At 42.9% G+C, this 288358-nt stretch overlaps 5 protein-coding genes and 1 non-coding gene across 18 annotated transcripts; 2 read left to right on the top strand and 4 right to left on the bottom strand.

The window, feature by feature from the left end:
• Positions 1 to 3217: 3217 nt before the first annotated feature.
• On the bottom strand, positions 3218 to 3299 carry TRNAS-GCU (transfer RNA serine (anticodon GCU)). Its single transcript has one exon. It is a non-coding gene; the product is annotated as a tRNA-Ser (tRNA).
• An 86478-nt stretch (positions 3300 to 89777) lies between these two features.
• TMEM65 (transmembrane protein 65) lies at positions 89778 to 117523 on the bottom strand. 2 transcript variants are annotated; one of them, XM_065752162.1, is made up of 9 exons: positions 117148 to 117523; positions 110722 to 110802; positions 98459 to 98503; positions 96777 to 96844; positions 94479 to 94533; positions 93226 to 93268; positions 92222 to 92327; positions 90051 to 90688; positions 89778 to 90019 (listed from the first exon to the last, which is right to left on the bottom strand). In XM_065752162.1, exons 1-8 carry the CDS (start codon positions 117434 to 117436, stop codon positions 90593 to 90595), a joined length of 783 nt encoding a protein of 260 aa, XP_065608234.1. In that variant the 5' UTR covers positions 117437 to 117523; the 3' UTR covers positions 89778 to 90019; positions 90051 to 90592. The 2 variants fall into 2 exon arrangements, with proteins under 2 accessions (XP_065608234.1, XP_065608235.1); XM_065752163.1 differs by lacking the exon at positions 110722 to 110802 and having other exon boundaries at positions 117148 to 117519.
• A 24850-nt stretch (positions 117524 to 142373) lies between these two features.
• Positions 142374 to 148357, top strand: RNF139 (ring finger protein 139). Its single transcript, XM_065752157.1, has 2 exons — positions 142374 to 142589; positions 146301 to 148357. Exons 1-2 carry the CDS (start codon positions 142409 to 142411, stop codon positions 148106 to 148108), a joined length of 1989 nt encoding a protein of 662 aa, XP_065608229.1. The 5' UTR covers positions 142374 to 142408; the 3' UTR covers positions 148109 to 148357.
• A 9-nt stretch (positions 148358 to 148366) lies between these two features.
• On the bottom strand, positions 148367 to 160713 carry TATDN1 (TatD DNase domain containing 1). 3 transcript variants are annotated; one of them, XM_065752159.1, is made up of 11 exons: positions 160489 to 160680; positions 160123 to 160172; positions 159081 to 159144; positions 157705 to 157848; positions 157556 to 157598; positions 155061 to 155146; positions 154902 to 154942; positions 153434 to 153510; positions 152730 to 152800; positions 151704 to 151830; positions 148367 to 149121 (listed from the first exon to the last, which is right to left on the bottom strand). In XM_065752159.1, exons 1-11 carry the CDS (start codon positions 160589 to 160591, stop codon positions 149019 to 149021), a joined length of 909 nt encoding a protein of 302 aa, XP_065608231.1. In that variant the 5' UTR covers positions 160592 to 160680; the 3' UTR covers positions 148367 to 149018. The 3 variants fall into 3 exon arrangements, with proteins under 3 accessions (XP_065608231.1, XP_065608233.1, XP_065608232.1); XM_065752160.1 differs by having other exon boundaries at positions 149032 to 150217; positions 160489 to 160713; XM_065752161.1 differs by lacking the exons at positions 157556 to 157598; positions 157705 to 157848; positions 159081 to 159144; positions 160123 to 160172; positions 160489 to 160680 and adding an exon at positions 155949 to 156017.
• Positions 160714 to 160717: 4 nt separating this feature from the next.
• On the top strand, positions 160718 to 163701 carry NDUFB9 (NADH:ubiquinone oxidoreductase subunit B9). The gene is made up of 4 exons (XM_065752164.1): positions 160718 to 160838; positions 161034 to 161226; positions 162642 to 162755; positions 163466 to 163701. Exons 1-4 carry the CDS (start codon positions 160753 to 160755, stop codon positions 163595 to 163597), a joined length of 525 nt encoding a protein of 174 aa, XP_065608236.1. The 5' UTR covers positions 160718 to 160752; the 3' UTR covers positions 163598 to 163701.
• Positions 163702 to 166504: 2803 nt separating this feature from the next.
• Positions 166505 to 280196, bottom strand: MTSS1 (MTSS I-BAR domain containing 1). 10 transcript variants are annotated; one of them, XM_065752144.1, is made up of 16 exons: positions 279972 to 280196; positions 264552 to 264613; positions 262116 to 262189; positions 197322 to 197406; positions 195991 to 196082; positions 194255 to 194329; positions 188828 to 188839; positions 183767 to 183924; positions 182188 to 182295; positions 181173 to 181270; positions 179033 to 179243; positions 172208 to 172327; positions 170998 to 171192; positions 169308 to 169472; positions 168820 to 168982; positions 166505 to 167532 (listed from the first exon to the last, which is right to left on the bottom strand). In XM_065752144.1, the coding sequence occupies exons 1-16, from the start codon at positions 280041 to 280043 to the stop codon at positions 166835 to 166837; spliced, it is 2388 nt and encodes a 795-aa protein (XP_065608216.1). In that variant the 5' UTR covers positions 280044 to 280196; the 3' UTR covers positions 166505 to 166834. The 10 variants fall into 10 exon arrangements, with proteins under 10 accessions (XP_065608216.1, XP_065608219.1, XP_065608217.1 ...); XM_065752147.1 differs by lacking the exon at positions 172208 to 172327; XM_065752145.1 differs by lacking the exon at positions 188828 to 188839.
• Between the last annotated feature and the right edge of the window lie 8162 nt (positions 280197 to 288358).

Below are 288358 nucleotides of genomic sequence, written 5' to 3'. Positions count from 1 at the left end.
AGCTCCTATTCTACAAAAGATGTTTTCCAAAACAGGCAGCAGGGCTGAAGGAAGGTTCTGGAAATGTGGATTGTAAAGAGGAAGTTTCATTTTTCACCTGATGATGGCAAAAGCTTAGAAAAGCCTATTTCTCTTCAGAGATGCCATATTTTGATGGGTGGGAAGACATGGCTTTCAGTAGTCACAAGAGTCTACAAATTTCTTCTACAGCTGTTCACTGTTCCTATTATTCGTCCTCCTTAGCCAAGGCTAATTGGCTCTAAAACTCACTGGAATGCTGAGGAATGCCAGGATTACAAAAATCATAGAATCATAGAATAGTTTGGGTTTGAAGAGACCCCAAAGAATATCAAGTTCCAACCCATCTGCCACAGGAAGTTCCTTTCCTCTTGCTTACTCATCCTCTTACACAAGTTCTGGATGACAAATAGTCTTCACAGTCAACAGCTTTGTAGAACTTTTAAGTTACAAAGTTAGCTGAATCCACAAGAACAGCAAGTTACACCCCAGACCAAGAAATTCCAGATTCTTTTGTACCTTGGATCTGATTCAGAACATGATGTACATCACAGGGCAGCAAACAGACTCTATGATATATTAAAAGTAATCTCAGAGAGCAGTGGTATTTATCACAATGGATGAAAATCAACTCAATGAACATCAGCTTTTAAAATACCAATTGCCAAGCAACTTGTCACTGAATAATCTTTATGGTCAAAGAAGAGGAGTAAGTGCTGTCTATCTCATTCGATAGTAGACATAATGAATCATATGTTACTTTTCTCTACAGCCTCGAAAGAAAACATGAACCTGGCTCAATAGGAAACTAGTTCTTTCTCAGTGTTCAATAAGAGTTGCTCTCTCAGGTGGCCCAGAGATATAGGGAAAGAACATGCAACCAGTTAAGACTAAATGTCTAAAGCCCGGTTAAGACCCAATGAGATGTATAAAGCCTGAAACAAATATTGCCCTATGGTCCTTAGTTTCCCTTTCTGCCTCAGTGAAGTCTCCTTCAGAAAGAGAAACATAAAGGATACAAGTTATAAGGTTTTTTTTCACCTATGGATATCACAACAGTTGTCTCCCCTGAGGACTTCAGGTACAGACAGTAGACTAGGAAAGAAAGGAAGGGAAGGAAGAAGGCTGGAGGTGTTTTGGCAGTGAGGTCTCTCTATAGGGTGCTGTGGGAAGAGGATGCCTGTCAAGACTTGCCACAGAGTTTACTCTGACATGCAGCTGTTGCTCACTCAGGAAATATGAGAAGGCCAGGACAAAGGTGAAACAAGGTGATGATTGTACTATCTCCATGGGGTTGGCTCACTCAGAGCCCCAAGGCAGCACTCCTCTAGTTTTTAACTTAGACATAGGAAATAGTTAAGAAGTTCATGCTCAGTTGCCCACAGGATAAAATCCACCCCCCCACACACTTGCTTCTGAGTGTGTAGAAATATGCACTCACATTGCTTTAACATACGCACAGAACAAAATCTCTTTTTGCCCTGATGTGTTCTTTCTAATGCTTCATCTCCATATTTTCTATTAGCTGAATTAAAGTTCTTCAGACTCACTAAAAGAAATTAGTTCCTTATTTTCAGACATTTATTTACACCAGAGATGCATCTAGCATCTCTCAACACCTTTGCCACAGAAAAGACATTAAGACGAACTAAATCATTTAGTTAGAATAAAAGGAATACAGGGAAAACATTCATTGCCTAAATATGCATAGAAGGTCATTACTGGAATTACAACATGACTTTTAAAGACTTATAATTAGTTTTTAATTGCACAAACACAGACAGTGATTCCATCTTTTACTGCATAGTTTATGACCAGAAACCATTCGCCAAACAGACATCATAACAGCAAAAAAAAATTGCACTTGCTTCAAAATTGATAGTCACAATATGTATCCGACTGTTTATACCAGTTACTCATAGGTGATCTGAGGGAAAACTATCTGAGGAAAATTAGCAAGTGTTATAGAATATGGTGGTAGAATAAACCCTCTTAGCCCAGCACCCACTCAAGTAAGAAAGTAAGAACTGAGTAACATCTTCCTGACATCTAACCTAAATTTCTCTCCTCTTAATTCAAAGCAATTTCCTCTTATCCTATTATGATCAGACTGTGTAAAACTTTGTTCTCCATCTTCTTCAGCTTTTTTTAGATACTGAAAAACTGTGGAGAAATCTCCACAGAGCCTTCTCCAGGCTAAATAAGCCCAGCTCACCCAACCTTTCATTGTTGGAGAGGAGCTCCAGCCCTCTTGATCTTCATGTCCCTCCTCTGGACCCATTCCAACAGCTCCACATCTTTCTTGTGCAGGGGGACCCAGGCCTGTATTAATGCAGGTGGGGTCTCACAAGGGCAGAGCAGAGGAGGACAGATCTCACCCTGCTGGCCACCCATCTTCTGACACAGTCCAGGATACTTGTCAGCCTTCCAGACTGCAAGAGCACACTTCTGGCTCATGCCCAGCTTTTCATCCACTAGGACTTCTAGATCCTTCTCTGCAGGGCTGCTCTCAATTTGTTCTTTTCCCAGTCTGTACTCCTATCTGAGATTGTCCCCTTCCAAGTGCAAAACCTTGCATTTGGATGACAGGTGTCTTTGGAATATATTACTTCCTTCTTTTGTACTAGTTGCACCCATTCAGTTAGTTAAGGTCCACAAAGTTGCTGAAGGTGCCCTCAATCCCACTGCTTAGGTTGTTCATAAAGATGCTAAAAAGCATTAGTCCCACGATTGACCCCTGGGAGTGTCTGACACGACTTGTCACCAGCCTTTATCATCTGACCATGACCTTCTGGCTGCAACTATCCAACCAATTCCTTTTCCACTGTATAGTCCCATTTCCAAATCCATATCTCTCCAATTTAGAGATAAGAGTGTCACGTGGGACCATGTCACAGGCTTTCCAGAAGTCCGGGTAGATGACATCAGTTGTTGTCCACTGACGCTGTCATGCAGAGTCTCGGCTCAGCTCATCAGCCTGTATTTCCCCAGGTCTTCCTTTCTGTCCTTCTTAAAAATGGGAGTAAATGTTTCCCTTTTTCCAGTCATTGGGGCTTCACCTGGCAGCCATGACTTTTCAAACATGATGCAGCATGTTTTGGCAACCACATCAGCCAGTTCTTTCACAACCCTGGGATGCATGCCATGTCATCAGACCCCATAGACTTGTACACTTTCAGTCTCATAAAGATTTGCCTGCCGACGAGGATGGGATTCGAACCCACGCGTGCAGAGCACAATGGATTAGCAGTCCATCGCCTTAACCACTCGGCCACCTCGTCTGCTATTATCTCACTCTAAAGTCTACATCTAGAATACACTACATAAATCATATTTTGAATTGTGTATTTTCTTTTTCATTGTCGCTGTCAGGAGCTTAGGATGAGAAGCTCAGGTGGAGATACACGCACCGCAGCCCTTCAACCTTTGGTATGATTAATCTTTTCCTATCAAATGACAGCAGAAGTACTTTTGACTCAAAAGCCTACACTCAGTTTGTTCAGAACTAATTATCTGCAAAAGCATGTACTTTGATGGCTTGCATATTGCCTTGCCTGTGGTATATAATCATTGAAATAACTTTGTTCCTCTAGCAATGCCTTGAGCTTTGTTTGTTAACACTGCCCGTAAATTTCAGCACTAAGAGTACAATAAGGCTCTTTGCAAAGAAGACCCTTGGGAATGACATGGATCATTCTGGCTGTTGTTAGTCTACTTCTGCCTATTCCCATCTTTGACATAATCTGGTTACTTTAAGAATTGATCTGTTCCTTCCTCAGCAGAGGCAACTGTATGCAAGCATTAGTGGGGAAGCAGAAGGAATGTTTCAGAGCTCTGGAGAAACTTAAAGGAGCATCCTGATCTGCCATAGTCATCAAATTACATTTATAAGAATATCTGGATTCTGAGTAACCTCCTGAACTGTGGGAGCAAAGAGAGCATCAATACCCTACTCAACGAAGAGACAGTAGTTAATGTTGCACATCAGCTTCATTTTCCCATGAAAAAGTATACTCAGTGGGAAGACGAGATTTTCTAGTTTTTAGGTTTCTTCTGAGTCTAAGGAAAAAGGAAGACTGGAAGAAAATGGTAATTTGTCTCCACCTTAGCATTTCAAACAAGAATCTGCTGCAGCCACCTGCTTGTCTCCAAGACTTTCTGTCTTGCCTGACAACTTCTATTTTTAAACCAGCTGAATTTCTCCTTGAGTAGTTACCACTGCTACTCTCACCCCTCCAGTGCCATCCCACTCTGAATTACTTTTCCTCCTGTGATGCAATCTTACTACTATTTTCTGACTTCTGGTGAGATGTTCTTCTGTTTTCTTGGGATATATGCTGTGTGGAAGTGTCTGGTATGAGGAAGTGAAAGGAGAAATATGTCCTGGTCCTTCCTGCATGTCACTATGCTACAGAGCACACTGTATTTTGCTGCGTGCTATTTTTCTTCCCTCAATCCTTACCTCATTTCTTATTTTAAAGATGATCTTCATATTTGATTACAGTGGAAATTGCAATCCAAAGCATTTGTAATTGACCTTGACTTGCTTAAGGAAAGTTACATGGCTGTTCAATGCATCGGCTTGCAAATTTTGATAGCTTTTGAAGCAATTTATTCCTTAAGTTAGGCTTCCCTAGCGCACTGATAAAAGATATTTTTACTATTATCACTCTTTTATTATATGACCCTAAGTGCCACACACATGACCCAGCATCTCATGGTGCTATGTTAATAGAGAATGCACACAAGTATTTCTAGCACATGTCAACAGCTGGTTTGTTTCTCATTTGAACAATTTTTAAGTATTTTCCTTCCCTCTAATTACTATCCATGAGCATATAAACAAACAGCCAAGACATGGAACTGTGCTCTAGTGTGGATCCCCTCTGCCATGTTCTCCATCATACAGCACTCACAATTGCTCCAGGAGTTTAAAGAGGTTTGAGGGCACTGTGTATAATGTCCTATTATGAGCACATGCATCCCCCATGAAACACCACCTCCTTTGTTTTTACAAGACATTCAAAGACTTGGTTTTGTTGTATTGCCTTTCTAATGCACTCTCCACAGCAGCATATCTCTGGTCCAGTTTTCAGAATCAGGCCACAAAATGGAGCAAGAGAATTGTTTCTCAAAATCCATACCAGAACCTGAATGTAGATAGATCAGGACCAAAACCTCAGCTCTGGAAACAGATGTGAGAGTGCCTGCATGTGACCTGTGCTCTGTCTCACTTACCTCCAGATGAGAACCTCATACAGGCAGAGATATTGTTTCTTTTTTCCAGTGCTTAAAGTAGTTTAATCTTCATGTTGCTAGACAAGTAATAAATGCTAAAAGGAGTTTTTCATAGGGGTTCAGGACAAACCAAGCCCTAATCCTTCATTTCCCCCAACTCTCATGTTTCCTTATCATTACATCTGATTATATGTCTACCTATCATCTGTAATAAATATCAGAAGGCAGAAATAAATGTTCACTACAGCATTCAAATACTTTTCGGTTCCTCATCAATCCCTGAAGTAGGTGAACTGGGGATCATAAAAAGTCTATGGATCTCAAAAAGTCTCTTGTCAGCCTTTACTCAATGGCCTTTATGCCATTTAAGGGCTATTCTTAAACTAGTTCTTGAGAGGAAACTTTTTTTACCAGCTATTTATCTGTCTATGATATGTCATGTGTTTTGCATATTATAAAAAACAACAACAACAACAACCCCTACATTTTAAAAAATATATATATGGTACAGCCAGGTGGCATACAGAGATTATGGCTTCACAAAGGCGTTGGGCATCCTGGTCTTGAACTAGACATTTAAAACAATACAGGTGAAATAGCTCTAACTCATACAGCAATCAGTAGATACTGCAAGCTAGAACAAGAGAGAGGGCAAAGATGATATTTGATCTATTTGTTGAAAATGGTTTTTTTTTGTTTTTTTTTTTACATAGTATCTTTCACACTGCAAAAGGATCTGGAGAGTCAAACAAACTGAAGAGATGATGATCTGGGGCTTAAATGGAGAGAGATCAGCTGTTAATTCAGGAGTTGGAAAGAGTAGGTCAGCAAAGTATTTATCATACTTGGCTGTGGGTAATATCAGATATCTTGGAGTTAGCAGTACACAAAAGAACAGACCCAAGAACATATGAACCAAGGGTGAGACTTGACACAAGCTGATTTAAACTCCTACTATGAAAAAAAAATGGTGTACCTTTGTCCTGCAAGTCCTAGGATCCTGGTGACAGTGACAGAAAGTTGTGCAAAAATGACAAGGTAGAACAAGAGGTACTGGCTTTGTGTTGCAGCAGGGGAGGTTCACGTTGGATATTAGGAAGAGACTGTTCTCAGTACTGAGGCATTGGAACAGTCTGTCCAAGGAAGTGGTGGAGTCATTGTCCCAGGAGGAATTCAAGAAAAGTGCAGATGTGGTACTGAGGCACATTGTTCAGTGGGCATGGTGTAATGGATGGATGTTTGAGCTAGATTACCTTAGTGGTCTTTTTCAATCTTAATGATTCTATGATTCTATGACACAAGCTGTGTTCATAAATACTTGTGAATGTGATCCTGCACCTCCAAAGGTGTCTTTATGCTCATTCAGTTGCTGCATGTTCAGGTCTCAGCACTCATATGTTTCAGGGAAACATATGTCCCATGCGTATACCTTGGCTGTGCAGCTGAATCAGGATTAAAATTGTGCATGCTTTGTCTGAGAGTTTTTGAAAGTAAATCCAATGTGCATAATCTTGAAAAAAAAATCCAACTCAAAGAAAAGCTCTTAAAGTCCTTGAATAATTGAATTCTGTTTCAGAGCATGATTACTACTAAATTATTTTTATCCTCCAGATACCTTTAGACCTAATAAACAGTACTGCTGTAAATCAGCATGAATTTGTACTAGTAGTTTTATAAATTTTAACTCTTGCATTTTGGAGGATGTGTGAGTTACGGTACACACCTACATTCAGCTCTCCAGTTTGTGGACAGGTCTTTGCAAAATACACAAAATGTTATTTTTGCAGATAAACTGATCTGACATGAAGCAGAAATTCCAAAACAACTGAAAATTTGGGATTTTTAAGTAGTTAAGGAGCTTTTCCAAGGTGGCATGGCCAGGATTCCCCTGAGTAAATACTGACACATACATTATCCATGCCTCCACCTGAACTTCTCATATGGGCAACCACTGGAGTCATCACAGAGGTCTGGGAAGATTTAAATTGCCATTCATCCTTTGTATAGTGGTGCTTAAAATAGATAAGATGATTCATATTCCCTGCAAGTTCTTGTCTTCACTGTCTACCAAGAGAGACTGAGATGCAAGGATGCTCTGTGGTTATGCAAAATTAAACTGTTTTAACAACAGTTCTTAACACTTGGCTATTAATAACTGTCTATGGACAAGCTATTAGCTCTTCCCTCTTGGAACGTTAAATGACTTAACCTTTTATATCTTATTATAAAAGTTGGCCTGTATTGCTTTGCACTGAAATTTGACCTATTATCTCCTCTCTGGGCATCAACTCTCTCTGTGTTGACTCAGGCAGGCAGTACAGTTCAATTTATCACAGATGATCTGTTACATCTCAGCTGTTGAATACTGTGTGAGCTGAAGGTGTTTCTGACAAGTCCAGCCTTTTTCTGCAGCTGCCATGTAACAGTATGGTAACATTTTTCCAAATATCTGGACAGAAATTATTTACTTTGCACTCAGAAAATTTGGCAGTCTGCAATGAAGATAAATTTCTAAGCAGACTAACGCTAATTTTTTCCATGTTTTTCCCTCTCAGCATTGCAAGTCTATTATTAATTATACAATTTAGCATTAAAGATCAATTTATAATTCCACTTCTAGCATAGGCTTTGTTTGATTGCACTGTTTCATGGAGCCCTAAGGGGTTGTTTGGCCAGAGACAAATTTGCGCATTTGAAAAAACATGCAATTCATGACCTTGCAAGTTGTGGAAAGCTTAGAGCTTGAAAATCTACTTGAATAATGAGATGATAACTTATTTCCCAATGAGAATATGCTTTCAGCCTGTTCTTCCACACTATAGATCAGCAGCAGATAGTTAGAGAGAGATTTTGTGGCATCAGTAAGCCAAAAATCAATCATCAGCAACCATGTGGCACAACACACTTTGAGCAGTCTATGCCAGACCACTAAATACCAAGTAACAACTATATGTAGTACTGACTGAAATGAGTTCCTTGAAGAGATGTGAATGCACCGCACAACATTGACCCAAGAGAAAAATTAGACAACACACTACCTGCACAGTAACATCTTCTCATTCTCTTTGCATGGGATCTATCTGCCACATAGCACACTGGTCCATGTGTGGAACTGAGACTCTTCTGTCCCTCCTGAAGTCTTAACAAAATCAGATGCCTTTCTAGAGACTTTGTCAAACTGTTTATCCAAGTGCCCCAAGATGGAAGTCTGAGCTTCCACACTCAGAATGTTAAAAAAAAAAAATAATGTTTAATAGCTTTTAGCAGCCAGCTTTGCTGGCTTTATTTTTTATATGTTTACATTATGAAAACCAAATGACAAACGTATTTCTACTGGCTTTTGTTGATTACTTTATAATCTTATGGGTTTTTAACCACTTCTCTGGCCAAAATTATACTTACTTCACTCTTCAACCTGAAAATATTTCTCTATTTCTTTTGTACTGATCTCCTATACTGCTACTATGGAAAGAGATCAGGTGAAACTGCCAGTGGAATAGATTCAGTGATGAGCATAAGTATGGTGTCATCAAGGGCCACAGGCCTCAGCTACGCTTTCTGCTGAGAGGCAAAAGTTCATTTATCCTCAGTTAGAATCATAGAATCATTAAAGTTGGAAAAGACCTCTAAGATCATCTAGTCCAACTGTAAACTCATCCCCATTATACTCACTTTAAAGAGTTATAAAATCATTAATGTTGAGAAAGATCTCTAAGATCAGCAAGCCCAACTGTCAAGCCAACACCACCATGCCCTCTGAACCATGTCCCTTAGTGCCACACCTCCACATTTCTTGGATGCCTCCAGGGACGATGACTCCACCACTAACCCAGGCAGTGGTGTGTCAGCGCTTAAGCACTCTTTCTGTGAAGATTTTTTCCTGCTATCCAACCTGCTATCCAAACTTAGTTGGCTTACCTCTAACATAAAACTCCTGCTTCATCCAGGGAGCTCTCAGGCACCCAAGAAATGGAAGAAGTAGGTGACTGCCAAATCATTGGCGTTGAGAATAACCTCCTCCTCAGTCATGAAAAGCCCCTTTCAAACCATTAGGCATGTTTCCAGCACTGTTGAAGTATAGTTCTGCACATAGAGTTTGTGTTTAGGTTCAGTGTTACTATTTTGGGTTTACAGATGAGGAAATAAAAAGATACTAATGGGTTATACATAATCACTATGATCATTCTGCCTTTCCTAGAGCTGGGATTTGATTTGGTTTTAAAAATAAAGACATTTGTAGTTATTTCATGGCCCATGTTAGTAATGCTTGCACTAGCAAGCATTTTGGTACATCAGAGCATTTGTTGCCAATGGCTTTTCCTCTCTATTGTTTCAGCTGGCAGAGGGTAATACATACAGATATTTTTTTCTGGTCCAAATCCCTTTGGATGGGACTTTGTGCAACCCAGTTTAGTAGGGGGACTGGGATTGGGACTAGATGATCTCTAGAGGTTCTTTCCAACCCAAACCATGCCATGATCCTATGGTCCCCTGGACCTCATGTCTCCATTGGCTGTGTTGCCCAAGGAGAGCTGGCCCCAAACCTTTGCTCCTCCACGTGCTGCCCCAGGAGCTGAGCTCATATGAGAGTGTGTCGGGCCAGTGTCAGGAACAAATCCCTTCCTTGCTGTCATCACTTAGGTACTGCTTTGCAAGTGAAGCCTCCTGTTGCTGATGTGCATGCCTTACTTCACTAAGCTTTATACAAAAATATCTCATGAAGCCTTTGCATGAACAGCTTGTTTCTTTGCTTTGAAGGGGGTTAGATTTCACTGAGGAAACAAGCCAGGCTGTAAACTGAGACAAAGCTCTTCCTTGGCCAAAACTTGAGTTACAAAATGTAGAACAAGTGTCTGACCCTGATGCATTGCTGTCATTTCCCTGTTTGTGAGTCCACCTCCAGCAGGACACAGCAGAACACAGTTTCAGGGGCAGGACTGCACAGTGTATTGCAGTTTCAATAACAGTCCCACTGGGCTGTCTGCAGGAGCAACCCAGAGGTGCCACAAGTCTAGAAATGAAAGCATGAAACTTCTCTTGTGAGGACAGGATTGGTCCTTACCAACAGAGCTGTGCAAGCATGCTCTGCAAAGCTGTGATTTTCTAGGTAATATGAGAAACACACCATGAAATGCCATTTTCTCAGAATTGGTAAGGGCTAAAGGGTTCTCAGCTGAACTATTTCCATATTAGACTCTTCTGAAGCACATTTCTAAATTGTTAATACTAGAAGTTCAAGAAACAGAAATAAACGACATGCAAAAAGAAATCCTTCTCATTTGCTTTCTGTCTGCTTTTTGAGCAAAGACTAGGTGCTAGGAACTTTGTGTCAAGTAGGACCATCCAATGGAAGAGCTAGCTATATGTGAAAGGAGCCAGCAGAAGATGAGAGCTAGGAAGAGTCAGTCTTTTCAGACATCTTTCTTAATAAGACCTGAAACCAAATGGATTATTTTGAAGCAGTGTAGACACAGTCATCCTTTACCTTCTAATATTTTTAACCTCTTTGTTGAATGAGATGAAGGGGAAAGTATTCCTCGCTGAGGTCAAAGCACTAGAGTAATTGGTCGGGCTGTCATACTTAACCCTGCATACAGACTTTCTGGGTGAGTATGGACAGTTCTTTGGGAACAGATTCTCTGAGTTTAATGGCCATGAATATTGACGTTTTGCCCAGCAAGTGACAGCTCTTGGCTGTGACAGTACCTGACCATATACACACTCATCACCTAATATAATCTTAAACCAGACTGGATTAAACCTCATTGGAAGGAGATTTGGGATTAGTACTGTTGTGTTCCAAAATGCATGCTATCACAATCATTTACAGTTACATAAAGACAACTTCAAAACCTTTAACAATTAATTACCATATGTTCCTTGCGCTTCTGCAACTGGAGTAATAATACTCTTCTTATCTGTTTCATTTGTTATGTCTTAAATTTCTGCAGAGATTTACTTCTTCCAGGTTTGGCATAATAGAGCAAGAATGTTGTTATAGGCTGTCAGATTCTATTTATTAGATACAAAAATGAGTGAAAAATAATTGTAAATGAATATAAATATGTTAACATTAGGTTTTCTTCTGCATTTTGGTTGTATTGCCTAAAGCTTGGTAACAACCAGTTGTTGACTGATAGAAATTATTTTATAGTACACAACCTACCAAGGGCAAGAATTAGAATTTTATCATCCTAGGAAGTGATTATTTACATTACCGAAGAATTGTGGAAATCTAAGAAGTCCTAAATTATTAGATCTTTAAACTTTAGTACTGTTTTATAACTGCTATGAAATTGCATATGGAGTTGTGGTTTTAATGACATCATCACTTTATTCAAACAAAATCTATTTGGTTCATTTCAGGAGTAACTTCACAGCCAGCGGCAGGTACACTGAGTTTCAAGCAGTCCTTTGCTATCATGAGTGAGAGACTTGTAGGTATTAAGATGTCTAGGAACCTACTGAGAGAGACAAAAGCATCCCAGGAACCTCCAGATTTACTCCCTGTAATGTTTCTAGAAACTACATTTTAGAGTTAGATGCATAAAAAAAAACTTATCAGAACTCAAAAACATGTCTGTGCTTTGGATTAGAAGTGCAGAGTTGCACTCCATTTGGATTTTGAAGGCTGCAGGATTTGCATCATTTTTGCAGTTTTTCAGTCACTTTTTTACATATAATAAAATACGTGAATTCCATTAAATTTTACTGGGGGCCTTCAAAAAACTTTGATTGAGCTAATCAACTGTAAAATCTTTCTTTACAGTATGCCTTGGCAAGTTAGAACACTTCTTTTGCAGTAACCATGGGAATGGATGATCAATAACAACTCAGAATCCTTTAACCTTGGTAAAAGAGTTTCCTTGGCTTCACCATAGAAGCACTGAATTTCCAGCAGAGGATGTATTTATTCAGGCACTGAATTACAATAGCATGCCAAGAGGCTGGAGAAAGGCCTTTTCTCTTACATGAAGCTGGAACAATAGAAGGACAAAGTCATGCTGCACATTTCCCTCCAGTCAGGCAAAGCTTTGTGTATTTGTAGGACTAAATGTATTCACACAATTGACAAGAAAGTAAAATTGCCAAAACTGGAGAGATCCTGCTGATCTGACATGAAATCAAGTGACTGCAGTTTCTGAGTAGTTTTAGTATAAAAGCAATTCACATCTTCCTTTCAAACATATGAGCCACCTGATAATATATTGTTCCTCCTATTATTTTCTTTTAGTCTATCTTGTTAGGGCTTCAGTTATTAAGATGGTTGATTCTTTAGCTCTAAATAGCTTGAAGCTCTTTGAATGTCTCAGTAGACATCAGGACTCAGAAAACAACCCTCTTCTCTGAACAGAATGTTGAGATGAAGGTACTCTATCAGACATTCAGTGAGTCCTTGAAACAGTATCTCTTGCTTTTCTTGACCATTTTTCTCATCTGAACCTCAGAGCATGATTGTGTGATGACAAGGGAGGATGGATGAGCAGCTGAGGGGCAGCACAGAAGCCAGACGGGTCAGCTGAGATCCATCAATCCAACACAACAAAGGTGGAATTGCTCTGCTTGGCTTCATCAGAGGACTGAATGACTAGTCTCAGCCTTTGGGCTGCTTTTCTTCCAACTTTGAATATAGAAGGAGCTATATAGCTGCCTTAGAGAAGCAAATGAACTTCTGGATACTAAAGACTTGGTTTCATTATCCTTAATGATATATCTTTGCAAGATACTTAGGCCAGGGAAGTAGTTCGAATCAGGTTAGCATCTGAATTAGGATCTAAAAGAAAAGCAAACTTCTTCCCATTTACCACAGGCTCCAAGTATGTGAAAGAACCATGGGTCTGCTAAAACAGTAGCCAACTGTGTGGTCAAGTACTTCTATCTGCCAATATCTTAGACAACCACCTGCAAAATGGCATTAATACTAGTTCCTTCTTGGGTAAAGGCTTGTAAACACAAATTCATAAGAATCTCAAAACATACCTGAGAAGCAGATAGGTATTCTTGCAGGTCTGTCCTGTGGTTTGTTTCTCATTTGCTTTTCTTTACCTTTCTATGACCCTAATGTAGGTTCTTTAACTGTAGTTCTGAAGCTTAACAGATTGGTTTTCCTTCAATAAGCTATTTGTACATTGTATTTATATCCTAAATTGTACCTAGGAAAATCATCAGCATAATGAAAAATTATGTCTAATAGTCTGCTAAATAATACTAGCAAGCTATTAGTGCATGATTTTCATGTCAAGAGATAAGTTAATTAACAGCTAATTCAATAAGATGCCAGTAAGAATTCGTATTTTCAGAAACGGATGGTGCCACAAAGCATTCCCAAGTGAGCTGCAAGTGAACAGCTGCATTGTAAATATCTTTGTTTGGTCCAAAATAATCAGCCACTGATGTAGTCCTTTTAAAGCTTTTAATAAGTATTGTAGCAGCTTTTCCTCTGCTTTCTGCTGCTTAAGCCTGCACATTTTCTTTTGGTTGCATTTTCAATTTGTCGTGGAATCATGGAGAAGAGAGACTGTTAAAAACACAAAGAAAGGTGAAAACATTGTACATACAAAAGTCTCTGGAAATAAAATTTCCAAAAAAACTCCACATGGGAACCTGGATGAACAGATTCTCTGCATATCAAATCAGGAGTTTTATCCTTTCCAGACAAGAGGCTGGCAGACAAAGAGAGAGAAACATTCATCACTAATACAGCACTGTAGCACACAGCTGAAAAGATGAATTCACAAAGTATGAAAAACATCCGGTTTTCATCCTACGCATCATTGTGGCATTTGGAGGAAAGTACATATGTTCTGAATTCAAAAACTCAAACTATTTTTTGTACACTCCTCAAACAGGAGAAGTAAGATAGCTGTGAAATACAGCACTGTATCTTTGCATCAAAAAGAATGAAACCTTTCCAAATTCCTGTTTTATTTCTCCTCAGATATCAAAGCATGAGTTCTGTGTGCTGCATTGCTTTGAAGGAAATTCAAAATACGTATCTAATCCTCTGTAAATGTGAAACATTGAATACTTTATGTACAATTCTTAAGATTTCTTGTGATGGATTAGGAGGAAAGGGCATATATTGTGGAAAAAAGTCCCTGCAGGAACAAAATTTCAAACCACTGTTGTAGCCATAAGAGGTAAATCCATTTTCTGCCCTTGAGAACCAAGACTTCTTTCCATCCAAAGCCTGTTTTCCACACAGTCATCTTTAACACACCTCTATGAATGCTTCAAAGCATCACTATGTATTTTGTCTGTTTCATAGTTAGCCGCAACAAATGCATTTCCTGCCTCTAACCCATCTGCATACCAACGAGAAGAGGATAATCTAACTCCCATCTTCCCCTTCCAAAGAAAATGAATTCAATGAAGTCAGGCACACTTTTGCTCCCTAACAGGGTAACAGTGAACCATAGAATCACATGATCATAGAAAGTCCTGGGTTGGAAGGGACCTCAAAGATCATCTAGTTCCAACCCCCTGCTGTGGGCTGGGTTACCAACAAAATCAGGCACTCGATCAGGATGCCCATGGCCCCATCCACCTGGCCTTACACCTTCAAACACAATGCAGCTCAGATCAGGAGTGCAATTCAGAAATAAATCTCTCAGTCCTCTTGACTTCTTGTGTTTCAGTCTGTGCCACGGTGAGCTGCTGGATAAAACTGGGGCTTCTTTCAGCTGAAACAAAAAGCAAGTTGTGCTCCAAGATCATCTCAAGTGTTCCTGATGCTGACAGCTGTTCAGTCTTCAAATTAGTTAGTCCATTATAACCACCTGAAATAACTGTAATGTATTTTAATCAGTACTGTGATGATCTATTGGATATAAACTTTACCTAGATAACTCTGCTAATAGCTACTAATAGTCTGTTACTACCTGAATATCTGTTCCTTTTTGAAACCCGTTTCTACATTTGACCTCCTGTAAGAATCCCAACTGTGAAGTTGAATTTGCTGTTACCTGGTAGAATCTTTTCTTTGTTTTAAACCTATTACCCACTAAGTTAATTGGATTCTTCCTGTGGCTTATGTCATGAAAAGTAATGAACACTCTTCTCACCATTTCCTTGATGTTCATACTTTTACAGATCTCTGTCACATTCCTTCTCTGTTGTTATCTTTCAAGACCAAGGATCCCTTTAAACTCCAGTCAGAGCTAGGAAATCTTCTTTATTGCTTTCCTTGGTTTTGTTTCAAGTCATACTGTATCCTTTCGGAGATGGGGTGACCTGAGCCACATACAGTATTCCACATATTAGTGTATTGCAGATATACACGAGTAACCAGTCAGTCCTTTTGGAGAAAACCTCACGCAGTATTTATTTGCTGCATTGATAGCTCTGGCAGCACCATGGCACTTTAAAATTGGATTTCAAGAGTATACTGGAAAAAAAGAACACAAAATTTGAAATGAGAAAGAGGCAGAGGCACAAAAGTCCTACAAATGTCATCTGATGTTAGATTAAATAAGCTAGAGAGAGTCACAAAAGAGTTGGAAGGCAAAGTGTTGAATTTGCAGTCTCTGAGGAATTATCTCAATTTGAGTGCTGACTGTATACCAAAGTTACAAGCTACTAAGTTTGTTTATTTGTTAGAAAAAAAAGGAAGAATGAGCTCTTCATGTTACATAAAATAACTTCTAATTAAGGCAGTCTCTTTTAGCTCTGAAATGCTGAATTCTCCATTGGAAAAAGAGAGCTTTAAGCCTGCCCTCCAACCTCACCAACATGATTGGCATCAACATGCTGAAGCAGCAAGAATAATATAGAGGTGACCATACAATGGAAATGATCTTTTCCAAACTGGTATATTTTCACAAAATACAGATCTTATACCTTTAAAGAGAACAGAGTCTTTGTCATTACATTCAAGAGATGTGCAGTAATAATAGATTCCTGTGCACATTTTCAATTCCTAATTTCTTACAGAATAGAAGCTTACAATTTAGCCATATGGAATGTCCAAAACAGATTTAGAATCATATTTTCATATCATATTTTCATAGAATCATTATGGTTGGAAAAGACCACTAAGATCATATAGTTCAACCATAAATCCACCCCCATTATACCCACTAAGTCATGTCCCTCAGTGCCACATGTCCACGTTTCTTGAACACCTCCAGGGACAGCGATTCCACCACTCCCCTGAGCAGCCTGTTTCAATGCCTCACCACTCTTTCTGAAATCAATTTTCCTCATATCTAATCTCTATTTCCTTGTGCTCTGCCACAAGTAATTCACTCTTCTTTCATTGCAATGAAGGCAGTGGTTTTCAAGCATTATCAACAGCACCCTGTAGCTGCTTCAGAAGTTACTACATGTGGTTGACTATAAAAAAATATCTACTCGAACCTTTTAATGCATCACATTTAGATTACAATCTTGGTCATTGCAGCTCTAAAGCTGAAATGTCACTTCACAGCTAAGAATAATAATCATTCATCAGAACATCCCAAGGAACCATGTACTTTTTGCTGAATGATTCCCAGATTCCACAGACTCAAAATTCCTGGAAACAAAACTCTTCAAATCCTCACCTGCATTTGTAGTTCTTGTCAGTACTGCATGATCTATGTATGAAGCCCTGGGTATTGCTGGTAAGCTCAGACAGATACAACAATGAAAGAAATGACAGCATCTCTCCTATGAAGAAAGACTGAGGGAGTTTTTGTTGTACTTTTATTTATTTATTTAGATTAGATGTTAGGAAGAAATTCTTTACTCAGAGGTTGGTGAGGCGCTGGCACAGGCCACCCAGAGAGCTGTGGGTGCCCCATTCCTGGAGGCATTCAAGGCCGAGTTGGATGGGGCCCTGGACAGCCTGAGTTTGTGGGGAGCAGCCGTGCCCATAGCAGGGGGTTGGAGCTTGGTGGGCTTTCAGGTCCCCTCCTCAATTCTGTGATCCTATTACAGTAATTAAGATGAATCTGCTGTAGGAGATAATTACCCAATGCTTGTTGTGTGACCAGAGAAAGAACAGGGTGTGGTATGTCCTCACTTGTTTTTAAATTGGTCATCAAATCACAGCAGAGCTCCAGAATGGGGCCTCTTGAGACTGTTCTCAGTAGTTATAAATACCAGCTGCTTTCACAATAAGCTATACAGGAGCAAAGTTGGGTTAGGTGGTAGTAGTATTTTCTCTCTGTAGCATTTTCTCTTTATATACATTTTCTCTTTATAGCGGGATGTAATTTTCTATTAATAATTTTTCCTAAACAGAATCTTTGAAAGAATTCAACCAGCTGGCTTTCCCCAGCTGTATGCCAGTACACTAGCTCAGCAATAACAACACAGAAAACTTCTCTTATCTTGCTGCTGCATCTCCAAGAGAAGCCTTCTTCCCCATTTCACATCCAGTCAAGATTAACGTCAGGATGTGCGCAAGTGACCAAAATCTGTCATGTCACAGCTCAGTCCAAAAAGTCCTTGCATTTCTCTCATTTCTCCTGCCTCTTTCTGGTTTAAGTGGCTGGGTAACCCAACCAGCTGAAAATCAAACATTTCCATGAAGCTTAAAACATGAAAATGATATTGCTGATACAGGGAGTCACAGAATGGGAAGGACTGTAGTGGGAAGAAAGCCTACAGAGGCACATAAATCCCATCACCTCTGATGCAGGGAAAGGGAACTAGAGCCTTTCTTCCACAGCTCAGCTCCTGAAAAATTTAGGCACATTAAAATGCAAATGAAATGATCTATTTTTATATTACTATCCTATGGAAGACAGAGCTAAGCCTAGGTGGCAAGGCAGTAAGAGAAGTGGCAATGCACCAGTGTGATATGGTGGTGGCTGATGTCAGGCAGCACCAAACCTAGCATTCCAGTTTGTGCCCACTGCCTCTTGTGCTGTCAGTGACAATGGAATATGCTCAGAGCTCTTGGTGAACAGGTAAGTGGGAAAGGTGTTGGAAAGAGATAGCACCAGGAACCACCGTGCTTCTCAGTCCCTTTCTTACAGAGCCCCACATAACAATGCACCCATCTCCATGTTCCCTGTGGGCACGGGGAGGGTAAGCAGCCTGAGTTCGCTAAGCTCTCTCCTCTTTCTCTGACTTGCAGCCTCAGTAAGCACAGTCAGAAACAGCCACTGAACTGCATAGCTAAAAGGAATACATTTCTCTGCATTAAAATTCATCTCAGTACGGTTTTCTTGCTGGTGCCTGGCTGCCATGAAGCCCCAGGGGCTGCCCCCAGCTGGCAGCTTCGTGGTATGGCAATACCTCAAGAGAAACCTCTGCCTCAAAGGAAATCTTGTTCTCTTAATGCCTGAGCTGTGTGCATTATTGCTATCATTGCTGTTACATATCATTATAATCACAGAGTGAAGTGAGCTGTCTCCTCTTCCAGATCTGTGGCATGGATGGATAATATTCACAGTGGTAAGTGGAGCTCTCCAGTATATTGCCCTAAATCTGAAACATTAAATGATTTAAAAGGGGGAAATCAACCTCTTACAATTAATTAGGGCTTCAAATACTAACTTCTGGCATTTCCTTGGAAAAGAATGGGAAAAAGAAAAGGTGGTATTATCAGCTCACTTACTTTTCCCTTCTGCAGCACAGCCTCTCAAGCCAGCAGCTCTCTCAGGACAGTGCACAGAAAGTGAGGAAAATGAGAGAATTTCTCTCAGCAGGAACAGCTGTACCCAGAGTGCTGTGGCAACCTTCCCCCCGGCTGAGATGAGCTGGGTTTAGAGGCAGTGCTGATGGATTCAGGGAAACATCATCATTTCATATCTCCTTTGTTTCATCTTCCAGCATTCACAGAATGGTTTAGGTTGGAAGGGGCCTCAAAACCCTCCCAGCCCCACCCCCTGCCATGGACTGGTTGTCCCCCACCAGCTCAGGCTGCCCAGGGCCCTATCCATCCTGGCACTGAGCATCTCCAGGGATGGAGCTCTCACAGTTGCTCTGGGCAGCTTGTGCTAGTGCCTCACCACCCCCTGAGTAAAGAATTTCTTCCTAACATCAAATGTAAGAAACCAGGAGCTGTATGTATTTCTCCATTAAGGTTTATTTTCTTAAGCTAAGCAAGTTAAGACCACATAAAATTTGGGACAAGTTTATTTTTAAAGTAAACACCCTCCCCTACATTAATCCATTGATGACGGTTTCCTATACAAAGTCTTTGTGAAAAAAATTATTTATTCTTAATGGCTTTTAACATTCAGTGCAATGCCAAGACATTTCCTCTCCTCCTATCAGGTATATATTCCCAATATCTTCATTAACAAGATTTGAGAGAGAGAAAGTGAGAAGCCTCAGGAGCTACAAGGCGGGGAGGATAGGAGAGTACAGAGGAGGCTCCAGCTGAGCAGCTAAGAATAGCAGCAGTTCAGCTCAGGTTAAAAATATCCTCATTTTTGGTGACGGAATCCAGATGTAGAGTGAACTCCAGCTTACATCACTCAGCTCAGACCCAAGAATATACAGTGTGAATATCAGTGAAGGAATGGTGAATAAACAGAGTTAAAAAGCAGTGCGTCATGGCGTTAGAAAACAACAATATTCCAGTTCCCATGATGAGGAAACTTAGCTAGCTGCAAAATAGTCAGACAGGCCAATGCTTTTTATATCCCACAAAATAATAAGACAGGCCAGTGCTTTTTATATCCAGCAGCTTTAATAGCACTGGAACATCAAATGTGCCTTTGCAAAGGATTAATCTCTGCTTTCCAAGCTCCTGAAGATAGCCACGAGCTGCTGGACTCACTGACGGTTTCCTGCTTGGCTTAGGGTAGGGACTGATGCCAGCCCTGTGCTCCCAGTGGGGCTGAAGGAGCAATGGGGGGACCCAGCCCCAGTCTGAGGGCAGAAGGTAAAGGGAAATTTCCTGTAAGCATCTTGCAGACTTCAGCTTCCCTGTTCTGGTGTTATTTCCATCTCTACCTCAAGCAAGAGGAATAGAGCCAGGAGTAATTATGGTGGGTCCTAATCACAGGGTGCTAGATAATACTGGAAAAGGAGAGCAGGGAGGGAATTCTGCTTCATTAAAATCACCTTTCAAAAGATATGTAAGTGAAATCAAAATACTTCATCTGCATAACACACCCAGATCCTCTCATGGCAACCACTCTCCTGGGTACAATGCCATGTCAGTGCCCAACACCACTGCTTTAATAGTGCTTTCCCTTAGCAACTCTGCCAGGTGACACTGAGGCAGAAGAATGGGGAGAGCAGCTGAGCTCAACCACAGCAGATGGGAGAAAGCCCCACAGCACAGAGGAGTTCTGCTTGCTGCTATTTCCGTGTTGTACAGAAAAAAGTATGAGCAACTCCCACTTCTGAGCTCTGGCTCTGAACTCATGTGGCTGAGAATAAGCAAGGAGAAAAAGGGTGCCCTGCTGATCCAGACCTGGGAAATGAGAGAAGATGGTCCTGTGACTCCCCTTACTCACTGGAGAAAAACTTCTGGGGCTGGAGGAAGACCAGAGGGACAAGTGGAGACAGAGCTCCTTCACTGAAACAGGCCACATTAGAAGGTGACTCCTGGAACCCTCACCCAGGTTGTCATAACAGGACTCAGCTGAATGACATAGTGAGCATTATGGATATGGGACACAAAATTCTGTGTTGACATATCTTACAGACCTGGCAAAACACTACAAACAACTCATCACCAGAGATGGACAAAAGAGATACTCCAGCACTAGTCTGGAGACACTTAAGTAACACTACTTGGTCTTCTGGGTGTGCCCTTTGTTGGTTTTGAGCTTCTGGGGTTTACAGATCCCTGTGATGGAGGGAAGCATTTCAATAAGCACAACAATAATAAACTTCTGAGAAGGTGATTAGGGAGCAGACAAGGTGCTAAGACCTGTCCAGTGACTCCAAGAATCAGGATGCTGAGCCCAAAGAGAGGCAGCACTGTCACAGTATGGCCATGTGTCCAGCTCCATTATGCTGCTGTTCTAGTTATGAGTCAGTCTGTGAGCAGAATGATGCTAATAAAAGTTTGGAAGCAGCCTGTGTTGCAGATAACTAGGAATTAACCTGATGCATCACTTCTCACTTTCATGATGTCTTAAATGCACAGAAAAATTATTGTTGCTTCTCTGAACCCAATGATTTTCTTCCAAGACATAAGTGTCATATTTTAGATTGCTCAACTCTATAAGGAAACCAGGACTGTGAGAAGTGATGATGCCCCAGGCAGTACATGCATGCTGCCCAGTGCCCATACTGTCACTGGGAAGCTGATGGCTCAAAGCCAGCAGGTCACCAAGGAACGAGCATTGGCATCTGTATTGCACTGGTGATATCAACTGACTTGTTCTCTCTCCACTCTCTGAAACTTACTGGCATTAACTGTGGTCTCACCAACTCTCCTTGCAAACAGTCAAAATGTAATTGCTTTAAACCGTAACCTACAGCCATGAACTTTGATAATGGCAATTTATTTGTAGAAGGCCTATATCAAATCTCTTATTTTAAACTTTTACTTTTAACCTCATTGTAAATCATCGTCCTATTTACAGCCATTTGAGTGATTATCAGTGGAGTTTATGTTATCAGTTCCAAAGTGTGCCAGAACAGTCCTGAATGAAGTACTCCACCCAGCTTCCAACATATCTGAACAATGAGCCGGATCATACGAGTAAGAGTGCTGGAATGTGTCTCCTTCCTTATAAAATTAAGCCTGATTGTCTTGCAGCATCACACAGAATGTATTGAATTGTTAAGTCCTTTAAAGCACAAGAACAGCTAGTGTAAATCCCTTCCAAAGTGAACGACCCAACAATGAAACTAATTCTTCTCTAACTGAAACCTCTGATATATCTCAAATCCCTTCCTTCTCTTCTCAAACTCTACAGAAGGCAAACCAGTCCCTGAAAGCTATCCAGAAGGGAAATAAGGTCAGAGACAGAAAGACAGAGAATTTTGTCCCATTTTCCCCACTTTTTGAGACTGCAGTGTCTGAAAAAGTAAATTATCATGCGATCAGCACTCTGTAGGCTGACTTTCCTTTTTCTCTGCTTCTAAATGGTATACGTACATTTTGGGCCTCTTTTTTTTATCCTAAAGAGCATGAGCTATATCTCTATCTCTATCTATCTATCTATCTGTATGTATGTATGTATGTATATATAAATATAGCATATGTGCTATACATGCTATTTACTAGTAGTTCTGTGGCTACATTGTGGACTGCAGGATGCTTTGATGCCTACCAAGGTAGAAAATTCTGGAGGAATCAGGTGGCAATCTCTGCGTTCATCTCAGGAGCTTTCATTCTGTTTGAAGTACGATGACTCAGGCTGTGATCCAGCACTGCCTGCAAATGAAAAGCATCAGAAACCACCTTTCATCAGACTAAATGTGAAGAAGATGTAGTTTTAAAGAATATAGGTATGCAAGTAAGCAGGAATATAGGCCAAGAGTACAAATAAATATAGATTAGTGGTATATTTGACACTGTGTTAGGAGAGGAAGAGGTAAAGACTCAGGATGGCTCATTAATCCACCTTAGTAAAATACCTGTGGCTGTAATATTGAATTATCCTTTTTTGTGACCTGAGGAAGGATAGATATGGGGCCAGAAAATCTGCCATTCAGGCTTTGCACTGCCAGATCACTCATCAACTTCCTAATTAAAAATGTATGTTACTCCCCATTCAGTACTTTTTCATCCCTTTTACTTTCAATGTATGTAGAAAACTCAGCAACTGTTAGGCAAATTTTGGCTTAGACAAGGCTACAGTCCTACACCTCACCTCAATCTCTTCCACAAATGTACAAATGTTTTTTACTCTGTCTATTCTGATTGCAGATATTGCTGTTACTGAGGCAAGTGCTTAATCTTGTCCTAGCTCCTGATCAGTTGTCTCTATAAAACAGTTCAAAAACTTTGCTGTAGGAACAGGTACAAGTTGGATTTCTGCATAGTCCCTCAACATATGCTGTCAATATTTCTTTCTCACAAGGGGACCAAGTTTAATCCAGAGAAATCTTGATGGAGTATCTTTATTCTTAAGAATAAGGATTTCAGTCCTCAGGCTTTATATTTTATGTCTGTTGCTACATGTTCAAGGGTCCCTTGAGCCTGGTTGCTTTGGCATCTGTAACGAATGTTGACTTATGACATTGTAGAATGCATCGAATTTCCTACAGTTGTACAATAATTTGTGGTTCATTTCATGTCAACCGTTTGCTCAGACCTTACTTTTCTCCGATGTGCAGGTCGGTTGAAATGAGAATTGACAGAATCAATATCTGCTGGAGAATTGGAGAAGTTAATAGAAGAGTTAGAAGTGCAGGGATTTTGAAGACAGCAGAGAGTTGCTCTGTTTTTCAGCCAATTGCCTTAAGTTTCCACTGCAATTTAGTTATACTCCTCAAAAACATATCGCCAAAAACAGCTAAGCAGATTTTGTTCCTAAATTCTTTTTTGGCTGTACAAGGAAAAGTGACCAACTGGCTTTAAAATAATGGCTCTGTATATCTCTTCTGAGATGTATGCCTAGATATATACCAGTATTGACTGAAAAGTGATTAAATAGCATCCAGTCTAGAAAGAATGCTGAAGATATAGTTCACCCAACTTGAGATGCTTGGATCCTCCCTGCACTCTGGCATGCTCAGGGCAAATTTCTGCTGCTCCTAGCAGGGAGGTGAGCCCTAAGTAAGAAGATGGCAGCTGCAAGTGGAGAATGTGCCTGGGTAGAATAAAGGTGAATATTTCATGCGTAAGTGTCCTGAATAAGATAAATCAGAATATGAGAGAAAGGAAACAATCCTTAATTTAAATAATGTATGAATATAGGCTTTGCTAATATACATATGAACAAACATGAACACAAACACTCATATGTATATACACATAAATAGATGTGAATACTCCCATGATTCCTATATTGCTGCTGAGTAAGATTTATTAACCAGAGAAAACTCATTGCAAAAATAGTTACAGTGGATTAGCACTATCACATCAGTAAACTGCTGAGGTAAAGATTGCTGCCTCAGACTCATGCAGTCTAAGGTATTTACTATGTATGAAGGGAACTGCATTTCCTTCCTGAGAAACAGTGAACTAAAAATAAAACTGAGTCAAATATACAGGGAAGAGCCTTAGGAACTTTCCTAGGTGTCCCAGGCTGTATCACCCCTGAATTTCAGAGGGAATGCTTACATGGAAATAACTTGTCCTTTTCAGACAAAATCATAGAATCATAGAATCATCACATCATAAAGGTTGGAAAAGGTCACTAAGATCAGCTAGTCCAACCTTCAGCTCATCACCACAATACCTACTGAACCTTGTCCCTCAGTGCCACATCCACACAGTTCTTGAACACCTCCAGGGACAGTGACTCTACCACCTCCCTGGGCAGCCTGTTTCGACACCTGACCACTCTTCCAGAGAAGTTTTTCCTAATGTCCATCCTCAATCTCCCCTGGTGCAAGTCTCATCCTATTGATGTTAAGTGGGAGAAGAGGCCAATCCCCACCTCACCACAACCTCCTTTCAGAGAGTTGTAGAGAGCAATTAAGTCTCCCCTGAGCCTCTTCTTCTCCAAACTGAACAATCTCAGTTCCCTCTGCTGCTCCCCATAAGGTTTGTGCTCCAGACCCTTCACAGCTCCACTGCCCCTGTCTGGACACACTCGAGGGCCTCAGTGTCTTTCATATAGTGAGGGGCCCAAAACTCTCCTCATCAATGACACATTTATGGATATGCATAATGCTATGTCTTAGATGTCCATTACCCTTTTCACTCTATATACATATAAATAATTGCTAAGAATGTTTTACTGAAGGCTTAAAAGTTCATTTCATCACTGACCCCTATGATCAGTGCTGCATGCCTGGCTTCCCTGGGCTAAATGTGACATTTGCAATGATTTTGTGCACAAGTCTTCTCCCAGCAATGTGATAGGATCGACACAAGGAAAATATGCAGAAATGACAGCAAGTGCAACGGATGCACATGCTGTTTCTATGAGTACAATTTTTCAGTATTTGCAAGGACAAGTCACACCTTCCCAAAAAACTGACACTGCAGTGTTCACTCCAGGGTGGCTGTCTTTACAAGCACAAAACAGGCAAATGCTGAGTACTGAAAGGAGCATATTTGTTTTGCCAAGTAGCAAAAGAAAAGTTATCAGCTGAACAGAAAACAGAAAATGTAATAGCAGTCTGTTCTTTTGTTTCGTTTTTTTTTTAAGCTGCTGTTGCACCAGGAGACAGAAAGGATTTTTCCACATTTTAAAACTCATTCCTAGTATCATAAAATCATAGAATGGCTTGGGTAGGAAGAAAACCCAAGGATCATTAAGTTCCAGCCTTTCCGCCACAGAGATCTGGTACTAGACCAGGTTGCACAGGACCCCATCCAATCTGGTCTTGAACACCACCAGGGGTGCAGCCTCTCCAGGCAGCCTGTTCCAGCACCTCACCACTCTCTCTGTGAAGAACTTCCACCTGACATCCAAGCTAAACCTTCCCTCCTTCAGCTTAATCTATTCACAGTGTAAACAACAATATTGTACAAAAGTATGATTAGACCTAGCCAGAACAATATATAAAGCCTTAGCTAATCAAACACCCTTTTCTAGAAGATACCTCTAGTGCTTTTATGGGTGGAAGGATCACAGTTTGCATACATCAAATTCCAAATCAAAGTATACTTGCCTGAGTGGGTGGATAAAAAACTTATCCTGTATGTGAATCACTCCAAAAGTAGTGCCTCCTATTTATTTCTATGGAAACTACAACAAATACAAAGAGTGTATTAATACTATTTGATAAAGTGAATTCTCAACTACAGAACAGTATTTTTTTAATGTAGTCATCTGTGTGCTGTACTCATAAATATCTGTATGGCTGTCCTGAATGTGTTGTCATTTACGTCACTGTAGCCACTGTTGAAATGCACCACTCACTGCCTCACTGTGTTCACATCCACTGTTTGGTCTCCATAAATGATCTGCAAGTGTCAATGAATGTCAGTGGATAAAAGGTTTTCATCATTTCGTATGTACTTCCATGTTAGATGCCATTTTGTCATTTGACCCTCTGTTGCCACCTGTCACACAGCAACAAAATATAATGGAATATTGGTGGGAAGGTTCAACCTGTACTGTCATATCACTAACATCTGCACCTGATGTTTCTGGGCCAACATAATAAAACAGGAGGCATTACTTTCAGAGCAGCCCTTGTTTTCTGGGACAGTGTCTAATAATCATATAACAAGCTCATTAACAGAAATCATTAGTATCTATCTATAATTTATACCAAAATTGAATGTTTGTTGGGCTATCACTAGCTTAATCTGTGATGAATCTTAGTAAGTATCAAGTTATGGTTTCTTGAATCTGGCAAACTTCTGAAGAATGCCAGCACATGGTTACTAAAGGCTTTTAAAATCTTTTTTTTTTCTGAAGAAGTTTCATGCCCCTTCCTAGTTTACTAGAAAATACTCACAGAAGCATCACTTGTAACCTTATACATGTTTTCAGTTGTTGGTGCTGAAGTTCAATGCCAGGGGGACGTGATATTTATGGCAACTGGAGAAACAACAAAACCTTGCTTACTATAAGAGAAGAAACACAAACTTTCTTTTAAACATATCTATGGCACCTTTGTTCTTTACAGCACAGCTAGTGTCCCATCCCACACAGAAATCATCTCTTCTATACAAGTTTTTAGTATCACCTTTATTACCCCTCTACTCAAGCTGTTTTACAAGAATACGTATGGTTATTTAGCCATGAAGAAAATATTGGACAAGGTGACCAACAGATTGATGGTTGGACTGGATGATACTAGTGGTCTTTTCTAACCTTTATGATTCTGTGACTCTAGGACTTGCTTTAGGGTTCAGTAAATAATTTTAGCTTTTTTTTTTTTTCTATCTTTCTCCATTGTAAAATATATATCTTAATATTTGTTATAAGAGATACTGAAATCACTTGGCAGTGTGAACAATTATACTTTAAAGAAAAGCTTCCCCATCATGGTTTTATAAGAGAACCTTGACAAATTTAATGTGATGAGATTTGGAACTTGATTTACATTTGAAATTTTAAATGGGGAATCCTTTCCCCAGTTGGTTAAGTATTTGTGCTAAAAGCAATAGCACAAAAAATCTTTTTCTTTTACTTTTTCCCTCAGAGGCATTTTGGAAACAAAGTACTTGCTGTTACATTTATAAAACCCAGTTTTTACCTTGACATTAATATCTGGCTGTGCATGCAGTTCATAATATTTCAGCCCATGTTAATACTGACCATAGGGAGGTATCTAATAGAAATTTATCAGTATGCTCAAGATTATCTTCAGCTCAGCATGAAGTAGAATGTCTCAGTGCTCATTAAGTAACCCCCTGCTGGTTTTTAGTCTTAATTAGTAGTTGATAAAGCACATTTAAATCCTGAGGTGAAATATGATATAAAATTATTAAATATTACAAGTGGTTTGCTATTTTTTCCATTTCTGAATGATTATTCTTTTACATCATCGTTTCCTATTTAAAAAAGAAAAACATTAGAAGTATGGTATGCTTAAGGAGCAAGCTGGGCTCACACATTACAGATACACTGATTGACTCCCAGGATTTCATGGAAACACCAGGTGCACACATCTCTGCAAAAGCCACCTTGAAATGCAGAGCATTTATCTACTGATTTGAAGAATTAACTGTAGAGGCAAAAAAGTCTATAAATCAGGAATATGACTGCATACTTCTAGTGTCAAATGATCAATCAATGAGCTAAAGGAGATCTATCTCCCAAGGAAATAGTTGATGGGGTCAAAATGACAACTGCGACAACAGTGCTAAATAAAGTGTAAGTCAGCTTTGATTCATGTCCTCATACCCTAAATACACTCAAGGTTGTAAATAGAACAAGGGAGGGAAGAAAGGTCTGCAGTACTTTCTGTATCTGTGCACTCATGCCCATACGCTGGCACAAACAAAAGGTCACATTACCAGATGTCCTTACATATGCAGCTGCTTGTGTCCTACCACTGCTAAGAGCCTGAATGCGTGGCTAATAATAACCACACAATCTAACATTTCTAATGAGGCATGGAGTAAAAGCGCTAAGTAAAATAAAACAAGGACCAGAACGCTAGGAAAAAAAATGAGCCTACTGAGCCAAATTCAGGAGTTGGCACCCTATCCAATATTGACAGCAGCAGGCAGTCAAACCAAAGAGCTCACCTAGGATAAATTGGTGAAATACTCCAAATAGATAGCTGCCAGCATCCTTTTTCCTATGGAGTGCTTTGTGTTTGAATTCCCATTGTATGGGCAGCCCATCCTCCTGGTACAAGGGGAAAATATTCTAAACTAAAATAGATTTTTTTTTTCTCTGAGTGAATGGCAGTGAGACACTGGCACAGGTTGCCCAAATTGGTTGTGGATGCCCCATCCCTGGAGGTGTTCAAGGCCAGGTTGGATGGGCTCTGGTAACCTTAGCCTGGTATAGTGGTTAGCAACCCTGCTCATAGCAAAGGAATTGGAACTGGATTGTGTTTAAAGTCCCTTCCAGCTCAAGACATTCTATGCTTCTGCGGCTCTGTGATGGGTTTGCAGTAAGACTGTCAATGTGAGGGTTCTCCTGAGACGTTGGAGAAAATGGATGATATCATCAGAGAGCTTCCTCACACAGCCAGGATGGAAAAGCTGTGTTGCTCCAGCAGTGTTCCCAGTTTATCCCACTAGACTCCTGATGAAAAAAAAAAAAAGAAGAAAAAAATGATTGGTGTTTCTTCTCCAGAAAGTCCAGTGGGATGTGCTGGCTTTCTTCACTAATTCACTGGTACCATGTAAAATGTACATATAAAATCCCATGTAATCTTTCCCAGTCTTTCCCATACGAAGTCCTAGTATTCTTAACACCCTGCAGCAGTATTCCTGTTGTTTAACTGTAGTTTGCAGAAAGAAGTCTCTATTGTGCTATTATTAAGACTGCTAAGTAGTGCTCCTCATTTAAGCTGTGAAGAGGCAATCAACACCTGTTCTCTATTTATCTGACTCATACAATCATAGAACCAAGAGTAATAGAATTGTTTGAGTTGGAAGGAACCCTCAAAGGTCTAATACCCTTGCAATGAACAGGAACACCTGTTCGACTAGGTGTTCTTCTGACACCTATCAGGGTGGCAGGTGAACAGTTGGACTAGATGATCTCAGAGAATCTATGATTCTGTGATCTGCAGCTAGAGCAGGTTGCTCAGAATCCAGTCCAATTTGATCTCGAATGTCTCCATGGATGGGGGATCCACCACTTCTCTAGGCAACCTGTTCCCTCAATCAGCGTAGCAGCTCCTCTATTCATTCAGAATCATGACCCAGACCCCATGAGTTGCAACTGACCTGCAGATAAATCAGGGATGCATCACTGGCGTCATCCTTAGTGATAACAGGGAATTTAAAAACCTTCAGACAAGGAGATTTTCATCCAAACCAACATATTCACATTGCCTGTACTGCTGTCCTGATTGTCTTTCCTGAAGACCTACCATATTTTCACTTCTTCAGGAAATGATGAACTGTATCAAACATAGCAACCTGTCCTACAGCAAGGAAAAAGTACATTATCAAAGGAGCAGATGCCAGATGATCATGATGTGTGCCTTTGGCAATTTAAATGACCAATAGAGAGGTTGTTTGAACAAGGGTCAAGAGAGATCTGTAATTGCTGGGGACAGGGAGGAGCCATCTAATGACTTTCAAGCACCAGCTGTGGGGCAGGGACAAAAACCATCACTGGCATAGGGAGGGGAGCCTGCAGTGCATGGTCTGCCTCAGCACTTCATGGTAAGTATCATTCAGCAATACTCAAAGATCATCTAGTCAGGAGCTATTTTATTTTTAGTTTTGTTTACTTTGGAGAGCCCTCCAAATGAGAAGGAAGGTTAGATCGTGCACCAGTACCATCTAAGAGAAGAACTTGCCTTTTTGCACAATTGGGATTCATGCAATGACAATGCAAAAACACCTCCAAAAATCAAGTGCCTCATCAAACCCTATGAATGCGTGGATCCATTCAGTAGTCCTACTACAGAAATGGTCTTCCCAAGAGCTTTGTAATGCATCGCATCAGGAAGGGAAGACGTATGGAGAAGGACATGGCTGTACCTTGTACAATGCCTCCTGAAATGTCCCTTTGACCCTTTGTTCTCTTGTTCTTTGAAGTGCTTCAAGTTTCTACACAGGGATCTGGGGGATCATAGAATCACAGAATCACAGGACAGCTTGGGTTGGAAGGTACCTTAAAGATCATCTAGTTCCCACTCCTTGTGGCAGGGCTGCCACACCAGATCAGGCTGCCCAGGGTCTCATCTTACACGGCCTTGAGCTCCTCCAGGAATGGGGCATCCACAACTCTGCATAGCCTGTGCCAGTGCCTCACCTCCCTCCAAGTAAATAAATTCTTCCTAACATCTCACCTAAATCTATCCTCTTGTCCTATTACTCAGTACATGCCCTTGTAAAATGTCTATGTCCATCTTTCCCATGAGCTTGCTTAAATATTGAAAGGTTGCAGTAAGGTCTCCCCAGAGACTTCTCTCCTCCAGGCTGAATAAGCCCATCTTCTTCAGCCTGTCTTATAGGAGAGGTACTCCAGCCTTTTGATCATCTTTGTGGCCCTCCACTGGACTGGTTCTAAGAGCTCTGCATCCTTCCTGTGCAGGGGTCCCCAGGCATGGACACAATAATCCAGATGGGGCTTCACAAGGGTAGAGGGGGATGATCACCTCCCTCACCCTGCTGGCCACCCCTCTTCTTATGGATCCCAGGATACCACTGGCCTTCCAAGCTGCAAGTACACACTATCAGCTGATGTCCAGCATTTCATCCAATAGGACCCCTAAGTTCTGCTCTCAGTGAGTTCTCCCCGTCAGTACACATATCTGGGATTTTCTTGACCCAAGTGCAACAGCACCTTGCAACACTTGGCTTTGTTGAATCTCACTAGGTGCATGTAGATCCACTCTCAAGCTTGTCCAGATTCTTTTGGATGGTATTTTTCCTTCTGTTGTATCAGCTGTACTGACCAGCTTGGTATCATCCACAAACTTGCTAAAGATGCACTAGATCCCACCATGTCATTGACAAAGATGTTCAAGGGCACTGGTCCCAAGATGGACATCTGGGGAACACCACTCATCACTAGCCTCCACCTAGACATAGAGATGATGAGAATAATTTTGATCATTTGTTAGTGTTGGCTTACTTTCAGACTCTAAAGTTCTGCGCTTTTCTACAAATGTATCTGATTATATATTTCCTCACTTTGTTATGGAAGCTATCAGTGGGTGTAGCAGAATAGTTTTATTAAGATACTATAAGCTACCAGGTAAGGCAAACAGCTGTCTGTCTCTGCTAAATTCAAAGAGGTAAATAACAAAATATGAATATAACTCCCTAAAAAGTAAGTAAATTAATATAACTATAAAAATTACTGCATTTGACTATTTGTGTTGAATAGCAACACAGCTCAGTGAGACTATAGGCAAACCTGGACCTCCTAATGGGATGGGTCTGGTTGGGCTGGGTGATATGAGGGAAAATAAAGTGCAAATTCTGAATTTCATGATGTGCAATGGAGTTCAGGTTGGAACTTAAAAACTTTCATCTTAGCCAAGTTACATTCCTCCAGAAAAATTGGCATGTAATTCTTCGGGCTGCTTTCCAAGTCTAACCACAACATCCAAATAGTATTCTACAAAATTTGCAACTTTGCAACTCTCTCTTCTACAAACTACTGTGTTCTGGATGCACAATTACTGGTTGGTAGCAACTCCTTTTATAATTCCAAAATATTTCTTAGTTAGCAAGAAGATACTGTCACCATAGCTACCTTGAATGCTTCAGTACCACTCTGCACTTACCTTACAGAGAAATCCAATTTATTCATTTGAAATGTGTTTGGATGGAATACATTCCCAGGAAAAACAAAGCGTTTTATGCAACAAAAATTATTACAAGGTATTGACATAGAAGACATTTTGGCTGCTATCTTCTGTTTTCACTTTGTTGGTCCTGCCAGGTCATGCTCTTAAAATTAGTGAATTATTTCATCAGACTTCCATCTGTTCCATCCAATGCACAGTCATCTGCCATCTGAGTGAGGAAAGAAGGTGACTTTTTGAAGGCGCTGAGAAACACATGAAAATTAATGGGTTCAGTGAACCCTGACCCCGCCTCAGAAGGTAATTTGTCATTTTATTCAACTGAGTATCAACAAGGTCTTGGCTCTTCGATGTCTTTTATCACTTCCTTCCAGCCAGCTCTGCCTTGTCTTCTTGGAAAGAGTTAGTGCTGTATCCTGCAACTTTGACACCTGGCACCTCGGACTCCTTTAATATAGCAGTTTAGGTAACACGTTTGATCCTGCAGTCATTATGCACAAGTGTAAAGCAAACAGGAATATCCATCTGTGGAAGTTACATTCACAGATTTAAGCATGGCAGATATTCAATAAAATATGGGGCCAGCAGCACAGCTGTTGTGAGTCCATCTACATCAGTATCACTGAGTTCAGAATTCTTGAACTATTGACTGTACTAATACCACTGCCAGTATAATGGAAAGGAGACAGAGTCTATTTCTCCTAAAGAGAAATATCTGCATAAAGTCTTTCTAATAAAAGTCAGATTTTCAGGAAATCATGGAAATAAAGACAGGCAAAATTCCATCCTAAAGTTTGGTATTCTCAGACAGCATATGAGATCCATTTTTCTTGAAAATATAGGTGTCAGGAGATAATTCATGCTGTCCCAAAAGCATTGTATAAGCCAGAAGGGATGATGGTCCCTCCAGATGTGCTTATCTGCCTCTCTTTGATAGCTCTAAAATTATACAAGGTCAAAGGCAGCTGAAGTGATTTCTATGCTATGACTGAGTCTGTATGTAATATCTTAATAGCAACTGTCCTTGTAGACAATAGAAGACATTTTGTTTTACCTCAAACCTACACACATATCTGTTAATGTAGTAGTATGATACGGGAGAATGACTGCAAGGTTACTGTTGTGGTTTAACCCAGCAGTGGCTGAGCACCACACAGACATTTATTCAGTTATTCCTCTTTCCCAGTGGGATGGGGGAAAGAATCAGGGAAAAAAAACTAACAAACAAAGTAGAACTTGTGGGTTGAGACAAAACTATTTACGGAGACAAAGAAAAGGACAATAGTTATGACTACTCATACTACTCATACATATGAGTATGTATGTACATGTATGAATGTATATAACAAGTGATGCACAAGCAATTGCTCACCACCCCCTGACTGATGCCCATCTAGACCCTCAAGCAACAGAAGAGAGCAAAAAGAACTCCTGTCCCCTTCAAAACTTCTTCCACATGATGTCATATGGCATGGAATATCCCTCTGGCCAGTTTAGGTCCATTGTCCTAATTCTGTTCCCTCCCAGTAACTTGGGCCCTTCACTGGGAACGGCATTGCTCTGTACAGCACTGCTTAGCAGCAACTATAAACATCAGTGTGTTATCAACATCGTTTTTCTCCTAGAAGTAAAGCATAGCACTATACCAGACTCTCTGAAGAAAGCAATTCAATCCCAGCTGAAACTAAGAAAGTGAGGATCCTCTCCAACTAGGAGCACGTTGCTCAACACAGAGCTTCAAACCAAACAGGGCAGGACTGACCATACGCCTCTGCTTACATTGACCTGCTGAGGTGGAGAGGATTAACACTGAGTGTCTGCATCTCTACATAGCACATGCAATTAGGCCAAGAGCAGAAAGTAATCACAAGAGATGTTCAGTGCTTTCCTTCAGAGCCCCAGGCATGGATGAAGGATGTTTTGACCAAGATGAAGTTCTGGGAGGAAGGTGGCCTGTCTAGGCACATCTATTACAGGGAATCACAATTCAGACTCTCACTTCAACCTCAAGGTGTCCCCTCAATCTCATTATAAGAAGCAGAGATCAGCTTTTGTCAATAGGGTTGTTTGTAGTGAAAGTTGGGTCCCCTGCTATTGTCGCAACATTGCCCTCAAGCACTTCCAACCTCCCCACGCTCAAGGACCATGCATCAAAGAGAGCAGACAGCTGGCAACCAGCAATGCTGCCTCCTTCATGCTTGTGGTTCCCACAGCTTCCAGCTACCTCAGTGACACCATCACATCCCGGCCAGATGAATGTGGGCTCTGGAGGACTTCATACCTCTGTGGGATAGCTCTGTAACAGCACAAATGTTTGGGTGACACAAAGACTGTGAGGATGTGTCAGCAACATTGTGAAATCACCTCCCAAAAATCTATGGTTGCTGCAACGTCCTTTCATAACTCTTTGATATAAACAAAATCTGGTTCTCTATCCACTGCTTCACCTGGTGCTCCAGCCAATTCCTATTATTGTGAATTTTAAAGCTAACTGTAATTTCAAATCAATCCTATCTGTGCTTATGGGAGGTTATCATCTGGATGCTGCTGGCTGAGGGCATTAGCCTACACAAGGTCATGAACAGCATTTGGTGGTCTCAACCCCAATTCCTGAGCTGAATTGTCTTGCCAAGAAACAATTGTTTGACACTCCCCTTGGAGGTAATTGCCTTCCACTGTCTGTTAAGACAAAACCTGATGAAAATATTAACCACCTCATTACACTGCTTGTGTAATTCAGCCGGATTTTTTTGCACATTAAACGATGCTAGGAAATATCTACTTTGTGGTGTCGACTGGCTGAATGCTATCTGTAGGATTTCAGTAACAGTGTGGAAGACTGATAAAATTCTGAACAGCCTCAGATCACACATAATTATGAGAGGACTTTTGACCAAACACCACAGCCAATGCCAGACAGCTGACAAGGTTCATAACTGCCCCCAAAACGTTTTAGCCTTGTAGGCTGTCAGGAAGATGAACTCCCCAAACCACTGCCTCTGCGATCAATAAAAGTATTATCCAATTGCTTTCCTATCAAGAGGATAAAAAAGTAATTTCTTCTTTGAGGCTTTACTAGTTTGGATCAGGAAACTAGAAACTGAAAAGCTTGATGTCAGGAAAATGTTCTGGAATGATGTTATATTGCATTTCTTAAAAAATATTAACTTAAATAATTAAATACCATTTTGAACCATAAATATGGTCTTTTATGTTAAAAATATTGCTATGTCTTTTAAAATTGAAATACCTAGAAAGGCCAATGTTCCCCTTGGAACAACTTCAGTTTTGATAAATCTGATTATTTTAACCATGTATTTATTCAATAGACAAAATGTCAAAAAGTGTATTTTTTCTCTAAATCAATAATGACCTTCACCTAAGTATCAGGTCATTTATATGTAGGAACAGAGCAACAAAAGAAGCTATTTAGGGGGCATTTCAGAACAAAGTCTGTTTTCTCCAGTTTGCAATATGTGCTTGGATATATTCAACATACACAAACACCACAGGGATTTCTCTCTATAGTGTCATAAAATTATAAAACTGTTAAGGTTGGAAAAAACCTCTAAGATCATGTAGTCCAACCATCCACCTACCACCAATTTTGGCCACTAAACCATGTTGCTAAGTATCACATCTCCACATCCTTTGAACACCTGAAGGGATGGTGGTGACTCCACCATCTCCCTGGGCAGCCTGTCTTATGTTGTATATTTTAATCAATAGCAGATTGTGTAAAAAAAAAAAAAAAAGCAAATTTAAAAAAAGTGAATTACATGCTTTTCTGAAAAAAAAAAAAACCAGCACCCAATACTTAAATTTCCATCCTATTTGTGTTTATATTATATTGACTAATTTCTTTTTACTCAAAGACTTTAAGGAAGTAAGCTGTTAGCTTAATAAGTATACATACATCATGTATATGTATATAGAACCTAAGTAGTATGCTGACTCTTGGTCAGGAGCTTTGAGCAGAATTATGACATTATAAACTGCCAATCTGATTCTTTTTTAGTTTTTCAATTTTTTTTTCTAAGAATAAAATTATTTCTTTTTATGTAGTCAGGGTGATAACTTCCAGTCTGGCTCAGGAGGCATTCTGAAGGAATATGTGTTTCTTTTCAGATCTTCGTTGCGTTTCAAATATATTTCTGGACTCCAGGGAAAGTGCATAACACTGCAGATGATATATTGTTATTTCATGGCTATAGCAGAAAAGTTGTTTGGCCTCTTGAGTTGTATAATTGTATTAAGGTAGAGCTTCATTTGCATTTAAACCACTTTTTCTATGCTTTAGTTATTTATTGCAAGCTTACGGTAACTGAAAGATCAGCTTTATTCTGCTCCCACTGAACTCCCTGCCAGATTCCTGAGGCCGGTACTACAAATTGAGTTCAGAGAGTTTGGCTCCACCTGCCACAGAGTTTCACATTTGTTCCAGGGAAATGTTTCTGGACAGATATTTGCCAGAAAACAGCAAAATAGTTCACAGTGATAGCAAAATGAATGTATTCCACTTGTAACTAAGTAATGGCCTCAAGGGTAAAGCATGGGAAATTGAGGTTGTACTTGAGCTCTGAACCTTCTGTATGATATGTAGTAAATGAGCACAGCTCAGTTTTCTCCTTCTTCCAGACTGGCAAGTAATTGCTCACCTTCTCAGATGAGCTGTGAAGATGAGTTACACAAGATATTTTTTCAGTCCTAAAAAGCACTAAGTGTTCTTAATGAGATTCCCATTGAACTGTCAAGTACCATAAGTCTCTTAAGTCAGTGGTTCTATGTCCAGGTGGAGGCTGGTAACTAGCAGTGTCCCACAGGGACCTGTCTTGGATCCAGTACAAGTTTGCTGATGACACCAAGATGAGCAGTGCAGTCGATACAGCAGGAGGGAGGGATCTCATTCAGAAGGACCTTGCCAAATTCTGAAGGTGGGCCTTGTGAGCCTAATGAGGTTCTTGTTGAAGCAAAGTGCAAGGTTTTGCACTTTGGTCAAGGCAACCCCAGATATGTATAAAAACTGGGAGAAGAACTCCTTGAGAGTGGCTCTGCTGAGAAGGACTTAGGGTCCTGGTTGACAAAAAACTTAATATGAGCCAGCAGTGTGTGCTTGCAGCCTGGAAGGCCAATGGTATCCTGGATTCCAAGAGAAGAGAGATGGCCAGCAGGGTGAAGGAGGTGGTTGTCCTCCTCTACTCTGCCCTTGTGACGCCCCAGTTGGAGTACTGCATCTGAGTCTGGGGCCCTCAGCACAGGAAAGATGTGGAGCTTTGGAGAGGGTCCAGAGGAGGGCCATAAGGATGACCCAAGGATTAGGGCACCTCTCCTATGAAGACAGGCTGAAGGAACTGGGCTTGTTCAGCCTGGAAAAGAAAGATGCAGGGAAACCTCATTGTGGCCTTCCAATATTTGAAGGGAGTTTATAAAAAGAAGGAAAATCAATTTTTTACACAGGTAGATAGTGATGGGACAAGAAATGATTTTAAACTGAAGGAAGAAAGATTTAGATTAGATGTCCCTGGGAGGTTTTTATTGAGAGCAGTGAGGTGCTGGAACACACTGCACAGAGACCTTGTGTATGTCCTTGGAAGTGCTTAAGGCCAGGTTGGATGGGACCCTGGGCAACATAATCTAGTATTTGATCTAGTGGCTGGCAACACTAACTTCTGGAAGGGGGTTAGAACTTGATGATTCTTGAGGTCCCTTCCAACCCAAGCTGTTCTACAGTTGTATAAAAGGCAGCCCAAGGCTGGGTTCTGGGTATTTTTTAATTCAGGTAGTCATCAGAGTAAGTCATCAAACATCTTTTACCAAATCATTTATATCAAGACTGTAAAAGGTATTTAGGCTTTGATGAAGCCAATATTAAAGACAGGACCATGAGATCACTCTGCTCATTGAAAGTTTCAGTGCAGAGACATTAAGGAACTTCAATTTTCCACTTTGTCAAATGAGACAAATGCAATCTATCTACTGTGAGAGAAATGAGGAACAGTGCATGCAAATTTGTCTGAGAGTTTGAAGTAGATATAACATATAATCTTTTGGTTGATGCAAAGCTACAGAAATGCCATGAACGACTTACCCAGCATTTTTCAGGTCCTTTATGTTCAGATTTACATTTTGTAATTTAGGTTGTCCAACAGTTTGTTTTGTGCACACAGAAACTGTAAACTATCCCTCTTCTTGTGGTATAGGGAAAGAGTAACATCTTCACAGCTGCCTTCTGACTGGAGGCATTTGAGACCACCCCCACAGGGTGGGAATGGGCACACTTCCCTGGGCCACTTGAGGCAATCCCTGAGAGAATTCAGGCCATACACAGACTCTCAAGGAGCACAAGGATTCTGCTTTAGCCTTTTCCATGTGTAGCCTTATGAAAGATAATCCTTCTGCAACCTATGAGATCATTACAGCAGCTGGAAGTTTCTGTAGTGACCATAGGTCCATGCCTTGTATGTTTTGATATTTTCAGATGACAAATCTAGACAGTAAGGGTAAATCCTGTCTTTAACAGTCTGAAGAATTCCAACCCTAAAAGCAAGACATCACTGGGTAGACTAGGACAAACTGGAACAGCATTCCCAAACCACCCTATGTGAAACTGGTTTTACTTATTTGAATTCAAAAGTACAAATTTTCATAGCAATTGGTGAGTTCATACTCAAGTTATACTGCTTAATTAAAACAACAACAACAACAACAACAACAACTTTATTTATTCCAATACTGACACGAATTAGATACCACTTTGAATGTTCTTTGGCCCATGGAAATGCCTTATGTATTACAAAACACATCCTGACTTGACTAAGGAGATCATTAGTTAGTCAGTCTGCCTGGGGCAAGGTTGGGTTGTTTAATAAAGTAGGAGACTATTTTTGTACAGGACCCTCCTAGAGCTTGCAGTGTGCATTAGGTAATTTATAGGCTCCATACAAATTGATGGTAAAACTTCATTCCAGTTATTTAACATGAGGCAAATCAGTGGAAATGAAGAAACCAATTGCCTGTATTGCTTCAGTAAACTGCCTGATCTCCTTGGCATTGTTTTAATGAGATCATCTAATGAACAGTGTTATTCTTTAATTGCCTGCTAAACAGGTGATGATTATGATTTTGTTTTTTAACTTCAGCTGGTTGTTTCAAATGAAATGCTCCATTTCCTTGCTTTAAAAATGCCATTCCATTTTGCATTAGTTCTATATCCAGCTGGGAATGTTGAGTACTGAGGATGGCAGAAGTCAAAACTGGGAACTGTTTCTGTATGTAGTCTGGAGCTTGTTTGCACACATGGAATGTGCATGAGATAAGTCCTAGTTCAATTCTTGCCAAAGCACCACTGCTCCTTCACTGACCACTGCACCATCACAGTATCTGCAATAGTACCAGATTTGGGCTATAGCAGCACTCAATTACCAGCCAGCCTGTTGTTTGGGCTGGTCTCACAACAGTATGAAATTCAATTGCAGTTGTTATAAAATGTCACTGTAATTTCCTATAAGACTGAAGCAGGAAATGCTTCAGTGCTGCAGTGGGGTTGTGCCGTCCTGGCAGCAACTGCAGACAAAGCAAGTGATACGTCTGGCTGATCACTGCACAGATACAAATTTCTTATTCAGAAAACTCCCTCTATATACATCAGAAAGCCCTTTCTTGTAGCGCTCAATTGCTGCTTGGGCCTCTGAGAAGCAACGATGTTGGCATTTGTTACGCTCTGTTTTACCCAGTTCAGTGAGCTCAAGGTGTACAAATTCACATTGCCTCACAGCTCCAGCATCCCTCTCATCAGATATATAAGTGTAAGATGCTCCGAAGTTTCAGTCTGTGGATTTTCTTTCACTCAAGCTGCCATAGAACTATAAGGACCTCAACAGTTCATCAAAAGTTCATGTAGAACAAGCAATTTTGTTTTAAGTGATCATTTCCAGAATAATTCTGCAGTTTCTGATTGACCAGTAACATCAGAGGATGCCACTGTTCTAATGCTTGTTTGAGTTGAATTGTCAGTGTTCTAAGTGTAAACCAGCTAGACTGGTTTTTAACTGCATTCTTTCTAGTTAAGGGGTTGCCAAATCACTTTTTACATGTGTAATTCGTAAGTGATATTAAATGTTCTCAGCTGCTTTGATAAAGATGGGGAAGACAGAAGCACAACTGCCCTTTACCTGTTCTTTTTTTTTTTCTGTTAATATAGAATAGCCTATGTTGGAAGGGACCCACAAACCAGCAGGCCTTGGAAAGCCACTCTGCCTTCACCCCATGAGCTTATTTCCTCTGCAGCTGGGCTGTGTGCCTCGTGTTTTGAAGCCAGCTTAATATAATGCCCAACTGTAGTAGATTCCACTGCCTTCCCTGCGTGGTGATCTCACTTACCTCTAGGCAAACCAAGAGGGCAGGGAAGATAAGCTTGCAGCTGGATACGAAGAAAAACCTTGTTGTGCTCTTCCTGATTTTGTACTATTAATGTTCCAACACTGCGGGGCTCTTCAGTCAGCGCAGGCTGAAGCTTCAGATATTTTGTTCGAATCTCTGCTCTTCCACAGGATTCACAACAATTTCTTGAGAAATCCTTCTGAAAGATATCTAGGCACCACAATGTCATGTATATAGATAACAGGGAAATATCAAAACGATTTAGGGGCATTATCAGGCTTCAATTCGAACAGTAGATACTGCTATACAATATATCAGTTCAGTGTGTCCACAGTAATGTGAGAGGCATGTTAGAGACAACTGCTGACCTCTGGAGGTTCCTTCCAACCACTTGATGTCAAGTGGCCATTTCACTCCAAATTCAAGCTCAAGAGTGAATTAAAATTTCATCAGCTTAGCCGATCATAAGATTCAAGACCTTCCCATGTCAGAAATATCTCAAGGTCTTCCTTTAGCCTGATTTCTTCCCCTACATAGCTGCTTCTGTCTTACACAGTTTGGAAGGACTTCTGGAGAGGCACAGCCCTCTCCCTCCTCGGGGAAAACTGACAATCTTTCAGTACAAATGAAAAATCCCACAGGGACAATACTGCAGGCTGATACCTAAACCATCCTCTCTCAAGTCAGCATCTATTTTAAGGATACTGTGTAGGAATCACTGTTTATCTCAGTTGACTACAACAGAAGGTAGCTAGCTCCTTCTGCCTGTGCCATACATGAGTCCCACTCAAGACAACAGCAAGCACTCCCCAGCTCTGTTGAACAAAACATATATAGCTTGCATCTTGCAGTCTGCTGCTGTAAGAAAACAACTCTTTCTCCCTCCCACTCTTGTTACTCATTCATTTGCTCTGTAGTTCCCAGGCACATGGATTCATGGCCTGCACTGCTTACATTTCCCTGTCCTAGTTAAATAAATATAAGCGGCACTCAGGATACTATTTCTCCCAGTCAAGTAAAGAAAATATTCTCCCCTGTCAGGCAGCGTTTTACAGTATGCACACACACAGCCCTACAGCTATCCTCTAGATATTTGAATTTACTGCAGTTGCTGGCTGTGCTCAGTGGTATTACAGTTCAGCCTACCAAAATAGTAGATAATAATTTTTGTCTTTCATCTAAGGCTGATAGTGCAGATCTTACCTTTGCTCCATTCAGACTACATCTTTATTCACTTTTATTATGATTAGATATTTAATCTGCAGAAAAAATATTTGGTCAGAAAACGCAGGGGCTGCTCTGAATTCTGATGACACTGTTAGCACTAACAGCTCATTGGAAATAGAAAGACACAGTGTGTTGGGTAATGGTTAGATACGAACTGAAAAAGTAGGCCTGATCCCCCAAATCTGCCCCAACAGTTGTCACACCATGGAAACTACCATCTTCCACTAATTACCTTTCTTACATTGTGCATGTGGGCAAGCCAAACCCCAGGGCAGCATTTTGCCCTCCTGTATCAGGGTGCATGAAGTAGGAAACTCCAGTTCTGTTTCTGCTTTGCCACTAAATGACTGAGTCATCTGCAAGTTTCCCATCAGTGCTCATCCTCCATGTGTAAACATTTTGAAATCTCAGCCTGAAAGCCATTATGAAAGTAGGTATTATTAATTCAATGCAAATCTTTAAAAAATCTGAAAAGAGCACTGCATTTGAGCGCGACTACTGTCAATTTTGAAGACAGCTTTTTAAATCTAATGCATAGTGGCAGAGTGAATAAGGTTCTGCTCAGGGCTTTCTATCTTGCATTTCTCCAGACAACACTCAGACAAGAGTGAACCCCTCCTGATTGAAAGCCATGTCAGGGAGGGCTCAGTGTAATGAGACTGACAAAAAGACAAGTAGAGGATAGAGTTTCAGCCCTTGACAACAGATAGGATATCTGGCTTAGTGACTACAAGTCTAGGGCAAAGGCAGGAAAAAGGAGATTCTCTCCAAGGAGCTGCCTGAGCAGTTTCCTCCCATCAGTCAATAGGCCCAAGTTTTCACAGTGCCGATTCTGATATAGTTATGCATTAAAAAGTTTGCCAGCTTTCAGGGTAAGGGGCCTAGAGACTTTTATAGAGACAGAGGTTTTTGGTGGATGTTTAGATGTAGAATTCTTGTCACATCCTGCATACAGCACTTTAGAAATTGCCAGGAGCATCCTCTACTGTATGGCTGCTCTGCTGCCTCCTGTTCCTGGAAACCAGAGAGAGTGAAATGATAATTTTTTTCTGGGAGAACAGAAGTATAATCGAGTTATTCTCAAATCCATGTGAAAAAAGACATCAGAATTGGATCACTGAATCACCACTCTTGGCAAATAGCTTTCCACTAACTCACTGTTTGGATGCTATGGTTCTAGTGACTCAGTAGCCAACCTTTGTACATAGTTGATCTGCTGCCACCAGCACAAGGGAGGGCGCATAAAGCTCAAGGGACTTAGCATGACAGGGGATGTCCTTTTCCAAAACTGCCAATCTGGATGGCAGTGGTGAACTCATACCACTCCCCTTAAAGAAGCCATACATGTGGGAAATGCCAGTCCAGTCCCTGCTATTAGCAGGGCTTCAACTCTTGTAAACACTGCACAGCAAGGCCCATGCTTTTATAGCAGCTGTAAAATGTGCATGAATGTAACACACATTTTCCTTTGCTCTTTCCTGACTTTGGCCCACTGTACTTCTGGCATTATGTCATTCATTGCCAGCAGCAAGAATAAGCAAAAGGCACAGAGGGGAAGTGCACAAGGTTAGCTGGTTGTGAGTACCCAGAGAAGCAAACCCAAACCTTCCAGTAGGAACACACGAGTTGTGTTGTCACCACACTGTATGAGGCTGCATACCTTTGCAATATGTAGCTCTGTGTGCCTTGTTCTGCAGTGTGAGCCACACAGTTGCTGAAACAAATACAACATATGGCCCTGATTTTGTTTCTGTGCCCTGCTCTATAAACAGAGAAAATTGTGAGATGCACTTGGCTTTTTAGGAAAGCTGAAAGAAGCCAAAATACACTGGATGTGAAATAGTATTAGTTAACTGGCATCATTACTCTTCCTGTGCAACAGGCATAGATGAGGAAAGGCGTCCTTGATCTGCAGAGCAGGAACCTGTCACCAGTTGGGGGATTTCTGCCAGATGTCCCCACAAGAGGCTGCAAGGCATGAGCTGCCCATGAGACAAGGACATAGAATAACGGGCTAAGGTGACCCACATCCTTGAGATCCAGCTCCACACTGAGCAGTGGTACCTCTTAAATTACTCCAGGGCAAGCCATGCCAAGAAAGTGTGTAGATGTGATGCTTAGAGATGTGGCTTAGTGGGCAGTATTGTCGGACTGTTGAACAGGATGATCTTAGAGGTCTTTTCTGACCTTAATGATCCTATGATTCCCAGCTGTGAGGACCAAGGGACATCTCCTGAAGCTCTAGGCAATGGGAGGACTTGTGTTTGTTGATGCTTTACAGGTAGTAGGTACTAATGTCATCCTTGAGCAGTATTTTCCTCATGTCATCACATTAACTCCCCTGCAGTCTGCCCACTCAGCTCAGAAGAATAGAAGATACTCCATGAGTTTCTACAACACAATGAGCAATATCTCCTGCAGAAATGCAGGAAAGAAAAATCTCAGAACTGCAGATGAGATTGAAACTTCTGCTAAGTGAAGGGGTAAATCTGCTTTGTCTGAATTTGTAGGGCTGGAAAATGGTTTCTTCTACCACTTGTAACCAGGAAGATGTTCTGGGCAGCATCTTGTAGATGTTGTATTTCAGCACCAACAATTCAATTATCTGTTTTTATTATTGTTATTAGTTTTTTTATCCTATGTTTTAAAAATCCTTGAATACTGAAGATAAATTGATTTGGAAACACTGATCTTCCATGTCTATCTTGAGTTACATGGAAAACAGTTTTCTTGTGGTTTGTCCCTCTCACCAAAATATCCTGACTATTAAGAGAGGCATTAAGCGCATGAGAAGTTTCAAATCATGTAATTTGTGCAATACAATAACAGGCTAGAATGAATATCCAAGTTAAATCTGGCTTTGGGAGTACTATTCCTATTTTCAACAATGAAATAAGACATGGCAATTTATTATCATTCACAGCCTCTGCTGCCTTCATTCTGCTCAGCATTCCTCCCACATCTGAAAGTGGTTTAAATTGCTCAGATTAACTCTAATAAAAAGTTAATACCTAGGAAGAGAGTTTTAAGTGAAGACTGCCAACCTTCACTGAGCAGTCAAATGTGCTTGTTTAGTAAAACATTGGTTTCAAAGCTATTTTTTCCCCATTTTTATTTCTGGCACATGACAGGTGAGCCAAGACCAATTTATAAACATTTTCAGGATAGGTTCTATCAACTTGGTTTGGTTTGTCCATTTTGCATTCAGTTGGTTCATCCAAAAAAACACTTTTATTCGTTGTTTTATTTGTTTTAATCTTAAAGTTTTCCAGTGAAAATAAGTGAGATTTACCTAGGAACTGTAGATGCCTGCAGTGCAGACATTTCTCTCTGTGCTAACCATTTCCTCATATTTTCAGTCAATGCATAGCAATGGAGTCTTTCAGGATTCTGGTTAGCTTATTAAAATGAAAATGGTTAAAATGAGTCAGAAGAGCACTTCAAGTTCCTATTTCTTTCTATTTCCTCTTCTATAGCTTAAAGAAAGTCTTTAGCAACGGTGTTTAGACAGAAATAGGAATTTATCACAATGTCTTTGCTCATATTCAGCAGCACAGATCCATTTTATAAATATATAGATATACAAATCAGGTTAGATATTAGGAAAAATTTCCTCTCCAAAAGAGTGGTGAGGCATTGGAACAGGCTGCCCAGGGAGGTGGTGGTCACCATCACTGCAGATGTCCAAGAACATGCTGAATGTGGCACCGAGGAACATGGTTTGCTGGGTGTGGTGGGAGTAGGTTGATGGTTGGACAAGGTGCTCTCAAAGGTCTTTTCCAACCTTTAAGATTCTGTGATTCCATATTTCTCATACAGTTCATAACATTTAATACATATATTCATATTTAATTTTATTAGCAATCAGTAATACAATATAATTTGATTGAATGACTAGAACAATCAGTTCCAATGCAATATATCTGGACCTAACTACTTGAAAACCTTCCCATCTGTCCTGAAGGATGTTGAAGTGCTTATTCATGATTTTTTCTAACCTCAAAATCTCTGATACTTCAGTGTGGTTTTGTAGCTATCCCTTTGGTGTATCCATTGCTGATTCATTTCCCCATCCAATAACGACACTGAACTATTACCCTGGGATGGATCAAATCAACTCCTGTTGATATCAGGAGGAAATGACTCCTGTTCCCACTAGCAATGTGTGCTATAGTGTCTTGTCTATCTAAAAAATGTGCATATATATGACCCAGTTTTAACTTGATGTATGAAACTGTTTCATTAACTGGTGTACTGAATAACTCACCTGACATTTGTTTGCAAAAAGAGGTTTTCTTATGCAGACACACAGAAGAGTAATCTGTTCACCTCTGTGCAGAAACTGAAATTTCAAAACAAACTGCATTGGATTATGCATCTATTCAGCAAAGCCTTAACAAAACACAACTGGTATTTTGATGCTGATAGGGCAAAGTCCTAGATTATAATAGGATGCTGATTAAACTGCTGAGACTTTTTCAGCGTACTTTTATATGCTCCTGCCACTAGCTGCAGATTTTTCCCTGTTTTTTTTTTCTTGCAAAGCTTTTGAAACTTTAAATGGTCTCCCTGTTGCCAGTGGTTTTAACCCCATTTAATTTGACCACATGAAAACTGAAGTCTAGAATAAGAGACCTACCGAAGCACCTCACACTAGCTGATGGGCATTTCCAAAGATAGGCTCATTACATCTGAACAAGAGGAACCATGACAAATGGAGTGCTTGTGTCTTGTCTCTTGAGGCTATACTGGGACTATAGAAAATTAATTTAGATGAGATGGCCAGCTCTTAGATAGCTTAAGATGGATGTACTCCCACCAACTGTACAACATGAGCAAATAGCACCTTGTAGGGATTAAAGAATAACTGTGTTCTCCTAGTAACAAGCATATGGCTGTCGAGAAACTTTCCCAGCTTCCTAAGTAGGTAAGAGCTTAATCTAGGGAGAGACAGCCCACCACTCAGTTGGAGTGAGAAAGAAAGTCTGTCCCCTTCCATCAGGAGAAGTGGCAAGGCAGGGGAGCCTGAAGTGGAGTCATGCAGACTGCAAACTACATGATTTAGGCATCAAGACTACTTCTCCCCACTGACAGTATGAAAAAGCAGGGCCTGGCATCTACAAATTGCTCAGTGTTGAGTTGTAGGAAAATAACTGTATGAGGAGCACAGAACTGGGTATGAGTTTCACATGGCAACACACACAAACACAGATTGGCATCCCAGAATAACCAGTCTCCAATACCCATGGAAGGAACAAGAACCCTCTTGACCATTCAGGGTCCTACCTAAAATGTTGTGCAAAGTGCTGAGCTCACACCCAGAACCAGTGCCACATGCTGCTCTCTGCCTCCACTCCCATTTCAACTGTCTGTGCTGTGAACTCTCCATCCCAGGGATTCTCTCTTGCTCTTCATGAGTTCGTTCTGTTCATTCTGTTTACTGCTAGATCTCAAAGCAGAATGGTGGTTCAAATGATTAATAATAATAATAATATGTAATAATCATAGATAATGGCATATATTAATAGATAATTATAGATAATAATGCACTGAGCAACATTTTGGAGAGGAGTCTTTGGAAGGTGTGCAACTACCTTCCACGTGTCTGTGTCCAGGTAGCCTTTATTTTGAGATTCTTCACATCAAAATCCAGATTTCAGATTTTGCTGCATAATAGGCATGTGAGCCTGGAACATCAGCCATGTTCAGTGTGGACAAATCTGTGGTGTAAAAGCCATCAGGACCTAAATACTACAGTGGCCTATGGGGACAATACTAGCACTGCTCACAGCACTGAAAGAAGAGAATGCTTTCATTTTCCAGTAGAGGTCTGGGAACAGAGGTGCCTTTCTGAGCTTTTGGAACACATTAATCTCAGAAAATATGACTAAGGAGGTCAGACCAGCTACAGAGTAAGCTTATTTAAAAGCATTGTACAGAGAATTTTTATTTTTATACAGCTTTTGACTCGAAATCTGAAGGATATGTCAACCCAGACAAACTTCATTGTAATGCTAGGTCCAGCAAATACAGACAAGTCAGACATTTCCATATCAGCTGCAAGACCTTTAGAAATACACTCACACTAGAGGGGTTCTCTTTAGAGCAGTGTGTTTTGAAGATAAGTGACAGACTGCTTGTCAGTAACACTTCCCTGCCCAGGGAGGTGGGGGAGTCACTGCCCCTGAAGGTGTTCAAGAAACATGGCACAGAGGGACATGGTTTAGTGGGGATGGTGGGGATGTGATGACAGTTAGACTAGATGATCTTAGAGGTCTTTTCTAATCTTAAGGATTATATAATTATGAGATTCTATTACAAAGTTACTGGGCAACCTGTTCCAGTGCCTCACCATATCAAATATATGATATATCAGATATCAGAGGATGCTGAAGAGGAAACAATTTTCATCCCAGGTCATCAAACTGTAGCTTTACTTTTTAATGAGACAACATTACAGATTCATGTAATCTATCTCAGACAGTGTGAATTCCTAAAACATTTCAGCAGGTTCTAAAGACAAAGTGGGGCTGTAGCTCCAAGTGCAGTGCATGTTTTCCTGGCTGCAGTAGAGCTCAGGGAATTAATGAAATGGGCAAAATTGTGGAGAATGAAAGGCTTCTAGTGCCACATGCTGGGTGCAGTGGTTCTCCCTGGGGGCTGCACAAACCTTGAGGTGCTGTGTGGACTGGTCTTGTTGCTCTGGGGTTGGCTGAAGAAACCAATCCAACTCATAGATGCTCCTGGCCCTATTCTCACCAGCTGCTCCCTCACTGCAGAACAGCCTTAGGGAAGACAATGGCCTTGAAGTGGGGGCTCCAAAAATAACAAAAATGGGCTTACAAAAAATCTGTCCCCCAATATATACTGTAAAAAATACAGTGGCAAAATGGTTGCTGGAACTTGTTGGACAGAAATGCAGCGCAGTTGAAAAGAAATGTAGTCCTTGCTTGAGTTTTGTACTAGGATTTATGGGTGATAATAAAAATGAAGCTTCATTCCAGAAGCAGAAAACCCACTGCTATTTCTTTTAAGCAGAAAGAGGCTGTCTCTCCTCCTCATTCATTTTGGTTCTTGAGTTACCTTCCCCATATAACGGCATTTTGTTAAAACTGACTGGACCTGACTCTACCAGCTGGATAAGTGTCCTAAAATATTTGCTGCAAATCAAAACCCTTCTTAGCACACTAGGAATAACAGCCTGAATACATCTTCTTGATAACCCCCTATTGTTATTGGAAGGCGCTTTTAGGGTTCACCTGGGCTATCCTTTGTCCAGGCTGAACAAGTCCAAATCCCTTAGCCTATATCATAGGTTCATAGGTTCATCAGGTTGGAAAGGACCTACAAGATCATCCAACCATCCTCCAAACACTATCCCTACCCACTGAACTACTAAATCAAATCCCTTAGCACCTCATCTAAATGCTTCTTGAACAGCGCTAGGGATGGTGCCTCAACCACCTCCCTAGGCAGGCCATTCCAGTGCCTGACCACTCTTTCAGAAAAGAAATGTTTCCTCAGGTCTAATCTAAATCTTCCCCGGCGCAACTTGTGGCCATTCCCTCTCGTCCTGTCATTATTTATCAGGGAGAAGAGGCCTACCCCCTCCTCACCACAACCCCCCTTCAGGAAGTGGTAGAGTGCAATAAGGTCTCCTCTGAGCCTCCTCTTCTCCAGACTAAACAATCCCAGCTCCCTCAGCCGCTCCTCATAAGACTTGTGCTCCAGGCCCCTCACCAGTTTTGTTGCCCTTCTCTGAACACGCTCCAGGGCCTCAATGTCCTTCTTGTAGTGAGGGGCCCAAAACTGAACACAGTACTCGAGGTGCGGCCGCACCAGAGCTGAGTACAGGGGGATGATCACCTCCCTGCTCCTGCTGGCTACACTATTTCTAATACAGGCCAGGATGCTGTCGGCCTTCTTGGCCACCTGGGCACACTGCCGGCTCATGTTGAGCCGAGCATCAACCAACACCCCCAGGTCCTTTTCCTCTCTACATTCTTCAAGCCATTCTGCCCCAAGCCTATAGCATTGCATGGGGTTATTGTGCCCAAAGTGCAGAACCCGGCACTTGGTCTTATTGAACCTCATCCCATTGAGCTCAGCCCAGCTGTTCAGCCTATCATGTACTCCAGCCATCCTAGTGTCATGTTGAGAAAATTTTTTAAGTTTCTTAACGTCTTATACTGGGGGTCCCAGAAGTGAACAGGGAACCAAAGATCTCCCCTCTCCCAGGGGATTTTGTTTTGAAGACATTTAACATATTAAAGCCAAAAGAGAGATAAAGAGAATGACCTCTTCTACAAAGTTCACCAATACCCGATGACATCTAAGTGAGAGAGAAGACACCTTGTCACTACTTTTTTGGTCTTACACTGAGAAACCACTTAAGGTTACTACTGGTGCAGTGCTGGGTTGTGACACTTTTCTTGTTGGAGGTAACAAGCTCAGGTGGGCCAGGATGTTCTTGATCCTATGAACAGGCAGGATCAACTGATCTGCAACGGGAACCTGGAGATGATTTATGAATGCACTGAGCTGGGGAAATGGCAAACTTCCCACTGGGGCATGTAAACAAGGGCATGACACACAGGCATGTGAAGTGATTCTCTGTCACACAGCTGTGCTGGCAAAAAGGAACTAGTCCTTGCACTACAGACTCAGGATACATGAGCACCAAGAAGAGCAGTAGCATAAGAAATAATGCAGACACTTGCCAGGAAAACAGAACAAGTCATGACTCTCCTCAATCTGACGATTATATGGAGGTCATAAAGAGGGACAGTACTCAGGTCTTCTTAGAACATATTGCTCTTGCTCAATTTACTTTGCAATAACAGCACATTTTTCTCACATAATACATCTTCACAAGACGTAGGGTGAGAGATAACGGCCTCGAGTTTTACCAGGGGAGGTTCAGGTTGCATATTATGAAGAATTTTTTCTCAGAAAAGTGGTGAGGCATTGGCACAGGCTGCCCAGGGAGGTGGTGGAGTCATGGTCCCTGGAACTTGGAGGTGTGGCACTGAGGGACATGGTCTAGTGGGAATGATGGTGATGTGTTCATGGTTGGACTAGGTGATCTTAGGGGTCTTCTCCAACCACAATGACTCTATGATCAGAGACATGATCCCTGCAAGCACTGTTGCAACAAGTGGATGGCCAAGCCATGATACCAGTCTCTCCAGGCGACTGCTGTCAGCAGAGAACTGCCTCCATCTGACCTGATAACCCCCCAGCAAGCTGATAGTTGTTTATTCTATTCTGAGCCTTATTTAAAAAGGAGCCAATTTAATTGGTAGATCGTCCAAATAGATGTCTGTCTGCATGTTCACATCTGTTTCTATTCACAAGGGCACATACACAGACTTTACTTTCCAATACTACTGCAACTCAAATGCTTGCCTTATGTAACTCTTGCCTCATTTGTAGATGTCTGCTGAAATTGATTAGGAACAGCATTTAAAAAAAATTTAACTGAGGTAATAAGGCAGTTCATCACTTTCAAATTTAACAGATGTCAGGAAGAAGATTACTTGGTCATTAAATTTTTTGCACAAGTAGATTTTATGTAAGTAGAAAAGCTGCAATGAAAAAATCAAATTACAGCTCCAGAGAAAAGGTAATTCACCAATTTTTATGTATCAGATTGCTCTGAACTCTAATTATTCATTCCTTCCAGTCCACTGAAGGACTATATTTTGACTGCTTTATTGAAAAACTGATATGAATAGGGTCTCTGGTGCAGAACAAGATAAGGTTAAGAGTGTAGCTGTACACGCAAACTCAGTCCACTATTGCAAAGAATTGTCTTATGGCATTTTCTTTCTATGTTTAGCAACAACTTTACTTTGCTTTTCAATGTCATAGGGGAAGCTGCTTCTGAGCAGCCTTTCCTCTCCCCTGAAAGTTTGTAAAGAAACATGCAGCTGGTAGGAGTGTGAATCAGGACTGATGATCATTTAATTGTCCTCCCTCTCTCCCACTCCTGCTCAGTTTTTCTTTCACTCCTTCCTTCCTTTGCCTACTCTGCCTTCCTCTCCTCCCTTTCCTTCTCCAGCCAGCTCCACCTCCCTCCCTGCTTCCTTTCTGGGGGAGGCTGCCTGCACTGTGGCCTTGTCTGGACCCTCAGTTGTCAAGACTTCCATTTTAACTCCATATTTATGTGGATAAATCCATATATGTGAGATTTGCTCACAGCATGTTTGCCAATATGCTCTCCCCTGCCTACAGTCACCTTGCACATCACAAGAGCTCCAGTGTAATGGTTTCTTTGGGTATCTTCCAGCTACAGTAGGGACTTATAAGCTGATGGGTGATGACCCAGTAATCAACCATGGGGAATTACAAGTGCCAATGGATCAGTCTCACATGGCTTACATCAATCCACAAGTCTGGAAATAGTATCAAGGCTTCTAAGACCAAAGAACTAACACTTCCAGAACAGTGTAGTCTCACCCATTTGTTATCCAGCCTCTCCAGTTATGTCTTCAGAATGAAGACAAAGCCCTGGCATGAAAATAATGCTTTATGAAGCTGACCTAGTTACAGATCAGCTAGCTGGTGAACAGGATAAAGAAAATGAATGAATTTTACGTGCAGATCTATACAAATGCCAGACTAAAAGACCTCAAGAGATCACACTCAGATGGCAATTTAAATAAGATTTATGGCCTTCAGCTTTATTCCTGGGGCACTTTAGGCTGTGAAGGTTAGTTAGCATGCTCAGAATCACTCTAAGTACCTCTGAGCTTCCTCTGCATGGTCTGGCATAAAAAAGCAGGAGTGAGGAATCATGAGCAAAAGGAAACCCATTTATCAAGTGAATATGATGCTAAGCAGAGGAAGGATCAGAGAAAAATGTGTGACATCTTTTGCTGATTCCTCATTATTACCAGCAGAGACATATCTACTGGGACCACAAACCAACCCCCTGAGACAGACTGTGACCTAGACTTGAAAATATGTATATGTGCACAATTCCCATTGGTATTTTTTTGAGAATTAGGGATTTTTTGAGAATATAAATCCAAGCACCTAAAAAGTTTCCTATATTTAATCTCTTGAGCGTGCCTTTGTATATTACTTATGCATATACACGTGTATGCACGTATTCAATTTTACCTCTGGTGACACAAAGCTGTGCCTCTGTCAGGAGATCCCAAAGAAAATGTTCCCTGGTTCAGGAACTCTGTTTTCCATACAGTTAAATTGTCCTGGCAACCTCTGAGCTCTGAGTGAGGCACAGCAATGGGGACATTTCTGAAGACTGTAGAGGTTGTTGATAACACAATGTCTTGCAGAGGTGCCCCAGATAAGTAGCATCAGCTTTCATTTTGACACCACATGAGCCACAAGGCTGTTGGTGTTTCTGCCTTGGACAGGGACAGAGGCAGGATAGTGTTCAGCAAGCATAAGTGAAGCATCCAGTTCCTGTCTGAAGATCTAATGTTTGAACCACTAGACAGTATTATTCCTTGTGTCTTAGTTTGAGAAAATAGGCTGTTGCTCTTTTTATGCACATGGGATGAAAGAGATATGCCTATGGGATGGGGCACCCACTTTTTTGAGCTTGTTTGGTCCCTTCAGATGGTATCCCTTCTTTTTGTCATTTCAACGCACTATTCACTGGCGAGATAGGACAGTGTCTGCTGCTGCAACCTACTAACATCAGCAAGAGCTTTCTCAGGAAAGACATCTTCCTTCCTGCCAACAGACTCAGCCACTATATTTAACTCCACCACTACCTGTGAAGTCTAGAGGAGGCAGAGTGAAAATTAATCAACGAGAATATTTTAACTAAATGCAAAAATATACCTCAAAAAATGTTTTTAGAGGCCAAGAGGGAGAGTGTTCTGTTTACATAACATGTTATTTTCAGATTTGAGGGTGATTGATAATCAAAGCTGACTGCGGAAGGAATTATTTTCAAGACGGACTGACTATTAAGATTGACTAAAAATTTTTTTCTGTTCTTTCTTTCAAGAGAATCCAAATATTTTATGAAAGGAAAAGTGAGGAAAATCATCAGTGCTCAATGCTCAGCTGAGAAGTGAAGAAACAAGGGTGATGAGAGCAAATAGAGAGATATAAACTGCTGCACTCTTGATCATACAGAGCAAGATCCGGGGCCACTGTCTTCACAGGCACAACAGGAAAGAAAAAAGAAAACGGAGGAAAGAAAAAGAAATGATCAAAATTCATGGATGCCTCTAAATTCACATCAGTACCTCTCCTAGAAATAACGGTAGAAGACTCTCAAGGTCCCTTGAAAAATCTTCCCATTCATTACATAGCAAAAATCAACAAAAGGCTGCAGAGCGAATTTTCCTGCAAATTCTCTCAGCATATGGGTTTGAATTGGGAAGAAAATTTATTCAGTGGAGCAAGACGTATGGTTTGGGACTTTTCTTTGACTGAGCATTGGAATAAAAACAACTTCTTTGCAATAAACAACCCTTGGTAAGGCAATATAGCTGGCTTGATTTTCATTTCCTGATAAAGCTCTGCCCATTTTCTCTCCCTGCACTGCAAGTACCTTGCAGGATCTGTCTTTCTATGGCAAATTTTAGCTTTTCGATAATGTGATTGCCTTATAAAACTGAAATGGTGTAGAGAAATATGTGCATGCAATCTGACACGTGTCAGATTAGGAGAAAAGTGCACTGCAGCTTCCTATCATTTGTCCATTATGATAGATGCACACCCGCCCTTACATATCATCTTCCATATTTTATGGACTGAGCACTGGCAGCTCCCATTGAATTACTGAGAGTTATCAGTGCCCCTCACAACTGAAATATATCAGTTCATTAAAGAAAACTCGCTCGATACAGGAACGTGATGGCAGCACAGAACATGCATAAGCTGCACTTTGCAAGTAGTAAAAATGGGAACTTTTCCACTAAAGTGTCTCTAAAGGAAAATCTCATGTACCATCCTCTGTCATCTTGTTGCCTGTGATTTCTCAGAGTAAAAGAAGTCTGTATCAGTCCACTGACTGACCATTTATATGACTGAGTGACCCAAAATCTTCCTCTACTCAAAACAGAATCCCAGAATGGCAGAGGTAGGAAGTGACTTCTGGAGGTCATCTGCTCCAACCCCTGCTCAAGCAGGCACACCCAGGCTGAAGCCTTGTGCCTGGTTTACACTATGCCCAGCTTTATGCACGCCACCCGCTCCTGCTGTTCACCAGCTTCCTCCAACGCAGAACTCATCGTTGGCATTATGTTCTGCAGGCTGGGGTGACTTCATTTTCTCATCAGCACTCAACACGCAGTGAGTGGCTACTAAATGTAATGGTGAAACTGACTTACACCAAGAGCATGACATTGTACTGTTACAGTGTTGGGCCATAGGAAATCATCATCACCTTTACCAGCATGACCTAAAAGATGATGATGCATTCCCCTCCATGGAAAGAATCATAGAATGACTTGGGTTGGAAGGGATCTCAAAGATCATCTTGCCCCAATCCCCCTTCTGCAGGCAGCATTGCTGGCTCATAGATCAAGCACTAGAGAGGGAGGGATAATGTAACTACAGAGAACTGCAGGAGGAATGCAGTAAGAAAGGCATAGGAACTCAGAGGCAAAGTTGTTACTTATCAAGCTAAGATAAAACAATCTTCCCTCTAATTTGCAAATGACTTCAGGGGTGCCATAAGCAGAGAACTCAGCCACATTTAGCAAAATCAGTTTGGCAAACAAGTCCATTAATAAGAGCATTTATATTTGATGGGTTACTCAGTGGTAGTAAGACACAAGGACAGTTTAATACCTTCATTTGTTTAATGTTTCCTGCTTACTCCAACTCTCCCCTCAAGAGCAAAGCACCAGGGGCTGCCTATGAGCACTGCTGTCTGCCTGGAGCATTAATTCAATGGTATGTTAACATGGCTCATCTGTGAAATGCATATGTCACTGCTTTTATTGGAGAAATGTTGTGTTATTTCAATTACAGTCCTTTATGGAGCACACACATGGGCAGCATGGCTACTGACTGGAAAGTCCAAGTCATTTTCTGGTATCTTCATCTCCCCACAAACTGCTTTGGACAGTGTCAACTGGCAAAGCCCACCAGACAGACAGACAGACAGAAGATGAAAATGCTTCACACTGTAACATGTTAGTTCATGAAAATCTTCAGATCAGCTCCCACCAGGCTCAGATGCAGAGGTTTGGGCAGACAGTTGCCAGGGTTGTTGTATAACTGTTCAGTTTTTCAGTTCTGCAGTTACTACAAAAGGGATAAACCCATAGTCCTACAGTACACCATGTAGGTGTGGACTGCAGGTATCAGTCCCCTGGGTTGGGGCTGTACTATGAGTAACAGAGAGAGTTGAGAAAATGTACATGTACCCAGAGGTGCACTGAGGCCACACTGGACTTCCAATATCCTGTGCTGAATTGGGACAGACAAGGGGATATGTTGGAGAATGCAGTGTTCAACCCACAGGAGGAATAGAGGAGGTGAGCACCATCTGCTAAAATTTGGGCTCAAAAGTTTTAAAGGGAGTAAGCAGAGATGTTTAAACAGCTCTGGGGAAGCTAGGGAAGTCACTGCAGGCTGAAAGATGGCTGAGTTTCCCACAAGAACAAAGTGGTGCCCTAGGCATTGCTGGAAGGCAGAAGATAACAAGGTCAGTAGAGAAGAAAACAAGCAGGAAAATGAGTTACCTTTGCCAAGTCTTCTGGGTAAAAGAAGACTTGCTAAAATGATCGTAATCCAAAATGTCATGAATGAATACAGTAAATCGTAATAAAGGAATATTTTCTTTATACTAGAGAAAGAAATCACATTTCTAAGTTCAGTGAGAACTGTGGTTCTTTGATGGTAAAGCATTAATATGGGCTGACATCTGTTGGATGCCAGATAACAAAAGTTATGCCTGTTAAAAACATTCCTTGAAATGTTGTAAACTGCTGTCTGTAGAGTGAGGTGTCAGGATCTGTCACAGAGTGCCTCTTGCTATTTCAGGGTCAGCATTAAGGAGCAGACCATGGCAGCCTGTCCTAATGCTCATCACTGTAATTGCCTCAATGCTGCCAAGAAATCCATGGCTTTGAATATATGCCACACCAAAAGATTTGGTACGAGTTTTTGACTGTCAGTTATTAATGCAGAGAATTAAGAGAATGAGAGATGGCAGAAGGAGATAATTATATATGCCAGTCAGAAAAAAAAATATGGTGTTTAATAAAAAAAAGCATTTCTGAGCATGACATCAACATTTCAATTTGCATGAGTCCCAAAGGATCGTTAAACTGATGTGAAAGGCCCTAAGACAGCAGTATTTTTAACTTAACAGGGATTTATCTATTCTGTCTTTTTGTGAAGGTAAATAAAAAGTTTCCCAGGAATTATGAGACACACATTTACACTCCACATTTAGCAGATGAAATATTTTGAAGAATCACAGAATTGTAGGGATTGGAAGGGACCTCTAGAGATCATGGAGTCCAACCCCCTGCCAAAGCAGCTCCCTAGCCCTGGTTGCACAGGTAGGCATCCAGGCAGGTCTTGAACGTCTCCAGAGAAGGAGACTCCACCACCTCTCTGTGCAGCTGTGCCAGTGCTCCGTCACTGCACTGTGAAGAAGTTCCCATGTGCATTTGTGCAGAACTTCCTATGCAAAGTTTGTATTTAGCTAAATATTTGGGGAAAAAAAACCACAAAAGCATTCCAGGCAGTATGTTAGAATATATGTTTCAAGCAAACTAATGCCTCTTCAGAATAAACTATAGGCAGAAGATTTCACAACATTCTGTCTTCACTAACTACTGAAACTCCCACCCAGGAATCCAGGGTGAGACTGGAGGGCAAGTCTTTAATCTGTGACTTCCTTTCATCTCAGTTTATCCAATACTTATCTAAGGTGACTTTTAAGCTATCTCTTTTTAAAATATGTTCCCAAGACATTCACAAACATACAGCAGCTCCACCAGCTCTTTACAACTCAGGAACATTACTCCATAACAAAAGGGCTAAAAGTAAATTGCAAGCTTTGGTGCTCTTCCTTATGTTCTGCTAGTTGAACAGGTAACAGTAACAGGATGAGAGGTAATGGTCTCTAGTTGTGCCAGGGATGGTTCATGTTGCATATTATGAAAAATTTATTCTCAGGAAGAGTGGTGAGGCCTTGGAACAGGCTGCCCAGGGAGGTGATGGAGTCATCATCTCTGGGGGTGCTCAAGAAACATGGAGATGTGGTACTTAGGGACATGGCTTAGTGGGCAGTATGGGTGGTAGGTGGATGCTTGGACCAGATCATCTTTTACAACCTTAATGATTCTACAATTCTATGTGATTCTATGATTCATATTTTCTTGTTCTGACATCATTTTCCCTTGGATCTGACAGTGGCCCTGCCAACCTTCCCTAACAGAAAAACATGTGGATAGCTCATGGAATTTGGTTTTAGCCTGGCTGCACTCCAAGATTGAAGAGCAGCTCTAAGCCCTGCTCCCCATCTCCTGCCATCACTAATCTGACTGATCACAGAGACAACAAACAATTGCACCCTGGTGTCAATATTAGCTATAAATGTTGATGTATTGTTAGCACTCAGAAACACAAAATAACTTTGTTCTGGAGGCTGTTCAAGCTTAGGACAGAAGCAACATTCACAGGGAGCATCTTCCTATAATAAAATCCACAATTCACCAGACCAATTATTAAAAAAAAAAACACAATCTTTCAATTTTTTCTGCTCAGAATTTGAGCCAAGTACAATCTGAAGAAGAAAGTCTTCACTTCTGCCTACCAGAGACGTTCCTGAAGCACAAAATTAAGTCTCCCTCCTCTTTAAGAATGCCTGTTCTTTGCTAATATCTTGCCATTGGCAAAATAAATTATACCAAAATAATTGGTTGTCCTCAAAATTTTCTATACAGCAAATAAATGGTGTTGTAATTGCTTATTGCTTCTGTTAGCATTAAAATTCATGAAGTAAATAGAATTATCTATATTCAAGCAGAAAATTCTGTCATTCTGTTTCCTCATTCAGTTTGCTGAAGTCTTGCCTGTTCTTTAAACATCTTATTTATCAGTATTTTTCAAGCAGAAATCTTTAGCCTGCATGACCTCCCATCTTGGTTATAAACCCGAAGAAAACTTGTGCTTCCAGGCTCTCCACTACCCTGGAGGAATTAGAACAGAACAGCTGAACTAAATGTCTCAGCTCGAGAAAATGAATCAAGTGGAAATGAACACAAATTTGGCTGCAGTGACAAATTGATACAAAACTGAAATTGGAAGTTCAAATTTAGCGCTTGTCTTCGTTTAGCACAAGAAATACTTTCTGCTCAGAGTTTAGAATACTTTTCTACAGATATTAAGTTTAACACAGTCCCACGAGGAAACAATTTTTCAATTTGATTTTACAGCTGAATAAACAGAAGTATAAAGACAGAAAGAAGATTGCTGGTTTGCTGTAAATACTGGGCACATTTTTCCCCTCTCATGAGAAGTAGACAATGTATATATTTCATATTTAAGAGATCCCTGCAGACTTGCTGAAAATTAGTATTTCTATGCAAGTGAATGGCTGTCACTATGCTTTAAGAAATTTGATATCTCCCGGCTTAGAGACAAGAAGTGATGTGCCAAATATGAAAGATTACTTTTTCCTGAAGCTGTCTTGAAAACGGGTGACACTCATTGCCAACTGGAAGCAAATTACATACAAGTACATCATAGCAAAACCCAGATCCTTTGTCATTTTTTGTAACAACCTGACTTCATATCATAGAACCTTAGAATCACAGAATGGTTTGGGTTGGAAGTGACCTTTGAAATCATCTAGTTCCAACCCCCTGCTATAGGCAGGGACATCCCCCTCTAGACCAGGTTGCTCAAAGCCCCATCCAGCCTGGCCTTGAATGCTTCCAGGCATCCACAACCTCACTGGGCAACCTGTTCCAGTGTCTCACCGGAGACCAGAACTGAAGGCTGTGCTCCAGGTGGGGTCTCACGAGAGCAGAGTAGAGGGGTTGAATACCTCCCTTGACCCGCTGGTCATACCTGGTCTTGATGTAACCCAGGATGCAGTTGGTCTTCTGGGTTGCAAGCATATATTGCCAACTTATGTTGAGCCTTTCATCTGTTAACACCGTCAAATCCTTCTCCTCAGGGCTGCCCTCCAGGCATTCTCCACCAATCTGTATCTGTGCTTGGGACTGCCCAGATCCAGGTGCAAGACCTTGCACTTGGCCTTGAACTTCATGAGATTGGCATGGACTCACCTCTCAAGCCTGTCCAGCTCTCTCTGAATAGCATCCCTTCCCTCTGGTGTGTCAACTACCACTCAGCTTGTTGTTGTCTGAGGGTGCACTCAATCCCATTGTCCATGCTAACATGTTAAATAACACCAGTCACACATCTTCTCTAATGTTCACTTAAAACCCAAATAGAAACAAACTGCAGTCAGTGAGAGTGCTTCCTTTGATGTGTTGAGGTTTGCAGCAAATACACAATAAAAACTGCACTTTTAGGGCTCTTACAGAACTGTTTTCAGGCAGGAAAAAAAAGGAGGGTGGAGACATACATGCGAGTGAACAGTAAGCGGCAAAATATGGAAAAATCCTTTTTACGATCATGATATTTATAGGATCATGGTGCAAACAAGATCTTTTCATTTAACTCACAAGTGGCTTTTATGCCATACAGGGTGACTGAGCTTTATTAAGACAAATCAGCTCTGCCAGCAGGAACATAAACAAGCATGTGACTTTCTGCAGTGCTCTTTAATGGTTGGATGAAAGCTCATAGTAGCCCCAAGAGATCTCGGATGCTTTTGTTTGCTGAGTACCTTCTGCAGAAGGCAGCTCTTCTCTCACTACTCCAGTTTGGAGTCAGCCATTTCCCAGCCCAGCATCAGGAGCTGACTCCTATTTCCCAAAGACAATGAGAAACACACACTTCTGGTCTGTGAAAGCATGCTGAGAAACATGAATTCAGGGTAGAAGTGCCTGACTACAGCACTGTTCTTCAGATAATTAAGAAAGTCAAGCTAGACAGACTTTGAAAAGGACCCAGCACTGCTCTGTATAATTCTGCCCAAGAGTTTTCCAGCTGAGCTCACACAAATCAGAGCTACTTCAATCCAAATACAGCCTGAAGTGCTGCTTCAGAGGGGTTCATTTCAACTCAGTAAAATTCAATTACTTTTCTAATCTCTACCTGACAAATTTTGTTCATTCTTTTTTTTTTTTTTTTTTTTTTCCAGATTTAGGAACTGATATTTGTGCAGCCTTCAGTAAATCAGAGCTCCAGAGTCAGGGCACATACCACCACCAAAAAATATGGCAAAGAGGATAAATAACCTCTAGAGGACTAGAGACCTTACCAGTACAGAGCCATAGGACCCCCCATAATAAAATCACTGATTTTATCTCCGAGGTCTGTCACCTCAGAGATTGTGACAAACAGGAGACTGATCAGAGCAGAACCATCTCTGATTTTCTCACACTCAGACATTTGCTGCTTTTCAAACATTACGTCCATTTGTTCTGTTAAAAGTGTGTTGGTTGATTTGATGCTGAACATAATGGTTTTATAAAGAGTAGTTCCACTCTTTTTTAACCCTTTCTTCACATGTGGCAGCAAAAGAGAACGCAGTGCAATCATATTATTTTCTGCTCCTTTTGTTCAGCAATAGCTTGGCTGCTGCACAAAGAAGAACCACTTTTATTACTTTTCAGGAGACTGATGAGAGAATTTTCCTGTCTCACTGTCCACATCAACCCTTCAGTGTTATTTGTGTTTCCACTTGAGCTTGGAACACTGCAAAGCCCACCAAGGTGGGAATAAGAACTGAGCTTTTAAGTACTGGAATTTGCTGTTTCAGTCCAAGCTCCTCTTGGTGCTCTCATAGGAAGGCTGAAATCCTGATTTCTGAGGGAAGGAAGAGGGGGACTTCAGTGAAAGCCCACACAGCTTTTGGGCAGCCTGTCTCACGATGGTCACACCTCTATGCCTCAGCTTACATCATCTTGCATGAACCCAACAAGAGGCTGCATATTGTTAAAATGTCCTGAAACTGAAAGTTTTACTCCTAGTGATGGTTTTAGGTTTCCCAGTGCTGCCTGCATATTGCATTAATCCTTCCAGCCCCCCCCCACCCCCAGGACTGAGGCAGCACCACCATACACCACGCAAGCATGAGGACTGTGGTATTCTGACCCCAACAATGTAACACAAGCCAAGGAGCAGCTTCTTCACTAACAAATTCACACCACAAAAACACATGAATTTGCTTAAAGGAGGTGAATCGTGAGTGTCAGCTGCTACATTCATCATTCACTGCTTCAGTCTGCTACAGTAATTGAGATCTGCAAACCTTAACTAGTTTTCTGCTCTTCAGCCATACATAACCACAAGAAAAAACATCAACATGTTTGGTTGTGATAATATGTACGTACATGGGTACAGGGGAATGCTTACTTTAAAAGAGAATAAAGAAGGAATTACCCTGCTGTTGGAGCAAGGCAGAGAGCAGGCTGAGGCAGGATCGCAGTGAGAGGTTGGCCTAGGGACAGTGGTCAGGAGCAGGGAGCTTCAGTGGCAAGGAACCTTGTGTGACACTGCCAAACAATGTCACAGAATCACAGAATGGCTTGAGTCAGAATGGACCTCAAAGCCCCATCCAGCCCCACTCCTGCCACGGGCTGGCTGCCTCCCACCAGCTCAGGCCGCCCAGGGCCCTATCCATCCTGGCCTTGAGCACCTCCAGGGATGGGGCAGACACAGCTCTCTGGGCAGCCTGTGCCAGCGCCTTGCCACCCTCTGAGTAAAGAATTGCTTCCTAATATCTAATTTAAATTTTCCCTCTTTTAGTTTAAAGTCATTTGCTCTTGTCCTAACATTATCTATCCATGTAAAAAGTTGATTTCCCTCCTGTCTCTAATCTTCCTGTAAACATTGGAAGACTGGAATGAGATCTCCTCACAGTCTTCTCCAGACTGAACAAGCCTATCTCCTTCAGCCTGTCTTTGCAGGAGAGGTGTTCCAGCCCTCTGATCATCTTTCAACCGAATCCTTACCCACTAAATAGACCTCCCTTCAAATCCCTGTCTCTCCAGTTTAGAGATAAGTACATGGTAGGGGACTGTGTCAAAGGCTTTGCACAAGTCCAGGTAGATGACATCAGTTGCCTTCCCTTTGTCCACTGATGCTATCACTTTATCATAGAAGGCCACCAGATTGGTCACGCACGACCTTCTCTTGGTGAAGCCATGCTGGCTGTCTAAGATCACCTGTCTGTCCCTCATGTGCCTTCATATGTCCTCTGGGAGGATCTGTTCTATGATCTTCTGTGGCACAAAGGAGAGGCTCACCAGTCTGAAACTCCCTGGATCTTCCTTCCTCCCCTTCTATTTATAAAATGGGAATTATGTTTCCCTTTCTCCAGTCACCAGAGACTTCACCTGACAAACACTTTTTGAATGTGATGGACTGTGGCTTGGCAACATCAGCTAGCTCGTATAGGACCCTGGATGCATGTCATCTATCCCCATAGACTTGTATGCATTCAGTCTCATGAGGTATTTGCACTTCTTTTCCTTTGGTCTGACCAGCAAGTCTTTGCTAAGCCATGCTGGTTTCCTACCTCCCTTGCCCAGTTTCTTATTCTGAGAGCTCTTCCACCCTCAGAAAGGCATTCTTAAGGATTAGCCAGCTTTGCTCCACTCCTTTGTCTCCAAGGACATCTTCCCAGGAGATCACATCCAACAATTCTTTCAACGACCTGAAGTTTATCCTACTGAAGTTCAGGGTCCTGACTCCAGTCTTTGCCAGGCCCACATTCCTTGAGATCACAAACTCAAACAGGGTGTGGTTGCTGCAGCCCAGGCTGCCTCTGATCTTAATGTCCTTAGCAATCTCCTGTGCACTGGTAAGCACCAGGTCCACCAACATTTCACCTCTCGTTGGTCTGTCCAATTCCTGTAACCATAAAGTTATCACTGATGGGTTCCAGGAGTTTCCTGTGTCATTTGCAGCTTACCGTGTTGTATTCCCAGCAGCACATGCACACAGCTGCACTGGGACAAAATCCCCAGAGACAATGCAGGAAGAAACATCATCCCTCGGAGCTGCCAACTCACCTTTCCACCCCATCACTGCATCTCCCTGTCTGAGCAGTGCAGGCAGTGCAGGATAAAAAGCTTTCAGTCTCAGATATGCATCCCTTGGTAAGAGCAAAGTATTTAAATAGGAGCTATAAGAAAGAAGGGGCAGACTCTACAGCAGGTTCTGTTGTGATAGGACAAGGGGAAATGGTTTCAAACTAAAAAAGGGGAGATTTAGACTGGTTATAAGGAAGAAGTGTTTTAGAAGAGTAGTGAAGCACTGGAACAGGTTGCCTAGAGAGCTGGTGGATGCCCCATCCCTGGAGACATTCCAGGTCAGGCTGGATGGGGCCCTGAGCAACCTGATCAAACTGCAGGTGTCTCCATGCAGGGGAGCTGGACCAAATGGCCTTTAAGTGTCCATTCCAACACTAACAATTTTATGGTTCTATGTAAGGCATCTTGTTTGAACCTCCACTGACTTCCTGCAAAGGCTCCATAGAGATTGGAGGTTTTCCCAAGCATTTAGTTCACTGCAGATTTTAACTAAGCATCTCAAAATACTACTGAGAAGAAAAAAAAAATCCACTTTTGTTATAATTAGATGCACCAGAAATAACCTCACCATCTTCCTGACATTGCTTTCATTAGTATTCATTGGGCACAAAACACTGAATAAGCTAATGAAATGATTCACTTGTTCATTTGCCTATGCATGTTGATAACAATATGCCAAGAACCCAATGATTTGTTAACAGCCTCATTTATTTTAAGGATGCTGCTGTCATTCATAAAACATTGGCCAGCTGCCATGCTTCCCTTCACCTTTCCCTCTTAGTTTCATAAATCTTTGATTAACCTTTCAAGCATCTTAGCCATTTTGAGAGGAAAATAGCAGCATCTATTTGCAGACAACTGCTGATCACCTGCTCACCTTGTGGAGGTTTCTCAGACCCCAACCTTCTCAATGTCCACTGCACCCCACTGATGCAACTCACTGTTTCCAGCCTGAATGGAAATTTCTCATCATGGTTCAGAGCTCTTCCATTGTACTGCATAAGAGGAGAGGAAGCCCTAGCTCTCCTCTTCACCAGGCAGAAAAGATTATTCATAAGGCAGATGATGTGCTGCCTGCTCCCAGCATGATTTTGAACAAGCTAGCTGTTAAACTGGTGGTTATTCACCATTACACAAGTACTGTTAAGTATTAAGACACATGCCCTTTGGCTCCTGAAGCTGGTGAGGAGGCCATCAGAAACCAGTGACTGACAACCTTCTCATTCATGGATATTGCTGGCACGTACCAGGCTAATCTGGGTATCTCATACAAGTGAGCCGGTGTCCTTCTCCTGTTTTATATATGGGCACCCGAGGCACAGAGCTGAAATTGCCTGGTCATGGTCACACAAGAAGCCTGGAGCAGATCAAGAAATGTTTTAGTTGCACAGGATTTTGAACCATGGCCCACATACCCTTGAGGTCTGGTTAGGAGCTTGGAGATGAGAGGCTGTCCATATTAAACACTCACACTTAGAAACTCATCAATTGGAAGTTTGATACTATGGACACCTGGTAGTCCACCACACAGTGTAGGGGTAACACGTGGGTCAGCTCCAAAGCAGATTGGGATTGTCTGGATCCTTTTCAGATTGTCTGATTACCACAAACAGGAAAGGTACCACATCTTAGGTTGCATTCCAGGTCTATAAGACATACTTTATTGGGAATATTAATTATGTACAAGACAGATACTGGGCTACCAAGATAAGTTGAATGCATTACAAGGAATGAAAAATAAGGAGTGAGGGAATAAGAAAAACATAATGGTGGGAGAACATGAGGCCCTTGTAGGATGCTATTTCACATCATGTGAAGTTTTGGCTAAATTCTGTATTAGGGTTCATTGGAAGGAGCATAATCTTGAGTCTGGGTTTGTTTAGAAACATCCTCTGGTCTGGATGGCCTCAGTAAGCCCTTCTATTCTTCATGTTACCAGAGATCTCTAGGACTTCTCGTGGGACAGAGTAAAGTCCACCCTGTTATCTTTGAGTTTCCTATCTGGAAGCAACATGCTTGAGGGTGCTGGTGCACTAAGTAGGGTTGGAGTTATGCAGCACTGACTGTAATCTCACTGGCTCACAAACACAAGACTGATGAATAGCACCAGATGATCATCGTCCTGCACACCTCTCCTTCATGCTGCGCTATACCCTCTGTGTGATGCATCACTAGGACATGTTTGGATTGAGAATCAGCAACCTACACATAGCTTTAGTAATTTGTACTCCCAGAAAGGCCAAGATTACAATTTCACCTCCTTTTTCTCCCACCTCCCAACTAACCAATGTATGAGGCTTTAGAGGGGAAAAAAAAGTTTCTGTTTCATTAGGTATGGGTTAACCCAGTGTTGTAAAGCAACTAAAGGAAAACTGACTTGCGTGGCCCCGACTGTGAAACTTGAAGGAAGCAGACAATCTTTATGCGGTTTGGCTTTCTATTAAATAACATTGGAATTGCTCTTGCCATTTACTGCTCAGGCACGTCCTGGCAAAGGTGGCTGTAGAAATCCTTGCTGGGGTCTTTCAGGAGCAACTGTGTCTAAGGAAGTCCAGTGCCAACTCTGCAGATAAATGTTTTCACCATAATAATAACAATCTTGGAGACAAGAAAAAAATCAGAGCTCCCAAACACACACACAGGCCAATATCACCTAAAGCTATGCATTGCCCTATGACTCGTTCTTCACCCTTTCAGAAACTGATCATTTACTTTTCCAGGGCAATGCTCCTTCTTTACTGACTTGCATCCCAACATGCCAACATACTCTGTGGGCTTTTGGGGTGTTCAAAGTGGCTGCTACCTGTTACTCCTGCAGCAAACAACTGTTTTCCCTCTCCCACTGCTGTGACTAATTATGACAGGGAAGCTGAGTTGGGCACATCCCTGCAATGAGCTACCTTCTTCTCTGTGATTCCTGCCTTCTACAGCTAACTCTTCAAAGAGGGCAACTGCAGCTCTTCCCTGAATTGCCTCAGGACTGATCAGAAGCCAACAAGCATGAGAAATAAAATTCAGGTTAAAGGTGTGAGGGGTAGCAACGTAGCTAATATGGCTTAATGATAATCTTCCATCAAGTGAGCTATCAGGTGAGTCAGAAAGATTACATTAATAAGTCTCCTCCGCCCAGTCCTGCTGCACTCAAGGTTGGTTACTGAGGCTGAAATGACATGTAGCTCACCAAGCTTCAGCAGCCCATCGTCACTGAACAGTAAAGACTGTATCCCCCATCCATGGTGAAATTTCCAATTTATGCATAGGGATAGAGCTTCTACATCCAAACCTAATAAGTCACAAAATATCAGATTCTAAAACAAAAGTCAAGTATTCGTTCTAATGTTTTTAGAGGTTCTAGAAAATTCAGTTCTATGTATTTTCCAGTCTCAGCAGTTGGGATAATGTTACTAAGCAAACTAACCTTAAAGCATAAAAGATACAAAATAAAGTACTGATAAAGGATCTTAAATTAATTTTCCTGTGAAAACTGAACATAGATAAAATGAAGATGTTGCCTTACATGTTACCTACATAATTCACGTCAATAAAATATTAACACCAGTTACATATCTGAATCCAAACTACTGCAAATTTAATTGAATTTAAATAATAATTAATTAATTTGGTTGAAATGGGTATCAGTAAAACTATCAGTAAAACCCTTTCACACAGTGATTCTAAATGTATAGGTTTAACTATGGATTGAACTCTGGCTGTTCCAAAAGGTAAGCAAAAGCCCAGCATTGCCTGGGCTCCATCATAAGAAGAAAATAGGCTCCTCCAAAAGCAGATGCTAACCTAGCTCACATCTGGAGAATGACTGCTGTCAATAAATATGGATGGATGGGGACTGATGTGGCTAGACAAGTCTAATTCTACTCTTAATTAAAAATAAATAAATAAAGGAGTGATATCAGAAAGCTATGAGGAAAAAAAAGTAACAAACAACAACCAACCACTTTTTTATGAGCATCAAAATGAGCCTGGTAAACCTTAACAGAACATCTTTCCTGAAAAAGCACAAAGCACTGATAAAACATTGGCTCAGGCATTATTGCTTTGTTTGCCTCTGTCCTGTAGCTTTCTGTTTGGCAACTGTAAGAAGCCAGTGTGGTTTCCAGGGTAAAATAATGGAAGCTGTAATTGAAAAATGTCCATCTCTATTTAGAACAGTTTTTAAATTACAGGGAGTATTATTCTGCTGTCATTATTACTGATTTAATGATGATTCATACCCCAACAAGATTCTGACTATCTATGGTTAGCCTCAGCCAAGCAAATGACTTCAATTAGAAATAAAAATTGTTGGAAAGGACCCTTAAAGGTCATCTGGTCCAACTTCCTGCAGGAAGACTCCAACTGTAAACTTACTCAACTGTCTACAGGAAAAACAAACAAAACAAAACAAAAAGCAAAGACAAAAAAAAAAAAGAACAAAAAAATTCAAGAAAATAAGTTATAACAGATATAAAATGAGCACTGAAAAGTTGATTAGATAATCCCCCAAAGGGATGATTTCTAAGTATATAATTTATGTAGACTGAACTATCAAAAACACAAGGCTAAACCAAACCAAATTTGACCTTCCAGGATGACCTTTCCTGTAGAAACCTCCACTCTTGGGGAGGTAATAGCAAAGCAGGTTCCTGAGAAGCTGTTAGCAATAAAACTATTTCAGAGAGTAATAGTCAATGTGACAGTTTTTCACGTGCATGATATCAATAGCTTCATTCCCGTAAAATGACATTAAAACCTCCTCAAAAATGCTGGTGCAAAAGGCCAAGACAGTAGTGCAAGATAATTGAGTGCTCAAAGGATGCCAACCCCATAACTGCCTTCACAAGGACGTCTCTCACCAACGTTTTATTTCCCAGTGTCTCTTCCCTCAGCCCTCTGCTACCCATGGGAGCACCAAGAGGAACTTGTAGACACCTTGTAGGATTTGTGGAGAACAGGAGTGGAGTGGGGCTGCGAGATGGATTAGGATTAGTCCTTGTGTATTGTTCCATGAAAGGAAGAACACCATTCAATTCAAAAAGGTAAAGCAATGAAGTTAAATGCTCAGCTAAATCAGGTTGCTCAGGGCCTGCTCCATCCTCACCTTGAAAGTCTTCAGGGATAGGGCATCCACCACATCTTTGAGCAATCTGTTCCAGTGCCTCTCCACCCTCACTGTAGAAGACTTTTTCCTTATATATAACCTATATCTACCCTCTTTGAGCTTGAAACCATTTCTCCTTGTTCTGTCACTACAGACCCTGATGAAGATAATAAAGAGCACTGGTCCCAGCACTGACCTCTGGGGGACACCACTCATCACTGACCTCCATCCAGACATGGAGTCATTGACCACCATGTTCTGGACTTGATCCTGCAACCAGTTCTTAATCCATTGAACAGTTCACCCACCAAATCCATATCTTTCCAACTTGGAGAGAAGGAGGTTGTAGGGTACTGTGTCAAAGGCCTTACTGAAGCCCAGATAGATGACCTCAGCTACTCTTCCCTCATCCACTGATGCAGTGACATCATCATCCACTGGCACAGCTACACAGAGGGGTTGTGGAATCTCCTTCTCAGGAGATATTCAAGACCCGCCTGGACGCCTACCTGTGCAACCTGGTGTAGGGAACCTGCTTTGGCAGGGGGGTTGGACTCGATGATCTCTTAAGGTCCCTTCCAACCCTTATGATTCTATGATCATAAAAGGGCACTAGGTTGGTAAAGCAGGATTTGCCATTGGTGAAGTTACGCTAGTTCCTGTATCACCTCCACCTCTTCCACACCCCTCATCACAGCTTCCAGGAGGAACTACTCCATGATCTTTCCCAGCATAGAGGTGAGACTCTGGCACCTCCTGGGATCAAACTGTGCCTCTGCAGTACTGAAACAATTAAATCTAATGTTTGAGCATTACTTTTAATGGTATAATAAGCTGTAATGGACAAAACAATCAATACTTAATCTGAAAGGGGTTAGAAAGAGTGATGTATCAGAGTATTTTATAAGAATTCTTATATGTATGACTAAGTGTAAGATAGCTAGATCAGAACAGATTAGCTATGAGCACGTTTAACCTGAAAAAGGCATTTCTGAGTTTTCCTGAGTTTAGCCAAGAGGCATAAAGCCTTTTTGATGCTGTGTCAAATTTTAGCCAATTTAGGCCCATATAACAAAGCTAACCTGTCAAACTCAAAATGAAATACGGAAACGGATTCCAGTTGTTCAGAACGGTTTAAGGCTATTTGGAATGTGCTAAGGGTGCAACAGAGGTTCTGAATTGATGCATGAAAGGCCACTAAGGCTCACCTTCATTAGCAAGAAAATAGTAACTGATTTTTTTTATTTTTATTTTTTTAAAGATCTTCTCAAAACGTCCTGTGGGGCAAGAGGCTACTGAAAAGCTGAGCAATAAGATTTCCACTTTAATTAAAAAAAAAAAATCCCTGTCAGGCAGACCAGAGCAATATGCTGAGAGATCTGGAATAATGGATGCTGGCAGAACCATTTTGACATTCATTTAAAAAGTCTAGATTTAACATTGTTTATTTAGACAGTGCAGAGATGACTGCAGCACCTTGTCAGTGTGAGAAAGGCCAATTACCATGCTGGCCTCAGCCACACTGTATGTGCTACAGAAACCTCAGGGCATCTGCAAGCATAGGAGTTCTTCCTTGCAATACCCATTAGCCACCAGGAACCTGATGCCTGACAGTGTGGGTCCAGAGAGGTCTTAAATGATGTCCCAGATCACCTGAAATTAAACAGTGCTTTGCTGTGGTGAGTCCAGGATGGCACCTGTTAACTTCAGGGTGTCACCCTGGGAAGACAACCTGTACATCTCAGGGGCTATAGTGGATGCCAGTGCATTGCGAGGAAACAGGAAAAAGAATTAGGAAAAAATAGGACACTTTTTCCTTGCTCAGAGAATTATTAACCTGCAATGTTTTATCTTGTTCTGCACATTGTATTTTCTCAACCAGTAGCTCCTTACCTGAAGATACCATTTATCTTTGCACCCTTCTACCTCTAAGAGCAACAGCACAAAGATTGGGGTGCTTTTTTACATTATCCACTATTTCAAACAGTCTTAAGCCTGGTCCAAGGTTGTGCAGTTATAAAACATACCAAAGCTTCTGAGAGCAGACAGACACTTTAACTTGCTTTCACGATTTGTCTTTTAAGTTAATGCTGTGTGCATGATCAGCCAATTATCTTCTCTGTCAACAAGACAATCCTTACAACTACATAGGGAGAAAGACAGTGTATGTATGTAACATGCTTTTGGAAATTACACGTGTCTGGATGTTCACCTGGCAAAAGCCACTGTATGTTTTGTGTTAATTGCTCCCTATTTATGCAAAATGAAGACTGCCCCTTCAGGCAAGCTTCAAAAATTCACCAACCCCAAAAATAACACACAAAATCTCTCTTTCCCCCTAAGCCATCAAGTTTCTCTTTAATATTCCATAAATCTCAGGAGCAGGAGAAGTCTTTTCAAACTTTATAATAAACACTAGATTTATAGTACAATCACCAGAAACAAGAGCTCCTTACTGCTGGATAAATAAAACTCTCAGTACAGTTCTGCTATCCAATCCTGTCCCACAATATGCAGATACTCTTCCCTGAGCTGCTGGGAAACAAGCTGCAATATAGAATCATGCAGTCACCTATCAATAGAGGTCACTGATGCTTCTTTATATACATATAATCAGACAAATTTTTTCCTCCCCTACCAAACCTGGAGAGAAAGCTGCAACAGCTACAATGCCCTGACTTTGCAGGCTGTGGCATATGAAAGAAAATAAAGATAGTGTGGCAGCTTGGTGGAACTGGGTTTTCAACACTTGTTCAGCAAGCCCTGAATAATTCAGGGGTAGCTTTGCTTCCTTTGAATAATGTACTCAGTTGGGAACTCATGCCAGCAAAAACTTACATCACATCATTGTGAATCTTCAGTGATGCCCACAGAAAAACATCTAACGATTTTTTGGGTATGAAATTACTCTCTGTGCTCTGATGTACCCTGCTATCCTCATTTAAAGGCTCCCAGATGTGATCCACTGGACAGCATTTTTCCTTACACAGAGCTGGCTGTCAGCTTGATTGCCCGAGAGAGAAGGAAAACGAGATTCTCACAATGATCACTTTTTTTCCCATCAACCTCTCTAGAGACTTCTGAATCTATCAGCTCTTTTTAAGCACACTTGAAATGAAGATAGTGGTAAGAGTATACGATCTGGGCGCCTGCAAGCTTTGTAGAAATGGAGCACAGACACCTAAATTAGTTGGCCCAGCAGGAGCTCTGCAGGTCCCTGCTCTCTTCATCCACTTACTGCTTTCATGAAATCACTGAATCACAGAATAGTTTGAGTTAGAAGGGACCTTGCAGATCACTTAGTCCATGGGCAGGGCCAACTTCCATTATATTAGGTTACTCACAATCAATCTAGTGGCTAAGCAGCACGCAGGAGTCAGGCAATTGCCATCCCTATGGCTGAAAAGTGACAAAATTTGGAGAAGAATAAAATGAAATTTCAGGAATTTGTGAGATTAGTCTCTATAATCTCACAGCTCTTCTATGCCCTTAATAATAACGTCCCTAAATATGATATATCTTAAGATCAAACGCCATCACAGCCAGGGAGCATTGTATTTACAATAAATTATCCTAAAAATGTATTATTAAACAGCATGAACGTTGCCAGTAGTGACCCAACAAGAAACTTCTGCATTTTAACTTTTCTTCTAAACATGAATCTCTTACAGAACAAACACTCCTACCTCTTTCCTTCTGCTCGCACTAGAACTTTTCATTTGCATCTTTTCCATTTGCTCAGGTTAGAATACTGTATTACCCTGAAGGGATTACAATGATCTCTCAGCAGAGGTGAGTCTAAATGAAACACTTGGCACTTGGCAGGTAGAAAAGAGGCCTTGCAGTTAGACAACCATAACAATCAGCAGGAATCAGGTTAACATCTCCATTTTGATGAAGTTACACTCCTCACTGTAAAACTATTCCACCTGCAGATTGGATTAAATCTGAGTAATTCTGAGTTGCTGCAGAACACAGAGCCATTAAATGTGCCCATATGCAAGTGATGACTACCATTTTGCTCCAGCTGTTCACCTGAGTGAGATGGCTGCCTTGCAGCACAGTAGGGAGCACCTGGGTCACTCCAATGAAACCAGCCCATCATTCTCAAAGCTATGGAAGAGACTTGCAGTGCATTTTCAGGAGCACAGTGTGGATGTTGTGGCTGACCCCAGGGCCTGGCTGCAAAGCAGCCATGCTGCAGTGTTGTATTCCAGAGTCTGCAAGTGGGATGCAGGAGACAGCTCTCCATTCTTTGTTCTGTACAAAGACAGAACTAACAGATTGTATATGTTTGTTTTGTGTCAGTGTTTGACATTTATTTATTCATATTTATACCAAAAATGCAGAAGTGGTATCCAGGATTTTACAGCAGCTGTTCCAGATGTTACAAAAACAACAGAACTGCTTGCCAAACCTCAAATTCCTCACTCAGCTTCAAATCAAATATGTTCTCAAACCCACCTTGTCTACAGCACAACAAAAAAGGGCACCTTGTTCAGGTTAAACTGAGCAGCACATCTGTGTTTGTTCTTACAATGCACTGAAGTGTTTTGGCACTCTCTGCCAAACACCTCTAGAGCCATCCTCAAAGCCTCTCTCCTTCCAGCTCACGAGGCCAGGCTGTAAGCAAGCTACTAAAAGACAGGTGACTCTCAAACAGGACTGAGTGCAACCATTCTCAATTTTCTCAGGCATCTAAAACTCTTTTCTTTCTATCAGCATCCTTATTAGAGATGGAGGGTCTGAACAGTTCGCTCCTACTTTCACTGTACTGAAAGCTGCTGCTCTCATGAACTCTAATCTCTATTGACACACCTCCATGATGCTCCATCGGGCTGCCCCTTCTCCATTGCACACTGATGTCTGCTCACCTCTGGTCTCGCTGCTTTATCACTCCACACAGTGCTGGAGACAAGCTCAGTGACAACCTGAAACACTTCTATACAAAGGCACAGCAGACAGTTACCCCAGATCCATTAACTACTGGCTGAAGCATAGATTGCAGTACCATTTTGATTCTCTCTAAGCCATTTAAATTAAATAACTGAAATGTGGCCCTTACTCGGTAACATCTCTTGCCTGTTTACAAATTGTCACAAACACTTGTCAGTAACAATTTAGTGGCTGTTTTCCTTCGTTAACTGCTCTTTGATTCTGTGAAATACTGTTAGCAATTTGTCATATTCGTGTACCACCCAAGGTGACTGCAACTTCGGGTACCCCAGTGTGTCTGCTGGCCTCTTCCATGTTACACAGACACTGTAAAGCTGCAAAGGAACGAAAAGCAGAAATGCTCAGGAAAATCAGTCTTGATTTGCAATTAAATAACAGCTCTCACACTTTCCAGCATTTTACTCCAGCAGCTTTAAAATCTCATTGTGCATAAGCCACACTTCTTATCTACTATTTGCATAATGCTGAAGATGAACAGTTTTTATTTTAAAATTTCCTTTTTATTTTTTTTATTTTCAGCAATAAATACATATAGAAGAAAATTCTCCCGCTGGGATCCCACAGCCCACTTGCACATCAATTGCATTGGTGAGATGCCTGGAACTTAATATTGCTGTTTAGTGGATAGTATTTCATAAGCTCCTGTTGCCAACATCGTTCTGACCTACATTACAGTCAAGTCTTTTCCATATACCCACAACTAGGCAACTACAGGTTAGATCCCCTTCCCAGCCACTCTTGCACCTCCACGTTAACACTGAATAAAATTCCTCCTTTTTCTTCTCTCCCTTTGGACAAGAGATGTCCACTCCCACTGCTGTTACCTCTAGATCAGACAGAACACTCAAATTCCAGCATATTATTGTCTGAAAGTGATCCATTTTTCCAGTGTTAATTAGAATTATGGAACTGACTCTTAAAGGTCATCTTGCAGTCCAACTCCCCTGCAATGAACAGAGACACCTACAGCTAGTTCAGGATGCTCACAGCCCCATCCAGCCTGACCTAGAATGTCTCCAGGGATGGGGCATCCACCACATCTCTGGGCAACCTGTTTCAGGGCCTCACCATCATTATCATAAAAAACCTTTTCCTTACATCCAGTCTAAATCTCCCTTCTTTTAGTTTAAAACCATTTCCCCTTCTCTTATTAGAAAATAGCCGCTTGAAAAAAGAGAACAGAACAGACAGCAGGGATTAAAGCAAAGTGGCTCCAATGAGACAGACCTGACCAGGAGGAGAAGAGCTATTTCATGCCAAGCCTTGCAAGCAGCAGAAAGACCAGAACACATTTCTCATGTGCACTGCCCCATTCCACAGGGATCAGCTCTCTGGCAGGTGGGCCCTGCAGCTGTCGTACCCCCAGGCTGCTGACCTGGGAAGTCACTGCCTCCGGTGACACACATGAGAATGGAAGAGGAACAGAAATAAGCAGAAAATCAGAGTCATTTAAAAGGAAAAAAGATCCCAGTCATGTTTACTGCTGAGGCACAGAAGCTCTTCTAGGAAACACCCCCAGTTGCGGTATGTCATGCAGATAATTACAGTGCACATGGTATGCTATTTCAGGAGTTCATTCCCAGTAGAAAATTAAAAGGCCCTTTTTTCCAAACCAGGCTTCAAGAACCAAAACCCTCCTAGCGTAATTCTTACAGAGAGCTCAGAAAAAAGTATATCCTTCTTTCTGTGGGAGGAAAAACTGAGAATTCTATGAGGTAAAACATGGACTCAACCACAGATACAACTTCCAAACTAACTGCCAACGAACTTTCAGCTACACAAGGCTCATTTTATCTTATTTTTCCACCAAAATGCCATGAACAGTCAAAAAACACTATTATTTTTACAGCGATGAAGTACTGACACTGGACAGAGTCCAGCAGAGGGTCACAAAGTTCATTAAGGGCCTGATGCATCTCCCATGCGAGGAAAAACAACCTCTGAATTGTGACTCAGTTATATGCTCATCTAAAGCAATGTACATTCAATGCATGTTCATAAGAACTATGCAGGTTTCTCTGAAAGTAATGCCTCCTATTTATTTCCATGGAAACTGCAATAAATACAAAGAGCACAATAACACTGTGTGATAGAAGAAATTCTCAGCTACAAAACACTTTTTTTTCAACATCAACACAATTAGCCAGTTTTTGTGGCTAAATACACCTTTCTGTCAGAGTGCCCCTGTGCTGCCATCTGTCTCACAGCAACAACATTTAATGTAATATTGCTGTGAAGGCTCAACCTCTACTGTAGCACCACTAACATCTGCCCCTGATATCGTGGGCCAATATCATAAAATAGGGGGCATTACAATCAGGGCAGATCTCATAATATAACATAAGCATGAGGTTTGTATTATAAAGAGATAACTATTCTTCCCCTTACCTCCTCTGGAAAAATACATTAGCTGGAGTTTCAACACAAATGTTATGAAGATAAATGTGCTCTTCTGTGAAAGGAATATACCGCAGGTTTTCATACACTGACTTAACCTTGTTGTCTCTTGACTTGAATTCATAATCTATATGAAGATTAATAATGAAGATCCAATGTGCTCTGAAATATGCATCTTAATGAAAACGGCTCTGTTTGAAGTCAGTTGAAAGGGAAATTTGTTGACTTCTCTCCACTACTGAGCCATAAAAAGATTTTTTTTTCCAGTTTATTCAGTTTCCATTTTGAAATGCAAACAAGTGTGCTGGTCTGACAGGTTAAGTTACACAACATTTGCAAAACAACAACAAAAACTAACCAAAACAACAACGACAACAAAAAACTCAAGCCCTGGGGATCGTAAGGAAAACCATACAGATGCCAACCTCTTAAGCAGCTCAGTCAATGCAACAAAACACACTTCCTCAAACTCCTCAACCAAAGCTCCTCTGATTTTCACAGCAATACTCTCCTACCCTCAGAACTCAGAGTACTAACAAAATATGCTCACTTGCAGCTTCTGCTGCTTACCTTACCATCCATAGATGGCCACACATCATGTTTTAATATATCTGGTTCACTTGATGAGATTTCACAGAATCACAGAATTGTAAGGGTTGGAAGGGACCTCTAGAGATGAGTCCAACCCCCTGCCAAAGCAGGCTCCCTAGACCAGGTTGCACAGGTAGGCATCCAGGCAGGTCCATGGCAGACCACGTGGGTCTTCTGAAAATTATTTTATTCTTTCTTTCTGCCAATTTCTTGAAGTTAGTTCTTAGTCCTGATGATTTATTACTTCTTCCCCCTTATCAGACCACATTTGACTCCTTAAAACTGTTTTCTCCACACTTTCTGTTAGACCCATCCACCCTTTGCACTCTAAGTAAAGCTCTACCACAGGTATCCTTCATATACACAACATCCTCCTGCTCACAAAAACATCCCATTTTGACCACTACACCCTTGAGTGCCTTGTTCTCATCCCTCTTCCCTTCCCTATTGGCTCTGTCACCCTTCTTGTTATCACCAAGCAAGATGCTGAAAATATTTAACCCACCCTTTTATAGCACTGAGCACTCAGTATGAGCAGTTGGATTTAGCACACTGCTGTGACTGTTAATTGCTTCCAGTGCCAAATGGATTTTTAAAAGTATCACAGCTCTCTGTTGATGATAAGAACCTCAATCTCTTGTGGTGCCACACACAGCTGGTGCCAACCCTTTGCCATCAGTAGAATTGCCTGCCATCAGCTCTTAGAACAAACGAGGTTCTTCAAAAGGCTTCTTCACCCACATCAAGGGTGAAGCACTGGGACAAGAGAGTCTGTAACCTTGAGATGAGTGAATGAGTGAGTGATACCAGGTGGGCAGAGGACATACTGAAACAGTAGAGAAGGAAACTTCCCCCGTTTCAGTATCATGCTATAATTTGTCATAGTCCTTTCAGAAAAGCCAACTTTTATTATTATTTACCCAAAATGATGACATGCCCACTAGAAGCCCTCATCTTTTAGGTTAGCAGAACCTTGCACCTGACTCTACATTGGTGCTGCTGCTCAATGTGGGCCCTCTATCCAGAACACTGCTGCAAGGACACACTAAACAGCATCTTCACAAACCTCAGTGATTCTGACCTCAGCAGGCCTCCATGGCTGCAGTGTCTTAGTCTCAAATGTAACAGGCTTATGCTCAAGGAAATAGTCTCCCTACTTCCCCAGACACTCACCACACATCCTTACTGAAGACAGCCACGTACTAATTAAAACTATGCATTTCATTTTGTGGAGCACCAGGCCAGGAGACACTGGACTGAAGTCTTATCATCTGTTCAACTTATTTTACAGAAGTCCTAGCACACTTTCCGTTTACTAATGGGCTCTGGATACAGACCTGACAAATCTGTCTAAACCACCAGATACACTGTTAGCAGTGTTGGTTCTGGCCCAGATTCCCAAGCCCTACAGAGAACCAGAGACTGTAAAAGCAGCTTTGCAAAAAATCTGAGCTCATTTTCCAGAAGTCACTTGATTTAAGACATCAAGGCAAACCTCCAGTACAGACGACATACTGCATTTCTTTCAGGCAGCAAACGCAGACTCCGTCTTTTTCCAGTGAAGGACGACAGCTTTTTTTTGCTATCTGCCAACAGAAATGTGAGCCTGCCAATCCCGTACAACCAAGAATAATGCCTATATTTTGAGTTTAATAGCATCTAGCACTGAAGGTGAAAGACTTTATTATAGCTTCGTGCTTGCTCCAAGTTTGACAACGACCGCAGAGACAGTAATCTTTCAGAACCTGCAAGCCACGCATCAAAATCACCTCACAGCCAAGTCACTGGAGAAAGGGGATGAAAGTGGGACAGCCCCAGCAGTTACTCAACAGATCTGCAAGTGCTCATTTCACTGGGCTGGGTCACAGCTGTCTTAGATGTACAATGGTGTTTGCTAGCTCTTGTCCCCTCAGGATTCAAGTTACCTCGCAGCAGTCCTTCAAACATAGCCTTCAGACCACGACGAGATGTATACCAGGAGCAAAGGAGACAGAAAGCTGCTTTCAGCTCAGAAGCCATAAGCCACCAACTTTCCATTTACTTTACCTCCAACTAGAAGCCTACAGCTTGGTGTGCAATTTACAGCTGTTAGCCAGCTAACCTTCCTTTTCAGAAGCAGAGACCCAAACATCATCTTTAAATATCTCCCTCTCCATGTGGCTCAGAGATACAACTTCTAGACAGCCACAGCTCAGAGAGACGAAGTCTACTCACCAAACAGGACGACAAGCTGATGTGCTGTAGGTTCCTCCAGCAAAACTGCCAGCTTCTATGAACTGATTCACTGTTTCTAAGACCAGCAACATCAGAGTGTGTCCTCGTGCTCTGATTATTCAACAGTGTTTGAAAGTGATTAAAATAACGCTGAAGGAGACAGATTGCAGAGGAAACAACAAAAATACTGGTGTTCTTTACGTGGGTGGTAGGTCATCCTTCTGTGACAAGAATTATTTTGACATAGCTGGCATTTGGAAGACAAAGTGAAATATAAATATTAAGAAATAAATGCACTTCCACCCTCAACTACTGCTAACACTCTGCTAGCAACAGGGTGCTGTAAGAACTCAAAGGGGTCAGGAGGAAATGCACATGTTTTTAATACAAGTGAAAATCTAACTGCATATGCAGCCAGAATTGGAAACAACTGTTTAGTGCTGGAAGCCCATAGGGCTGCAAGCTCAGAGATGAGAGAAAATGAAGAACATTTGCTTTGTGCCACAAGGAAGGCCGAGATAAAGTTGACTGCACAGAAATGTCAGGTGGAGGGAAAGGTAAAGGCAGTAAAATTTTCCTACTCTTTACAGCTATCCTGTGGCATTCCTTGAAATACTCCCTTCTGTGACTATAAGCACAGGAAAATTGAACCTTTTTTCACTTGCGGAGAGGACAGCACTATACAGGACGAAGGCACTGGTAGAACTGACAGAAAGAAGAGAGAAGTGTGTTTCAGCAGTGACTAAGAGTGATTAAGAGAAGGGATTTCTTTGCAGTATTTATATATTTTCCAGCATGTATACAACAAACATAGGAAGACATTGCTTCACATGCACTGTGGAGCACTAACTCAAAGCAGTGAACTGAATAACAGTTAAAAATGAAGGTTGGGGGGGGGGGGGGAGAAGAAAACTACTGAAAGCAAAATATATCCAAGCTGTGGATTAAAGTTTACAAAATAACTGTGGAATCAACACACCTACATCCTGGACACACAGCTACCAGATTTAGCCAGAGCAGACAAGAACAGACAGCAGCATTGACAGCTATGGGTTGGTAGGGCTTTGGTTTGGTGGTTGTTTTATTTTTCTCCTTTCTTCTAACACTTATACATTCCAACAGCATCCATGAAGACAAAAAGCATTTTGAGAAAGTGCAGACCCTGTCCTGTGTGCCACCACTATTCACTCTGGAGTAAATATGAACAATCACCTCATTACCAACATTAACAAATGGAAGATACCAGCAAAGTGTACCCAGGGTAAGATTGAATGAGGATGCAAGATAAAATACACAGAAATACTGAATCAGAGATGGTTCCAGACACAGGCAAAATCAGAAGGTACGAACTGTGCTTGTCCTACAGTATGTCTGCTTTCTTAAATGTCATACCTATCTTCCAGCAGGCATCACACTTAGCTAACTGGTTCCTGAGTCACAGCTGAAAGTTGGTTTAGCTGTTCTGCAAGGAAGAGTAGCCCTGCACCTGCAAACATAACTTTCACCCAGAGTGCCATTACCTGATTTCAAGGTAAAGTCAATCACTTAAATCTAAGGCATTTTTAGCAGCACTTACATTTAGACATATTGGCACAGAAGAAACTATTCATTGAGATTTCACCAACAGTTAAAAAGTGGTCTAGAAATACTGCACACTTAGGCAACATCTGTCTAACCACAGGAGGATGCAATGAGTGACTTTTATGCTTCCAGCCTTTCCTCTCTCCCTACACTTTCACAGGCACAGAACCTGCCCCACCTGGGGCTATGTTAGCACAGGACTTTGCTGCTGACTTCACCCAGACACATCAGAGCTGCCAGAGCAGCAGCTTGGGGCAGGTGATGGCACTGGTGCAATGTAGAGAAGGCATACCCCCTTGCAGACACAATTCGGTCATGGACTGCACACAGACAACAGCCTCCAACCACCTAATAGAGCTGCACCAGAGGATTTCCTAAATCCTTCTTAAAGAAAAAAAGCCTTGCAGGAACTGAAACAAAGACTCATTACTCAGCTAGACCAGATCACAAGCATGTGTGAGTCACTTGTATATCAAGGGCTTTCATCACAGCATTTTAAATTCGATACGCAAGAATTGGTGACTGTGCGAATTACTTTCGTAGAGGATTCGTTTTAAAAGTTTATTCCACAACATTTGGGAGCAAATCACCAAGATGCATATAAAAATCAGAGCCATAACAGACAGCTACAGGAGGCTGCGTGCTGATTCCAGGGAGGAAGCAGGGAACAAAACAAAACCATGCCAGTATGGTACCTGCAGAATAGACAAGTAGTTACCACTGCACCTTCCACTGTGTCTGGAAAGGCCTTTTAAGAAGAGAGATAAATTGTAAAAAGAAGTGGGTTGGTAATTATCAGGTGAAACAGACTGCCATTAAGGAGGAAAACAAAATGCTTTTTAAAAACTCCTCCCACTTTAGATTCAGGGTGAGAAAAAGAAAAGCTATTTGTTTACACAAACAGTATCTTGAAAGCATTTTTCCAGCTCAAACCATTATGATTGTTTCAAAATACACCGCATATTAGATTCATTATCACATAGGAACAAAAAAATACACTGCTTTTCTCAATAACCACTTTCAATAACAAGCACAGAACAAACAGCAACTTTTGCTCAGACCATGTACAGGAAGTATCCTATTTTACTGCATTTGGAAATAAAGGGATTAAGAAAATAATACATGTGAAGTTAATGATTTCTCCTTACTATGACTCAGTTTAAATTAGAGTCAAGTCAATACAAGACCCATGCTGTAAGTGGTTTTCATCAGATGCAACTCCAAAAACTTTCAGCTTTGTAATAATCAGTGGGATTGCCAGAATCAAATACTGCTGCAGTCACTTCTTATTTTAATAAAAACAGTAACTCGGATTTCTCTGAGCTATTGAAGGAAGAGTTAACTTCCTTTCTAATTCCGTTCTTCAATTCATTAAATGCAGTACTCCACACTGAACTCGGCATTGAAGGGATAGCTGCAGAATATTTGTGGGAACAAAATGACATTTTAACAAAGGCCACAACTTTTAATCTCACCACTAACAGTCTATTAATTGCAAACTCACACTACTGGATTTCACTTGGTCTGCCTTAAATGACGCCAACTTTCAACTGAATCATTGCCTTGAGTTTTAAGGGATCATCAGGTTCCAATCCCCTGTTGGCAGGTTAGGTTTGCCAACAGCTAGATCAGGTACTAGATCAGGCTGCCCAGGGCCCCATCCAGCCTGGTCTTGAACACCTTCAGGGATGGGCCATCCACAGCTTCTTGGAGCAGTCTGTTCTGGTATCTCATCACCCTCTCAGTGAAAAACTTCCTACAGACGTCTAATCTAAATGTTCCTTCAGTTTAAAGCTATTTACCGTTGTTCTAATGTCATCTACCCCTGTAAAAAGCTGATTTCCCTCCTGTTTATAAACTCCTTTTAAATACTGGAAGATTATAATGAAGTTTCCCAACAACTGCCACTTTTCCAGACTGAACAAGCCCAGCTCCCTTTTATCCTGTCTTCATCGGAGAGGCGCTCTAGCCGTTGGACCATTTTCGTGGTCCTCCTCTGGACCTGCTCCAACAGCTCTACATCTTTCCTGTGCTTTTCCCCAGGTCTCGATGCAGTACTTTAAATAGGGTCCCACAAGGATAGAGTAGAGTGGGGACAATCTCCTCTTTCCCTGCTGCCCATCCCTCTTCTGATGCAGTTCAGGATACCACTGGCCACCCAGGCTACATGTGCACATTACTGGCACATTTTAAGCATTTAATCTACCAGGATCCCTAAGTCCTCCTCAGCAACTGACAGCATTTAACAACATTCCAGTTACAAATATGCTCCTAAGATCCTTGTTTGTCGGCCACAACTCACAGACATCAATAAAATACATTATTTTAACAGATTGCATTTTTCAGGCATAGTCATTTACAACAGTGAGGCCTGCTGTTGTGTGGCACGTGGCATTTGCATCATCTGTCACAGCAGCTGAAATGAAAACCGAAAGTTGTAATTTGCTACCCACACAAAATGTCACAGAGAACAATTGGACAGAAGAGATCTTCCCTGCTGTAAAGTTTTTTGTTTCCTTGTCACTGCCCTTTCCACCAAGCCAATCCAATTACAATTAAAATTCTATGCTTCTTTACAACAAGAACTATCTGTCAGGCAGGGAGAGGGAACTTCTTCACAGGAAGGTTGACTGAGCACTGGAACAGGCTCAGAGAGGCTGTGGAGTCTCCTTCTTTGGAGACACTGACACCTACCTGTGCAACCTGGGCTAGGGAGCTGCTTTGGCAGGGGGGTTTGACTAGATGATCTCTGGGGGTCTCTTCCAACCCCTACAGTGGGATACCTAAACCAAACGAAGAACAGCAGCAACGTGGAAAGCAGAGAAATCCTATTTCAGGAATGCTCAAAAGATGCACGACCCTTGGAGCTTGTAGGATATTTGTGTTTGAGCATGCAAGCACCCAAGTCCACAACATACCATCTGACCTGTAGAAACATGACTTGAAGCTGTATTTTTGGTTTCACAGGACACTTTAATTTGCTAAAACAGAACCCATCCATTAATCTACAGCAGAGATAAGGAGACGGTTATTCTAAATGATGTTCAGGTTTCCAGTACCAACAGGGAGAAGCCTCCTCTCATTTAATACCTACAAAAGCAACTGCGCTATTTCTCACCCTGCCACCTTCACAGATCTCAGCACAAACTAACACAATCCCACCAAATAAACCATTTTCCTAGAAAGAACGTCCCACTGTATGATTACATTTACAAACCAACTAGAGAAGACTACAATACACAATCAAGTCTTAATTGTCTCTCATCAACAGCACTACCACTTACTACATTAACTGACAAGCAATGGCTCTGGAAAGCAGCTTCTCCCAGCCCTGTGGTCCCTTACAGGTTTTGGTGCTCTCAAAGGTGAAACTGGGTGGAAGGAATTCTGAACCCCGCATAGCTCCTGCATGAAGGGGTACAAGCAACTGCGGGGGGGAGGGGGGAAATCAGGAAACACAAAGAACAAGTCACCTGCACAGCTGTATCTAAGTCCATCCTAAAACAACACAAAAAGGGGCTCTTTTCCCTTAATATCTAACTTGTTTTTGATGTGACCAAACAGATGTGTGAAAAGAAAAACCACCTGAGATCACTTTCCTTATGCAAGGATTTTTCTCATGCAGAGTAGGGGCACATGTTACTATCATTTCTCCTTTTATTGCTACCTCCACGCATAGACTACTGGCAGCTGAACAGCTGAGATGTACAGAAAAGCCACACAGGGAGAGAAGCCTCATGAGCCCTTGAAATTCCAGTTTCCAGGCAGGCTGAAAGCACTCTGAGGTGCAGAGAAAAGCAGGAAAGCAGCATTAGTCCAAATCTTAGTATTTCCACCTTCTAATAAGATGTTCTACCTATTCCTGCGTAGGGAAAATGACCCAACAGAGTCTCATTCTCCTCCATTGCCTTATTGTTCTTATGTGGAACAAACACACGAGCCATCTTCCTCAAAAAGAGAAGTATGACCACTGTGCAAAGGGATCACACTGCCAGATCCAGGCTGCAGTGCTGCAGAGACAAGAATATGCTTTCATTACTGCACTGCCATGCTGCTCAACAACAGCCACTTCCCAGCAGGAGCAGCAGCAGTAGGTCTCATGCAGCAAACCTTACTCCTACTCTTTGGACACGTGTTTTCTAACAAGTTAATGGTCCCACTCAGGATACTTCATAATCCACTTAAAAAGAATATGTTATTAGCCATCAATAATAATTAGGTTTGGAATGACTTCAGCCTTCAGGCAAAAACAAAGGGCTCTTTTCATAAGGGAAGATGAAAATAATCACTGATAATGATACACAAAATAGCAAGAAAACAAAACTGAAAGAAAATACATCAGGATTAAAACTGAAAATACAGAGGTATGATATTTCTTAGCAACTTGTCTTTGCACACACACAGAACCAACCCCTCCTGCAGCAGTAATTGCTAACAGTCACAAAATCCCAGGTAAAGGAGCCTGCAACAGGGAACTATAAAATGCCTTGGACCTAACTGATAAACTGGTCAGTGTCCAGTGCCTTCCTCCTTGAACATGACTCCATGTAAAGTGTTGTTCCTCCACTTCCAGTATAAGATACAAAAACAGATGCCACATGCACCTTCTGTGAAATGACTATTAAACCCTTTAAAACCTCACTTAGAACAGTGTTCTCACATTTTAAGGACACTCTCTTAATATGAACTACCTTTAAATTTAAACGTTGAAGAACTGTTGTTAAGTGGAGCCAACTCAAGCCTGGAACACAAGAACTTGAGAAGATTCAATAAACACTGCCATTCACAAAGAAGAAATCTAAATTTTCAGATGAATGGCCATCAGGCCCAAACAGGGAAATCTCATTCCTTTCAGCTGCCACTATTTCCTCTAAGATGCAAAGAATCAAGAATTTGGGAAAGGAAAAATGGAGGAGATAGGACTGTTGCAACACAGCAAAAAGAGACTCAATAGTGATTTCTGTAAAGTTGTTCAAATACAAATACTGACAACTCAATTTAGAACAAGGCAACAAGACAATCTGCATGATTTTTAATGTTGCTGGAACTGAAGTCAAGGAGTAGTACCAGAATCCATCCAAAAATGTCTTTACTTCTGTTGAATTCATCCAGAGGAGATCACTGAGAAAAACCAGTGACCAGGAGTTATCTGTTGGTATTGAGTCCACATCCATTGGACAAGTTATCCACTGAACACTGCATAAGTTCCATGCAGTGTTTAGGATAAAAATCAGGGTGAGGGAAGCCAAGGGGAACACTAGATTTCCCCTAGATGCAAGCAGTATTTCAGGAAGATCTGTCAAGAACAGTCAAACTCATTACAAACACTTTTAGGTTTAAAACTTTATAAGACAAGGGATAGACTAAAATCTGTTCTGCAACAGTATAGGTCAAGAGTTTAAACACAAAAACACCAACATCTATTGCATCAAAGCACTCCTCTTCCAAATTCTTTATTATTAATGCAGGGAAAAGACTGGATAGACAACAACCTCATCTTTATCTGTACAGACTTTTGACTCTTGTGACAATAGAGATACAATGGCATTTGTTACTCATCTGACCTTCAAATCTGCTATTGGTAGGCCCTAGGAAACCAAGACGTGCCAAAAAGCTTGTGTTCTGGCCATCTATGTATGATGGAGTTGTTACTAAACAACTAGAACCTTTATATTGGTTATCACTGAACAACGTTACCAAGGACCACACTTGGTGACACAGAAATCAGTACGCTATAGACAGCAACAGTGTAATGAAGGCTGTTGTGATCAATCTTCACAGCTGCCTATACAGCTCATGAACCTAAGGATACAAACTGCACCAGCTCATACAGCTGGTTCTAGAGCTTCAGTTCACTGCACCCATTTCCTTTTACTGTAAATTATCCCAGGTAATTGCTCTGAATTACACATCCAAGGCACAGACACTGCCTTGCTCATGGATGTGCTGTGCTCCTGGTCACACCCACTCAGGGGTCCTGGAGAAGGAAGTGAACAGATTTGTCTAGAAGGTGGTTTTGTTCTGAAGAGGGGAAGCTGTCTTTTCAGAGTAAAATAAAAAACCTTTCTGCATTTAACTGGGCTACCCTTCCCACTCCCCTCAATACTATTTTGAAAGACACTCCAGATACCAAGGGTCCTTCCTTAACACTGAGATAAGGGTTAAAAGCCCCAACAAACATTAAATAAAGACTCTCAAATAGGAGCTTGATTCACATTATGGGACCATTAACTGCAACCTAGGTTATTTCTGGCTAGTCTCTTTATCTTTTAAGTCAAAATATTCCAGAACCATGAGAGTCTCAGCACAGGATAACTCCTCAAAACTTTATTAAGGCCTGTAGTTTAAGAGCGGCCACTCCATCAGCTAGACCATATAAAATGTCCAAACACGTTGGCCAGACGAGTGATTGCTGTAAACACTGTGGAGTTCCAAAGTTCAGGAGAGTTCAAAGAACCTTGGATTGCATACAAATTTCAGTTATTACAGAACATTCAATATTCATCAGAAATGCTGCTCATTTACCATGCAAACATTTTAATTGCTAAACTTGTTCTCCTTCAGTCAGGAAGAGACAAAAGTAAACTACTCCATGGTGGTAATCTCCTCCATAAATGACAATGGGACTCTCATTTAGAATTTACATATGAACTTAACTGAGGCAGAACATCCACAAGACATTAACATCGCCCCTCCAGCCAGCACGTGGTCTAATAAAGAAACAGAAAAGATCTGCTGTAGAACAGAAGTTTACAGAAAGTTTGGCAATTTAATTAAAGACAATACAAAACATGTTTTCTGAATTCAAATAATTTATGTAAAAGTACATGAATGAGAAAATATCAGCAAGTAGAATTGGGTAACCACATTACCAGATGCATGTTCTTTCTCTCTAGGGATAACATACAGTGAAAATAAAAATACATTTTAAGTTACAATAAAATACAGTATTTTAAAATAAACAATTTCATGCCTACCAGCCCTTTAACAAGAAAAACTCCTGTTAACTCAGGACAAGCTTGACAGAATAAAAACAGAGTAATACTAAAGCTGCTCAGTAACTCTGAGAGCGCCTAATTTCCTTTAATTAAGGAAGGAGAAAACAAAAAGGAGACTTGTGTTATTGCTCTGTCTTTTCAGTTACATATTTTTAAGACGGTGATCAGAGCACTGGGGATTTCTTTCAACTATAAACACCAGAAAAAAATTCTTTCATTATCAGGAGACATCTTAGGATCAGGCACAGATCTTTTACTTCATGTGGAAACAATTGCAGATCCACAAAAAAGTGGATAGCAAAGAACCCACCTCTAACTGTAATCAGGGCTTCACCTTGGCCCCAACAAGCACCTTCTCTCAACCTTCTGAGCCACTGTTTTTCCCAAATCATGAGTTCTTTCTTCACAGATGTCAAATACTGAAACCTGAACAGTCACCTTCTCGATTATAACATCATACAACCACCTGGAACACTCAGTTTCTTACCATATGTCACCCTGCACATTTGTGTGGTCAGCTAGATAGATGTCAAGACGACACAACTGATTTATTTGATGGCATCTTAATTAATTGTCCTTAAAGGCATTGGTTGAAGTACAGTAGTTTGACATACAGCAATAGAATATCATCAATTTACACGCACTAACTATTAAACAATAGTACATGATCTTTCCTGTTGCCATTATAAAAAGAAAGCTACCACAAGAGCTGGCACAGCATTCTGATTATGCTTAAGACCTCTAAAAAAGAGTGATGAAAGCAGTGTTCCAGTTAGAATGACAGCAAAGAGACAGGTTTGGCCACTCCTGAAAGATTCCAATGAAGATGCCAGGATTGCAACGGGAAACAACATTGGAATTCTCAGTTAAAAATACAAAAACGTTATGCAAAATTGTTTTAATGTGTATTTAAATTGGAAAAAAAAAAAAGCAGGAAATGCATACAGTTTATTTAGAAACACACCAGAAACAGAAGTACACAGGGAGAAAAGCCAGAGTTTAGGGCAAGGCAAATGTGGGAACGTCTAAAAAAGATAAAATTAAATGAAATAAATGAAAAAAGGAACAAAAAAACCCACCTTATTACTGACATACTGTAAAGTCACTATTGGGAAGTGCATTACTTTCTAATAGGACTGTCTTTGTTTTGTTTTTAAAGAAAAGCTTCCCACTTTGAAAACACAAGCCAGAACACCTCTGCATTTAGTGTTATTCTTACTTAGCTAAGATTTATTTCAGTTTTACAGTTTGGTCAGGATTAGTTTAACACACAAAAGACAGTATATGCTTCCAGGTCTACTCACTGCAAGTTTTCAGAGTCTGCTTTTCTCTCAGAGATATATCATTGTGACTTTCATTAAAGGTTGGTGTCAAAGTTTCAGTACTGCTGTTTAAGGGGCTTCTAGAAATTAGAACAGCCAAGAGAGAAGCTGTGAGCTCTGTAAACATATGCATGTTACAGTAAGGTTTTTTATAGCAAATAAAAATCATGGGATTTAATTTTCTTTCAAACCATTTATTTCTTGGTTTCAGAAGTGCTAACAATTCCAGTGACAGAACTTTCAAAGTGCCTAGGCTGTGCCTCTTTTTAATGCCTTTACCAAATGGTACTGGAAGAGGTAAGAAAACCCCTCTGTAACCCACAGTTATCAGTTTAGCATTATGTTATTTGGCAAGTTGGAACCTGAAATTCACTTCATAATTGTAATTACAATTTATGGACATATTAAAAAAGCACAGTTATGTGTGACTGAGCTGTCAGATCAATAATACATCAAATAAGACTGCAAAAATAAAAGGCAGGAACAGGAAGAAGGCCTCAAGTCTTTTTTTTTTTTTTTTTCAGATGTCTCACAGCAAAGAAAAAAAGTTTAATCATAAATACAGAGTTATAATCTGCAAACCAGGTCCTCTAATCCAGACTGAAAGCAGATTCATATTTTATTGTTTCAGTTAAGCCACCCATCACAAACTTGCAACGCCGATGTTTGTACACATCTTGAAAGGCTCCCCAGCTTTGTCAGCCACCACTACCTATTCATGCTTCATTTTCAACAGAACTTTTTTTGAAGAAAAAAAGTGTTTTTGAATTAGGAAATCTGAATTCTTTGATAACACATGAAAAATTAAGGAAAATAAGCTTAAGGATATCTCAATTGAATTCTCAAATTATTCCTCAGAAGGAAGGAAGAAAAAAAGGAAAAAAGACATTAACACAGATGTACAGAAGGCAGTGTTAAGACACCACTAAAGAGGAACTTGGAAAGAATATTATACTGCAAGCACTTACCTTGTCAGGGCACTAAAGAGATCACCTCAGGTGACAGATCAGAGACTCAGAATTACAAAGAATGCAAATTAGAATGTTGCTGGTCACTGAAATATCTGATGTAAAGGCAGTGCAAAATGAGAGTTGGTGAGGGGGCAACCAGCCTTCTTGCAAAGTGAGGGACTTCAAATCACTTGTAACTGACCTCCTTAATAATCTGCATTGAAGGACCTGATGAACAGCTGAGAGTTTTTTGTCATGCAGCTACATCTGTTAAGCAACCAATATGCAACTCAAGAGTGTTCCTGTCATCCACGGTGGATTATTAAAGTAATAATCTGTTAAAGAATAAGGTCAAAAGGGGAAGTGGTAAACATCATTTGCCGTAAGTGAAAACACTTCAAAAATGTACATTAAATAGAAAGCTAAATGGTATCTTATAAAAAGAAGTACTGAACACAACAAAGCCACAATAAATTAGTGTTTCCATAAAATGACATGCTGGAGGTTTTGTTCCCAAGTCTATACATTTTTACTGTCTGTTAATTCCTAAATATTGACAGCGTAATTGAGTAATTGAGGTACATTAGTTTACATTTGTATACATCTTGTAAAAAGGTTAATTTTTTTCTTCCAGTTTTTCTTCCTCATCGCCAAAGAACAACAATGGAAACATTCCTAAAATGCAGCCAATGGTCACTCCAATAGCTTTACCCTAGAGAAAGAGGGAAAAAATTCAAGTTTCTCACCGATCAATTCTTACTTGTGTGCAGTATCAACAAAACCAGGCAAATGGACACTTTGCTCTAGATTTTTGTAGGGAGTCACATTTTCCCTAGCATGCAGACTCGAAACTGTCTATGAGAGAGAGACATCTAACTAGCAAATTAAGAAATCCTGTGCTAAAAAAATAATCCTGTGTGATAAAAGACACTTCTAAATAAAAAGGAATGACCCATGAAGAGATGCACATATTGTAAATAAGGGAGGAGCTCAAGATTCAAAGGATGAGCATGATGGCCAGGAAGACTGGCAAGGAAAAGCAGAATTAAGGCACAACTGTAATAAGCATCCACTTATATCTGGAAATGTAAATTATTGAGATCAGAAGTGAGCAATGTAACAGTTTATAAAGGCACAAGGTGAAGACAAAAATAAACAGATTGGAAAAGATTTCACAATTTACCTACAAATAAAAAGCAGCAGGAGAGGAAGGAAACTAAAAAGGCAACATCTGAAGGCATGTTGCCAGCAGCAACTGAAGAGCATTAAGAAACTTCATGCAGCAGAAAATAATAAAAAGACAGGAAAAAAGTGCTAGCATACAGAGTAAGACACTCAGAACTCTTTACATGGAAAAGTGCTGTGAACAAATTGACATGGAATGACAGACTCATACTACAAGCTCAGCTTCCAGTAATAAACCCTGTATGTTGGAAAGACCAGAGGGCAGCCCACTGACAATATGCCACTTCATCCCTGCTCAACGTCTTGACATACTGCTGCTAAAAGTTGACTTTTTCCTAATTTTCCCAATAGAAATGTTTTTTCTCTTCCCTTAAATCTGCTAAGAGATTTTTCCCCATTAAATTTTGCTCCAACAAAGTGAAAGAATTACCTGCTTCCTTACTCAGTTTATTTTGATTAAAGAAATGGATTATTAGAAACTAACATTATCACTGGAGAAGTGGGACTGCATCCAATGCTTCAATGTTCATGAAGCAATCACTCTGATAATGCATCTGAAAAAGTGAGCGTCCCTAAACTGCAGAAGTTATGGTCAGCCCAAGCAGTGAATGCTGTTCAAATGCTAAGGTTTACTCAGATAAAAGTTAATTTTGTATACAAACCAATCACAGACTGATAGAAACTAATATACAATAGAAAAGATGCACAATTAACAAGAGCTTGACAAAGAGTGTATAGAAGTTAAGCTACTAACAGTAACTCTGAGGGCACGTTACCAGACAGAGTTCAACCAAGGTAACTGCATAGCATATATGTATTATTTGCAGAGATCATCCATGCTACCAGCCAACTTGTGGCTTGTTGTGTACAAAAGAAAAAATGCCCAAGCTCAAAACAATCCAGTCTCCTAATGCTGATATTGGTTCACAACCAAACCTTGCAGGAAATTTTCACAGTGTTAGCAGCCATCAAATACTTAATGGTAAAAGAGACAAAAAGGAGCTATCAAGTATCTGTTTAAAGAAAAGGTGCCCAAGAAGAGTGCTTGTAGGTTACTTACCAAGTGTGCACTAAGACGTGTTTGCCACATGTCAGCTTGTTTAGGTGTCAGATCAGGGATTGAAAGACCCAGCCGTGAAGCTAAAGCTTCTACATAACCTGCAAGACTGGAAGAAATGGAAAACAAGAACTAATTATCTGGGATATGAAAGTGGAGAGGATTTTGAGTTACTTGAACCCCTGAAAGTAACGTTTCCTTCAGCACACTGATAAAGCCATTGAGAGGTAAATACAGGAAAGTATTCAAATTTCTAACACTTTTGTAATCACTGTAAACCTAGTAATTTTCTTACTGATTTAACATGCAACATTTCCAGAAGTTCTTTAAGTAGTAAGACAAGAACAGCTTTAATGTTACCATACATTACAACAGCTTCAAAGTAACCTTTACAAGAAGAAGATCGCATACCACTCACTCTATTCTGTAAGTGTTGTTTTATTATTATTATTATTTTCAGAAGAAAAAAATAGAAGGGAGAAAAATACAACAGCTTTGCTTTTAGGATCTACAGAGCAATTTCCTTGTAAAAAGTGAGATGTGTCTGCTTATATCCAACAGAATACAATTCTGAGTTACTGGCAACAAATAGATACACCTAGATCTGAAGACATTCCCTTCTTCTCAGATAAAATATTTGCAGTTCTTGCTGTATCTCAGGAGAAGGACATGTCATACACTCAGAGCTGAAGACCTGATGAGGTAATATTCTATCATAGCAGCATCAAATCATGCTAAATACCAATTCCAAATCCCAGTGTTATCACTTAAATACATAATATGTAACAGGAAGAGTTATTCTGTTTTAAAACTACAGCACTACTGTTTTGACCTCAACAATATAACGAAATGCCACATGGACAACTCTCAAGCTAGGAAAGCAGAACAAAAACACACCCACACCAATAAACAAAAAGACCCACAATTTTAACAGCTGTTATGTTTTAGTTCACCAGCACCAACACCAGTTGCAAAGGAGTAAAAAATATTCTTAAATTCAGACATACCCCAGTCCAGCTAAATCTGAAACAAGGTTTCCCAAAGCAGCAGCTGGTGACGATGAGAGGGAAGAAGGCAAAATATTAATAACAAATAAAAACAACCAACATCCTTCCACAGTCACTTCTGTGGCCCTCACTCATATCAGTATGTATTGCATAGAATACTACAAGTAACTTTATTTTTGAGCTCATCTTCTAACTTCACTACAACTTGGAATAACAGCAGCAGGACTAACAACAGTAGAATAGAAACATTTTTCCTCAATTCATATGAAGACTTCAGAAACTCAAGAAGATGACCTGGAAATTGTTGTAAAACCTTTTCAGTTCAGAGTTAACAATGGCCACACACAGTTAGTTGACAGTATCACCCAACTAACACTGAACAACAAAAAAAAGCCCAGCAGGGCCTGAAGAGGCACAGAAGCACTGAAAACAGAGTATATATAGCCTTGTTCAGCAATTCAAAAGCAGGGATCATTTCCTCACACTGTGGCAGTTTATGAATAAATACTACACGTAATTAAATATGTTAACACTTCAAAGTTACACACTTAAAATACATGACTTCACAGCAGATCTTATTGATATTATCTTGCTTGTGCCTGTCTTGCATGGAGGGCTGCAAATTTCCAGAAGATGAACCTGTTCTGCTGTACAAACTTCCACCCAAGCTATCTGTGAGCTTTCAAGCAATGCTACACCTGCAGTTGGTGTGTTCATGAGTAGCTTTTTCTCTCTCACACTGCTGAGGCACAGAAGCAGTGAAGCAGAGCTCATGAGTTTTGGCAAAGTGCTGGAGAGCAGAGCTGCTTCTGCACCTTATCAGTGTAGAGGCACTGCAGCTTATCACAGTGTCACATACAAGCAGAGAAATCACCAAGAACACAGCACAACACAGCAGAGATATCAAACATGGATCTTCACTTAGCACTGCAAGCAAACAGGCACTTGCAAATAGGTACATTAATATTAGATCTTGGGGAATTTAAAAGCAGTTCCATTACAGAAATGCAAATATACTTTCCTCAGTGACCCAGGATTTGAACTTTTAGTTAGAAACAAACAAATAAATCCAAAACATTTCAGATGTATTTGAACTGAAATCCTATTTCTGCAAATAGAACACATCCTTATTTACTATGAAAGACTGCTGCTTCAAGACGAAAGAAGAGCCACTTCAAGACCTGTGGCCTACTTTCAACATAAAATACAAGACTGAGTCAGATTAATCTATGCATACTCCATTTTGTACTTGCCTGCCATGGTTGAGATTCCTAGGACAACTCCAATTGACAATTCTATTTGAGTTCCCTGAAAAATAACAGTTCTCATTATTTGATGGATATGGATTTAAAATAGATGATACTAATTCAACTGGTGACGTATCACTTACTGCTTATGTTAAAACTGAAAGGACCAATGGACATTACTTTTATTAGATCTGCATAGCTCTTACACTCCCAGAATATGCACCACCCCCTGTAACAAGAAGCTACTTCAGTTATTTTTAATATTTTATATTATCTCATAATGGCAACCTAATGGCTAAAACAGCAATCCCCATTTCTGCATGCCATTTTCTCCACTCTAATTCTTATCTTAACGTAACAGCTCTGAAAGCAAACTTCCAGAAATACCAAGCAAACAGATAAAATGTAGTTCCATATCTCCATTACATTTTCAAATGAAGAAACACAAAATCACATAGGAGGAGAAGAGACATGGGGCATAGTTCAGAGAGGCTCCAGTTGGAAATAGAATCACAGAATTTTTAGGCTGTAATGGATCTTAAACACCATCTAGTTCCAATCCCCTTGCTACAGTGGTGTCTCCTTCCACCAGGGAAGTCTGCTCACAGCCCACCCAACCTGCCCTTGAACAGGGATGGGGCATCCATGGTTTCCGCTGCAATCTGTTCCATTGCCTTACAACTCCTAAAGAATTTCTTCTGTATACATTATCTAAAACTACCTTCTTTTAGTGCAGAACTCTTGTTCCATCATTACACTTCCTGATACTCTCCCCCCATCCTTCCTGTAGGCTCCCCCACACTACCCAGAGCCTTCTGTTCTCCAAACTCTATGAGCCCAGCTCCCTCAGCCTATTTTCACAAGAGAGGCACTCCAACCCTCTGAGCATCTTCATGGTCCTCCTCTGGAGCCACTCCAACAAGCCCATGTCTTTCTTATGGCGTGGGCCCCCTGACACAGACAATACTTCAGGGTCTCATGAGAGCAGAATAGGAGAGAATCACTACCTTCACCCTGGCACACTTCTGATGCAGCCTAAGGGATGTCTAGCTTTCTTGTCTGCCAGCTCATATTCAGTTTTTCATCCACCAGCAACCCCCCCGAATCCTTCTCCTCAGGACTGCACTCTAGCCCAGCCTGTATTTGTACATGGGACTGCACTAATTCAGATGCAGGACCCTGCTGCAGATGCAGGCCTTGCTGAACTTCATGAAGTTCACATAGCTCTCTAACCTGCCAAGGTCCCCTTTGGATGGCATCTCTTTGCTCCACCATATCAACCACACCACACAGCTTGATGTTTTCAGCAAACATACTGAGAGCGTAGTCAATCCCACTGTCCATGTCACTGGCAAAGATATTTAATAGCACCAGTCCCAATACCAACCCCTGAGGAACGCCACTAATCACTGGCCTTCACCTACACATCAAGCTATTGACCACAACTCTGAGTGCAATCATCCAATCAATTCCCTACCACCAAGTGGTCCATCTGTCACATTTATGTCTCTCCAATTTAAAGTCAAGGATGTTGTGAAGGATAGGAAAGTGCTTTTCACAATGAGGACAGTCAGGCATTGGAAGAGGCAGCCCAGACAGGTTGCACAGCCTCTCCCCTTTCTTGGAGCTTTTCAGGTCTCCACCTGATAAAACCACTAACAACTTGGTCTGACCTCTCAGCCAATCCTGCTTTGAGCAAGACGTTACATTACGGACCCCAAGAAGGTCCAGAACAAGAGAAAGGCAAGAGACCTAGTGGCTTCTGGGGTCCCTTCCCACCTGAATTATCCCCGATTAGCACTACAGTGTTTATTATCATTCCACCCAAGGAACAGCACACTTGGTTTTGATTCATCTTCCCGATTCAGCAGCCTACTTCATTTTCCAAATAAACTGAAAATATGTAAAGAGCATTATTCAGCAAATCCCATGCTGCATCAGTACAAATGAGCATCTTGCACTGCTGGGAATGAAAGAACACTGAAGATCTACACATAAATATATTATAATTAGTTGATACAAAATGGTATCAACTACGTGATCATAAATGTATCTTATAGAGCGGAACTGATGAAAAACAAGTTCCTTCTTCCTACTTCAGTAAAATTTGTTTCAATACTGGCCTTCAGCAGATACAACATTCCTTTACATTCTGCAAAGGAAAACAGCACAGAAACTGTAATGGAAACATTAAGAGCAGAAACTAGTTGAGTTGATACAGAAGGAAAGGAGTCTTCCTGAAGCTCTGGTTTAGAACAATATAAATAATACTGGCTTGATCAGGGAATTAAATACTGAACTTACCGCAGCAATCATAATTGCGTTATCCAAAAATCCAAACCCTACAAAAGGTAATGCATTGTGGAAGAACACTAAAAAATAAGTAACAAAGAGATAATATTTATAACAGTTCAATAGTTCTCACAAACAACTGAAATGCAAATTTAATACCACCTTTAAGAGAAACAAAGGCAACACACCAAAAATCTCTTTCCTACTAATTCTGTTAGTGTCCAGATTTTATTTCTGGCAAGCTTGGCTACTCAAGTCACATTAATGGTTTGTGAAGAACCATGTGAACTAACTTAACTCCTTCTGAATTCCTTCAGCTTTGGACGAAAGCCACATATGTCTGTTAGTGGGTAAAAAAGCATAACTGATACTGAACAAGCTTTGATATTACTTAACAATCCTTCCAATTGATTCTGCAGTATCAATGAAGATTGCCAAGCTGTTTCACCAGACTCCCTGCATGGGCTGAATAATTTCTAACAAGCAACATACTACCGTATCATTCCTTTTTGTTCTCTCAACTTTTACCTTATAAGCTCCCTGTGAAGGGAGGTATGAATTTACACAGTACTGCCTCCAGGTGCTAGCATACTGAATACAGCACTGAGGACAGACTAACTGACTAGACACATAGCTTAGAACATTAGTTCTTCTCACTTGTTCAATTCAAAATGCAGCTATTTAGTTTTTCCCCCATTTCAGATAGGCTCAATAATCACATTTTATGAACTTTCAGAGATGCAAACATATGAGGAAAGAAAGAAGAGTGTATGAACTTCACAAGCAGGTGAAAATAAACCGGCAGGACTCTCTTTTGAGTTTACTTCTCAAAAACACTACAATTCCATTATCACAAAAACTGATATCACACAAAATGTTTCATGCTCAGGTATTCAAACACATATGGCCTTCTGTAATGATCACAGTAACATATACACCTTCTTAAGTGTACACATAAAAGACTAAAGCATGGAATGTATGGACTTCTCTTTTTAAATAGCAGGACAAAAACTACCAAAAAGCTAACAGCAAAAAAAAAAAAAGCAGATGCCAAAGGCTTTCAAGATGTGTGTACCTAGCTGTGACATGGATCACATTCTCACTGAAGCTGACAGAATTTCAGAATCTATGGAGTACACAAAACCTTAGTATCATGGGAAATAATATACAGCATAAATACCTAAAGGTGGAAAATACTTGACTAAATGCATTTGATCACTGACAGACTTTAAAGTCAATATGACTTGGAAATCAGAATTGAAAATAACATGATTTTATAAAGACAACCAAATCTACTTACAATTTCCCTATAATTTTACCCCAGCATCTCAGTTTATTTAATATATATGCAACTCAAAGTTGGCAATTTCAAGCTTAGAAAAGAATAAAAAAAAAAAAATCTACAAAGTGCTATAGCACCCATGCAGCTTGGCTTCGACAAACAACGTTTGCTGCTGGCTTTGAACAGTGCTCTTATGTTTGGGCTTTCTGTCCTACTTTCATTAAACAGTGCACATTTCTCTCACCAGATGAAGTGTTATGAAATAAAGCACTGCAGGTGTTTGCTTTTTTCTTCTACTCCGTAGTAGTACAAGGATGAGGACAGACCAATGGCTTGCAGGAGAAAGACAAAGCAACTCGAACACAAAGACTGCACAGTACTGAACCACAGTCAGCAAATACTCTTATTTTACCATGTCTCAGTTGTCCTGGAGATGGTGGTGCAACCTCCAACTTCTCTAGAGAAGTCAAAATGAAATAAGAAAGTTAGCTAGTTTATCACTTTAATATATTATAAAGCATTTACCAATTTAGTAGCAGACAAAAAGTAGCTGTTACATTTTTATAATAGGTATTATGACATTAAAAGCCAAAAAACTCCTCAATTGATATTACAAGATTAAACTAGCATTTGTAACTGATTATGCAAAGTAACAACACAGATTAGAACAACCCATTACCAACAGCCATCTTTATTACAGGATTAAACAAGACAATTAGAAAAAAAACCACTAAAATTAGTTAAAAAAACCAACTATATTTTAGTATTTGTTTTCAAGGGTACTCCAAGCATGCAGCAGAAAAGCTTCTTTCCTCCAGTCTGCAAAAAGAAAACGTTACTGTTTCTGTTCTGAGAGCAGGAATCTTTTAACAGCTAGTATGAGAAAATAAAAAGATGAATGCTACAACATTAGAGACCACTGATTTCAGTAATAACAAATTCACTTTGGTCACTCAGTCTATGAATGTTTGAGGTATCATGGGCTCAAACCATGAAGAGCTTAGAAGAACGTCATTCCCGAAGCTGCGTGAAGGAAGCTAACGCAGGGCAGCTCAAGTGGTGCACAGAAAGCTGCACCAACAGCTGCCTGCTTCACAGCATACATATAGGAACAAGGGAGAGAAAATAAGCAACCTTCAGACTCCCCTGCACCAAGAGTAGACCTCTAAGATCGTATGGTCCAACTGTCCACCTACTACCAACTCTGCACACTAAACCATGTCCCTAAGTACTATGTCTACCCTTTCCTTAAATACCTCTAAGGACAATGACTCCACCACTCCCTTGGGCAGCCTGTTCAAATGCCTCACCATGCTTTCAGAAAAGAAATTTCTCTTAACATCCAACCTGGATCTCCTCTGGCACAACCTGAGGCCATTTCATCTATCACTGTTACCTGGGAGAAGAGGCCATGTCCTACCTCACCAGAAATCTCCTGTTACGGAGTTACAGACAGCAATGTCTCCTCCGAGCCTCCTCCTCTCCAGACTAAACAATCCCAGCTCCCTCTGTTGTTCCCCATAAACTTGTGCCCCAGAACCTCCACAGCTTTGCTGCCCTTCTCTGGACACACTCCAGGGCCTCAGTGTCTTTCTTGCAGTGAGTGTCTCAAACAGAACATACTACTCGAGGTACAGCCTCACCAGTGCTGAGTACAGGAGGACAATCACCTCCCTGCTCCTGCTGGCTGCGCTATTTCTGCTCCAGGCCAGGATGCCAGTGGCCTTCTTGGCCATGTGGGCACACTGCTGGCTCACGTTCAGCCAGCTGTCAGCTAACATCTCCAGATCCTTTTCCTTTGTGCAGCCTTCCAGCTGCTCTGATCCAATTCTGCAGTGTTGCCTGGGGTTATTATGACCAAAGTGCAGGACTCAGCACTTGGTCTTGTTGAACTTCATCCCACTAGCCTCAGCCCGCTTTCCAGCCTGTGCAGATCTCTCTGCAAGGCCTTCCGACTGTCAGTCAGTTCAACACTTCCCCTCAACTGGGTGTTACCTGCAAACTTACTGAGGCTGCACCCAATGCAGGTCATCAGTAAAGATATTGAAGAGGACAGGCCTGAGTACTGACCCCTGGGGAACACCACTCAGGACTGGTCCCCAACTGGATTTAACTCCATTCATCACCATTCCCTGGGCCCAGCCCTCAAGCCAGTTCTTTACCCAGCAAAGAGTGTACCAGTCCAAAACATGGGCAGCAAGCTTCTTCAGAATACAGTGTCAAAGATTTTGCTGAAGTCTAGGTAGACTACATCAACAGCCTTTCTCTCATCCACTAAGTCAGTCATCTGGTGGTAGCAGGAGATTAGACTGGTCAGGTAAGATCTGCCTTTCATGAACTCCAAAAAAGCTGCTGAAGAGCTGCTTCCATCTGTCCAAGATGCAAACTATCCAAGCCCCACAGACACAGCCACTTGCACTTAGCAGACAAGTAGGAGAAGCACAACCTGTACACCAGGAAAAAAATCATATAGGGGGGAAAAAGCTTGTATAACACTATTGGATTCACATCCCTGAAGCTCAGGGTGGAGACAGGCCAAAAAAGCAGCCTGTGGGTACCAGCAAGCAGCTCTGACAGAACATTTTCATGTTGAATGCAATACTTATGTCTCACAGTCAGAAAAAAAATAAATCATGCTACAAATTTCAGCTGTTGTTCAGCAGGGATGGGACCAGGGATAGGACCAGTTTTCCCAACACAAACTTCTGCACCTGGCTACATCTGGTCTCACTCCATCCATGCAGGGTAGACAAACATTTACTGGAGTGTGGAATGAGCAGATTGTATACACATCACTGCTGTCATTTCAGAAAAAACAGCAATTCTTACAACATTTGCTAAACAGACACTGTGAACACAAGAGATTCACTGAAAGTCACTGCTTCCCAGAGCTCCTGACCCCCCAAAGCTGCCAGGAAAGCAAAGCCACAGTCCTCACATTTCTATCGTAGCTTCCCTAACATCCTCTCTTTTCATCCTTCTGGATGCTGGGTGAGAACAAAATCCCAAAGATCTGAATTCATGCACAGGAGGTTACAGGCTGCCGCCCTTTCTGCTCCCATAGGAAGCCATCACAACAACCAGAGTGGTTCCTGGCCCCAATTCCAGCACACCGAGTACTGCCTGTCCTGAGACTGCCCCCCAGACACAGGGACCTTGTGATAAAAATCTGTAACAGCACACAGATTCCTAGCAAACACTCCTTTTGGCTCTCAAGACATGCCTGCTCCCTCGGGCCCTGTCACTGTCAGGGAGTGCAAAGTGCTGCCACTCCACTCCCTGAGAGGAGCTGCAGCCACCGTGAGGGCTGCCCTCAGTGCCCCTGCTCTGGGCTGAGCACACCCTGGGACCTCTGCTGCTCCTCACATGTCCCCCCACCAGACCCTCTAGATCCTCCACCATCTTTGCTGCAAATTACCTTATCGATTTGGGAGTATCCATACAGAAGATGAAAAATGATTTCATTTACCAAGTACAGAGTTCTTGAACATTAGGCTTGTGGGCTTAACTACCACTGATCTTCTCTGAGCTTGATAGCACATGGCAGTCTACATAATCACACGCTCTTCTGTGTAGTCAGAAAGCTATTAAAATCCAAAACATGGTGCATAATTTATTTCAGAAACTTATTACCAAAAGGATGAACTGAGGACAATTGTTTGGCAGGAGAAAAAAAAAATCAATCTGTAAATCCATGAATAATGGAAATTTTAACACTCACATTAACCACAAATGACATAAGTCTCCTCCTTAAGAACGTAAACCAGGGACTGCCTTAGGATGCTTTGAGTAGGAGGGAAGTTGGGTTACAATACTTTGGGGAAGGAGTAGAGCTGAGCCAGCACAAACTGGAGGGAAACAGGGAGGGACTCAATACAGGTGAACTCCGCTTCAACATCACCTGTTTCTGTAGGATCCCTGCTAAACAACCATTTTAGGGAGCAAGGCACCTAGGGAGCCTTTGCACAGATGACTTCCTGCCGTGACCCTAAGAACTTGCTTTTACTAAGGAAAAAAGCACACGAAACTGAATGCTTTCTGACATGAAAGCCAATATCACTTTCAGTACCACCTCTTTAAAACACAACATACCTTCAAACAATGCACAATATGGAAGCACCAGGTGAATGTGCCTCATGAAGAACTAATAGAATGCTTTAAAGCAGTAATAAATAAAAAAATCCCAGCAACCCTATTCTGGAAAGCATTTCACATCGTGTTTATCTCAAGTTGCTCTCAAGGCTCAGCAAAAAGAAGGAAAGTCTTCAGAGAGCTCAGCTGAGGAAATATGCCCTTCAGTTGTTTCACATGAGGGAAAAAACACTGAGTGCAAAGCCCATTTTCAAAAAGTGAATTTAGGCAGCATTCAACAATTCAGAATGTATATGTCTAGGGAGAGGGAAAAAGCCAAAAACAAAAGCATGGAAGCATCCAGCCCTGAATTTCAGGACAGCCATTCACTAGCTCATTCTGTATCACTTGGTAAAACAGACATCAGAATTCATGTCAGCGCAGAAGGAATAAAATGAAATGGCTGAATAAGTAATACTCCTCCTTCAAATTGACATTCATTACCCTAACTTAAGTTATAAACCAAGTTTCAAGTGCAATACAGGTCACAAGTCCTGAATTAGCAAGCCTGCTGAGAAAGAAAAGGAATCTAAACTCTCTTAAATGTTTTTAATCCCTTTTGATTTTAAAGTATCACCATTTTGCTAAATAAATACTTCATTTTTAGACAGAACAAGAGGGGGAATATAGATCTGACAACATAAATAATATCATTATCCACAACATGGCCCAAATCCAACAGGTTAAATCAACTCTGCCAACTGCAGCCAATTTAAACCAAGACGGTACCTGCAATTTAGTTGTAAGGTTATTATTCTTCACTGACAAAAACCCCAATCTTATTAGAGGGGATATTATTTGTTTCAATCTATTAGTGTGAGCACAGTTTTTTGAATCATCCGTTTTTCAAAATCTGGAACACAAGGGAACCTGCAAGCCTAAAGGCATGTATTGCTACGTCCATTCAAACTGCAGCTAGCACTGCTATGAAGTGTTACAGCTAAATCTGTTGGCCACCCAAGGGCAGGAAGCAAGCAGCAGCATAACAAGCACTGTGACTTGGGCTGCTCTATGAAGGAATGTGCTACAGCTGAGCATCGTTAAATCTAAGACAAATATAAGAAATGCTTATAGTTCAAAATGTGACCCGATTTTTAAGATGAATGAAGGTGAGTATGAAAAATATTAACCACTGAGAGCTATAACAATCTCACCATGAGGCATTTCTCATTTGAAAGTTAGGGAGGGTTTTGTTGCAGACGGACAGAACTGAAGCAGCAGTTTCCTTCAAACTGTCGGTCTGGGACACCTCTGAAATCACACCGACATACATCCTGAGGACAGCTGGAATGCGCTTACACAGAACCAGAAACTAAAGCAATTTTTGTGCCTATTAAAAAGAGGCACTCCTTTACAAGTGGCATTCATCAGAGAATCTGAACAATTCTGGACCAACTATGGAAATGAGATGTGAGACACTGCTTTGTTCAGAATCGGTCAGAATTTACTTTCAAGGATCACCTCTGCAGATGTGCAAGACAGCTCCATGAATGAACTCTTAGGTAGCACATCCCTTCCCTTCTATTCCTTCTCAGTTTTCCTTCCCCAAGGATTCTAGCAGAACAAAGCTAAGAGATTATTTTCATCAATTTTCAATTGGATGCCCATAATATTCCAATGGGAAACAACAATCTAAAAGATGACAGCAAAGGATAAAAAAAAAAGTCCATCATTTGTTGTAACTCAAACGGTTTCCTGTTACCACAGCAATTAAGACATGAAAGGATGCTGACTCGTGCAGTGCTAAATATACACTCCACTGTTAGCCAGCTCAGTCACGTGCACCCTACAGTAAGTTCAGCAAAGCACTAACAGGAGATGAATAAACAGGACATGAACTACTTTGCAGTACTACCTGCAAAAAGATAACTGTGTCCAAACAAACATACACATACAGAACTGTGGGCATTAAAGACTGATTTATGCTTTCCCTAACACTGCAGAAATTACACAGGAATCATGTTTCATCACCCTCCCTGAAAACCTGGGAGGAGAAGAAGAGATGATGACGTTTATTTGAAACCACTGCTCTATCTAGCAGAGCACGTGCTGGTTGAGTTGTGCAGAAGTGCTGCAGTCAGTAGAACAGACATTTAGCAACAGAAACGTACATCACTTCTCGTCAGATACACAGTAGTATAGGTTTAAAGACCACAGAACATCATTTCAGCTTGAACTCCAGCACTTACTAGATGTTTCCAAATAGTGGGAAAATACACTGCACTCATCCTCCAAGCACATAATGCACCATACAGTTCTAAAGATGTTTAACAAAATCTGAGGTGGAAATCCTGTCGCTGAGACTGAGAGAAAGCATAAAACTGCAACAGCCACCCAGAAAGCCAAATCTCCACTTTCATCAGAGATATTTATTCCTGACCTTATCTAATTCTCTACCAGCATCTTTCCAGTTCAAAGTTCAGTCTTTCATTTCCACTCAAGTAGATTCAAACCAAAATACACTTAGGTTCAAGTCTCAAACTGCAGTTGCAGAATGTGTGAAATACGATAGTTGCCTCAAGATTCAAGGGGGTTAATCAGCTAAAATGAAGACAAGGTAGAAAAGGCTAGCAGTGTGTAATAGAGATGCGGGGTAAGGATAACCAGAGAGAAATGGAAAAGAAAAACAGCTCAAGTGTTGATACAGAAATGTCAGAGACGTGGGAAGTATCGCTGCCAGAGAGTAAAGATGAACAATAACATTGTACGCTGATCTGCAGCAAATTCATTTGCAGAAGCATAATAGCCATCATCCCAAATGGAGGTTGAGTTTCTCTCTCCTCACCCTGTTTCAAAGCTCAGGGACTTCAATGAGTTTCCTGGGGCTGATGGAGGGACGTTTCTCAGTGGTACAGCCAATTCTTCCCTTGGCATTATTAACACTTCCACCAGTAACCGCGGAAAAAAGACCGCATAAATACTTTAAAATTAGAGTGGAATTAATCTAATCCACGTATACCCTCCTAACCATAAAGTGATGCTTTGGCTTCTCTGCCAGCTTTGGTTTTTCTTATGCCTCTCTGGTTTCAGGTTAAGCATCCATCCATTACTTCATCATCTTTAAGCTGAGCAGAGAAGCAGCTCAGTAACAGCACAGAACTGGAAGTAAGATCACAGTATCTATGTATTATCACTGTGTTAGATTTGGTTTTAAGATACCCTTTGCAGCAGTTTCACTTAAGAGGATAAGCAAAACTGTTCTTTGGGACACCACAGAAGATTTGTTAACATCAGTAATCACAGCCCTACACAGAGCCAAAAAGATTGGATCTAGTGCAGGGCTTTCATCACCCTGTAATAGAGAAGCATGAGGCATCACCAATGTTACTCCAGAGCACCAAAGGCTCATGAAATACCCAGGGAGGCATAGGCACAACTATGAGATCCTTTATTTAATGATGCTCCCCCAGGTCCCAGACTTAAAACAAGATCTGAGAAGTTGAGAGATGAGTTCATTCCTTCCCACCTCTCCCAGGCAGGCAAGTGATTGCCAGCAGCCTGCACTGCTCTGGGGGACCAGGGCAGCTCTCCTCTGCCTCAGCACCACTGCAGGAGCATCCCAGTGTCAGGGGATTTAACCCCCACACCAGCAGCATCAGATCAGGTCTGTTATCACCTTTTTTTCCAAGGCATCTGCTGTTACTGTTGTTCTCAGGCAAAGAGTTCTGGCTTTTGCCTTTTGCAGTACACAGGGGGTCTTGAAGAAAAGCTCCTTGCCTCACAATGAGAGGCAGACCAATGCTCACTGGTGGAACAAACTGAAGGCTGGCAACAGCAGTGCTTCCACTGTACCTGGTACCCACAGCAGCAGCACTGCCTGATCTCAGCCCTCACCATGCGCAGGCAGTTACAGCAGGGCAGGATACAAGAAAGGCAGCTGTGAGTCTGGCAAGCTTGGTGGGATGATTTCCCCCTTTTATGATAATGCCACCGTGACATTTACTGAAAACTGAAGAAACTGCTGTTGTCTCATATCCCCAAGTATCAGCCTGCTGGTAAACCTCATTCCCTGCTGGAACACAGCCTTGCCAGTACAGAAGACTGCAGAAGTAAGATTCTCTCTGAAATCATTTTAAATGCATACAGAGCTTATTGCTTTTCATCTGTTTCAAAATTAAAGCAGCTACCCAGAACAAGAGAGGGAGAACAGACAGAAAAACAGAACAGCATTCACTCAGCCGCTGATTTCTCACTGCACTGTGGCAATAGAAACACAAGTACGAGCTCCCCAGAAGTCCTTAAGAAACCTTTGATGCCTATCAGAAACCTTCAATACCTATCAGGAAACAAAGTGCTGAAAGAAACTGCTGACAATGTAAGTTCCAGCCATAAATTACTCTCAGGTAACTGCCAGCTCTCAGTATTAAGGGTACAATAAATACAAAACACAGTAGCAATTAACCTATTCTTAACCTACTGCTAAAAGCAGCAGTGTGCACTCAGCATTTGGGTGCCTCCTCCCTGCACACCTGACTGTACACGGTCACAAACCAAGCTGCAGCATCAGCTGCCTTTGGCAAACAGCTGCAGCAGTGAGTGTTGTACAATGTGAACACAGACAAAATACAGTTTACACGGAGTCTTACAACACTCTCTCTTGGCTTTTATAGGATAAAGGTACAGAGTACCTGCTAGGTTGTTATGTGGACCTCTGGTTTTGTAATTTCATCTGTATGGGACTTCTAAGTCCTACTAATTTGTTTTTTAGCTCTTTTCATGAGAGCAACCTGACATTATTAAGATTGCTGGTTATATAAAGTCAGAAATAAGGAAACAGAACAACAAAGGAAGAGTAAAGCTCAGTAGTCCATAAGAACAGCACTCACTGAGTTAACTTTTTCAAGCAATTGCCTTTAGGAAAAAAAATAAGAGGGCAGTTTTTCTCCAGGGCAGTATTTCTGCAGATTTCAATAACCATCAGCCTTCACCCCAGAGGATTAACCAGCTCAATTCCAAGTGCACCTATGCAGCTCCCAGTGGCAGAGCTAACTCAGCCCAAGTGATACCACTGCAAGGCAGAGCTGCGCACACATTCCCCCTCTAAAGCTGCTCTGGGACTTGTGCTTCACGAAGTGCCACCAATCTGATCCATTTAGCTAATCCTAATGCTGTTTAACTTTCCCTTCAAGCTAGCTGATGACAATTTGATTTTGCTATATATTTCAACTTAGCCCACTTCTTTTTTTAACCCTTCCTTTCTAACAATTTCAACTGTGAGAAAGCAGCAAACTCCTGTAAGTGCTGAAGTTGTGCCCTCCACCTGCTAATCTGCTTGATAATTGCTAATTGTGAACATAAAACCACAGCAGAATCCTCAAGGATTTCTGCATGCAGAACAAGCCTGTTTTATTTTCTAATGTGAGGAAATAAGCAATCTATTTAACAGCTTTCATCCTGGCCATGGAAAGTAGCCTCCACTCTGGCAATAGTGAATGGCCTGCATCATCGACATACCAGTAATGCCAACACTTGCTGGAGAGCTAGATCACATTCATGCTCCTCCTATTCGTTTCATGCTACATGATGAGGCACAAATGCCTCTGGCACCATTCCCTGCCCTTGTTCTCACATGCTGTTCCAAATCCAGCCAGTGCTACATAGCCTCTCCTCCAGCAGGGTGGAAAGGGAAGGGTTTCAGCAGCCAGTGATCCTGGGAGGAGCAACCCTGGAGAGACAGCAGAGGAAGGGGAAGAAAGACAGCTCCCTGCTCTCCAATGTCACTGTAAGTGCTTGACTGTACAGAAAACCAACCCAGTTTTCTCACTAGTGCAAGGCACCTTCAGGTGCTGCCACAGACACAGAGCTGCTGGAAGGACGTGAGGAACTCCAGCCTGAGGCACAAATCCCCAAGGCACTTCCCAGGACAAAATGAGACAGATGCTGAGGTCCATTCACACTGCTAATGGAAGGGGTGATTTGATTATTTTTCCCCTTCCATTCCTAAATTCCTTCTCGATCAGAGGACTTGTCCTTTACCTAGCACTTGTCCTCAGCCACAAACACAGCCAGACCTAGAGGAAAATCACTGCTGACAGCATGGAAAGCCACAATGGGACCACAGGTTAAAAAACCAAAACCAAAAAACATTTGGTTCATTTGGTTTAATCTCTTGATCTTAAAGAGAAGTTTGTTTCACATTTGTGGCACCATATCTCGACTTGAGCTTCATAAAAAAAAAAAAAATCAGCCCACTGACAGGACTTAAAGAAGTAATAATTTGTATTATGAAAATTGAAGCTAATTGTTTGTAAAGCAGCAGCTGGCTGAAGCTAACAGCTCCATACGCATTTCTCTCCATTCTTCCATGAAACTCAACCAGGCCAGTCAAACACAATTTCTACCTACTCTGTTTGCCATGAAAAATGGCATAATATACTAATGAAGACTGATGACTTGCAGTCTGAACACAACTTTATACTGGCCAGCATTAAGAAAGAGATGGGTCACCGCACAGAGCCAAAAGCTGCAGAAAACAAATTATTTAAAGATATTTGCACAGTAAAAGTAACTTGAAATAAATGCTATTTACAATGGAACCACAGCAGGGTAAAGCATAACATTATCTGTTGGCTCCCAGTAGGCATTTGGACACAAAGAAAATAGGGAGCCATGCAGCAGTAGAACTTTGCATTCACAAGCAGACCAAGAAGCTGATAGATAGATCTCTCTGGCACAGACAAGAATCACTCACCATTTCCTGCATCCCCTCCCACCCAAGCCCTGAGGCCCCTCAGAGGGTCTGGGAAGACTTGCTGGCCTCCAGCTGCCAGGTCCCAGACCACCTTTGAGAAGCAAGCTCTGGGGACCAAAACCTGGGCCCCTGCTGACACCCACAGCTCTACTTCCACTCAGCTGGTCTCCCCAGAGAAGCCTCTCAATTTTTTGTTTTATGCTTTAGAAATGAAAAAGATTTTCTAAGATTGTGTCCTTCCCCCAGGTCAAGCAGGAGCTTTCAGCTAGGACTGCAGCACATGGACACAGGAAAGTCTTCCTCCCTAAAGCAAAGCAAAACTGTCCAGCAAATTACAGTAGAGGCACCAACATCCTTAAAAGCTACTGAGTATTTTAGCAAGAAGGTTGAGCAAAGCTTTTGTCCCTGGGTACAAGCAGCGAGAGAAAACAAAAGAAGCCACCTGCTCCTTATGACTGCTTTAAGGCGGCAGGCAAGCTGCCACCAACTGTGCCCCAACTCCAAACACGTAACATTGTGGTCTTCCAACGCTTCCACTTGCTCTATTTAGAGATAAACGTAGGTTGAAAAAGTGGCATGCTAGCCAAAAGCTAAAGCATGCTCATTTGTAAAGATCAAATTAAAAACAAAAATACAACCACCAAATAAGGTATAAGACAGACTGCCTATCAGGATGTATTACGGCTGTTGGGGTGAATTATCAACAATTAACATGCAAATATTTAAGAAACTACAGTTAATGAAAATCCCCCCAAAATACACCAGTGATTTTAAATGCCATAGCTCTGAATGAAATCTGTACTCCACTGGATTAAGAATGTATGTAGTCTGCTTTACCTTCAAAAGCTCTCTGTGTTTCTGAGGAAGCAAGAGCCTGCTTGAGGTTAGTGACATCTCCAAAACTCCAAAAGGAAAGCTAAATGTCAGAGAAGGTTATCCTACACAGCGATAAAACGACAACAAGAACATTTGCCTTCCAGTTTCTGAAATAGCACTGTGCCAATCTAAGGAGGAAGAAAAGAAAGGATGGGGGGGCTGAGACAAGACAACTCTCACACACATTCAGCTTTTCCCAGCCTGAACGATTTCTTCACCGCCAAAAAATAAACTGCATTAAGGAGAGCCACAACAGCTTCCTTAATTACCGTCTGCGTGACACACTTATCTCAGTGTTTCCATTTAGTTTTTTCTAAATGAAGAGCTTTAAGTTGCATGGGTTAGCTTTAAGCAATTTCTTCAGGAAATGGATGTCACGTTCTTCTGATATAGGCTACACACTGAATCAGTACCTCGAATTCACAGGATATGCACAGAGAGATGCCCCATCACTGAAGGGTTCAAGTTGTTTAGCAAGTGAAAGCTGTGTTTTAAGTGATCTTTCCAAAAGAGAGCTAAACTACACCTGTTACACCACACATTTCTGCTAGGCAAGTCTCCCAATCGCTACAAAATGCACTTCCATAGGAAAAGGAGCAAGGCTGGTAACACTGAGCTTCTGCCATGAATGGAGTTGTTCTCACCTGAAATCTCCAGCCTGTTACAATTTGGAAATTAAGGTGACTTGTCTAGATTATCTAGGAATTTCTAAGCTCAGGAGATTTTCCATAAGACCAGGACATGAAACACTTCTTCAGGCTCATTAACTCCCCAAAATATTACGGGAGTCACATAACTCTGAGACTGAAGTCTCAAATTTATAACAATGTAAATAAGCAAAAAATGAGCACTTATTTCTTGTAGCAGTACATGCCAACTGCATCATAACAAGCAAGCGGAAAGCCTGGCAAACAAGCAGCTTGCTGGCTGTACACAATGCCAGCAACACACTTCTACTTTTTAGGTTTGTACTGTACCAAAAGTACTGGTCGCCTCTGGTGACACTACTTCCTTTGCTCGCTTCTCAAGTGGTACCAGTGGTTTGGGGTATCTGGATGCTAGAAGTTTTCAAAAGCAAGATGGCAGTAAGTCACTACTTAAAAATCTTCCAATCAATCCCAGAGTGTCTGCCAGAAAGGAGGGAACCTGCATAAACAAGGAGAGCGAGTTTCTCTAGGTCTTACACACATTCCACGTGATCTTGAATACTTGTAGGCTTTCCTCTGCAAAAATGCATGGCTATGTTTAACACAGGACTTAAAAGAGGAGAAGAGAATTGCTATATTTATTCTAAATTAAAATGTTATGGAACATTTGCTATATGGCTGACAACTTCCATAAGATACTATGTGGTTATTGAGATGACAACATAATAAAACATTTAAACTCTCCTAAGCTACTTCAGTTTGCAGTTCCTCTGTTACTAAAATATATATATAAAAAAAAAAAGGAAGTCCAACAAATCATAAGGTTTCACACGTGATAAAGCTTATGGAAATGTCAGATTGACAAATGCCACGCAATAGCGCTAGAATTAAGAATGGAAATAAGAAATTTTCTAATGCCCTACAGTATGTTCTAGAGATGAAATTCTGTTCATGCATTTGTCACTTTGGAGTTCTGGGGTGTGTCTGAGTTGGCTTTTTGTAACTGCAATTTAGCTCTTGAAAAGTTACCCAGAAATGTGGCATATCTTCTAATCAGATCTTGACCGTACAAAATCCCTCAGCTAAGGTAACCTGTGCAGCACATTACCCTCCCAAGCACTCTGCCTCTTCTGGCACTGGGCAAACATATTCTTGAGAGAGGATGTAAGAAGAATCTGAAGAAAACGTTGCTGCATTTCGGAAGTGAGAATCCAATCTGGGGATAAAAGCGACCGTAACTCCCACTTCTCTCCTAACAGCAGCTGCAGGGTCTCTTCACCAGTCATGCACATGCCATATGAGCTCCCCACAGAGCCTGGCTGGGCTGTCTGGAGCAGAGCTCCAGCCCAGCTCCCAGGCAGAGCTCTGCCCTTCCACTGAGGCTGGGAAAGCCACCGAGGATTGATGCACTCACTGCTCTCTCTGCTAGCAAAATGGCATCAGCTTCAAGCAAACACATTTAATGCTAGCATTAATTGACATCTGGGGCAACGAGTCTTTTATAATAGCTTGTGACAGGGAACAAAACATTTAGCATTATACAGATGACCGAAGTATGAAAACAGAACAATTCCATCTGTAGACATTAATGAAAACGATAAGCAGTTGGTTCAGCACAGCTCCTTCTGCACTCTGCCTTCATCAAAAGGTTCATTGGTTTGGGAGGGGAAAAAAGAAGGAATTTCAGAAGCAAAAAAGAGAAGTAATATCTGTTTCTATCCGGAACACATTATTTCTTTCATCACAGAGTATTTTAGACTCAGCAGTGAGATCAGCAATTCTGTGGTGTATGCTGTGATGGACTACGAGCATAAAGGGACTGCGCACAGGCAAGCTGTAAGAGTTTCTCATTTTATCAGCTTGCTAGAGCACTTCAAATTACATGCTTACCAGGTGTCTGCCAGAAGACCTTTTCTTAGAATAGCAATCAAATGCCAAAGCTAAAAACCAACATCTTGACCTAGGTCACTGCAGGTAGATATCTGCCTTCATGTGCTGCCCAGAGGAGAGAACTGCCCGCCCTCCCCCCCCCCCCCAGGAGCCACTATGCCTGCCAGTCAGCGTGCATCAGCAAGGCTGGTCCCCCTCCATAGACCCATCAGTCCTTCCATGAAACTTCACTATTCAATGGAAAATAAAATAAAAATCACTCTTCAGACAAGAGAAGTAAAGCCAGAAAGCTCAGATTACGCTTCCTGTGTTAATGCAGGTTAAGCTGTACCAAAAAGACGTACTAAGATCTGGGTGGTTCCTAAAACCAACAAGCAGAAACTGGTTTATTTTTAATAGCATGGTATGTCCAGCTCACACACACACAAAAAAAAGGAACTGTTTTTACAATAGATCACGTTTGATGTGTCTGAAGAACTTTGGTTAAATATCTGTCTCTGATATTTGCAGCCTTCCAAATTCACTTTCGTTATGAGTTGTGGAAGCAGTGGCACCTGGGCTCTAACACTCCCTGTGCTAACTCCTGTAAATGGGAGAGTTCATCCATTTACCACCAGATCATAAAGCAGAAATGCTTCTGGTAGCAAAGTGAGATTTCTCCCAACACTAACTCTAAGTCTGCAGCTCCCTCAAACAGATCTTGCTGCAGCTGTCAGACCAATTGCACAGAGCAGTGCCCCTCACAGTGCTGCATTTCTCACAAAGGTCTGACGCACTAACTTGAAATTATGAACATTTTTCAATCAGAAGGTACTAGCTTGGTCAGAATACCTGCTAAACCACGTATGGCATGACACACCAGTGCCTTTATAGAGAATCTAGCTAGAGAGTGCATTCTCCAAACCTGTCAGTTAAACCAGCAAAATCCAGCTGCCAAGGATGCATACACCACTGCCAAGATGTTGCACGTTTTCCAGTTAAGACAGCGTCAGCAAGCAAAAACCCAAGCTATCACATTCCAGAAGGCCTTTTACTTAGTAAACGTGTCCCATTTGGTGCTCTGCAGGAACTGCACATAGTTCTAACAGGATTTTTCCCATCTCTGCAGCAAGGATGAAAAAAATAACACACTACTTATCACGATCTGAGACTTCTGAGAGGCCCTATGAAGTCACTGTGTTAGTATTATTAATGGAAAAGTGTTACATTTGGGGCTGAGAATGTTCCAAGCCAGCACAGACAAGAACAGCACCCACAGCACATCTGCTGTATGGTTGTTTCTCACCTAAGCTGTTGAAGCCTCCTTCCTACTGGTTACCAGGTTTGCTGCACATAAAACCTATTCCTTCTTTCTAACCTTCCCTTGTTCATAACTGAAAACTGATACAGAAGGTCAGAAGCATTAAACCACTCTTGCCATCGCCAGTACAATTTCTATATTTTCATCTCCCCCATATAAAAAAGGAGCAAGAAGTACTTCACTGTGCCACCAGTGAAAAAAAGCCTCGACCACAGAGCACCACTTCCACAGGCAGGAAAGCAGCACTATTACAGTTAAGAGAAATTGGGCAATTTGCTACTTCAGTGTATCTGTAACTATGAAAAACACAGAATGTTTATAGTGCATGTGGATTTGAATATCTCTTATCTGCTGCAGCTGACACATCTACGAGCACAAGCTGGAATTAAAGAAAAAAAGGGTCAAAACCCTTTTAAGGGAAAACATAAGACCCTATTCTGATTAAAAAGAAAAAAAAAAAGACAATGATCATGGAAAACTAAACCCGGGCAGAAAGGTCCTGTAGCTGCCTGCAGAGAGAGCAACGTGGTGATGCTTTGACTACATTTTCAGACAGTTATCAAGGTAGAGATTGTAGTCTTAAATAAAAACACTTTTCAGAATCCCTTCTAAAAACCATTCTATCTAGATCCAGTTTCACATCCTTCCCCCGGCTACTCCTGTCCAAAAACCTCTTACTATTTTAACTCCGGCTTCCAGGTGAGCACAGCTTCAGAGCCATCCCTTATCGCAAGCTCACAGATCAATTTGGTCCTCTGACCAAAGCGTTACAGCAAAAAGAATCATTTCAGCGCCTGATAACAACAACAAGCTTCAATTGCTCTCTGTCAGCCAGACTTCAACCCTGCTGTCCTTGCTCAGCACCTGGAAGCAGCAAGCATCTGGATGAAAGCATCCAGGTAAGTCGGGGACAGTGTGGTGGCAGGAACTGTTCCAAGCCACGCCATCGCAAACCTCTCCCCACCTGCAGTTATGTGACTACGGGGCAAACAGATGCATTAAGTATCAAAGCATTCGAGACTCAGCTAACTTAAAGGCTACAGCTCACCTACCTGAGGACCATCCTTCAGCGTAGCAGCGTGGGCAGCGGCCAGGTTTCCCAACAGCCTCTGCCATTAGTGGAGGCCACAGATAGTGTGTCCTGTCATATTTCGCGCTAGGGCAATTAGGTGATGGAACTGCTTCCTTCTGGTGGTAGGCCTGCGAATGGGCTGAGGAACAGGCCCCACTGGGTTCTTGATGTGCCCAGGTCTCCCCATATTGCTGACAGCTTGCCCGAGCTGCTATGGGGTCTGTTAGGGCACAGAAGAGGTAGTGAAGGAAGAAGGTCAAAATGTAACCCAATAAAGACCTCATTAAGAAGGGTAAGGACTAAGACCTCACTTTCTATACAAAAAGATCACAGGCACATAGCAAGCTCAAGAGCACAGAGCAACAAAAGTGCACGTGCAGTTCATGATTGAGAAAAGATTGATTTTTCAGACTGAAACAGGATAGGGGAACTTCTTTATATACGCAAGTAAATTTGAAGGCTGCATTTGGATCACACCTCACTGGAAATCAACGCAAGAGGAAAACTAGCAAGCTGATCTAAAGCATCCACTACCTGAATCTCCAGCATGCTGCCACAGGATGAAAAGACTGAGCAGAAACGCACTGACAAATCACCTGATCCACAATGAATTAATTGACTGTAAAAAATCAGAAGTGATTACACTCAAGTGGAGCTGGAGAAGATATCTGGAAAGAGGGGCACAACCCATGTGCTACTCTCAATCACAGCCTGGACACCCAGTTTAAACATTCCTGCAGTCATCACACTAACAGCAGGCAATGGCAAATGTACAAAATGTTATTATCATAAAGTGTGTGAAGTACAGAACATCATCAACTAGCCCAGGAATCATATTGTTTTCTTCCCAGTGCAGCTCTTCTACTCACTTTGTCTGCTCCTGGCACGGTGAACAACGATGCACATCTGATAATTGTCAAACTGCTGCCCTTCCTCACATGAAGTCTGAATTCTGTCAGCACCAACACTCTGACATTAGCTCCCTTTCCTCCTTAGCCCAGGACAGCTCCAACACACACACATCAGAGGAGAACCCTGTGCTCTGTGGGTCCTGAAAGCAGAGCATCTATTTTATCTACACTGAATGATTTCTGTGCTGTGTTTCCTCTTCCTTTAATGTGATTTTATTTCTCTACAAAGTCAGGGAACATACAGGAGATGCACGTCATGGGGTATTTTTTTTTTTGTTTTTGTTTTTTTTGTAAAATAAAATAAAATAAAGTGACCAGCCGGGCAGATAAAAATCTGACTGTGTGGATTGTGGTCCGATGGCATTACTACACTTCGAGCAACTTGTGGGACCACAAAGCACAGATCTGAGCTTTTGTTATAAAACTCTAGTGAGATAAATGTCACCAGTCCTGGCACAAGCAAACTGCAGTTTTTGCTACCAAATAAATCTGCAGTTTACTAATAAGATTGTACCTAGTTACGTCTTGAATGCTTTTGTAACAGCTTTCTGAATCCTAAATGATCAGACAACCACAGTGCTGTACAGAAACAGATTTTCACACTAGCTAGCAGAAATCGAGAAACACAGTAACTAACAAAGGCAACTGTTGAATTATCTCTGTATAGACCTTGAGACACCACACTGAAACACATGCTAAAGACCCACTGCAATAATCACAGCCTGATCCTCCAGCCATACAAAGCACACAAAGCACAGCCAGCAGCCTGCTTTCATCTGAGCCCTAAGTGCCAAGAGAGGAACCGGCACAAAAAACTCGGGGAAGAACCCTTAAGAATGCTGAGAAGGACCTTCGTAGAGAGTGTTAGTTGTTAGTATTCAAAAGTTAGGGACCACATACAGCTTAAAGCATCCCTCCCAATAGGCTGGAGAAGAAATACAGCCAATTTACACTCCACAGAACTCCTAAAAGAACTGCTTCGCTGACCTGCTCTGGCTCTGGGTGCTTACGTGCAAGCACACTGCAAACTGCTGTGCTGAACTGAAACGTTGTGCTTCTCCATTGAAGGCAGCACTCTGTAGCTGAGCCCTGGGCCGCCTTCTGCCCACCGCGGGGTTTCCTTAAGGCACAGAGCAGCTAGGAGCCACAGAAATGCCCTTTCCAAGGGCACGCTATGTCCAAAGTCACAAAGAGGCCTAGATCAGTGCACGGGGCTCTGGGGTGCCCGGCGTCACCTGAGCCGCGAGGCACCCTACGTTACAGCTGAGCATCCGACCCAGGAGTCCCGAGGCTGTAATTAACGCGGCTCGGCTCCCTCGGGTTTTTGATTCGCTAAAGGGAAAGCGTCAAGTTGGAAAGAAGGACTGGATCAAAAAAATTGTATGTAATAACAATGCATCAGCGTGAATAACTCGATCGGCGTTGCACAGCGCTGCGCCCCAGCACAGAGCTGCGTAAGAAGGATCCGCTCCCAGGCCGGGCAGCGCCGTCCATCACCGAGCTCCCGGAGCCCGGCCCTCCCACCCGCCGGGACGAGGCGGCTCCCGCGGCCCCGGCCCCGCTCCGAGTCGGGCTCCGCTCACCTTGTGCGATGGCGATGGACTCGAAGCGGTGCAGCTCCCGCAGCAGGCAGCTCCGCTCGGTGGAGTGCAGGCTGTAGATGAAGTCGCGGGCCCCCTGCGCCGTGTTCAGCGCTTCCATCGGCTCCTTCTTGGGGTGCGTGCCCAGCGCCCGCCCGCCCGGCGCCCCCCGAGCCGGCAGCAGCCCGGCGGTGCCGCCCCGCAGCGAGCCCAGGCGGGAGGAGCACGAGGGCGCGGCGGAGCCCCCCGGCCGCCCCAGCAGCAGCACCGCGCGGCCGAGCCACGCCGACATGGGGCAGGGGGAAGGCGCGGCGCTCGGGCCGCCGCGAACGCCCTCCGCGGACTCACGGGCTGCGGGACGGACGCGCCGCTCGGGGCCGGGGAAGCGCCCCAGTCACCGCCCCGCGGCCGCTCCCGCCAGCGGCGGCGGCGCCGCTCCCCGCCCCGCCTCGCCCCGCCCAGCGCTCCGCGACGCCTCGGCCGCCCGTGAACCCGCGGCCGCCGCGGGAGCGCGGCTCAGAGGGGCGGGCGCCCGCGGGGCGGGTCCGCGCACGCGCAGGGCCGTTCCGGTCGGCGGCGCGGCCTCCGTCGCCCCCTCCGGGCCGAGCTGGGCCGGGCCGGGCCGGGTTGGGCGGGGCACGCGGGGCGGTGGTGGGCGCCGAGCGCTCTGTGGACGCGCGCGTTGGCAGTAGTTTTCCCTGCGCGTGCTGGACAGAAGAATGGGAGGTTTTCCTTTTATTGCCCACTCCCCAGGTCCTCACCTTAGGGTATTGCAGTTGGCGCTGTACCACGCAGATGTAGTTGTAGATGTGTTTGAACCAGGCAGTGGGATTTTTTTTTTAATACACTCAGGATAAAGAAAATCACCTAGGGAAGAATAATTGTATGCACTGGTACAGGCTGGGGGATGAGCTGCTGGAGAGGAGCTCTGCAGAGGGACCTGGGTGTCCTGGTGGACGACAGGTTGACCATGAGCCAGCAGTGTGCCCTGGAGACCAAGAAAGCCAATGGCATCCTGAGATGCATTAAAAAGAGCATGGCCATCAGGTCAAGGGAGGTGATCCTCCCCCTCTACGCTGCCCTGGTGAGGCCTCATCTGGAGTACTGTGTCCAGTTCTGGGCTCCCTCGTACAAAAAAGAGGGATCTCTTGGAAAGAGTCCGGCGCAGGGCCACAAAGATGGTGAAGGGCCTGGAGGATCTCCCCTATGAAGAAAGGCTGAGTGAACTGGGTCTCTTTAGCCTTGAGAAAAGAAGACTGAGAGGGGACCTGATCCAGGTTTATAAATATCTGAAGTGTGGGGGACAAAGTGGCAAGGCCAGACTCTTTTCAGCAGTGTGTGGAGACAGAACAAGGGGGAACGGACACAAACTGCAGCACAGGACACAAATGTGCTCAAGAACTTCTTTACGGTGAGGGTGATGGAGCAGTGGCACAGCTGCACAGGGGGGTTGTGGAATCTCCTTCTCTGGAGATATTCAAGACCCGCCTGGACACCTACCTGTGCGACCTGGTGTAGGGAATCTGCTTTGGCAGGGGGTTGGACTTGATGATCTCTTGAGGTCCCTTCCAACCTCTACAATTCTGTGATTCTGTGATAAAAGCAGTTTACTTGAAGGAACTGAGATGTTCTTAAAGCTTTCCCATACAACTCCATAGTGTCTACCTGGGGTTAATCCAGCTGCTGCTCCTGAGGCTTTATTGGGAAAGCCTCAGGATTTTTGTCATTAAGCTGCCAAGAGCATCAATAACCACAGCCACCAGGGACTCACCTATTCCTTGCTATGTGCTGAGCTGATTTAATAACCAGGTAACAGACATCTGGAGGTGCTCAAAACTTATGGCTGTGTCTCGGTCTCACTGTTTTAACATAGAGGTAACACTTCTGGGAGTGGCAACCCTGGTAGTTCTTGGCAGGTGTCATCATAGAGTCATTAAGGCTGGAGAAGACCACTAAGATCAAGTCCAACCATCAATCCACTCTCACCATGCTCACTGAACCATGTCCCTCAGTGCCACATCTATGCAGTTCTTGAGCACCTCCAGGGACAATGACTCCACCACCCCCTTGGGCAGCCTGTTCAAATACCTCACCATGCTTTCAGAAAAGAAATTTCTCTTAATATCCAACCTGGATCTCCTCTGGCACAACCTGAGGCCATTTCCTCTCATTTTATCATTGTTACCTGGGAGAAGAGGCCAAGTCCCACCTCACCAGAAATCTCCTGTTACGGAGTTATAGACAGCAATAAGGTCTCTCCTGAGCCTCCTCTTCTGCAGACTGAACAATCCCAGCTCCTTCAGCTGCTCCCAATCAGACTCGTGCTCCAGACCCCTCACAGCTTTGCTGCCCTTCTCTGGACACACTCCAGGGCCTCAGTGTCTTTCTTGCAGTGAGTGTCTCAAACAGAACATACTACTCGAGGTGCAGCCTCACCAGCACTGAGTACAGGAGGACAATCACCTCCCTGCTCCTGCTGGCTGCGCTATTTCTGCTCCAGGCCAGGATGCCAGTGGCCTTCTTGGCCACGTGGGCACACTGCTGGCTCACGTTCAGCCAGCTGTCAGCTAACATCTCCAGATCCTTTTCCTTTGTGCAGCCTTCCAGCTGCTCTGATCCAATTCTGCAGTGTTGCCTGGGGTTTTGTGACCAAAGTGCAGGACTCAGCACTTGGTCTTGTTAAAGCTCATACAGTTGGTCCAGCTTGTTCAGATCCCTCTGTAGGGCCTTCCTACCCTCAGGCAGATCAACCTCCCAATTTGGTGTAATCTGGAAACTTACTGAGGCTGCACTCAATGCCCTCATCCAGATCATCAATAAAGACATTAAACAGGACAGGTCCAGTAGCAGTTCCTGGGAAGCACCACTAGTGACCGGTCACTGGATTTAACTCCATTCAACACCACTCTTTCTACATGCCAATCCAGGTAGTTCTTTTCCCAGCAAAGAGTATACCTGTCCAAAGCCACCAGCTGCCAGCTTCTCCAGGAAAAGTTCAAGTGTTAAAGGAATAAGCAAAGTTTCCTCAACCATTCCACCACTGCAGAGATGGTGTGTGGCATGAAGGCAGGGATGTTGTAATAAACAGGCACACTACATATTGTGTTCATTGAATATTATGGGTGTTTACATAAAGTGTCTGAACTATAGAGAAGGAAAGTAATGTAAGTGTAGAATGACAGGCCATAAAGGCCTGTTATAAGGTTATCATTCTCACCCTGTTCAAAAAATAGTGCACATAGGTGGGTGTTGCCCACTGCTTTTAGCTGAATGCATTATTTTTCTAAAAGCTGGTTTATGTGATAACTGAATGAAGTCTTGGCTTACATGAGCTTTTTGCACTTTTAACTTAGAATTGCTGACAGTAGCTTTTACTGTAAATCCTCCCAGATTTATAATATGTGGATGCCCAGCACTTCTTAAAATGAGTCCTGGAATTTTTCACATTAAACACTTTAGAAAATTTGTCCTTATTCCTCCAGTATTTGAGTTCCAGCTGAAAGCGAGAAAAGGTCTGCACATCCTTTGACCTCAGAACATGGATGTTGTTAATAAACTGCATTAGGTGACAGTGCTGAGCTGTTTCAGTTATTAAACGGTATTGGGAGAAACTTGAAAGAAGAATATGCCAAAGGAGAGTAGGGAATATCAAAGAAAAGTGGTATAGAGAGTTCCCATTTGGGCCCACTTAGCTATATTTTCTAACATGCATTTCTCAGAAAAAGACTAAATAGTCTAGAAATATCTTTGGGAATATCCACTGTACAGGGGATCTCCTGCATCAGTGTAAAATGGCGGCTGTCATCAGTAGACACTCATAGAATCACAGAGTAGCTTTGGTTGGAAGGGACCCCGAGGATCATCAATTTCCAACCCTGCTGCTACAGACAAGGCCACCAGCCTCCAAATCTGGTACTAGACCGGGCTGCCCAAGGCCCCATCCAACCTGGTCAGGTTTATGGCATTCATTTCAGGGTGTATATAAAAGGTGAGTACGATCTACAGTGACTCTGAGGATTTTGTGATTTGCTGTCAGGGCTGAGCAGCTCCTGCACAGCTCTGAAGACAGAGCTGTAAAGCACCTTTGCCCGGCACCTTCACCTCACTCTTAATCACTGAGGTAGCATGCTCTGAAGAGGATATCGTACCATTATCTTTCTTCTGAAGCTTGGAGAAAATATAAAGCCCTCAAAGCACTTCTAAGCAACTGGACTAGGGCCTTCGAGGCCCTTACCACGTAACGGGGAAATGGAAAAGATGACCTGTCACCTCCCTATCATGTTTTGCGTTGAGGGATCAAAGTAGCTGTACCTTTATGCATTTCCATCAGCATTAACCATTTTGCCCCTTGATCCTGTTTACCTGTATTGAGCCAGGTTAGCTAATAACAGAAGATAAGAGTTAAAAACTACCAAAAAGGGCAGTCTAAGCTTTCATTCAGCCCATTTACTCATTCAGTGAAAGGGGGATGATGACCAACAGCTCTATTACCTCTCAACAGACATATTCAGGCAGTTTTACATCACAGATTTCTCTGTCTTCCTTGGTTCCTTGGTTTTACCTTCTCTGGTCTCCTCTTTTTCCACTTTAAGTCACTCTTGCCAACCCCGATGAAGTCCTACAACTCTTAAATTTGACCCTTTCTTCCCTCTTCATCAAGAACTAAAGTTTATTCCCAAGCAACTCTTAATGTGCAAATTGTGTGCTCAGCTCTTCTTCAACATATGCTGGGTTTAGGTTTGGGCCTCTGGAAAGAAAACACCTAGTCCTGATCATACCTTATTTGCAAGTCCACATCCAAATTCCTTCCCCAGGATTTCAGCAGAGGTCAGTCTCTCCCCAGATAACACTTCCTTTCAGGTAACAGGACTCTTTCTCATGAGGAATGAAAGCAGGCATGTTCTTCTAAGCCATGCAGTCTACAAATTCCCATATGGTGGTGTGTTTTCCCTAGAGGAACTGAGCTGGTTTCCCCTTGCTTCACTATGTGAAATTGCTATTTGAGTGTCACGGCAGCAATTGCAGAGAACGTGGAACAAAAGGAAGACAAATAATGCTGAGATCCGAAGTAAAAAAGTAAGATGTTCTACACAAAGCCTAGCACATTTAGATTCTTGCAGAAGTTGGTACTCCTCCTTAGCTCCTTGAAGGAAAAGAATAGTGTAATTACCTCACCACAAAATCTTTAGAAAAAAATGCTGCAGCTTTTGTCCTTTCTACTTTTCTAGTTCCTTTTCTGTAATCCCTTTCCCCCCCTCCGCCTTTCATCACTGAAATCAGTGTATATGATAGAGGTTTAATTTTCTTCTCATAGGGATGAATATATGTTTAAACTCCTCCCCCATTTCTTGTTGTTGGTTGGAAGAGCATCTTGTGCCTTCATTACCATACGGTGTCCCTCACTAGCCATGGCAGGTTAAATAACTCATATTGAAGTGCTCGGTACAAGGTTTTCAAACTCCATTTCCTCACCTTGGCAGTTTGAAGCTGCCTAATTACAGAAGCACTTACAATTATATACCATAGTACTGTGAAAAACACTCTATTAGTCTCTATCACTCTATTTCATCGCCTCAACTCATTGTAAAAATTCCTTTTTAAAAGTCATGCAATACATTAAGTTCTGTGAATGTGGTTTGGACTGTCAACCAATTAACTGATTCTATTACATACATAGTTTTCTACAAGGAAATAAGCAGGTGTTAACTGCAAAAAAAAAAATTCAGCTTAAATTTTTTTGTATTCTCATTAACTGAATGCTTCAGAGTCTTCTAAATTAGTGGATATGAACTCTGCTGAGAAGGGTGCCATGCATATATCCCTTCAGATGACACCAGCAAATGATCTGGAAAACCATCAGATAATCAGACTAGATCAAAATCCACGTTTGGAACTTGAATGGCTGATGTGCAGATTTAAATGCTGAGTTAATTCATTAGAAGAGCAGCGATGAATTTTTAATTACTGTCTACTTAAAATTCAGAATACTTAGACTGTTCCAGGGAGATCTTCAGAAGTCCTATTACATACAAAATGCTCTATTTATCGCAATGAAATTTTTATAGAGGCTGTTTAAATCTATTTCAAATAAAGAGATATAACAGGTGGAAAGGGAAGAAGAGCAGAAACAGATGGTTCGTAAGATTCCGATGATGGGTTGTGCTAATATTTCATTCATCAGTGAAAGAAAAAGACTGCAGACAGTTTGTAATAACTGCAGGGCTATGGTCATGTAGTCATCTCCCAAGTGTGCAAGTGCTGTCAAATGCTAAATCCAGCATCACACCAAATGGTGTTTTTAACACGGTTTTATGTTATGGTGGACTTAGTTTTAATTAAGTACTCAATTTTCATACAGATGACTAAAGTTAAAATTGAACTGAAAGTTTTAATACCTCTCTCCCTTAGAAGTAAGAAAAAAATTAACTACCTAAGAATGAGTTATGAGGTTGAGAGCTTTTTATTTTCAAGCTGGCCACTCACATGTTGTGCATGCAGATCTGTCTCCCATGCAGATAAAATAATGGTGAATAACTTCACAGGCTGTTTTTAATATTGTACTCACCTTGCCATCAAATTGCACTGTAAGAGAAGGCATCTAGAGATTGAGGTGAAGAAATTTATCTTTAAAAAAGCAGAAAATGAATGTACTCTGAATCAGTATTGAGCAGAAGTCACTGCTCTGCAATAGCTGAACTGGTATCTCAAGATGAGCTCAATCCTGGTCCAAATAAATTCGTGTCTAAATAGAAGCAGTCTTTATTGATGCCACTGTCTGTGTGGATATTGCAGAGGCTGCTGCTCTATTTCCCTGTTACCTAAGGCTCACTGTCCCTGAGAGCATTCCTGCCATACACACTGAAAAAGTAAACCAGGAGCAAGATACCAAGTTTTACCTCAGCACTAACTTCAAAACAATCCAAAGAAGCTGATATCCAGCTTTCACAAGAAAGATGTCTATTTCCCTTATTGTGATAATAGCATGTATTCTGCAAAAGTTACTATCTGCTTTTTTTTAGTATTTTATGTGAAAACTGTAATCATTATTAAAATATTTTCTATATAAACAAGAATTTTGCTTCATTCCCCAAATTTGCACACGCCAGCCTTGTACAGAAAGCCTGGATGAGAATATGGCAAATTAAATTCTCCTCCTAAATTTGCAGAAAATGGCAATATTCCTTGTAGTGAAGTATGAGATTTTGGGCAGTAAATCTTGGCTCTGTTCCATTTTTATATTTTTTTTTAATATTTTTCAGTTGTTGAGAGTGCTGCTATAGAACAATATGCAGGGTTTAAATCTGTCCCCTCCAAGCTCTTCAAGAAAAGTCAGAACAATGTGAGATGCTTAACAAAATGGTTATCAAAATTAAATTTGAAAAATTTGGAAAGGAGAATTGTGCATGTGGATTGAAGCCAAGGTTTAGTCATAAGCCACTCGTTCTTCTATACCAGCCTGTTGTGGGGTGTCTTAAATACATGGTAAGGTTAAATATTGGTCACTGGCAAAAACATGATTTCTGGACTAGAGGGAGAAGAGGCTGCACGAACAACATCAAAATCAGTGCTTCGGGTCTCTGAAATCCAGAGCTGTTTGTCTGAAAGGATTCTGCATGGATACACAAGCAAATAGTCCTCTGTGAAAAGGGAGAATGCCTCTCACCACTCACACGTTTCTCTGTAGAAACAGAAGGGTTTCAATGAGCTATTAAATTGCCTGTGTTTCTCTGGATTTTTTCAGCACCTTGATAACTTCTGCAAGAATTTAGTGCTGATTAAAGCTACCCATGCCCTCTCAGACAGGGAAGTACCACTGTTCAGGGTGGCTGTATTCTTGTTCACCTAGAGTGGTTGTGGAGTCTCCTTCTCTGGGGACATTCAAGACCCACCTGGACACCTACCTGTGCAACCTGGGCTAGGGAGCTGCTTTGGCAGGGGGGTTGGACTCGATGGTCTCTAGAGGTCCCTTCCAACTCTTACAATTCTGTGATCAGCAGATCAGCCTTGAGTCTGTTTTTTACCAATGAACCAGGCCATTATTGTGCTCTTCTTTTCCTTTTTACTCTCAGTCTGTAGCAGAGGCTGTTTGTATTCATTTGTTTTCAAATATGAGTTGAATAAGTCTCCAGAATATACATGTGGGCAAAGCATGCATTATCCTAAAGGTGCTACATCGACTGAAGAAGTTTTCACAGAATCACAGAACTGTAGGGGTTGGAAGGGACCTCTGGAGATCATGGAGTCCAACCCCCTGCCAAAGCAGCTCCCTAGCCCAGGTTGCACAGGTAGCAAGGCACAGGTTGCAACATCTCCAGAGAAGGAGACCCCACCACCTCTCTGTGTAGCTGTGCCAGTGCTCCATCACTGCACTGTGAAGAAGTTCCCACTTCTGCACATTTGTGCGGAACTTCCTATGCATCAGTTTGTGGCCATTTCCCCTCTTCCTATCACCACACACTGCTGAGAAGAGTCCAGCCTCGTCTCTTTGCCTCCTGCTCCTCAGATATTTATAGATGTGGATCAGATCCCCTCTGAGTCTTCTTTTTTCAAGACTTTTTTCAAGATCAAAGGATTATTTTTTAATTACAGTAAGGCCCTGTAAGCCACCCTAAAATATATAAAAATCATGAAATTGAAGTCTATACCCTTTTAAAGCTATATTACTCTTCTATTATTCAATAGAAGCATCTTACTGTAAAAGAAAACTGAAGGTCCAAGAAGGTATCGGAGAAAAAAAATCTAATATTCATGTGTTCTTACTCCACGCAACTGGAACTCAGTCAGCCAGGATCATCTAGACATTTGCATATTTTCATAAAACAAAATTATGTATAAAGTATGCTGCCAAACTTGTTCTGATATCTGCTTGTGTATGCACTTTACCTCTGGGCATGTTGTCTCTTGTTATGAAGATCAGGCAGAAACTTCTTGGTTTTCCATGCTGCTCTTAGCAAACCATCAGGAATAGAGTCTCTCAAAAGCAGATTTAACAACTGAAAAGGAATTACAGCCTCTGTAGCATTCCTTCATAACCAAAAATGTGTGAATAAACTCACCTCAATGTATAGAAGGACATTCTATAGGGATCCAATTACACATAAAGCATAGAATTAGTATCAGATAGGTACAGTTCTGTGGGTAGAACTACAAGAGAATATACATATTCATGAGGCAGTAATACACAAGCATCTGTAAGGATTAAATTGCTAATGTTTTATTTGTCTTCAGTGGTTCAAAATAGCTGCAGAAGTGTGATTGCTGCATCTGCTGCAAATGTGCAGAGGGAATAAGGCCCTGACACAGAGCATGGTGCCAGAGAAGTCTGCATTGACAGTCCTATCAACAGCCCAAGATGGAAAGCATTATGAAAAGCTGGTGATAAGGATATGCAGCAACCAAGAATTTACAGGTGATTTTTCCTCTTGCCCTTCTGATAATACATTTATATGACACTCTGTACTTTCAAAGAGGTAGATTAACATCAGTGAATTAATTCTCAAGATAAGGAGGTACTTCCACTTTATTTTAAATAGTGAAGACACCAATAGCAAATCACTGAGGTAAGACCTGCCCAAGCTCATGCACTGCATTTGACACTTACTCTCTTGGTTCCCAACAGCCAGCTTTGGAAGTACTTTAGCTAGTTCTGCTTTTAGAAGCATTGAAGTCCCTCCGTAGGTGATGTTTCAAGCATCTTGAATTGGCTTTAAAGCCTTGTAAGAGTGGATATAAAAAAAAATCTAAAAATCAAAGCCACTTGAAGCTTTGTCTACACATTAGCTCCAAGTAAGTTTAAAATTGAGAAAGCACCTACCCAGTGTGCAGCAAGTGTTTAGAAGTTGTTAGCAGCAATTGCATTTACCCTGGAGTCTCAGCTCTGCGATAGCCTCTGCTGAGCCTGCTGGGGGCCACCATCTCTCTTTGGCAACAAACAGAAATGTAACAACAAACATACTATGCCAAGATTTGGGCAGCCTTTAGAGTATTCCATTCACTAAAGTGTGCTTGAAACTATGCATCAAGATATTTATGTTAATGCTGAATATTGATGAACTCTGCTTATCTCCTTCTATCCATTTATATATCTACCAATTAAAATACTTCCTAAAAAAAAAAGATCAATCAGCACAAAGACATCTCCATCATCCTTAGAAAGGGCAACATTAATTCCAGCCATGCTGAAGAGCTCTGTGCAGGCTAAGTGCAGCCATTAGCTACACAAAATCTGTGTGTGCTAAGATACTCCTCTCAGCTGGTTCCACAGAATCCTGCAGCAAATTTAGATCTAAAGCCCATCTCCAGGCAGTGATCCAGCTCTGCTCAGCACGGCTTTCCTCGCAACTGTGGTGAGGTTAAAGCGCAGCTCCTTGCTGAGCCCAGTTAGAAAGAAAAACGAACAGGAGAGCTTTGGGGGAAAGGCTGATGTGGAGGAATGCGTTTTAATCATTTCGCTCATTTTCAGGATCGTCAGGCTGAGTTTTGCTTTGTGGAATATACAAAATCAATCCTGGATTGATGCAAGCAAATTGATCCCCAGCAAGGGATGGATGCAAGCAAAGGAGGAGCAGCTTCCTTGAGCGTTCTTGAAAATCACCGTGTTAAAAGCTGTCAGCCATCTCCAAAGAAAATGCTTATCTATGGGCAAGGCTAATAAATGCAACTGCATGCCGTACAGTAGTGCTCTCAGCCAGACATTTTGCTGGCAGAAAGTTTGGAAATTCCCCTCTTCTTCTTTTCCCCATTTACTTTAAAAATTTCCTCTACCTGACATTTGTTATGCCTGTAATAAAAATGAAGGAGATTCTGGAAAGAAAGAACATACATTCTTGGTTCTTAATAGAGATTTTCCACTGGGTTATTTTTGTGTGATCATGTGATGGTGATTTGTAGACCACAAAGCTCTGAAGACCTTTTCCTCCACAGATGTTGGAGAACTCTGCATTATTCTACAGGGAGCAGCAGCTGCTGCATACTGATGTTGGCATTTCACTGCAGCCAAGGGAATCACAGGCTCAGATACAATGAACTGCCTGTAGAATTTCATTTCCAAACCGACTAGTCCCTGTGCTTTCCTCAAATTTCAGATGAAAACTACATTAGATTACCAAAACTTCCCTCTCTTCATGAAAGCATTTGAAGTAGCGTATGTAAAAGTCTGCATCATTTCATGAACTTGCAAAAATAAGTAATTTAAATAAAAAATCAGTTACATGAATTCAAAAGCCCTTCCAGGCTGCAAGTGCACACTGCTGGCTCACGTCAAGTTTTTAATTCACCAGGACTCCCAAGAGCTTCTCAGCAAGACTGCTCTCAAGGAGTTCTGTCAGTCTGTACATGTATCTGGAATTGCCCTGACCCGAGCACAACACCTTGCACTTGGCCTTGTTGAATCTCATTAGCTCTGTGTGGGCCCATTTTTCAAGCTTGTCCAGGTCCCTCTGCATGGCACCCCTTCTTTCTGTTGTGCCAACTGCACACTCAGCTTGGTGTCGTCTGCAAACTCGCTGTGGGTGCACTTGATCTCACTATCCAGGCCACTGAAAAAGATTCTGAAGAGCACTGGTCCAGGATAGACCCCAGAGGGACACCACTCTGCCACAGGTGCAGGACAAGAGTTACTGAACTCAGTTCCTCTCTTCACGTGCCTGTCCCCTCACTCCTTTCATCTGTGACTATGGGTGTTGCTGTGCTTCCTACCACCCACACTCTCTAAACTGGGTGGCATTTGCTTCCTTCTTTTTTGGAATGCTTCCTTTTCACCGTCATCTTCATTAAAATCAACGCGCTTATTCTTACATCACAGCCACAAAGGAAGCCCTGTGTGATTTTCCTTCTTCCAGTAGCTATCCCAATTCCTTTGTCTTTTCATTCTCAAAATTCAGGTCTCATTAGAGAACTTAGAGAAGAAGCTCAACCAGCACAGCATGGTGACCAGCACTCAGGGTTCTGGCCTGCAGCACCAGGAGAAACAGCTGGATTCAGGAATACATTTCAATTGGTTGTGTGGTCAGCCAGATACATACGCAGACAGTGAGTTACAAAATTGAAGTTCTTCACGGCTACAAATATTTTAGGAACTTCAAACTACCCTTGAATTATTTGGATATCGCACTTGACATTCTGTGTTATTTTTTGCAAGTTCTGGAGGAGGGGAGATGTAAGAGGGAGTGAAACCTACTGTCAGTACTTTTCCTGTGTAGGTTCGTGGCATCTTCACCATTAACTGTCTTCAAGCACTTTGAAATTTGAGATAACTGCTTTACTGAGCATTGTGTGCTGAAAGGAGTAGTATGCCTGGATGCAGATTTGGTCCATTATTATGAAGAAGCATACTGTTGGACCACACGACGGATTCAGACTTGCTGTCCTCCACATTCCCTTGTCTTGGGATCTATTCTAATGGTGGACTATCACTGCCAGATTTGTTCTAGACTCATCAGAATCAGAAAGACTCCATACAAATCCAATTGTTGAGATCCCGTTTCTGATGCCACAGAAAGATTAATTAGCACCTCAAATAAATTTAAACCCAAAAGAGGAATTTTGATTACATCACGAACTGAGGCTGGTTTTATCTTAGCACCGGTCTGTTTTTAGGAGACCCTTGTGGGGAAAGAAAAGAAAGCAGTTTTCTCAAACTTTGCTGTGGATATTCAGCTTTATAGACTCTGAATTGGTGGATTGTGCTCCTCAATATTTAGTAGGTGTATCACCTACTAAATTAATTCTCTCCAGATCTCTTCTTCTATCACGAATTTCCAGTGTCAAAGTCAGTGATATAGTACTGGCAGCTCAGATGGCTTAAAAGTAATATAAACACATGGCACTTAATACTAATTCATTATTTCTACTCAAGTGGTTTTATGCCCATGTATGGAAAAGAAAAATGGGAACTTAAATTTAAGTTGCATTACTTTGGATAATAACTGTGCTATGGGGAAAGCTTCCATGCAATACTCTGCAGTGACATTATCCACAGTAAGCTGAGGTTAGCTGGGGTACAATGCTGAAAGACCACACCATTCAGCCGTCCCAGGAGGCTGAAGCTGCTGCTTACAATGGCTTCTGCTCTGACCCTAGGTGGGCAGCAGAGACATCAGAGCAGGCAGGATCACAGCCTGACACTGTTCAGATCTCGAGCCAGGACTCCAGTGATTGGCAGGAATAAGGAAGGGCTAAAGAGATGCCAAAACTGGTGTGGGTACATGTGGAGGTGACAGTGAGAGCAGGTCATTCCAACTCTTCAGAAGCAATCCTACAGATCAGTGTAGACACAGTTAATGACACGTCTGTCAGACACTTTTGTATCCTCTGCCAGCAAAGCCCAGGCATGCAGTACAGCTGGAGAGCACCATGCACACAGCACACATCCGCAAGCAGGTGATGTCATTGGTTGGCAGCCCCAGATCCCAGCTCCCTCTGCGCATGTTCCTCTGCCTTTGTTTTATTTTAATTGCCAGTAAAGCTTCAGTGAAAGTTTGGCTTTCTCTTATGTCAGTAATCCAGGCCAATCAACAGTTCTTGCAGGAGAGGACTCTGAAATCCATCAGGTGACATGGAACACATGCCCACCAGGAGGTAGCAGAGCTGCAGCTGCAGCCCAGATCCTCTGCCAGGGAAAGCACCTTGCCAAGAAGTACGTGCTGGCACGGAACTGGCTCCATCGGATAAAATGAGCAGTAGGAATAGGAGGAACTAACACAAAACATCCCCCAGTGAACTGAGTTGCAAAGTTCTCATTCTTTCAAGAAGCCAAAATTTTATATTTTTTTACTTTGCACTCAGCCATGGGAATTTATCATCTTAAAGTGATTAGGAGAGGCCAAATAATCACTTTTGATAGACCACAATGAATTAAATGAATCTTAAAAACCTGCTGGCTCCCACCTCTTCCTATAGCTGCTTGCGTAAGCCAATCTTCCTGATTCACTTAAGTGAAGATTAAAGAGGACTAATAGCTAAGGAAAGAGTTTTCCTTCTCTTCCTGCTTACAGTTCAGCTTGCTTTATTACCTTATTTATCATCTCTAATGATGTCGGAGCACACACAGAAGCGAGGGACATTTAGGAGACAGAAAATTGTTCCTTGCTTTGACCATGGCAGCGGAGATGATAATGTGTCCCAGAACAGGAGCTTAATGGGCTTATCTGCTGGAATGTTACTTTTCAGGGAGAGGGAAGTGAGAACAAGAGATTTCATACTGCTAATTGCTTAAATAATGTGAGAACTAGATGAGTTTGAATATAGCCTGAATGAGGAACTGTGCAGAAGGAGAGCAAATGACACACTTTGATTCTCCAGCATATAAGTGAAGGCTGCTAGTGTTTGGTGCTAGGAGGTACCAGTGTATTAAACTTCATAGCAATCTGTGTTACACGTTTTCTGCTGTATTCTGAATTCTTGCCCATGGGCAGAAGTGTTTGGCTGAGAAGAGAACAAATCCATATTTACCATGTGTGGATACTTACCATATAAAGCAGATGTCTTCCTTGGAAATGAAGGATGAAACGTCTCTCCACATAAATCACTGGGAGTATTTCTTTCAACTTCAATGAAGCAGTCTAAAGATATTAAGAGATGAAGAAAATTAGCATAATCAGCTCATGCTCCTTAATCCCCCTAGTCCAACCCAGGAATATTCCCTGTATGTTATTGGTTAACACTTCTGTCCCAGCCAGACTGTCTTAGTTGTCAGATAGTTCACAACATGCACCTTGGATTTTAAAGAAAGATGCATTACACACAGTACATATTTTAAAAGTATATTATCACGGAGAAAGAAGAACTGAGTGCTGTATGGGAATTATGGAAGGAAATGCTTTCTGATCTTTTATTGCATACAGACATCAAATACATATGTCTTTGATTCCTTCTTCCTTTAAAAAAGCTGCCTCAGATCTCGTAGTGACTGGAGTGACAACCGGGATGGAGGCAGCTGATGGATGGCAGGACCAAAGAGCACAACAGGACAGCTTGGAGCAGTGATTAAGCTGAAAACTAGGGAATCTCCTGAAACATTAAATGCTTCCATCAGCACAACCACTGAAAGGCTCAGAACTACCACTACAGGTAAGAAAATCATCTTCTCTTACACAAATATTTGTTTACAATTAAGTAATGCCTGGTATCTATCACTGTAATGTTCAGATCATGTAATCAGTCTATAAACTCCTCTTGGGCGTTGTTTCAAATACGGGAGCTACAAATCCTACCCATCTGTCTGTGGCTGAACTGCCACTGGCAGAGGTGAACTGCCCACAGGTAACTTCCATCTGAAACGAGCTGAACGTGCACTATTACAGACCTTGTAACACATCCGCAGCATTGCTGAAATAGAATGGGACTCAAATTACTATTTATGTTATTAATGAAATGCTGCTGCAGAAAATGAGTTAAATGACATTGTACTTCACATTTTCTCTCAAGAGTTGAAGAAAAATGCTTAGAAATGATTCAGATAGTTCTACTCAGCTTTATGTCATTAAACAGATGTGATGCCAAATCTCTATACACTTTTTGCCATGGACTCAACTAGTTTAAATAAGTTTCTTTAATTCCACTGAATTCAACAGCAAAACCAGAGCTGATCATTTGGCCACACAGCCCAAAGCAGTTCCATTTCAAAATAGATGAAGTAAATGAGTGCTAGTCTGATGCACAAAATCTGAAAGAGGAAAAGGTAAAAACAGAGTATATTAACGCCAGTTGCTGAGACAATAATCTTAACAGAGAGGGAATATCGATTAACTTCAGCAGTGTAACTTGGCAGGAACAAGAACGAGTGGTTTTAAATGGCTCTGAGAATGAAGAGCAAACATGAGATAATCTACCAACAGTATAGGTGGTCCTGGCATAAAAGACCCTCGTAGGCAGATACATAACTGTAAGAGCTCCAGTATACCCAGGCTCTTTCCACGGCTTCTTTCCCATCCTCCCATGATCACTAACAGCATTCATGTGTAAGTATGAGCCCGTCAGACCATAAAACACATTTTTTTCCCATGCAGAGTTTAGCCAAAAGGGGTTACAGGTGTTTTAAGTACTGTTCTGACATCAGTATTCCTTCCAGTTAATTTTCTTGAGGAAATGCTTCAACTGTTACTGTTCCAGCTGTGATGGAGATTATTTTGTTTTATATAAATAATTCATCTGCATAAAGTCCATATATTCTTCTCTTTATAACTGTTTTATGTTTTCAACTCACGCTTTATTCGTGTTGCCAGGAACAAGCAAAGAGAATGGAAAATGTATGGAGGCTGTTAGCATCTATAGTAACAATCACCACCATATGTGAATCACGAGCTTTTGAGATAGAGGTGATGATAAATAGTGTAACTGTTTTCAGAGAATGTGTACCATGGCTCCGTGAGGTTCTGTGCACGATCCCATCCTCTTCCTCAGCAGTTTCCCCAGCAGTACAGAGGTCAGATAGTTCAAACTGAGTAAGAGAGCACACCCAGATGATCTGATTAAAATCCTGCTAAAGCCAGTGCAAATGCTCTGCATCATCCCCTGTTTGGAAGGATTTTGGGGATGTTTGACCGGGGACACTGTGACTCATACAGCAGCACTGCAGACACAGTGCCAAGGCACCTAGGAGCAGCAGGAGGGGGCATTCAGGAGCCAGAGCTGCTCCTGGCATTATCCACTGCAGCTTGAAAAGGTTTCCCATAGCGCTCATCGGTAGCAGCAAGTCCTGTTTAATCAGACTCTGGGTAAGGACCAAGGGTTTGGCTCAAACGGGAGGACAGGGCATATTTTTTCATCCACAGTACAAATGAAGATCCTTGTATAAGGACTGCCATACCAGACAAATATGTTTGCTGTAGTAGCTGCAGACTTCTTGCATCTGGGGAAAACTGATGTAAAACTGATGAATAATCTGAGGCTGCGATTCCAAGAACATTTCTTCAAAAGCACAGCTGGCACATGGTTGTGTGGAAACACTGAGATGGACCAAGGAACTGTCCAGCCTGTAAAAGGGAAAACTGAATTCCTTCCAGTTTTTTTTTTTCCAGCAGGATCTGTTTTCCATTTCAGTTCATCATGAAATGATGCCATGAAGCTTACTGCAGTGTAATACATTATAGCAGCACAATGCAAATGTTATAAAGACTCCATCATTTTCTATGTAAATATTATGAATATTCACTTAACACACTGAGACAAATTATTAAAATGAATGTGCATAGTCATTTTGATTCAGTTCATCACCATATGCTGGTATTGGTAATATCAACATGCTGAGTTAACTGAAAGTAATGCCAACTATCCACATTCTTGCTATTCCAGGGTAAAAATCCAAGACTGTTCCTTTTAGGTATTTCTATACCCTGCTGTTAGAAAGCATCAATGGCAGAATTTCCACACCTCATGTGGAAGTCCATCTCAGTGCTGAGCTGCCTTTCTAGTCTGAAAATGTTCTGTGATACCAATGGAATGATCCTTCATTGTATTTTTTGCCATCTTATTTCTGTCCTGCCCTCAAAGGTGATGCAGTTTTCAATCACCATTGGATTAAACCACCCCCACCCCAAGAAAAAAAATTCTACTGGTAAAGGGACATTAGAGGACATGGTGGTGCTGGGCCTATGGTTGAACCAGATGATTTTAGTGGTCTTTTCCAGTCTAAGGCTTTTGTTTCATTTTTTTTCCATGACAATCCCAGCTGCTCACATATGGAGATCACACCAATGAACTCTTAGTCGTCACAAAAATGTATGGAAAAAAGCCCTTTCCCTTCTTTGTGGTATATTTTATTTTTGTTGGTCTTTTTCCCCAAAATCTTTCACTCCTCTTTAGCTCTGAAATTAAAGTATATACTGGAGTTTTTGTACAGCATCAGTCCTTCAGATCACACTAGAAATGACAGATGACTTTCATAGAATCACAGAACAGCCTGGGTAGAAAAGGACCTCAAAGTTCATCTAGTTTCAACCCCCCTGTCGTGGGCAGGGTCACCAACCACTAGAGCAGGCTGCCCAGAGCCACATCCAGCCTTGCCTGGAATGCCTCCAAGGATGGGGCATGCACAAATTCTCTGAGCAACCTGTTGCAGTGCATCACCAACTTCTGAGTGAAAAACTTCCTCCTAATATCTAACCTGAATTTCCTCTGTCTTAGTTTAAAACCATTCCCCCTTGTCCTATCACTATCAACCTGTGTAAACAGTCATCCCCCTTCCTGTTTATACAGTCCCTTCAAGTACTGGAAGGCCCCATTGAGGTCTCCATGGAGCCTTTTCTTCTCCATGCTAAACAATCCCAGTTCCCTCAACCTTTCCTCACAGGAGAGGTGCTCCAGCTCTCTTTGGTGGCCCTCCTCTTGACCTGTTCCAAGAGCTCTGTGTCTTTCTTGTGCTAGGGACCCCAGGGCTGGATGCAGTATTCCAGATGGAGCCTCACAAGAGCTGGGTAGAGGGGGACAATCACCTCCCTTTTCCTGCTGGCCACCCCTTTCCACAGGACATCAGCTCTCTGTGGGTCTGTATGAGAATGTGATCAGGTCTGATGATCAGGTCTGATGATTCCAGTTTGAGTGCTAGGAATACTGCCATAGCACACCGCTGTGCCAGTATATACAGTCATCACTGTGGCTTAGTGTTTGAAGGTAATAGTTAAAATGCATGTAACCCTCTCCAAAAAGATTGTCAGTGGCAGTGGGAAACATCTGGAGCCTTTTAATCTCCATCCAAATTGACCAAATTCTTCCTTTAGACTCGTGGATTCCTCACTAGGAGCAATTTCTCACATGGCTATGGCTCCAGTTCTGTAACAAGGCTTATTCTACCCTGGTGAACAGTGGCTTGGATGGAGTTTGACACAGTTGCAGCCTAATGGTGTGATTCTGCCATGGCTTCCTTAGGATTTCTGTTACAGAGACTGACAATAAAAGCAGCACAGGCAAGCCCAGCACTGTATTGCATTGCTCAGAAGTATGTCCCAAACCGGCAGTGCTGGTGGGGCCCTTGTACACATGCAGATGTACAAATCCTGTCATCCTTTGATATATTATAGTTTAACCATTACACAGCTAATTAAAACAATGTTAACTTGAGTCTTGACCATGATTACTTCATTCTCCAGAACACTTATCTGCTTGGCACACTTTCCTTCATCCCACAAAACACGTCTGCCATCTTCTGGCCAGGCCACCAAGCATCCCGGGGCTAGCTGGCAGCACACTTTCAGTGTCTGTGCTGCATGGGCTTATAAAATGATCAAATGAGAATGCTGAAATATAATTTTGCTATGGGATATGATGTTTGCCTATCACAGAAGAATTTAGCTTTCAGGCTGTGCAAAATTTCTCAAACAGATTTGAGTGACCTTTTATTTTCATACTTGCAAGTATCCCGAGGGTTTCATTTATTCCAAGTCTAAAGGAGATACTCAGCTGAAGTTGTCATTATTAAGCTGGTTTTACATTTAAATCACAAGTTCCAGTGGCGTTTTAGGAAATCAATGTCAATTAAAACTGGAACAATGGTTTTCATGAACATTTCTTAAACACAAATGTTGCAGCGGAACGTGGAGCTATATGAAGTTCATGCGGTGTTAAATATTTGAGGTAGCTCTAATTAAAGCCAATGTTAGACTTGGATATGGACTTAGGAAGCTCCAAGGAGTTTGCTAATTAGAAGTAAAACCTTGTTCAGACATCAAGCATTAAATTCTGAAAACACCTATTTTGTCCTCAGAATGATGTTCAAAAGCTGAATTTATTTCTGAAAACTATGAGTTACTTCAGGTACAAGAATTACTGGCTGACATTTCACAGACAGTGAATCCAGAGCTCTGGATTGCATGCTCATGACTTCTCCCATTAAAGTCTTGATTAACCCAAAAGAGTAGAATGCTGATTACACTTTTTTCCTAGATTAAGGCCATCCTGTAGGAAAAATCAATAAAAACCCTTCACATAGCAACAGTACATTAATAAATCTGAGAGAAAAAAGGACAGGCTGTGGTGTTTTCACAACAGGACACTGGTTTGGATGCTTTTTTCAGTATCAAAGGTACACAGTAAATCTTCGTAATATACGCATCTACAACTTACAATTTTCAGTGCCTCCATTTTAATCTATAAAACTGGTACATAAAACAGAATTTCTGTGCTCTGTATCACTTGTAGTTAAGAAGGTTAATGTGGGATCCATCTCCAAGAACATGCAAATAATCTTTTCAGTCTAATTTCAGCGCTCACACAAACTTTACAGGGCCATTTCTTACCTCACTGTTGGATTCTGCACTATTCTGCCCTCCCTGCTACACTTCCCTCACCCAGCTTAAGTCAAATGAAGGGCTGGGAACCACCCATGTTCCTTGCATAGGCACTGAGAGGTTGTATTCTCTGGCACCTCTGGAGGTGCTCTACCTGTCTAAAGACAGCTGTGTAGTTTACATAAAGTAGGCTTTTAGATGGCAGTCAGCTGAGAGGAATTCTACCCAAGGCATCTCTAGATCATTATAAACCAAAGAGCTGAAATGCCTTTGAATGAGCTTACTTCTCTCGTTAGCAGCAGAGGAAGTGAAGCTGACTGCTCTTCCAGCTTCAGTGCTGCAGCTCATTGCATAACGTCAGACAAAACTTCTTCATCAAATCTACCAAATTTATGACCATTTATACCAAGGCTTGGGTTTCTCTGGAAGAAAAAGGCTAGATAGGTCACAGCTCTGGCCTTTCTTTTGTACTGTCCTCAAGTCCCTCATGCTGTATTTATACAAGATAAAATCGTGCCACTCTCTTCTTCCCAGCACCTCCTCATCATGCACAGCTAACCTTCAGAGCTCTCTTTTTGCTGATCAGATTCAATGTTCAGCAATTTGATTTCTGAAAACTCATGGTCCATGGGAACTGTGTTAGGATTTCCTCTGCCAGGGAGGATATTCCATGACCACCTTTTCTGCCATGGCCAGGTCTATTTTCCAGCATAATTCTGATGCTAAGGGATTTGATTTAGTAGTAGTTGGGTAGGGATAGTGATAGGAGGATGGTTGGACTAGATGATCACGTATGCCCTCTGTAATTCTGATTTTCTCCACATTTCTCTTTCACCAAACAAGCAGTACAAATTCTACAAGGCCGTGTGTCATGTACATTTCATTCAATACGCCAGGCCTTGCCTTCCAGCCATGCAGCTCACTGCACGCAGCCACGCATTACCTTTCAAGCAGAAAAAAAACATGGGTGTAATGGCTAATTATTTCCATTAGCTATGAAAAACAACACATAGAGTAAAGCTCTAGGTGTACAGCTGCTGTGTAATTGTGTCTTCAAAAGGAAAAGTGTCATTAATGAGGTAAAAATACAACATTTTGTCTACATTTTGTTTTTCCGTTCGCAGCTGTATACCACAAAGCATGGCTGAGGTCAGATAAACTGCTCTGATCGCAGCATCTGGCCTTCCATGTGCTCCATGCAACATATCAGAATCATTTCTATTTCTCTCTCTCAACCAGAGACATCTTTCTGGAACTTTTGTAAAAATGCAGCTGCACTGACTCCTGCTGTAGGAGAGGCACTGTTTTCTGTGAGCAGATGGATACAGAGCTGCCATGAAGTAAGGCCAAGAACTCTGACAGAACAGAAACAAATGCTCAAAACTGTAAAAATACTGAACATCAATTCCTAGGGCAAATTTCCAGGATCTGCTCTGAAATGCTCTGAATTTATTTGACCATTTTAACATTTTATTCTTATTTAATTTGTAATGTGTGAAGCACTCTGCCTTTCCTACTGTGGATTAATAGAAGGATTTGGTGGTGGGAGGGGGGGCAGGTACAGGGAAGGGTGTTACAGAAGGTATCGTACCCAGCTGACAAGCACACAATATTGCCTGTCTAATAACACACGCTCAAAAAAACTGGCAGCAAAAAAGGGATTCTTGGTAGTGCCAGAGACACAGATCCATACTCATTCATTCTGTGAGGGTGGTGATAGACAGGAATATGTTACCCTGCGAGGTTGTGGATGCCCTCTCCCTGGAAGCTCAAGGCCAGGCTGGATGGGGCTGTGAGCAGCCTGGTCTGGACGGAGGTGTCCCTGCCTAGAGCAGGGGGCTGGAACTCCGTGATCTTAAAGGTCCCTTATGATTCTGTGATTCTTTTTGCACACTTTGTTAAGTCGTTAAACCAGGTCTGTAATGCTGCTCTGGCAAAGAAGGCAAATTCAGCAGCACAAGCCATGATGTCTCAGTGCATGTGGAGTTGTGAAAGAAAAACTGTTTCTACATGTAGTACTCAGGAAAAGAAAACAAACCAAACCGAAACAGAAACCCCTGTATGTAAAGGATCGGGGAGGAGGCATTCTGACTGGTTGCCTCATATAGGAAGTGTATTAAATCCTTCTGTTCTTACATGCTCTCAGACGCTCTGCCCTGTGCATACACAGCCAGTGACACATGGGTCAGTGTCACTTTGGACATTAGGACTTGACAATTAATCCGTACAGGCAAATAATGTAATTTTATGCTTAATTCATGCTAGTTTACGAACAAAACATTGCAGAAGCCCCCAGCTAAGAAAGGTTTTCTAGCAGTGTAAATTTTGATAATAGAATTTAACCCTAAAAATATGTATTTATAAAGAGATTAAGACCGAGTTTAACCCTAGAAACAATATGACCATTTTTTCCTGAGCATATATATGCAATAGAAGTGAATTCAGTAGTTACAGTTCTGTGACAATGCTGAATTTGGCTGATGATTCCCTACCTGGAAGTTCAAGAAGGGCAAACTGCGAAGTTCCAAGTCTCCAGTAGGTGTCACCGTCACACACACCGCCCGCCCGAGAATCAAGGTCAGGTGTTTTTATTTGCTTGAGTAACAGAAAGTCTTTAACAGTGGAAGAAGTTTTCAGAGAAGTGTGTGTGAAAATGTATTAATTTGCTCCACTCCGCTTCACAAACATGGGGATTTCTGGAACAGCTGCAACCTGGAACTGCTCATGCACAAAAGAACTCCACAAATCTATTTCAGTATTTATGTGCCTAAAAAACATCTGTAAAATATGCCTGTCGTGCACATATTAAAGCCTGAGGCCCGATTAATGGATTCCTTTCAGTTCATATGCCTTTAAAGCAAAATAAATATATGTTATATCATTGCCTCTGATCTTGTACCACAAAAACAGATTTCTGATCCTCCTGACTGATGGGGATATTAAATGAAGTTGGGATGGCCTCAAGGGAGCACCGAATCCCATTGCCACAAATTGCTTCAGGCTGCTGATTCCCTGAAATTAAGCCTCACATAAATAAATATTTTCACACGGATTATTGAGAATCATTGGTATCAATTCCCTGATGCAGACTGCTTTTTACTTCAAAGCAAATCCTTTTATTTCTATTTAGCAGCCTAACACAGTGGTCAGTTCAGCAGTCGGGGTAGTAAAGTCATTCAGGAAGGTCTGAGCCCCTTTGATTCGGGCATTGTCAGCCCTGTATGTGAGACAAACACTTTGCACATTTCAAATCCTAACCTCTAGCTGCTGTTTGGCATGGGGAGAGCCACTAGGTCAGAGTTATGCCTTTCAGTGTGAGATTAAAAAATGCACTTTGTCCTTTGTTTTGAAACGCAATCCTTTAGCAATCTGGTGACTTTTTTGGTTTTGTTAGCTCAGGGCATTGCTTAGGAAAGTGCCTACGCAATTCTCTTGGGCCTGGTCCAAAATCCCTTGAAAATAATAGAGATGGCTTAAACTGTGAGCTGGTGGGACATGTGGAAAGGCTGAGCAGGGGCAAATAAAGCCAGGGGCAGGCGTTCACAGAACGTGGAGGGGTGGCAGATGTCAAAAAGAGTGTGAGCTGACCTCGACCTGGCTTTTCATTGACAAAAACAGTGGGATGGAAAGGCTGTATGGAGGAAAAGGATCTGGGATGTCAGCTGACAGACAACTGAGCATGAGCTAGCAGTATGCCCAGGTGGCCAAGAAGGCACAGAATTGGAGAATCCTTAGTGTTGGAACAGACCTTTAAAGGTCATCTGACTGATGACCCTCTGTACTCAGCCCTGGTGAGGCTGCACCTCGAGTGCTGTGTTCAGTTTTGGGTCCCTCGCTACAGGAAAGACACTGAGGCCCTGGAGTGTGTCCAGAGAAGGGCAGCAAAGCTTTGAGGGGTCACAAGTCTGATTGGGAGCGGCTGAGGGAGCTGGGATTGTTCAGTCTGGAGGAGGCTGAGGGGAAACCTTATTGCTGTCTACAGCTGCCTGAAAGGAGGTTGTGTTGAGGTGGAGGTTGGCCTCTTCTCCCAGGTAACAGTGGAAGGATGAGAGGGAATGGCCCCAAGTCGTGCCAGGGGAGGTTCAGGTTGGATATTAGGAAAAAAGTCTTCTCAGAAGAGCGGTGAGGCAGTGGCACAGGCTGCCCAGGGAGGTGGTGGAGTCACCATCTGTGGAGGTGTTTGATAACCGTGCAGATGTGGCACTGAGAGACATGAGTGGACATGGGGTTGAAGGGTTGATGGTTGGGCTTGGTGATCTTAGTTGTCTTTTGCAGCCTTGATGATTCTGATTCTTTGATTACTGCATTATTTGCATTTTAAATCTTTTTATTTTCTTCTGTTTTTTAACATGGAGCATACTTGACATTTCCCAGAGTTAGGTAGTGCGCATACCCGAGCTGTCCGTCGGGATGCACAAGGAGGGCAACAACTGCAGAGGAAAAAGCCTTTTTTCCCACACGCCCCAGCTCTGCGGTCACACACTGAGGATGACTGACGTTTTGCATCACCTCTAATTAAATGGACCATTCCTCCTCCCAGGTTCATTACTCAGGGGGCGACCTGGAAATGGCTCTGCCCACACCCGGAGCGCGAGGGCAGACGTGTGGCATTCCACGAGCGAAGCACGCGCGGCAGCCCGTGCTGCGGGACGTGCTGGAACCCCACGTCCTTCAGAGTGCGGCCGGGCACACACCGATCCCACAGGTGGCGGAGCAAGCATCGCTTCCCTTCGGGAAGGGCTCCCCGCAGCAGGCGCACGAGGAACCCACCCGCTCCGCCCATGTCAGAGCACGCAGCTCAGGGCCGGCTTCCTTCGGGGGCGGCGCCGCGCAATGAAACGCCCCGCGGCCCCGCCTCGCTGCCCGGCCGGGCTCGGCCCCGCGGAGGGACCGCGGAGGAACATGGAGGCGGCGTTGGCGCTTCGGGGTGCCTGGCCCGGCCGGGCGGCAGCGGGGCGGTAGCGGCTCGCCGTCGCTCCCTCGCTGCCCCCCGCTCTGTAGCAGGCGGGAGGCGCGGGCGGCCCTTCCCCTCTCGCCGGGGGATGGCGGCCCCGGGCCCTCCGCGGCTCCCGTGGCTGCGGCCGGGCCCGCGGCTGCGCTCCGGGCTGGAGGTCGCGCTGCGGGTTCCCAGCCTGTTCCTCATCGACGCCATCTTCAACTCGGCCCCTCTGCCGGGCGGCTCCGTGTGCTCCGCGCTGCTGGGCGTGCTGCTCCGGCTGCTGGGTGAGACACCGTCCGGGCCCAGCAGGGCGCTGGGGGCGGCCCCGTCCCGGCCGGGCCCCGTCCTCGCTGCTCGCTCGGCTTCGCTGCAGCTGCTGTGCCGCCTCGGGCTCTCCCCGGCCCCGACCCCTTCCCGCTGCCTGCTTTCTGCCGCCCCGGTCCATTCCCTCGGCGCCCGTCCCTCTGTGGCCTCGTCTTCCCCCTTCTCCTACCCGCCGTGGTCCCTCTCAGCGTCCTCCGCCCCACGCCCATCGCTGTCCCCCGGCTCTTGGTGCGCGTCCCCAGCTGCAGGGCGGCCATGGGCTCGTGTTGCGCTTTGCGTTGTCCTCGCAGCGGGCAGGGCCTTGTGAAGCCACGCGAGGCCGATCGAGCAGGGCCCGGAGCGGTCCGCGGAGTGTGGCAGCCGTGTGCCCTGACCTCGGGAGCGGCAGCCCCGAAGTGCCTCAGACCGAGTTCCCAAACTTGAGAGGTCTTCGAGTTGGTTCTTTTCCAGTTTGTTTGTTTTTCTGCCCTGGGATGGAGGTGAAGTCAGTGGTGTAACTGTGCGGGGCCGAGGGGTTGTGTGCCCCGAGTTGTGCAGCACAAACTGAACCGGTGTGGGCATGGGAGCCCACGACAGGAAGGAAAGGAGAGGCTGAAATGCAGGCCCGCGGCACGCTGACTTGGTGTGGTTTTGGCGTTTGCTTTAGGAAAAATAAAATAAAATAAAATGGCAGGGACAAGGGTGGTACAGCTGGCAGGGGAGAGCCAGAGGAGAGGTTAAAAGTGGAAGATAAACAGTGAGAAGCACTGTGGGACAGTGCTGCAATAGCAGATGGGGGGGAAAAGGGTGAAGTAAAGCAGGGCAGCAGGCAAGGGGAGAGCCAGGAGAAACCCCGAGCAGGAGGCAGGTGCTTGGTTTGGGGGGCACAGGGCAGCTCCCCAGCACAGTGGTCACAGCACCCAGCTGCTGGAACTCAGGAAGTGTTTGGACAGTGCTCTCAGACATCGGGTTTGAGTTTTGGGTGTGGGAGCCAGGAGTTGGACTCAGTAATCCCCGTGGGTCCCCACCAGCACAGGGTGTTCGATGATTCTGTGCCTGGGGACGCTGTGCCCTGCAGCTGGCACCGGCAGCTTTGCACCAGGGATACCCCTCTTACTTCCCATTTCTGGAGCTTCTGTTCTACCTTTATGTAATTGCTCAGAGTGCTTCTTGCTGGTAAGCAGTTCCTTCAAAAAAAAAACAAAAACAGTGACATTGCAGCACATCATTAAAGCAATTTCGGGGAGCTGTTCGCTGTGTGATCCAGATGCTGTAGGAAGTGCCTTGAACTTAATCCAATGTAAATGGGAATGGGAGATACATTATCAGATGATCTCTCTTAAGTGTGTGATAATGAGATTAAGTTATGAAGGAGCTCTTCAGGATTGTGTTTGTGATTGCGTTGCTGGAAGGGCGTGGGGGAGGAAGTGGGTGATCCCTTCCCTGCCTCCAGTGAGAGCTTTGGGAGCAGTTTGTGAGGGGACGCGGTTCTCTGCTTTCCAAAAATTGAATAAAGCTGTAGCCACTTCGAGATGATGCTGAAGACCTTCCATGTGGTTCAATCAGTAGTTATTTTTTTTTCCTCTGAGTTTAAGGATTAAGAGGTGCTGCGGTTTAACCCAGCCAGCAGATCAGCACCACACAGCTGTTTGCCGTTCGCTTATCCCTCCTCAGTTGGATGGGGAAGAGAATCAGAGGGGGGCAGGGGATAGCGGGGGAATAAAGCAAATGGATTGAGATGGGCAGTTTAGTGGGACAGAGAAGCGAAGGGAGAAGAAAAATAACAATGCACAACACAGTTGTGCACCACCTGACCAATGCCAAGCCAGTTCTTGAGTAGTAGCAGCCCTTGGCCAGCTCCTGCTTTCACATTCCCCACTTTTACCTTACAAGAAGCTGAAACATCCTGGGCTTTATGCAGCATGGTTCAGCAAGGCCAAAACATTAGTGTGCTATCAACATTCTAATCAGAAATCCAAAATACAGCACCAAACTAGGAGAAAGTTAACTCTGTCCCGGCCGAAACCAGGACGCAGAGTTGGGATTTGCTGTTGGTAGGACACGCTGAGATATTTATGTTGGATCTTGCTGTACTTAAATACAAGTGAAGTTGCCCTTCTTAGTTACCATTTGCTGACTTTGAACTGCTAATCTAAACTGGAGAGACCTGATGGCTTTCAGGAGTGGTGTCAAACAGCTCTGAATGACACCGGGAGTACATTTTACTTCAAGAATGCTATCAGGAATTCTGTATGATTTTTAAAAAGCTTCACTGCAGGAATGCTCAGTTTCATCTTCTCTTCCTTCACTTTTTATGCGCATGCATCGAGTTGGACACAGTGTAGAACCAAACTGCAGTGAAGTTTGTCTTTAATCTAGGCTAATGTTTCCTTGTCTCCACTGTTCATTTTTCAGAACTCTGCATGTGCTTTGCAAGCGTTTCCATTGCAGCAGAACCCCGTGGTTGTGGCAAAAAGATGGACAGTGTGCCATGTGCAGGGGAGAGAGGTGCTGTGCTCCCCTGCTGGAGCTCCTGCCAGCCTCTAAGGTCTTGGAGTTGTTAATGGGCATGTTTGACCCCCCCTACGGGTGTTTATGTGTGAAAAGGCAATGGAATGGTCAGGCTTTAGAAAGTGTTGTGTGTCACGAGTTTGAGCTTTTCATGGAAGGACTGAGCATAAGGCGCTTCCTGAATGACTGAGTTCTTCCCTCAGTCAACTTCCCAAGGTTAATGATTAGTTAAGGAGAACGTACTTACATCAGCCAGCACTGCCTCTGAGGAGTGCCTTTAAGATGTGTTAACTTTTTGGGAGCACTCCGCCTTTTGCTGTTAATTCTTGTTCACCCTCCCCCTTCTTAATTTCATCACTTCTTCCTTGTATTCTGCATCTGTATTCCAAAAACACATACACACTGTTGTTCAGTTCTATTATAGGTGGATTTGCCAAAGCTTTTCAGAGTGCCTTGCCTGGTAGGGTTACATCAAAGGAATTGGCTGATGTAGGAAAGCTGTCAGCTCCTCAGTGACCTGCACGCCTCATCCTCTAGCTCTCTTTCATGTTTGTCCTCTGAAAAGTTTGTCTCGCCTGCCCTAGCACTCTGACCAGTGTGGATATTTGTAGTTAGGTTCTTTGCTTAACTCAGGATGTGTGTGTAAAATTCACTGCTGCTATATCCATAATTCTTCCCTGCTTTTAGAGCTCACCTACCCTTAGATTTCAAGACCGATCGGAAACTGTTGCTGCTTCAGTCTGAAACCGCAGATAGATTTCGCATTGCCGACTTATGCTTAAATTAGCTTTGCGTCACAACGGTGCAGGACTGTATTCAATATGGATCATAGAGGAGAGTCATAGCTTATCCCACTTTGGAAGGGACCCATGAGGGTCATGGAATCCAACTCCTGGCTCTGCACGGACCACCCAAAATCCAAACCCTGTGTCTGAGAGCAGTGTCCAAATGTTCCCTGCCCTCGTGCAACTCGGTGCCATATCCACTGCTTTTTGCTAATCCCCAACCTTACCCTCCCCAGATGAAGCGTTCTGTTCTCTGAAGGTAGTGTCATTGCTAATGCAGAGTTACGAGTGACTAATGGGAAAGCAATAAATGAAAGAAATGCTGCTGCAAAGCTAATAGGTAAAATCTGTTGCTCAATTTCTGCTGAGAACTAAATGATTCCCATCTGTTTTTAGGTGTCTTTGTATCCAGCGTTGTTCTGGTGTTACAACAGCGAGCACTTTTCAAGTTTTACATGATCACCTCGGCATTTCTGCTGGCTGCAACTTCAGTGTTGGTGAATTACTATGCTTCTTTGCACATAAACTTCTACAGTGCCTACTACACAGCAGCTTTTGGAATTCAGTTCTTCCCCCATAAGGGACCTTCGCTATGGATGGCGCTTTCCATCCTTCAGCTTACCTTCGGAATCGGATACGTTACGCTGCTGAACGTGCAGTCCGTGTACTCCCAGCTGATCATCCTGGATATACTGATTCCTGTCATTGGCTTGGTTGTTGAGCTACCTTTACATGTCCGACAGATGCTAGTTTTTGTTTCGGGCCTAGTGCTCACACTGAACACCACAGTCATTTTGGTTACGAAAATGAAGTGGTTCTATTACTCCGTGCGGTATGTTTATCTGCTGGTGAGGCACATGTATCGCATTTATGGATTACAGCTGTTGATGGAGGATACATGGAAAAGGATTCGATTTCCAGCTGTACTGCGCGTCTTCTGGCTGACGAGACTTACAGCGCAAGCTGTGGTATTGACATATGTTGTAAAGATGGCCGAAACTAATACGGAAGACAAATTCTTCTTGTTATCATGGGATAACTGCTGGGAACTGATCTGCAGTCTGATAATAAGCGGGTGCGATTCTACCTTAACTGTGCTAGGCATGAGCGCTGTCATTTCCTCCATAGCACATTATTTGGGACTTGGCATCTTAGCCTTCATTGGGTCGACTGATGAGGACGACAAAAGGCTGGGTTTTGTAGCACCTGTCCTGTTCTTCATTTTGGCTCTGCAGACCGGTTTAAGCGGACTGAAACCAGAGGAAAGACTGGTTCGTCTGAGTCGAAACATGTGCCTTTTGCTCACCGCAGTCCTGCATTTTATCCATGGAATGACAGACCCTGTGCTGATGTCTCTCAGTGCCTCCCACGTGCCGTCGTTTCGCAGACACTTCCCTGTGCTGTTTGTTTCAGCTTGCCTTTTCATCCTGCCCGTTCTGCTCAGTTACGTCCTCTGGCACCACTATGCACTAAACACGTGGCTTTTCGCCGTTACTGCGTTCTGTGTGGAGCTCTGCCTGAAAGTCATCGTTTCTATCACTGTTTATGTACTGTTTATGATCGATGGCTACTACAACGTGCTGTGGGAAAAGCTGGACGATTATGTCTATTACGTTCGCTCCACTGGTAATATCATCGAGTTTATATTTGGAGTCATCATGTTTGGAAACGGAGCTTACACGATGGTTTTTGAATCGGGAAGTAAGATCCGCGCTTGCATGATGTGTCTACACGCGTACTTCAACATCTATTTGCAAGCCAAGAATGGCTGGAAGACCTTTATAAATCGCAGGACTGCTGTTAAGAAAATCAACTCTCTGCCGGAGGTGAAAGGAAGCCGGCTCCGGGAAATCGATGACGTATGTGCAATCTGCTACCACGAGTTCACCACGTCTGCTCGCATTACCCCGTGCAACCATTACTTTCATGCACTTTGTCTTCGGAAGTGGCTGTACATTCAGGACACTTGCCCCATGTGCCATCAGAAGGTGTACATCGAGGACAAGGAGAACGCCAACGTCTCTAACAACAATGGGTTTGTGCCACCAAATGAAGATCCTGTACAAGTTGCAGAAGAAGCTGCTGATGCTGAAAATGAATTAAATGAAGATAATGACAGTTCAGAGAGTGGTGAAGAAGACGATGACAATGTGGAACAGCACTTGAATGAGACTCTTAACGCTGACTTGGACTCTCTCGGGTGATTAAGATGTCCTTCCCTAAGCCGTGAGGTATTTGTTTAAAATTGACTCAAACAGAATAAAAGTATCACTTTGTAGTTATTGTACTTTTAAGCACAACAGCAGTATCTCAGTGTTGAGTCTGTGAATGGTGGTTGTTTACTGTGGTGTGTGCTACTGTAAATATACCTCTAATTTTTGCTGGTCTCTTTCATGGCCACCTTGAATTATGTACATTATTGTACATGGAATAAAATGTTTTCACGTTTTTAAGATGGTTGGAAAAACACTCTTTAATTGAAGTAGTGATAATGCTGTGCCAAAGACTGTCTACCAGTAATCCCTGATCAGTGAGTTCTGGATGTAAGATACTGGTGAAAACAGACTGTTCAGCGGGTCAAATCAGAACCGAAAAGCTTGTACCAAAGTAGCTTTACTTAACAAATTCAGTATTAGCAGAGCTTTATCACTTAACAACTAGTGAGTTGTGTCTGAAAACGAAACGAAGAAAACCTTAGGTTGGTAGACTTAACACTACAGCATTTGCCTAAGTGGAACAAAAGATGAAACCGCTAAGCTTTCTGGTAAAGTAGTAAGCATGCACTCGATTGTTAAGCACTTCTGAATTACCAGTAGTAACTTGAAGCATTCTCCACGTGAACTCAGCAGCCTGGTATTCATTTTGCAACGCGTACAGGTATTAACAAGAGCTGCTAGCTTAGGCTACCTTAGAAACCGATCCTCAATCTTGACGGAAAGGAAACAGGGCTAGGAAACTGTACCAATGCAGACCACCTTTTTCAAAATCAGCTTTAATCTTGTACAAAAAGCACTACACGTTGGCTTCCAATGATAAGAACTTGCAGATACGATCAGTCTTAAATTTTTGCAATATATTTACTATAAAGTTATGTTGAATAAATGTAAGAAAACTTTATATATTTGGAAAGAAGACTTTAATAGTGTTGTTATATAGGGTATTGGCCAACTCGAGCGGGTCATCTTCTCTTACTGCTGCCATTATTTCCAGTATTTGACTGAAAAAAAAAAAAAAAAAGGTATCAGGAGACTCCAAAAATCAGTCCTGAATATACATCAGAGTGTCACAGCTGTATGTACATGAGTAACTAAGATTAACCTGGAATAAAAACCTATTTTGAGACCAACAGGGTGAGATGCTCTGATATGGAAACAGCTTCACTTGCTAAAGTCAGTAACTTCTATTCCCTGGTCGCTGGTTGCTCACTGGTACAGATTCATCTTTGGTCTTTTGACTCTTGTTCAGAGGTAATTAAACAGCTTTCTGTTCCAAAGAAAGTGTCATTTTGTGCATGTCTTTATCAGTGGTCTTCATTTTTCAGGGTCAAATTCATTAACCTCCTGTCAAGGTTAAAGCAGCACTATAAACTAACTGCTTTATGGCAAAGCTTAAATTCCAGCTATAAATGTAACAGGTTTTGGCCACCGGGACAGCTCCTTTCTGCTTCCTCTTTCTCTAGGTTAACTAACGGTGACAAATACACTCAGGTATCCATAGGGGATGCTAGATAAGCTCTTTTAGAAGGCCTGGGTCTTTGGTGTCCAGGAAAAAGAGGGAAAAGAAGGTATAGACTATTACTAAGACTCAGTTAAGAGCAAACCAAGCCACAGCCCCTTCTCCTTTATTTACTGGATTTCCTATTGCTGAAGTACAGGAAAATAAAAAAATGCATCTTCTGTACAATTCTTTTCTAGCAGTAGGAAAAAATGAAACTTCTTTGTGGTGAAGATGAAGGACTTTAACCTCAGTGGTGCGGTTTGGGTTTGGGATTTTTGCCTCAACTTAAGCAATAAAATCCTTTCTGAGAATGACAGTAGAAGGAGTTGCTCCTAACTATTCCTGGAATGCCAGTATTGTCCTTGATGAAGAATTAGACCATTTCATGCTCACTCGTGTTTTGCAGCCAAAGAGCTGCTTTATTTAAGAGGATCTCCAAGAGAAGATGAGGTAAGATCAGGCCTACATAGAAATAATTCCAGGTATCAAAGAATGTCAGCCCCAAAGAGCTTTGGGAGAGCTTACAGGTATTGCTGGTATTTGTCCCCACTTGGCTGCAGTGGGATGTGATGTTTTATTGCAGTACTGTATGAAAGCTGCAGGAGAAAAAAAAAGCCTCTGGTGGATGAAGTTTCCACAAAAATAGCTTCCAAGGTGTGTACAGCAGCTCTTAATATGCATTAATATATCACCGTCAAAATTAACAGCCATCTTCCTTACCCTTCTAGCACCATCAAAAAAAGATGGGAAAAACCCTCCTGCCAACTGCGCTATATTAAACAGTATATATGCCCTAAATATTAAATATAGTTTGTGCCCTCATGCTAACTTTCCTCTTAGAATAGATCATGTTCTTGGTGGAGTCACAAACTGCCAACCCTCACTGTGCTTCCTAAGGTTTACAAGGTTCTCACGTTCCTAATCTATGAGGAGTAATGGCTGTAATTAATTTTAAAAGGACAGTATTTTTGAAATAAGGTTGAGTTAAACAAGATTCTCATTTAATTAACAACAAAAAAAAAGCCAATGTACAGCAGCTGTGTTCTCCTGTAGGACAGGCTACCCGTTCTGCCAGCTCTGGGGTTTCTGAGGTGCTGCCATGAGCTGCACCGTGAGCAGCAGACAAGCACAGGATGGTGCAACAGAGACACGCCTGCCACAGCAGCCTTGTTCAGGCTGCAGGAGAGCTCCTCAGCTTGGGAGCAAAAAACAAAACTGTTCTCAGTTGATCTCATCTGCATTCATGGACTGACCTGTACTACAGCACAACAAGAAACTTTCCTAATTCCTTCTTTTCAAGGAGCTGATAACAAGATGACAGCACGAACTGCCCTCAGCGACCAACCAGACTTTGCTAGCAGTCGTGAAAATTCACAGATTTCACCTACTGATGCCATTTAATGGAGGTAACATCTTCACTAAAACAATGATACATTTCCCTGCTTTTCTCACCTCCAGGACGATGCATTCTGAGGAGGTGGCAGAAGAAAAGGTTTCTGAACGTTCAGGCTGTAAGTCCAGCTGCCCCTAGAGCTTTCTCTCACTGTTCTCTGCATTGAGTACTGTTATTTTGCAGGATCAGTGTTCTATCTGTTCCAGCACCACAGCAGAATGAAGGAAGAACCCCTAACTATGGTCACAGCATGGCAGCCTTTACCACAGGCACATCAAGGCCTGAAGGGAGCTGGGAGAAGCCCCATCAATGTCATTTCTGTCTATTCCCTATCTCAGCGCTGTCTGTCTTCAACCGCACAGCTCCAGTGCTGATCAGTTTTAAGAGCAGCCACAACTGACTGAAGTTCACTCAGTGAGGCTGCTTTACAGGGCTTAACCCACTGTTCAGCATGCTGAGAGGAAGGAAAGAAACAATCAGTGCTGCCTTTGTTTTCAGGGAGCTTTCCACATTCACAATTGCTGAAATGGAAAAATTAAGTCCTTAACCTTTTCTTTTACCACCTATTAAGTAATACCTTGCATACTTCAGTACGTTCAAATTCATTTCTAGTTACTCTATTTCCAGTGAACCGTTGCTTTCTTTGCCCTGTGCATTTGAAATACGTATTCCTACAGTAGTGCACTTACATTATGTGGCAGGGCTCATTTCTGTCCTTCAAGCAGTGCCCTATTTCCCATTTCTTTTTGGTAGGAAATGTAGTTTTTACGTATTTCGATCCAGCATGAGTACTTCTCACTCCACACCAGGGCGCATCTAGTAGCATTTGAGAAACAGAATTGAGAGCATGCGATCACTTGAGCATACCATGGGATGGCTTCACCAACTACATCCACAGACAAGGTTCTTGCTACTTCCTTTTAGGAATTACCCAAGAGATTGGGGTAATTTAATACCCAAACAATCTTTGCATTTTTATACCACTATCTTCAGGAATTTACCCTTTAAAATACCATGCAATGATACATACCACCGAGCTCTGATATCACACAGATGGCTACACGCACTGCATCTGTTCCCAAGAAATTTCCTGTATTTTTAAGGTTCGTGCTTCATAAGCAAATAAGCTAAAGGATTCGGGCAGTTTGCTTTTCTTTTTTTCCCCCCGGGTTCAGAAATTCCACTAAATACATTTTTAACTGTCAGTTCCTCATACATGAAGTGTACATGCAAAAAAATACCACACTGAAGTCAAGAATTAAAGTAGCAGCTCATCAGCCCAAGAAGGGAATGTGAGCCTTCTGCTGCAGTACCCCATTTAAAGTGCCATTGTTCTCGGCTGACATTACAGTTACCACTGGCAGGACCTCAGCCACTGCCCTGTTTCGCACTTCTCCAGCAAGCTGTGCTTTGAAAGACAGTCGAGCAGGAACTTCAGCATTTAAAGCACAACTGAAAATCCAGGCTTGTCAGTTTACCCTTTCCATCTTCCCTCATTACATCAGGGGCTGACAGGCAGCTCCTTCCCTCCAGCAGCGAGCTGCAAAGGAGAATTCAAAGAGCCCACAGACTGCCCTCCAAAACAGAGAGAAGGGCAGTCCCTTTCTGCTCCTGACTCCTTCCTCTCAGGTCTGCCTTATCATTGCTATGCAAGCATATCACGTTGCCCAACAGCACTTGAGTCACAAACTGCTGACCAAGATATAAAATCTTACCAGTCTCTATCATTAATCGTTCACTAGGAATTGATTTCAGTGCTTCCAAGTTGGCTTCTGTTTTCAACGAACTAGAAAATCAGAGTTTGGTTAAAAAGCACGTGCAGGTACTTTGCATGTTGAAGGGTTTCATAGCAATTTTCATAGTCCTAATTAAAGACAACTGACTTCCTTTTTTAAAATGCTTCCTCTGAACTCAAAACTTTGCACGGAGCAGCAAAGGCAGAGTTAGGAGGTGAAGCTGGCTCGCCCTGGGGAACGTGCAGGCCCCCAGCTGCACGGCCTCAGCTACCCACGCCACTGAGACCAGGCGAAGCTGGCTGGCGGCCGGCTGCCTGCTGACCCTGTAAGCAGCACACAACGTTGATCAGGTTACATTTGCACTGCTCCTGCAATTGACATGGTAACTGAGAACTGTGCTGTGTTTTCTTTAATGATCTTACTCAAAGACCACTTCCACACTCCACCACCTTATTCATTTCCGAACTTGAGCGGAGGGTAGCACCAAGGACCCCAGACCAGATTAGCTTGCTGAGTGGTGAGTTAAGAACTTTTTGTAGCTAAAAGATTAATGTGCAATTCTAAATCTGTCAGACGATTAAGGGCCTACCGAGCTTTGAAAACTTGACCTCATTGTTTAAAAAAGTAATGAGTTCATTGCAGCTGACATTTTAAAATAGCTTTATTTCCTGTGAGGAACTTACCAGCCATTTATGCCAATGTAAAGATCCAAATCTATTATAGCTGCTGCCTCCTCCTTTGAGCCATCAAAAGAATGAACCTGGAATAAACATAAATACATACGTGAACGTGTAATATACAGACTCCATTTAAAACTACATCATTTAAATTCATACAGTGGTACTGACTTGTGTCATAAATACCTTTTAATGGAATGCATTACACATGTATTCAAACAAAGATGGGACATAGCTCAGCTGACTCTGAACTGGGGCAAAGCTCAGGGTGAAGTCACTGGAATGCTGCAACAAAACCGGTTACCATGTTTCACAAGTGATAAATGTAGGAAAGGTCTATACCCTGAAATTGCTTTCAGCCCATCAATTTCCTGTAGCTAGTACCTGAAATGTGGGAGGTTACACACAGAAAGCAATGCTGTGTGCGCTCAGGTTTTAGATTCTTGGTATTCCCTAGAGGACAGTGTCAGAGAGAGTAAGAGTCAGTATTACTTTCAGCCTAGATTTTAGTCTGAAGGAACTTGACAGCCTACTGGCCATCCTAAGGATGAGGCGACAGGTCACAGGGTGGGAAGCATAACCCACGTGGAAGCTGTGGTCTGTGAACGGGGCAAAGAGAGCACCCACTTCCTCACGTGGGGAAGGGAACCACCAGCAGCACAGGGTGCCTGCTCCTTGCTTCTCTGCTCATTACCAGCTGTGCAGAACTGAAGAAAGGAGACTGCTCAGTGTAACTTAAGAGCTTGGGGAAGGTTCTGTGGTACCAGTGGGGAAACCTGGGGGCTGAGACATCCAGACCAGCTGCGGTCTGACATTAGCAGATACGATAATCCACGTCTTAATTACTTCTGAAAAACTCTTCCATGCTGGAAAGCTGAAAGGGAATTGCTGGACTCTCTTAATCATTTCATCTGAACTTTCTTCCTGCTACGCTTTTGAATTAAACTACATGATCTGAATATCTGAAGACAGAAAGCAATCAAAAGTTACATCTGGATGTAATTTGAAAACCATGTCTGATGTCAAAAGCAAATGTTTGAGGTTACTGCTTCCATTGGGAACACGCATCCAAATTATCCGTGGTCTGAAGGCAATGCAGTTACAGGCACCATAGAATTGGGAAGAGGCCAATGTCAATTATAAGGTGCTTAAACTGTCCTTCTGTTACGCCAAGAAAAACTGCTCGTGTCAGCTGCAGAGCCATTTCACAGCCTATCCTCTTTCCCTGAAACGTCAAACTGTTGAATAAGAAACAAAAGTAATAATAAAAAAAGAAATAGACAGAAACCTCTTTTTAAAAGTAGATTGGATTGCAAATATTAACTTATAATAGCTAAAAGGACCCAACAGGAAGCCTGCACAGACTCCACGGCAAACAAGGAGGCACAAATTAACAATATTCACACACATCCTCCAGCCCCACATCTATACACGTGTACGTAAAAACAAATGCTACCCCAAAGCCCACACTTACCACTCCTCCCACAAATCTCTCTCTGTTTCTTCTCATTATGTCTGCAAAATAAAATGAATAAAACATAAGGTGGCTTTGAAACAAAGACGAAAGATTCAGGTTTCCAGATTTTTCATATTCAGGATTTGTTACTCCTTGAAGCTCTCGAGCAACACCCACCTAAAAATTCAGCGTGTGAGTTTCTGCAGTGAAGAAACATGGGCAGCCTTGTTTGCTCTGCCAGGTCAAACTGTTTTTCAAAGTATCTGGAAAATAAAAATCACTTTTAAGCAGCAATCCAGTTTAAGAGTAAAGACAGCAGAACAGCTTTTTCCAGCACTTGTCTGTTTTGGCTCTCCACAGATAAAAGAAGGAATCAGTAAATCTGTCACCCGGAAGCTATCATCCATGCAACAGTTTAAGCATACTGTGTGCTGCTGTAATAAAAGTTTAACTCCTTATGCATCAGAACAAATCTTTTGAGATAAAAGAGGTCAATAAATGGACAGTAACATTTTAAAACTCCCATCAAAATTCAGGAGATCAATGACACCTGATCACAATTCTCTTTTCAGTCTGGACACTGTGCTTAGTCTATGTTGATTAAAACACAAACCTAACTGCAACTCACAATTGCTCTTGCAGTTCAATAGCTACAGTTGCTTCATTATTGGTGCTGGCTTTTTGTTTTGCTATTTGTTTTTTAAACAGCTCTTTCCATTCTTCAGAATTGTTTCATATGAAAATGAGGTTTTAGAGACTGAGCTGTAAATAATCCCCATAAGTAACCTACTGGCTGACCTAACTTCTTGTCCACAAAACCACTACCCTTCTTCAAAGTTGAGACAGGCAGTGCAAGCTTCTTCCTTATCTAGCAATGGTGAAGCCCATCACATGCTGCTTCCTGTCCTGTCAGAGAGAAGGAGGATCTTGACAGGGAAGTTCCCAGATTTAAAAAAAAAACAAAACAACAAAAGCCAGGAAAGAAATCCTAGAAAGTGAAAGAAACCTGACATATAGTGACTGGAACTGGTGCAAATCATCAGGATGCCAAACCTTACTAGTTACAGTACTTAAGCCGTGGCCTTTTCCTGTTGGGTGAGAGCCAGCCCATTAGACCAGGTCTGTTTCCCCTCAATAGTGTTTGATAACATTCTTGCATGTTTGTCTGCAGATTTAGTTTTGACCACAAAGTTCAAATGCTCTGGTATTTTCAGTTTGGGGATCACAGCACTAACACAGCTGAAGCAAATTTGGCCACACAGAGGTAGACCTCCAGAAAAGCAACTTGGGATTCATGTATGAGTGATAGCACATTTCTTTTGTCTTTTTCAAAGAGCTCTGAGAAACTAGGTTTACATATTTTGTTTGAGTCACTGAAATATCTCAGGTTAAAACTTCCCATCGTTGCCAAACTTAATTACAAAGGACTTCAGAAGTGATTTCTGTTCCACTTTGTCACTTCTTGTCTTGAAACCCAGTTGCAGTCCATCCAATAGACTATTTTTCTGTAGGTCTTCAGCTGCAGTCCACCAGGTAAGGACAACTACAATTTCTTCCTTAGATTTTAGGGTGGTGAGACTCCAGAACAGGTTGCCAAGTGAAGTTGTGAATGGCTCTTCCATGGAGACATTCAAGGCCAGGCTGGATGGGGCTGTGAGCAGCCTGGTCTGGAGGGAGCTGTCCCTGCCTACAGCAGAGGGCTGGAACTCCATGATCTTAAAGGTCCCTTCCAACCCAATCCATTCTGTGACTCTACCATTTCCTCTCAATAGCACTAAGGCAGCAAGCACCCAGTGTTATAGTTTGCCACAGAAAATAATTACACTGCAAGGCGTGGAGCACTCCTGCACAGTGCAACCCCGTAAACTTGCTGTGTGCTGAATACTACCAACAAAAAAACACCTGCCTAATTTGGGGAATATCTGCAGCACTGCATTCATACAGTAAAAGACATGATTAACTACCTACTGATCGCTTGCAGCAACTAGGAGAACATACAGCTAACCACTGCCCCCCAGTGACTAATTCTACCCACAACAGCAACCTGCAACAATTCATCAGGCTCCTCCCATTAGAATTTCCCTCTTCCACTACCTACCCTCTCTCACAAGGAGGGCTGCAGGCAAACACTGTCACTGCAGGAGTGCAGGCTGATTGTAAGGGCTAGCTCCTTTCACTAAGTATTTCGCTGTGTACATTACTTCAAACTAGAGATCTCTCCGGGTCCTCAGATGAACATATTAGCTCTCAATTATCTCAGCTAACACTGCCCTTAGTAAAAGCTTCCTTCTCTCCACTGCTGACTTATCCTTTCTGACATTTCTGTTCCCTCCTTTACGCTTTCCACTCCAACAAACTAATTCTTCCTTCACATACTACAGTTACGTTAATTCTTCTGAAGGATCTGCAGGAGTTTCTGAGTTCGAGCAAGAATGAATACCTGCCACATCAAGAAACCCAGAGATTTGGATGGATTTTACAGCCAAGGACATGCTATAACCACACCACGCAGGAAGCAAAATCAAGCACTTCCTTTAAAATAACATTTTCTGACACAAAAAGATCTGCAGATTGCAAATCTCTACCTGGCAAAATGCTCTTTGGTAAAACACAGGACAGAAAACATGCATCAGCGTGCATAAAAGTCAACTCAGAGTCACTGAATTTCTTACTTGAGTTGGATGTCCTTCGGGCAAAATTCTAATCTATCAAAATCTACAATTGGAAAGAACAAAAGCCCAGTTAGTTAGGGCTCAAGGATATACATATATGTTTATACATATCAAGGAAAAAAACACTGAAGTACTAAGATAACACTTACCTAGGCCACATTCTCCAACTGCTATTACCTTTGTCTTGTTCTTCTCCATCAGATTTTTTAACTCAGATAAATACTGGTCAGGGTCACCCTGCTCGAATTCTCCGCAGCGCGTAGGGTGGCAGCCAGCAGTACTGTAGAACATATCTAAAGCAACACATCGTTAGATGGCTTTAAGAGAGAAGTATGAGTTTGGAGAAGCTATGGCCATTACCTGTGTCTGGACTTTTTTTCACTGCTCATAATTTGTGAATAAAACTCCCTGTGAACATCTTTATCACCGGGATGATTTTACTACGGTGATGCTTTCTGCTTTAACAATGTCAAAGTTATCTCTGCTGGGGGCTGCAGGCTCTTTCTTGGTACACACCATTTAATTCAGCTGAGTTGTGAGGTGCTCCGTTCTGCTCTCACAGAGCAGCTGAGGTTGGAAGACACCTCCTGATACCACCCAGAAACACGTCTGGTTGGGAATAAACCACGTTACCCTTTGCTGTAAGACATGCAGAGGGCACAAGCATTCCCTTACAATGTCTGACTTACCCAGAAATCCCATCCTCGTGACCTCGGTACCAAAATAAAAGGGCACATTTAGTGCCTTTATGAAGAACGTAAAAGCATGGGAAAGAAATATATATATAAAACATGCCTTTATCTATACAAAAAATATTCATATAAATACATGCACACACATATGTATGTGTGTGTACATATGTAACACATACACACTTCTACAAAGGCCTTAAACAACAGGTTGGACCAAGTTACCTCCTCTGGTTCATTCCAACCTGAATTCTTTCATCATTCCCTTCTGTAAATAGTACTTTAATGCGTGTTCTATAATTCAAATATGTATTTAAGTAATCAGTGCAATGACAGCTACCTAAGGATAAAAGGGAAGGATGCGTTCCTTTTAACAGAAAGGAAAACTGGGAGGGCCACGAAGAGGGAGATGTTCTGCTGTTCTAGTGGGTCATGAAAGATTGCTAAAAGAAAAGAGGAAAAAAACCCACTACACACCAAGAAAGATATGTTCCACATCACATATCTATCTCAGCCTACTTCTGGAAAAGGACCTTGTAAAAAACTCTGCTTCCAGAAGCAAACCTGGATTGGTTTTTCTAAACATCTGAACTGCCTAAAAATAGAAATTAAAGCAATGACCAATCTCTCCCAACACCTGGGAATCTACGTAGCAAAGCAATAGCAAAATCTAAAGCCACATGCAGTGCACTCATCCCAATCTGAATCCTCATTTTCAATTTTAATCTGACATTCTGTAAACGACTCCAGGGCCATGACCTTATACACTGTTAATTCTGAGATAATCTGGGGAGATTTGAATTTTGACCGACAACAGAAGTCTGAAGAGAAAATACCATTGGTCTGTGCCAGCTGCAAGGCATCTTTACTGTCCTGGAGACTCCCACCTGTAATCAAAAACTGGAAAAAAGAAGTAATGTCAGGATGATCTGCTTTGAATATCAAACAGAACGTTTAAGAAAACACTCAGGGAGAACTAAGAATTTAGGCAGAGAGCATGACAAGACAATTATTAATGTGTACATAACAATTATTAATGGGTATATAACAAAGCTTCATAAATCAATACCGATTTCCTAGATCCCCAGGAAATACACTAGGTAACAAAAACGGATTGTTTTTAATCAATCTCCATAAACCACTATAAATCTGCTGATACGTGGACAAATATAAATATTCTCAGACAAATAGATGAAGTTTTCAGGCAAGTGAACATGGTTTGGGATGGGGCAAAGCACTGGCACTGCACAGCCCACTCCTTCAGACAACAGCCCTTCAGCAATCTGCCAAGTGCCCATCCCATCCCTCTTGCTGAGGAGGGCGTATTTCTTTAATTCTAATACACCAGCAAATCTTTGCCTTGATGCTTTATTGACTTCAAAGACACATATATAGGCAGGCTGGGCTATTGCAATTAAGTAATGTGGTCCACTGCAGAAAAGTTAAGAGTTACGAGTGTGCTCACAGTCACAGAATTGTAGGGGTTGGAAGGGACCTCTAGAGATCATTGAGTCCAACCCCCTGCCAAAGCAGCTCCCTAGCCCAGGTTGCACAGGTAGGCATCCAGGCAGGTCTTGAACTTCTCCAGAGTAGGAGACTCCACCACCTCTCTGTGCAGCTGTGCCAGTGCTCCGTCACTGCACTGTGAAGAAGTTCCCATGCACATCAGTGTGGAACTTCCTACCCTTCAGGTTGTGGCCATTTCCCCCTTAAAGTATTTATGGGCGCTTCCATCTTCTCTCCAGTCTCCAGTTATCTTCACATACCAAAATATCTGCTTATTCATGGCCATCAGAGCTTTTCAGACCCTGCTTCCAAAAAAGCAACCAGCAGAAAGCAGCTGATGATACGTACAAACTTCTAACTGTGAGGAATTACCTTTTTAACACCGACTTTGACAGCTCTCTCCACCACATCCAAAAGGTCATCTGTGAAAGCACACGAGAAACATCACAAAACCGAACTTTACAAGTTTCAGTAATGTAGCATTACTTCCACACACTGCCCATCACTTAAAGCTTTACAGAACCACGCTTCAGAAGAGAACCACAGAACAGCAGGACGGCTGGGGCTGGAGGGGACCTTAATGCCACCCAGTGCCAGCGGGCTCGCTTCCCACACCTCAGCTGCTCAGAGCCCACCCAGCTTTCCACAGAGCCTTCACAAGGAACAGACGTCCAGGTTCCGAGGAGAAAAATAAAAATGAAAATCAAACAGGAAACCCTAACGTGAAGAAATACGCACCTTGGTGTTTTCGCGTCCCCCTGTAGATCCCCCTGAACACGGGGTCCGTGAGGTTAACGCCGATATCTGCCAACAAAAACCGCGCAGCTGCAGGTGAGCTCATCCTGAGGAACGCACCCCAATGGCGGGCCCGCTGCGCAAACAGCGCACGCTGCGCACACTGCGCAAGCCACCCAGTCACCGACGAGCTTGGCGCGGCTCATGGCGGCGGGCGCATGCGCAGTGCCGCCCTGTCCTTCCCGTCGGCCTCCCGGGGCGGCGGACATGGCGGCGTACCTGACGCACCAGCAGAAGGTGCTGAGGCTGTACAAGAAATCCCTTCGGCACCTGGAGTCCTGGTGCATCCACCGGTGAGGAGGGGAGGGGGAAAGGGGTGGGCTGCTGCCGCGCTGGGAGCGGGGCCGGGCCCTGTGCACCCAGCTGGGCTTTGTCCTCTGTCCTCTCCTCAGAGCTGGGGGCGGGCCCGGCCCCGCCAGTGTGTGCGAGGCGTTTTGTTTCCGCTCTCGTTGTTGTTGTTTTCTAACCCCTGCTTGACCCCTGCGTAGTGACAAGTACCGGTACTTCGCCGTCCTGCTGAGGGATCGCTTCGATAAGAACAAGGATGTGAAGGACATGGTGAAGGCAACCGAGCTGCTGAGGGCGGGCGAGGAGGAGTTCTGGGCCAACCAGCACCCGCAGCCCTACATCTTCCCCGACTCTCCTGGTGGCACGTCCTACGAGAGATACGAGTGCTACAAGGTACCTCGCAAACCCCCCTTCCCCTTTCTCCCTGCTGTCATCCCTTTGCTGATGCAGCCCAGGACACTGTTGGCCTTCAATCTGTGAGCACACGCTGCTGGTTGTGTAGTTTTTCACCTGCCAAGACCCTTAAGTCATCAGCAAAGCTGCAATAGGGCTTTGGTAGGGCTGCAGTTTGCTTCACCAGTGCAGTGATGTGACTCTTACAGCATGTGTGGGAGATCTTGTTGTGCTTGGGTGATCCTTTGACATGGAATTTGCTGCTCTGTCACTGGATTTGCTTTGCTGGGACAGCACCTGAATTTCTGGGAGGTGGTAGCTGCCCTGTGCTGGTAGTGATGCTACCACTTGGGCCACTGATCTCACTCTGGTCTTTGACTGATACCAAAGTATCAGTCAGCCTGACTTTGGGGAGCTTTTCTTCCCTGAGTCCATCTTTCTTCCAGCATTTTTCTTAGTAATCATACAAATGACCCTTTACCTCAATCTGTTGTAGTGCTGAGTAAGTATTTGGGGACCATCGTATGTTGGATGGTATGCTGAAAAACAGCAGAAGTGATCTTTCTGGAGTTTGGCTGAGATTGTTCTGTTTAGGTGTGCAGAAACAGGATTCACCGTTTCACTTCCTCAGCATTGGCTCTTTTAATGCATGACAAAAAGTTGGTGCTCATCTTGAGCATGCACGCACCCTTTTTCCCTTCAAATTTTGAAGGAAGTGGTGACACAAAATGTGAGATCTGATCAGCTCCTTACAGGTATGAAGCCACGTGAGAGAAAGACCCTGATGTGGGCATAGGGGCAGAAAAAGGAACGAGTGGAAATGGAAGACGAGAACTTGAGCTCTGTGTGCCTCAGCATTAGCAGAGATGCTGCTGCAGAATGCCATTTTTAGATCTCTCCCTATTAGATGGACTTAGTTTGTGCTCAGTGCAGCTGAGGAGCATTTCCAGTCTGAATCTCCCCTGGTGCAGCTTTGTGTCGTTCTCAGTGTCTGATTACCTGGAGCAGAGAGCAGCTCCTCCCTCTCCATTTCCCATCCTCAGGGAGTTGTGGAGAGCAGTGAGGTCGTGAGATGGCACCTTTTCCACTCGCTGCCATTGTTACAGGAGCTGAAGTGGCCCAAGGTCTGCCTGGACATGCTATGATTGGAGCAGGTCGCTGTGGCTTCCTGCTAGGGCTTAGGATCTGGGAAGCAGATGGAAAGCACTGCCCTCTGCTGTGCGATGCACTGCCAGCAGCTATCATCAGAGGGCTCTTCGGTGGTGTTCTCCTGTATCACTTCATTTCATAGCTTGTTTATCCCTTTCTAATAGTGGCTTTAACAAGCACACTTCATTTTTTTCCTGTGTGTCTGTATCTTTACGTGCATATATAATAAGACTGCTGTGTTTTGGTTGCGGGGTTTTTTTTGACAGCTTCCTGAATGGTGCTTGGATTACTGGCACCCCTCTGAGAAGGCAATGTATCCCGATTACTTTGCCAAGAGAGAGCAGTGGAAGAAGCTGCAGCGGGAGAGCTGGGAGAAAGAGGTCAGTGTCTGCTCAGGGCTGAGTGAAACAAGTATCGGTGTGACGTGTGGCTCTGCTCTTGGGAAGTACTTGAAGTGGGGATGCTGAGCGCCTGCTGTTTGCCTTAAGCTGTGCTTTGGGAGGACGTTGAGTGGTGTGAACGCTGATTTCCAGGCAACTTAAATTGAACTGCAGTTGGACAGAGTTGACAGAGTGATTAAAATGGAGGGAAATGGTTGCATGGCGCAACGCAGTGCTGTCATGAGGGTTTATGCAGTGGCAGCCAGTCCTTAACGCTGCTTCAGGAAACCTGTATTAGTAGCACCTGCAGGGCTGCTGGGGCTTGCAGAAATGGGGCTCCTACTGACTCATATGGGAGGTTTTTAGGACTTAAATTAACTGGTGGTTTTCAAAGTGGTCTGAGAATGCAGTCTGGTTAATTCAGTAGTGCTGGACTTGAATTAGGAGAAAATAGTGACCTTAAGTAAAAATTCGCTTGGAAACCACTCTTAACACTTGGAATTTCTTTAATTTGGTAACAGGAGTCTGAAGTGCTTGCTGAGTGAATAGTGAGAAGCATTAAACCTGTCTGTCAGCCGAGGGTCTCACTCATGGTTCTCTCCTCCTGGAACAGGGATTGGTTTCAGCTGCTCTGGGCTGCTGAAAACTGCAGTATTGAAATGTGCTTATCTGCATTACAGTGCTTTGGGTTTTTTTTTTTTGTCTTCCAGGTTAAGCAGTTAGAAGAAGAAACCCCACCTGATGGCCCAAGAACTGAAGCTCTGCCTCCTGCTCGCAAGGAAGGGCATCTGCCACCACTGTGGTGGCACTATGTGACCAGACCCCGTGAGATTCCCATGTAAAAGTATTATTGCATGCAGCAGTTGGGGTGATACATCTCCCACAGGCAGTAGGTATGCCAGTGAACGTGTTACTGTAATGCAGAATAAAGCCAAGTGAAGTGAAACTGAAGGTGTTTTTTGATACGCTATCGTAGCATGGCTACGATTCCAGTTGGTGCAGTGTAGGATGGGTGGCTGCTAACACTGATGTGTATAGCACTGACCAGCCAGGGAAGGGCTCTTCGTGGGATACTGAGACACCACAGTGATGGTTAGAGTGATGAACGGTTATTGGAACTTCTCTGCAGCCTTTGTGGGGAGTTGGAACAACTCAACTCCCAGGACTGAAATAAGTGGCCTTGTAAAGCTCATTCCTGGAGAAAGAACATGGAGCTGAGGGGGCAGGAGAGGCAGCTTACTGGGAGCTGGGTCCAGCTGCGAGCAGCTCAGCACACAGCAGCAGGAGCGTCTCAAGGTTATGCGTTTTTTCATGCAGGCTGTGCTGTACTAGAATTTCACTTCGCTCAATTACAAAAGCTGACTTGCTTTAGCAAGTGCTTGTACCTGCCTGAGTGGAACAGGCCCTGAACAGACGCTGGCAGAAGTCATGAGGAACACGAAGTCATGGGGCAGAACCCAGCTGTGTGAGCGGAGCAGTCAGCAGGGGCACAGCCACTCCTCACTTCTGTTTGGACAAACGTCGGCGTGTGCTCACTGCTCGCTCTTCCTGGGCCGTGCTACCCCCCACATCTATGCTTTGCATCGTACTGACTGTCACCCTATGCAAACAGCCAATACTTCAAGTGTGATTCTGCATGCTCCGTCTCAGACAACGCCTGCTTTGCCACTGCTGCTGTGGGACAGAGCTCAGAGTCCCTTCTGCCCTTTGTGAACCATGCTGTGGTTTCCGCAAACCAAAATACTTGGTGTGCACAGACTGGCTGCAGAAACAGCAGGGATGTGTGGGGGAGGCACTGGGCCGCCTGCTCTGCGAGCTGGAAGTCCCAAGAAGTGAAAGGCAGCATTTTTCCAGCAGTTCTTTATTTATAACGTAGGCTTAAGCAATCATTACAATGTAGAAGGGAGACACACTTACAGCAATTATTTATACCAGTTTAGAACGAAAAACTGCACAGGGAGAGCTCAACTCTCAGTACAAACTAGCAACTAAACCACAATAATTTACCATTAGAAACATTTTCTTTTTCAGCTGTGACACTGCTTTTACAATATGCAAAAACACAAACAACAGAACTATCCGAAGTGTTTTGTCACGTTCGTTCTACATCGAATTTGGCAACAGTTTATATTAGAATTGTACGGATGATCCTAACGTTTTAAGAACTAAACAAGTGAGAAGCTGTACTCGGGTACAGTTACATCCATTCATTCCCAAGGTTTAAATTAAACGCTTCCAACTACTGAGATGATCTCCTAGCAGTTTCTGTCTACGCAAAAAAAAAGCCACCTCAAAGCCTCATCTGCACAATGCATCAGCTGCTGGATCAGGGCTGGTGGGCTGCACCACAGGCACTACTGTTTGTTATACTGTGTAAGAAGGAGCTTGTTTTTCGAAGGGAGGAAGGTGTCACGCTCTAAGAGCCATGCCTTTCTGCTTTGTTGGTTTTTATTTTAATGCTTTTTTTTGTAGTTTTTTTTTATATATATATATTTTTTGCTTTTTGCCTCTAAGCCGTAACAGAAAAAAGGTCCGCAACCACAGCGGTGTAAAATGTTACACGGAACGCGGCGACTACACGCTTACCAGAAGTTCACACCCAATGCAGTTATGTGTTAAAGCGTTGAGGTCGTGGAAGCAAGTCTTGGAGCCGAGAGAGATGTGCAGAGCATCGGGTGACTGCCAGCTGCTGCCAGCTGCGGCTGCCTGCTGGCTGTGGGGGGCTGTGACCACGGCCCCGTGTGCTCGGAGCACCCGCGGTCTGCACGCTTCTGTCAGCTGTAGCGAACAGGAACTGCAGCAATGACTTTTACTTCAAGGAGAAAATCCCAACTCTGAACAAAAAAAAAACCCACCCGTGACTTAAAGTACAAAAGAAGAGAATACAGCAGTCGGACTCATCAAATAAAAACTCCCGGTATCATCAAATAAAAACCAGCGTGTCTGCCCCCCCTCCCCCCTTCCCCCATTCACCCCTTTTTTTTTTGCTTTTTAAGAAAAACTGATTGACTGCCATTGAGAAGAAGGTAAGAAAAACAAGCCCCTGTATTGGAAAGGAACGCTGGCAGGTCAGCAGACATGCACTGCTTACGCCTGTCGCATCGGTACGTGCTTTCTGAAAGCACCTGGGCTTCCCGAGGTGCCCAGCCCGCTGGGCACGGTCACTGAAAGGCATTTGGATAACAGCTGAGAACTCCCCGCTTGCTGCTCAGAAACGTCTCCACCTTCGTAACCGCCTTCAGCCTGTCGTCCTTGTCTGCACTGGGGCAGAGGATGGCTGGAACAGAAGGTGAGGGCGGAGGGACGAAGCCTACGCGGGGACGTGCATGCGTGTGACTGAGAGCTGGTGCTGTGCGGTCAAAAAGAAGCGCGGCAAAAAGAAAACGACGGTCCTGAAAACACTACGGGAACACAGCACCGCGCCCCGGTATGGCTTGTTCTGACGTGCTCACCGGGAAGCTGCCGGTCACGACTCCAACTCGGCTGCTGTTGGGATGGCATCTCCCTCCCCCACCACACCCAAGCGCTGAACCAACCGCAGGTTTCCTCCTTGCATTACGTATTGCTGTTATTGTCCGTTTGTATTCCTGCTCCTCACGCTTTTACCGCTCCAACGAGGATCCGCTCCTCGCTGCACTCCACAGTACGTGCCGCCCTTTGCTTTCTTCTAACCCCGCTCTACAAACGCTTGCAAAGAAAAGCCCCATTTTCATTAAATCCCTTTGCTGACGTTAACTACTCGACGCTGATTTATTGTTTTTTCTCCTATGATTTAAAACTTTACAAAGAGTTATAAAAAAGGTAAATGGGATTTGGCACCTTCAGAAAAAAAAAGTGTAACTCAGATCAAAAAAAAAAAAAGAAAAAGCGGAAAGAAATCACTGATATTTACAAATTAAAACACCGGTGAAGATTATGTCTCACTATGCTCTCCGACCTTGGTTTCTCTTTTAGAGTACTGTCAGACTACGACTGAACATCTGACAGATTCACTGATCACGGATCGGAATGGATAAGACAAGTTAAGTTTTCCTCCCGGTCCCTTCTCGGCCGTTAGCACTCCGGCAGCCGCTCCGCTCCTAGGAAATGCGAGGCGCCGAGCGATCGTTCGTGGTGGTCTTCTTCAGCTTGACGCCGCGCCGGATGGCGTTCAGCATGTCTTCTCCTTGCGGGGCGTCCCCGGGGCTGAGGTCTCCGGACTCGAGCTCCAGCTGAGCCGTGGGTGCCAGGCTGCTCGTGCCGTCCCGCTCGCTTTCCTCGCCCTCGCTCTCAGGAACCGCTGGCCTCTGCTCGTCGGCAGCGCCCAGTTTCTGGCTGGACGGCGGGGGGTTGACAGACGCCTGTCCGCTCCACGAGGAGGACGGCATGCTGGTGACGCTCTGCGCACTGTCTCCTGCTGCTGGGGACTCGGGACTTTGCTCGGGACACTCTTCGGTCCCAGCGAGGGCGCCCGGCAGCCCCCCTGGGATATCGGGGACAGTCGGTGTTTTGACGGGGATCACCGGCGTCTTGATGGGGATCGGACCCGCCCCTATGGTGCCACGTCTGACTGAAGGCTTGGTGGACGGGGTCCGCCTGATGGTGGCGACGCCGGGGGTGACGATGACCGGTCCGAGCGTGGTTGGCAGACCTGCAGTGGAAGCGGGACGCTTGGTCTGAAACATTCTGCGATAGGACTGACTAATGTCGCTGTTTCTTGGGATGGTGGAGGATTTGTCAAACTCTTGTTGTTCTGCCTCCTGGTCACCACTCACAGAGAAATAATCATAATCTGAAACTGATGCCAAACGACACAGTTAGAAACAAACTGGAGAAGACTGCTGAGTCACTAACTCTGGAATGTGTGTGTGTGTGTGCGCATAACCAGAAAAGCCTGGGTGCCCACGCCAGTTAAGGCACGGCTCTCCCCTACTGAGGAAGAAGTCTGAAACATGGTGACCAAGATTCTTGCACTGTGTGGCTGAGGCCAGGCACCGGAGCAGACCGACCCTAAAGCTGCCTCCTGCCCACATCCCTCCTGACAGAGAACAAGAGCCATACACATTGGGTACCTTTTCTAGAAAGAACTAATTAAGTAACGGAGACTCAGTGTTTGTTGCCAATGTTTGTATGCCCAAACCGGCATCCTACAAACCATATGCTACCACTTGTAGACACAAACACAACAGTCAGAGACTAAAAAGTGTGCTTGAGAGCAGGCAATGGGCGGCTCAGGGGATGGTGTACCAACTATTTCAGCAGCAAATTTGATTATTTTGCAAACAAAGTAAATCCCAGCTGTCAGCTCTGAAAACCCAACCTAAGCTTTAATAATTGCATTGGGTTCCTTCCTTTCCACATAAATGCTGAGCCAAGCTAAGCCCTCTGCAAGCCCTACTGCACCCAGTGATTGCACAGACCTCAGCTGAGCAAACGGCACGTTTTGCTGAGCTGTAAACACAAAACTCAGTCCCTCTCAGCTTGTGGCTGGGTCTGAAACGGCACGAAGCCCAACACATTACTGCACCTTCCCAACTACGCCCAAGTCGAGGTCTCCAACAAATCCTTTCTTTCCAGCTACAGCCATTTCTGTTTGTGTAGGAAATAAAAGGCCACAAAAATGAGGTCAAAACAGAATCAGAGCTCTGACAGAACAAGAAAGCAAAGCTCATGAGTACAATCTTGCTAGACAATAGTTTGGAAAGGATACTGCTACCACAAAAAGTGCATGGTGCAACACCAGCGTCATTCCACTTAGCCCATTAAACATAAACCAGCACTGCCTTTAAAATTCTATCTTGGTAGCACCCTTAAACTAAAACTCTAGCAACGTGCAAGAAAATGAGTGTGTTCAGCACACTATGCAGAAATCCATAATACTATTTAGTTAAAAAATCCAGGCTGCACTCCTGGGAGAAACCTCACAATAGCGCTGACCACCCCTTCCCTGAAGCTGACTACAAAGCCAGTGACAGCTGCTGGAATACAGCTCCTTGTCGCTGAGGGGTGAGTGCATGAGGGCCAGACTGGAAAGGCTTTGAAACAGAAAAGCTCTTGGATGGCACAGCAGTTCAGGGCTGGGTACCTTGAGATGGGATCGTGTCCTCTGAACAGCACGGAGTTGTGGTCTGGGTGCTGTAACCGCTGGAGCACTGCAAGGAATCCCGACTGCTCCTCTGGGTGTCGAGCTGCAGACCTCTTGTCAGAGCGAGCGCCAGCTCCTCGCAGGGCTCCATTTCCTCACCCTGCTGGTTACACACAGAAAGGAAATTCATTACATACAGGTTTGGTCAGGCTTCACCAGCTTTAGCTGTTCTTTCTCCCAGGCAGAGCTTGTCACCATCGCAACCCAAGCAGATAAGAGTCCAACCACTGACTTGGGCTTAAGAACAGGGGCCGTCACTGCCATACAAATGCCAGCGGCTCAATGGCATATTCCTTCAAGGCCATGCAACCTCCACTGACCACACTGCCACCACACCAGTCCCACGTGCCAACATAAAGCACGTCAACGAAATACGGGCAGGAGCTGGCACCGTGCACCAAAAAGCACATTCAAAATTAGAGCTTCACCCGTGTGGCAGCCGACACCGTCATGCTCCGAGGTCTCTGGGCCTCCTCGGCTGGGGCAGCTGGGCCGCTCTGAGCTCCGCCATTGAGATCTGGCTCGCGCTTCTCCTTCCGACGCTGCAGTGTGTTCACCATTGGCTGATCGTATGGGCCTGGTTTGGCCCAGTCCTAGGGAAACGTGCTTGTTAGTGAGAGCTTTCGTGACTAACTGGGCCATAAACACAAATATAACAGTGCAAAGGGGCCATTTTAATGCTGCAGATGATGTATCAAACTGGATATGCCTTTCTGAATAAGGCTGTAAATGAATTAGTTTTGATGATATTTAAAAATCTTCGCTGACAAAAAACATCTCCTTTATTAAAGGAGACTTAAGTTTCCTATTCTACCTAAGCTTTCTTCAACAGAGATATTTAATATTTTAACATTACTGATCTCTCTAAGTGAAACAGCCCTGTGTGGAAGTCTGTATTTTCAGAAATTCAAATGCAGAAGTCGGAGGCACACTACAGAAAATACACCTGAATGAGTTCTGATACACTCTTCCATGTCTACGGTTTGAACAATTAGGCCTAAACAGATTTTTGATACATCAGAGATTACTCTGAGCAATCTCTCACTTTACGTAACGGCTGAATTCTAGTTCACAGTACTGACCTGTACTGACTGACAGTTTTATTAAGCCAGGGGAGCTGTGCTTTGCCTGGATGGCTGTGTCTCTGCTGAAAGCACTTTGCTGTAACGTGTGCTGGGCAAAGAGCTTCTAGCACAGACACAACCAATGACACAGAAGCCCTGGGATCACTGTGGCCAACTTCTTGTGTTTATGTCTCAGTCTCCAACTGCTGGAGAGGTAAGAAGTGCACACGCAGAATCGTGTAAGTATCCACAGGCATCTAGGACCTGTGCAGCCACTACTGGCTGCATTCCAGTCCTGTGAAACTTCAGGGCAACAGACAGGAGACCCTTTGGCCCAGGGCGCTGCTCTGCAGGGAATGTGCCTGGCAGGGATACGTCCATGCTCTGGGAGAGCAGAGACATCTGGATGTGGAGGGAGATCCTCACCGATCCAGCTGTTGCTGCACTCTGACAGATTTTATGTTCTCACCCGAGACAACAGCACAGGGCGTGGGAGCTCTTTGAGCCTGTGGCAGCAAAGTTAGGGCAGCTGCCCTCACTGCTGGGCTTCACCTGGTGCCAAGCAACTTCTAAACCCACTCTAGCTAGAAGTACAAGAGCACGCTGCCTATGGCCTGGGGGGCAAGGCCAGCAGCTGCAGTGCGCTGTTCCACAAGTGACCTCACCACACAAGCTGGGTGCCAAGCCTGCACTTCCTTGCCCAACTGAGAGCTTTGAGGATGCCCAGCATACTCTCTGCTCACTGAACAGAGGTGCAGAGTGCTTTCAACAATGTCGCATTTGTTCCAGAGCTAAACTACTCCTTCTTACCTAGGTGTCATCAGCCTTAATACTGATCTTACTTAATATGTTTCAGAAAGCGTCAGAATAGACAAGGTCCTTCAGAAATATTCAGTACTGGATTTCAGCTGATTATCACCATGCAGTGCCCATTCAGAGCCATTTTCAACAGAGCAAATCAACAGTAATTACAGGGATTGAAAGGTAGCAACACCCGCTGTGCGCACACTCAGAATGAGGAGGTGAGAACTGCCACAACAAAAGGAACACAAACCTTCCAGCTAGGGATCTTAGATGATGGTAACATGCCTGGCCCAATGGTGTAATAATGAACGTAGTCTGGAAGGAGGGCTGAGGGAGCCCGAGTCCACGCGCGGGAGACAGGCGGGAAATGAGGGAAAGGACCTGCACCAACTGAAGCTACGGATGGGTCACTTGATAAACTACAGTGATAAAACCCATTAGACAACTGGAAACGAAACAAATAAACAAACAAAAACAGAGAAATTAATATAAACAGAATGAATATGAAAATACACTGCGACTCTGATGCTCTAGGGAGAAAACGGTATCTTAAAATAAATAAATAAAAGAAGATCTTAGCTTTGCCGCAAATAAACAACAGAAAATTGATACAATGCTTGGTTCAGAACTGAGATTGCTTGGAAATTGTTACTCGGTATAACAAATTTCAGACACCAATCTAGCAGTCATTGTCTTCAGGCTAAGCAGCATTGCCTTCTGTCCATCAACGGGGCACACTGAGACGAGCTTTGTCAATTTAGTTTGCCGTCAGGCACAGAAACGAAACATTCCCAATACTTGAAGGCATTGGCATTGGTGGCGTTCAATCCATTGGGCGGACAGAGAGGAAAAGCATACTGCCTTTGAAAATGACCTGATCTGGCCATGTGATGACATGGAAGGGGAGAAAAGAAAAAACCCAACAGCAAGGATTTACCAGATGAGAATGGAGACCGCACACACTTCCTCCCCTGGCTCTGACAGCGTCCCCCACAATTTACTCCAACCACGTTCTGGCGTGGAGTTTGCTATTTCTTTTTGTTTTGTTCAGTAACACACCCCAATCACTTGGCATAACACATGCTGCCTAATGGGAGAGAGCAGAGGAGCCCCCAGTGGTAAAACCCAGCCAAGACGCTCTGTCAGGCAGCTGCTGGGCTCGTGAGGCGATCCACAGTCTCTTTAAATAAACAAAAAAGGTGGACACTGAGATTTTTGTAGAACATTACTCTGCAAAATGGTCAATTTGTAGTGTCCCCTAGCATCTCCTTTTAAGGTATCACTATCATTCATTTGAAGAGATTCAATGTTAAGGGAGTGTGCAGCAGTTCCTATTCTCATCTTCCCAGAGAGGAATCCTGGCTGTGTCCCATGCACAATTATTTTTTTTTTGTCCAAAAGTTGCTGGCTTTGGATAACAGGCTAGTAGGTTTGTATGTCTTTGAGATGAAGTTTTTCACCTTATCTGTGGAGGCCCAAGCCCCCATGGTGGAGCCTGAGCTGACTGAGGTGGGGGAACTGCACTCGCTCACTGACTGGCAGGTTTCAGAGGCTTCAGAAGAGGCAGAGCTGGACGAATTCTGCAGCATAAAACAGCACCACAACGCAGGGAAAGGATACACAAGCAGTCAAAAAGAAAAAAAATACAAACAAAAAGACAAAAAAGCACATAAACAAAGACACACAGAGGAGAAAGGGAAGGATGAGAGAAGCAGAGGGTTAGGGTTTAAATAAACAATTAGAAACTGCTCAAAACCATTGCTAACGTTCAGGAAATCTACAACAACACAAGCCAACTGCTTTGTGTGAGAACTTGCCACACTGCTTGAGAATGAGGGAATTGAGGGATCGGTCTCAACCCCCTCATTACATCTCAGCACCTCAATTCTGTTAGCTGTCTCAGAGCAAGAAGCTGAATGGACCGACGGTCCAACCATGCAATGTACCACGACAACTGATTCATACAGAGAAGCAGATTGTCAGTGCTCAATAGACGAAGTTTAGATTGAAAACATGGAGCAGCAAAAGTCACATCCACAAGTTCTCAGATATCCTGACCTGCAACAGTGCTAGTGAAAAGTTCATCTGAGTTCAAATATCATAGAATAGAGAAAGAAGCAATACTTACCAAACTGGACGTTTCCAAAGTCTGTATGCATGTGCCTCTGTGGGGAGTATGCATACACCCAAAGCACTGACTCAAGCTTTTCTGCCCAGCAGTCAAAACGAAGGTGCATGTACTTTGCTGAGTGCTTAAATGGTGGCACGTGCTTGCCAGCTGCTTCCTCTTAACAGCAGAGAAGGAAAATATCAAGAGCTTGGGCAGAGAGGGAAGGAAAATGCAGGACACCAAATGTCCAACAAACAGCTCAGCTTCTCGCAAGGAACTTCTCTGTCACTTTTCACTGCATGCCCTCATGTGTACTCTGTAACACCTCCACTAAAGCAGGTGAAGCACCTACACACAGACCTTACTCCAAGGTGAACAAGGATGTGGAACATTTCACCAACTGCAACCACCAACACCGTCAGCAGGTTGTGCGTGCAGGTCCAACCAAGGGCCATGTACAGAGGCTAATGGTCAAAGGCACCAGCAAAGAGATCAGGACAGTCCTGAGCTCTGTTCACAGTGCCGGGAAACCCAGCACTGGCGAGAATAATTCATCCTTTTCTAGCCCAAGACCTGTGAAGCAAACCTGTCTAAGGATATCACCAGCATTCTGTGACAGCAGAGAGGACGGCAAGGATTCCAGAAATGCGTTCTTGTACACAAACTTGTGTAGCAACACCTCATTTTTCAACAAACGTTCTGAACAGGGAGAGAAAGCTCAACTGAAATACAACTTCAACAGTTAACCTGTGATGAGAGCTTGGGGCACGCCTGCAACAAAATGGTACCTGAATGAGAGGCACTGCAGGGGAATAACCAATGCTAACGCTCAGAAGTTGGCTCTCTGCTCACTAGAACCTGCATACAAAGGACGTATTGCTGACTGCCTACATAGAAGGAGATGTCAGTCTCCCAAAATGGAACACCACTGTTGTAAGGCGAAGACTACCAGGGCTGTTGAAAAGCATCCTGAAATGATTAGTGAACTGCAGATTCAAGTTAGGGCTGTAAAACTTTGCAAAGGCAGCTAAAAAAAATAAATGAATACAAGGCAAAAAGAAAAGCATGTAACGTAGAGGATTATTTTATACAAAGAACGCACACCCCACCTTCTGCAGGCATCTGCATGTGTTGTAGCAAGCGTATTTAGGTACCTCTGAGCTCAGCAAACAGGTTTGTATTTAAAGGGTGGTATGATGCTCTTTCTGCTCAAAACTTCATCTCAGAGAGTTGAGATAAATACAAGATCAGAAGTCAGTACAAGTGTTTGTGGCTCACAAGCAGAAAAGTGAACAGAATGCCATGGGGTACTGGATGACACAGTGGTTTGATTCTCTGCGTAACCTGCTACATTCTTGACTGAAAGCAACTCCTTTCATAGGAGAAATATCTCTGAAAATAAGAATATTAACAAGTGTGCTCTGCAGGTAACTCCACCTTCAAATATAACATGAAGTAGAGATAAGCCTGTTTTTAATGTTCTTAAGATCAGTTTTTATGGTAAACCTCCACGTTCTGCCTGTCCAAGTCCTGTGCTGATCAACAAAAGCTGTTTGAGAACACTCACCATGATTACACATATGTTAGTGTTACACTTGAGTCAGGCAAAAATAAAGATTATTTCAGAGCGCAGGTCCTGAAACATCATGCTTACAACCCAGAAGAACTGTTGTAAAAGTGTCTTGGGTTGGAGTACCCTGCACGTGACCACATGACAGGATGGGCAGTAAAGGATGAGAGTTCCACATGCTGCACTGTTGGTTTCTGCATATAACCCACTGAAGTGGGAATTTGAAGCTTACACCCAGTACACTATTCTTATTTACGAACCAGAAGTTTCAAGAGAGCATGTCAAATATTAATAAAAATGGGTCATGAATGAGGTTTACTTGCAACAAAGCTCCATGTAGTCAGCAGATGGAAAATGATTAAGAATACAAGTTCTGAAGACGCAAAGATTTGTACAACTTAAGTGATGTGTGGCAGAAAAGATTGGAGATGGTGAACTTTTGAAATGAACTGACTCCGAGGTGGAAGAAAAACAAAGGACTCTTAAACTCAGTGTGGTCATTTAACAGCTGAAGAGAGACACAGGATGAGCCAAAATATCACAGGGTAAACACCCTGGTAGCTGAAGGAAATGCAAGATGTGGTAGGGAAACTGGATCTCTTCATTCTGAGAAATTCCCACCACAGAACGGGGAGCCTTGTGTACTGCTAAGAAGGGATACAGTGAGAAACTGATGGCAATGGAAGGAAACTGAGCTCCTGAGGGAGAAGCATGAAGAAAAATAGCGGGTACAGGCAAAATGCTGCCTGGATCAGACTGCAGAAACAGTTCTGAATGGCTGAGAGGATCTGACTGTGGGAAGCACAGACCACCCTTCATTCATTAGCAGAAAGTACATGAGTAGCTGAGAACAGAAAGTTAATGGCAGAAAGTTACTGCTTGGACAAAAGGTCTCCAAACTTGAGTGCCTGTTCCAGATGCACACACACAGGCTACAAGGGGCTGAGCAAGTTCTGCTTCATGTCCCCTGGAGTGAGCAATATGACTCTAGGTTGCTTCTCTTCAGTTGATTTTAGTTTATTCCTTTTAAAAATGATTGCTTAATCTGAATGGTTTTTAAAACTAGTTCTTCCATTTTGGCTACTTTAGCCCCAGGAGGTTATTTTCTGATAATGGTGGTTCTTCTCAGCTCTCAAACCACCTCTTCTGAGAAAAACCCTGATGTTAACAGCATCAGCAGAAAGTTAAAACTGCTCTGCACAGCAACAAGCAGTCCCTCAGATGTATGTTCTGTATGTGCAGCGTGGTACCTGGTCTCTCACACACTCTTCCAGGTTCTTGGATTATATGCATCCTTTGTTTGCTACACTCTCCATCCAAACATAGTATTGCTTTCTTAACCCTCCCCTTCCTCCTGTACTAGATCGCCCCGGGCAAGAGTTTCCTAGGAGACCAAATTCGAATGAAGAGTCTGGCACAATGTCTCTCTGCAATCAGTAAAAGACACATCAGCTACATTTCTAACAGCTAAGCACACGGACTCAAGGTCACCTCCTTGGCTGTCTCATTTCCAGAAGCGAGGCACTACTCACGTCTCCTTTCGAGCTAGGGACAAACCCCTGGGAAACTTCATCTTGAAAAATGACGTTTAGGAGATACAAGTGCCCACTGAAAACTGATAGATGCATTTATTTTCTTTTGAATGGTTTAATTTAGGAACATATGGTAATTTACGTGGACAACTGAATAGTTGTGATAATGTATTTCCCCTATCCCACCTTCAAGCAATTTCAAGAAATGGAATTTCCTCAGAAGTACAACCTTCTTAGCTTCCATGCAGAAGCAAGTTCACCTTTAGTCTCCTTCTACTTGATTGCTCAGGGAAAGTAGTTTCCAGAATATTCTAACAGGAAAGACTCAATTCTCTGCTGTCTGACTACAGGAAGAATTTGTTGTTTTTCTCCTCCTTTAATCTGCTTCTTTTCCTCCCCTCACTTTCACTTCTGTCAAACCATCAGTATCCTCTAAAAACCAGCTCCATAATCACTTTCCATACGATGAAAATCACTGTGTGCTCCGTTCAAACCCAGCCTTCTCCTGTCATCCCCTTGACACAGACTTAATGGCATTATCACTGTGCCATCTCATCCCAGTTCCTCCCAGTCCTTGGCTTGCACACTGCACAGGGAACAGGTGGTCAAGTGGCACCAACCACACTGGACTTTCACTCTTAGTCTCTGCTCCCAGAAGATCTTCCAAGGGCGTTACACGGCTTCAGTACATGCAAAGGGCAATGCTGATCAAGACCACCCCCAAATCTGACATTTAGAAAAACTGTTTACCTCCAGAAAGAGATCTGTGATGCTTTTCACCCAACTGTGCTTGCTTAAGATAAATCACTTTGGAAGAGCCCTTTCTACGTGTACAGCTATCTGTTAGAGGCTAACACTTTTACTCCCAGTGATGTCAAGAGTAACACTGTGGAGAAGAGATCATACCCAATTAAAGAGCATAACTGCTCTTTTTCCTTCTTTCTACACAGAGTGTGATAACTGTAAAGACTACTCAGCAACCATGGTCCTGTTCATTTTGCCAGTCATCTCTCCTCTGGCACAGGCTATGTCTTGTTCAAATCCCTGTTTATTTCTTCTTTGAGATTTTATCTTCTATCTGTCATTCTGAGCAAACTCAGATTAATTTTCAGTGTAGGTGAGAGCAGAAAAGTTTCATGTTGCTCACACAGTCCCATTCTCGTAATTTGGGGGTGTTACGTGGCCCCCTTTGACTGTCTTTTAAAATCCATTATTAAAAGAAAATGGGCTATGCTGCCCTAAAAGCTACTGCTGCTCTCAGATGCCACAGCACATAGCTAGCAAACATCAGCAAAGTGTCCACCTGCACAAAATATACGGCTTTTGATTTCCTAGGTTGATCCCAGAGCTTGCTTTTCTGCTTTCTCAGTGTCACTGCTATAAACAATGACATCAGTGTTTCAGAAACAGTCGGCAGCCGCTACCACTGCTCCTCCCACCCACCGCCCAGCCTCAAAGCACAGACCCAAAAGGAAGATCTGTCAGTTGGTTAGAGACACACAACACGAAATAACGCTGTAAATGGAACAGCTTCTCAGTAAGCTCACGATCACAATTATCTGTCAGCACAACACACACATCTTACTTAGTGCTGAACATACAAAGCGAGACACTTAAGCAGAGATGAAGCGGCCAGGCAATGATCTGTTACCTTTTCCTCTGCGTAAAGGTATACAGAACTAGAGACACACAGAGCACATACCTATTTGTTATACCAACACACTACATTTGTCAAGTCAACACCACACTGCTGCAGCCTTCTACAGCTCATGAATAGCTCAAGGGATGCTTGGATCAGTTTGCAACTTTATGGATAGTTTCTAAAATGAAGTGAAAGCGTATGAACTTAGCTGGTGTAGATCAGCGTGACTCCATCGACTTTCAGGATGTGCTGCCAGCTGATACCGGCCTAAGTTCTCTCCCTTGTTTAACAGGGGAACTTGCAAAGAGAGGTGTTGGGTTTTTTCCATGCTAAGGGCGATTGCAAAGTTACATCCTCATCAGCAAACACAGCACCATCATGTAGATTACCATCCTTTTATGCAGGTGCGGTGGATACTATGAAAGTCAAAGATGATGCTAGCATGTATAACCAATGTATGTATCTTAAAAGTCAACTTCCTTACCTTGTTACTATTCCAGTTTACTTTATTATTGCTCATTTACTTTTTTGCATTTCACTTAGGTTAGCCATAGCCAATCTAAACAAAACATTCATTTTATTAGTGTGCACAAAATTCTTCACGTTGTCATCTATCAAAAATAATGCTGATGTGTCCAGACTGGGGACAGTTGCAGATGTGCTCATTTGAAAACAAAGCATTTCTATTAAATGAAAGAGTTAAGTATATTGAAAGAAAACTGCTGAGCTTCCCTCGAGAATATGCTCCAGGCACAAATGAACAGTGCTGTTGTTGATACCCTAAACATTTCACTGGGAGAGCTACTTACTAAATGTAAGCCTATGCACAGAAAGGGATGGCATAAAAAATGACAAAACTAAAGCCTCCTACGATGTTGCTAATGATATTTTGACACTGAGTATCCTAGGCCCTTTGCAGGGCCCATTTGGTGGGAATAAAAATAGTATTCTTGTTGCCAAAGCCACCAGTATCAATACAGCTGTCAGAAGGCTGTTCTGGCACTAACATTTGTCCATTAAAAAATAAACAGCCAACAGATATTAACAAGTTGCAACCAGCGTAGGATATTGACTGGTAACCTCAGTGGATATTTACTCCTTCCTGCTGAGTGGGATGTCTTACTCCTTCTCCTCTGTACCCATCTGAAAGTTAGGCACTCAGTCTCCCTTCAAGGCCAGAGCAAAAACCACATCCGCTGAGAGTGACTCATCCCTTCCTTCACTGCTAGCTGCAACAGCAGTATGTATCACACCAAACCGAGGCCCAACTTTTAGATGGATGAAGTGCAGTCAGACAAACCTTACCCTCAGGGATTAATCTGACTTCAAGGTACCCCAAAATTACATCATATCCTTTTGTGAAAGGTGAGCCACGCAACAGAGTCCAGCTCACACTCAGTTTTTTTTTTTTGTTCTCATGCTTGCACGTACCTGGTTAGGTGCTTCTGGTGGCATAGGGGATGGCGATTTGGACTGGAAAGCATCCTGGGACATGAATCCAGAATCATGGGAGGACACACTGGACAGCCTCATGGGTGCCTGCTGAGGCAGATTGGAGCTGCGATAGCGATAGTGTGAACTAGGTGAGTGCGAGTGCGAGCCACTGGACCGGGAATCACTACTGTTAACGCTGTTCAGACTGCTGTGAGAGACAAAAGGAACAGAGAAAGGAAAGGGGAGAGGAAAAGACACAAGGGTGGGGTGGGGAGAGACCCATATACGGTACAATTAACATTCCACATGTCTCTAGCAACAGGCAGCATAAACCGGAAAAGAAAAAAATGTTGACAAAATAAATTTGAATATATATATATATATATATATGCACATATATATTGGTACAGAACCATAAGCAGCTGCAGTATCCCTTGGGACCAGAGAGAAAATGGCATTTTACCTTGAATTTCACTTAAATAATATTCTGCAACCACTAGCAGTTTCAGTTAGGTTAGCAGGGGGTGGGGTGTTCATGCCCTCTGGCCTTCACACTTCTGGGTGAAGAAGCTTGCTGACAGCTCCCTTATATGCACCAGGGACCAAACTTTCAGAGAGATCTCTAGCAGAGGATCCAAAGGCATCATGGCTCATTTACAAGTCTGCAACCTGACATGCAGTTTTCAGGTCACTCAGTGGCCAGCATATGAGATTTTTGACTGCACTACCAAAACCTCATACTCAGAGTGTGTGGGACAAGTTCCTCCCAGATGAATACTTTCTATCAGGAAGAAAAAGCAAGTGATGGCTTATTCAGTTGAAGTCCTGTCTCCATCAGAGAATTAATACTCCAATATCCAGTAAAAAAATATACCAAAAAAAAAACATTTCAACCAAGAAGATTGATTTTTAATCTTCAGTACCCATGAACAACAGCAATGACATGCCAGTCAAAACATGGGAGCAGTTAAAAGTTTCCTGCTGGGGTGGCTAAGCAGGACTAACAGGATGCAACAATCTGAAGGCATATTCTTATCTTCACTGGCAGGCATCCACTGTCTAGCTGAAGAGATGGCTCTAAAACATACATGGGCCAGCGCTGCACCACCTGCTCACAAATTCCACATACTCATAAGATGGACACATAGGAAGAGGAGCTCTGCTACATTTTATCCATATACAGTAGTACCCATATAGGTTTTATCACACAAGATTAGGTTGATGAGGAACAGATGATGGATTTTCAGCCATTTTCTTTTATAGCTTCAGGATATTGCATCTATAAGCCTGTGCTCATTGCTCTAAATATGCATGTTTTCATATATATATAAAAGTACTGAAGGATTTTTTTATATATATCTGCATGCAGAGACAAGTAGATATATAAAAGAAGTCGTGTTCACTTGCTCTGACATGCTATAGGTAACTTTGCTCATACACAGGGAACCTGGAGTACATTATTCATAAAGCAAACCAAAAGGTAATCATTTGAGAGCAGCTACAAAGGTGTTAGAGCAGAATACACAATAGGATGTCTTCCTTTTCAATAAAAGGAAGGAGTAAATGTAGACACCAGGTACAGGGGCAGCATGCTAATCAACTGTTTCATGAGAGAAAACAGTTTCACAGAGAAAGCATAGACAGAACCCAGTGTTTCAACATATTTCAGGACAGCATCAGACAGCATTAAACAGTAAAGAAAAAACTCGTATAAAAAAGCATTCCCCTCTACCAGACTGACAGCGTAATTCCCAAGAATGTTTCTCCTTTTTAAACAGTTAACTTACTGATTAGTAACAGCTACTTAGAATAATCTAAAGTCATCATACAAAAAACAGAGAAGGAAATTATGAACGAACAATCTCAGAGCTCAGATCAGTACAGTTTGCTTTTTGATCTGAAATGGTTTCAAGAGAACTGGATCAAAAGCATCGTCAGGTTGTCTTGAGTTTGAACGCTGTGCACTGATGCCCAACCTTTTTAATATTCCATCACATACTTACATGGATAAAGACCATGAGAGATTGATTTCATTAAGAGTTGTTATTTAAGTACGAATACAGATCCATACCACAGTCTGATCTTGCCTCTCTTTGCCCCCAAACAGGTTAAAATTAAATATTACCGGTCTACTTACCTGCAAACACTAGATTTTCTGGACATGGTGGTACTGGGAGAGGATGGAGGAGTCTGGTAAGACCAGCTGTAATCAGAACCTTTCAAATCTAAAATTACCTGATGAAAGATAACCAACAGCATCAAGGACATGGAAACCTTTTTTTTTCTTTGTTAGCAGAAACCACTTGCTGTTCACACAACATCTGTCCCCCCTGCAAGCTTTCAGAACCAACTGGCCCAGTTTTCTGCTAGAACCGCACTGTGCATGTTACAATTCTCACTGCGGACGGCCAAGGTTTCCAGAAACTACAGTTCTTCAACACTAGAATTGCTATCACAAAAGGAAAGTTCAGATCTGAACAGAAAAACACCTTCAGAAAGTAATCTGGAGTTTCATTTTATCCACATCGTAGGCTACTGGTTTTCTTTTTCTCTTAAACAAAAACTGCAATAGCTTTAGCATTTAAAAACTCACAAAAAACATTCTGAAGATCCAAAATTCACCAGCAGCAGAGCTTCTATCCTTTATATTTCTAGGTCAGTGATAAGGCTTTTAAGGTATGACAAGAAAAATGAGTTCAGCAGGGCTGAATTAAAAGATACTTTTCGGAATCACTTAATGACACACATCTTTTCTATGCATTTTAATGACAGCATGTGATAACGTTCAATTGTTAGGCTCCATCAAGATACCTAACCTCAGCAATCTTGTAATCTCATACAGACAGGGATGTTCAAGCGTAGGGTGAGGAGGTATCACCCATGCAATTACCCTCTGCAGAAACTGGGCATTTCATGGATTTTCATGGATTTTTGCTAACTACCACTTCACACTGGTCTCACCAAATAGTTCAGGAGCACTTGGCTGGTACTTCAAAATCAAGTTTTTAAAAGTTGCTTTATGCTAAAAATGACCCTGCTGCAGTGAAGAATCTACACAACGTAATGTTAAGCCACTAAATGCTAGCAGTCAGTATTTCTCACAACACACAAAGAAGTTACAAGCTAAAAATAAAAACACTTCCCACACTAACCTGTTCACTTGAAGATGGCAACTTGTGTGGATCCATGGTGAGACTTTTCAGGTCATCTGATATGGTTTGTAAATGGGTTATTTCTCCCAGCATTGATATTTCTTCTTCCTGAAAAGACAAAAGAACAAATGGTTTTAAAAATCCAATGCAGAACACAATGCATTTCTTTTTTCCTGATAGCTGTAGGAATGCCCACTGGAGCTGCTTTTTCCTTATTGACTAAGTAATAATGGCTTATGAAAGAGAGCTGGAAACATGCAATTAAAATTTTATGTTTTAGACTGGGTATAGAGTTTTTTACAATAAAGGTAGTGAGGCACTGGCACAGGTTGCTCAGAGAGGTGGAGGATGCCCTGTCCTTGGAGACATTCAAGGCCAGGCTGGACAGGCTCTGAGCACCCTGCTCTATCTGTATGTGTTCCTGTTCACGGCAGGGAAGTCGGACTAGATGGCCTTTAATGGCCCCTTCCAACTCAAATGATTCTATGACTCCTTTAAGACTGCTCTAAGTTGTGAGGCCCAGAAATGCTCTCTCTCATCAGTGAGATGTATCTCAGCCGTCTTTTTGTGACATTTCCAGGAAAAGAGTGCCATTTTTGTGGGATGTGGATTGACTTTAACTCTTCTTTGTATATTCGCTAATGGACATTCAACTTCCAACTTATAAATAGGAGCTAAACTCATACTTTCGCTAGCTTTTGGAAACTCTGTGACTAAGGCACTACAGGTGTGGATCATTAGCTTGTCTACGATTCAGCCATGCTCAAGATACATCAACAGTCAATTCAGATAATTCCAGCACCATAAATTACCACAGTATTGCTGTTGCTACTCTTGGTAGTTACACCCAAGTCCTTGATCTACAACTGACCTCCACCGCTTCAGGTATCACCTTTCCACCTCCTCTCTCACCACCGTTTTCTGTTGACACTGATCTCTCTGTAAACAAGCACTAGGAACAACATTTTCCTCATACACTGAAGGCCCTTCAGAAATGCATCATGCTTGCAGAAAGCCACAAACGATTCATCGCTGGGCTTCACACAACCTGACATTAGGAAAAACGCACTGAAACCTTTTCAACTAACTGAAAAAGCTGTCACATATGAGGAAAAGAGCTGCCAGAAAACTGCACAGAAGCAGGCTGCAACCTGTCAGATAACATCACTATAAACACAGGGGAAGTCTTAAAACATTTATCAGAGCTAGTACTGGAGTAGGAATAAGGAAGGTTTATATTAAAATGTGATGAGAAAAAAAAAAGCAGTGGAAAAAACTGTTCATTGTCAATGTCTCAAGTTCATATGCAGAAGGAACTCAAGCTCCGCTGACTCTGTATCCACTGTTTCCCCATTAGTCGTCTTTAACGTACCCAGTGCTTTCAGTTGTTGAATTACTCTATGTGCTACAAATAAATGCCCAACTCCCACCATTTGCTAGCCAGAGATGCAGGTGGAACTTTAGCTAGTCCTCGTAACTCTAAAAATTCATTCCAAAGATAAAATGAGCTAATCTTTCTAGAGGCTACAGGACACATCCCATTTGTGTATTGTACCAACTTTAAATGGAGAGCTCTTACTATCACAGGCCGCAGCATCGAGATGAAAGTACAGAACCGACCACGCTCCTCGATCAGAGCCTTTCTGACAGCTTGCTTCTCAGTTTCTTCAAGCAGCAGGTACTTATCATTGACATCTTGCAGAGCACTATCCAACTGTGGCTGAATGTCACCCCGTCCTGTATGCAGGAAACAATCAGGAACATGTTATGTCATAACTGTGGACCTACACAGAGGAATAACTTATTTTCAGTCAGCACTGCTGCCACACTGTGCGTTTGCAATTCAAGTCTCAACTAGCAACTTCCCTTAAATCAAATTAATAAAGTTTCTTCCCCAATAAAACATTTCATTGCATCCTTATCTGTTTTGCATAAAGTAGAAACCCAGCTCAATTCCAAAGGTTTCAACTAGCCAAAGACTTCACTTAATGTAAGGACTTTCTCAGAGTGTTAGCTGAAGAAACCCTTCGTATCATCCTTGCTGAAGGTCAACATCTAACTAATTGGTATGGTATTCATTTCCCTTCTTTCTTACTTTTCTGCTTTGCAAGGTCCTAATGACAATTTGTGGAGCCACTAAATAAGTGAATGTATCTTCTAGAAGAGATGATGCTAGAAACACGCCACTGATCACTGGATTCAAGTACTTCACACATGCAACTGATAGAACAGCTTTCTTTATGCTAAATCCAGACCCAAAAAACTATCAACAACTCAAACATGCTGATGTTCACTAACATCTGTATTTGCTTATGAAAAAAACCCAAAATCTGTTGTCTCACAATCAAAAAGCTTCACTATGTTTATTACAACCAACTCATAACAATAAAGCCTTCTGAGACAGGTGAGTGCCTTGCCCTGCACCAAGCCCTTGCTCTGCAGCATGCCAAAAATTCATTCCACTGCTAAGAAAGAGCTGCTGCTCAGCCACTGTATCACTGTGCCAACACAGCTGTAGTCACAAGGCTCTTCATGCAGCTTACACCTCTACATATTTTGAAGAACCTCAGTTGTGCAAACCTACCTCAAACCTCTTAGTACTAATGACACACGCAAATTAACTATGCCAGGTGCATTTCCATTCCAGTGTTACTAAATACCAGGAAAACAACATTTAAAAATGGTCAAGTTACAGCTGCCCAAAATCAATTCTTATGGACAATAACTGCTGTGCATGAACTATTTAGAACTATAAGCATGAGAAGAGGTCTCTTGATGTGTATAGTACACAATGTAGATGACTCACTGTACAAAGGAAAACCTTTGCCTTATCATCCTATGTATTGATCCACTACACCAGAGAGGTGAAGTCGTCAGCTCCTCAGCACTGCCTCACAGACAGAGCAGCAAGAAAGACAGCAGGAATGGATGCAAAGAGAGTTGTGCTGCATTAGAGGCATTACAGACTGGACACATCCAAGTATCTCCTCTGTTCTGAGCTAGACATAGCCCAGATAGCCACGCACTGAGCTCTTGAGATACGTCTTCAAAGAACTGTGCATAAAGCAATGCCAGCACAGCCACCACCACAGCCACCTGGTACCGAAGTGCCAGCACAAACACACAGTGCCAGGTCCTCTACACCTCCCTGACTGGTGCAGTGGGGTCATAAAATCAGTTTGGAAGTAAATAACTTTAAAAGTAACACACTCTGACTTTACAGTTACCTGCTTCCCGTCTCAAAATTAGCATATGTCAGAAACAATTTAGAAAACAACTGACCTATGTCTCTGAAAATCCTGGGCCTTCTCACCTCTCACCCTTAGGAAACAAATGGGGCCCTTATGACTGAAGCTTGTTCTGCACATTTCAGGCCCTTCCTCATTCTCTTAATAAGATGCAGTGACTAACATTGCACTTCTCTGTAGCTGTTCTTTCAAATTCCTTACGAAACTCACTTACATTAATGCACAGAACCTTACTTTGAGAGCTGCCTACGAGTAACAACAAGTGAAGTAGGTTCATTTTGTTTAAACCTATTGCTGGCTCACTAGTGTGGATGCACTAAACGAAAAATATATTGGCTGCTAACTCAACCAGCTCACTCATCAGCTCAGCTCTGCAGAATTGTTGTAAAGGTTCAGTTGTTTCACCAGATGATCGTGCACTCAACACAGGGAACTCTGTTAAATGCAATTGACTGCACTGGTGAGAATGCACGCACTCAGAAAGCAACTAGACTCCATTGACAAAATGGGTTCAGTTAGAGTGAATTTGGGTAATTTAGGTGGACCCCACAGAGCACCATGTCTTGGCTCAGATCAACAGGACACCCAAAACACAGGGCAAAAATAAGCCTCATTCACACCTTCGCACCCCACTGAACACTGTTATTAGAACAACGATCAAGCTGTGCACTCCTACAGTGTGAGTCTGTATATGCACCTATGCGTGTACGTTTATACGTATGTAAAATAACTTTCCAACATCCTCCATACCCCTGTGAAGTTTCTTGTTTGTTCCTGCACACGAGTCAGGAAGCTGACAGGCATACCATCTCCTTGCAGTTACTCTGATGGAGGGCTCTTAGGCACCTGCGCAGTCAGCGCAAACTAAGAGTGTGGGGTGTAATTCAGAGCAGGAAACAAGCTTAGGTGAATCACTGCGATGAGGCTCTGAAGTCAGATGTTTACATGGCGTGAATACATCTCTTTCTTGATGTATCCATGCAATTCATCTTTTAGGTACAGGAAAGCTTTATTAACATCTTTTGAAAGCTCCATAAAGCAGTCATCCATCTAGCAAGCCTTTTGAAATCAGGCATAACTCTTCCCACTCCAGCTGCCTCCCACAGCACTCAGGCAGTTCAGGAATTTGAGGGATGACATCTCTGCCCAGTGTAATCAGTTTTCTTGCCACGCAGCCTCGATCAGAGCCCCTCCACAGCACAACTACACCTAGAGGACACCAAGGACGTGAGGGCCAGCAGCGCTCTGCCCCTCTCCCACCTCAGGTCTCCTTAAGTCAGACTCCACCATTTATCTCAGAAGCATGGAGCACTGGAAGGCAATGTTTTTTCCCCTTTGAGTTATGAGGGGAAGGTCATTTGACTGCGGTATCTGTGACAACCAGCAGCCCTATTTCTGCCTGTGGACATGAGGCACACTTTCATAAGCTACATCAGCAGTCAATTATTCTCTCCAGCCTGCATTCAATGGCCTTTAAGGTTACCCATCTGGAAACATTCCCAAACCAATACAATCACCATAATGACAGAAAACAGCTCCAGAGCAATGTCATCACTCTGCAGCAGGAAAGGTGCACCTGAAATGAGGTGGCCAACCTCCTGGAGACAGGTTGGAATGACTCACCAAAACCAATCAGCATTACAAAACGGTCAAAACGTCAAGTGTAGTGACAGGTCTGATCTGCAGCCAGCTAGAAATGAGCTGATGGCAGGAGGGCTCTGCAGAATGCACCCACGTGCATTCAGCACGAGTCAACAGTCTGAAAAGGGAGGAGAAATTCACATTCCCCCTCTCTCAAATGGGAGTTGCAGAGAGGTAAGGAAACGCAGGACCAGAAGTTGAGGACTGACTTCCATCCTGCCAGGAAGGAAAGCACCATGACTCAAGGCTTGACACAGGTAACTAACAGCCACTGAGCTGTGGAGACTGAACTGCTTCCTGTCATTATTAACAGGGATCCACCGTTGCTCCAAGGGCAGTCTTAATATGTTACTGTCAGAGCAGCTGCTTCTCATCATCAGTACAATGTGCAAGAGCTGTAAGGGAGCGACGTGCTTTAAAGGATCAGTTTTAGTGATGTGTGCCAACCACAGCTTCTTTAACAACTCCTGTTTGAAAAAGAACTTCAGTATAATCCTGGTGCCATTATTATTTTCTACGTTCTCACTTTAAAGACTGCATTTTCCAGGTGTCTGCAGAGAACCTCAATATTCAGAAAGGACATTGTGCAGGGTGTCAGGATTTATACTACACCACAAAGTGCTGGGTGCATCTGTACCACTGCAAACCAGAACAGGCACGAATCATTCATTCCCACATCACAGGAGCATACCTACTTCATCTGCCAGGCAGAACAACCCCTGTAACTCCTGCACAGTAAGCCCCACATGTACACTAACTGGGATCTAGACTGCAAGCGTAAGAATTCTGCATCCTTATGCAGAAAGGTGGAAAACCCCACTGCTGCAGTTAGATCCAGAGCAACCAAATCTCTCTGGTGGGTACTGAAGCTCCCAATAAGCTGCTAGTGTTCAAAAGTGCTAAGTGGTACCTTCAAGGAGAAGTTCCAAGTTACTAAAGGAAACTTGCAGGCTGAATTACAAACCAGGGAAAACACAACGTGCAGTTTCAAGGGAGGGTGCAAGCAGCAGGCAGCAGTGCCCAGCTCCAGAAGCCCACGGAGTCATCTCGGTTGAGTTTCCTGATCAAATCAAGCCAGGCTTCTCAAAGGGCAGTGTTAAATATCATTATGCCTTCAAGTGGAGGTACGACTTTCATCTCCCAGACTCAGAAGCACCAGGTTTCATTTGCAACAGAATCTCAAGGCAACCACATTAAATTTGCAATACAAAAACAGAAACAGCACTCCAACGTAAACAGATTTGAGATGTGATCAAGCAGCAGAGGAGGAAACAATTGTGAGGCTGATTTCCACCCCTTCCTTAGCACAAAGTTTTATGTCATTTCTTGTCTTATCAGTTAAGAAAGGTGCATGCGATTCTTGGGAAAAAATGGGGAACTTGGATCACAGGTTTACAAAAAAAAATACCAACAGTAAGGACTTCAAGCTCTAGACTTTAAAAGTCATATTAGCAACAAGATATTCAATTATTTGAACATGACCTTGATGACACGTCTATTGCATTTGACTTCTCTCACAACTATGATATGACTTGATAACCCCTTTCTGATTGTCTTCTTTTACAGCGTTCCAATTAAATGCCAAAAGAAGAAACAAATCAAAAGAAGGTTTGGTTGTTAAGATTAGGCAGTATTTTAATTTCATCAGAAATTAAAGTCTAGGCAGTTAGTGGAGACCAGACACCATAAAGAGGCCACAGCAAGGGCTACAATAAACCAGCCACCAGGGTTACAGCATGGCACAGACTTACCCAGAGCCTCAGCTGTCAGGCAGGTGCGCATGGTGAGAAATTGCAGGACACAAAATTGACACAGAGAGGAAAATAAAAAAAGTCAAACTGGTATACCAGCAATCCTAGAGTTCAGACATTACCATCAGCTCCATGACAAGAGAGTGAGCGGTTTGGGCTAGTCTATTTTGACTTCTTCCGTTGCTGATAAAGAGAAAAGCATTAGGTTTGCTTCCTGATGAGCTCTAGTAAATTAAACTCCCAGTTATTTATTGTACGGTTTTATTTCAAGAGATTTAATTCAATTTAGGAACTTTGCTTAGCTTGCAGATTCCTTGGGTGAGAACATGGCAACCTGTGCTTTAGCAGAAGGGTGCAACACAGGCAGCTGTCAAACACTGGTCAGGCCACAAAGGGGAGCAAAGCACAAACCCTCACGCAGAGCCTGGCAACTTGCACGACTTGAGGTGCTGCTGCAGCAGTCACCACAGCACTTCTTGATGTTCTCTACAGCAATTACGTTCATAGATTGTTAATGAAATGAAAAACGAATTGCTGATGCAATGTGGATGAACATCAAAAAGATTAAGCGTAATACAATTTAAATGAATGAAGGATATATACAAAGTTTTGCAATAAGCCTGGCCTGCTGTCAGAAAGATGGGAACTGTCAAGTGGCATTTGAAACTCCAGGAATGAAAATAAAGAGCCAAAGAAACAACTCTGGACGCTGATTTCTCTTCATGTCCAACACGTCTTCATTGCATTTTTACTAAGTGGAGTTTACACTGTAAGACTGGGGGAGGCAAGGGAGTAGAAGCAAACAAACAGAAAACCCCTTCAGGCACAATGACCTCATCCACACACAGTTTCTTTCAATGCAACAATAAGGAGAGTTTGCTCACTGTTTTCTCTCCTGAGCACCATCTTACCGACCCCACAGTACCTGCTAGCTGTCCTCCTGCTCTCACTGCAGGCACTCCACCAGCTGAAGGAAATAAGGCCATGTCCCAGGGGAAACAGGGTCAGCTCTGGGGCACTCCCTCCCTAGGGGACTGCACCACAAAGGCTAAGTGTAATGCGGACAGAGTGCAAGGCGCTCTCATGGGAAAGCCAGTGTTTGCTCTAGCAACTGAGATGCTCCTCAGTTATGTTGAAGAGCTTCATGGTTTTTAGTAAAGAGTCATAGAGTTTGCACAATCATCCTTGAGAACAGCACAACAACATTACAAAGATCAGAATGTGACACAAAAACAGCTGCAAAGACTAACAGCACAAACACGCCACCTTTGCTAACAGGGAGGGGCAAGAAGAAAAAGCAGTTTTGACAGTATTACATTAATAACCATCTTCTACTCTCTAAATTTCATTACAGCTCTGGTAAGAATACTTTCACAAGCTGCTGAATAACTCAGAAGTACAGCTGTTGCTTTGGATAGTCAACACTGACAGGACACAAGGTAGTGCTGTACTGTAATTTAGAGACAAAACTCAGTCTTTACCTTCGTATGTGTTATATTAACCTTGTTATTTTACTGTTATTCGTTTTATATAATTCCTTTTCAAAAATCCCCTTGGTTTTAAACATTTTCCTCTAAGCTTGCAAACAGGGTGATGTGAAGAACCTGAAAATGAAACCTACCAGAACAAGTGAAACCTGTCCAATTAATCACTCTTGTCCAAGGTGAAAGAAATACAGAGAACAAAGCCAACATGCACTCTAGATTTTACCCATGCATTTGTTGTATTTTCAGTTATCCATTTGAGCTAGACACTTTTTTCAAAAAAAGAAACTAGAAATCATGCATTTTGTTAACCTTCCAAAATGGTTACATGCAGAGCCACAGCTGCTCTCTCTCCTCTGAATTCAACATAGCTTCAACAGCTTCTAGCTGCTATGCATCCACTTCTGAGGCCTCGACTCAGCAGAAACCTAAACATGGAATTTATTGCAAATATATACATAATTATTCTGCTGACTCAGGTTAGCTGGGCTGACTTCTGCTGTCCAATGTTTGCCTGAAAATAAAGAGCAAATTAAGAAATGTATGCAGTTCCACATGCGGTGTAGATTCGGCTGTTTAGACAAGAGACGATTTCTGTGTTGGGGTGGGCAACAGGCTCAAAGGGCTGCACTGCCTTGGGAAGGAAAGGATGCACTGTGGGGAGCACCATGACACCTGCATGGACTGCAGGAACCTGGCAGGGTGCACCAGGAGCCTATTCAGACTACATAAGGTTTTCTTTCTCTTTCAAAGACAACAAAAAGAATGAAAATTAGCCCTGCCAAGACCTAAATTTACACACAGATTTGTCATTGTATCAGGTATCCTCCAACAGCGAACCCAACATCACTTTGTTTCGTCTGGAAAGCTTGGTGTTTTCCTCATCACATCATGCTTTGGAAACACCTTTACTGCAATCAACACAACTGCTGAGCAAAGATAATTTCTAATAAATGCTCTTAAAGCCCAGGCCTGAATTCAACTTGGCTGCATGGAACCAGAACAGAGAGACCATGCAGAAGCCAGAGAGCAGGCAAACCCAAATGCACTCAGCCCCTTCCTGCCAAGGTGTCAAACCCACAGAGCTCCTGCTAGGACAAGCCATGCTGCCCGGGTCCTCTCCCACAGATCCTTAGGATGCAGGCAAGGACAAGGAAAAGCTCTACACATGCAGCAGTACTCAGCTATGGGAGGGAGACTGCAGGGAAAGGACACTGATCCCACAACATGAATGAGGAAAGCACAGGGTTATATCTGAGCTCCTACATCTTTAGCTGCCCAGAGCAGAAGAGAACCCTTTCTGCATCCAGTCACAGGAGAAAAAGCCTCCAAGACCTTTTTTAGCAGCATGCACAGTATTTTAAGCAAATCCAAAATTCAGCAAACATCTCACTTGCCCACAATCACAAAGTACTCAAAAATACTCTTCCAAGCACTGGGAAGGGAATGAATTTGTTGTTTTAAGAGTTCCCATAGGTGAGTCAGTGACTCCACAAAAAAAAAAGAAAGGGACAGGTCCTAACTGAGGAAAAAGAGAACAACGAAGTCTGAGCAGCAGAGCTACCAGCAAAGAGGACATCCACACACTGAGCCATGCAGTTGCCAAGACAGTTTCACCTGAGGGTTCCCCTTCACATAGTTTAAACTTCGTTTGTTACCTAGAACAAACTGCTACAGCTTCATCACTTCATAAATAAACCCCTTCTTGACTATCTGTGCCTCCATGGCAGCAGGAGCAACATGTTCCACACCTCAGCACACTGAACAGACCTGCCAGGGTAGGGGACACACACAGTTTTCACAACAAATTTCACAATGCACTCAGACCAGTATCATATTCCTTCAGGGGAGGGATTGAAAAGGCAAAAATGGGAAAACATGCTTAACTTTTTGGTCTTTCTTCTATACTCAGCTGTGCAGGGAGCCTGTGGGTTGGCAGGTTGGGGCCCTGTCACATCCCTGTGAACCCTCACATCTCTCATCTTCTCTCCTCCTTGGGGCCATGAGAACAGCCACAACAACTTGCAACTTCCCAGGATTATGGCAGATCCTCCTTGCCTTTGCACTGGCTACCTGGGAGCCTCCTTTGCTTCTATCTTCCCCATATGCTGTCACCTATGACCAGCTCTAACCCAGCCTCAGCCCCACCAGGCTGGCGATGTGGACCAAAACACCACACGTGGGACAGCAGTTCCAAGGAGTACAGCACAGAAATACAGACAGAAATAAAACATCAACAGCATTTCATAACATAGGAAAATTAAACCAAAGACTGACATTTAAACAAACAGGCACTTCAATCATAGCATGGCTGCTATAAAAGTGACAGCAAAATGAGGGCTGTTCTACTCCCTGCTCAAAAATATTTAATTCTGAAGGAGGACAAGACACTTGTGTGCTGACCTCCTCTTCACCAGACACAGCACACATATCTGGAAGGACACAGGAACCCAGAAAGTGCTGTTTCCTTCTCCAAGAATGCAGACAGCTTTACTCTACTAAGTAGGCTAAAAAGGGGACGAAGCTAGGAACTGTCAGTTCATGGAACAGGTTCAAAAACAGTTCCTTCTCCCCAGATCGGAGGCATACTTTTCCCAGTTCTCACCTGCCACGTGTTGAGGCTCCTGCCACACAGGGGCAACAAGTGATGAAACTACAACAGGGTAAAGAAAGGAAAAGAATGGAAAAGAAAGGGAAGGAATATCACAGACCCTCTTAGAGCTGTGGATCTGCAGTCAAGACAATTCCGCACACAAAACAAGAAACAAGTTTACACATCACACAAAAATAAAACCATGAAAATCACATCCTCCTGAAGATGACCGGTCTGATTTAGACCACTGAACTTTTCTATAGACAAATGGACACACTGAGCCTACTGAGGTATGTTCTGGCTTCCAACTCTCCCCTCCTCCCTCTACCCAGACAGCTAAAACTCAAGGGTTTTCCAGTTTTGTGGCTCCCTGCTAGCATAACTACTGACTCACCTAAGGACAGTTAGAGACAGCTCACTTACTCTGGATAATGCATCAAAAGACCTGAGCTCACATGACTGAATAGGTTCAAGGAACTCCCACCCAGTATTTGCTTTGCTCATCTCTGCTGGCAGTTCTCAGGTGGGAGGGTTTGCACAAGTTGCAACCTGCAGGCTGAGAGCTGTTCAAAGCAAACTGCCTTCCTGGTGCCAGGAAGGGGAATGAGAAAGCCTGCTTCTGCATGAGCTCCACATTATTTTTACCAAGCCTGGTGGGGTTTGCACTTTGCTAAGTGAAGCCTTCAGCCACGGCAGCGCTGCAGGTATCGAGGTGATGTATGTTTCAGCTAACGTGATGATGTAACTCCTATGGCAAGATGGTGATGAGAGAGCGATAGGAGCAGGAGACTCAGCTAAGACAGATTGCTTTTGTGGAGAACTCCCTTTCCTTTCTTACTCATCTTTAGTTTTCTGTGATTGCCAAGTGCCCCCCCGACAACAGCCCGTACCACCTTCTCACACTCTGAGGAATAATGCAAGATTTAGGAGATTATAGGCTGCTAAAAAAAAAAAATAAAGGTGGTGGAAAGGATAAGAAATGTTAATAGCTACAGAACATTTACATAATGTCATTTCATATTATTCCAAAAGATCCCAGAAAATGTTACAGGTATCTGCACAAGTCACGTTCCAACGTCAGTGCTCTTAACTGGAGTAAGTCTGCAGCAAGAGCTCTCTTTTAAATTATGACTGACTCTGTACAAACAGGTTTAAGGCTTTTGTGTAAGAACAGTAGAGAACAGTTTCAGAATATGATTTAAATGACACATAGTAATTGTACCCTGGTGTTCAAGTATATCAGGAATACATTACAGAGGACTGCATTATTACAACAGAGTCCTACTGCTGCTCAGTCCTTGTCGATGAGCACAGCACAGAGGTTAACAGTACACGTATAGAGCAAGTTACCTTTCTTTGCTTTCTTCTGTAGCTTCAGTGTATCGGATGATTTCTTTTTTATCTCTTGGCGGGCTTTTTTGTACTCTAGAAAAACACAGTCTCTGTATCAACATATTTGATGTTAAAATGGATGCTTTTCTCAGAAAAGGCTGTATTTATATCAGATCACAAATTTCAAGAGGATAGCTGCTTTTAATCAAAACTTGCATTCTGCAGTGCCTGTATGTTTGGCTTAATATAACATTTTAGGGTGTGTGCACATTCACATACCAGATCTTCCTCAAACAAACAAAACCTTTACAGAAATAACAACTGAGAACACAGTACAAAATTAGAGCGCTTTTCAGACACTCATTCTCTCTCAGGAATGGAAAACAGAGATGACAAGTTTCTCAAAACATCTGTGTTCAAAAACAAGTATCCAGAAAGGGCAAGGCAGAAAATATCTTATGGTCACTACCCAGCATGAAAGGCAGAGGGAGAAGGTGCTAAAACTTGGCCCGAGGAAGGGTCACTGCCAGCTCTTCCTCATGATGTAGAGCACACTGCTGCTGTCCTCATTTTCAGATGAGCTGCAAACCCTGGGAGAATTAAAATCCCAGAAGAAAATATTCCACCGCTAGTCCAGGCCAACTAAAAGTACCAGATATGAGAACTGATACTTAAAAAATAGAAAGATAAATGTATGCATGTATGCACAAACACATTCTAACAGAAGTGGCCAATGCTACTACTCATCTATGGGTGGAAAAATACGTAGGTAAAGGAACTTCACAGGTTCCAACTGCACCCCCAGCACCCAAGTCTACATACTAACCCCCAGTCTCACTCCTGCTTTGATGAGTCACCCCTACTTGTAGGATCTGAAGTGATTCTTCCCTCCTACTCACTCCCTCCTCAATGCTCTGGAGCACAAGCTAGGGATTTCTTGAAGTGCTACTAATATAACTGCTTTTATTTAACCACAGTAAGAGTGGGGCAAGAAATAAATTCTCTTCTAAGGCTGAGCACGCTCCCTCCCATCAGTTCTGTCCCTGTGACAAAACATGGTGATGCTGCTTCCTTAAGGCATAGTAAAACTCTTTTGTTTTCAAGACTGCAACCTGTAACCTGCTCTCAGAACTTCGTTAGAGGGCCATCATTCCCTGGTACAAGTTTTGCAAAGCCAAAAGTGTCTACCAACACACTCCTGCTGTACAATATACCACAACTTCCTGCTCATTCCCCCAGGAAAGCCTTTGGAGTGGTCCCCAGCACTGTAGTTCTGAGCACCTCACGTCCAATGGCACAGCTTTCCATTTCCCTGGGTTCCCATTTCTGGATTGCAGCAGATAAAAAGTAATGATGCTGAAAGTTTTACAGGGCTACAGCTGAGACGTAACATGATCTTACAGTTAGCTTTTAATGACACCCCAGGGCTCCAGAGAGATAGACGTGGCATCCCCAGTCCTCAGCACTATTGGACAATGTGCAGCAGGAGTGGGCTAGCAGAGTTAAACCTAGCGAATGCTTACCAGGGTAAAAAAAAAACAACCCATCCTTTGCAGTCCTGGAAAATTAAATGTCAAAATGTATACACAAGGGTTAAAATTGGTTAGGCACTTTGGGAGGGAATGTTTTAGAAAGAAAAGCTGCTATACATATCTAAGCACATCATTCACTTTCCCACTGCAAACATAAAAGGAGAGGGGAAAAACTGGTATTACAATCTTATTCCTATTAAAGAATTCTTCCTCTGTAACTACCTTTTGCATGGTCTTTATCCAGTTGATTGGCCACTTTCTTCCACTCTTCCATCTGTTCTTGAAGTGGGTTTATCAGACAGTCAATTAAAGCACTAATTTTGTTGAAAAAACACAAAGAGCAATCAAATCCTGCAGATGCCCCTATTCTTATAGAGACAGCCAAGGTCAATACTGGAGTATTTTTACTTTTTGCTGTGACAGCTACCAGAGTCACAATGTAAATACCAGAACATAAAAATGTTTAAGCTGGGGAAAGCAAAAGGACTGAATTAAAAAGAATCCACACCATAAGATAACCCAAATTACTGTGCAGAACGTTCAGGACAATGAGGAACACAGCTTAAATTAAGAGTAGTCAATCTGAAACAGGGGCAATGGAAACAGTTAGATGCTGCTCATCTGTTACAAACAATGCAGTCTGAATGGATACCCCCAACTCCGAGAAGTTTAATGCAGCCATGATGACAGTAAAATCAAATAGCACGTGTGTATATGCACAAGAAAACAAGAGCAGCTGCAGAAGGAAACAAAATGCTGTCCACCCATGTGCTTCAGCAGAGCCACTGTACAGCACTAGCAATGCTCCCCTACCTAATCACATCGGGATCGAACTATTTAAGTAGCTAACTCCAGGGTAACTGGAGACAAAAGTTCTCTCCTCAGCCAATTTCATAAATATTTTTACTTTATAAGGAAATTCCATTCCTAGTCATCGGGCAAATGGCAAAGCAGCATTTTAGTTCACATCAGGTCAAATATGTCTTTTTAAGTCTCTGGTTAAAAGGGCACGTGTGCAAACTGCTCTCGGCTACAGAAGTAGGTTGTCTGTGTACAGCCCAGCTCACAGGTGACTTAATCCTCTTCTGTTACCTCTACAGTCTAACTGCAAAAAGGGAATTAGGAAATTTGCCTTTTCTACATTTGTCTGATGAAAGTTTCTTTCTTGGCAGCAAACCTTCTGTGCTCTCAGGGAAGCAGCACATTTGTGGCTTCTTCAAAACCTAGTGACAAAGTTTAAAGATCAGAAACAAAGACCGGTTGGTCACACCAGCAGCCACCAGATCAGCAGCGAGCAGCAGTGGGAACTGGCAGCACTCACAGCACAGCCCACAGAACATGCAGTGACATCCTGCCTTTCCCAGCTTTTTCAACACCTAGTGCACTGAGGGAGAGAAAATACATGCTGCTCTCAGTGATGGGAGCAGAGACCAGCTGGAGTGCCAATGCTGGTGCACAGCTTTTTGTGCTCCCTGCTGAAAGGGATGCTTGCACTGCACTGAGACCAAAGGAAGTGGAACGTGGAGCTCTGGGCCAGGTGAACAGCCACTCACCTGGAGAACTGTCGGAGTTTGGACTCTATACTCCTGTGCCTCATGCACATCCTGGTTAGAGCTGAGCCAATTTCTCTGGTGCCACCTGAAAAACAAAACACAAGGAAGGTGAGACAGTGATGCAAATCCTCCCTGCGATGCAGCCATGCCAGCACATGCTGACTCTTCCACAGCAACTGAAAAACAGATTTGTAATAGCTATAAAATCAACCTGGCTGCATTGGCCAGGCAGTCCTGAAGGGTGTTTACTACCTCAAGAAGAGATTCATTTTTGTTCATTCAGAGACCTGATCTAAACAGTTAAGCAAGATTAAAGCAGTTTTTCCCAACAGCTTTTTGTGCCATTGGGGGTTACTCTTTGGCAGAATAATAATAGAAGGGATTGAGATGCTATGCTGTCAACAAAGTGGGCACACACAGCAAGGTGGAATATTTTAGCACCATTCCACATATTGGAGATAAACTCAGAGGACTCGATCCAGTTTTGTCATACCCCTCAGACCCAAGAGAAAATGTAACCAGTCCTACAAATTCTCTCACCTATCATGGACCCAACTCCTAGCATGTCACACACCTACCATCTCAGATCCCACATTTTTCCATCACATCACCAGAAGATGGCACTATTTATTCTACGCCCTCAGTCATCTCAGCTTCTGACAACAGCTCAACAGCAAGAATTAATTATTTTTATCAAGTCCTCCTCAACAGTTTTTCCTTTTAAAAGTCCACATCCCCCAATTTCCCACTCAAAGCAGTACTGCCAACTCTGAAGAGCACATTCAATTCAGCATTTTTTTGTCTTGGTTAGCATTAGTTTTGATAACTGCTTAGTTGCTATTTGCAAACAAAATCTACTGCTCTCAGGACACAAACATCAGCAACTGTAAGAAGTTTTTTCAAACTGCAATGATCTCTGTCAAGGCAGCAGCACCTATTTGAAAGTCTAAGCTGATTTTTAAAATAAACCCAGTCTTGTATTACACAGTAAAATATCTTTCTTAGGTTTTGCCCATTTGTTGCTAAAAACGGTACCAGTGACAAATATTTTTCTAGGACAGAAACTTGGTAACTTTGACCCTTTTATTTCTTTTTTTTAAAGCATGAAAACATAAGTTACCATCTTCCTGCGTTCTTACTGAATTAAATCTCATGCCCACAAAATGGCACTGGAACAAAGACAGTAACTGGAACTAATTGTGGCTATTCGGTATTTTCCATTGTCTTAAAAGCAAAACAGAAAACCTACTGCTACTTGTCCAGTTACTCGTGTTTTCACAGTGCTTGCTGCCCCAGCCTGGCCCTGCATCCTTCCAGGGATGCTGCATGAGAAAGCACAAGTTGACAAAGACTCTGGTACCCAAAAAGCAGCGCAGAAGATGGAGAAAGAACAAACAGAGAGAAAGCAACTGGAGGCACAGGACAATGTCTGCAATGAGAAAAGCATCTCTGTCCTGAAAGACAAGCATTCTTCTGGAGACACAGGCACATCAATGGAACTTAGAGGCTAATGGAGCAGAACGACAGAGATGGAGCAAAATGAGCTGAGAAATGACCCCAAAACTCCCAGGGCCATAGGTAGAGCAATGCTCGATCAAGGTCAAGCAGGAGGCAGGAAGATTCATTCTTAAGAACTTGCTGAAGCCTTTTAATTTGAAAGATTGACTATGGTTAATTGACACTGCTTTCCTCGACCCACTATATAAAAAAAGGAAGAGTCATTTTAGAATAATAAACAGGAAAGATATCATATATTTTAGAGACTAGGAAATGGGGGTCAGTTACTAATAATATTAAACTGCAAGGTAACACATTTTTAACTGAAACACAAGTAACCAATGTATATATATACACCCATTCAAGCACTGCAAGATGGACAGGGTCAGCAGGGTCAGCAAACCAGCAATGCAGGACTTGGTTTATATATGCTGGAAGAGGAGCTTGTTAAAAATGCTATCACCCACAGACTACCCAAGTGATGCTTGCAGAGAAGGCACATCTCCTACAGAGATTTCCCATCCTTGCCCGTGCTCCTCCTGTCATGGGACCACGTTAAGGGCTGCATCCAGGCTGTCACCCCAACAATTGCAGTGCTGTCTGGTGCAGACAGTGGCCAGCTTTGTTGCTATTCCTCCAGCAGGCAGCTGATGAGCAGCAAGACCAGGCTGCTCCGTGCTGCAGCAAGGGGAATGGGGCTCTGCTCAGCATGGGATGCCACAACTGGGACGCTTTGCATGGCCAATTCCCATTCAGAATCACAGAATCCTTTGAGTTGGAAGGGACCTTTAAAGGTCATCTAGTTCAATTCCCTTGCAATTAACAGGGATGTCTATAGCATAGATCAGGGTGCTGAGAGCCTGGCCCAGCCACAAAGATAATATTATGGAAGTTTAATTAAGTACAGGAGATAGATCCTTGGGAACAGGGAAGGGACTTTTCAATTCAAGCACATTCTTTGGGTCAGCAGAGGCTGGAGCCACTACTCCCCAGACCTCCCCACGGTGCAGCAGCCCAGAGATTACAGGTACAGCTCTGGCAGGGTTCTGAAGGCCAAGCAGTAGCATTTAAAGATCTTACCTCCTTAGATGCACCAACACATACTGCACTTTGGAGTGCTTCGAGCAACCCCCAGTTAAAAACCAGTCCCAGACTGAGGAAGGACAGCACTCACACACTGCCTCCCACACCTGAGCCACATTGCTCTGTCTCTGTGTAGTAAACTATTTCAACTTTACCTCACTGTTTCAAATTCTGTCATCTACAAAGAATGAAAATGCTATAAATAATCTACATTACAGCAGAGGTTTACTCCAAGGACAGAAGGATTGCCAACATGCACAATGTAGTGTCCAAGCTTAAAAGCACCAAATGATGCACCAAAGCACCAATGATGCACACAAGTTTTTATAGCAGATATACAGTTTAGTAAACAAGTACAAGACAAAAGAGCTTTCAAAATTTAGGAAGAAGTGTACTGCAGTGGGCTGTGCCAGAACCAAAAGAAGTTTGCTTCAGCCTCTGAATGTTTTTAAGGTTTACCTTTTCAGAAAGACTGGCTCCAGAAGTGACCAGTTCCTCATTTAGTCTAGGACAGTGTCATGAAATAAGCAGGACAAGGCAGCAAACTATGAGGAGATAATTCATTTTTTCAGTGCTATGATAACTCAGTGGCAAAAGGAGCATCTGAAAGAAGCAGTAGAGCTCCAGGGCTGGAAGGACTGCCTGTGTGTCTCCTACTTACAGGCACGTCCCTGGCAGAAAGTTGGGACATTCCCCAGCAGCTCTGATTTCCTGAAGATAACTGCAAAACCCAGATTAACAAATCTGTCATCAACCCAGGACAATGCTGGGTGGGTGAACCCAGCTCTGCACACTGCCCTGCAGTTATGCAAGTTAAACTACTGTGCCTTAGGCTCATAAAATGTAGCTATGAATTACCTATTTCTCTACCATACAACAATAATGCATCCATTAAGGCAAACAATGCTTGGGAACGTGTAAAGTAATACTTTGAAACTGGAGATCAGAGCCATATTCATCAGATTTCCCACTCAGAGAAAGTGGCTTAATGAAATGCTCCTGCCAAATTTGATCAGAAAGTGGGTGATAACATCAGACTTGTTTCTCATAAGTAAGTGGGGGTTCTGCAAGGCAAATGTGCTTTGGCTCTCCCCTCCCCTGTCTAATCCTGTGGAAGACCAAAAAACTTTTCCATTGTAGCTAATTAAATGAAAGCCTGTGGACCACGACACTACAATGAGGCCACTATAATGGCATAAATGATTTTCTTTGACGCCTGCTTGTCATTCAACATTGCAGAGCGCCAACAGGAAGAGACTGCAGGGAAGAGACTCAATTGTTTTATTGGAGCCATTATGTTTCTACTTAATAATGATCATAGATCAAGGAAATGATTATTTGATGAAATGTGCAGCTGTACGACTGCACAGACTCTGAGCATTCCAAATAGATCCCTACAATCGAGCTCTTATCTCGCTCCTCTTGCCTCACTCCGAGCAGGCCCAGAGCTCGCGTGAGGGCGGCCTGTCAGGGAGTGTCTCCATGGCCCCGACCTACTGACCACCTCATCTTTAGCTCCAAGCGCAGAGCCCAAACGTGCCACCACTTCCCTCTTTCTCAAAATTGAGAGAATGATGAAAAATGGGTGTAATACTTTTGTAACTTCAAAGTTATCAGAAGAGGCTTCCATTAAGATTAAAGCAGGAGCTGAACATAGGCTGGATTATTAAATACAGCTCTGAACACGGAGGCTATGATGATAACAGCAGGACACTGAAGCTAATGGTCATTACTCAACCCTTAACCAAACCCAAGCCGTTAGAAGAGCAAGCAGTTTCCATCACTGACTGCACAGAACATGAACCTTGATCCCACACAACTGCTTACGTGTACGCCTCAATGATACATAAGGATGTAGGGATTGGTGCCAGAGTGTCAGAGCAGGCTGGGAGAAAGGACAGCTTTTGCCTAAAAGTGACTGGCACAGGGGGCAGAAACTGAAAACTGGAGTTACGGTAGCACTTCATGTTTCATTTAGTCAGTGGCTTCCAAGTAATGCTTGTGTGTTGGAAAAACACATCAAGAACTGCAGACAACAAAGCGATGCTGTTCAGCACTGGCCACCCAGGAAAACAAAACAGGACATCCTTATTCCTACAGCTGTGAAAAGCCCCTCTGAGCAGCACTTGGAAAAGTCCCTGGAAATTCCTGCTCAGAACCAGGTAAAAACCATTTCCTGACGTATTTCAAAAAAGGGTTAAATTCTGCCATTTTTCAGGCAATGCTATATCCACCAAGGCAGATTCAAGGTCAAAGTCACCTCAGTATTTTAGATTAATGAAATTTAATAAAAGGGAACAACTCTGCCAGACCACTGTGCATGCCTTCTGATGACATTACAAGGAACAGATTGCTTGGAATGCTTTACAGACTTCAGCTGAGAGTCCTTTTGGGTAAGCTAACTGAAAAACATTGATAGATGCCTGACATGAACTTGCCATAGTAGACAGAACTCCATGGAGCAGACGATCTCGAGCAGAAAATGCATGAGGTGGTTTATTTTCTCTCATGCAGAAGACAGTAGCATTCATTCATGGATGAGATTAGCAGGACCTTAAACTGTTTTTGCATCGACTTTAAAGGAGGAAGAAGAGACTTCAGGCAGTACAGAACAAGGAAAGGCAGAAGGAATGCTCCAGCACCAGCAGCTTCAGGAAGTCCTTATAACAGCCCGTGACCATGGTCAGTCAGTATGATACAGAATGTGCACAGAAGCTCTTATGACTTCTTGTGAACTAGCTTACTCCTCTGCTCAGCAGCATTTCTGCTTACCCTGGCTGTTCTGCGAGCAGAGCACAGGGCAAAGCCCCAGCCCCACAGGAGCCAACACAAGGCTACCATCAGACACACAGGGTCAGAAATCCACTCATGCACGCAGAGTTCAACACACGGGCTGCTCTCAGTCCATGAGACACATTAAATACAGTCATGAACCAGCCCTGCTCTCATCCTTGGACAGTTTGGGTTTAGTCAGCCTTCAGGGCATGCAGAGAAGCTCAGGTGTTGCCCTCTGCTTTTAACCAGGGCACCGCACACACACACAGGTGGATAGAAAGATGCTGGGAAGGTTCATGTCAAATTACTGCAGAAGATATGGATTTCAATTTGGAGAAACTTACAGGTCTGTCACCAATTCATAAACTCTGAAGGAGCAAAACTGCCCACCGAACTGTGCCATCACAGTGGAGAGCAGCACAAGTCCATCCAGGAGAGCTTCCCAGTAACAAAAATGAGAGAACAGAGCACACCTGTGTCAGGAGTATTGCTGTGGTTTGTCCCCCAAATCCCCTCCGTAAGCATTGCTGCCAGCACAGGCAGTAGCCCCTTATTTCTAGAGATTTCTAGCAAGAAATACATCTCCCCTGCTAGATGCTCATTGCTAGTTTTTATTACAACACAAACTTCCACATCAAGGTTTTAATGCCATGAAAATAAAGCATCATTAGAAAGAGGTTTGCTGAGGACAGCAAATACCACACTTGTGTTTTCCAAGGACCATTATTTACGTTTACCCTTTTGAGTACAAATAATCTCCTTAAGGAAAACTGACAGGGTCTGATCAACACCCGCAGTCACATTTAAGTTCTGCCCATTGTTACTGTCCATACATTTTCCCCATTTCTTTTCAAACGGATAGTTCAATGTGTCTCTGAAGTCATTCTATGAACAGCCCTACAAATCGCCTTGTAAGTCTAACAGTCTTAACCTGAGCACACCCAACTGCTTTCTTCCCAGCACTACAACCACTGATGGCTTAAGGAAGGCAGGCAATGTGAGTCATCTACCTCACTCTCCCCCCTAAAAGAAACCAAGAAAATAAATAGTGAGCTAATAGGAAGGCCTCTTTATCATGAAAAGGGAATTCCTGAAGCTGCTGAAGAACTCAAGGCCACAGCTGTGTGCTGCTTTGGAGTGCTCCCTGCCCATCCCAGCAGTCAGTCCAGGCTGTGTCTGAAGCAAGGCTCCATCCAGGGCTGCTTGCTGCACCCAAGAACATGTTCACTGCATGTTCCAGATGGTCAGAAGATGATAGCTGAAATCTATTTAGACAACCAAAGCCATTGACCTCAGTACCTTCATGAATCTGATTCTAAATGAGCATTTAATGCCAGCCCAATGCACGAAGAAGGCAGTAATTCAAGAACCCTACGTTCTGAAATGCAACTCTTTTATTTTGTCTAACGCTATGAACTGCAATGTAATCTGATTAGACGCCAGCAACATTCAATGAGGGAAAGGGATAATACACTTACAGTAAATGGGCTGGAACACCAAGTGCAATTCCACTGCACGCCTAGCACTGTGCTCAGCTCTCAACCTGCACCTTCCACAGGGACTGTGGGAAGCCTGCAAGTGCTTCTACTCTTTGCAAAACAGCAGTGCAGCATTTTCCAGCCCAGCAAATACCTTCAGCTCCAGAGCCCTTCTCTCAGGTCTCTCCCCACCTGCACTGCTGATCAAAGTCCAGCAAGGATTTCAGCTGCACCCAAGCAGCTGCTGCCTCCAAAACACAAAATCAAGCACAACCAGCACAAGCAGGTGCAAAAAGCAGAAGAATTATTTTTAAATCCAAGTCAGCAGATCTAATTGAAACCCCAAAGCAAGCAGATCTGCAGAATAAGGCAGTGCTATTTTTACATGCTGCCACTTCTTCCGGCAGAGCAAGCCTTGGTGAATGGAGGGGAAGATCATGGAGCGACATAGGGAGGCAAAAATCATTTCAAGCTACCTTAAGACATTATCAGCCCAGGAATTATAGAGAAAGTCTGTAACGTCTCACTGACACAAAGCTGACAAAAGGACTCACTGCACATCCAAGCCAGCACAGAAGCCCATGCTCCAGTTTAGCGCTGCTTTCCTCCCACCAAGGCCAGCTCCGAGCAGCATCCAATGTTAGCTGGCAGGTAAGGGCTGGCGATCTGAAGGCATTGAATCTTCCTTCTGGTGCTTTCTCATGGAGTCTGCCCTGTGTGCTTCAAAGGCCATTATTACAATTGTCCCAAATACAGTCAGAAATACATCTGACTCAACTTTATCCCTCACAACTTTGAGAGTCTCCACATTCATTTCAGCACAACTTAGTAGAAGAGGAGATTAGAAATGCACCATCTTTCCAGACTTCCTCTAAAACACAGGAGACAAATCAGCAGGACCAGGAAGGAGCTGCTTACCACTGTAATCAAATGGCAGATAACAGGAGGACAAAAGCCCAGGACATGGGTGTTTGCCATCACCCAGACTGCTCCAAGACTCAATTTGTCCAGTGCCACATTTAAAGACAGTTGTGCTGTCCACCATAGCAACCTTCATGCAGATAGTTCTGCCCTCACAGTCACGCCCTTCTATTACATTACTTATCTTGCCTAAAAAAAACCAAGTGTAATATCCCACCTGTTACAGGCAGTGAAACGAGGGGAGTCATCTCAAGTCAGAGGAAGTACAGTTCTGCATTTTTGGCCATAAGCTCAACAAACACACGCTCAGAAAGACAGAGAAGTCTGAGGTCACAGTTTGGAATTCAGACTCCGTACTGGCACTTCCTCCTGTACCTGGCAACAGTGGTGCCAGCCCCACACCACAGCCACACTGAAGGCTGGGTGAGACCACTTACTTATGAACACAGGGCCATGCTCCTTGCAACTACAGCTGCTGTGAGCACACAGATTTGTGTGCTCTGCAGGCAAACCACTGCTTATCCCCCAAATCCTTCCAAACAATCCAAGCTGTCATGCTGAACCTCAAGTGTGCCTGCTTAAACCATGATGAGTACAGCAGGAGAAAAGCTTCCAGAGTTCTTTGATGCACAAAAAGAAACAAGCACAGAAAAGATCAAATGAAGCTGCGAAGTCGTACAGCATTACAAGCACGGCACTCCGGTGTGCAGCAAGATGCTTGGCAATACTGACTGGCATGCAAATCTCAAGCTTGTGCTGATCTCTGTCTGAGGACAGAGCAAGTGTATTTCTTCTCCTAAAGAGGCCCCACTGGGCTCTAGCAAACAAGTTCCTGACCCAAGGACAGCAGATGCATGTCATTCTGCTGTGCTTCCCTGCTGCAATGCACACGTGCAACACACACCAGGCCTGGAACACATGCACAAGAAGGATCAGGTTGAGAAAATCACCCTCCATAAAAGCACTTGCAAGAAGCTTCAGGAAATCAAGGCTTGAGGCAATGGAAAAGACAACATGCAAAGACACTGTAGGAAAGTCCACAGCCCTCTGCTGTTCTCCGCCAAATTTCGTTTGTGGACCTTCCTTGCAGTACCTCATGCAAGAAAAAAAACACAGAAACATTAAAGTGCTGGGAAGGAGCTCAGGATTCAGCTCAGTGTGGGGCAGTTTCAATTAGGCCTCTGGGGGGCTCGCCCAGCTCCTGGGGACACTGAGCATCGCTGGGGTGGATGCACCAGGACTCCTTTTTCAGTTGCTGAACAGTCCCATTGCCCAGTGTTTTCCTTACTGAAGTCCACAGTTCACTGTACCAGCTTCTCAGAAAGAGTGGCAGTGCACTGGCACAGGCTGCCCATGGAAGTGGGGGGGTCACTGTCCCTGGAGGTGCTCAGGAAACGTGAAGATGTGGCACTGAGGGACATGGTTCAGAGCATGGTGAGGATGGGTTGATGGTTGGACTTGAGGATCTTAATGGTCTTTTCCAACCTTTATAGTTTTATTCCAAAACCACATTTCCCAAGCACCTGTTCTGAAGCCACGCTCCCCAGACACAGCTCCATTCATGTAAAACTGTAAATTCAAGTGGAGAGTGCTCTATCAAAGTAAAGGCTTTGTAGCCAAAAGCATTCAAACATCCACCTTAAGTGCATAGAACAGCACTATCACAGCCCAATTTGGAAAAAAGAAAAAATTGGTGGAATTATTAAAATGACACAAAACCACTTAAAACTCACCAGCAAAACTCAGCCAGCCCAGGTGCTAACTTGTTCTAATAATGCATCCATGCACATTTAGGTTTCTTTGCATTTCTTTTGAGTATCTCAAAAAAATGAATTCACAGCACATTAAGGTGAGGCTGATTTACCCTAGAGTACAGAAGCATGCAGCTGGTCGTCTGCCACCTCCACTAATACTGGAAATCCATCTCAGCCCCCAGCTTCTCATATGCTCTGCTGCTCCCTTGTTCCTCTGAGCAGACCTCATCAACCCTCACCTACAACACACAGTCAGCTGTGATCTATTGTTATTAATGCATCTATTAAAAACAAAAGGAAGTGTCAAGGCTGGATGAAGGATCTCTGACCTAGGCGTTAAGCACCACAATGCACAGGACTAGCATATAAATCACAAGTTTAGAGAAAAGTGCTCAGAAAGGGTCACCTCCTATGAGGAATTTATTAAATGCTGCCTCCAGAGACCAGCCTGATTTAGCACCACATAACCTATATTTCCACAATTTGCAACGATATTGTTACACAGGTTTATCTTCCCTCCACCCTGCTCTGCCATGCCAAGCAGAAGACACCAGGTCACCCAGCTCTTCTGACAATGGTCAGCAAGAGGCACAGTTTGTTCACAACTGTAAACATGCACACTGATCTGCACACAGTTACAGGGAGTTTGGGAAATTCCACATTTTTAACACTTTGCTGGACAAGTCAGGGAAGAAAATCCTTGCAATACCCAACAGAAAGCCAACTTGCCATGTGCTCTCAAGAGCAGTTGGAAAGGAAATCCCATTCCTGTCTTTGGGGCCTGTTCTCCTGCTGGTCATGGCAGAGCCAAACATTTGTAAATTCAAAGCTACAGTTGAAAACTGCACACACGTTTTTCACATCACGTACAGAACAGGCACAGCTTGTATCAGATACAAGCACCCACCGACCACTTAACCATGCTCAACAGCCAACACTTGAACTGGGAACAAACTTCAGTACTGCAGCAGGTCAAATGTGAATGCACCGTAATCACATGATACACGGAAGACTTTCAATCTTCCTCTGTTTTAATGTGCTCATTTTTAATGTGGTCAGCTTCTGAAGCTATGCTCCGGCAAGCACAACACGTTATCCGCCTTAACACACCTCCCATGCAACAGCAGCTACTGATTTATTTCCTCACACCTCACGCTCTCATCAGAGTCCATTCCTATTTCAAGCACCAATACATCTACAGGTTGCCAAGACAGCTGATCTGTGGAAAAATGGTTCAGAACTATTTGCCGTCAAAAGAAAACACGCTTTGTGCTGAGGAGTATAGCTACTTGTGCATTTTCCATCTACCTCTGGGTAAGGCAGCACCGGCTGCTAGTTAAAGCAGACAGGTTCTAATGGTGTGAAAGCTCTAATCGCAGTATAAGTCTAAACATACATATACACAAAAAGGAGGACTGAAAAAGCTCCACATCAGAACCCTGCAGTGACATTAGCACTTTCAGCTTTTCACACCACTGTTAAGAACTGCAAGCAGCCGCCAAAGCCAACAAGGTGCAGACAGCAGAAGGTACCCGATGGGCAGCACGCACCCTGCACAGCTGCTGCTACAGGCACTGGAGCTGCCGTCCCCAGGCTCCCACCAGCACTCTGCTGCCGGAGCACCCGCCCGTGACGTCGCTCACAATGACTGCAATGCAGCACTCGCGCGATCATCGCCCAATTTGTCTTCTGAGGCAGCAGCGCTGTCACTCATCCCCAGCGAACTCAAGGGCATGCCTTCAGCAGAACTAACCGACACGTTTCCTGTGTCCAGCTGCAATCCGTTATACAGCTGCTGGCATGAGGCATTAGCCTAGATTTCACAACAGTTTGTTTAAAGTAGGTAAAATAAATGACTCAATTAAAAAGATAGCCCCCAAAGAACTGGTTTTTGGTACAGAAGTAAGGACAGTGTAATTGGGTCTTGATGTAAGCAGTGTTTCTATCGTTAAGAAAAAATATCTGTCCAAAATAAGTGCTTAGTCTCATTAATCTGGTCACCTCTAAAAGGATCCAAAGGGCTGCAGGACAGGCACTGATAGAGCCACAGACAGGTTCCCCAGTGGGCAGCACGGGACGAACCAGTGGTATGAGTGGGATAGATTCTGTGCCATCTGTCATTCTACTATCCAGACGTAGTAAAATCCTACAGCAGAGGAAATGAGAAGCGCTTGTAACACTTCACAGAGAGATGAACTGTAGGATGTTAATAAAAACAGACTCATGCACAAGGAGTGCCTCACCTGCTAACCGGATTTGATAAAATGTAGTGGAGTTAGAGGAAAACCTAGGCATAAAATAATGAAGAAATGCACTCTGCTCCAGAGACACGGCAAGATACCTGCTATGAAAACAAAATTAAGCCTTACACTGTTCTAAAGCACTCGAGAAGGTGACTGAAACAGGTACAAATTAGCATCAGCAATTCCTCATCAAAGACCTGTTCATTCCTGCAGGCAGCTCTCACGAGTAAGGTCAGCAACTGCAGTGGGTAGGAGGACAGCGAGGATCCCCAGGGACATTTTCTCAACTGAGAGCCGTGTGTGTGTTACATCAGGCAGCGCGATGCAACTTCCTCTGAAGTTTAACTGGTGTTTTTTTGCAAAAGGAAGAAAAGGTAATACCAAAAGGCAGGAGTTGCTGAAAGTAAAAGGATCGTTTTTGCAGAAGGTGTCTTTCAAGGAGATTCTATCTTCCATGAGGATGCCTGGGGAGTCCTGCTATGGGTGGACATGTACCTTCCCATCTCACAGCTATGTACAGCTCCTGCACCAAAAATCAAAGTGCTGTGCAATTTGCTCATTTTAATGTAATCTCCTGTATGAATGCCACAATGTGTTGCTAAGGTCAAAGGTCAGCCAGGCAAGGAACCCCAGGTGAGGTGCCCTGCATTCTGTAGCCAGCAATACACAAGTGGTTGGAATGCTCAGGACTCACAAAGTACATATTTGCATTAAGCACGACTGGGGACAACCCTACACACAGTGCAAGGTCAGGGACAGGCGTGGGGATCAGGAGGTTGCTATCTACCCTACTCTTTCCATCCCTCCTATTAAGACAAAGAACCACTAGATTTGAGAATATGGAACTAAAAAGTTGGGTATAAAGAAGAAAATCCCACATGTGCTGTCAGACCATGGTCCAAACTCTGTAGATCACAAAATGGCTGCCCGCAGCCCAGACCTCTCCTCCACATAATGCTCTGCTATTTGACCTGCTTGTTGGCCAGCTGGTTAGATGTCAGCAGCTGTTAGGAAATATGCTGTTCCTGTGTTGTGCTCTCCTGAGCCATCGCTGCTGACCCTTTCCAAAAGCAAGGAAATGGTCCAGCTCAAAACATGCCAGAGGGCCATCAGTGTAGTACACCCAACACTTCCAAAAGGAAGAAACTTCTAGGCCTAGGGTGCATTCAGACATCAACTCAGTCACTAAAACAGGCAAACTCATTTACAGCAGGATATGTTTCCTGCTATAAAGCGCCCTTGTGTGGAAAATATTACAGACTTCCTTCCAGATCTATATTTAAATCGGAGTGATAATTCAATGCTGATATCAAGTAATATGACCACTGATTTCTTAAGTCAGCTAGGTGTTTTGATGCTTTAGTATTATTTTTTGTTAATGTATCCACAATTTTTCTTCTAACACCACCAGAAGTCTTCTCCACAAAAGCTGTACAGATGGACAGCACCTGTCCTGTGATGAATGTGATGCAGTACAAGCAGTGAGAACCACCAAGAAGCGCTATTTAGAGTTGTGCATTTGGTAAGAGAAGCGCATCCTCCCTGTCACTCTGAATGGCTCTTGTACAGCAGGGAGCACAGGAGGACACACCAGGCGAAGAGCCAAGCTGCCTCTCCATGAAACCTTCAGTGAGCACTGGGACAGGACAGCCTCGTCCAAGTGACACAGTTCCCCCGCCTGCCCTCACAGATGAGTTACCTCTAGAAACAGCCTGCTTTGGTCAGCCAGCAGCACCAGGACAGCCCTAAGATGCACGTGGCCCAGTGAAATTAAGGAAAATTAAGTCCAGATTACTGAACTGAGTGTAGGAAGTAGAATTTGAGCTCCGGTTTTACTCCTGGAATGCCCTGCAATGAACACAAATATCCAAGATTCAGATTTGATTTCCCACAAAAGACGAATGTCAAACTAGTGGTGTTTCTGAGGAAAACTGTGCAAAGCCAAGGTAACGCCTGTCAGCATGGCCTCTCATAAAGGACTGCATTGTGCTCCACAAGGTGAGAATGAAGGAAAACTGTGCTGAACCTCATCTTCAGATTCCTCAGGATCTTCGAAGAACGTCTTTCCCAATTTCCCCCAGTACCTTCAGACATAACACTATTACAATTTCTATGACTGTGACCTTTAAATGTTTAACTAGCAATCTACTCTTTGCAGTTAAGATAAAGCATCGGGTGATTAGCTTCACTATGAGTCACTATGCCCCTGTAGTGCAATTATTCAATTAGACACCTTAACAGCCTTCAGTTTTGTTCAGGATCTGCTTACTAGAGCCAGTCTCCTAGCTATGATTCTGTTTTGCTTCACAAGCTAAGCAGGGTCAGTTCAGGTCAGCACTGGACTGAAAGGGAGGTCTCACAGCAAATCCCAGAAATAGAGCCACTGTCTGAGCTGTGAACAAGAGCTCTGGGAGAAGGCCGAGTTTGTGTCTAGGTGTAAGTTGCAAACATTTAGTGAGCTACAACTGAGTCCCTGACTGCTCCCGATCACTGATCTCAAGGCACACACATGCCCACAGAAGCTGTGAATGCCCCATCCCTGGAAATGCTCAAGGCATGCCTGGGTGGAGCTTTGGGCAAACTCATCTAGTGGAAGTTCCTGTCCATAGCAGGGGCTGGAACTGGATGGTCTTTAAGGTTCCTTCTATATTTCAGCTGTTCACACTATCCTCCAGCTAAATCCGACACAGTATTCTCCATATTCTGCTCTTCCTCCTGTATAAGGGACTCTTCAAGTCTCACATCTCCAGAAATGGCTTCAGTGTGGTGGTCTGGGAACACCTATCCAGTTTCAGCCCAACCATCCCTCAGTGGATCTTCCAGTATCAGGATGTAGTTGGAACAGTTGAAAGTTTCTTGTCTAATAAGGGATGCACAACATAGTCTGAATTTCAGACGTTGTTCAGTAAAGTATCTGCAAATGTAACGTAATTTTTTGTCAGCCAAACCTCTTCTCCAACCTCCAGAGTAATTCGTTCTCCCCCATCAACAGCTTTATAAGCAATGCTGAAGAGGAAGAACATATCTCCTTCTTCCCCATAGCTGAGTCAGCAATGAGAACAGCAAACTCCCACAGCTTCGTGTAAGCCTGACGACCTCTGGATATCTGAAATTCTTCCATTTTTCTTCAGTAGGAGTTCTCCGAGCTCAAGTGCAGGCACCGGGTATTCAAATTGCCCCTCGGCTCAGGGGAACCAGCCCCTGATTTCTGCTCACATCACAGAGGGTTACAAAAATACAGAGATAAATCATCAGGAAAGGTAAGCACTCTGGTCTCCTTCAGCCCAACAGACAGACATGCTCACCAAGACTCAAATCTCCTGTTCAAAACCCATGTCGCTAGGCACACAGTTTAAGCTTTAAAAGTTACTTTTGCAAGTTTTAGCTTAAAACTTCTCTTTGGTCACCCTCTATTGCTCACTTCATAAAGTCTCAGGAATCTGTTACTGGATATAGCAGACCAAGATTTTAGCTCAGACACTATCTCCTCATGGGTTCAGATGTAGAGAACCCAGACTCAACCTCCACTGCCATGGAACTGTCCATTCAGGCTCCTAACAATTACAAAAAAAGCAAATGATTGGCTTTCACAGAAAACAATGAGCATTTTTTTTTCCCTTGGCCCATACTTGGATCAATCTTCTTAAATTAACCATTCTGTACTGTAGCTGTATTTATAAGGCTATGTTCAGCACGGTAGGGGCTTTTTTAATCAAAGATTAGACTAAACAAAAGTCTTATCGACACATCAGCCAGGGAGTTTCCAGGAAAATGTTTGTATCGTAAGTTCCAGCATGTATGCACATTACTTCATCAATATAAGCACTTTCATCCCTGTAAAAATTGCATTTTCATGAGGTGTTGCATTGCTATTCATGTACGTGTTAAAGCAGGACTTCTGATTACAGTGCTTACATCACTGCGACACAGAGAAGCTGTAGTTTGAGCCTAGAAAAGCTATACAACAAGAAGGTTTCAGTACTGGAACAACTATAGCAACAAGATTTACATCACAGACTTCTGTATCTATATGAGATGTTTCCTTTTACAGATGTAAAAACTAATTACTATTTTTTAAGAGTGAATTAAGACAGAAGAAATTCATCTTACATAGCACAAAGATAGCAAAAATAATAGTAAATAAGAGTAAAGCCATTGATCAGCCTTGTGACTAGAAAGCAAGGTAGATACAATCTTTGTGGCTTTCACTTAAGTCCAAAATCTCGTACTTCTTTGTAAGAAGGCCTTACAAAGAGCCTCTTATCTGTCATTACAATCTAGTACTTCAGTACACACAATAGCAGTGAAGGCCCAGCCTATGAGCACCACAGTTTCCTTCTGTTCTCAATTCTTCCAAAATGACTTTCAATGCTCAAATCTCTCAGCGCACCCACTAGAAAAGCCTGGTGAGTCACAACAAGCAATCTCAACTCCCAAATGCTTTTGACCTGTACAGAGCTGGGAAGTGCTTTTCCCACCTACAGCCTTCCTCCCAAGAGACACCAAGGGCTTTTCAGAACCTTAACTGGCGACTTTTGGTGTTTTCTACCTAAACAAGGTACACTACAGCTGTCACAAGTAGAGCTTTAGGGAGAAATCAGAATGAAGCACATGTTGAACAGCTATGATAGAAGAGGCTGGGGAACTTCCCTTTTTTAAGCAGCACATCTCACACGATGGGGCACAGGACACTGCAGTTCATGGCAGAAAGCTCCAACCTCTGGTTTCAGGAGGTTAAGAACCACTGTCAGCATAATAAAAGACACAGGCTGTGCTCTCACAAGTTCAGCACTTGGGAGTCTTGTCCTTCAAGAAGCACGAGTGACTGATGCTTGGTCAATTACTTCTCTATTAACATGCACCCAGGGACTCGGTAATGAGAACTTTTTTTTTTTCTTCCTGATTCAATAGAAAAGACATTGAAACATGTTTTAATCTACAACTCAGATTGATAAAACCAGCCGCCCAGCAGAGACAGTATATTTCACGAAGGCTTAATTCTCTTTGGAGTGCTCGAGAGCAGCTTTACTGCCTGCCGGATAAGGCATGTTTACAGCAGATCCTCCAAGCTGCTCAGCCTCCTGGATGAATTTAGAAATCAGACCAGAGGGTAGATTTGCAGAGCAGCAATTAGCACAGGAGATGATAAGAGGAGCAATGGACAAGAATAATTTAGACAGTGTCAACATAAGGTCAGGGGCCAGAGGGGCTGTTCAAATTTCTGGGCAGTTCATAGGGAGAAAAGACAGGAAGGATGAAACAAAGAAACTGTACTCTGAAAAGCCAAGTGTTCCCTACCCACCAGCTTGAGCAGCCTTAATCAGCTTTGCAAGATATCTTCCTATCCATTTCAGGGCCTTTTTTTTTTTTTTTTAAAGACAGGTAGTGGCCACTCCTGCGAGGTCACACCTCACACTGCCACCACCGTTTCTGTACCAGCACAAGATCTGTTGACAGGCAGAGCATTTCCCCACTCCCGTCTTCCTGCTAATGAGTCAGCAGCACATTAAGTGACACACTACCACCTTGATGGGGATCATCACCATGAAATGGCACCCAACAGCAGAGCAGATGGAAGAGCTGCTGTCCTTACCAGCTGGGTTCAATGCCTCCAAAACCCCTTTCAGAAGATCCCAATGTGGGTAATGCCTGCCAGCCCATCATCATTTCCATCACAAATGGACTACAGCTGCACTGAAACAACATTGCTCCATCTTCCAAAAGGGAGAAATCATTATAGACAAAATGACACTGCATTTTTAAGCAGACTTGCTTAAAAATAAAGCTGATGCCAGGGGAAGGCCAGAAGCCACTAGGCAGGGCAACTCCAATTGGGTTCTCCAGATCTCAACCAGAGCTGAGACACCAACCTCAGAGATTCCCCACCAGGTGCAAAGAGGGCAGGGAATTCATCCAATGGTTTCTGTAGGGCTTATTTAATGAAGTATCTTGATTTTTCAGGTTAGTAAGAACCACTTATTATCATTTAGGCTAAAGACAGAAAGCAGTACCAATACTGTCAGTACCAACACATAGATAGTACATAGTCCTCTCACTACCTATTCCAGGAAAATTCCAGAAAAACACACTCCTATTCCAGGAATTCAGTTTGTGAATGCAACCCAGTGTATACACAAGAACTGTACACTCAAGAGCATAAAAACTAACAAAAAGGTTCATTTACCTTATATAAACATTCAGTTCAAGTACTCTTCCTTAGGCTTGACTACATACAACAAAACACATGCAGATCTCTGTAAGGGGCTAAATAAGGTATGGACACATACATAAAATATGGGCAAGTCGTCTTGTTATGAGTATCTACTGGCTTTCTGAAAATGGCAAATGGACTCAGGAAGTAAAAAGTGGCTCAAAGTGTCATGTAAGATAACAGAACAAGCAAAACTGGAGTTTCTCTCAGGAGAAACAGACAGCAGTACAAACGTGCTGTGCTTTACAAGTCTCTGTCTTGCTCCTGTACAGAAACAAGGCCACCACATCATTTGATCTATAGGAGTGTCTGTAGCTTCAGTTCACAAGCAGACACTTCCATTTAACACAAACTAAGGTGCCTTCCTTACGGGAACACCTCCCCAGAAGGAAGAGGACAGTAACCAAATTTACTTCCAAAGGCCTTCAGTATGCTACAAAAGGAGCAACGTTCAGTCACCTACCAGTGTGTTTCCATCTAAACTGCAAAGCACACCTACAGAGCACTGGAGCTAATCTCATCTCCTAAATCATTAATTTCATAATTAATAATAATTTCATGATAAATCAACGGCTAGACAAACTAGGATTTAATGTGTGCAGAGCAAAACAAAAGATACTAAAGCTGTAATCATCTTTCCCATCCAAATGCATGTATTTTCTGGACCTGTACTCCAATCACAGGAGCTCATCTAGGCTCATTAGGAAAAAAAAAAAAAAAAAACAAACAGAAGGAAACATTAATTCTGAGGTCTCCATGTCGTTTCCATGCCCTCCAACAGTGGGTTCAGGCTCAACCTATGGCACATGAGGATTATCCTGGTTAATGCCCAGGTCCTCCAGCATGCAATGGATCTTAAAGAGACCTTTTCAGCTGGAAACTTCCAGATGCTGAACAGCGAGACAGGGCGTGAGTGAGGGGCTGGAAGAAAGCTGGTTAGCCACAGTGCTAACCAGAGAGGGATTATTGATTATCCTCTCCTAATCCCATGATTGAATGCCCAGGGCAAAAAAAAAAAAGAAGATTCCTATTATATATAGATAGATAGCTATTTAAAATCATTAACAGAGATTTATATCTCTGAGCTAGTCTTCCATTCTCTGGGGAAACCAGACAGCTGCATAATAAGAGACTGAAAGCTGCAATAAAACGAAGAAATGAGCTGCAATAAATCATTAAGCTAAAGCTCATAGCGTTTATCTGTAATGCCATGTCCCCACAATCTACAAAAGCAGATGTGTAACTTTTTTGTTTTTCTTTTATCAACAATTAAACTGTCATGTAGCTATTACAGAAGATTAAAACTACTTTTTAAAAGCACTGAGCATCGGGAGTTGCAGTTTCTTTTAATGAAAGGGATATTAGCATGCCAGTCCGAGTCATGCAACAGGAACTGGAAATAAAAATATATGGAAACAAACCCTTGAAGAAAGTTTTTCTGTTCGTTGCAGGAGAGGCCAGGCAGCAAGCCTGCAGCGAGGCAGACCCACGTCAGGAGCAGAAGTGAATTCCACAGCCAGCCCTGCTCCAGTCACCAGCACGGCTGAGAAAGTCAGACAGCCTTACGGGCTTTTCAGAGATCCAAGTGTGTTTTTTGAATCCTGTTTCCTTTTTTCAGACGAAGAATAGAGCAGGAAATTTCTCTGCTCCCTCAGGCTTGACATCCAAAAATTAGCATTTGTTTGTTTTACAGAACAGAACTAGCTCCGTCCAATTTAGACTCAATCTGTTAATCTACAAAGAAAGGTAAATAAATACTGAAATTATGACTAAGGGGGATTTCAGAAGGCCTGCACCTTACTACACTGGGGTTTTTTTTGGTCTTTTGTTTTGTTTTGTTTTTTGTATGTATTAATGAAAGCTTGCATTATTTTACTGTATTTCCTGCTGGCACAAATACAAAATTCAAAGCTGCTGTGTTTCTTTTGTCTGGAGCTGATAAAGTAAAGTGTAACTTCATGTTCAGTTCAGCCTGGGAGAACTGCTCTTTACAAGCTAATTTGAAGCATGATTTCCAAAACCCTGACCATACGAATCCACGAGCAAATCTCTCTACTGTTGTATGCAAGCCCTCAAATTACTGCTCTGCTCAAGTCCTTAAAGTACACCAAATTAACAACTTCGAGCCCACATGACTAAGGTTCAAAGAAGTTCAACCCTAGCTTATATAAGAGACAGAAAGGGTGTGTTTGCCTTTCAAAATAAAAAAGATAAATAACAGGGTCAGCAAACATGCTGCACAGTATTTAACAGGAAAAAGCTGGGAATGTAACAGGATTTGCAGCCTAAAACTGCTCCTGAAGGCAACAAACATGACATGATCATTCTGACAGCTGTGACAAATTAGGTTTCATTTGCCTGAGAGCTAGCCATGTTCATTTAAATGCAATTACTGGCACATCATGATCCCCACTCCAGAGAATGCACCCAGTCATCTGTCCAGACAGTGAAACAAAGCATCTTCTGCAGATCAACATGTTGAAATAGTTCTTCTGTAAAGCACACAGTCTTCAAAAACAGCCATTTGCTAATGGATGCCAACAGCTTCCTCAGGTGTCTACAGAGGTCCTCCTGCTCTTTTTCAATCAGTGGAGCAGCAAAATCTGACTGAGGTGCTTCAAACCATGCGTTCACTCACTCCCTGTGTTCCTGGTTGCAGAATGAAGTTGGCGTAGGAAAATGTACTACTTTAAGATGTCTATTCTGTCTGGCTCAATCCAAGAGATTTGAAAATATGGTTTTCATCTAGCTTAAAATATTATTTTAATGTTAAATGTATATTTTAGCTTTCTTAAGTGCTTGGCTATGTCTGAATTCAGTAACATACCTGGACATTCTGTGATCTTACCTAGGGCAAAATCCTGCACATATACCAGCTATTTCATGTGAATCCTTTCCTCAAGAGCCCTTGTGCTTCAGTCTCACCAGATTAGGAAAGCTCAGCCAGTTACACATACACCATCTGAATACATATAGTCAGTGAGTCTAAATTTGAAGAATAAAAATTCCAGGACGTGGCCATCAACTTCCTCGAAAATTCTTAGATAACATCACGTGTCTACTCCATTCAGTAATGTCACAGCACATCTGTCATTTTTGTTCATGACGAGCTTTCTTTTGAAGCCATTCCTGAGCAGGACCTTACAAGCCTAAGCTACTCTGCAGGCAGGAATGCAGGAGTCCCGTACAGCCTCGCTGCTCAGGCACCAGCTGTCTTCCAGCCTGCAGCAGCAGCAACAGGTGTTCTCTGTTTTTCTTCTCAAGAGAAAGTCCCAGTCACTATCTTCAGTGGAATGCAACAAAACAGAGCAGCATTTAGGGCCTGATGGGATCTGCATTCCTCTCCAAGCAAGTGGGAAAGACGCCTTCTGCTGCATCGCGCTAAACTGAGACGTATTCAAGGAGTAAATGGCCTCTGTGTACGTGCACTGGAACATCTCCATGAAACCATCACTGCAAAGGCAGTTTTTTCACTTTTGCAAGGACAAGTTGGTTTATCAGCAGGTGCAGAGTGGTACGTTTGCTGCAACAAGTCACTGACAGGATGCTGCTGAACCTTCACTGGCAGCAGCTGATTTCTATTCAACATTTCTATATAGGGAGAATCTTCAAAGTTGCTTTATGTCATTATTTCTTCCTTTTTCAACTCCACAGTAAGCCAAAATAGCTTAAATATCTGAGATAAAGATGTGCAAGAGAAGAATGAAAACAACACGATTAAGAAAAGCAAATGGTAAGGATGAGGAAAACCATGCAAATGGATTTTTGATAAAGAACTACAGTGTAACACATGACTAAAGACCACATCAGTGAGACATGCCACCAAAATCTTCTGAGAAATACTTACCAATGAGGCATCACACAACTGAACGCCTATTTCAAAATGAAACCAAGTTTGTTTCTGATCTTCAAAGGCTTATAAATGTGTTAATCGCTGCTCACTGTGTGCAGTCCTGCATGTTCACAGTGAATTAAGAGAAATGAGGGCTTCAATAATGGAAGGCTTGCAGCTTAACTGATTCCTACATGGGAGCCCTTTTCACCCTGCTGTACGCTGCTGATATTCAGATAGCAGCTTTCTCATGATGGGGATGGATTGCAGCACCTAACACGCTTGAAACAGGAATACCATTCGAGCAATAAAACAGCTGCCCAAAATCTAGTCGTGTCATCCATGTTTACAATGTAGAAGTTATGTTCGCCCTGATAAACACAGCTTTTGAAAAGGTTATTTCAGCAAACAGAAAAGGTTAACCTCATCCTCTGCTGCACGCACGTCAGCCTATTGGCAAGCACAGCCCGTCAGCACCCACTGAGCTGCCAGGGCAGCGTGGCAAAAGCACTGAGGACGGCCCCCAGATTGCACAGACCTGCCCCAAAGCCCTGCCACAGCCTGCCAGAATGGATTTTAAAGCAGTGAAATCAGAGGTAAAATCCAGCTTACCTTACCATGTACTACAGTCACTAAAAACGAAAGAGATGAGTTCTACCCTCTGCCTGCTTTCATATTAATTAATTCTACCTACGCAGCTGAAACACAGCAATGTACATATTCAGCATGCTATACTGCTGAGAACTGGACCCAGGTAATCTTTACTTCTTGATTTTCTACTTTGTTTTCTTTACAACACAGGATGCCCAGGAGGGCATGGCAGTGTCACACCAGACACAACCAGCAGCACTTGCCAGTTACTCTGCTGCCTGAGAGGTGCACCTGCAAAGCTCAGAGCAACCGTCTCGCACGTGGGCAGGCACGGTGCCTGAAATGTAAGAGGTCATTCCAGCAAACGTGAGAGGAACCAGAGTGCCTCTCCCAGTTGCCTGGCAACACTCCTTTACCTTATATTCATTTATATTTATATTATTTGATACACTCATCCTCAGGTCTCAGCCAGGGCTCTCCCTGAGGTGAGGCTCTCATTTACAGTCGTTGGGGGCTGTTTGCTTTCCCTAAACCTGCTGGAAACAAATGAGTTCTGCTGAAAAGAGCACAAAACTCGAGAGCTTTCTGAGAGCCATTGCTGGGATGGGTGCTCTACCCTCTTCAGCCTCAGCTCTGCGTCACTGTGTGCATTTTGCCACTCTATTTCTCTATAAGCACCTCTCACGGTCGCTGCCTTTTGTCAGCATCCAGACAAACAGGCAGTGCATTTCATGAAGAGATGGGCTGCACCGACTGCTAGCTAAAAATATCAGGCAATGGGATGCTACTGTGGTATTAAAAGCACTTTTACACTTTTTTCTTTTTTAAATAAAAGATTCGAGTTTATTCCCTTGTCAATAAAAACAAGGCAACTTAAAATTCAGAAGGGCCTTGACTTGCTTTTCCAAATTAAAGAAAAAAAAAAAGTGTTCAATTATTCATTTCTGGGGAGAGAAATACCACCCCCGTTCCACTTCCCCATTTAAAGAAAAGAAAACATAATCAGTGTCCACACAAAAAACACCCTAAAGCCCTTAGGGCATGTTTTGAAGAAGCTATTTAGAGTAAGGAACATGAGCATTCTCTCTCCTTGTATTTATAATGAGGCTCCACCATCCCCAGGAGCTAATGCAGAATGAAAATGGGTCACATATCTAATTAGCACTATTGAAGCGTGAAGCCCAAACATCCCTGAAATGTAATAGATTTTTTCTTAATAACTTCGGCTTCATTAGAATATTCCACGGTCACCTATGTGAGATGGCAGAAGCTTCAAACCAGGTACCACAAAGCAGGGGTGTACCTGGCATCATGCTGCTCTACTACTGGGGAAGGGGAAACAGCCATCGTGAAAAAATTCCATCAGCTAACAAACAAAGTGATTAGTCAGTTAGCACAGCCTGTTCTTTAATTCACATTTAAACATTCATGCCTGCTGCTCACTCTCGCCTCCCAGAGCTCAGGCAGACTCAGCCTGCTGACACTGCAAGAAGCATAGCAGCTCAGCTTGGCCTTCCAAAAAGGCACTGAGCAAAGGCTGCCATGTGCAGCACCACTGGCAGTGTGACAGGACCTTGCACTCCACTTCCATCACGGTCAACAGGCCCTACAGGCCACTCATCCATGAGGATCTGGAAGTCACTGCAGACTTCTGGAGAAGAAATAAAATGGGGGAAAAAAATAAGGAGGGTGATTAGTTGAGCCTGCAGCTGTCTACTCTACATATCAGACATCACAAAGTTCACGTTGCTGCATAGAGAAGTCCCACAGCCACGCTTCCTAACCATCTCATCTCCCACCAGACACCAAGCCCTGCTTCCCAGCCCAGGCTGCCCACTCACACACATTACTCTTATACAAATGTATGTGTTTTCCACAGTGTTTTATACCATGACTTCGAGGTCCTGAAAAGCACCTTTTGAGGAGTTAAGTGCATACAGCCAGAAACAGCCCGAACCAACACCACCAGAAACCATTTAGGGCAGAACAGAAATAGTAGAGGGGAGGCTTTCAATGGAAAATGTGGTGAGAATAGAAAGCAAGAGAGCAAAAGCCCTGTCAGCACATTTCATAGGCAGTCTTTTTAATGAGGAGATAAACAGATAAAGCTTTCAATCCATGTATGGAGGGGTTTTTTTGTTTTTGTTTTTAATTTGAAAAGAAGCTAACCAAGCACACAGGATTCAACAGAAAACAAAAGCTGAACAAAACATTTTCTGTCAAGGCCTAAACAATCTGAAAAGTGTCAATTCTCTGGCCTCAAAGAAAGCGAGGATTTCCCCCACTCCCTACCTAACCTATTTATTTTCTTTAATTAGCTCCTCCTTTCAGCTGCCTGGCTGGGTAATGAAGCTAACAAGCATATACCAAACCCAGCCCCCAGCTCTGCGCAGGACCCCCCAGCTGTGCTGCTGCAGCATGGGGAGGCACAGGAAAATCCTTAGGGCTGGCTGCATTCTGCCTCCTCCTCGTATGCACAGCACAGCCTGCAGACTGCTCTCGTGTTATCAAACAGGCGTGAGAGTGCACGAAACAGGCTGCTGCAACAAACACATCTGAAAAATATTTTCCTGAGAGAGAAAGCACAGGAAAATACTTAAAATATATATAAAAATTAATAGAAAATGGAGCTCGCTTATTAGTGAGATTGAGGCACTATGTCAGTATACCCATTCGTATGCTTCCCTTTTTTTGCCCTGCTCAACACAGATCCGTGCCCCACAGCCTGGACCCAGTCCTCCCCAGCTGCCAGTCAGCCCCACCAGTGCCACCACACCTCGTTACCATCACTGCCAGCTACAGCACCTGGCATCCTCGCCACCACCTGGTGTGTAAAGCAGTCAGCTCACCAAGAACATGTTACATGCTGCTTAAATCTGATGCAACACATTTAAACCAAGTGTGCAAACAGAAAGCCAGCATCCAAAGGACAACATGAAACTATTAAGCAACAAGATGGATTTCTTCATTTGAAGACAATTTTAAAGGCAGAAATGCAGAGAAGCAGCTTTGCACAGGAAAGCCCCTCTCTCCAACCACTCTGCAGCAACAGTGAACTCCTCTTCCCTCCATAACACGGGGTGACCACCTCTGACAGCAGTAGGAGCTCATCTCCAGGGCTCATGGGTCTGTCCCGTGCCCGCTGACACTCACCTCATGAGTGCAGCCTTCAAACGAGCCAGACCCTGCAGATGGCTGAGGAGGCTGAAAGCCAGAAGTCTCCAACAAAAAGCCCTACATCCTCTGTGCTATGCTCTTGTGGACAGCTTGAATACCTTAAAATGCCACATACAGCAACTCCAAAAATAAATGATTTAGGGAGATTTGTAGCACTTAAATCAGTCAGAATCCATCCTGAGCATCGCTACAGCTTTAAATATTTAGCATCATTCTATTCCCACTGTTAGAAGAAACTGGATAAATACAGCTACAGTCCTTTCCCTAGACATGGTGAGACCACAGCTATACAGAATTTAAGAAGGGAATGAAAAAATGTTTAATATGTAAAATCCAGACAAGAGTTGATCATACACCATCTCAACAGAAAATATTGTTTGAGGGTTTTTATGTTTCAGAGACTTTATTCCAGATCAGCAGAAGAAAACCATATCCCAAATAGGCAGCCACAGAAACAAACATATATACATTTAAATATGAGATGTCACTGACAGACTTTTTCAACAAACTGCAACTTACTGCATGTTCAACCATCCTGAACAGTTCCCAGGGACCTTTTTCTGTAATAGTATCCAAGATCGGCAACTGTCACCATGTTGGAAGCAGCACAATTAATAACCTGATACCCAGGCGGTACCCACCATGCCATTCAAATCATGTAGCTTCTTATTTCGAGGCAGTGAAGGAGGGCTGAAAACACTGCCTCCTGCATATTTAAATACAGAAAAGTGACATTAAATCATTGCCTACATACCAGGCGAAGTCTAAAGCCTAATGCAGTTCCTCATTTACAGTGGCTGTTCCAGAAAGATCTCTAAGTCATGGAGGACAGAACAAGCTAAGAGAAATGGCCTCGTGTATCCCAGTTCAGAACAGTGGTTGGCCAATTCAGCACCAAACAGGAACTTTTTCTTGTATCCTAACCCCAGTTTTGAAATATACCCTGTACTGCCTTTCTCCAACACCCCTTCAAATTGGAAAGCTGACTCTGGCATTGAGAAACCAGTGTGTGCTACTCATTAAATTTTTGAAAAGGAATTCAACAGTTAAGCACTTTTTATTTTTAACTGGGTAGATACTGGTCCAGAGCATTCACCTCTCACTCCCATCGATAAAGGAATCTGCTAGTGGACTTCAGCCCCACTCACTTTCATGGCATGTATCTACAGCAAAGAAGTTTCTACACAGATGGCAAATTTCCAGCATTCTCTTTCAGGCCTCTCATCATGAAAAATACAGAAATATTCTTTAAATATTATATGAACCTGAGCCATAACTGTAAGCCAGAAATAGCTGTGCTCTCCAGATAACATTCAGCAATCCATTTTCTCCTTCCCTGGCCTGCTGGCTGCTCTCAGCGCCATCAGCCAAGTCTCTCCTTTGTTTCTTGTGCTTCAGTCTCTTCCCACCTTTCCCCTCATCTCTCTCCCTCTGGCATTTTACAAGCCTCAGTCCCCACTCTTTTTGCCCCCTGCACTCTAATCATCTTCATCCCGAGGGAACAAATACCCACTGAAATAACTTCACTACCATCAGCAGGAGTGCAGCATCCTCAATCCTGGAAAATCTGTTTTCAGCATTCTCAAATGTAAACACAAACTAAACATCTTGACGTGGATGACTCATATTAGCTATTCTTTTCAGTCCTGTTCCTTGTCTGAACAATCTTGAACCAGTTCCATTTCTTTTGATGATGTTCAGGCACTACTTGAAGTGAAACGCTGCCAAAACAAGGCAGGCTGAAGCTCTGCTCCAGCCCCGTGGGCAGCAGACGCTGACACCTGCCCCACAGCCCCAGCTATGGGCCCTGCCTCCCACTTTAACCCTTTCTCCACATCATTCCATTCAGACTGTGCTTAAGTTTCACGGATTCCTTCCGAAAAACTGCAAAGATGATGTTTCTCCCATCCATAACTCTTAGCATTACCAAAATGCCATCTTAGTTAACTGTCTCCTCTTTGGTAAACGTACTGTTGCTCTGTTCACTCTTGTTTGCCCCACTTTAGCTTCACCAGTGCTCTTAAAATTATTGCATTCCTCCCATTTTTGCACTATTTTGACCCTCACAGAGTACCCTGAGCCATTAAGGCTGCAGTTTTACATCAACCCACCAGTCTGGATGTCAATGGTCATCTGCTAAATTCACAACACATACCATCATGATTTTTCCTCTAATGAACTAACCGCTCATCTTGTCATCTCCAACACAAGTCTGTCTTTCCTCACAGCTTTGCTGATAGGTAAATTTTAGTCGTTGCCTATTATATTGGTACTGTTATCATGGTTGTACACTGTAATGATATGCTGGAAAAAAGCTTTCTCTGGTTTCAGCACTGTACAGTCTTAACTCAATACAAGCCAAAGTAACCCTACATTTATTAAAGACTAGAAACCAAATAGCTCAAAAGCATTCCCAAATATTATTGTAACTGAAAATACTCCCAACTATTTCATAAAAACATTCCCTGCCTGATAGCCATGTTTTACTTCTGAAGTATGTCACTAACAGCAGGACTGATACTAGCATATGGCACAGACTGCAGCGGTTTGAAGTTGCCAACAAGTTTAAACGAACAAATTGTACAAATTGAACTATAAGTAAAAATTTCTTCCCAGAAACAAATACTGACATTAGACGCAAAATATGAAAATGCCAAGCCAATACAAACACTGAAGGAGACAAAACAAAACCAGGCACGAATTCCATTTTGGCATAAATGGCAACAGGTTTCTGCCTGGATCACAAAGCAGCACTTCATTTCTGACAAACAAAATCTGTGTCCTTCCAGGTACATGGGCACGCGGATGGACAGGGAGGATGATGGAGAGCTGCATCCCCCTGCCCTGTGCCTAACCAGGCAGATGCTCCTCGGCCTTTCCTGCTGGTGGTTTCATGGCTTCACACTGAGCAATTCCTTCGGGCAGCTCTTCATGGCGAATACTGCACAGGCAGATTACAGGCTCTGTGAGTGGACAAGCCTTCAAGGCAAAAGCTGGAGAGTGCAACTTCAATGTTACCGACTTCCTTTGATGTGACCTATAGGATTAACTGTAGTCTTGGTGTGACTAAATGTGTTATTTGCAATCTCTATTGCACATGAAGGAAAACATAATGACCCCCCACTTTTCCTTCTTCCAGGCTATCAAAAGATGGGGCACAAAATAGCTGCACTATACACTAACATTATTTCACACCAATGGGTGACTTCTTCCCTTGTTTGAATGGATACTGAAGCAAAACTTGATCTATCAAGAAATTAAATTGCAGGCACCCTGACCAGTAATTCCTGCAAGTGAAACACATTCTCTCACCCTCAGCTCCATGTGAACTGCTGCCATGCACTATAAAAGCAACTCCATTTGCCTATGCAGACAAAGCAGACAGAATGGAGCCCTCTCCTGAGTACAGCCCTTTGAGTTACCTAACCTGAGCAACTCAAATTAAAACATGTAGAACGAAAGCAACGAAGTCTTAAAACATTGTCATTACACTTCCCAGCCAAAATGCAAAATCTCTGCATTTGCACTGCAAGCTCTGGCTGCAGTAACCTACCCTCCAGGAGCATGCTGAATACAGAAGAGTTATCAGGATGCTTAATTCTGTTATGGGATGCAATCACTACAGGCTAACACGAAATCTGGCCACCACAGAAGAAGAAAGCAGCTAGGCACGTTACAAATAACCAGATCTTATCTTGTGACCTTTTTAATCAGTGGCTAAAGAGCAGTTTATCTCAATGGCAGATCATCATTATAACCAAGGTTGCTCCATCAAAATCTTCCAACAGTCCAGTCTAATATTACATCAGCCAGTCAAGTGAGGACACAACCACCTTACCTTCTCCTTAAATTGAGATTTGCAAAACTGGAGCAGATCCTTAGGACTTTTTATGCTGCACAAAGACAGCTACCATCTTCACACATCAATAGCTGTAGCACTGACAGCCTTAAGTGACCCAGGACCAGGCTGTCCCAAAGACACTCTCTATGGGGCTGCTCTACACCACTGACCAGGATTTGGGTGTCCTGCAAAGGGTTAACAGCATCTAATTCAGATGGGCTCTGGCCTCTTTAAGTCCCTTCTAGCCATATTTTCTAGAGTTAACTTTCAGAACTTGAGGCAGGGCATCTCATCCATATGTACCCTGGCTTTACCTCAGCTTGAGAGCTACAAGCCATGAACTTTTGCTTGCCAGCATGTGAGGACTAGATGTGAAACCACCCACTCCAGGCAGCATAGCACCATTAGTCAGAAGATAGCAGCAAAAACCAGGACCTCAAGAATGCACAGACCCCTAAGTGCAGGCAGATACTTTTCAGTTTAATTGCTTTCTGTGTTCTCCAGATTACCCCAAAGTCATTTATCCCAGTCCACATTCCTTCCACTGCTTGCTCATGGTAAGTACCTGCTTACTTAGCTGCCCCTAGTCACGTAGGCAGCTTGCAAAGCTCCCTGTGCAGCCTGGAAATAAAGCAGCTCCTCCTAAAGCTGATTCCCAGCAACATCACACCCTGCCCCATGGCTCAGAGCAAACGCATTCAGGACTGCTGACAGGCCACAGGGCGTTTTAGGAAAGGATAAAAAGCAAAACCACCCCATACAAGCACTTTGTGAACTCCTAGAAGAAAACCTTTGTGAGTGTAAGAAATGGGAAATCCAGTGCCTCAACCACTCCTTTGAGCTGTTCCCTTGTGCCAGGGCCTGAAGGTTTGGTTTTGCCTCAGCACAGCCACTATCTCACGCCCTCACAGCAGCTGGGCCCAGGGTGGAACACAGCAGAGTCCTGCGCCCGTGACTGTCTGAGTTCAAACTGCATCACAGAAGCTTAGCCACCTAGCTCCTAGCAGAAGCTGTAACATATCCTCAGGGTGCATTGGTCTATTATCTGAAATGTGGCAGTTTGCAGGAAGGGAGCTATGGGTGTGCAGGTTGCCCAGCAGCACGGACAACACCAACTACTACCTGCTCTGTCCCCGGCAAGGCTCCCGAGACAGGAAACCCCACCATTTAGACCTCTACTTGATCAAAGTGTGGGGATGATTTTTTACACGCATGGAGATGCACATATTTTATTATTATTATTATTACTATTTCTGTTTAAACCAGCCTTGTACAGCCATTTGTGCCACACACACTGGAACAGCCTGGATGTAAGAACCAAACTTACTTTCAGTTCTCGATTGCAGTTACCCAACATTAAGACCTGCTATTAGTCAGATGCAGGAACTCCATTTTTCATAGCAAGCAACCCATCCCTTCCGTCCAAAGCACAAGCAGCTATGACCAGACAAGGTGCAGAGGGCACAAAACCTGGGCACTGCAAACATACACATCACACATTTCATCGAGACAGAACCACAAGTGCTACAGCAAAAACCAATCTCTTGTGCCTGTTTGTCACTGCCTGCATTTAAGTCTGTTGCAGCCTGTCAAGTATCTGGAAGCTCTTCCTGCCATCTGTTTCCTTCCTCCAAGGGTGCTGCAGTTTTCCATCACTGCTCTCTCACAGAAAAGCCTTTATTATTCCGAATCTGAAGAAATATTTTTAAAATGTGTAAAGTATTTTGAACCTGCTTAAGCAGATAGTAACAACTGTCACTAGCTTAGATTGATAAAATTCACCCTTGCTACCTGTCTCCCTCCTTACAGAATCCACCAAATCTGCATTTTCCCCACCCATTGCTTTGTCAACTGTAATATTAAAAAACAGCCAGCTGAACAGCAAGTACACACGGAGCTGTTTCCAGAATACAGTGGCCTGCTTGCTCCCACAAAAAGCTGTCATGCCAATTACCAAGCCAATTAACAGCAACTAAGCAAGCAGAGAGACTTGTAGTAAGACTTGCCTGAGTCTCAGAGCTGTGTGGTAGTTTGGTAGTTTTATTGCTGTCCCCTAGTTTAGTTTAAAGCAGATAGTTAATGGCACCTATTTTGCATCACTGAGGTTCCTGCAGATGAGTATCAGTCTCCTCTCTGTATGTAAACACTGCCTTTTTCCTCACTTCCTACAGAATGGATTTCACCATGTCAGGAAACAGGCTGTCCTAAACATTTAAGGATTCCTTTTGAGTTTGACAGCAATCGGCCCTAACTACACATAAAGACCTCAGAAGAAAGTCTATCTCCATAATACAGGAGATGTATTGCATAGGAAAATGCCCTTAAAACAACAAAAATATCCCAACATCTCACATTCTAAGTAACATTCTTGAAAAAAAATAATGAATTAAAACCCCAGGCTATTTAGACCATCTATTTTCTGTAGCTTGATAAACAAAAACTGGGGGTGGGCTGGCTACTGAACATCCATTTTCCAATTTGTTTATACTGTCACTTTAAACCTGGGGGTGTATGAACTGTAGCAGAATATTTACACCAAAAATACTATTGCAAATTCAGAGGGAGCTGAAGCAGTGTAGTGTTAATATCACATTTGGTCATAAACACTAAAAATCTGCTTACAGCATACTTTGCAGTAGAATTTCTAAAAACAGAGAGGGACAAAGAAAAAAAAGGTCCTGCAACAGGTGTACCTGCTGTACCTGAAGCCTTAATAATGTCATTACGTGATCTCACTGGAAAACACCAATCCAATCTGACCTACATGTTTTAAATAACCTGCTGCTTCTGCTTTACACAGAAGCTGGTATTAAACCATTAAGCTAATAGTCAGAGCTGGCTACTCTGTTTGGGTTTTAATAAGATCTGGCTCCAGCTGATAAAGTACAGTGAGAAACAGCTTTGCAAATGGAAGCTTCACATGAAAACCTGGTCATGATAAGACCAACTCAATTTCCCCTCTTAAAAGAAGGGTCATAAAGCCAGCATTAAGCTCTTCTGCTCTGTCTATTAAAAGATATCAATACCTGCTTGTAATGCTGCAGGGTCTGGGAGCAAAGGCATTTGCAGGGTAAGGACTCCTCCCAGATGGGTGTGCACTTTGCTGCTCGCATACACACTATATATGGATCTTATCCACATTCCCACGTTTTGTACCCTGAGGAGCTTCTCATCATGAAGGACAATACAAAATGCTATCTTCTGAAGCAAAATCAACCACGAAAATATCCAGCACATTTGCCTCCAGAAACAAGGCAAGTAGTTGTAGAAGCCAAAGGTGAAATATCCTAGTCATGAAATAGTGCAAGAAAGCTGTGAGGAGGCTTGGAAATTATAACCACTGACAGAACTAAAGCCCAAACATCTTTCAAATTAACTCCAAGCTGACAGGCTCTGCTTCCATCGCTTTGTCCACTCTCACAAGCTCCCCTCTTTGCCCAGTGTGCCCCACACGTTCCTTGCCCTACTACAAAGGTGTCTGTTTTCTCCAGCACTGCATTGTTAGGGATGTAATAAACCTAGTTTGCAACACTGCATCATCATCCTGAACAAAAAACATCACTAATAGGAGACTGGGAAATACTGCACAAATGAGTAGTGTTAGGTTGGGAATGCTGCAGGGTACAAGATGAACCCCATGATTTGATCTATGACTATGGGTTTGGCTGAAGCTGCTGCTTCTGCTCATTATGTGAGAGGGCTCTGTCTGCTCTGTCCTCAAATTCCTTTTCATCTTCTACCTGGTCTTTCTCCAAAACTAATAGGGTTCTGGAAAACAATGCCTTAGGTGTTTCCTAAGGGCTCAAATTCATGGCGGTTCTTGAATGCTACATCTGAACAGGCCTGAAGAGAGAGACAATCAAGCTGAAGCAAAAAAAAAAAAGCTTAATATCACTGTTTTTACAGTGAAGGTTTATCTGCCTACCACGACTGCAGCACAGCCAACTCCAGTGGTAGAAAGATACTGCAATTAAAGAAATCAACCTATCTTGTAATTTTCTAAACAAATTATTTGAACGCAAGCCCAGTAAAACTCGGCAGTTGCAGCATCCCATATGGGCCTTAAGAAAAGCCCTCTCTAAAACTGCAAGTAGTAGAACATTTTCAACTCCGTAGAGGTGGATTTACTTCAGGCTCTCATGTTTGGGGCAACTTATGCTGTCTGTGCAACCCTAACCACTGCTTGCTGTCTGGATTTCCCTCGAGGAACATGATTAATGTTGAGTTAAAACCCTACCTCAAGCATCAGGGAGATAATTGAAACCCAGGCGGTCCCAAGACTCTTCTCAAATTGAGGAGTTGCTAAACCAAAATGTAAAGCTGCAGCAAGATGTTTGTATTAATTATACTAACTAGCCGTCAAGGGGCTCCTATCTGAGGGCACTTTTCCATGGATAATTCATGGCAGCTTTTGAACGATGGTCTGTAATATACTGTGCATTCTTCAACACCATGAACAGAGAGTTACAGCAAATTCAGGCTTCCAGTATGAAAGCACACTGGCTGCTTGGTTCTCCGAAGAACTGGTCTCTCAAATGCTAAACTGCAGTGATTCCTTTGACAAATGGCGTGGCATTTCAAGGTGTTTTTTCCTACCAAAATACTGACTAGTAACACCATGGAATTGTCAGTGAAGATAGGTATTTAGCTAGAAACCTGATACTTCTGACAAAAAGGTTTCAACAGCATTCATCAGCTTTTTTATTGCCTTCCATATTTAGGTTCTGGCCACCTTGGGTCTTCCCATGGAGGTTCTGCCCAGAAATGCTTTCTGCAACTTCTTTACACAGAAGTACACCAATACAGTTGGTAAGTATGTCACCCTGACATGAGTAAAATCAATTTAACTGACTAGCTACGAAGTTAATCAATTAGATTTATGGTTGACCTACTTCAAGATAGGGCAAAGTATCTGATACATCCTAAAAGAACAGCATGCAAAAGTCCATCACCACATGAACAGTCAGGCAGCTCTGCTAAAAGCTGAAGGGTTAAGGGCAAGCACTGCGTCCGAAGAACATCAAGCTTCATAGGATGCAGAGGACTCAATTTTACACTGAAACATTTACATAAAAATGGGGGGAAAAAATGAAGGCTCTCCATGAAATATGCACAACTATCCACTCAAGTTGATAGAGCTGATTTTTGCACTTGAGTTTTGTAGGAGCAACTCAAATACTCAAGACTTGTCCCTCCACGTTTTCTCAGAGCTTTTTGGAGCTTGTGATTTAACAAGCAAAGGGGAAAGGGTGCAAACACTGCAATCACTGTGTTGTACATTTAAACCCCACCCAAAAGGGCAACTGCACGAGCTCCTGTAAACCTACATTTCATACTATTGCTTCCACACCCTTATAAGCCACCTATCCTGCGCTAAGTGACAGCAGAAAAGGTTTATCTGCATTCACTCCCAACTTCAGCCAGCAGTTATCTCATGGAACGTATTACTGAGAGTCCTTACTTTTGTCCAGGGATCAGTTTATTGGACACGTATTTTCTAATCCACCTTTTCTATCCAACTGACAGCATTTCAGCGACATACCGTAATAAAAGCTGATTTGCACTGTTGTTCCAGAATGCTTATTACATGGCGATGGCAGTTGGATTCTCACTGCTGACTTTCTGGTTTTGGAATGAAAAGCTTCATTGGAAAAAATGGTGATTCACACAAAGGTTATGGGCTCACAGTCCACAAGAGGCCAAGCAAAAGCAGCTTAGCTAAATCAACCTCCACTCAACACTACAGCTTTCCAGTCTATGCGGTTTCACACCTGCACCACTGCATCAAGGCACTGACTGCACTACTAGAAAGCTCGTTGAAGCCTTCTGATGAAAGGCTCCATCCACAGCAGCCTTTCATCAGAAGCCATCCACACTGCTCAAAAAGACCTATTTGTACTGGAAGCTGAAGCTACCAGCGATCTTAATAAGTCTTTCCTTCAGCTATTCATCAGCCAACAGACTGTACATTGATGGAGGCTGCCCTGTTTACTAGTGAAATGTGCCATGCAGTCAGTCTGAATATCCCAATTCTAGCCCATATCAGACTGCGTGTAACGTCATTTACAATTAACAAACCTAAAAAGCAGCAAATAATTTTGAGAGGCAACTGAACAAATGATGTCAGTTTTTTATGAAGAGGCAGTTACGCCGGAGGCAATGCATCAAACAGCTAAGTCACATTAAACCTTCTTCCTAAGAAACGTTCACCTGCTCTCTATTAATTTACTTATTTGTTATTTAAGGACTGACAGTGCTGAAAAATGTGTCATTCCATTAGACACATGGCTGTCCTGCCTCTGGGGGAAATGCTGTTAATGTAATGGAAAGAGATTTAAGGCTCATGTGCTGTCAGCCCGGCTCTGCCCCGAGCAGCTGTTCAGAAAATGCACAACCACCGAAGGCTTCGGCTGCCCGAGACATCGCTCAGGAAACCACAGGCTCGATGGCACGGCCAGAAGTTTCCAAAAATGAAAAGCATCCCTCATCCCTCAAAAGAATGTGGGTAAACAGAGAAAAGAACAAACGAGGGGAAATAGAGGGAATAGCTGGTGTGGAGGCCAGCTTCGGAGGAATGCCCCCAGCACAGGGCAGTTCCAGGCGGTCGGACGTGACAAGGACAACGCTGCTTTGCAAGGTAAATGAGAGCAATTCATCCGTGGCTCTCACAAATATTTACTTTGAAGGCAGTCCCGCACATTTTGTTCAACATCAAATACAGAGAAAAATAAATTTATTATTTGTGTTATTTGTTCCCCAGAGTCTCTCTTCATCCCAGTTATGCAAAAATAACAAAAATAAGCTCCCATTTTGGCTAGCTATTATTTCATTCATTTTCTTTCCAGCTTTTTTTCCAAGACTGCCATTGGAAGACACACTTGGGTGGCTTCACTTGCATACTTTCCCTTCAAGTCCCAAATCCCTCAGGGAGTTTTAGGGTCTTTCCGTAAGATACTGTGACATTCTTTCGCTCCTCGAGTCATCTGAACAGCACTGTTGTGTAAGGATGGCAGCAGTCTTTGGGATGAATTATTCCACCCTCCACCCACAACTATTCCAACTCCCACAATGCCAGATGAAAGGCACAAAGCAGAAAAACAAATGCTTGGGGGAAACTGACTACAAGAGTCCAGTTCCGAATGCAGTGAGTGTTCCTGCTGCCATTTCTCTTTGCTGACATATTCAGTGACAGCGTATCCCTTCCCTATCCACAGACAGGGTACTGCTGAATGGGAAGTATGCGAGATAAGAGATCCCAACTATTGGGTTGCAGATTTAACATTTCTTTCTAATCCCTTCAGTCAAACTGATTGTGTTGTTGCTTTTCTAGCCTTTCTGCTGCCTGGATGTGTGCCCTGGCATGTACCTATTCCTAGCTCAGAGGTGTGAAGAAAACTAGGTTTGATATCTTGAAAGCAGCATGCCAGCTCTTCGCAGCCCTTCCCTGACTCCTGTATCTCCAAAGCAGGAGCGTTGCTGGGCGAATGCCATCCCAGCCAGCTGGCCCTCACAGTGCTCTTTACTACGACCTCGTATCTTTGTGACCTTCACAGTGCTGAGCAGAGAGGACCAGGCTAGGAACCCAAGGAAGAACACTAAAAATATCCCAAACGTGCATTAGTCAGAAGACCACGGCCCTGCTGAGAGCATAAGTTACAGCTCATGGTGAGTCTGAGCTCTGCTCTTACAGCTCAAAGGAATCCGTGTATCAAGCGAGATCAAACTCTTCCATCTGAGTTATTTTAAAATAGCAGAGAAAAATTACCGACCTCTGCTGCTGCTGGCTTTTGTCCCGTGACCAAATAGAAGAATTCGGAGGGGGCTCACTGATCCCCATCAGCTATAGCACAATCCAGCATTCAGTAACTTCCTGGTGTCAAAGCACCACACACATCCAAACCATGTTCACTGCAGGGGAGCTGGACTAGAAGACTTTTAAAGGTCCCTTCCAATTATAAGGATTCTGTGATTCTGTAATTCTATGATCAGAGCTCTGCCAGTCGGCCACCCTCCTGTGATTTACCAAGAGCTGACTTCCTCTCACCACTCTGGCAGAAGACTCAGCTGAGAAAAATGTGTGGTCCATCCCTACTTTGGGAAGATGTTCCCTGCAGATGTGGGAAGCAAGCCCTGGAGGCTTGACAGTCAGCTAGGTAGTACCAGGAGCTACTGGAATCAGCACTCCAGTGGCTTCAGCTGTATAATTCCCATCTGGTTAGAATAAAACACAACATTAATGTTGAATGGAGGCTCAAAGGAAGTACAAGAAAATAAAGGATAAATTTCTAGCCCAGACAGGGATTAAAGGGGGATCAAAACATCTAGGATAGGGAAAAAGCTGAAAGATACAAAACAAAGCACAAAAACTAACTCCTCTGCTAATGTGAATGTCCTCTCTTGCAAATTAAATCCTTTCACAGTTCACAGAAAAGCTGGTCACAATAGGAAAAATAGCTGTATTTGTCCCTTATTTTTTACACAGCTACTCAGAAATGCCTGTGCCATTTTTCAAGCACCCAAAACTCTTACACCCTTTTAATAGCCTGTGGCAAGTCACCTATCTGCCCGTGGGCAGGAGGTGCAGAGGAAGAGGGGTGTGTGTGGGCACAGACAGAGAAAAACCTGTTATTTCCCCACGCTCCCTACAGCTGGTGCTGGGGAAGGGCTGTGTGGCTGCTGTAGGACACAAATAGACAACAACTGTTTGGCCATATGCTCGATGGGCTCCATAGGGTTAAAGTGTCACCACCCACAGCTTCTGTGCATGGAGCCACCTGGCCCCAGGGCAGCAGGCACCTCTGCTGGCAGAACTGGGGAGCTGGGAGAAGGCAGGATCATTCTGAAGGTTCAGATCTATGCTTTTTCCCTCAGGACTCTGCTTTGAAGACAAAGGCTAGGAAAAGCTCAGATGGCACTGAAAGCCCATCAGAAAGCACACTGAAGCGTTCAGGTTGTGCTGAGAGCTGTCACTCCATCACATTTGTCTAGTGAATGCACTAATGCAACACCGCACGCGTCAGTACCACTCCAGACTGACAAATTAAAGCACATTCCTGTGCTCAGTGACAGCTGTCTTTTGAACACAAGAGATACTTTCTCCTCCTCACTGCTCAGTTGTGAAAGGCTCCAGGCTTGCACAGCACAGCACAACCCACACCTTCCTGCCTGCTCCCACTACAGGTGAAATTTTGGGTTTGAGAGGCAACCTCCCTCTCTCGGGAAGATGGCTGTGACCTTTCCCTGCCTGCCACCACCATCCACAACACCACTGTTTCTGTGCAAACATTAATCTTGTGATTTAAGCGCACAAAGGAAATGACTTTTTTTGGAAACAAACTCCTTGAGTGGAGTCAAGAGAGCCACAAACCTTAGCAGCCTCGCTGTCAACCATGAAGAGAAACAAAGGAGGCACTTCAGGGGAATCCTCTCAGACTGTGGTGAGACAGACTGACCCATGGGTACACAAATATCACAGTGCACATAGTGTTAAAGGGATGGAATTGGTTTTTCAATTGTAAGCCTTAATCCTTCCCAAATCCCTCCAACCCTGCTGAAAGACAGGCTTATTAGTGGCTGTTTACTGAAGTATCAATGGACACACCAACTCTCCAGCTTGCCCTGTGCCGTGGGACCAGGACAGGGCAGGCAGAGCTGCTGCAGCAGCACACTACATCCAGCAATGGTCGCTTACGATCCCAAATAGTTTGCATTCTACTTCTAATGCCAGGAATGCATTCCTCTCATCACACGGCAGTCATGCAAGATTTAATAAAGGCACACAACACAACTCAAAAAAGGGGGCTGAAAGAAATTGATAAATTATTTAAACTGTTGATATATCTCTTTCCCCATTGAGAGCAAACCCACAAACGCCCTCCTCTGATACAAACCCTTACCAAATAACTGAGTATCAGCTTTCTGCAGCAGAGACCATGAATGAATTCTACTTTTCCCCAAATCTAGATCCGATTCAAACATTAAAAATTGCAACCTCCTTGCCATCATGAGGCAAGAGACATGAGCAGCCTTCTCCCAGAGCAGTAAGGAGTGCAAAGCACCATCAAAACAAACTGTCATGCACTGAAAAGAGATGCTATTTCTGGTAGAAGCCTGGGCTCCTTATTTCCTTTGACTGATGATGATAATAGTACTTGGCAACAGAATCAGGGCTTGAACAAAAACAAGACCAAAATGTTTATACAGAGAATTTAGAATACATTTTGCAGCCTCTGCAGATATTGGTTTCACTACACCCTTCACCAGGCCAGGAACATTCCCCATGCCCTAAGAAACACAGGCCCAGAAAGAGCCCCAGTGAGGGCAGAGCTAGGGACATGCATGCCACATGGTGCTGGTGAACTCACTGTGAATTCTGACATCAGTAAAGCGGCTCCATCCTAACACTTCCTAGCACACTAAGTTCAGCTGCAGTGAAATCCTTACGGAATCACTACTCTAAGCAAAAGCAGCAGCTAAAAACCTGAGGGTCAGCAGTATTATGATGGTCATTTAAAATATTCCACAAGAATATGACAAGCATAATGGATAGGATTTGGCTACGGTTCTTCCAGTTACTCCAATGATGCCAACGCAATGAAGAAATGTCATTTAGCTCTCTGGGCATATATTCAAAGCACCATCCCCATAATGATATTGCAGAAGATCTCAGAAGCAAAACTGATGATTCCCCAGGATGCAGGTAAGCAAGCCCACATTTCCAAGGTATTGTAAGGGACATTTTCAAGTCAGCGCAGAGAAACATCTTCACTTGCTAAATCTGATTCAGATAATTTGGTGGGTTGAGAACTGGCTGACTGGGAGAGTTCAGGGGGTTGTGATAGGTAGCACAGAGTCCAGTTAGAGGCCTGTACTTAGTGGTGTTCCTCAGGGGTTGGTACTGGGTCCGGTTCTGTTCAACATCTTCATCAGTTACCTTGATGAGGGGATTGAGTCCACTCTCAGCAAGTTTGCTGATGACACAAAGCTGGGAGAAATGGCTGACACGCCAGAAGGCAAGATCTGGACAGTCTGGAGAGTTGGGCAGAAAGGAACCAGATGAGGTTTAGCAAGAGCAAGTGTAGAGTCTTGCACCTAGGGAGGAATAACAGCATGCACCAATACAGACTGGGGGATGACATGCTAGAGAGGAGCTCTGAAGAGAGGGACCTGGGTGTCCTGGTTGGCCATGAGCCAGCAGTGTGCCCTGGAGACCAAGGCCAATGGCACCCTGGGGTGCATTAAGAAGAGTGTGGGTAGCAGATTGAGGGAGGTGATCCTCCCCCTCTACTCTGCCCTGGTGAGGCCTCATCTGGAGTACTGTGTCCAGTTCTGGGCTCCCTCGTACAAAAAAAGACAGGGATCTCTGCAAAAAGAGACCAGCAGAGAGCTACAATGATGATAAAGGGTGTGGAGCACCTCCATTATGAGGAAAGGTTGAGAGACCTGGGTGTGTTTAGCCTTGAGAAAAAAAGACTCAGAGGTGATCTGATTCACATCTATAAATATCTAAGGAGCGGGAGGCAAAGGGATGAGGATGGACTCTTCTCAGCAGAGTGTGGTGATAAGACAACATGGAAATGGTCACAACCTGAAGCACAGGAAGTTCCACACAGATGTGCATGGGAACTTGTTCACAGTGCTGTAATGGGGCACTGGCACAGGCCGCACAGAGAGGTGGAGGAGTCTCCACTGGAGATACTCAAGACCCACGTGGACGCCTACCTGGGCAACCTGGGCTAGGGAGCTGCTTTGGCAGGGGGGTTGGACTCGATGATCTCTAGAGGTCCCTTCCAACCCCTACAATTCTGTCATTCTGTGATAATATTCATAAGAACACTTGTATAAAATTGGAAGTCCTAACATTAATTTTAGGAGTGCAACAAATGAATAAATAAAATCATGCCCTATAGCACAAGGTGGGGTTTCTTGCGCAGCACACACAGTAGCTGGGAAGAACTGGGAGAGCACTGCAGAAAGCAACCATTTACATAAACACTCACTCCTCAGCTCTAGTAATTTACACTACGTGCTGTGCTAGCAAGCCAAACAGAACACACAGTTCTGGAAAAAACACCAGTGTGATTTATTCGGGTGCCTTCCCTATTTTGTGTGTAAACAGGTCCACAAGACACTGATCATATGAGAACTAGTCAGGCTTAAATGCCTCTTCCCCTGTTACACAGAACTTGCTGGTGTCTAATGCAAATGACTACCAAACCAGCATTTTAAGTAAAGCCATGGGTATCAAATCTGTTCATCTCGATACACACACACTACAGCTATTTATTTTTTCCAAAGCTCTTTTTCATGTGTTTTTTTTTTTTATTTTTTTCAAAGTTAATTCAAGGTAGTGGAATTCAGCACTCTAAGTACACTTAGAGCATTTAGCTCAGGCATGGTCACTGCCTCTTCAAGAGCAGACAGTTATATTCAAAAAGCAAGCCAGGAAATATGGAGAAGAATATCCAAATTGATTAAACCATACAAATCAAATTGTGCTAATCTGTATGAAACTAACACAATGTTCAGGTATGAGAGCTTTAAGTAGGATAAACTGAAATTTAAGTCCAAATGTAAGTTTATATTCTTTAAGACATTCGCTGCCCATGGTGGTGCTGTACTTGAAGGAGCTGGGAAGTGTTCAGCCCTCCAGCAGTCTCCCAGGATGTTACAGCTGCTGCTGGCCATATGGCAACTGCACACACAAGCATTTGGGGGAACCAAGGCTGAGCTTCCTGCAAGTAGGGAAGGATTTTCTCTGGACTCTTCATGAAGTGATCAGTCTTAGTAAGTCAAGGACGATGTCTCCAAGGAGGCCACACAGCCTATTTTAATCCTATTTTAAGAAGAAGGCAGTGGCATTTCCTTACAGTCGGTTGACGTCAACAGGATGCAGCTTTTGCACCTAAGTGTGGGTTACCTCCATCCAAGGGGTATCTTCCACAACAAATTTCATTTCGTTTAAGCACTGACATTCAGCACTCTGTGTATCCCATTGTTAAACCATTTCTCTATAGCTTCCCTCCTGGAAGTTCAGTTTCCTCTTGAAAATAGCCACAAGAAAATAAAACGCCCTTCAGAACTAATGACTTCTACCGGGCTATTCAATAATTAAACCATAAAACAGGAGACCTTTTTGAACACCTACACACACACTTTTCCAAACTATCAGTTTCTGAAAACAATCCTTTTCGTTTCACAAGTTAATTAACTGGGCAGTGAAAAATGTATTTTTTTTTCCTTTGTTGTATATTTCTACTGGAATAATTACAAATTATATTAACGGATATCAAATGTACTTTTTATGGCACCAAAAAGAACAGTTCCAAATTCCTGAATTAACACTGTTACTAGACACTTGCTTGGCTCGAGATTTGAAGGAGAAATGTAAGCTTCCAAGTGGCTTTCTATTTGAGGCACGGGTGACTAATTATGAATTTAGATGCCGCTGGATTCAATATCTACTCAATTCAATATTTTTTTCCCACAGAAAAGAGACTCAGAACACTTTTGAGGAAAGTTTTCCCGACCATGGCTTAGAAACAGTATTTTAAAGGGAAAACCTTACAATTGGAGCAACATAAACCAACGTGCTTCTTGGCAGAGTGGCAGAGGAAGTCAAAACGATTCTGTTAGCAACATGTGAAAATGGATAATGACAGCAAAAGCTGATTTATACCATAGCCCCTCCCCTCCCCTTTAATGCTAACCGTGCCATTGCACTACCTCAGCATTATTTCAGTTCTGAGGAAGTTTATGCAAAGAGCAGCAGTTGAAAATCAGTCACCCAAAACCCAAAAGCTTCCTTTAATTCTACTGAAATATCAAACAGAATCACACAGAACAGCTTGGGTTGGAAGGGCCCTTAAAGCCCATCCATCTGCAAATTCCTTACTGTGGGAAGGGCTGTCAAGATCAGGATGCCCAGAGAATACTGAGAGAATGAAGAAACGCGGAGAAAGCAAGAAGCCCAAGTTCTACAGAAATCTGAAAATTAACTTGAATTTACAACAACCTAAAAGGACAGAACTATCTCCTTGTGCTCCTGGAAAGCTTCCAAAAATGATCTCCCAAATACTGTTCCTTTGGCATACGTCTGGTAACAAATGCACTTCGTCCTACGTGAATCACGGGAACCTTTGTTTTCCATTCAAGCTTGAGGTTTTGAAATCTGCTGGAGAGTTCAGAAACCCATTTTTGGTTGTTCAATCAGTGTCTGAAGCTAAAAGCAGACACCTATTATATCTGCACGGGTGTACAAATATAGCAAATACTCTTTTTTGCAGAGACTTGTCTCTGGAAAAAAAATGTAACCTAAACATGTCTGTTACTGGTTATTTCACTGCAAACATGAAATGCAGTACACTACTATAATTAAGGCAGAAAAAACAAACCATTTAGTTCTTTAAGAAACGTGCTACTATTCAAGTCACCCCTTCTCTTTAACCCTTATTTCTTCCACACCCACACGAGGTTACACAGAAATCATTAATTTCCCTTCTTGTCTCCCTGCTCAAGACATTGACAGTTTGGAGCATTTACCCTTGGGTGGATGTAGGGGATGGGAAGTCAAAACAATTTGTGTACTCTTAATTATACAGTTACAGATTTACATTTTTTTCCACAAAAACTAAATTACAGCATTTCCACCAGCACAAAGAAACAGAATGTCAGATTGGGTGCCCATGCTTCTTTATGGGCTGCCATTTATCTCTAAAAACAGCAGCAGCAAATGGGTGCAGTGCCAAGCCATGGCTCTCCAAAGGTGACTTAATAGAGTCATCATTCAAGAGCAGACGGTGCTAATCCATGAGAAGACAGGTTCATTCTTGAATTTTTAAACCCTGTACTCCAATTTAACTCATTAAAAAAGAAAAACTAAAGAAGAAAAACAACACATGACAACCAGTTGAGACAAACCTGCTTTGGAAGCCACATATGCTTCAATGAATTTCAAATTATGAATCTACTGTTCAGCTTGCCCATTTTCAGTGCAGACTGAGCTGCACAAAGCAAAACATCCCAGACAGTAAGACACTGCCTATTCCCATGTCTTCTTGTTTTTCCCCCTCAAAAGAAGTTCATGCTCAATGGTGACACCTGCAACGAGTCGGCTGCCACAATGAATTCTTCCACATTTCACCAGGAGGTTTATCTGAAGCTTGAGGAGTTAGTTGGATGCAACAATCCTTATGGGTACTTTTCAACTTGGGATGTTGTATGATTCTTTGAAACTTGTTTCCTACTTCTCCAAATGGTGAAAGCCCTGAAGCTCTCCCCCACCTTCCCCTACCCCTCAGACAATGTAAAGCACACAGCAATGTTCATTCCAAACCCGAGATGCTCATGCCATCCGTTGGCACATGTTCCCAGGTCAGTGTATGATGCCACTTCCTCTTAGAAGAATGAGGAAATGCTGCCAATCTCTTTTCCTCCTCTCATTCTCAGTCACTGTTTCACAATGAAGCATAACCTCATGACATTTAAAAATAAAAGTGTCTGGCCATCAATTTTCTCTTCCTCCCACCTTGTATTTTATAGGATTGTACAAAAATCTATCTTAGGAAGTTTTCCTGTGCCTGAAGTACTGATATTCAGGGGGCTAGTGATATTTTCTAGAAGGTATAGGTGCTCTCTAGTTAGTACTTAAACAGAAATTTGTCTCTTACAAATTGTTAAGAAATACTGATCAATTCTACTTAAATAGATAACATTCTGCTACCTAGACAATATGATAAAAAATGTACGCTAAAAAGGACCTGATATGTTATTACAGAAAGGAATAATGAAAAAAATAAGCTCTTAAAAATGCCCTTTTCCAAATTGAGACTGTGTTGAATATAATATAGATTATTTGGGAGAATATGCAGATATAGGAAGAGAAGAGGTTTGAATTTTAACAGTGCAAGAGATTTACAACAAGAGGTGAAGAAATTAATGTTATTCTTTGTCAACTGAAAGAAAACTGCTTGAAAAACTCTGGCACTCGATACCAGTTAAGGCTATTTGAATACTACAAGATTCTCATTTTTGTCTTAACTTGGTCTGTGTTAGAGACCACACATCCTTCTGTTAGAAGCATTTGTTTTTTAAAGTTATTATTAGACATGAAGATCTAAAGCAGATCTGTTCTCTGCTACATTCATAGCCCAGATGTGGATACTGTGAGCACGCTGCATGAAGAATCAAAGCCAAGATTCCAGAGTCCTGTACAAGAGGGCCCACAGGAGATGAAAAGAAGGCTGTCTTCAGCATTTCCATCCTACAAGCTATTTAGGGGAGTATGACTTCATACTTGTTTGTTCTCAAGTAGCACAGATGTGCTCTATCAATTCAGAGTTGCAAGACTATGAGTAGAATTAAAGGAAAAAAAAATCACTTTTGCACCCGAAGTTTCAGCTGAACTAATACTAAACTGACAGGCTTTGCTGTATTAGCATCAAGGCAGAACATTTACTTACATAAATACTTACTTTTTGTCTGGCCCTCAATTGTGAGGAGATTCTGAAGCCAACAACAGCAAAAATCTATAGTTAGAAAACATTTATTTTACGCACGTTCTAAGCTAGTCTGAGCCATGGAAACAAGTGCTGCCTAAATCTGCAGCGAGCCTTGGTTTTGACATGCATGTTAGCTGCAGGACAGCAGCATTTTCCCCGCATTTTTATGTCTCATTAGCAAATCAAGCATTGTCGCTTTTAAACAATATATCCCACCTTCAGAAGTCACAGAAGATAAAAACCTAAACAAAAATCAAACAGCTCACAAGAGTGAATATACTTGTAGGTCCATAAAATTGACTAGCTGTGCCACAACACAGCTGCCAAGTGTGCCAAGAAAACGGGTGTAAGAGAATTCATTTTTAAGTTGCCTGAAGTTCGCAACACTTTCTGCCAATAACGTTCACAGGAAAATGCTTTACAAAGCAACCAATACATTTCCCCTTCCTATGATATTTTTCCTTAACCCACCCCATATCTACCCCCCCCTAACACATATGAATGTTATATTTGGCATCTACTGGAAAACAGAAAATATGCAAGCATGAAGATAAAAACGCACAAAGAACTCCAGGATTTGCACTGGGATGTCCCTGAACTTCAGGATGCTGTCCCAACTTACTGAGTCTTCCACAGAATAGGCAGCATCACAGAGTTACAAACACAGCTGCCAAACATGAGGGAAATAGTCTCAGTGCACTGCCCATGTTCCAGTCGGGGGAGCGAATTTGCAAGGGAGGCTCCTTAATTACAAAGTGCTACTTTTAGGATCGCAGCCTGCTACTCATCTCAGAAGGTCACCTCTGTTTTAATTCCAGTACTTAGAAAAACATGCTTTGTGCTTTAATGCTGTGTGTACTACCGTGCATTGTTTACAGTACACAATATTTAGTTCTGAAAGAATTCGACTCCATAAATGCAAACGCTTCCCCCAATTTCTCCTCCCTCCTCCACTCTCCCACTTCCACTCAAATGAGGTTAGCTAAGAAAAAACCCATTCAGAGGTTTAAGAGCTCAACACCCAATCCAAGCTCTTGCAGTGAACAAACAGCCTCAGTCAGGAGCGTCCATCTCATAAACCTACTCTGGGGGTTTATCAACAGGCCTCTGTATTTTATTTTTTATTTGAATGAAATGTGTCTATTAGAGATGCCTGTACCAGTAAGACCTCCAGAAAGCCGCAGGAACTACTCAGAATAAAAGACTGTTGCTTTTAAACAGAAACTAAGATCCATTGATAGAACAAAATCGTACTCCTGGACTACAACCCTATAGTTTCATTCACACTACATAATTATCCGACTTAGTTCTAAGATCTATGTGTTCATAAGCTATTATTCATATGGCACTATTACAAGAAAAAATATTTCACTATGATATTCTTGTGGCAACCCCAGCCACATACACATTGCTGAGCACGCAGGCACTGCCTCAAAGGTCTCCCAATCAGAAAGTTCATTACAAATACTTTTAATTATTAACCTGCAGTGTACTAACCTGCGATTGCATTATCACCCAGGTTCCATGCTGCTCATCCAGCTACGAAGACTGTTTAGCCTAATCTTGTTTTCATAACACACAGCTTTTGAGCTCATCCAAGGAAATACCCTAAAGTCAACTCTATGTGAATATTTGCGAAGGATTAGAGAATAATGAAAATGTGAATAAGACAGGGTTGTGCCTCACATGTTTATTTTACAGGTCAAGAAAGGCATTTGTGAAGCAAGAGACAAACTCCCTCACATATACATTCAAGTAAGACCTAGGGTACTCCCAAATGACATTATCCTCTCACAGGCGGTCTAGTACAGCAGGAAACACCAAGTTCACTTCTAAGCAGTACTTAAGTGTTTTCAAATCTTTTGTCTCCAACTTTGGCCTCACAGCTGTACATCAACAGCCATTTCTCCCACAAGCTCACTGCACTGAGATCAGATACACCAGGAATGGACTAGGGAATGACCATGGCACACAAGTCACCCAGCACTCCTGCTACACTCCCACACTGGCCAACAGCTGCTGAAAGCAGTGTTCTGTCAAAGCTCAAAGAATGACTAGTGGATGGATCCAGCACTGGCTCTTCCTTTAACACATCCCACTTCAAAGAAAACAATCAACCTTGATCCTCAGACATAATACTCTGAAGATGGAGCTGCACAGATCCACAACAAACCTGCAGGCAAGAAAAGCACCTCTACCATTAGGATGCCTACTAATTACTGGCAAAGAGGTCTTGCATACCAAAAGAAATGAAACCTGCGTGACATTCTGAAGATGACTATCCTTTCTACTTGACTTCTCAAACCTTGCTCAAGGAGAAAGATGATGGTCTACCTGGATAGTGGGTATACTGTGATCTACATTTCCCATATTGTTCTGGGTCCACTGTTTTTATGCTGCTTAACACAGTAAGTATAATGTTAGATCCATCAAAGCACCAAAAAGTTTTTCTATCAACCAATCTTCAGAAACCATACATCCTTCCAGTGGAGCCTTGGAACAGGTAATCCCCAGTCCCTATGCAGCGGGTGCTTTAACACCAAAAACAGAGTGCTTACCGTGTTAAGACAGGCTCTCAAGTGAATAACCATCTCAGACTACTAATTATGCCCAGAAGAAAGTAGCTTAAGATTTTGTTTTGAGTCATAAATAAAATATTCCCTGCCAGTCTAGCAGCTACACAGAAACATTAGAGAACCTGAAAGGTCTAGGGCTGCTTCCTCCAGATATAATGAACATACCCAATTGAAGAGGTCTGGAGCCCAGATCACAACTGCTTGTTACAGAGTGCTGGACATCTGTTGCCAAGTAATCTGTTAATTCTTCTGATTCCTCTTATGCAGAAACCCTCTCACCCTTCATCAAAAGAAGAATCTTCTTCTCATCTAGCAGTAGTTCATGTAATTAAATCTGATTCAATAAAAATTGGCCAAACTGTAAGACTACTGCATAAATATGTAGAATTTACTGTTAGGAAAAGATTAGCCCATCAACTCTGTGAACAGACACTGAGATATTATCAAGTTTTTACTGCCAAGTGTTCATTGCTTTTGTCCAGAGAGTTGAAATTTCAATTTGCAGAAACACAAAGTAGTATTTTTAATTCTCCCTTCCTCCTTTCTTCTTTAAACTGAATAGAGACCAGCATCTCATTTCTCCCCAATTAAAGAAATTGCTGGATGTAATCAGTGCATTTTCTCTCCAGATAAGAACGATAAATACAGTCCGCAACACATTATGCTGTATTTCTGGTCTCACAGCTGCTTCAAGCCTCTACTTCTGAAATGAGATGTTTCAAAGCAGACCTCTGTGAACGTAACTTGCCCTATGCAAATGCCTTCATCTCTGACAGAAAAGCAGTTCCCTCAGTGCCCAGCATCTCCTTGTAGTGCAAATAAGGAGGAAAAGAGAGCAAAGAGCTTCATCCCGTCTCTGTTATTTCAGGAAGCCGTTTCTGCAAACAGCTGCTTCAAGCCCTGCATTTCAGAGCCCGGACTATGGCACCTCCAGAAAAGGGCACACCTCCTCCAGGCCCCTCTTGCTGATCCTCATGACCATTCCTGGAAACTATTATTTGTGCAATCCAAAGCACAGCTCCGAGTGCGTCTCCATGTGTTACAAAGCACTCTGCAAGCAGTACTGGGGAATCCACGAAGCTCCGAGGCACTCTGTAAACAAGCAGGGAGACGCTGCATACCAGACAGGAAAATTTAACAACATTCTGGAAGTATGAATTTAAAATACATTCAGGACATCTTAATTACGACTTAATTATGGCAAGCACGACACTTGTTTTCTTTAAATGCTTAAGGTTACTCACCCTGTTCATTTAGCTTTAAAATGTCAGAACAGAAGCAGAAAAAATTAGCACTAAACACATAGATAAGCAAAGCAAATGGCTGCTTTTCTTCTCTTCACAAAATTAATGCAAGTAACACCTGCAACTTCTTTCTTCTGGTTCTCCACACCTCATAGACAGCAGAGGGTGAGTATGTTTCAAGCACAGGAAAAAGCACCTCAATTATTAAACACGTTGGCCAGGACAGCACTACATTTAACACTTCTGCTTGATGTAATCTTAACTCATACACAGAGGCTTGTAGCTAAAACAGCAAGGCTGCAGAAACTGGATGAAAGCTCTCTTCAGCTAGTCACTTTATATTCTTGCTCTCATTTCTAGGCAAGTGGTCTGCGAGAAACACAATAAATCACAAAGCATCAACACAGATGGCAATTTGGTATCTGCCAGCCAACCTCACACCTGCAATTTCCAGGACTCCTGCTGCAGCTGCGCTTTTTGTCTCCTCTCATCACAGCACAGACAAAAGCTGTAAAACATGCTAGTATTAAGTAACCAACCACCATCTTCTGCAACAAGGTTCACAACAAATCAAGGTGTAAGCTGGCAGCTCTGCTACCACTGCCACTGCATCTCTGCTTGTACCACGGGAAGAGGTCATCTTCAGGGATCTCCATTCAGCCCGTGTGCTGTGGCAGTGGCAGGGTTATTTTTAAATCTCAGTCCAAGTGAGGGTGAGAAGAACAAACAGTGAGAAGTACTGAGATTCTGAGGAGGACCTGACAGTTACTAATACCCGAAGGAGGTATTCCTGACCATTCTGGTATCCAATAAGAGGATCCACTCCCTTCACTTCCGTAAGTCACATCCACCAACAGTGGACATCACCAAACTCAGTGTCTGTATTTCCTTCAAGACTCAAGTCAAGGAAGGCAATCCAAGCAAGACTTCTCGTGGGCGCTACTTTGATTTTAAAAATTTTACATATATTTTTGTACAAAAAAAGTTGCAGCCTGAGCTCTCGCCAGCCCCATTTGCAACTCCACAGGCCCTGCCCATTCCCACACCTCTCGGAGCCAGAGGACTACAGCCATTGCTGTGTCTAGCACAAGCCTGCAGCACACTAAGCACTGACCCATCCTCTGCAGATAATCAGGTTAGATGATCTAATGGTCCTGCTCATCCTCACAAAGAAAATGAGCTGTGAGTCACTTGGATGCTTGAAACTTTCATATAGTTTCTCCCACCAGCCACTGCAAAATGAAACTCAAAGCCAAGTTTTACTCTGTGGTTGATAGCACAAGACTGCAGCTATATGTATTTGAGACAGAAAAGGTGAAGCACGCAACCAGGGAAGAGTGGTGAAGCTGCAGGACACAGAGGCATTTGGTTTGCAAAGGAGCAAAAAGGCAGGGAAATACATCCATCCACCCTAGAGATGCAGTTCCTCATAAGCCTGCTGAAGCAATTCTACACCTACTCTTCCCTCCATGTAATTTGGTCTAAAAAAAGCCTTATAAGAATATTAAAATGGCTTACATCATAGCTTAAAATAGTGAAATGGCTTTGACAACTCACCCCACACAGCAAATTCCCTATAGACCTTTTTAAGTACCTTAAAAAGGGTAGCTGCTCTAGCTACAGATTGAAATCTAAAAGTTAACCAGAAAGCAAAAAAAAAAAAAAAATAGTTTAATTACCACAAGTGAAACATTCATTGCTGCATGGAAAGGTCTTTGTCTAAATACAGTGCATTTAAGAAATCTTAATATCACATAATTAAAACCTGAACTAACATGGACAGAGAAGTGGTGCTTTAAAAACAAGGTTTTCAGGATTGTCTTGTTTGACATCTTTACATGGCAGAAACAAGTTTGTCCACTTTAATCCTTCCTATATAACCACCAAGAAAGACCTGCATGCATTAGAAGAGCACCTGAGGTTTTCAGATCAAGAAAGTAAGTAATAATACTGTAGCTCAGCCTAACCCCGCTCAAACAATCAAGAATGCTGTTCATCACTGGTTCCTTTCTGGTTGCAAAACGAAGGCTACTCTTCAAGTTACCTGTTTATGACTCATCCAATTTAATGCAAGAATGCTGAAAATGCTGCAGGAAACATGTTGTACCACAGAAAGAAACAAAAAGGCATGGAAACCCACAGAACTTGAAAACAAAAAACCGCAGGTAAGCCACTTTCCAATAAAAACAAGCACTGCCCCCTGTAAAGCAGAACTGAACCAGACATGGAACTCTCAGCAGACCCACAGAACACTGGCAAACAAGTTACCCGAGTCTTCCTACTACAAAGGAAAAAAAAAGAAAGAAATAGAAGAAACAAGCAGAAGCAAAAATCTACTTGATGACACTGTGTGCCTCCAAGACACTGTGAGCAGGCATTCACCTCTTTCTTTCCAGCAGTGTTTAAGTAGTTCTGGGCACACAAAGCAAATCCTCAGCACATCTGGGATCCTGAATAGCATTACTAAAAACATTAGGTGTCAGGAATTCCAGACCCAACATTTTTATTCTGGTCACTTTGCAAAAAAGTGAATGGCATCACATGTTGGATGATCTTCACGACAACAGAAGACGTGGAGGAAGACTTGGGGGCACAGGCAGATGGAAAATGGGACATGAGTGGGCAATGTACATTTGCAGCCCAGAATGCCAACGGTATCCTGTGCTGCATCAGAAGGGTGGCCAGCAGGGACAAGGTGACTATCTCCCTCTGTCCTGCCCTCATCACCATCTGGACCAACATGTCCAGTCCTGCAGTCTCCAGCTCAGGAAAGAAGTGGAGATTTTGGAACGGGTCCAGAGGAGGTCACAAGGATGATCAGAGGGCTGGAGCACTTCTCCTGCGATGATGGGCTGAGGGTGCTGGGGGTATTCAGCCTGGAGACAAGAAAGCTCAAAGGAGACATTACAGCAGCCTTTCAAAACTTAAACAAGGTTAAAAGAAAGATGGATATAAACTTTTTATAAGTGCACATAGTAAAAGGACACGAGGATAGATTTATTCTAGACTATAAGAAGAAATCCTGTATCGTGAGGGTGGTGAGGCACTGCCACTGGCTGCCACAGAAGCTGTGGATGCCCTGTCCCTGCAACAGTTTGAGGCCAGGCAGGATGGGGCCCTGGGCAGCCTGGTTTAGGAAGAGATGTCCCTACCTTTTAGAAACCTCTTCCAATCTAAACCTTTCTACGAATCTGTGCTTAAGTAGCATGCACAAATTTCACAGCTATCAAGACCAGAAGAAATTTTCAGTGTTACAGCCAGATCAACAGAACAGATGTCTCCACAAATGTCCAAGATCCAAGACTCGCAGTCAAGACTTCCACTTCACACCTTTATCCCAAGGGATGCTGAAACATCAAGAATTATTCCTGGAACTCTTTATTCTCCCCTTAACTAGAAATCACTGCAATTATGTAAATTGCTGTCATCGCACAGTGTGTTTTTAAAAAAAGAAAAAGAAATCCAAGTTATACTTGGAAATTCTAAAACCTGTGAAGCTACTTACTGTTTGTTTGGAGCAAAATATGTCATTACAAGAAACAGTTACAGGAAAAGACTCATGTTTGCCCTGCATACATTCAACCTTTTCTCTTTGTAACTGTTGGATGCAATGAATCAAAGGTAAAACGAACTGACTTGCCCCAGTTTGTTTCCATGCAACTTGAAGCTGCATCATTAATGTTTAATGTTTACTCCTGTTGCTCGTGAGAAGCTTTTTACATGCTGAATGCATTTCATCCAACAGATCTTTTAAGAAAAATGAGAAAAAGATAGAGAAGAAAGCTAGTCATATCCCCTGGTTTCTGTGAAGAGCTGGAAGGCACTGATTTTAAATTCACCTTTCTTTTTTGACAAACAAACAAACAAACAAACAAACCACACTTAAAAATAACTTAGAAACAAACTGGCACGAAACTGAAATGGATAGCAGTCAAACATTAACTCAAAAATAAAGGTCACTTTATCTACGATGATCGTGACCTCAAAGTCAAGACCCAGAGAGGTCAAAATGCTGGCAATTTTCTATTGATTATACAACATTCAAAATAGTGAATTACAGGTAGGGGACTTTGGAAAGGACACTGGATGGATGCATTCTTCAACTTTCCACATTTTAACCTTCATTAACCATAGGACAGGCTTCTTGCCACTCTAGCCCAGAAATTTCTTGTCAATAGCCACAGTGGGCAGATGAGTGGTTGACTGTATTTTGAAAGCATTAGCTTACCAATTCTAATACAAAGTGTTAACAAGAAAGCTTTATTCCAGCAAACATATTTGTTTTAAAATATTCACATCTGAACTTCATGCTCACTTTATGTCATAATCACTCTTCCAGTAGTACGGCAGTGACTTTCCTCTGTATCTCTTCGTACACGTGCTAGAGGTTCAACATTTCTACCCCTTGCTGGGTAACAGACACCAAGCTTTTTCTCCTATTTCTAATTTTAGAAGACTAAGTGAATATACTGATACATATATACATATATATTGTGAAGAACAAGATCTCTGAAAACAGGCAACTGCTTTAGAGAGAATGGGTAAAAGCCTTCTCAAAACGCAGCTTGAGAAATGTGAAGTTTGTAACTCCCTGCTAAGGGCTACCTCCAGCTTACAATGAAAGATGAAAATCTGTTAATCTAAATCAGCTGCCCACCCTGAATGCATACAGTGCATTTGAAACACGCAGGCTGGAAAGGACTTTGCATGGTGGTACATATTCAGTGACAGTGTTCATTTCCTTAGCAGCAAGCTAAATTTCAGCACAATGGCTCAAACATTTCCTTGACTATATTCATAGCTAAGGCTCCTGCCTTAGCTACAGAAGAACAACTTGTGAACTCTTTACCTTTGAACCAATGTGACTAACACACACACTGAGTTGCTATTCAGCATGCAAGATAACCTAGATTTAAAATGAATGCACATTCACAACAGCATCAAAGAAAATGTGCTCCACTGGACTCCAGCGATTTTGCAAGAAAATGAGCAAGCATTAAGAACATGGATAATCCATCACAATATGCACTTTAGGTACTCAGTAAATCTACTTTGGCTTTAATTTATTTATAACAACTCAATGTTCCAGATTCGCATCACTACATTGTGCAAGTACAACAAAATCTTAATCTAAGACTTCATTGCAGGACTCTGCTTTTAGTACCTACGAGCAAGAGAAGGATTTTTTTTCTTGGTGGTGGTTGTTTGTTTTTGTTGCTTTAAACAACAGAAGCACAATGCATCCCCAAATACCAAACAAGTAAGCAGCAGCTCTTGGGGAGGACAAGTCAAGGCTCTCCTTGTGCTTGGCCACTCCAAGCAAATGGAACTCCTGTCTTAACCAGATGTGTGCATGTCTGCAAGTGCAGAAGACATACAGCTTTACCATCTCCTTGTGGATGCTTGGCTTTTTGTCAGAAAGGGCTTGGAAGAGGTAGAGGAGTTGATGCTCATACACACCTTGTTTTCTACCACAGGCATACAGAATTTTCAGTCGTACACAAAGACATACTCACCCTTCAGACTATTTCATCAGTGCTATAAACTCACTTGACAGGTCAAGTTGGCCTCAACACAATCATGTTAGGAACTACCATGGAAAAAAGAGGAAAAATATTGCCACCTGGCCAGGTCCAACTTCTACGCTGACAAAAGTTATCTTGATAGTCTGCTATTCTTCTTGACTTCCATTATATCAAACAAGTTTTACTTTATAATTGATCCTAAATGGAAGATCAGGTTTCATTTTCATGCACCTGACACTACTCTGCTTTTCTGGACTAGCTGCAAGTCATGCAAACCAGCCTTTCCAAATTGTCTGGTTTAGTGAAAGCCTTCAATCTACAAGCCAAGTGTTAGTCCTCCCCATTTCCCCTTCCCTGCTTAACCTTGCAAAACAAATACATTTATTAAGCTTGCCCAGGCTTAAGTGAGGGCAGAAGCTTGTTGTCCAGACGAAACCTCATTAACAGTGCTATTTATCATGCTCAGCAGAACAGACACCAGCTCCAATTCAAAACAGAACAGCAGCCACCGCAATAGCTATTACTCTTGGGAGAAAGCGTACCCAACCCCAAGGCTTGTATTTCACTTTGAGGTGGGCTGAAGTGATGCCAGGAACACAACACACAGATCACTGTGTTTCACATATCCATTCATCAGCTCTCCTTCAGGGGGGAAGTTAAAAAAAAATAAACATCCTACTTCCAACATTTTGGAAAATGCAAATTTTTGGACCTCGGTGTACGTGATACTGTACACTTCAAGGTGTACACACTACTGTAGCAATGGCAGCCACAACCTCTGCCTTGTGTCACCAGTCAGATTCTTGCACAGGATTGCATCAAACCGTGACATACACTCAAATACAGCTCTGGAGTGAAGTCTCAGCCAGCTCCTTGATATTAGTTACTATAGTAACCCATCCCTCGGCACAAGCACTCACAGCAGGAAATCATGCAGATTTCAGTTTTACATAGTAATAAATGCTGCAGAGAGGAGAATTTCACAACAATTGTAGCTGTTGGCTGTACAAAGCCAGACCTATTCCGCCTCATGACTCCACCACACTGCAGCCCAACGTGCCCTCCTCCTCTCCCACACACACCATTGCCACTGCTGTTGGTTTTGAAGTGGTTTCCACAAAGCCTGTGCTGGGATGGCTGCTGCAAAGGTTGCAGCATTTTTCAACGGCTTCATCAGATCAGAAAATATTCTCATTTTCATATGCAAGAAGCCCTGGTAAAAACAATAAAAACAAAAGCTGCAAAGGAGAATATTTAAGCATATATAAATGTATGTTTACACACAAAGGAAACACTTCCAGATCACAACCCAAAGATCCATTGGAAATAGTCCATCTTCCTTTCCTTCTCTGCCCTGAATGGAAGGAAGGTTGTGTTAATTTGTAGGAAAAAAAAGCACAAAGACAACGGGAGAGCTCTGAGGTGAAACAGCATGGTAATTATTCTAACTTTTCAGAAGTAGTTCTACAGGTTGGGCTTCATCAAGTGTGGGAGTAGAAGGGAAAGACACAGAACAATGCACTTCTTGTCCCAGGCAGATGCTAATTTTCTCATGAAATTCAAGGACAAGTGAGACTCTTCCTCATCTCTCTAAATCAGTGTATAAAGCTAAACAGTGCAAGTTTTGCCACCTCAGTCAGGGAAGAGAAGATCAGGCAACTGCTTCTCTGAATAAAACTAACGCATAGGAGAGAAGGGGTGAACAGCTTGCAGAGCAACAGGGGCAAACACTTGTGCTGGCAACACCTGACAAGTCATTGAGTAAACAGAAGGACGAGAAAACCAAGCCGGTCTATTTTTAAGCAAGACCTCATTATTACCATCAACATGCAGTGCCTCCCTGGAAGCAGCCAGTATGCAAATAGGAGGTGAATCATATCACCAACTCAATCACCTGGCAGAAGGAACTCTAGTTTGCATGGCCACACACAATGGACACGCACTATCTACTGTCCTGACACTTCTGAAAGTGCGTGGAAGAGCATCCTTCTGGGAGAAAGGCTGCATAATGGAGAGCAAAAAAGCCTGTTAGACAATGCAAATACCACCGGTGCTTTTGTTAAAAATTTGACAGAGCTCCATTGTTCTGAGCACTCCACTCAACATTAACCCGCTGGAACTTATTTCAGTCTTTTTGCTTCTGACTCTTTGTGTCATTAAAAACAATCTGTCCAAAGGTAGGATTAAGACTTAGTTGCAGAAGACAGTCCGAGTCAAAGCTTGCATTTCTACATTACATCCTGCACACAAACTGCCTTGTAGATATAAAGAAATGTTTTGAGAGGTTAAAGGACCAGAGTGCAATGAGGTTGAGGTAGCATGCCTCAGTTCTGGTCAATACTTGCTTCTCTAGAGGTCTGGTGAGCTTACATGAAGCCAGCTGACATCATCAACCTGATCTTTCACCTACACATGATCTGTCCTAGGAAGCTGCCTCCAAGTTGACCAACAAGAGGACAACTGCATTTCAAGGCACCTATTAGGTACAAGGATGAGGCAGCAAAGGCACAGCAGCTGCTCTGCTGCCTCCACTGTATATGATGGGCAAGGTCCACAAGGCAAGAAGCACTGCTCTACTTTACAGGAACACTAGCTTAATCTGAATTGATCTTTAATTCTCCTCCCACAGCACACACCACCTCCCTTCCTGTCTTATGGCAGATAAATAAGATATTAAATAAAATGTAATGAAAATTTATCTTCATCAGTTGCTATCCAAACGGTGACAGATTAAAAGAAAAGGAAAAGCTGCAACAACTCTCTTGTTGTGGTTACTACAAAATTGTTACTATGTACCAACCAGCAATTTATCACATCAAAAGCTGACTGAATTAGCCTGAAAGATCTCCCACCACAGGAACATGTGCTGCACTGGGAAAACCGACTGCCAACCCAAACCTCAGCCTTCATTTTCAAATCCACATCACGTTATCAAACGGATGTTTTTGCATCTTCACCTCTCACACATTATGAGAAAGAATGTCCTTCAGATAATTTATTAGTGATCTTACTGTTGTTCAGGCTAGATGTTTAAGAGATTGAAAACTCAGTTCTAATTACCAAGAATGAGCAATCTCCTTGGAATTACAAGGCCAGTATTTAGTTACTAAAGTGTAGGAGCTCTATGTGAAGACATTATGCTGTCACAGAATAAGAGACAGCTCTTGGAAATAACCATCCATTCATCCATCTCAGTTCTGCAGAAACCTGGTAGGACCTGACGCTCTCTCCTACAAACAGTAACACAGTCATTTAAGAAAGAGAGTTGGAGAACTACAGCTGGCACTGAGAAGCTAGTAAATTAACTCTGTACTTTCCCTCCTGTCCCCACACTCTCAAAGATTTCTGACTCAAACAACAGTGTGTAGGTTTACATTCAGTAGGACAGAAGGGTGGGAAAAGGCCAGATTTTCCTGTCTTGATACAGCTGCCTACTCCTTGGATGAGATGTTAAAGCTTATTTGTACTTCTTTCCCCTTCAACCTTTTATTTTTCTCCTTCACAGAGGTTACACCACTTCATTCAAATGCGTCTGCTGTCAGCATCCACAATTACCTGGCAGCTTTGTCACTTTCCTAATAACCCTTTACATTCTTAGCAAAGCACTTTAAGTTAAAGAAATATTATGTTGTACAACAAATAAACATTTTGTTTATACATCATACTGTACACAGCACCAATGGGTAGTACAGAAGTTATAGCACTTATTTCCATTTATCATCCTGAAAAATTCTTCTTAGGAAGGAGCATCAGAGAAGCACAAATGTTGTCACCAATGCTGATCTAGATTCTGTCTTGCTTTTAAGCAGCCCTCTAAACACAAAAATAAATTCATGAATAAGCAAAGCACTCCGAGACTCATGTTATTGTCTTCATCCCATTTTGACTGCTCCAGCAAATGGGCGCACATCAGCAGCAGAGTTCTCAGGGTGCAGTATTTTGTGATAGCCAACTGCTGTTTGTCAAAAGAGAGGAAACTGGAAACAACAAAACTGCAACTGCAGCATCACACACACACATCTTGTAGCTTCAGCACTAAAAAAAAAGCAAAATGCAACAGATGTGTAAATATGCATCTAGCTACAAGCCATCTACCAATGATTTTGAATTGGTCCTACTAACGTATCATCTTCTTGAAAACATAACAGAAGATTTTATGGTTCATTTAAATAATTTTCTTCCTGATCATTTTATATTTGGAAATGTGCAAGAAAAAGCCTGGACTGGATTATTTTGCTTCAAAGACTCCTTGGGAGAAATAAGTACTTATTACTAAATCTCATCTAAACTGACAGGAACCTCAAACAAAGGTTTCATTATTCAAATATGAGCATCCGAAGTTAAAGAGGAGTCAAGAAAAACAAAACAATTGAACAGGGAGAATCCCTTGCCTCATGCCCAGCTTTCTTTTTACTTTCAATTAATGCAGAGAACACCATCACAGCTCCCAGTCCATAGCCAAGGGTATAAAGAGATATTGGCAACATGCTATATGCACTTTAGGTCCACTGCTGCACTGCTAAGTGCTTTCTAACCCTGTGCCCAGGCTCAATTTCTCAATTTTAAGGAAAATAAATAAAGAACGAAGCACGCCAGCTTTCCATTGAGTACCTAACCACATGTGACACTAAGCATACATCCCTGGGGTCACACTGCCTTGTTTGCAGTGAGAGAGCTGTCAGTTCAGAAAGCCTAAGCACATCCACTTGGAAGATATGGATGCTAATTCCAGCACTGCAACAGTTTGTGCAGCTTGTCACCTTGGAAAACAATTCAATACGCAGCATTATGCTGGCTAAGATGACAGCGAAACCTCCAGAATAAGGAATACCTAAAGGTGTACTCACACAATACCTGAAGCAACACATGTGCAGAGTCTGCCCAGGAATACAAATCTGCATCAAAGGTACCATATTAAGCAGCTTTATTATAAAGACGAAAGGCAGTCACTGCTCACTGCAGTACAAGACCTACCTGCTCACTGCACTACTAGAGCTACCCGAGGCAGACATTTACTGATATTAATCATATTTAATTTTATGAGTAAAAGCATTAAAGCATATTTATGTTTCTGAGCACTGATAAAGTTTAATGGGGCCTGAAAAAAGCAAGGCAGATTAATGCAGCAGTTTATTTAGGCCAAAATATCCTTTTCCTCAAAAAGGAAAAACATTAAAAGGGCTCCAGTGTTTTTGTTACCCTGTCATTGCCATGTGCCATGCAGGCTCTGGCCAACTTCCACTTACAGGTCTGCTCAGCATTGTTCTACAGCTGGTTGGCCATACACAGCTCTTCCTTCCTTGACCTCAAATTCACTCTGCCTAACAGGTACACTCAAACAGAACTTCTGTTTTCAGTAGCTCCGTATAACATTAAAGTCCTCTCAGTCAACTGTAAAGTGAAAAAGATGAAAAATGTAAACAGTACCTACTGTTTGTAGGTACTACTGTCAAAATTACCAAAGGCAGGGAAAGCATACCTTTAGTAGCACTTGCCAAGTTGAAATGAGGCAACTTCAAATAGCACTACCATCCATGGAATCCAGCTGGCCACACAAAGCTGATGTATCTTAAAATGCTTTCACTAATCTGCTAATATCAAACACACCTATGTCTATGTAAAGCCCTTTTAATATGAATGAAAAACAACAATCCCACGAGAGTGGATATCAGCTGCCTCATTAACAATCCCCCTTTGAAAAATCAATTTTAAGCTTCTGGGTAAATCAAAGCTTTTAGATCATATTTCCATAAATTTTAATTTACACCTGTGAAGATGCAGATAGGCAAGATTGTTCATTTCCATGGAAGCTGCTGATGGTGTATTGAGTAGATACAGAGGCGTGCGTGCCTTCACATAATTTCTATCATAGCAAGGAGGAAAGTTATTCTTACCTACTTCAGCTCCTGAGCACACTAGTGCTTATCTACAAAGAACATTCAAATGCAGCAGAAGTAGAAAAATACTACTACACATAAAGCAAAGCAATTTACACACTTCCTTTTACATACTGTTCAAAAAACAAGTTGCAATTTTTTTTATATGTGGCATTGGGGATGCACAGTTCTTGCTGCACGAAACAATTTTTTAATATGCAAACTATCAGGTAAACAGTTCTTAAATGAAGTCAAATTTAAAATCTCTCATGCTTCATTGAGAAATGACACACACGGAACACTCAATTTTGGATACTGGAAGGCTTAATCCACGAGACAGAAAGAACCAAAACAAAGTTTACATCATTACAAGAACTGAACACAACATTAAAAGCAAACTTTAACTGATGTTTAAAGGTAGACCAAAGTGTTTATATAACTTTTGTGAGTTTCAATGTCTGGAATTTAAAACTATTTCCAATTTTCATAAAATACTTACATAGTTCAGTTTTCTTTCTTAGCAGCATTCTCATTAGTAGTTATGGAGAGTAGTAGTATCAGATCCCACTACACACTAACAAGCTCTTCCAGGTTCTATGTCAAACAGACACAGCCTGAAATACATGAACTGCAACACAGATATCTAGACCTTACAAAAATTTGAAACACATGTGAAGTAATTTCATTTCCCTACCTCAAAAGTTACAACGTGAGGAAAATTCAGCAAAGAGTTGGCTCATCCAATTGTAAGTTTTACCATAGGCTGAGTTCCAGTTACGCCCTCTGTCTGAGTTTCAAAATGGAATGTAAAGCTGAAGTCAAATTATTACCATCAATTAAATAGAAGTAAACTACACAGAAGGAAGAGAGATGCACCAAAAATGGAAGGGTGATGGAGCACTGGCACAGGCTGCACAGAAAGGTGGTGGAGTCTTCTCCTCTGGAGACATTCAAGGCCTGCCTGGACGCCTACCTGTGCTGGAGCTGCTTTGGCAGGGGGGTTGGACTCGATGACCTATAGAGGTCCCTTCCAACCCCTACAGTTCTGTGATTCTGTGAAAAGCCAACATTTGGGAACAGTAACAATGCTACATGTGGTAGGGAAAGGTTTCAGCTGGAACAAGGACTGGTGACGATGGAAACAAGCTCTTACACTTGAACATTTGGTATCTGCAAAGGTAATACTCTCTTCTTGCATGTACATGTGGACATCACACAAACATTTTCTTCTTTTAAAGCTAATGATGATGCAAACTGATTAGAAAGCAAATCGGTAAGTCTTAAAATAACAGACCACTTTTTGTAAACTATAGGCAAATACAAGCAAAACACAGGATCAACTTTACAACACTTCAGTCACCCAACAAAGCACTAACGCTGTGTCTCACTCAGAACAGGCATCTGTTGCACATTTTTGTACAAAGTTCTCCGCAGAAGCATGCCTTCATGCTTTGACAAGCTGTCCTTAGGATTCAAAATACACTAACCCTGAGCAACCCTCGGCATGAGGAATGCCACATGTCTTCCCCCTGTCCTCGTGGTTTATATTTAACATTTGCAGGTGGATTTAAGAAGAGATGCACCTATGCACAGGAACAGAAAAGTTGAAGATTAACACTGCTGACATTGAGTAACCTGTTAACTGAGGGTTCTCCAAATGGAGCCATGCAGACAATCAGAAAGCAAAATAAATCATTTCACAAATTGGAAAAGTAAAAGGCAAAAATGTAACAAAGAACTGTTCCAACATAGAAAACTCATCAAAGGGAACTAGGAGCTATCATATCAGAGAAGAATAACACTGTTTGCTTCTGCTTTCTGAAAGTGTTTTTATTCTAATTGCAACATACATTTTAACAACAGTTTGCCCTAGTAAATCATAGAGAGCTTTACCATCATCTTTAATGGAAGATATTTTCCTTGCCTCAGCAAACTGGAGGAGGAAGGGGGTTATTTTCTGCAGGACCAACATGAAATTTCAGAGATACTCCAAAGCAATAGACTTGGACTCAAATAGCCATGAGGGGAAATTGAGTTGGAAGACCACACTCAGAACCAACTCTAGCTTGGAATTTTGATTCTTTGCCCAGAACATCACTTTCCAAAAATAAAAACAAAATTCCCTTCTATCCTTTCAGTCAGGAGAGACAGAAAGACAGAACAGAGGAACTATACAAAGTTGGCAGGCCTGGATTCACAGAGCTTCTTTTGTGAAGGATGTGGTCTAAGAGATAAGAGACAAGACATGATGCTTGCTGGACACAGTCCAAGTAACATAGCAGAAAGTGCAAAATACCCTTCAATACCCACACAAGCCATTTTTATCAGAAAATAGGAGAGTATCATTTGTTCTGTATCTGAATGAGGTTCTGTAAGCCTGCCAGCACAGCCAGAAGACAACAAAAGTCTCAAGGATTTTGGTAGGGCTTACTCTGTTTTCCTTTTGGGAGACAGAGGGAAGAGAAATAGAAGAGAGAGCTCAAAGGGAAGACATTTTAGACATCCAGTTTAAGGGCTGCCCTAGGTTCCATCCTTGCTTTACTTTCTGGAAAGTTGATTATTTTACTTGAGTAATGATGCATAATTTACAGAAGGCATGCATACAGTGAAGGAACTGCGTATCAGAATGTAAATATTAGTTTTAAAAAGGAAAACTCATTGTTCCCTGTTGTCATTCCATGGCTTGATGTGTGCTCCAGCAGCTGCTGTTGCTCCTCTTAGCCAGAAATCGCAGGGGGGAAATGCAAGTCTGGCTGAGCTTGCACACTGCTGACGAAAATGCAAACTCCTCACATTAGCAATATTGTTTTATTTCTATCCAAGTCAAACGACAAGGGCACACTAGGACTTAAAAAAAAATATTACCAAGCCTCTAAGGTTAGAGGGAACCAAAAGCCACTCACTTGGCAGCAATAACCCAATTCAGAACTGCTCTTCAGTGGCAGAGCTTGGGGACACAGTGACCATGGGGACTGCCCTACCTCTGCATGGACATCTGCACATGCTGTCTTGGTCACTGGGCATCCAACATCACAGAGAAACAGCCTTTTGTTTCCTTCCAACTCAGCAGTCTGGAAAGATTGTCAGCTGTACTGTTTTGGCCTGCCTTGTAACCAACAAGCTTACACCGTTACCCAGAAAAGCCCACAGCAAAGGAAAATTACTTTTAGCCAGTAACGTCAGACTTAAAGAAGGACAAGGGAAGACTTCCCTTAAAAATACAAGTTACCGTAATTGTTACACATAGATCCCAAGGATCACAGCATCAGCTGTTATCAGCTCTATCATCAGCAACCTTACACTTACCTATAGCAGCTGAATACCAAGTCTTACAGCTTTTATATTTACTTAACATACAGAAGCAGCAGTGAATACAGATTTCAGTACAACTTGCTTCCTAAAATATTATTCATCAACATTAATTCAAATGGTAATTAGAAGTGTTCACATGATTGATGACACATTTAAATTACAGGTTTCCAGCTTTGTGTGTTTTTTTGGTAAAGAAAGGGCAACTTCCTTTTTCACATGTCACATTTTCAGAGTGCAAGTCCATGTAACAGATGTCTCACAGATCTGCTTGTCCATGTAATAAGTTAGACTTAAAATTACAACAAATGGTATAAACCACACAGCATTCTGTTAAACTCAATATTGACACATCTGCTTACCACGTGTATTAGTAGCCATGTCAGCCACTTTCTGAAAGGCGTCCAAAAAGGCAGCAGCTGCTACTACTGTAGTCCTGAAATGCATACAGATAACAAAACATTAGCACTGTCTCATTGCTGCCTATTTAATTATTGCCAGAAACATTTAGGCTTATAAAGAATGCCACTGAGAACTTGCAGAGGCTACAGAAATATTCTTTTATATGTGATTTTAGCCTTTTCCCTCACTCCTTTCTTAATCTCTTCACTGCTTTGTGTCGGCACTATGGACTTGGAGGCAGCCAGGCTAATTCTGTGCTGTGAATTGCACAGGACAGGTGCTGTTTCAAAAGAGCACAGCCATCCCCCTTCTAGCTGATTTCCTCTGATGAACTAATATTAAGCAGTCAAACATGAAAAACAAATCTAACACGCATTATACTGAGCCCATTAGCGTACAAATTACACTGCTATTTCCAGGGCACATGTGTATTTTGAGAAAAAGCATGCATGACCTTCTTTTTATCCAGGATCCTGGGTAAACACACCCTGAATTTTTCATTTGAGCATGAGCATTTCTTGAAACAGAAAATAATAATGTCCTAGCAACCATCCAGGTTTGGAGAGATGGGACCTCAGCTCAGCCCATCTCCCTCTCGGTTTGAAAAGCACACACAGACCAACATCAGCTCAAGTGGATGATGACAGCAAATGCCAGTTACAGATTTCCAGGTGATTTTGCTCTGCCTCAGACTGCTGCCAGAATTGTGATCTTTTATATTCTGGTTGATTCAATTTAAATGAAATTGTTCCGTAACCTCAAAAAGAAAAAAAATAATAAAGAACCCACCCGAGAAAAAAACAAAAACAAACAAATAAACCCACACGCAGACAGCAGGAAAGCTGAACCGCAGCCAGAAAGACCAGAGAACTCTGTAATTAGGGCAGATTTTATGCAAGCCTCACTCCAAATGTGCTCAAAATACTGAGGATGTAACTGGCACCACAGCGAAAGGCCCACTGAGAGCACGAAAGATCTGCTCCCAAATAACTGGCTTGAGAGGTCCAACCACATGCATAAGGACTCTTCACCTGCCTAAGAGATAAAAGGCAACACAAAAAAGAACAAAAGCAACCTGACAGGTCTCCAGTTAGCTAGTAATATTCAGCCCTGAAAAAAGATAACCTCTCCTGGGATTTTTCTCAGCAGTGTTTGTGTTCTTAGTCCTCCAAACTCACAGATAACGTTCTTACCCATGTACTATGTTGTTAATAATTAATTATATTGCTAATAACCAAGTTCCATTTCTCCACCAACAAGATCCAGGGAGATCTGGCTCCAGCCCAGGTGACATCTGCTCTCCCCTACTGGAGCACGGAGAAACGAACCAAGGCCTCACACTTGCTAGAAATGAACACCTCAAACACAGGCTTTCAAGCTGCCTGCTTGCATGCTCCTCTAGCTAGAGAGGCACAACACTGAATGCAACACTATGGGACTGGGAAATACAACTAATTCTCATGCCTTCCAGAAGGTTTGTGTTTAAGGAGTATTAAAGAGAGAAAAAAGTTCTCCATTCCTCTTTTACTACTTCCCCTACTTCTTTTACACTCCCTTAATGTGATGGTGATTGCTGAAAAAGGAAAAACCACATACAAGTGTGGTATTTTAGGCACAGCAAGGGAGAAGAGCAAATTCCAGTCGTTTAGGGCCAATGGGTCTAAACAACAGCTTCTTGAGAAACAGTTCACAATGCAAAACCACAAAATACACTGCCAATAACCATACCTATTACCTCTGCTGGTGCTGTGAAAACACACTGAAGCTCTGGGGAGCGCAGCAGATATTGTGGCTTAGGAAGAAATTGAGTATGGATTCGTATTAGCAGAAGCAGAGTTCATAAGGGAATGAATTTTTGGGATAACAGAATTGATCTGAGTGTGGTACATATGGTACTTATTAATAGAAATTTGAAGAAAGTCATACAGAATGTTATTTGCAAAGTATACACCAATAAAGTTTTAATAACCACTGCCGAAAGGTCCAGCACAAGAATTCACATGTTTTTTAAAGCAAAAGCGATGTTAAGACTACCAAAGTAGTCTAACAACTTTTTGAGCCACCTCCTGATACAAACCTTCTGTAATGTACACTCATAAAAATGACAGGATATGTCTAATCACAAATCAGCCCATTCACTAGGAAATACATTATCATATTTTCCATAAGAAGCCATAAAATTTAGTTTTACATTTGTTATGGACTGTTGGTGATAGGTATGTATTTACCTAAATCCATTACGATAGCAGCAGTAGTGTGAGACAGTTACAAACATGGATGTTCACTATGAAATATGCACAGTTTTACTGGGACTTGCTTAGAAAATCACCCTGGCAGAAGCTGTATTTAGTTTTCACATTCACACACACAAATAACTGTAGGAGATGTTGACTTACCGAAGCTGAGACTGCAATTTTCCAGCTTTATTTATAAAGTCTTCCCACACTGGGTAACTTCCCTGCAAGAAGACAAAGAAAATACAATAATGAATACTTATTTTGAACATTCTGTTATTGATACTGCAGATTACAAGTTCAACTGAATCTAGAAGCAGCAACTATGATTTCATTTAATCTTTATTCTCTAACACCAAAATATATTTTCCCAGTAAGCAGTCTCTCACATTCTTTAACACCAGTAAACAGATAGCATGTAGCAACAGGATGAGGGAAAATGGTTTAAAACTGGAGGAGGGTACATTTGGAGTAGACATCAGGAAGAAATTCTTCACTGTGAGGGCGGTGAGACACTAGAATAGGTTGCCCAGAGAGGCTGTGAACACCCCCTCCCTGGAAGCATTCAAGGCCAGGCTGGATGGGGCTGTGAGCAGCCTGGTCTAGAGGGAGCTGTACCTGCCTATAGCAGGGTGCTGGAACTACATGAACTTATAGGTCCCTTCCAACTCAAACCATTCTGTGATTCTATGGCACTCCATCTGGCTCCGAGTTCAGATGAAACACCAGGTCCTGGGAGGAGGCTTAACAGATATCCCAAGCAAAAACAATCTTAAGAGAAGTGTGGTGCTAGGACACTGCAGTAACACATACAGCACATCTCCCAGAACAGAGAATTTCCCAGAACAGAATTCCAGTTGCATTTTTCTACACTGAACTCCCTGTGCAATTCCCAGTTTCCCATTTTCTTACTCTGAAGGATTTTATTTTGTAATCAAGCTCTGAGTTGCACAAAAGAACCTTAACCTGTCTCAAAGTAACACAAAACATAGAGTAGCCCTAAGGCAATCATTCCCAACAGCTGCAGGACTTCCTTTCCAAACAGCCCCAAATGACTTTGGAGCTGCCTTCTGAACTGATGCTGGTAAAGCAGTATAGCATTGAGCAACCATATGCAAAGTTTTTTAACATTTAATTCCTCTTCAAGTTTCCTGTGAACTTCTCCCCTGCTGTGGTAGGAATCCACATTTTCGTTAAGAGCTGAGACCCCAAGTCTTCTCACAAGTTATAAAAGAAGTGCTGTTTTTTTTTTTTTTATGGTTAACTACCATCCTTTTTACACCAAACCAACGTTAAACTCACTCTCTGAATAACAAGTGCACATTTTCTGTTAACAGCAAAATCAGTGACAGAAAGAAACCTCAAAACTTCCCTAGATCGGCATCTAGAGAGCAAAATAAAATATCTACACTTCCTTTACTAAAGATGTAAGTCTTGCTATTAGCAGAGCAATAACAGGATAAAGACAAGGGAAGGCAGCTCCTCAAGGCCAATGTTACCACAGCTCTGACTGGAAGAGGCTGCAAGCAAGTGCCATTGCTTGTAACAAACTGAATCCAATCCTTTTCTTGCTCTACCACAAGAGCCCCCATCTCATCCTGGAGCAAAGACAACACCTTCCCTGAAAGCTGCCAACCCAATTTAAGCTCAGTACAACTTAATGCATGAATGTTTGAGAGTTGTGTCACCATGGCCAAAATGACTAGTATTAAACTAAGGGTTAAAACCAAAGTCTTCACTTGGATAACGGCCTCAGTTCATCAGTCACAATTTAATATTTTCTACTAATCATATTTTGAAAAGCAAAATGTCTTTGCGTAGATGTTGTGCGTGCATCTCCCACTGAGACACTGAATGGCAAATCTCAGTCACCGGAGGGACTTGGCAGCACCAAGACAGACCCTACCATAAGCCATTTGGTACTAAAGCAGCTACCCTCAATGCTCTTCACTAAGTATGGCGTTTGTTCTTTTGGTGGTGTTTTGTGTGTGTGTTTTTCCTGTTATGCCAGGTGGTCATAAAACCTCATTATATCTACACACAGCAGAGCCAGTGGGAAAGGTAGAAAAAAAGAAGACACCCGTTATCAGGGTGGCAAAACCTAGAATATAAAGAGCCTTGTGCTGTGCAAAAATTGCCAGGCATTCAAAAATGAAACCTACTTATTTGAGGGGAAAAAAAAAAATCCCATTTCCTTAAACCTATTACTCTTGCTGAAATCCCCTACACTGAATGCCATCCCTCTCTACAGTAGCTGCATTTCGGAGTTTGCCCGCATGCCATATATGCATTATACATGTGTACACCAGGAGCCTTGAAAGCCCTGACAATTAGCAGCAGGGCCCAGGGCTTCACTGGAATCTTGAGCAAAACGCAAGCTGACAAACGGAGGATACCAAAGCAGCCCGATTATGTTTCCATCTCAGTGATGCATTATCCTGCTAACTGTGCCTAATGGCAGGCAGGAGATTGACACCAACCTTACGCTGTGGGGAAGCTTAAGACAGTCCTATCAAAACACAGCTCAGGAAGAAAACACCTTTATTTCTTTTTTTTTTTTTTTTTGGCAGTCTGGCCACAAAGAAAGCAAAATCAGAACATTCACTAAGCATTTCCATGACTATTTATTCTTTGTCTTTAAAAATGATTTTCTCACTAAATCACAACATCCTAATTACTGTAACAACCCACTTATATTGTTCACTAAACTGGTTTTGTTAAAAATATATATATTTAACTGCAATGTAATCTCTTCACCGAGGCCCACCTACACTGGCCTAAGAACACCTTTTTGGTGTTAATTTTGGTCAGAAGAAAACAACAGTGTATTTCATATGTGTGCCAGCAGAATTTGCTGTCTGCCTTTCCTTTCTGCATCTGAATCAGCACATTCATCTCTTGGTAACGTGGAACTCAAGCGTTGCACTCAAATCTACTATCACATCCAAAAAGCACCTCCACCACCATATTTTTGTTGAACCCAAACCCTCCTGATCCCAACTAAAGCAGAAGTGCACGACACCTGCCTCTCAGTCAGTTCTAATATCAGGGGTTTTTATCCCATCTCCAGCACCCAGGGAGCATTGCTTGCTGGGTCAAACCATGACAACACAGTAGTTCAGTAATTTTTTTAAGCACGTGCAGGCCTCCAGTACCCTAGCAGCAGCTCCTTCTCCATCATCTCTTCCATGTGCCTCCTCCATTCCATCCTCGTTTGCAATTACAGGTCTTGCTTTCATCAAAGTGCCCATCAGGAGAAATACGGTAGTGGCAGAAACCACACATCAAATAGCCATGAAACTTAATCCTCAATTCAACATGTATTACTTTCTCAATTTAAACACAAAGAAGCAATAGGAAGAATTCACTGCCTGTCTATTAAGTCCTTTTGTATGGTAAAGCCACTTCTGGAAGAGTATTAAAACAGTATTTTTAAATGCTGCATTTCTCACAGCTCCTTCTGCAATTTCCAATTTCAAATGGTCAGTAAAGGAAATCAATTTTCCTCCCTTCAAACGGCAGGCTCAGGTGCTGGCAGTATCTGTACCAGCAGCAGGATGCCTTTCCTCAAAGCCCTCCTCAGCAAAACTCATGGGAAGAGCTGTGGGCATCTAGGTCACAGATCCTCATTTTAGCCCCTCACAGGTTACAACAGAAACCTGTTACAATCCAGATTTGTTTAAAAGGTCTTCTTGAAAATCATGAATGGCTTGATTTGGGGCCTATCTCCCCCAGGATAGGCTTGTGCCTAATGGTTTTTTTCTTCTTCAGATGCCTCAAATCCAACACTCCTGCAGCATGCTTTTTTTGGAGGCATGAAATCCCCCCAGCCCCTGCACACAGCCTACTTTCAGCTTCAGGCTGTCACTGGTAAGCCATAACATCCCATTATCGCATCTTATTGCTTAATGAGTCCATTTACAAGTGATTAGTCACCTGATGCCAGGACCCAGCCATGCTCCAGCTGATCTCCACCAGGCAGGGCACTGCCCTTCTGCCTCCAGGCTGACAAACAAGACAGTGCATCACGCCTATCACCTACTTCACCAGACCCTATTTAGGGACAAGCAATAGCTTTCCCTTAGAGACGTGAGAGGTACCACGCTAAGCTGGTGAAGCACCTGCAAGTGGACACCAACACCCAGACACAGCAGGCTCCAACGGCCTTGCTGCACTGAGTTCAGCTCACAGCACCTCAGGGAATACAGATTTCAGCAAAGGCACAGCAAGCACAGGCCAAGGAGCAAGAGAAAAGCAGAAGAGGAGGCCCAGGTGCTGCAGAGACCACATGGAGCAGATCTCCACCCTACAGCTTGGGGAGGGCCCATGCCACAGCAGTGGGAAATTTCCTGAAGGAGCTGCAGCTGTGGGTTTTTCTGAAGGGGTTGTGGGAGGTAGGTGGGCAAAAGGTGTTTGAATTTTTCCTCATTCTTTCTCACCATTCAAATCTATTTTAGTTGGTGACAGATTGAATCTTCCTAGTTGACTGTGTATTGCCTGAAGTACTGGTAGGCGATCTCATCTTTATCTCAACCCATGAGCGTTTCCCCCACCCTGTTGAGGAAAAGCATAAGGACTGGGTGCTCAACCACTAGCTGGCCAAGGTCCACACCAGGGAAGGGCACAGAGAATCTGTAAAGGACCCTTCCAACCCAAGCCATCCCATGCTTCTATCACACTACCACTAGCAGGTAGTCACAGGAGCACTTATACCCTGGACAGATGAAGAACCTTTTGTTTTTTGAAGGGAGTGAGGAACCCCCAGCACAGCTACCTTAGACAAACACATCTCTACAAGACCCTTAACTGAAGTTTTTCTCTTCCTTTCAAGTCAGCAGTCCTCCAATGGGAGAATTCCAGAAGCTCAGGGATTTCTTACAGGCTTGCAGCAAATGATCCAATTTTACTGAAATTATTATCGATTGCATCTAATGACAAATTCAAGAACTCAGACTGTTGTTTTTATTTAAGATTACAACTTGATTATCAGCAGCTTTGACAGTAAAAATCTGTTCTGTCACCCCTTTTGCTAAGAAGTTACAATGCCTCTCCTTTTCTCCATGAGGCGAAAAGACATTTCCTTTAATAATTTATTTCCATCCACTCCAGATTCTGGAGACAAGATGCACCTCATCTTTCAAAAAACCCTTGACTGTGCTCTTTTAACAGCTTTCATTTATCAGAAAGGCTTTTCAACCGTATTATCAGCTCTTGCTGGGATGCTGACTACAAAGGCAACAGAAACATTTCAGTATCTTGTTCAGAGCAACAACCCATCTCAACTTTCAGGGTGCAGGGAGAGAGACAGTACGGCAAATTGAGAATCTAATTTTAGTTGTTCCAGCTAAAAAGGTAGGAGAGAAAGGGAACCGGCGGGCAGTGCCCTGGTTTTATCTCACAGGTTATCAAAGCAAGAGCTGTGTGCCTCCCAGAAGAGTACGGAACGTCTCTCTGCAGGCTTCAATAAGGAGGATAAAAAAAGCACTGTTCCTGTTACAGGAGTTAGGCCTTCTCCACCTCAGTATAATAATTCAGCTACAAACTGCCAAGAGGCTGAGCCCCAAACACACAGCAGCATTACACAGCTTCACATCCTAGTAACACATCCAAATGCCACACATCTCCCTTTGGAACAAAAACTGTAACTTTGGATGTTGGGAGGTCTCGTGCAATAGCAAAGTAAACAATGCCTAGAGCAAAGGATTTACTATATAGATTTATCATATCAGAAACACAAAGATTACTACGAATGTTTCATTTCTGTGTTATCCACTACACTACCTTCAAGCAGCAAAGAGACTTTATTGTGCTAGACACACAATGTGTTAGACAGCACAGATGTTACCTTCAAAAAATGGCCTGCATAACTAAGTACGGTTTGCAAATAGAAGCTATCATTTTTCAAGGACCCTTCAAGAAGAAAAACAGGAAAAAGTAGAGAGGAAAGGTGCAGGAAAACAATGAGAACCTGAAAAAAAGTGTTTCGGCCCCAGATGTCTCTGCACGTGGAAAGATGCAGTGGCTGAGAGTCAGCTTCCACACACATCTGGCACTGGAAGCTTTTCCCCTCTTCTGAAAGAATTAATAGTCATCCATGGAAAAGGTGGCTTGACCAGGCACAAACGAAAGGGTTACAAAGCACTACCCAGCGCTACCACTTTTTATTGCACAACTCACACATTCAGCCAAGTCAGATAGATAAGGCTGCATAGTCCCTTAATAAGTACAAAGCTCTTGCAAAACACAGCTGAGATGAGACTTACCATCTTACATGAAGTTCCTAATGACTCTTCCCCATCCATAACATTTCTGCTTGTAGGCTTTTCCTCTTTTTAGGTCAAAAAAATTTGCAGTTCAAGAACCTGTCTTATGAAGGTTTTTAAGTTACATCTGTTTTTCCAACCATTCACCAAAGCACCCTCAATCTTCCAACAAACTGAAACTTGAATTTCGCTGGTGAGAGTGATTTCGTTTTTTATAGAGAATCAGATGAAGATGCAGTAGTGCACAATCCTACTCCAAGATTGCTCTTCTTTCACTTACCTCATTTCAGATATACCTTAAATTCGAAATCAGAACTGAGCCAACAAAGCCCCAGTACTGGTTTCAAAAGCAGCCCACTGCCTGGTGATGCCACTGGCTGTTTTCCAGAGGGGAAGGTCAAAAACAGCCAGTCATACTTGCAGCACAGATGCTGCAGGTTGGACAATTCCTCCAGCTGTAAGAACAGTGAAAACATGCAACTCTGGAAGGGCACAGAGCTTCTATTCACTAGAATTCCTTATGAAAGAGTAACAAACTCACACAGAGGTCTAGGAAAACTGAGGGCTCCAACAAAGCAAGAGAAGGGGCTGCAAGTCTGGGAAGTCCCTTCTGTCTTTCTAACCTAAAGATACTGCCATGCACAGGGGAACTTGTAGCAGTAAGGGGGGATCGACCTGTGCAGAGCACTTGCTCAGCCAGGAATGGAGTGTCAGCAACAGCAGAGGGCATGAACTTCACAGATTTCATAACACAAGCCAAATACGTGCGTTGCTGACTGGAGGGAGGACACAGGTACAAACACGGTGTCTGAAAGATTACTGCACACACAAGTGAAAGTAAAAGCATATCAAAGATCAGGTTACAACGTCATTTAACCTGTAACTACCCTCCAGGAACTGAAAGCAGGGGCAATTAAAATCAAAGTGCTGTCTCCATGCCTCCATTTCCATTATCTCCACCACTTGTTCATGTTATGGGTGGGGGCTGGAAATGAGTTTCCATCAGGGTGCTCAGTATAATGAACATGCCAAGCTCTGTTCTCACAAGGCTATATATTACCACAACTCTACAGATTATGCAACAAAACAGTATTGAAGAAACCTCATATGGTATTAAAAAAGCGATCAACTAGAGATTTCTTCTACGCATCATGGAGCCATTTGTTCCATGTCTTCACAACTGTTTGGTTTTCAGTCAAACACAGCATCAGGACACTGGATTAAAAGCTACTTTAGGGTAAGGGTCACGGTACTGTACCTCAATAAAGTCAAGACAAAAAATCAAATTGGGAAACTCCAGAAGAGGACATTCACCCCACTGGGAAAAAGTTCAGTGCCATCAGTGATTTCTGCATTCCCCAAACCACTTGAAAATTCTGAAGAATTCCAAGATCCCTCAGCACAGCACCACTTAGCAAGAGCACAGACACTGAGCAGACCTCACTAATCATTTACAGAGAAGGGAACTCAAGTCAGGTATGACTGCTGCTAGAGCTCTAAAGCCTTTAATTTGTATTATGACAAAACCTGCACCCACTAGCCCATATTTAAATTGACACCACTGCCCATGGTTTGACTTTGGTTTGGAGCAGTGTGAGGGCCCCTGCAAACTCAGCTCCCCCACTGCAGCATCACATCCTGGCTTGCCTCTTATAAGTTCATAAGTTCATAAGGTTGGAAAGGACCTATAAGATCATCTAGTCCAACCATCCTCCTATCACTATCTCTACCCAACTACTAAATTAAATCCTTTAGCACCTCATCTAAACGCTTCTTGAACAGCGCTAGGGATGGTGCCTCAACCTCTTGTGTGACTCTTTGTTACATCAATGAAGTCCACAACACATCCAGGCCACCTGCAGCCCACTTGCACAGTTTGTAAGATGAAGAAACCCAGCTCCAAAGCAAACACATTGGAGTTTAAGTCCAAGTAGATTGAGTGACTAGCAAACAAAAAAGTTATACTTGCACTGTGAGAAAATATATCATACATAAACATATGGTCTCTCCCTCTCTAAACACAGGAAGTTATTCACAAGAGTAGAGAGCCAACCAACCACAGCTTCTCAAGAAGAACCTTTTATCCCATGCTGCATTAAAAGAGCTAGACATTAAGTAGTCTTCCAGAGGAAGCATTTAGTTCCATGCTCCTCCCCGCAGGTCTAAACAAGTTTGCAAGCATGAATAGCAGATCTCTCCGCAGAGACTCATCAATACTGCCTTTCATCCACTGAATCATTAAGCGGCCACTCTGCGTACTGGGCAGCTATTTTCTAAACCCACAATATTTCAGCTGGATCAAAACTAAGGTAATTAAAACATCAAGAGGCATTAACTTGAATGAGTTAATGCCTACACAGGACAGTCTTGCAGCAGAGCCAACAGCCCTGTGCTGCTAACACCACGGATGGGCTTTCATCACCTCTTCCCAGCTCACCCATGAAGCAGGAGAAACCCTTATTTCTGAGCATTCGTTGCTCAATCTCAGCACAGCTGCCGTCACACAGGCAGTCAAAACAATCTCCAGGACACTAGAAGCATCAGTATTCTGGCAACAGATTCTGACATGCATCAAAACTGAACACAGATGTACTGCACCAGGAGAAAGGCAAAAGCCACGGAGCAGTTTTTAGTGCCTAGCTAGATCCACGATGAATGAAGTGCAACCACACTCATCCCCAGGTATTCTGTCTTCATTTCATTCATCAGAAAAATAATTATCACTTCCAAGCTCCAAGTTACTTAGGTTTGATCATGAGCAATTTTGTTAGGAGGTACCTTATCACAAACAGTTTTATTAATAAAGTCCCATATGTTCTATCTATTAAATCACCACAGGCCTTCAGTGATATTACAAAGCATACATGTATATGGCAAAAAGAGTTCTGCTTGGTCAAGAAGTGGGGTGGCAGTTTATGTGGAAGGCACAAGTTGGAACAAAAGAATGAACCCCTTTACACCATGAACTGGACTTTACTAGGTACACGCTTGTCACTAGCATTGTGTACACCAACAGAACCAGCATTCACAGGTCTGTTCCTGCAAGATCACTTCTTAAAAACATCCAAGGTGATTTCTTAAATGCTGTTTGTACACCTACTTTTGTTGGCTAGAGCTGCAAAGAAATACGGAGCTCATGTAGAGTTTTGCTAGACAGATCGCCAGATTCTTCACTGTCTTTATCACTATCACCCTGTGGGTAAGATGCTTCAGTCATACCACTCCACTAAGGAACAGACAGCCCTTAATTTCAGCTACGGAAGAGCACAACTTGTGTTGAGAGCTGATCATTCATTCATAGAAGTCATCTGTTCTGCCTGCAACATTGGGTTATCACAGGGGAAACAGCAGCAACGAAGATAAATGGTGTGCGTGGTGTGGATGTGCATAGCAATACGTGTAACATACAAGGAGCTTATAAAGCCATCCCCTCATTAACTCCATGCTCCACATGCCCTCAATTTCTTCATGTCCTAGGGGAAAGGAGCAGCAGTCGTGGAACCTGCAGCCATCCCGTAAAATGGAAGCCATTCTGTGGGAGCTAAATCACATGCTTTCACAGCACTTTGAAGATGAGAACTGCCATGGTCTAACCACAAGGCTACCAGACATTTTGTCTCCTGTCCTTGCAAACATCTCAGCAGTCAGGCTACCTCACAGCTCAGCAGGAAGAAGTCAATTACCGCCCTTAAAGGTCAGCAGAGATAGCAGTGAATGGGGCAGCACTCAGCATCTTACAGCACCAAGGCAGACATCATCTGGAGCTGGAAAACCAACACCTGAAGAGGCAAATGCCCCTTAGCACCCATGTTCATGTGCTCTGATGCAGACCAGCTCACCTCTTCAGCCACATATCCTACCCTGCTCTGTGACTGAGTGCTTTCTGCTCATCTTCAACGTTACACACACGTAGACCATGAAAGTCAAAGATGTATCTCAGAAGGTAATAAGCAGAATAAGCTAATTACAGGTACACAGGAACTCCACTAACTGCAGCAACTACTGTATCCTTAAAAACACATCACAAAAAATATATAAGGAAGGTAGTGGTGTATTTTTTTTTATTTTTATTTTTTTTACAACACAGCGTGCACAAAACTGAGGAAGGAAGCAGCAAACTCTCCCAACTATCACCCTTGGTTAGGTATTAACCAGTGCTGAGTCTGTAATTACAGACTTCTTGTCCTCCAACATTTGTTCAGTCAATTGTTTTTCATGCAGCACTGCACAAATCCTTCCACGTTTCCAGCACGGCAAGCTCTATCACACAGCCCTTGGCATGCCAACAGATCCAAAAGTACTACTTCTAAAAGGCATTACAAATCCCTGCCTTCGGTGTGCCCCAGAACAAGCCCACCCTGGACACGTTTATGTAGCAAATGCTCGGCAGCTGTATGCATTGTTAGCACTCATACAGGTATATGTGAACTAAGAATGTGTCCCTAATAATAATAAATGCTTTGCTAGTAAGTTCCCAGACATGCCATGCTGTCTGAGCCCCAGGACTGAAGCAGGCATGCAGCAGTGCTCTCCTGCACCAGCATTCATTCAGCCAAACCTCCACACCCCTGCCTCCCCCATAGAGATATTTAGAGAAAGATGCTGCAGCTGCTTCAGAAAGGCCCAGAATTCCAGTGCAAGAAACTGACGGTGTGGGGCAGCAGGTGGTTTGCAGACAGCAGGGTAGGAAATCAGTGTGAATGTAAGAAATCAGTGCAACAGCTCAGCACCATGTGCTGTGCTGGTGGAATCTCTAAGAACAAAAAAAAATGGGGAGAAAAACTGAAGCTGTACAGGGGAAATGAACTCACGTCACGCTTTTTGGGAAGAGGGAGAAACATCTGTTTTCTGGGTTTAGAATAGATTTAGATCGCCCTAAGATTGTTGTGCCAGGGATGTGCCAGTGCCACAAAGTGTATGTGGCAAAGGGAGAACAGAGGGGTTCCCCTCCCAGCCCCACCTGCATGCGGCACGTTCCACTTTTTCTGCTCTCCCTAGAGCAGTTACCATACCCGACAGCTGGACTGAAACTAGACCTTCAAGTCATTAAACTGAACATTCCTCAGCTCCACAGAGAGCCTGGGCTTCAAATACAGCCCAGCTGCAGTGCTGTCAAATCACTCTGCATCAATGGCAGCAGCTCTGCCAGCTCCCTGTACACACAGGCTGCCCCTCGGATAGGGATGCAGAGGGCCCGGCAGCTGCACTTGTCACAGGCACCACCTCAGCCTTTCTATCTGTTCCAGCAAATATTTTTGTGACTCAGTTTATATTACTGATGTGAGCAGCACAATGCCATCCACCCCTTGCAAGCAAAACATGCCTGCTTAACAAATGGTTCTTAATCCTCGACATGACCACCCCTGGCTCCATCTTCCACAAAAAGCAAGATTAAAATGCTGCTTCTCACCACTCACATCCTAATCGCCGATAAGAGGCTGCAAAATAAATAAATAAATAAATATTTCTCATGCCCATATGCTCACTTCTTTCTCCTCGGGTGGAAAACACGGGCAGGAAATTTGTGTGGCTGAAGGCAAAGGGATACTGCCTTCCCATCCCAAGGATCCACTGGGGGGAAGGGGAATGGTCACTTCTTTTATAGCATTACAGTAGAAGCTGCTGCTAAAAGAGCCTGCTTTGGCAGGGGGGTGGACTCAATGATCTCTAGAGGTCCCTTCCGACCCCTACAGCTCTGTGATTCTGCTATTTTGTTCACAGTTTACAATCCTCCTCATTGCTGCACACCCACTGCATACGGGGAGGTGGCTGAGCCTCACCCGAACCACAGAATTCAGCAGACTCTCAGCTGAACTCATGGACAACCAGCACTGGTCCAACTGCTCTTTATCTATCCTCCCCCCATGCCTACCCCATAGTGCTGGGTGCTGCAAGCCCTGCCTACCAAAACACCTGCTGGCAACAGAGAGAAGACAAATGAAGAACACGTGAAAGGAGAAGAACTGGCATCAAGCAATGAGCTGTAAACACTGCTGATTTCAGTCTTTTTTTGTTCCCCTTTTTCCACTGTGATTAAAAGAAACATAAAATTAGGACTCAGAACGAAAAATAGCATTAAAGAGAATACTCTCTGCATGAGAAAACAACATCTTTTGAAACCCTTACACAACAAGCCCTCCCAAAAATTATCTGCAGAGATTTGCTTTGCACTACAAGAAATATTGAAATTAACTGCACATTACAGCATCTCATTTCTCAATTGTCAGAAATGAGTTACAAACCACTCAGATCAAATGCTCTCTTCCCACAGGGAGCCTCAGAAAGTACGTCGTGTTCAAAATGAAACAGCCCAGCACTTGAACGCTGCACACAGAACTATTCTTCAGAGAGGATACGCTTTATTTTTTCTTTTACAAACTTCCATCACTTGGAAAGAGATCATTCAGAAGATTACGACAAATTCTAAGTGCCACATACTCAGTGATGCATCACAGGACACGCCGAGGCTGTTGACAATGGACAAAAAACTTAGGGATGGGATGGGCAGGATTTTCCCATTTTAGAATTCTCTAATCTGGCCTTGAAATGCAAGAACTGAGTTCTCAAACACAATGGCTGAGTACAATTCCCATTGTAGACCTTCCACAACCAGCTCCATTACCACGTATGCTTACGTACTACTCAACAAACACGACCCTCTTTTTGCATGGAAAGCACGGACTCCCCGCATCACAGCACTGAAGTTCCACACGTCAGGTTAGACATTAAAAGAAAATTCTTCACTCAGAGGACAGCGAGGCACTGGCACAGGCTGCCAGAAAGCTGTGGGTACCCCATCCCTGGAGGTACTCAGGACCAGGTTGGAAGGGCCTGAGCTGGTGGGGCAGCCAGCCCATGGCAGAGGATGAGGCTGTGTGGGCTCTGGGGCCCTTTCTAACCCATCCTATGGGCATTAAAATGCTGTGTGAGGTGTTCGTTTTATTTGTTATATTTATTCGTTACATTTATTGGATGTGTTTAACTTCTCAAAGTGACATAGCTTTGCTCATTATTAATTTGGAGCTTGTTTGGTTGAGTATTTAGCACAAAACTGTTTCTGGGAGAAGGCAGAGAAAAAAACTGGAGTTTCTGGAGAAAACATGGAAGGCAGATAACTCAGCCAACATGCGATAAACCCACTATCAAAAAATGTGACACATCACTCACACTGGCCTGCAGAGGCCTCATTAACTTCGAAAGTTAACACAGCACTGAGACAAACGGACACAAGCAATCACGTTAAGTACACCTGAGCTAGCTGACTATCAGTGTGAACAAAGACAGAAATTAAAAATCAGCCCGTACGCACCACGTGCTCACTGCCATGGCTGCACCACCTATCTGCAGCCACTGGCACAACTTCAGAGCGCTCTCACTGTGGTGTTGATTAACCCCGCTGTAATCACAGCCAAGATGAAGGCAGAGCAATACACACGATAAAAAGAACCTGCAAATTATTGAGTTAAAAAAGGCGGATGCTGCAGCAAATCCCTCAGCACTGCGGGGCATTTGGGGCCTTGATCTCTGCCTGTAATGAGAAAGAAGACGTAGATAGCACACTGGGAGTGCGTGGGCAGACCCCCACGCAACATCTCCAAGGTTCTGCCAGAAGCCTGCCTACACAGCCCCGACTGCATGAAGCAGCACTTCAAATGCTAATTTCCACTCTACTACTAAAGGTACGATTAGCTGCAAGGCTCTGCTTCGCCGTCAAAAATAGCTGATTTATTTTTTTTTCCCCCCTCTGAGAAACTGTCATGATTCTTGGCGCACAATCCACAGCGAGCCTGACTGCATCTCACCGCTCTGAAGCACAGGTACCAACTATCTGTGCAACTCACGCTCAATAATGAACGGATTCATTAACCACCCTGCTGAAGATGCACTGCGATTTTTCCCAAACCTTCCTCCTCAGTAATTTCCAGTTCACCAAACAGGTTCCACTACCGTGGTGGATTAAAATCAAAACTCACACCTGCCCCCATCTCCATACGCTCATGTCAACGTGTTTCTGAGAGACAGCTCTCATTCCCATGCAAGTAACAGCCAACGTCTATTTGCTTTTAGAGCATCAAAAATGGAAGTGCGTCGCTCACGGAAAGCATCACCGTGCCTCGTGCCCCAGGTCACAACAGAAAGCTCCCGCACGTCCCCTGCAGAGCCCACTCCACCCGATCCCGGGATTTGTGAGCACCCTGCCCAGGGTGGGGTTTGCGGATTTACGTTGGAGAGGAGCTGTTCTGAAGCAGCAGCGGGGCCACGGGCGGCAGGACTGCTGCATTGTCTCGTCAGATGCACGCACGCCTCCTCCTCCTCCTCCCCGCAATCCGGCAGCTCTCAGCGAGCCACGCTTTAATTAAATGTCTCCCAGGATCTGTTCCCAGGAAAGCGCACCTGAACCCTTGCCAAAAAAAACGCAAGCGGCTTCTCCTCCCCTGAAATACACTGGAAGCCGTTCGCTCACGTCCAGGAGCAGACCTCATCCTCCTCCAGCCCCGGCTGAGGATGCCCTGCACCCATTCAAGCACCCATGGGTGCTCCCACCCCTCCGGTTCTGCAGACCTCGCGTCCTCTGCGGGGCCCGGAGGCACACAGCCTGTCCTTGCCTGCAATGTTCTGCAGCACAGGGCTGATGGAGGCACGGCCGGCACACGCTATTCACCGCCACCAGCAAAGGGCGGGAGGCAGAAGTGAAGGCTGCACGAATGCCAACGGGGAATTCGGAGCTGCTCTCCAAGGGACCCTTTGAGGGCAAGGTTCGTGCATGCGGCTGGGAGAGACCGGGGAACTCGCACAGAAAGCAGCTATCGCTCCCTCCATGTGGATACACGGGGAGCTGGAAATAGGTGATCTCCATGGAGGTCTTCTCCAACCCAAGCCACGCTCTGAGCGTGGAAAATGACACCACAGAGCGAGGCAGCGGAACCACAGCCAACTTCGAGCATCTCCAGGCTGAGGTTCCCTTACTGCGCTCACCAGGAATCCCTCCATGCCCTCCCCAGCCCCACCCAGGGCTGGCACCCGCCTCGCTGCAAGCAGCACCAAAAAAGAAACGAGACGCTAACGGAAAGGAAAAGAAGGCGGAGGAGGGAAAGCGAAATATATATATGCGTGTATATGTAAAAGGAAAGGAAAAAAAAAACAAACACCGGACAGGTTCGGAAAACGCTGTCCCTGCTGCGTGGTAACAGCACACCGTGGGATGGGGATGGAGGGAGGGACGGAGCGCGCTCCTGGGGCCGCCCGAGCCCCGCGCAGCTCCCCGCTGCCGTGCGCTTCCCCGGGCAGTGCCCCGGGCTCACCTGACCCCGGCGCTTACCTTCATGTCGCTGATGATGGTCTGGAAGAGCCCTCCGAGCGCGCTACATTCCTTCTCGATCACCGCCTCCATTTTCCTCGGCCGGCACACGGCAGGAGGAGGACGCGCACGGCGCTGCGGTTCCGCTGCTCGGCTGCGGACAAACGAGACCCTCGCTCCCACCGCACCGCCACACCCGCGCACGGGGGCAGACGGGCAAAAAAAATCAACAGCTCCTCTCCGCCTCGAAACGACTGCCTCTAAAAATGTAAAAAAAAAATGAGGGGAAAAGAAAAAAAAAAAAGAAAAAAAAAAAAGAAAAAAAGGAAGGAGCGCGGAATGCGCTACGCGCAACGCGTGGCCCCACAGCGGAGCTCCGCGCAGCCCCGCACCGCGCTGCCCTCCCGAGCCCGGGCAGCACCGCAGCCCATCGCTGTGGGACCGGTGGGCGCTGCAGGAGGAGCGCCAAACGATAAAAAACAAAACGACCGATTGGGTTCGTCTATGGAAAGACACGGCACCGCGTGCTGTGCCTGAAAGCTCGCAACGCAGCACCGAGCGGGGACAACGCTGCCGCCCCGACCCGCTGCCCGCCCGCCCTACAACGCCCGGCGATCCCCGGCGGCGGATCCGCCCGAGCACTGCCGCTGCTCCTCCTCCTCCCGCCGCCGCTGCTCCGCAGCCCGACCCCGCCCCGCTGCGTCACGGCTCGGCCCGAGCTGCGCGCCGCGGGCACCGCTGGCACCACGGGTTCGAGTCCCGCTGCCGCCAGGTTTGCCCCCGAGAGCCAGCAGTGCCTCCAGCTGGGCTGGGACACTGGGCTGGGACTGCTTCCCTGCTGTTACTGGGTGTAATTGAGTGACGTTACGTTGTTTCAGGTGAAAAATGCCAGCAGGCTGCCTACCTGGGCAGGAAATGATGGAATCATACGGTACCCAGAGTTGGAAGGGACCCATAAGGATAGAGTCCGACTCCTGGCTCTGCGCAGGCCCACCTCAAATAGCAGCTAAACATCCTCAGAGAACACACCAGCAAATGCTTTTGGAAAATACTGAGGTTAAAATTCTCTATAGACACATCCAGACTAGGGGCCTGCAAGTACATGTGTAATGGTGCTGGAGGCGTACAACTGTGTACCCAGAGCCGTGTGACTTCTGAGCTCTGAAATTAACCATAAAAGCATGGATTATCCCGAGGTGGAAGAGACACACAAGGACCTGTGGGTGACCCATCCCTGGAGGTACTCAGGGCTGGGTTGGATGGGGCCCTGGGCAGCCTGAGCTGGTGGGGGGCAGCTCTGCCCTTGGCAGGGGTTGGGGCAAGGTGGGCTTTGTGACCCCTTCCATCCCAAGCCATCCTGTGATTCTGTTATCCTGTGATCTTTAGGTGTTTGTTTTTATCTCCTCCTATGCTTGCACATGGCGGTACACACACAATCAGTAGCTGAGATGGAAAGAAAAATATATTAAAACTATTTATCAATTACTACTATTATTACATATAACCTACTTAGTCCTCATCTGAGAGTAAGCAGTGCAGAACACCATCATGTTTTGCTTCACTTCAGTCTGGATTTAGGCCATGCAAGGAATGGATTACAACCTGTGTGTTAATTTAGCAATGATGAAAAATAGCAGACAGGATTTGCAAAGTAAAGGGCTGACAGGTTGCAGAATGCACAGTGCGTATGGGACAGGATGGAGAGAAATCCCCTTCTGTAAAGGAAAGGTTGTTTCTCAAGGAGTGCATTAGTGCTTCTGTTAATAAATCAGTGCTGGCTGCAGTGTGCTCGGCAACAAATCTCCACAGAGTGATGAAACAGCAAGCAGGTATGCAATAGAAAAATGAAGTAAGCATTTCAATCTCCAGTAAATTGTAACAGGAGAATCTGGCTCATTATGTAAGGGAATTATTTTTACTTTGCAAATTTGCAAGGGAAAAGTTATGACGAGAACCTTGGTAAACCACTGCAACTTGAATTCCTGACCTGAACATCTCTGTAGGGTGGAGAGCTCCCAGTGGAGGGGTCTGTCAGAAAGTGATGGTTCCAGAAAAACGGAACCATCAGGATTTCAACAGAGTGTACCTTCATAGGATAAGAAATCAAACTGGAGCATCACTGACAGAAGAATTGTATTGTTTCATTTCACTATATTTTCATTTCAAATATTACTTTCATTGCACACGTCACTTACTGATTCCGTACATTTTGTATTTTCAGATTTTTGTTCATAGCATAGCAGCTGAAAAATAATAGTTTAAATAGCTGAAAATATAGTTTAAAATCATCAAAATAAGGTTGCAATGACTGAAGCTTTTCTTTATCAGCAAAGGAAGCTTCAGACTTTAAACTTACTTCTTCCTTTAGTCACTTTTAACAATAGAATTTTCCACAAGATGGCAATTCAGCTTCAGCCAGCTGAGAGAGTGAGCATTTTTCTTCAGATACATGAGCCCAAGTACTTGTTTAAAGTGCGAGTAAGAAGTAGTCTGGTGATGCTGCAGTACTGTCAGGTCACCATCTGTCTTCTTATTTCTGGGATCTGCTTGACTGATTTATAGCAAATCACTTCCTGCAGGCATTATTTGCAGAACTTCATTACGGTCAAAGGCTGCTTCTGTACTCGGGAGCCCCCGTTACAGGGCATAGTTTCATTTCCAGGTGATGACATCCTGTACAATATCACGTTGCATGGGCAAATGCCAACTCCACTTCTTGACAGTGGAAAGGCTGAGTTCCTCCTTTCTGGCAACCCCCAGCACATGTCAACCTTAAAATTTGTTAACAGCACAAGAACAAGTAACCGTGGTGCTCATTTAAGTCCTATTCTTATGAAGATTTAAGCCCACTAGTTCTTGAATGTGAGCAGCCCTGTAGAAAACTAGATTACACATGCACTTAAGCGTTATCAGATTGAAGTCATAGAACAACAATCACAAAAGGTACTTAATCACCTTTAAATTACAGTGTTCCTAATTTAGCTAATGTTATTCCCCAAGGAAAAATTGCCTCATCTTGCATACAATCAAGAAAGAATCAAGGGCTGTTCCTTCAAGTGGTTGACAGTTCAAAAAGAGATACAATTTTAAAAAATTGGTTGCTAAAGGCTGAAATATTTAATTGAATTATCTCTCTAAGAATTTATGCAAATTAATAGTATAATACTCCATTATTTTTCCACATCATCTTTCGTTCTGAAGCTTTCCTAAAATATGTTCATAAGCTTGAAAAACAAGTGTATATGTTTGTATGGAACAAGTATTCTGTCCCTGATGGAGGCTTTCTGGTAATCATTTATATTTCAAAGGACAGTGGTGTTTTTCCTTTTTATCAATTCAGGAAAATGAGCCCAAGCACTTCCACAGCACTGAGTCCCTGGCATGATTTCCTTCATCCCTCCAGGTGCTCACTGGATCCCATCCTGCTCTATTCATGCAAGCAGGTGAGGACACTTCATAGTGCCTACTGCGACGGAAAAGGAAGATGGCAGACAACACAGCCAGAAGGATGGGAAAAAGAACTGAGGAAAAATGGAGGGAACCCAATGGAGTCCATTGTGAGCGCGCCATCCCAATGGTATTACAGTCAATAACAAACCTTCCCTATCACTAGTGAGAAATCCATATTATCTTCAGAAAAGATTCATTAGTCTCTGCTTGTATGTGTGGTTAGGGAGCTATGGAACAGGTGTTCGTGGTCCCTGGTTTCAAAACATGAGAAATAACATTTCGTTTCTCTAACTTTATTCAGATTATTTTTACATTCCAAATTGTTTTTAAATTATCGAGCAGCATAACTGTCGTGTGGGTACCTCTGCAAACATTTCTGCTTGCTGGCAAAATAGCAGCTGCTATTGCTTTACCCAGATTGATTTGCACAGAACAGCTCCATCTAAAGCCTACCTACAGGCAACAGCTCTGCAGCACAATATCAGTGCGGTCTCATTTTTGGCTGTAAGCTTTTCACAGGAAAAAAAAGAGAACACAATGAAACGGTACATTTTCAAAATCCAACATGGGATGTAGTTCATTCAGAGCACACTGAGGATGAGACTTTTTTTTTTAAAGGACTAAAATCTATCTTCCCTTCTCTCCAGTACATAGGAAAATGAAGTCCATGCCACCACTGTCTCTATTCACAAGGCACAAAAGATAAGACTCAGAGCATTGCCTGGATATTACAGACTGGTGGGGTTTTTAATTCTTTGGTAATGGAAAACGGAAATGTTCTTGCTACCATTTGCTGTCTCATGCTGATAGGTTCAGTAAAGATGTGTAGGCCTACCATGTCCTTCTGCCCATCTCAAACCCCTCACAGGACGAGGCATCGGCACAAACTGGAACACAAGAGGTTCCCCTTGAACATCAAGAAGCACTTCTGTGGTGCAGGTGGCTGGGCACTGGTACAGGCTGTCCAGAGAGGCTGTGGGGTCTTCTCCATAGAGATCAAAAGCCACCTGGACAAGGCCCTGGGCCCCTGCTCTGGGTGTCTGGATTAAATTTCATCAGTGCACTTGTGAAGGCAAGCAGTGAGTTTTAAAAACAAAAATTTACATTTGCATTAAGCACTCTGAAGAAAACAAGCCTATAATAGGTGTCATTTTTGCAAACAGTTTGTGTGCCCCTCTTCTTAGCAGCATCAGCTTTGACTTCAGTAGAACCTCATAGAAGTACCAAAGTTGCCTGCTGTATTGTACCTCCTGCATCTGCATTAGCCCAAACCTTAATCAGCCATTCCTCCTTTTGCTTTAGCCATTAGATAGGGTAAAAATCAGAGTTCTCAACAAGCCTCATGTTTTAGTAGGTCAGTATTCCTGAAATCTCTGATGTCAGTGTTTATCGGAACGCACAGCATGCTGAACCACCTCAGGACGTGGTCATATGAAATGTTATGCAACACTTCCTCCCATAAAAGAGAACATTATTTTGCCACTCCATAAATCCGGCTTTGAAAACAAGCATTACATTCACAAAGAAATGCTTCTGAAAAAAAAACACAATAATAAAACGTATTTCAGTGGGCAGACTTCCAGCTCCACAAACGTATTGAATATTTTTTTTTTTTCCTATTTAGCTGTGTTTATTTTTTTGAAATTCTGATAAAAAAACAACTTCAACACTAATCCTCTTTTACAGAACCAGACACCTGGGATGTCAGTGAAGAGAAATCATGAGGTAAAGGTTCCCCTGTGAGTCCACTTCTGCCATCTCCACGGGCAAAAGCATTTGGTAGGTAAGATCTGGCTGAGAGCTAGCAGCGTGTAGTTTCCTCAAAAAAAAAAAAATAGAAACAGAAGAATCAGAAACAAGAGGAGCTCTTCCAACGAAGCAAAGGCAATAGACAAAAAGAAAAATCTAGCCTACTTACCCAAATAATGCATTCAGACTGGCACGTACTGGAATTTGGGACTAAAACCAAAGAGAGCTGACATGAGGACATACTGCGGGGAGGGACGAGAACAGCAATGAATGGTACCATTGTGTGACTCCTTTAATTAATTTTTGCAATGAAGCCAAAGCTCTAATTTACCACATCCCAAAAGTAAATAGAAGAGGTTTTGACCTTAATTTTGGAGGTGGAGAAGGAAAACCTAATTGTTGAGTAGTCGGCTGTCACTCGTTACTGCAATAGGATGGATACACTTGGTGTGTTACTATGAATAGTCCAGATTCAGCTGTCAAAATAGTGGGTAATGACAGCTTTGTTCTCTCTCCATTTCTTTCCAAGTGTTTGATTAGCAACATTTTGTACCAGTTTTACCATGTGCGGTGCAATGCTCTCCACTCCACCAGGATCTATCTGGGCCATAAAATTGCTCTTTTCTGTCTTCTCAGGAGGTAGATAAGGGCAGCTTTGGCGGGCACAAAACACACAGATGGAGGAGATCCTTCCCTCACCTTGTTTTCTGTAAGCTCCAAATGAGGATATTTGCTCTGCAGAGCTGAGAGCAGGAAGGGAATTTTTTTGGTGCGTCACATCTGCAAGCTGAAAAGGTGCAGAAGCCGTGTCTTTTCCTAACCAGGGCTACTAATAAGGATGTATTTAATTAAATGTGCACTGTATAATCTTCAAAAACTGCCTCTGCTTGGATCATTCAGACTTTGTTCAACCATCACTGTACTGAACAACAGCATTGCATCTTGGGGGCATTGCTGTGGACTGAGGGGAAGAACTGAGATCTGCGTGAGGTCCTGGTGGCCTGTCAGCTGCTGCACCACTGTGTGTGCCCACCTACAACGAGCACAATGTGCTCGCTAAACCACGTGGTTTATGCTCCAGATCTTTTTGCTCAATGCCAGTTGGAAGGGGAAGTCACTCAGCATCAGAACATGCAGGATTTAGGCAGAAATGTTCATAGAAAAAACGCTGTTCTGGTAAGTTCTGCAATGGCAGGACAAAGCAGTGATCTGTGTTAGGCTGTCTAGTTCAGACAAAGCATCCTGCATCAGACAGTGTACATATTATTAGATTAACACCTACGATGTGTTAGCTATCGCCTGAAATACAAATAATAGACAGTTCCTGACCCCAAATACTTGCTAATAGCAGCCCTCTTTCCCCAGAATTGCAGAAGCAGCCCAGAAGTGTGAACATTTCTTTTGTCACTCTCCTTTTCTTGGTATTGCTACTCAAAATCCCTGATAATAGGGCATTTCATATACAGAAATCCCTTGCTGGGAAGGCAGCCTGATTTCTGGTTGGTGTCACAGTTTAACAGCTTAGGTCAGGAGCACAAAATTAGATGTTGTTGTCTGCCAAGAATCAAGACAAACAGGAAAATTCCCCTAGCGCTTTCAATAACTGGGAATAAACCTCATGAATGACCTTCTAAACTTCTGTCAGTATGGGGAAGATACAGATCTTCTGATTTCTGCAGCTGTCAAATCAAGAGGGGACTGTCATCTTTTTGAAGGACGTGCTTTAACAAAGCATGAGTTGGTGTGAACCTTGGTGTGAAACCAGTCAGGGTGATCTCATGGTCTTTTCTGATGTTGAAAGCCATGGCTGCATGAATCAATCTCTGAGGAAGACCCAGGGCTTAGCACAGATCTTGAGAGACAGCTGCCAGTCTTACAGTGCTAGGGGATGACATACAGGGAATGCTTTGGTCCCTTTGGGCTGAGGCACAGTAGCAGGAGGGTGGTCATCATTGTGATATATGATCTGTGAATGGTTGGTGGGCTGGCTTCCAAAGCTGTATCTCATTGAGGACAGTACAGTTGTTTGCTGAGCCATTGTCTTTCATTAGGCCACTGAAGGTGTTTGGAAAAAGCACATCGGTGTTTGAGTGCACAAGCCCTGAGCTAAACAAACTTCTAAGTGCAGATATTCAAAATACGAGAATGATATGGGGTAACATTTGACATTGTTCTCCTTTGTGAGAAAGCAAAGCATGACATTTTTAGAGGAGAGATTCAGCATCAGTTTTGTTTTTAGGACCCTGGTAGCTGGGCACTTGGTTGATATCCAGATCTTCTGGCTTTTTGTACCCAAATCCCATGGCAACGCTGATTTCTCAGCTCTGTGGAGCAGCGATCGGTGATGGGAGTTAGTTCAGCTCTGCTGCCCATGGCATGGGGTCCCCTCCCAGTGATTCTGGATGGGTGAGGAAGGATTTTGTGCCCTTTGGATGGAAAAGGAGTGCTTGGCACCACTGCCAGGGCTGGCCTTCAGCTCTGCAGCTGTCCATCATCCGCAGAGAATCACTGCATTCTGACCTAGATACTGTCAGCACCGCTGCAGTGCTGGCTTGGTGACAGGGTTTTGCCCCCCTGGTCTCTGCTCTGCCCTATATCCTGCCTTGGAAATCAAAAAGAAAGAAAAGAAAAAAAAGAGGGGCAAAACATTAAGCTGTGTATTACTTTCCTCCAGTGATCTTTTCTGCTGTCCTTCCCTGCTGTCTCACTGTTTCTCTATATCAGAAATCCCACCACTTTTCAAACACACTCTGTCCGCAGGAGAAGTGTGCCACCTTTCCCCACACAGATGTTCCCGCCATGCGCTTCATATCAGAGTGTGGGAGAGGTGATACGTGAGCAAAAGCGGGAGCTGTGGAGTGGGGGCAAGTCTGCATCTCTAGCAGCAGCCATTGCACTGTGGTCTCATGTTATTGATGGGTAAGTACAGCTGGGTAATGAGAAGTTGCCCTTGTCATCTCATCTGTATGGAGCCATAGAGTCACAGAATGGTTGAGTTGGAAGAGACCTCAAAGCCCACCCACCCCCAGCCCCTGCCATGGGACATTTGCCCCCCCACCACCTCAGGCTGCCCAGGGCCCCATCCACCCTGGCCTTGAGCACCTCCAGGGATGGGGCACCACATCTTCTCTGGGCAGCCTGTCTGTACTAGATAGGAATTAAAAATAGTCATTAAAAAAAACAAAAACAAACAAACAAACAAAAAAAAA

Source organism: Cyrtonyx montezumae, unplaced genomic scaffold (assembly GCF_038088225.1).
Source record: "Cyrtonyx montezumae isolate F1298 unplaced genomic scaffold, pur_monq_1.0 scaffold_8, whole genome shotgun sequence".
In the NCBI taxonomy this organism is placed as follows: domain Eukaryota; kingdom Metazoa; phylum Chordata; class Aves; order Galliformes; family Odontophoridae; genus Cyrtonyx; species Cyrtonyx montezumae.
Note: the sequence above shows the minus strand (reverse complement) of the source record. Positions and strands in the feature narration are given on the sequence as shown.

Coding starts and splice junctions, on each gene's coding strand:
- TMEM65 (XM_065752162.1), bottom strand. CDS start 117,436: ATGTCGGCGTGGCTCGGCCGCGCGGTGCTGCTGCTGGGGCGGCCGGGG. Junction 110,803..117,147: donor GTCCATCGCCATCGCACAAG/GTGAGCGGAGCC, acceptor GAAAACTTCTAG/CATCCAGATACCCCAAACCA. Junction 93,269..94,478: donor AGGAATCTCAACCATGGCAG/GCAAGTACAAAA, acceptor CATCGTCACCAG/CTGCTGCTTTGGGAAACCTT.
- NDUFB9 (XM_065752164.1), top strand. CDS start 160,753: ATGGCGGCGTACCTGACGCACCAGCAGAAGGTGCTGAGGCTGTACAAG. Junction 161,227..162,641: donor AGAGATACGAGTGCTACAAG/GTACCTCGCAAA, acceptor TTTTTTTGACAG/CTTCCTGAATGGTGCTTGGA. Junction 162,756..163,465: donor GGGAGAGCTGGGAGAAAGAG/GTCAGTGTCTGC, acceptor TTTGTCTTCCAG/GTTAAGCAGTTAGAAGAAGA.
- MTSS1 (XM_065752144.1), bottom strand. CDS start 280,043: ATGGAGGCGGTGATCGAGAAGGAATGTAGCGCGCTCGGAGGGCTCTTC. Junction 262,190..264,551: donor AAATTGCAGTCTCAGCTTCG/GTAAGTCAACAT, acceptor TATGCATTTCAG/GACTACAGTAGTAGCAGCTG. Junction 171,193..172,207: donor CTTGGGCCTCCACAGATAAG/GTGAAAAACTTC, acceptor TTTCGTTTCCAG/TTGTCTAATGGGTTTTATCA.
- RNF139 (XM_065752157.1), top strand. CDS start 142,409: ATGGCGGCCCCGGGCCCTCCGCGGCTCCCGTGGCTGCGGCCGGGCCCG. Junction 142,590..146,300: donor CGTGCTGCTCCGGCTGCTGG/GTGAGACACCGT, acceptor ATCTGTTTTTAG/GTGTCTTTGTATCCAGCGTT.
- TATDN1 (XM_065752159.1), bottom strand. CDS start 160,591: ATGAGCTCACCTGCAGCTGCGCGGTTTTTGTTGGCAGATATCGGCGTT. Junction 160,173..160,488: donor GGGGACGCGAAAACACCAAG/GTGCGTATTTCT, acceptor GTGCTTTCACAG/ATGACCTTTTGGATGTGGTG. Junction 155,147..157,555: donor CCGAAGGACATCCAACTCAA/GTAAGAAATTCA, acceptor TTTATTTTCCAG/ATACTTTGAAAAACAGTTTG.